The sequence below is a fragment of the Culicoides brevitarsis genome, chromosome 2 (genome assembly GCF_036172545.1).
Source record: "Culicoides brevitarsis isolate CSIRO-B50_1 chromosome 2, AGI_CSIRO_Cbre_v1, whole genome shotgun sequence".
In the NCBI taxonomy this organism is placed as follows: Eukaryota; Metazoa; Arthropoda; class Insecta; order Diptera; family Ceratopogonidae; genus Culicoides; species Culicoides brevitarsis.
In genome coordinates, this window is record NC_087086.1 from 37,352,207 (window position 1) to 37,640,564 (window position 288,358).

At 24.9% G+C, this 288,358-nt stretch overlaps 21 protein-coding genes and 1 non-coding gene across 26 annotated transcripts; 9 read left to right on the plus strand and 13 right to left on the minus strand.

The window, feature by feature from the left end:
- Positions 1 to 6,700: 6,700 nt before the first annotated feature.
- Positions 6,701 to 27,027, plus strand: LOC134830651 (carbohydrate sulfotransferase 11). The gene is made up of 5 exons (XM_063844200.1): positions 6,701 to 7,337; positions 14,202 to 14,270; positions 24,475 to 24,762; positions 25,140 to 25,397; positions 26,230 to 27,027. Exons 3-5 carry the CDS (start codon positions 24,475 to 24,477, stop codon positions 26,671 to 26,673), a joined length of 990 nt encoding a protein of 329 aa, XP_063700270.1. The 5' UTR covers positions 6,701 to 7,337; positions 14,202 to 14,270; the 3' UTR covers positions 26,674 to 27,027.
- A 52,253-nt stretch (positions 27,028 to 79,280) lies between these two features.
- On the minus strand, positions 79,281 to 80,344 carry LOC134831611 (pyrimidodiazepine synthase-like). Its single transcript, XM_063845391.1, has 3 exons — positions 80,225 to 80,344; positions 79,559 to 80,154; positions 79,281 to 79,500 (listed from the first exon to the last, which is right to left on the minus strand). Exons 1-3 carry the CDS (start codon positions 80,250 to 80,252, stop codon positions 79,336 to 79,338), a joined length of 789 nt encoding a protein of 262 aa, XP_063701461.1. The 5' UTR covers positions 80,253 to 80,344; the 3' UTR covers positions 79,281 to 79,335.
- A 5,487-nt stretch (positions 80,345 to 85,831) lies between these two features.
- Positions 85,832 to 85,903, minus strand: Trnaf-gaa (transfer RNA phenylalanine (anticodon GAA)). The gene has a single exon. It is a non-coding gene; the product is annotated as a tRNA-Phe (tRNA).
- An 8,179-nt stretch (positions 85,904 to 94,082) lies between these two features.
- Positions 94,083 to 96,569, minus strand: LOC134829927 (probable ATP-dependent RNA helicase DDX20). The gene is given in 3 exon segments (XM_063843225.1): positions 94,083 to 95,614; positions 95,617 to 96,303; positions 96,368 to 96,569. Coding segments are annotated over 3 exon segments (2,151 nt in total). The 5' UTR covers positions 96,489 to 96,569; the 3' UTR covers positions 94,083 to 94,271.
- A 308-nt stretch (positions 96,570 to 96,877) lies between these two features.
- Positions 96,878 to 99,985, plus strand: LOC134829626 (integumentary mucin C.1-like). Of its 3 annotated transcripts, none has more exons than XM_063842803.1 (3): positions 96,878 to 97,059; positions 97,186 to 98,045; positions 99,641 to 99,985. In XM_063842803.1, the coding sequence occupies exons 1-2, from the start codon at positions 96,945 to 96,947 to the stop codon at positions 97,845 to 97,847; spliced, it is 777 nt and encodes a 258-aa protein (XP_063698873.1). In that variant the 5' UTR covers positions 96,878 to 96,944; the 3' UTR covers positions 97,848 to 98,045; positions 99,641 to 99,985. The 3 variants fall into 3 exon arrangements, with proteins under 3 accessions (XP_063698873.1, XP_063698874.1, XP_063698875.1); XM_063842804.1 differs by having other exon boundaries at positions 99,677 to 99,985; XM_063842805.1 differs by lacking the exon at positions 99,641 to 99,985 and adding an exon at positions 98,562 to 98,579.
- Positions 99,819 to 101,949, minus strand: LOC134829625 (negative elongation factor B). Of its 2 annotated transcripts, XM_063842802.1 has the most exons (3): positions 101,727 to 101,949; positions 99,984 to 101,671; positions 99,819 to 99,924 (listed from the first exon to the last, which is right to left on the minus strand). In XM_063842802.1, the coding sequence occupies exons 1-2, from the start codon at positions 101,830 to 101,832 to the stop codon at positions 100,002 to 100,004; spliced, it is 1,776 nt and encodes a 591-aa protein (XP_063698872.1). In that variant the 5' UTR covers positions 101,833 to 101,949; the 3' UTR covers positions 99,819 to 99,924; positions 99,984 to 100,001. The 2 variants fall into 2 exon arrangements, with proteins under 2 accessions (XP_063698872.1, XP_063698871.1); XM_063842801.1 differs by having other exon boundaries at positions 99,836 to 101,671.
- Positions 101,950 to 101,979: 30 nt separating this feature from the next.
- On the plus strand, positions 101,980 to 102,414 carry LOC134829627 (uncharacterized). The gene is made up of 2 exons (XM_063842807.1): positions 101,980 to 102,205; positions 102,263 to 102,414. Exons 1-2 carry the CDS (start codon positions 102,085 to 102,087, stop codon positions 102,403 to 102,405), a joined length of 264 nt encoding a protein of 87 aa, XP_063698877.1. The 5' UTR covers positions 101,980 to 102,084; the 3' UTR covers positions 102,406 to 102,414.
- A 5,839-nt stretch (positions 102,415 to 108,253) lies between these two features.
- On the plus strand, positions 108,254 to 108,960 carry LOC134830989 (protein FAM136A). The gene is made up of 2 exons (XM_063844614.1): positions 108,254 to 108,411; positions 108,480 to 108,960. Exons 1-2 carry the CDS (start codon positions 108,325 to 108,327, stop codon positions 108,834 to 108,836), a joined length of 444 nt encoding a protein of 147 aa, XP_063700684.1. The 5' UTR covers positions 108,254 to 108,324; the 3' UTR covers positions 108,837 to 108,960.
- A 1,312-nt stretch (positions 108,961 to 110,272) lies between these two features.
- Positions 110,273 to 111,274, minus strand: LOC134830912 (protein seele). Its single transcript, XM_063844526.1, has 3 exons — positions 110,983 to 111,274; positions 110,599 to 110,921; positions 110,273 to 110,525 (listed from the first exon to the last, which is right to left on the minus strand). The coding sequence occupies exons 1-3, from the start codon at positions 111,080 to 111,082 to the stop codon at positions 110,355 to 110,357; spliced, it is 594 nt and encodes a 197-aa protein (XP_063700596.1). The 5' UTR covers positions 111,083 to 111,274; the 3' UTR covers positions 110,273 to 110,354.
- A 1,142-nt stretch (positions 111,275 to 112,416) lies between these two features.
- Positions 112,417 to 115,369, plus strand: LOC134832712 (zinc finger protein OZF-like). Its single transcript, XM_063846832.1, has 3 exons — positions 112,417 to 112,592; positions 112,660 to 113,451; positions 114,817 to 115,369. The coding sequence occupies exons 1-3, from the start codon at positions 112,476 to 112,478 to the stop codon at positions 115,222 to 115,224; spliced, it is 1,317 nt and encodes a 438-aa protein (XP_063702902.1). The 5' UTR covers positions 112,417 to 112,475; the 3' UTR covers positions 115,225 to 115,369.
- LOC134829069 (translocation protein SEC62-like) lies at positions 115,265 to 116,349 on the minus strand. The gene is made up of 3 exons (XM_063842060.1): positions 116,187 to 116,349; positions 115,420 to 116,116; positions 115,265 to 115,364 (listed from the first exon to the last, which is right to left on the minus strand). The coding sequence occupies exons 1-3, from the start codon at positions 116,347 to 116,349 to the stop codon at positions 115,265 to 115,267; spliced, it is 960 nt and encodes a 319-aa protein (XP_063698130.1).
- A 1,419-nt stretch (positions 116,350 to 117,768) lies between these two features.
- On the plus strand, positions 117,769 to 119,305 carry LOC134832711 (uncharacterized). The gene is made up of 2 exons (XM_063846831.1): positions 117,769 to 118,138; positions 118,193 to 119,305. Exons 1-2 carry the CDS (start codon positions 117,849 to 117,851, stop codon positions 119,217 to 119,219), a joined length of 1,317 nt encoding a protein of 438 aa, XP_063702901.1. The 5' UTR covers positions 117,769 to 117,848; the 3' UTR covers positions 119,220 to 119,305.
- A 1,355-nt stretch (positions 119,306 to 120,660) lies between these two features.
- On the plus strand, positions 120,661 to 131,988 carry LOC134832710 (RING finger and SPRY domain-containing protein 1-like). Its single transcript, XM_063846829.1, has 5 exons — positions 120,661 to 121,766; positions 129,633 to 129,722; positions 129,796 to 129,922; positions 129,999 to 130,615; positions 131,420 to 131,988. Exons 1-5 carry the CDS (start codon positions 121,275 to 121,277, stop codon positions 131,735 to 131,737), a joined length of 1,644 nt encoding a protein of 547 aa, XP_063702899.1. The 5' UTR covers positions 120,661 to 121,274; the 3' UTR covers positions 131,738 to 131,988.
- LOC134832713 (nucleoside diphosphate kinase 6) lies at positions 125,325 to 135,705 on the minus strand. Its single transcript, XM_063846833.1, has 4 exons — positions 135,612 to 135,705; positions 125,986 to 126,174; positions 125,698 to 125,881; positions 125,325 to 125,506 (listed from the first exon to the last, which is right to left on the minus strand). The coding sequence occupies exons 2-4, from the start codon at positions 126,112 to 126,114 to the stop codon at positions 125,355 to 125,357; spliced, it is 465 nt and encodes a 154-aa protein (XP_063702903.1). The 5' UTR covers positions 126,115 to 126,174; positions 135,612 to 135,705; the 3' UTR covers positions 125,325 to 125,354.
- Positions 133,485 to 135,289, minus strand: LOC134830582 (asparagine synthetase domain-containing protein CG17486). The gene is made up of 2 exons (XM_063844117.1): positions 135,119 to 135,289; positions 133,485 to 135,056 (listed from the first exon to the last, which is right to left on the minus strand). The coding sequence occupies exons 1-2, from the start codon at positions 135,272 to 135,274 to the stop codon at positions 133,521 to 133,523; spliced, it is 1,692 nt and encodes a 563-aa protein (XP_063700187.1). The 5' UTR covers positions 135,275 to 135,289; the 3' UTR covers positions 133,485 to 133,520.
- Positions 135,706 to 136,642: 937 nt separating the features above from the next.
- Positions 136,643 to 138,486, minus strand: LOC134830060 (ras-related protein Rab-14). The gene is made up of 4 exons (XM_063843421.1): positions 138,272 to 138,486; positions 137,623 to 137,736; positions 137,201 to 137,564; positions 136,643 to 137,140 (listed from the first exon to the last, which is right to left on the minus strand). Exons 2-4 carry the CDS (start codon positions 137,726 to 137,728, stop codon positions 136,963 to 136,965), a joined length of 648 nt encoding a protein of 215 aa, XP_063699491.1. The 5' UTR covers positions 137,729 to 137,736; positions 138,272 to 138,486; the 3' UTR covers positions 136,643 to 136,962.
- Positions 138,487 to 140,434: 1,948 nt separating this feature from the next.
- Positions 140,435 to 141,963, plus strand: LOC134831071 (zinc finger protein 470-like). The gene is made up of 3 exons (XM_063844712.1): positions 140,435 to 140,644; positions 140,712 to 141,633; positions 141,685 to 141,963. The coding sequence occupies exons 1-3, from the start codon at positions 140,525 to 140,527 to the stop codon at positions 141,936 to 141,938; spliced, it is 1,296 nt and encodes a 431-aa protein (XP_063700782.1). The 5' UTR covers positions 140,435 to 140,524; the 3' UTR covers positions 141,939 to 141,963.
- A 2,120-nt stretch (positions 141,964 to 144,083) lies between these two features.
- On the plus strand, positions 144,084 to 155,338 carry LOC134830297 (ATP-binding cassette sub-family C member 4). The gene is made up of 7 exons (XM_063843723.1): positions 144,084 to 144,716; positions 148,166 to 149,656; positions 151,384 to 152,573; positions 153,449 to 153,679; positions 153,744 to 153,889; positions 154,295 to 154,454; positions 154,520 to 155,338. The coding sequence occupies exons 1-7, from the start codon at positions 144,532 to 144,534 to the stop codon at positions 155,200 to 155,202; spliced, it is 4,086 nt and encodes a 1,361-aa protein (XP_063699793.1). The 5' UTR covers positions 144,084 to 144,531; the 3' UTR covers positions 155,203 to 155,338.
- Positions 155,339 to 157,289: 1,951 nt separating this feature from the next.
- LOC134831702 (uncharacterized) lies at positions 157,290 to 225,034 on the minus strand. Of its 2 annotated transcripts, XM_063845502.1 has the most exons (7): positions 224,811 to 225,034; positions 201,009 to 201,141; positions 191,654 to 191,722; positions 167,577 to 167,629; positions 161,594 to 162,152; positions 158,769 to 159,425; positions 157,290 to 157,713 (listed from the first exon to the last, which is right to left on the minus strand). In XM_063845502.1, exons 1-7 carry the CDS (start codon positions 224,849 to 224,851, stop codon positions 157,570 to 157,572), a joined length of 1,656 nt encoding a protein of 551 aa, XP_063701572.1. In that variant the 5' UTR covers positions 224,852 to 225,034; the 3' UTR covers positions 157,290 to 157,569. The 2 variants fall into 2 exon arrangements, with proteins under 2 accessions (XP_063701572.1, XP_063701573.1); XM_063845503.1 differs by lacking the exon at positions 191,654 to 191,722.
- Positions 225,035 to 250,194: 25,160 nt separating this feature from the next.
- On the minus strand, positions 250,195 to 259,104 carry LOC134829070 (CD151 antigen). Its single transcript, XM_063842061.1, has 4 exons — positions 259,039 to 259,104; positions 251,508 to 252,011; positions 250,746 to 250,918; positions 250,195 to 250,214 (listed from the first exon to the last, which is right to left on the minus strand). Exons 1-3 carry the CDS (start codon positions 259,102 to 259,104, stop codon positions 250,772 to 250,774), a joined length of 717 nt encoding a protein of 238 aa, XP_063698131.1. The 3' UTR covers positions 250,195 to 250,214; positions 250,746 to 250,771.
- Positions 259,105 to 262,537: 3,433 nt separating this feature from the next.
- LOC134829983 (extracellular superoxide dismutase [Cu-Zn]-like) lies at positions 262,538 to 267,831 on the minus strand. The gene is made up of 5 exons (XM_063843310.1): positions 267,712 to 267,831; positions 267,205 to 267,378; positions 265,636 to 266,093; positions 262,835 to 262,980; positions 262,538 to 262,772 (listed from the first exon to the last, which is right to left on the minus strand). Exons 1-4 carry the CDS (start codon positions 267,775 to 267,777, stop codon positions 262,875 to 262,877), a joined length of 804 nt encoding a protein of 267 aa, XP_063699380.1. The 5' UTR covers positions 267,778 to 267,831; the 3' UTR covers positions 262,538 to 262,772; positions 262,835 to 262,874.
- Positions 267,832 to 269,999: 2,168 nt separating this feature from the next.
- Positions 270,000 to 277,768, minus strand: LOC134831757 (uncharacterized). The gene is made up of 6 exons (XM_063845567.1): positions 277,701 to 277,768; positions 275,629 to 275,715; positions 272,901 to 273,552; positions 271,499 to 272,045; positions 271,299 to 271,439; positions 270,000 to 270,395 (listed from the first exon to the last, which is right to left on the minus strand). Exons 1-6 carry the CDS (start codon positions 277,701 to 277,703, stop codon positions 270,062 to 270,064), a joined length of 1,764 nt encoding a protein of 587 aa, XP_063701637.1. The 5' UTR covers positions 277,704 to 277,768; the 3' UTR covers positions 270,000 to 270,061.
- Between the last annotated feature and the right edge of the window lie 10,590 nt (positions 277,769 to 288,358).

Here is a 288,358-nt window from a genome sequence, read left to right on the forward strand (position 1 = left end):
GTCGTTTATAATTAATATTTTGTAATTTAACATCATCATTATCATTAATATTTATTTTGTTGATGTTTATTAACTTTTGCTGCACGACATTTGCGTTGCCAGCGGCGAAAATTTTATTCATTTTTAATTCTAATATTTTTTCCGCGAGATCGAGTTTTGTGTTGAAAACATTTATTGCTCACACATTATTATATCAACATTATACGGAATATTTTTTTTATTATTATTTTGTATAAAATAATATTATTTTGCAAATATATATATGATGATGATGATAAATTTAAATAATAAATGGTGAATTTAAATATTAATAATGATAATAAATTTAACGACGAATAATTACGTTTAAATTATTACTTTTTATTTATTATTGAACATTTAATTTAATTCTTTTTTATTACTTAAAAATATTCAATTAATGAGTTTTTAAATATAGATTGTATTTTGCATAATGATTTTAATAAAATTTAATTATATATTTTTATTTCTTAATATTAAATTATTATTTTTTTATTACTTTATTAATATTAAAATAATAATTATTTTTATTGAAAATAATTTTTAAAAAAATATATTTTTTAAATTATTTTCATTAAAAATATTTATTTTTTTAAATAATATTTTAAATTATTGTTTAATTTTTTATAATATTAAAAATATATAAAATATTTATTTTTATTTATAATTATTTATTTTATAAAATTTAATTAAAAATTTTTTATTATAAATTTTAATTTTTTTATTAATATTAATTAATTTTAAAAAATTTTTTTTAAAATTAATATTTATTTTTTAATAATATGCAATTTTTTATTAAATATTAATATTTATAATTTAATTTATTTTTATAAATTATTAATTAATTTTTTAAGCTTAATTATTGTTTAATAATTAAAATAATAAAAAGTAATTAAAAATTATATTTTTAAAAAATTAACTTTATTTTAATTATATTAAAATAATTATTTTTTATTATTATTATAATTATTAAAATTAATTAAAATTAGATTTAAAAAAATAATTAAATTATATATTTACAAAAAATCATTAAATAATAATATTTAATATTTAAAATTTTTTTTTTTAAATTAAATCGTTTATTATTAAATAGGCAATAATTATTCAATCAAAATCTTGTATAAATAAACATTTACAACGAAAAAAAAACTTATTAAAAAAACAACATTCTAAAAGTTAAGTAGAATGAGTGAACAGAACATAAGACTCCAAATACATGTAATTATTATTGAAATATATTCCAATACATGCACCAATATTATTATTAATAATTTACACTAAAATAGTGGGCAAGCAGCAAAATTATTGCTCATTCATCATAACTCGTACCGCTCGTATAGCAAACCAGAAGTTCGCATTTAATTTTAACTTTTAGCATTTAAATTTTACAATAAATATCGAACACCTACACTTTGATCTGCTCCATTCCAATCTTATCCATACCAATTGCATGCCTTCATGGTTGGCGTAAATTAGAATGTTTTATAATGACTTTACCTTTTTTATTATTATTTATAATAATTTCATATATTTTTTATAAAATATATTGATTAGGATTATAAATAATAATAAATTTCATGAATGTTTAAAGGTCGCCTCGTAACATGTAGAAAAATGTATAATAATAATAATAAATAAATTACTTGCGAATTTCATGACTTGGTCATTTAGTTTTAACAATAGCCGTAATGTAACTAAATACAAGAAGCAATTTTATGAGAAAATGACTTGACAACAGCATCTTGTACATTTTTTTCGCATGTTTAATATTATTAGTGTTATTATTATAGCAATTAGTTATCATACAAGATTAATCCTTTTCAACGCCCCTTTATATATTTATTGCGATTATTACGAGTATTGTATTGCACATGATCATTTATTTTGCTCACAAAACCGACGACGACGATGAATCTGCAAGAAATTCGCGGGGCTTTCAATCGCGGCTTAACTTTTGCATTTTAATTGAAAATTTTTGTATAAATAACCGAACCAAGATCAAGATTCAATCTCTCGTCTCATGTGTGTGTAAGCATTTGTTAAAAATAATAAAAACAACAAAAAATCACGAGTCATGCTAAAAAGCGCTAAACGGAGACAGAGATTACGATTTTTTCATAATATTAATTGAATCATGATTTGGCAAATGTTAATTTTTTTTTTATTTGTTTTGTGACTTTTATAAAATTAAAATTTAGAGACACTTTAATGTGATTTTCTAACAAACACGAGGAAATTTCTTCGTAAGTAATAAAATTGAATTGTATACATTTTATATGGGATGCAGTGTCAAAGGTTAGAAACAACATGCTGTGCTGAAGATACATATTTAATGATATAACATAATACTTACTTTTTAATAATAAAACTGTGGAGAGAAACGATTCATTTGTTATTTTTCGGTTTGTAGGTTACTTTGTGCATTTTATAGGATAGAGAAGCGAAAATAAATATGCGGAATGTCGATTTTTATATTTTTAATTATTATAAATGATCTTTGTTTTGAAATGTGATGAAAGGAGTTACATGACATGGAAAGATTTGTAGATTATTATATATTGAGTTATGTTGTTTACTGTTTAATCATTAAAAATTTTAATTTATCTTTAACATATATGTTGACAAATTGTATATTTATTGTTTTAAAATATAATTTTATAAGAATATAAAAATATTTTTTTATACTATTATATATTTTTTGAAAATTCAATTGAATTATTTTTTTATGATTTTATTGATTTAATAATAATTAATTATTTAATATTAATTAATTAATTTTATTTTATTATTAATAATTATATTAATTTTAATAAAAAAAATTATTATGTTTTTTAAATATATTTTTATCAATTTTAATATATATTTTTTTGTAGGAAATTCGATTAATTTTTTTTTATCGACTTAAAAATTTTATTTTCTAAATGAAATTTATAAGTCAAAAATATTTAAAAAAAAATTAATTAAAATAAAAATTTGAGTTAAAAATATTAATATAATAATAATAATTATTTTATTATATGATATATAAATATGATATATATTTCGTTATTAAAATAATTATATTGTATTTTTTTTATAAAATATTTTTTTATTAAAATTAAAAAAATTATTTTAAAATAAAAAGTCATAGTTTTAATTTAAAAAAAATTAATTAAATTTAAGAAAATATTTTGTCGAATATTTCATATTTTTTTAAAATCATATTCATCGATTTTTTTTAAATTTTAGTAAGAAATTCTACATTAATGTTTGTATCGACTTAAAAGATATATTTTACAAATCAAATTTAAAATAATTAAAAAATATTAAAAAATAAAATTGAGTGTAAGTTAAGTTTAAATAATTATTTTAAATTTATTTTTTTAATTATTAATTTAGTAGGAAATTCGAAATAAATTTTTATCGACATTTTGTCTATATTTTTAAGATTATAAGGAATTCGCTTCTCTATTAATATTTAATATTAAGATATAAAAAATATTAAAAAAATATTTTAAGATATAAAAAAAAATTAAAATTAAATTAAAAAAAAAATGTTAAAAGTCAAATAAAAGTTATGTTAAAAAAATTATTTTTTTTTAATTTAAATTTTTTTTTCCTAAACATATCTTTATCTTCTACTAAAATATTGTGAATGATCCAAAAACCAAAGATTAACATAGTTCTTCTATTCACCGCCAGAGCGACACATTCCCCTTCAAAAAAATCCACAAAAACATTGGAAACGCAATGGAAACGTGTAACAATAAATACTTAGATCAAACATATATATTGTCATCAAATGCGGCAGGCGTGGTTTGATATGGCGTGGCACACACACAAACACAATATAAATAATTGATGCACTTGCGCGTTAAACTGCCTCTAATACAAACTATGCGTTTTAACGAACAATAGAACTTACTTCTCTATTCAAATTTATACCTACAGGAATAACATTAAAGAGGGTCATTTTGGTACAATTGTGTGCGTAATGCATTCATATATATATATATAATTTTAGGCAATTTCCAGTGTTGTACGCGATTCTATTGTTATGTATATTATTTCAGTAGTCGACACAGTTAAATCAGTCTGCCATTGTAATCCTAGCTAGTTAAACATGCAAAAAGCAAGTCTTGGGATATTTTTCCTGTTTCTGCATTTGTGACAAGGAATTATTATTATAACGCACAAAAAGTGAGGGAGTTCAATTATTATTAATAAAAAAATATAACATAACTCAAAAGTGATAAAAAATATTATTTTATAATAAAAAAGTAACTTTTTAACTATTTTAATGTCATTGTCCGCGTTTAATATAATTTTATTGACACACATTATTTTATTATACATACACAACACAAATAATAAAAATAATCACTGAAAACCAGAATTAAAGGATGTAAAAAGAAGAAAACAACAAAAAATCGCGACAACTAAAAATAATACTTGTTTTTGTATTTTATTTATTATTTTGTTGTTGGTTGCAATGTGTAACGTAACGCAAAAAAAAGTAAAGTAGAGGTAAACGATACAAATTTCATTTAATTATAATAATAATAAAATATATTACAATATATTTAAAATGTGTACACCAATACAAGTTTTTGTCACATACTTCAATTTTATGTGTTTGTATTAACATACATGATGGTGTATACGCAAAAATTAATTTGAATTTGTTTTTGAGTACAAAACATGCGTTTTATATATATTTTGTCTGTCTCTTAAAATATTATTTTTATATAGGAAACACTTGACTTGTTTGTTAATGTTTTAATAATAAATAAACAAGAATTAGTATAAATTTATTTATTTTTTGTTTATTTATTGGAAGCAGGTTTCTTTCACCTTTTGTGACAAAAAAAATATATTTTTTTTTAACATAATTTATAATAATATTTTATAAAAAATTAATTATTTATAAAAATTATAATTATAATATAATATTATTATTATATATATATAATTATATAATATAAATTTTTTATTTATAATAATATCTTATTATAATTTTTTAATATTTAATTAAAAAATATATCTTATTATAAATTATATTATCATAAAATATTATTAAAATTATAAATTACTTAAAAAATAATAATATTTTATGATAATATAATTAATATATTATTATAAAATAAATTTTTAATAAATAAAAAATTTATAATTATAACAATATATGATTTATAATTTATAAAATTATATAATTAATAATTTTTTTTAATAATATAATTTAAAATAATTTATAAAATTTATATCTTATTTTAAATTATATTATTATAATTATAATTATATTAAAAATAATAAGATATATATTTTTTTGTCACTTAAGTGAAAGAAACCTGCTTCCAATAAATAAAAATAAATTTATACTAATAAAAGCAGAATCAATAAAGAAAAAAACTAATTTTGCCACTAGCATGTCAATTACATTTAATTATATTATTATTTTTATTGTTGCAATATACATAGTTTAATGTATGGCAAGTTATATGTGTGTAACCAATGCATAATAATCATTGCTGCCTGCCTTTTCCTTTCTAATAAAATAGAATAATAAGCGTATCTCAATTGATTCAAAAACAATTCAAAGTCATTAAATGCGTTGAAAGACCATGTATAATAATAATAATAAAATTTAATTTGACTTCTTGCATCTTATTTATTCCGCTCACATACCGCTTCTTAACTTTTGTATATATGTTGAACAATTAAATGTTTATTGTATTATTTTATTATCGCGCGCGATTTTTTTCTTTTTCCTTTCCTTTACTTAAATTATTTTCTTATTTTATTAAGAAAAAAATAGTTTATCATAAAACTGATGGATTTGAATTGGGCAGCTGTTCAATTAAAATCGACAGTTTGATTGACATTTATTTAGATAATTATAAATTGAATTCATTCCAATTAATTAACACACTTGCCTGTGCATACTTTGTGCACGTGTGTGCGCTTAGATCTTGCACAAATGTGCAAAAATCAAAATTTGCGCGAAATCGCATAGAAACGAGATTTTGAGCAGTTAGCAACATTTTTTTTGTGTAAATTTAGTTTTTTTTGTTAAGTTCCCCAACGAGTAGTGCGCCCGCCACCCACTCAAAAAAGTAATTTTTGAAAGAGGGGAACCATGGATCTGCGCAAGCGTTGTTCGCGCGCGCGGTATTCTGTATGTATACCGTATACCGTATAGATACGTACCGTACATACCATACGTACCGTACATAAGAAATGTGTTGGAAAGAAATAAATACACGAAAAAAAATATAAAAGATGAGGAAAAAATGTACTACACGTCGCGGTATCGGTGTATGGGAGGCGATGGTGGTAGTAAATACACATTATATATGTATACATTATGCATGTTACGGGCGTATGTGTTGGCGGTTTGTGTAGTAGTTGTGTGTGTGTAGCAAGTCAACTTGTCGAGTTGTTTGTTAGAGAGTTGAATACAAATTTCTGAGCCATTCTGGTCGCATTCGTTTGCCAGCATTCTTACAGTTTAGCAGTTTCTTTTGCACACTGCATACTTATTTTTACACAACATTTTTTTTAAATATATATTAAATACTTAAATATTTTTTTTATAGAAAAAAAATAATTTTTTAAGAAAAAATTTTAACTTACAACTTTTAAAAAGTTAAACATTGCTGGCAATTACGAAAAAAAAATTTTTTATAAAAAAAAAATAAAAATAATAAAAAGTTATAAAAAAAATATTATAAAATAATATTTAAAAAAAAAGTGAAAAAAAAATAAAACATTCCAAAAAAAACTAATAAAAAAAAATTTGTGCGAAAAAAAAATAATTAAAAAAAAAATAAAATTTTGCCACGTGAACATTTTCGAGCAAAAGAAAAAAAAATTATCATCATCATCATCGTCGTAGTCGTCGTCATTATAAAACGCGGTACGTTCCTTCATATGCTGCAATATTATTGGCATCAGCTCATATACAGACACAGCAAAGAGATAGATGATACATCATGTGCATTTTATTATTATTATAAAATAAATAAAATAGCAAGGTGGCCTTTTTATTTTTGCAAAGGAACACAGAAAAATATTTTAAATTAAAAATTGGATAAAATAGTGTGTTAAAAATAATATTTTATACATGTTATAATAGAAAACACGACTAAAAAATTGTATTTTAAATATTATAATATTTGTGAAGTATATTTTTTAAATCACTATTTTATTAAATATTTTATTTTAAAGAAACTAAAAAAAAATTGTGAAAAACGAAAAAAAATGAAAATGAGCTTGACTTATAAAAAATAAAATTAATATTAAAAAATCGTGAAACTACAAAAAAAAATATATAACATAAGGTAAGTTTTTTATTTTTTTTTTTTAATATTAAATGAAAAATAATAAAAATTAAAATTACGTCGAATAAAAAAAAATTGATGAAAAAATTGGTAAAAAAAAAATATTTTTTTTTATTAAACATCTATTAAAGTTACATTAAAACACGATAACTTAACCAAATATCATGATAAAAAAATTATTTTTTAAACATATATAAAAAAAAATTACGTTCAAAAATAAAGAAAAAAAAATAAAACGAATACAATATAAAATAATTGATCAATTTTTGGTTATCATATTGCGGTTTTACACATCATATCATCGTATGATGCACCTAACATGATAAATGTTATACAAAAAAAAAATATGATAAATGAGTGCTAAATGTGAAAATTAAATGCATTTTTGCCGTCGGTTGGTTAGTTTTTTTTTTATTTTGGTTACGTTCATAGGCAGTCATGCATGATGATTGTAGAGGTTTTTTTTGTACATTTATCAAAAATATATTTTATTTTATTTTTTGGTTAATATTAAAATATATATAATATTAATAATGATAATAAAAAATATTGCGATGTGGGTTTATCGAACAAAAAAAAATTATATATATTAAAATTTATAATTTATTGCATCACTTTTGGAGTGGTTAAGCAACTTGCTCAATAATAATGTGGTTTTCAATAATAATATTTTTTCTTCGCCAATAAATTTTGCTGCAATTATTGTACTTTTACTTTATTGGAATCGCCCATACAAAATATATATTATTTAAATAATAATAAAAAATGCGTGCGTAGCATGGCAGCTTAATTTTTTCTTATTTTTTTGAACTTAAAAAAAATACTACACATCTCCGCATGATGATGATGATGAAAAATCACACACGAAGCATAATTTTAAATAATAATAATAAAAAAATGAGTAAAACATGAACGACCACATGTTTCGTCTTTCTAACAATAATAATAAAAATAATGACGATGATTATGTTGGTGATGTTTCAGTTTACTCACTTGTACAAAATTTTGTTCAAGTACAAAAAAAAAATAAAAATTATAAAAAAAAATCAAAGCGTTGGTCTCTGAAGCTAAAAAAAATAACTTTATAAAAAAATATATATATTAAAAAAATGTATAATATTAATAATATTATTTTCTTAATTTTTTAAAAAATATTTTAAACCAAAAAAAAAAAAATAATTTTTTACTCCAGCAGAATTCTCTGTCAGACGTAACACGTGTCTTGTTTTATTTATTACTTTTTGTACAAATTTCTTCTGTTTGTATCAGTCTTTTTACTCGGCACTCAGTTTAAATTCATTATCAGTTTATTTTATTTTATTTTTTATAAAAAAAGTAATAATAATAATAATAAGTAATAACAATAATAAAAATATAATAATATACAGAAAAAATATTTTTTTTTTATTTTTCGTTATCTTATCGTTAAGACGCTTTTTGTATTTGTATTAAATACATGATAAGAAAATTCAGTGAGTTTTGCACTTTCAAGACATTTTTTTTATATGTATATGCTTAAAAATAAATGTTTTAAAATAATATTATTATTATTTTTTTTTATTATTATATAACATTAATATTTAATTGATTTTAATATTTTAAATAAAATAAAAATATTTTTAAATATTAAAAATTTTTTAATAAAAAATATTATTTTTTTTAAATATAATAAAATTTTTTTTTAATATTTAAAATTTTTAAAAAAAAAAAAATTATAAAATAAATTTTATTTAAAAAAAATGTTAAAAAAAAATTAAATATTTAAAATTTTTGATTAAAAAAATAAATATTAAAGCAAAATAAATTTAAATATATTTAAAAAATATAATTAAAAGTAAAATTAACAAAAAAAATCGCTGCAAGCAAGTTTTAATACATTTTAAATTAAAAATGAGCGAAATTTAATACAATTTTCTATTTTTATTAAAATACAGCAAAAATTATAATTTTGAATTAAAATAATTTTTTTCACTTGACTGTACAAAAAATTCCTTCGCAGTGATTCATCGTGTAAAATGTATATAAATTAACATTTATATATTAATAAACAGACTTTCCCACAAAATGTTACAAAAGGTTAACTTTTGAGCCAACAACAGAAGTCACCAAGTCTAATTCAATAAAAAAAAATTTTTTTTTTGTTCTTCGGTTTTTTTTTCATGTTAGTCGAACGTTAATATAGAGGGACCATTAAGCAATGTAGGGGAGGGAATTAACTTTGGATTTTATTATAAAACACACGCGAGCGGTCCTTATGTTCTTAATCCTTGTGATGTGTTCCAAAAGGTCACTTTGTATGTGGCATTCCCGCTTAAAATTTAAAAAAAATATATAATAAAAAAAAAATTTTAAAAGAGGATTCATTAACATCCATGTCGTTATAATTATCACTGTCTGCATTTTCTTCACATATTTATTATTATTATAAAATTACACACACAATTTTATAATAATAATAAACTATATATATATACAACATACATGTTAATGTATATATATAATAAAATACTTAGAATAGAATTCTAAAAAATAAATTTTTCGTACACCTGCAGAGTTAGTTGTCGTTCTTCTTCATCATTTATTATTATATTATACATCATATATAACATACAACATATATGTTTATAAAATATATATATAAATATAATTTTTTAGAAGAAGACGCGAAGAAGAGATGTGACATGACATTTTTATTACTTTACGTTTTTTCTTGACTTTCTCGCAAGTACTTACTTAGCAACTTTTTTTCTATGGAAAAAAATAAAGTATAAAAAATAATGTTTACAATTACAAGTAACATACTTGACTCAACATATAACATGAAATTTATGTACTTTTAACGGATAAAGATAAGCCAAACATTTTTATTTACCGTCAAAAGACATTAACCAGTCAACTTAAGCAGGCAGGCAGGCAAGAGCAACTTATGCAGAGAGCCACATAAATTGTTAGAATAAATATTTATTTTATTATTATAACAGAATTTTTTTCTTTATTATTTATTGTTGGTTCTTTCTTTTTTTTATCTATTTTTTAGAATTTGTAGTCTCGTGTCTCTTGATGTTTACTTAAGTTTACTGTTACTTTTTGATATTAAATAATAAAAAAAAAAATTAAAATTTTAAAATAAATAAATTTTCAATAAAAAAATAAATTCTTAATATATAAAATTAAAAAAAAAATAATTATTTAAATTTTTATAAATTTAAATAATATTTTAAATAAAAACAAAATAAAATAAAAAATAATTTTTAATATTTAAAATTTTTAAATAAAAAATGAATATTTAATTTTTTTATTTAAAAATTTCAAATAGGTAAAATTAAAAAAATATATTTTTTTTATTATTTAATATTATTATTTATTATTATTTAATTTACTTTTAAAATTTGAAAATATATTTATTTATTTTTTTTTATAATTTTTATTATTTTAAACATTTTTTTATATTTAATTTTAATTTTTAAATATTTTAATATTTATTTTTTTTTTATTTCATTAAAAAATTAATTTTAAAAAATATTTTTAATAAGAAATAAAATAAATAAAAAATTAAAAAAAATATTAAAAATTTATTTAAATAAAATATTTAACAAAAAAAAAATCGCCTCAAGCAAATTTTATGACATTTCAATAAAAGTAACTACAAAAAAAAAAATAAAAAAAAATTACTGATCTGATAATTTTTCAACACCTTTTCAAACGTTTTTTTTTCTTTTTAGCGCGCTTTCTATGTCGAGACAAACTCTTTAAGTATTTTTTATCTGATTCTTGTTCGAACAAGTTTTCGTGAGTCTCGAAAAAAAATATTTTTTTTGTAGTAATAATAATCATATACATTCAAAAGCAGTAATTTTGATTAGTTTAGCATTTCCTGCGCGAGTGGATTTTTTTTCAATAATTTTTTTTATTGAAGACTAGCATAAAATATATGAAAAAATCGCTTCAGGCAATATTGCTTGCTTGCACCTTTTTATTGTTTTTTTTTTGCTCTTTGGCTACTTTAATTTTTTTTTTGTAAGGAAATAAAAGAAAAAATACTATGAATAATCAATTGATCATTAAAAATTTAACGGAGTTTTCTCGAGTTATCAAGATTCGATTTTTTCATCTGAGCGATTTTTTCAGAGGTTTTAGAAAAAAAAAATTAAAACGAACTTTCCCATCAAGTAACCCTTTTTTTATTTAAATGAACGTTTTTGCATACAGTTTGCACCTTTTTAAACAAAATCCATTTAATCGATTATCACAAAATAAAAATGAACAATTTGAATAACAAAAGGATATCAAAATGCAAAACAAACATTAACCGAGAGAACAAGAGTTCCAGTCATCCGTTGCAGTAATGTAATCTCAGCAGCTCGGTTTTTTTTTATAAATTTATAATAAATCAAATATTTCTTATACGTTCAGTGTGGAAGAATTCCATCAGTTAATAAATACAATAAAAAAGGGTGCGCTCGATCAACAGTCGAGAGTCGAGACAAACGTCAGATCAGGTAGAATAATCGGTGTGTCTAATGCGTTTCCTTAGGTTTTTTATGTTAATTTTGTACATTTCTATGGGAAAGTAAGAGTTCTCTCGATTAAAATATATATGTTACGTTAATATATTGAAAAAATATTTAAATTATATTTTTTTTATCTTTAGAATTTCTCATGGTATATAAAATTTTTTACGATATAAAAATTATTTTATTTTTTAAATTTAAATTTTTATTATAAAAATATATTAAAAAATTTAAAAAAAATATAATAAAAAATTTAATTTTTTTCAATATAACTTTAAATTAATATAATTTTAAAAATAATTTAACTTTATTTAATAAAAATTAATAATTATTTTTTTAGTATTATAAAAATAATAAAAAAATACGAAAATGTAAAAAATAAAAAAAAAACATTTAATTTAATTAAAAAATATTTTTATATAATTATTTAATTGAAAATTAAATTAAATTAATAATTAATATTGATTAAATTAAAATTTTTAATTTTTAAATTAAAATTTTTTCTAATTTTTATTAAAATTATTATTTAAAATATTTTTTTACATTTTTTTTTCAGTATAATAAAAATATATTTTAAGTAATTTTTATTTTATTTTTATTTAAATAATTATTTTAAAAATATTAAAATTTTTTTTATTTATTAATTTTAATTTTTTAAAAAATTTTAATTTAAAATTAAAAAAAATATTTAAAAAATTAATAATATTTAATTATTTTAATTAATTTAATTTATTAATAATTTTTTTAAATAATTAATAAAAAATAATTTTAATAAAATTAAATGTTTTTTTTACATTTTTGTATTTTATTATTATTTTTATAATACTAAAAAAATAATTTTTAATTTTTATTGAATAAGTTAAATTATTTTTATAATTATATTAATTTAAAATTATATTTAAAAAAATTAAAAAGTATTTTTATTTAATTTTTTTAATTATTTTAAAAAATAAAAAAAAATTATTATTAATTTTAAATAATATTATCAAAAAAATAACTATCAAAATATTTATGATGATCTAATACAAAATATTATTCCATATGAGTAAACAAACATTATTATTATCTAAACAACTATTTTAATAATAAATAAAATATTTTTTTTTCTTCAATATAACTACATACTTAGCGATTACCAGACAGTTTGTCTAATAATATAATCAAAAAAAAAATGATAATACATTCATAAGTTGTATAAAATAACTGCAAAATCATCATTATTTTTATTCTTACACAAACACACGACAAAAACCGTAGATAATACAAAACCAATCTCATTCTCTCTCTCTTGAATCATTTTATTTTATAACGTACACAATTATTATTGTGAAATTCATACAAAAAAAAACTCACACATGTGTGCGTAAATAACGTAAATTCACGTAAAGTCTGAAAAGAAAAAAAAATCACAAAAAGAAAGACGAAGAGGGCACACCTTTTCTCGTGAATAACGTGCGATGTGTGGCGATGTCGACGTGGCATGTCATGACAATATAATAAAAAAAAATACAAAAAATCGAAAAAAAGGCGAGAATATTAAAATTCAATCATTATATAGATTTTTTATTATTTATTTATGATTTTTACAAATAAATAATATTTTTATTTTTTAGAGATAAGGTTTTCAGTAGTTTTGTTATTATTATTAAATAAATAGTTACAATCGATCACCATTTATAGCAAAAAAAAAATTTTTTTTTTTTGTAAATCATGATGATTATCAATAATATATAAAAAAATATATGTTTAATAATTTTAAACTTTTTATAATAAACGAAGATCAAAATAAAATCACGTTATTTGTCTTTCCATTTTACACCTTAATTGACCATATGGTTACAAGTAAATATTAAAAAAAAATATATTTTTGTTGCTCGCGCTTTTATTATATATATAAACATATATGTTATACATAACGAACAAAAACACGTGTATTTCGAGAAAACAAGAAGAAGACGAAGAAGAAACGTTGTTGTTTATTTTTTGTGTGTTATTAAATAAATATACATAATATTTTTTTATTTTGTATTTTTACGCACAGAACCAACTCAAAGAAAGCAGAAAGGTCAACAACTTTTGCACCGATTTTTTTTTAAATATTATTTAAACAACTTATCATATATTATATATGTTATGTATGTATAACATATATATTTCGATTAAAATCATTAATTTATGAGTTTTATCGAAACAACTAGTTTTTTTTTCGAATACAAACAAAATTTAGACATCAGAATTGAATATTGACCAATCATGACATCAGCGATTTTTTTGATGTAATAATTAATAAACGTTACTATTATTAAATATATATATTAATCTTATCGTATTTTAATTTTTTTTTTCATTACAGTTAATACATTCGATACTTATTTGGAAGAAGAAGAAGTTGAAAAAAGTAACGGGAACTGACATTTTAATTGTAAGTATTAATTTTTAATGTGTCCGTTAAAATTTTTATTAATTTACATCAATCTTCGGTACTATTATTAATAATAAAATAATAAAAAATAATTTTTTAGATTTTTTTTTAAAGTCATAACAATTAAAAATGAAAATAAATATTTTACACACATAATTCAATTGATACATACATGTTGAATTTTATTGCTTATGCCACTTCAGTTACACATATTCCTTTATTTATTGCCATTCTCTCTTTTATTTTAACGTACATGTAGAAAAAACAGACGTTTTTATAATATTTGTAATAATAATAATAATACAAAAAAGTCATTAAATTGAGTCATAAATCACAAAAATAGCTTTTTAAACAAGACATCAATATCGGGAAAAAACTGTTGATATATTGATGGCGGTGCTAAAATATAATATTAACTATACAACACAGTAGTTGCATTTATTAGCGCTATTTATTTTTTTGAAATGTTTAAATAATATTTTTTCACATGTGAACAGCGATGCGATAATAAAAGACTTTTGTTTTAAAAATTGTGCATGTTGATGAACAAAGACAACCATTGAATATATATTTTTAATATTTTTTTATTAATTGAAGTTTATTCTGAGTAAGATGTTAAAAATATTTTTTTGAATTGAATTAATCGAGAAAATAATTTAACATTAAATTTTTATTAATATTAATAAAAATAAAAAAATTAATAAATAAAATTAAATTAAAAAAAATAAATTAAAAATAAAAATTAAAAAAAAATTAATTAAAAAAATAAAATAATTTTTTTTTTATATTTTTAATATAATTAAATAAATTATTAATTATTTTTTAAATAATTTTTAATAATATTTTTTTAATATAAAAAGATTTTTAAACAGTTTTATTTAAAAAAAAGACGACAAAAAAATAACAAATTTTGAATAATTTTTTAAAAAAAAAAAATTAAAAATAATTTTAAAAATTGAGCATTTAAGAAAGATACATAAAAAATTTTTCTATAATAAAAAATTTTACAAAATAATTATATAATTTAAAATAAAATTGAAAATTTTTAATTAAAATATTAAATAATTTTTTTTTTCTTCAAAATTAAAAAAATTTTTTTTTTTAATTAAATTTGTTATTATTATTTTAAAAAATTATTTTCTTGAATTATTAATAACTCTTTTATTTTTTTTTAAAAAATAATTTTATTTAATTAAAAATTAAATAAATTTTTTAAAAAAAATTTTTTTTAAATAAATTAAATAATTAAAAAATAATTAAATGAAAAATAAAAAATAATTAATTTTTTTTTATTAAAATAATAATAATATATTTTATTGCTTTTTTTAAATAAATTATAATTATTTATTTTTAAAAAAATATATAATTTTTTAGATAATTATTTTAATTTTTTTTATAATGATACAAAGTTAAAAATATAACATTTGATACAAAACTAATAAAAGGGTTAAAAAAAATTATTTTCAACGGTCTTTCTTCCCTTCTTGATCGCGTCTTTCGTGTGAAACGTTATAATCATCATCATCATTTCCATCGTTAAAACTTGTTAGTTAAAAAAATAGTTTAAAAGAAAACTAGAAAAAATATTTATTTAGAAATTTTTTTTGTTGTAAATAAACTTTACTCGATGATCGTCGTAGAACTAAATAAAAAAGAAAGAATGAAAAAAAAAACTACAATTCTTATGCTAATGCCTAATGGTTGGTATAGAAGTTATAGAAGAACATGTTCTTTGAATATTAATATTGTATTATAAATATAAAAGGTGTAGAAGAATATTTATGTAAATTAGTTGAGAAAGAATAAAATAGTCAAAAATAGCAGTAACAGCATCTACTTATGCATATAAATTATGTCTACAAAATGTGATTAGAATTTTTTCTCATACTCTTCTATATTATTATATATATCATATATGTTGCTTAAAAATTAACTTTATTATTTATTGTTATTAGTTTTTTTCATTAAACTTAAGATATATGTTGGAAAAAATTATTTTAAGGAGATAATGTTTGCTGATAATTTTATAAAATATTTTTTTTTGTGTTTGAGAACTAACCACAAAAATAATCACCATAAATATATATAATCTGTTATATTTATTAACTAACATATGGTCTCTCAAAATTTGACCCCCTTAGACAAACTCACGCTTTTAATGTTAAAAACGCATCTTTTTTTGTTTACTTTGTACAAAAATAGATAATGACACACTTTAGTCCTTTATTTTTGAAAATTTGTTTGTGGGTTACCAAATTTAACTAAAATTTAAAAAAAAATATAATTCAATAATAATAAGTTACTTAATTTAATATGTATGTTATAGTAATTACGAATAGAAATGTAAAATTTTAAACAAGACTTGAAAAATTTTAATGATATACTTTACTTTTTTTGTTAAAAATTATTAAATACACGTAGACAGACACGTTAAACATATGCCTCCTTTGTTCCTTTTTTTATTCATGAAAATATACTTTTTACGTTTTTTTGATGAATTGAGTGAATAAATATAATACAATGCAATCACACATAATCAACCGTCGAGCGTCGTGATGTGATCAATAAGTAAGTTTTTTTTTCATGATATGTCCGCATGCTATATAGCAGACCTTTTTATTATAATAATGTATAATAATAATAATAATGATTGTGTGTTAGTTAGAAAAATATAATGTTAGACCATGCCATGCGAAAGAACATTAACACGAAGGTTTTATAGGACGAAAAAGGTGTTCAAATTTGACCACATAATTTATTCATCATGTTATATGTTTTACTTTTAAAAATATATTTATATATATATTTTTTTTAAAAATATTTTTTTAATAAAATTTTTAAATAATTTTAATTAAAAATATTTTTTAATAATAAAATTAAAATAATGAATTTAATTTTAATAAAAAAATATATAAAAAAAAATATTAAATTTAAAAAAATTAAAAAATAAAAAAATTAAAAAAAATTTTTAAAAAAATTATTTAACAATAATAATATTTTTTTTAAATATATTATTTTATATTTAAAAATTTTTATTATTTTTTTAAAATATATTATTATTATAATTTAAAATTTTATTTATTAATATTAATTTATTTGAATATTTAATTATTTATTATTATTTTTTAGATAAATATTTAAAAAAAATTATAATGATTTTATAACATACGATTTTTAAGAAGATAAATCATTATTTTTTAAAATATATATATAAAAAAATATAAATTTAGTTAATTTATGCATCAAAATTACAAAAAAAAGAATTATATCCATAAATGGATGGAACATTAGTATGATACATAAATTTTTTTTTGTCTTCATGTCTTTTCCTACTATTTTATCATATATGTTATATGTATAATATTCATAAAATACTGAAAAAATTCGTGTGTAGGATGGAATGGATAAAAAAATACAGAAAAATGTATATTTGAAAATTATGATAACTAACTAATGTTAAGTCCACATAATGTTATGTTATATTTTTTTTTGTAGTCCAAGTTTAGTTAAACAAGCGATTCAACACTAACTTGTATTTTATATACTTTTCCTGTCGTAAATTTATTTTTTTTATTTATAAATATTTTTTCACTGAAAAAAATAAAAATAAATAAAAAAATATTATTATCTATATAACATATACATTTAGTATACATTTATACTATAACAAACAAGAATACGCCATTATAGTTTTTTTTGCACCAGTAAATTAGTCCGTAATGCATTTATCATTATATCATTAAGAACACACGTAAGCCTTAAGGTATAGCAGAGGAATTTCACACTAATGACACAAAATGAATTCTCCATTTATGATTATTCTTATTATTATCATTATTATATTTTTGTGTAAATGAAATAAATAATTTTTTTTTCTTCGTAATTTTTTTTTACCCAGAAAAAATAAAAAAAAGAAATAAAAAGTAATGGACTTGAAAAATTAAAGATACACCTGTAAATATATAATTATGATATGATTAAAATATGTTTATAATTACTCTTTTAACGAAGGGTTACTGACATTTTTAATGATAAAATTTAAAAATATCTTTATCTTTATTTTTTTTATTATTACTTTTGTAATTTATTCATTAAAAAAATCTTTATCAGGATTTTTTTTAAATTTTTTTTTTAATATTAAACATCTCTCCCACTGCGTTATATCTGTTCTGTAAATGCAAAGTAATAAAATTAATTATAATTTCTGTTTATTATTAATATATCAATTAAGTGTACTTTCTCCGGATAGTATAACTTTTAACATTAATAGTAATGGCAATAAATTAACTTTTAAAAACAGAAATTGGTCGTCTAAGTATTAACAAAACACTTTAAATTATCTTTTTGTAGCACTTAATGTCAAACATTCGTCCCAATAATGCGTTGTTTAATGTCGTTCGCGTGAAATTTATTAGTTTTGTGTCTTCTTAAGTTAATACCAAGTTGTTGTTAAAAATGTCAAACATTGCCCCCTACAAGAAAATTTCACTCACAAGAAATAAAGATTTATAAAGAGTGATGCGTTTCTTTTTTTCGGGTAATTTGATACACTTCTGGATGTGTTGTTTGAAATGTATCTCGAGATATGAAAAAAAATGATCGCAGACATAATATATATCAACAACACACCCATATTGAAATATAACATAATAATACCTACAGACAAAAAATAAATAAATATAAATAATCAAAAATTGATTTTTTAATGCATTTTGGAAGAAATAAATGCGTTTTTACGGTTTAAAGTGTCTCAAAATATTTTTTTAAAAAAATTAATGTGAATTTTGAGACTTTAATAAGAAGAAAAATGACATTTTCATAATGAGGAGTATGAAATTGTGAAGTGAGGAGTACAAAATTGTGAAAAATTTGTATTTTAGCAAGAAAATTTGTTAGTTTTGCTTCAAAATATTAAAATTTCACAATTTTGTACTCCTCAAATCACAATTTTATATTCCTCATTATACAAAAGTCTCTTTTTTATTCATTTCTCTTACCAAAAAAATTTTTCTAAATCTTGAGGAGTACAAAAACGTGAATTTTTTTTATTTTAACAAAACAATTAAAAATTGTCATTTTTTTTAAATTTAAAATTTTTTTATATTAATTTAAAATCTTAAATTTTTACATTTTTGTACTCCTCAAGATTTAGAAATATTTTACATTTTTAAATTTTTCACACACAGAGAAAAATCTTTTAAATTTTTTGGTATGAGAAATGAATTAAAAAGAGTCTTTTGTATAATGAGGAGTAAGAAATTGTGAACAGAGGAGTACAATATCGTGAAAATCTTGAAATTTAGCAATTCACAATTTAATACTCCTCATTATACAAAAGACTTACTTTTTCATACAAAAAAAATTGATAAGAAAATCTTTCTGAATATGAAAGTTTTTTAAATTTTGAGGAGTACGAAAATGTGAAATTTGAAAAAAATGCGCTTAAGTTAAAAGTTCAAACACTTTTAAATTTCGTTTTTTTTTTTGTATATGATGCGATATGATGCATTATAGGGGACTTTCACCTATTTTATCGTAAATATAAATAAAAAATATGTTTAGAGACACCCCCACGCACACAACAAGAACACAAGATTAGATGTTCAAGTGGCCCCGTAAAAGTAATAAAATACCCCCTCATCTATTTTTTACGAGTTTCGAGTACTCTTCGCGCGTCTCTTGCATCGTGTGTGGTACGAATCTCACCCACGCGTATTTTAAATGCAATTTTTCGAGCTAATTCAACCTTTTTATATCAATTTTATCCCTCATTATAATAATTTTTTTTTCGTAGAGTGAGGAACGATGATGAAGGGGTGGATGTCTGCACTCCTATTTTATCCGCATGGCATAACAGCCGCCATATTTCTTCATAATATACATAATCCTAATCTAATTTTGTATTATGCATTGTCTGCATAATTTATATTGATTGGACTTTTTTGTGTATTATTAATAAATATTTTGTATAAAAATATCATTTATGCATCATTATGTCAAAAAACATGAGTTTAATGACACTTAAAATTTCTTCTGTTTTTTATCAATTTTTTTTTAAATAAGTCATAAAATGTCACCAGATATTTTTATAAAAAATTGGAGCGCGCCAATATTATAATTATTATGAGCTAAATCAACCGAAACCGAGCCATTAATTATATTTATACAAAAATCAATTATAAATTTAGCTTCTGTTCCGCGTATATAACTTGTATTATCATAATAATATAATTTATAAAATCCAATCCGATTCATGAATATTGAATAATAATAAATAAATATATATAAAAAAAATAATATAATTTGTACATGATCATAATTGATGAGTATCATTTCTCATGTTTGGCATGAAAAAAATAATAATAAATAATATACAAAAAGCAGCCAAAGGCAGCAACAAGTTTAATATAATAACATTATACTCTATTAATTAACATTCAGTTCAGTGAAGTTTGTCCGTTAGAGTAGCGCGATATCCATATCAGAAAGTTTCGTGATATTGATGATGATGATAATAATATTATTTTTTATATATGTATAAATGTTAATGCCTCAAGCGCATAATATGCATATTAATTGATTATATTTGTCACTATCAGTTTGTTATTAATTTCCTCCCATTTTGAGTTGGAAATTTTTTTCTGCATAATTTTTTTAACGTGATTTTTATTATAATAAATTATTTTATTTTTAGATTTAAATGATAAAAAAATATATTTTTCATAATATTATTTTATTTAATATAATATTGAATAATTTTATTAAATAATATTAATAAATAAATAATATAAAAAATATAATTAAAATAATTTTAAATAAATTTTTATGAAAAAATACAAATTTTATATTTTTTTTAAACATTAATTATAACATATTTATTTTTTTATATATAACATAAAATAATATTTTAAAAAAATATTTTTTATCATTAAAATTTAAAAATATAATAAAATAAAAAAAAAATATTAAAAATAAATAAATATATATTAAAAATTTCGTTGAATAAAAATTAATAAAAAAAGATTAAATAAAATTAATAAAAAAAATATATTAATAAAATTGAAAAAAAAAAAATAAATAAATGAAGGAATTAAAATTAAAAAAGTTTTAAAAAATTTTTGTAAAACAATACACAATTTTATATATTTAAAAAAATGAAATAAAATTTTAAAATAATTTTTTTAAATATACAATTTTATATATTTTTGTTAATTTTAATTTTTATTGCTTAATATTATTTTAAAATATTTATATTAATATTAATTTAAATAAAAAAAATATTCAATTTTATATTTTTAATATTAAAATTTAATTAATTATAATAATTAAAAAATAAATAATATTAAAAAATAATTATACTTAAAAAATTATAAATATATAAAAAATAAAAATGTTTAATTTAATTTTTTTTTTATATTTCACAATTTATTTTAAAATTTTATGAATTTAATAAAAAATTTTTTGAATAAAAATTTATAAATAAAATAATAAATAAAATTAATAAAAAATAAATAAAAAATATAATAAAATATAAGAAAATTCAATAATAATTGACAAAAAATAACTTTAACAAAAAAATTTTAAGCACACACAAATTCCAATAGGTTATTAACCTTAAAACAAAATAATTTTGTACAAAATATTAAAATACAAAAATAAAACGAAACAAACAATAAAACAATAGATACTGACCATTCATAGAGTATTATTATTATTGATTGTTCCTTTTCTATGTTAATGTTATTATTATTGATTGTAGTAATAATAATCCATAAACATAACAATCGAAATCTGTATGTGACTTGAAAACTAATAATAATACTTACAAAAATTGAGTTGTTGTCAATTCATTTTTTTAATCTACTTAAAAACAAAAAAATACAAAATAAGATACTTCTTAAAACTTAACTTTATAACATTATTATTATAATATAATTATTATTAAAATTTATACAAACATCATATCATATATAAAAATATATGAAATATGGGTGTGTCATTGTTTTTTTTTCACAACAACGTTAATCATGATGTGCGTGTCAGCAGTGACAATTTTTTTACTACTTATCTCTCTATATCATGCTTTTGGAACATATATGACATTAATGCATCATATATACCAACACTTTGAAAAAAATAATAGGCAGTTATCATGAAACATAATTGACGTCGATACGTAAGAAAAATGGATTAATTTGTTACTAAAAATGACAGAAAAAATGTAATTTTTTGAATGACAACAAAAATACTTTCTTCAACATCAATCATATATATTTTTATTATTTATTTATAAAAATACAAAAAATGCAGGTAACATACTCGCAGGTCACCTTTCACGAAAAAAAAAACGTTTTAAAAAATATTAATAATATATATGATAATTTTAATTAGTTGTTAACCTTGACATGTCGATAACTGCCTACACTTTTATTTCACATCTTGTTACTTGGCGCAGTTGCGAACGTGTATTGGTTGCACTTCTAACGTTTATAGCAACAAAACAACAAAACAGATAATAATACTCGCGTTATAATAAATAAAATATAAATTGACTTTAATTAATATTATATATTATTTATACATATATGTTGCCAGTTGATGTAATGGCAATTAACCAGTTAGCGCGTTTTTAAATGTTTCACACAAAATTCGTAATTAATAATGTATCATTTGTAAAGGAGTGAACGCTCTTATTATTAAACATATATGATATAAGATATATAATATATAGAAAATGTGTTTTAAACAAGTTTCAGTATTGATTTATAAATTTATTATTATTATCATTTGTCTTGTTATTGGACACAAAGAACATGACAGAAACGTATCAAATATTAATCATGTAATGACAATCGTTCTTTCATTATATATTTTGTGGTAATATTAAATAATATATATTTTTGTCCTTTTTTTATACAAGTTATATATGTTATACAATAAAAACCACAAGATATTCTTTTACAAACAACAGATTTAATAAATAAATAAAAATTCTTAACAAGATGATAAAAAATATCCATTTTGTAAAAAAAAATATTTTATACAAATATTAGGGTTCTCATCATATATAACATGTACTTGTTACTTTTTTGCCACAATTTTGGTAAAAATGAGGGAAACGTCCCCTTACCGAACATGACACATGAAAATAAAAAATAAGGGTGTTACTTTGATTTTTCGTCAATATATATATAAAATATTGGGAAAAAACTATTAAAAAGTAATCTATTATTAATTTTGTACAAATATTGTATGTATAATAAGTAAAAGTTCGATTTTATTGGATAAATGGTCAGACAGAAAATGGAAGAGGGGGACAATATTATATTGTTAATACAACCAATTTTGTGTCATTATTGTCATTAATAATAATACACATGTTATATACTATATACTTATATAATAATAATATATAATATATGATGTTTTATAAAAAGGACATGTATTATATATGTTGTACTTTATTATATATTTTTTTAAAAATAAATAATATTTAATAACAATGGTGACTTTTTTCGTCGTAAATTTAATTTTTTATTAAAATAATTAAAATATTATTTATTAAAATAATAAATAAAATAAATTAAATATAAAAAAATACAAATAAAAAATTAACTTTTTATTAATTTATTTATTTTTTTTTATTTAAAAAATTAATAAAAAAAATTTAAAAAAAAAATGTTAAAAGTTATCATCGTAAATATTATTATTTTATTAAAAAAAATTAATTATAAAAAAAATCAAAACTAAAAAAAAAAAATATATTATTATTATGTATAAATTAGTAATAAAATATATTATTGATTTTCGTGTGTAAAATGCAAAATTTATGTTTAAAATAAAATAATAAAATTTTATAATAAATTTTTTTATGGTTAACACGTGTCTTGTGTCGGTTAAAAAAAAACTACAAATAATAATAAAAAATTTTTTTTTTTTGGAGAAATTTGAATATTCAGTGCTAATTTTATTTTACCTCACCTTTCAAATTTTCATCATATATGTTAAAAATATAAACGTATATGATGATGATGACATTTGACTGATTAGTAACACGCGCGATTTTTTTTCGCCGATCCCTTATATAATTTATTCAAAACATATACATTTATAAATAAATACATTAACATAAAGACTAAGCGCGCATCGATTAAGAGATTTATTTTTTTTACTAATTTTTTTCGTTTTTTTTCTATCTTTTCAGATGATGACGACGAGTTTCACGATAAAAAACTGCAATCTAATCATTCGGCGGAACTTTTTATCAGTATTATTACTAATAATTATAAAAACATGTGTTTCGACGGAAATTTTTTCGTATGATCATAAAATAGAGTTGACTCAAAGTGTGAATCTGGAAAGGCAGGAATTGCTGCAAAAGGTCTGTGATCGCGATGGAGCGAAAAATAAGTTGACAGACTTGAGTGAGGAGCAGTTGGATCACTTGTTGGTCGATAAGGAACATAAATTGTTGTATTGTTACGTGCCGAAGGTGAGTATTTTCTCGGAACATTTAACGTTTTGTCGTCAGGGATGGATTTGAAATTTTTTTGAAGCCCTAAAAAAAATTTTTTGCTTGGTTTGGAAAAATTCATTTTATCTTTTTTGGGCCTTTTTTGAAGAATTTCGTTCTCCAATCCGCCAGGCAGTCGATCGTAACGCTTATCGCGGCACGGCAATCTTTCTGTATGCAGAGCGCGTCGCGTCTCTCAATAAAAAATAATGACAACGTCAAAAGTAACAAAGGAACAGAACACAAAAAAAAAAATAATATATATAATTAAATGTCTGGTTCTGGTATTTGATTTTTGTACTCGCGTTGACATTTTCTGTTTTCGTTCTCTCTTTCTCTCCTCGTGTACTGTTCAGGTTGCCTGCACAAATTGGAAACGTGTCATGATGATTATGACAGGTAAATGGAATGGAACTGATCCATTACAAGTGCCCGCTAGTTTGGCACATTCGTACGGCATGTTTGATAAATTCTCGGCACTCAACGCCAGCGACAGAGACGAGGTTTTGACAAATTACACGCGATTTATTGTCGTCCGGCATCCATTTGAGCGTCTTTTGTCGGCGTATCGCAACAAATTGGAGGGAGATTTGCCCAGTGCGCAGTACTTTCAGGTTTTTATTTTACTTTGGTTTTGATTTTTACCGCATTTCGAGGAAAAAATATGGTAATGTGCTGAAATTGACTAAATTTGTAAGGAAAAAGAATCAGAAATTCAGAAATTTAGATCATTTGAACATTAAACTTTTGATTAAAATACTTGAATTAGCTAAATTCATCCTTTAGAATTTTTAAAATGTGCACTGGGTTTAAAATTTTAAATGTACATTGGGTTAAATTTGAAATTTGCATTGGGAAAATTTTTGGCCCAATGAATATTTTTAAACATTTTATATAATTTTTTAAGTTTTTAATCAAAAATTTGCATTGGAGAAATTTTAAAATGTAAACTGGGTCAAAATTTTTATCTTAATTCATTTTTCTTTAAAATTTTGTAATTTTTTTATTTTAAAATCCAAAATTTGCATTGGGGTAATTTTAAAATGCTTTGGGGAAATTTTTAAGATGAACACTGGGTGAAAATTTCATCTCAATTCAATTTTCTTTAAAATTTTGTATTTTTTTTTAAATTTTTTAACCAAGAATTTGCATTGGGGAAATTTTAAAATGTAAACTGGGTCAAAATTTTTAATCTTAATTCAATTTTCTTTAAAATTTTGTAATTTTTTTTTATTTTTTAATCAAAAATTCGCATTGGGGAAATTTTAAAATGTAAACTGGGTCAAAAAAATTTTATCCCAATGCACATTTTGAATTAAAAAATTTGTTTAAAAAAATAAGCAAAATTAAAAAGTCTCGAAATGCGGTTCTTACCTTCGTTCCTCGTACTTTTGATGACAACTTTAATTTTTTTTTTTATTTTTTTGATTTTAAATTAAATTTCAGTCACGTATCGGTCGTTTGATAGTGAAAAATTTCCGCCCGCATGCCACGAACGAATCTCTTATCCGGGGTAACGACGTGACATTTAACGAATTTGTCCAGTATCTCCTCACGCCCGAGCTGAGTCGCAGTTATCTCGCCAACTCATCGGCAAACGAACATTGGGAAAGCATCTCCCAGCTTTGTTTCCCCTGCATTTTTCGCTATAACGTCATTAGCAAATACGAGACGATTGTCGATGATGCAGCTTTGCTCCTTGAAAAAATTCACGTAACGAACGTAACTTTCCCAATTGGACAAAAAACCTCCGGAACGAGTGAAAAATTGATCAAATATTATTCCGCATTGCCTCTTCACATGTTAAGCAAACTTAAAAATTTGTACGAAACTGATTTCAAGCTCTTTGGATACGGGCTGGAAGACATCTTAGGCATCGAATTAGGATAAAAATTATTTCTTGAAGTTCCTAAAAAAAAATCTGTGATCAAAATTTAAAAAAAAAGTGTACATTAAAAAAAAATTCTGAGCAGCTAAAAGTTGCGATGATGAACAAAAAATAAAAAGTACACAAAAGTGCAAATTTGCACATTTTTTGGCTAAAAAATGATAGTTTCGCTCCTCCTACAAAATGTATCAATTTCACATGTCGATATCATGCCAATCGCACCCCATGCAGGAAAAATAACGCACATGTGCGGCGGCGGTTCATGTGTGTCTTTTTTACTTTATCTAATGATCGGTGAGGATATGTGAATTGTTGTGTGTGCCAAAATTACGCAAAAGGCGTTTCAAAATGGCAAAAAAAAATTATATGCACCCTCTTGAATTTTTCGTTTATTGTGTTGAAAGGTTTTTTTATTGTGTTTGACGGATCTTCAGTTTTAAGAAATTTTACAAATTTCATTTGAAGTTAACCAAAAAATTAAATTATTTTTAAAATTCATTTAAAAAATTTAAAATTATTGAATAAAAAAAATTAATTTAAAAAAATTCATTTAAAAATTCAAAATTCATTAAAAAAAATGATTTAAGATTTTTTCTTTAACTTTTTAATTAATTATATTTATTTTTAATAAATTTTTATTTTTTTTTTTAATTATTTTGATTGATTTTTATTTTTGGAATTTTATAATAAAAAAAATAAAAATAATAATTTCAAATTACAAAATTTAAAATGTATAAAAATATATTAAAAATCATAACAAAAAAATTAAAACTTATTTTTTAAAATAAGAAAAATTTTTAGTTTAATTTATTATTATTTTTTTTTTTTTTTTTTTGAAAAATCAAATTCAACGAAAATTTTTGAAAAATTTAAATTGTGAAATTTTAAAAAAATAAAAAAAAAATTTTTCAAAAAAATAAATTAAAAAATTTTTTAAAATTATAAAATTTAAAATTTAAAAATAAAATAATAAATTTAAAATAATAAATAATTAAATTAAAAAAAAATTAAATTTAAAAAAATTAAAAATTTTTAAAATTTAAAAAAATAAAAAATTTAAAAAAATAAAAAAATTTTTAAAAAAATTAAATTTTTTAAAAAATTTATTTTTAAAAATATAAAAAATAAATTTAAATAAAATAAATTTAAAAATAAATTAAATTATTTAAAAATTTATTTTCTCAAATTTTTCAATATTAAAAAACTAAAATAAAAATTTAAATTAAAAAAAAAAATTAAAAATTTAATTTTAAAAAAAAAATTTAAATTAAATTTATTTTAAGTCTTTTTTTTTAAATTTTATTGATCTCCTTTATTTTTGTTCGTACAATTCCGTGCCTTCCATGTCATGAGGTGCCTTTGTTAACCCATTAAACACAAAAAAAAATTAAAGAAAGAAAAAACGTTCTTCTAAACAATTCTAATTGTCTTTTCGTGTCCATATATCAAAAGATATGTGACATACACGCATACAAATAACATCAAAATATGTTGACAATTAACGATTTCATGTTCTTAGCGACTTGAGCAAAAGGCATTTGTTTCCTTTTTTATTTTATTTTTTTCAGAAAAAAATTTCTGAATTTCTTGTGTGTTATTTGAGCGGAACACGCACCTGTCACAACAACTTCTTGTCGAGTTTGGAGTGTGGAGAAATTCTTGTCTACTTGAGGAATTTCGAGGCAAAAAGGGTAAAGGCCTTTTTTCACGTTTTTATCATAAAAAAAAATTATTTTTTTTTTAATTTAAAATAAATAAAAGTTTTTTTTATTGCCTTGTTGGACCACAATCGACATAAAATCGTCTCGTATTTTTTTTCGCGTATACACGTACAGTACAGAGGTACGTGTGTATGAGAAAAAAAAATAAAAAAACGGCATAGCAATAAAAAAAATCGCAAAACCATACAAGTATCAAATTAGTACGAAATTTATTTTCTTTGCTCGTTAGATCTGTATCAAGTTCAAGGTCAAACACCAAAAATTCGTGTACGGAACAAAAAATTTCGTGTAATAGTATTTTGTTTTAATTTTTTTCTTCGTTCGCCTTGCATGGAAGTGAATCAGACAGCAACATGACTTGCATGTCGTTTCTCAAGCTAATTCCGAGAATTCAATTGAATCAAAAAAAAAAAACTTGTAAAGCTTCTCCATGCCGAGAGTCGGTGTCGCGTTAATTCATCATCATTTATCATAATATTTGTACATTTTTTTTTTAATTGTTCATCAAATTGATTGTCATTCGCTGTGCTTCATTATAAATGCACGATCGCAGTTTCGGTCTGTTAGAATTTTATTGCCATTGTCTGAAAATACAAAAAAAAAAACGAAAAAATGCAGATTTTAGTATCAATAAAGCTGAAAATGGTGTGAATTCGTCACATTTATGATACAAAAAAAAATCACCTGATTTTAAAAAAAAAAAATTTTTTTCAAACATTTTTTTTTTTTCAGAGATACGTGCGAGAGAGACAAGAACCATAAAACGCAGTCTAGACAAACTTTTTTCGTCGATTCTTGTTTATTTAATTTCATTATTCGACTTTTTCTTTTCGTGTCCGGCTTTGTTCGCAATTATTTCGTGCGTTGAGTCATCTCTGTTCGAAAAAATTGCGAACAAAACTTTTTTTTCCTTTCGCAGGTGAAGTGAAGAGTTATTAAAATTGCATTAAAATTCTCATCTTCATCATCATCATCAAGTCTTCAGCTGTGGAATAAAAAAAAATGAAAGGCATGATCATGATTAATGACTTATTTAATGTGATGATGACCTCAGTTAGTTGGCGATGCGATGAACAGAGACGAGGCAGTCGTCAAGAAATGCAAGCAGTTGTTATGTCACTCATATGCCATCCATTGAATGGTGTCTGCCATTAGCGAGGTATAGAGTTCCTACGTTTTATATGAAATTTGTAGGAACTTCATACCGTGCTCTTGGAGCACCTTAATTCATCAGTTGAGGAGTTTTCTTGTTTTTATAAAAAATTAAAATAAATAAATAAATAAAAAATTAATTAAAAAAAATTAAATAAAAAAATTTAAAAAATTAAAGAAAAATTGAAAAATTAAAGTTAATTAGAAAATTATAAAAAAAAATTTTTATTATTTTTTTTTTTTAAATAAGTGAATAAATATTAAAAGGTAAGATATAGATTTTGATTTAAAAAAAATTATTGATATTTAAATATGGGAAAAATTTACTTCAAAATTAATTTCATACATTAAAGATTTTTTTGAAATAAAAAATTAAAAATATAAGTTTTAAAATTTAAAAATTATTTTTCTTTACATAATTATTACAAGTTAAATAATTTTTATTTAAAAATTATTAAATATTTAAATATTTAAAATTTTTTGAAAAAAAATTTTAAAACGAAAAATTATCTTTGAGTAAAAATTTAAATAAATTAAATTTTTTTTTTTTTTTTTGAATTATCATTTTAAATAAATTTAAATGTTATTTCCTATATTTTATTACAAATAAATAAAATATTTCGAAAAATATTTAATTCTTTTTATTCCTAATTTTACTTTTATAATGAAATTAAATTAGAAATTATAAAAAATTTACTTTTATTTATTTTACTAAAATTATTAATTTTAAATAATTTATATTTTTACCCAATTTTTACACAAAAAATAATTTTTCAACTTAAAAGTTTTTATTTAGAAATGGTATATATTTACTTACTTTATATATTTAATTTTTAATTAATTAAAATAAATATTAAAATTTTTTAAAATAAATAATTCATAATTTTATAATAAATAATTAAATATGAAAAACAAAAATTTAAATTTTTTAAATCTTTTCCATAAATCCATAAATTTGTATTTTGTACAAAAATTATCAAAATTAAATTTTTCATTCAAATTCAAATTTATTTTTTTTTGTATTTTTTTATTAATTAAATTAAATAAAATATTTTTTTTAAATTCTTTTTAAATCTAACTTTTGTGCAAAAATTATCAATTTTTTTTTTATTAAAAATTAACTCAAATTATATATTTTTGTATTAATTAAATTTATTATTATTAATTTTTTAAATATTAATTAAATAAATTGTTAAATAAAAATAAAATAAAAATTAATTAATTAAAATATTGAAAAATAAATATTAATTTTTTTTTAAATTTATTCAAATTATAATTTTTTGAATTTTTAATTAATTTATTAAAATATTAATTGATTAATTTAAAAATAATAAAAATTAAATAATTAAAATTAATTTCAAAAAATAATTATTAAAAATATTTAAAAATTTATCTTTAATATTTATTTAATATTTTAAAATATTTTGCTTGTCAAAAAAATTCACAAACTGTCTCAAACCATTCACCGAAATCATGTCGAAAAGTCACTCTTTTTTTTTGTTCTCATTCAAGGTCTACTACTAAAATGATTTTTTGTTTACATTAAGCAGCAGTGCTTCATTAAAGGAATGCACTTGACTAGCACATGCTAATACTCAAATAACAAGAATGTTTGTTTTTATAATTTTTACGTTGCGTTGCGCTCGCAAATTAAGCCAGAGCGAGAGAGAGGAGAAGCAAAAAAAAAATAAATTAGCAAAAACAAAACTTGTTGAGTTTAAAATTTCATTAAAAACATTTATTTGGCGTGTTCGTTGTTTGTGTTTAATTTAAAATATTTTTAAAATAATAAACAGAAGGTGGCAAAAATATACCGAAAACTGAGCGCAGATGTTTCTTCGCGAATTTTCTAAAAAAGTATCAGAATTTTATGAAGGATTTTCAGATTTAATCCAATTACGAGCAAAACCTCATAAATGCCCCGAAGAGGACAAATTCCTTGCCTCACGTAACATAATCATCATCATTTGATCAACATCCGCACTTTGAACGCAGCAGCTTTAAGCTTGAAATTGATACCTTGATACACATATTATCTATTCAATTTATTTTTTAACCACATGCAAAAAAAAAACATTTTTCTGACCATATGGTTGACCACTATTATTATTTTTTTTTTCGCATTATAACTAATATCGTTCCTACATAACTTAATGTTAGAGAGCGAGCGGTAAATATATAAAATTTAATAATATTGGAAACTGACACATTTTATTATTATTTTACTTCGGTTTAATCAGATATGATAGATGGATAGAATGTTGTTGTTGTTGCTTGATTTTTCTCATTTTTTTGTAATTTTAGAACAGGTCATAAAATATTTGAATATAAAAGACTCGCATTCATTGTGTGAGCGGAAAATAGTAAAATATAATGGAAATGATTTTGCAAATTGAAAGTTGAAGTAACTTGAAGCTATAAATTGGACATTGTATAAAAAATTAATGATTTTTTAAGGTAATGTGAACATTAACATAAAATTGTATATTATAATGTTTAATTAAATTTTTTATTAAAAAAATAATGTTATTATGGTAAATTAATTAAACATATACTTTTGAAAATAATTAAAAATATGTAACTTAATATAATTTTTAATACTTTTTAATGAATTTTTTAATTTAATATATTTTTTTTAATAAATTTTAATACATATTGATTATAATTTTTTTTATTATATTAATTTGATTTTTTTTTTTCATTTTTAATTATTAATGGAAAAAATAATTTTTTTAACAATTATTTAAAAATATTGAAAATAAAAAATATAATTAAAAAAATTATTTTTAAAATAAAATTTAAATTTATAAAAAAATATAAATTAAAAAAAATTATAAATAAAATAATTAAAAATATATAACTTAACATAACATGATATTTAATACATTTTAAATAAAATTACTAATTTAATATCAATTCTTTTTTTTTATCAAATTTTAATAAATATTAGATTTTAATAAAAAAAATTATTGAATTAATTAATTTTTTTATTATTCATAAAGTTATAAGAATTGATTTTTAAAAATTTTTTAATTATAATATTTAATTTTATTAATTATTAATTTTTTTATAATTTATGTTATATTAAAAAAATTATATTAATTATTAAAAAAATTTTTTCATTTTAAATAAAGTATTTAATTTTTTTTTAGCAATTTTAAAATATTGAATTTATTTAAATAAATTATTCAGAAATTTATTAATATATTAATTAAAAAATTAATTAAATTAAATTTTAAAAAAAAAATATTGATAATTTTATTAAATTTAAAGGTTAAAAAATTATTTTTTAAATTTTTCAAAACCTTTTAAAAAAATCGAAAATTTAAATAAATGAAACTAATCAATTAGTTGAAAATTTAAAATAAAATAAAAAAAATTTAAACTTTTTCATTTTTCAACTAAATTTCTTATAAATTTTTAATATCTGAATTAAATTTATCAAAATATTTTTTTTATATTCTTTCATTTATTAATTATAATTATTTAAAAAAATTATTATTTTTTTGAAAAAAAATTTAAATTTTTTATTTAAATTACATTAATTATTATTTTTTTATTATATATAATTAATTTTATTGATCATTAATAAAAAAAAATAATTATTGAAGCATGAATAATAATTTCAAAATGTTTATTGAAATATAAAAAAATATTTTAAAATGTTTAACTTTTATGAATTCTAATTATTAAATAAAAATTAAAAAATTTCGAAAATTTTATAATTTTTTTATAAAAGAATTAAACTAAAGAATAATTTTAATAAAATCATTATTAAGTAACTTATTTTATTAATTTTGAATTTTAAACTAAAAAGTTTATTTTTAAAATTATTCATTCATTTTTATAATTTAAAAACAATAAAAAAAATTAGAATAATGTTAAAATAATTTGTCAATTTATTAAGTTTAATACTATATTATGAAAATCATATATGTTAAAAAAAATCATAATAAAAAATTCAATTTTTATGAAAAAAAAAATTTAAAATTCAACATGATCTAGTTTAGTTAAATTTTATGGTTAACAATTTTGGTATGATTACAAGAACGTTCCCCATTTATTTAAAATTTATTTAAAAATTATCCACAAAAATGTACAAAACTCGACGATTGATTTCTTGATTTATTTATTTTATTATTATATATTTTGTTTATTTTTTTTTTGTACAAACGAAAAATGTGACAAAATTACCTCGTTTTCGTCTTCTTCTTCTTTCAAAAGTTTTACGACATTTTTATTATCTCGTCGTCGTCGTCGCTTAATCTAAACATTTGTATACATTTTGTTGTCTTTTGTCAAAACAACACCAATTTGATTGCAATAAAAGATTCGACTGAGACACGAAAAATAGTTTGTAATTGAATTTTTGGTTGTGTTTTAACATTTTTCTTCGTACAAAAATAAAATAAAATAAAATTTACCAATATAATAAAAAAAAACCATAAAATTGAATTTTTGTTCGAAGAGGAGTGTCGCGGTGTCATATTTTCTCATAAATACAGAAAAATAAGGTAAAAAAATAAGAATTTTTTGAAATCCGTGCAAGAGACCAATTTTACGGTCTAATTTAGGATTTTTATGATTTTTTTTGTGTGTAATAAATTTTCGAATCAAGAGTTGCGTTCAGAAAAGATGCAATTACGGTCGAAGATGAATGAGACAAGATAAACAGAATTTTATGATGAACGCAATTGAAATGTCAAAAGAGGCAGCGAGATGTTGTAATATTATTACGGGCAAGAAGGTCATTGACACGAAACTGCTGCAGCGTTGTAAACATCCACTAATAATACAAAATAAACATCGAGAAGAACAAGAATTAAGAAGTAGCCACGTCGTCAGCAGTAGTGGGCAACACACACTCACATATTAATAAAAAAATATTTTTTTTCCTCTCTTTCGTTAATTTTATATTAAATTAGTCAGTCAGTCGATGCTACTGTGTGTGCGATGCCATGGCAGTTTAACAACTCAGCTTAAATTGTTGTACAATTACTTAAATAAATATTTACCGCTTGATTATTTTCATTAAGTTTTCTTTATGTTTTAATGCTTCGTCGCTGTATGGCAGAACGTACACGCTTATTATCATTATTAATTGAATGTAATTAGATGTCAACAGGTTGGTTTTCGTCTTTCTGGCATTTCTTCTTAAATTTTATTTTTTTTTACCGCATTTCGAAAAAAAATTGTGGTAATGTGCTGGAAATGTCGTCTGTGTGATTTGATATATTTTAAAAAAATTATTTAGAAATTTTAATATTAAATTTTGGATCAATAAAAATATGAGGAGTACTAAATTGTGAAATGAGGAGTACAAAAATGTGAATTTTATTTTTTTAAATTAATTAAAAAAAATATTTAAAAATTTTAATATTAAATTTTCGATTAAAAAAATATAAGGAGTACTAAATTTTGAAATGAGGAGTACAAAAATGTAATTTTTTAATTTATTTAACTTTTGACTCTCGCATTAAATATACATGATTAAAAAAAAATTTACATTTCATTATTTTTTATAATAAATTTTAAATAAATAATTATAAATTTAAAAAAAATTAAATTAATAATTTTTTAAATTAATTTCTTTTATTAAATTAATAGATTATTATTTTTATTAATTATAAAAAATTATTAAAGAATTTTTCAATTAATTTTAAGAATTTTATTTCTTCAAATTTAACTAAAATCTTAATTTTACTTTAATAGGTTTTAAAATTGTAAAATGAGGAGTAAAAAAATGTGAAATTAAAAAAATTAAATTTAATTAATTTTAAAAAAATATTAAAGAATTAAAAAAAATATATATTTATTAAAAATTAATAATTTTATTTAATTAATTTATTTTATTAAATTAATGATTGCATTAATAATAAAAAATGTTTACGATTTAAAAAAAAAAATTAAAAATTATAACTTTTTTAAAATTTAACTAAAATGTTAAATTTACATCAAAAATAATCGAAAAATCAATCATATTTTAATTAAATCAAATTTAAGATACAAAAAATTAAAATTTTCATAATGAGGAGTAACAAAATGTGAAATTTAAAAAATATATAAATCTATAACAAAAAAATGCGATTTAGTCAAATTAATTTGTCAGAACGAAAATTATTTAATCTCGTTTTTATTTATTGTTGACTTGCTTCTGAAAAGTGAAAGAAGAAAGAAAGAAAGAAACATTTTTCTGCGTTTATTATGTAATTAATTTTTTTTTAAATACATATCTTTTTTACATAAAATGTTTAAAATTATATATAAAAGAAAATAATTATAAGATTAAAAACTTTCGTAAATTTCTTACTTTAATTTTTTTTTCAATCAGATAAAATCTTTCTTTTCTTTTATTTATTCATTTTACTGAAAAAAAAATTATCCAACCCTTTTTGAATATTTTTTTAAATAATTATTTTTATTTTAATGATAATGATGACGTCTATAATTTTTTTTTTTTTTTGTTAAATATAAAAAAATCATTTAATTTTTCCTCACAATTTATTTTTTTTTCATTGAAACTATTTCAGAAAAGAAAAAAAAATCTTTTAAAAAAATTCCACATTCACATTTTAACATCTGCTGACTTGATATGCTTGCTGTGAGCGATGACGATGTGTTGCCATGTCATGCCAAGCCCCTTAAAAAACGAACTGCATATAGAACAAAAATATTTTTCAGCAGTCATCAACACATTAGTATCGAGATTCGTCACCAAAAACCACAAAACGATGATATTTTTGAGTGACAGGCCAAATTATTATTCGTTCATATTTATGAGATAAAGAAAAAAAGATAAAATAATAATAAAAAATATTTTTTTTTGTATAAAAAAAATTTAAAAAAAAATATTTTTACGATAATTGATGTGAATTACAGACATGAGTTGTTCACTAATTAACGCAACGACAGAAGTTGTAGTAGATGCATTTTATGACGTTAATAATCAGTTGAAATCAAATAAATTCAATTGAATTAATCCGAAAGATACGAAAAATATAAAATAACAACAATTTTTATTATCCTCTCTTTTTTTAACTAGCATTGTGCAGTAAATTTATTTGAGAGTGTATCACGATTACAGTTAATTGTGCACACATTTGATGATTTCTATCGATAAAATACTTAAAACTTTATTTTATTTTTACGGAATGTGAATGAGTGTTTGTTTGAGTTGATGACTTCCATTAAATTCTTTTTTTTTATTTTTTTAAATGAACAATAATGATAAATTTAATTTTAATTAACTTTTTTTTATTGTTATACTGAGTTATTTTTTTTTTTGAAGTTAAATCGAATAAATTTTTAAAAAAAAAATTTTAATATAAAATTTTTAAAAAAATAATTAAAAAAATAAATTATTTTAATAAAAAAATATATTAAAAAGAAAAAAAAAATATATTAAAAAAAAATTTTAAATATTTTAAAAAAAATAAAATTTAAATTTAATTTTAATTTAAAATTAAAATAAAAAAAATTAAAAATAATTTTAAGGTTTAATAATAAAAAATTCTTAGTTAAAAAAATTTATCTAAAAAATTATTTAAAAAAAAATTAATAATTAAATTAAAAAAAATGAAAAAAATATATATGAACCTAAATTAAAAATCGTAAAATTTTATTTTTAATTTATAAAAAAATATTAATTTAAAAAAAAAATTATTTAAAAAAAAAAATTATAAAAAAAATTAATTTAATTAAAATTTATTTAAAAAAAAATTTTTTTACTTAAAAATTATTTAAAAAATTTTAAAAAAATATTTTTATTAATTAATTTTTTTCAAAATTTTTTTTTTTTTAATAAATTTAAATTTAAAAAATAAAAATTTTAAGATAATAAAAAAAATAAAAAACTCTTAATAAAAAAAATAATTTAAATTTGAAAAAAAAAATATTTAAAAGACTTGAATAAAAGAAAATCGTAAAATTTTATTTTTAATAAAAAATATATTAAAATTTTATTTATAAATATTTATAAGATTTTAAAACAATAAAAAAATACATTTAAATTATAATTTTAAAAAAATATTAAAATTATAATTAAAAAATTATTTAATACAAATTTTATAAAAATTATAAAAATTTTTTTTTTTTTATTTAAAAAAATTATTTAAATTAAAAAAAAAAATAAATAATTTCAATCCCTGATGAAATTACATTATTATTATAACATTACTATTGCATTTTAAAAAAAATTTAAAATATATTTTTAAGAGTTATTTTAAAAATGTCTTTTTATGGATGCACTTGAGTTTTTATTGTTGTTATAATTGTGCGCACTGTTTTAATTAAACATACAAACAACTCGACAATCTTTATGGCCTCTGTGTCTTTTTTTGTGTGTGCGATTCCGCTTATATTCTTTTTTTTTCGTATAAATACTGAGCTGAAACTGAACAATAATTGTCTGTTTTTAAATTTAATGTTTATTTGTTATTTTTTTTATATATAAAATTTATTTTTTGTTTTGTCAGAGAACGCTTATGTACACAGGTGCGTGCCGCGTATATGAGATGAGATGTGCATATAAAACAAAAATAAAACAATAAAAGTCTTTAATTTATTATTACTTGCGAATAAAATGTTTGTTTGTGCCATTTTTTGCAATATGTATAATAGAATAAATCTACAGTAATGCGTCAAAGTTCGTAATTTTTTATTTTTATTTTATTAATCAAAACAAATTTGCAATAAATCATAAATCGAGCAACCTTGTAACCTTTTTTTTCCAGCGTTCGTCTATAATTTATGACGATCAAGCTGTTTTTCAACATTAATGATAATAATAACTAATAATAGGAATATCACCTGTCCTGCGCTATTAATTATATTTTGAATAGGATTTTTGTATTGCTTTAGCCTTTAGTTATGAATTTAATCATTTTTATTATATTCATTATAATACATATATTATTATTATTATATTGCTATTATAACATAACAAATACAAAAGATATAATTTCACCTCAAAGGCAGATAACGGCACCCTTGTCTCTCTCGGTATATCTCGACGTGGCTCATGCAGTGCAGTTAATAACGGTCAGTCGCTTTGGGATTACACTTACTTGTCTTACACTTACAATGGCCCAAGGATATACCAAAGAAGGGGGCATGATTCTTTTTTCCGCTTTGTCGTCGGTTGGTTGGCAATTTTTTTTTTTTATTTTTTGGTTTAACGAATTCTTCTCGAAAAAAAAATTGTCGGCTTTCTTCAATAATATCACCTTTCGGTATTAAAAAAATATTTTTTTACAAACTAACTTTTTAACCTTATAAGTTTTAATATAATCGTCGATCGATCTTTATCATCATTAGTCTTATATTTATTATCTTTATGTTTATATTTATTAAAGTCATTATTTCGTACACTTTCTTTAATATATTACTTTACACGTCCGTTCCGACGTCGAATAATAATAAAAAAATGCGTTAGAAGTAATTTATTTATTTTAACTTTATTATGTCAAAAAATTATGTTCCCATGTGTAAAAAAAAATAAATTTTTTTCAGTTTTTATTTTTTGGCAGTTTTGAGTTATAAAATGATTAAAAATGATAAATTAGAGCCCTCTGACAAATTTTTATCCATTTGGAGCAAGATTTGACAAAAATTGCTTTGACACAGTTTTTGACATAGTTTTTGACACAGTTTTTCTCTTGATTTAGTTTTCAAATCAAAACTATGTCAAAGAAAAATTTTTTTTTTTTTTTTTTTTTTTTTTTTTTTGGCAGTTTTGAGTTGTAAAATGATTAAAAATGATAAATTAGAGCCCTCTGACAAATTTTTATCCATTTGGAGCAAAATTTGACAAAAATTGCTTTGACACAGTTTTTGACATAGTTTTTGACACAGTTTTTCTCTTGATTTAGTTTTCAAATCAAAACTATGTCAAAGAAAAATTTTTTTTTTCAGTTTCAATTTTTTGGCAGTTTTGAGTTGTAAAATGATTAAAAATGATAAATTAGAGCCCTCTGACAAATTTTTATCCATTTGGAGCAAAATTTGACAAAAATTGCTTTGACACAGTTTTTGACATAGTTTTTGACATAGTTTTTGACACAGTTTTTCTCTTGATTTAGTTTTCAAATCAAAACTATGTCAAAGAAAAATTTTTTTTTTCAGTTTCAATTTTTTGGCAGTTTTGAGTTGTAAAATGATTAAAAATGATAAATTAGAGCCCTCTGACAAATTTTTATCCATTTGGAGCAAAATTTGACAAAAATTGCTTTGACACAGTTTTTGACATAGTTTTTGACACAGTTTTTTTCTTGATTTAGTTTTCAAAGCAAAACTATGTCAAAGAAAAATTTTTTTTTTCAGTTTCAATTTTTTGGCAGTTTTGAGTTGTAAAATGATTAAAAATGATAAATTAGAGCCCTCTGACAAATTTTTATCCATTTGGAGCAAAATTTGACAAAAATTGCTTTGACACAGTTTTTGACATAGTTTTTGACACAGTTTTTCTCTTGATTTAGTTTTCAAATCAAAACTATGTCAAAGAAAAATTTTTTTTTCAGTTTCAATTTTTTGGCAGTTTTGAGTTGTAAAATGATTAAAAATGATAAATTAGAGCCCTCTGACAAATTTTTATCCATTTGGAGCAAGATTTGACAAAAATTGCTTTGACACTATGTGAATGTGAAAAATGGTAAGCATTTCAAAATATCATCTGGGGCGAAAATATCAACTTTGTGAACACAAACCAATTCGTTTAATGGGAAGTTTTACATTAAACCATTCGAGGATGATGAAGAGTAAGTACCTTTCATGTTAAGTACATGAACATTTAATATTTTGTTAAACATTTCAACAAATTAATTAGAGCTAAGTACTTATCTATTGTGATAACTTTCTCGCATAGTCGATCAATTCATTGCACTCGAACTCATGTTTATGTATTAAACTTATATTTTGCACAAATTGAGCAATAAAAGTGGCGTCATTATAAAATATATAAAATCATTGTTGCTTTTCTTCTTATTTAATACACTTTTGTACCTGCGTTGTTTGCTACAAATTGCATCATTATCGGGCCGTATATGTGCATGTTAAATAATTTTTGCTATTCTCGGAATTAAACATGTGTTTTCGCTCTCTACTCTATATGTATAGCTCGGTATCGTTAGTTATGTGCATTCATTAACACGCTGCAGCTTATTGCCTCAAAATTACTCATTATAGAAAGTTACGAAAAAATTCAGAGGTTTTTTTTTCAATTTAACAAATTCATAGAAAATGATTATGTTGGAGAAAAATGAAAGGTAAATTAAACGTTGAGAGGAAATTTTTTTGAAAGATTTTAGAGTTGAATTAATGAACCAAAGTTGTGGTTTCCTATGTTTTTAAGGTAATTTTTTAAAGAAAAAATTCAATCTTGGTTGAACGATACTTCAAAAGACTTTTTTTTCAATTTTTTGTTGTTTAAATAAATTAATTAATTAATTATGTGGTATAGGAGATTATGTACGAAAATTAGTTTGTTAGGAAATTTTTTTCAAATTTATTATTAATTAATCATGGCAAATGATACAAAATTGTGAAAGAATTTTTTTTAAAGTGACAAAAATTCGTTTTGATGATCTTTCAATAAAAAAATGTAATAGAACGTGACTTTTTGAACTTATTTTGAGTAAGTTAATGTTTAAAATGTGATTTTAAGCCTCCAATTGAATTTTGAAAAAATAATTTTTAAATATTTAAATAAGATTTTTGAGACACCTGTTAACTTTTGTCAATTTGAAAAAAATGGTAAGTATTTCACAAACCAACACAAACCAATTCGTTTAATGGGAAGTTTTACATTAAATTATAAAGTACATGAACATGTTAAACATTTCAACAAATTAATTAGAGCTAAGTACTTATCTATTGTGATAACTTTCTCGCATAGTCGATCAATTCATTGCAAAAATTTGCTGAAAAACAAAATTTATTTTAAAACCTAATTAAAAATTATATTTGACCTTTCACAAAATTAAAAAAAATATTTTAAAAATTTTAAATTATTAATTTAATTTTTTTTTAATTCGAAATTTTAATTTTTTTTTAAATTTTACAAATATTTAGATATTTTTACTATTTAATAAAAAATAAAATAATTAAAAAATAATAATAATTAAAATAAAATAATAAATAAAAAAATTAAGAATTTAATTACCTAAATTAAAAAATTAAATAATTTTCAAAAATATTTGAAATAATTTTTAATGCTTAAATAATTAAAAATTTAATTAAATTTAAAATTAAAAAATTTAATAATTTTTAAAAAATATTTAAAAATAAAATTTTGAAGTTAATACTTAATTATTGAATCTTTTTATTTTCTTAAAAAAATATTTTTAATAATATTTTTTTGTATAATTTAATTCGTTGAATATTATTGCTTGGTTTGGATTAATTGGAAAAGATTTAAGCTTAAAAAAACTTATTTTAAAGAATTTTTAAATAACTCACCATTTGATTAATTTTAAATCCTTCCATCAAAAATCAGTCGATATCTCTTAAGCTCTAAAAAAAATAAAAATAAAGTAAAAACATCATTATCGTTAAAAAAACATATTTTTCCATAACACCAAAGAAAAAACATTTTTCGCATGAATTAATTTGCTCTTGTGTAAAAAAAAAATATGTTGCACACACAAAAAAAACTATATTGAAAAAAAAGAGTTACTAAATTAATTGAAAACATGCACACATGAAATGCGGTTATTCTCTGTGTTACAGATTCCATTCACTTTACGGTTTTATTTTTTTTTCTTTGGAATTATATTTATCATTAGTAACGTTTTTTTTTCCTTCATTTATTTATATTGAATCGCAAATCCGATGCCGCCGCATCTCTGCTTATTAGTATTATTTACTGCGCGATTATGTACACTAATAATGTTCTAAATTGATTTCTTTGTGTCGTTTTGCGTCGCTCGGTAGTCCAGATCTCGCAGATAAGATCAACGGATTCCAAAGTATTAAAAAAACTGTAAAAATATAAAACATAAGAGTATTAATAACAATAATAATAATGTGTAATAAATAATAATTAATTTTCCGAAGACAGATATTAATTAATGAATGCGTGTGTATGTTATACATTTTTTTCTTTCTTTTTTTTTTGAAATGTTTTTTTTAGTACGAGTTGCTATTACTTGGAAATACAGTGGACCGTAACTAAGTGAAATAAATGGATTCATTGAATAATATTGACGATCGCCAGTCAGCAACATCAAACGAATGGAGACAATAATTATCATAGTTGTATTTCCATGTTTCATTATTATTATTAAAAACAAGCAGAAATCTTCTTTTCACGTACAAGTGTTCATGTTCCATACACAAAAAAAAATATTGCGGAAAAATTCTTGTTGTTTGTTTTTAATTATAGTGTTTTAATATACATTATCATTATTTTTACTATGTGAGAGATGTGTGGTCCAATTGTTGGAATAACTTTACTGAAGCAAAAAAAAAATTGAGATAAAAAGGAAAAATTCTACATAAAAATGACTTGCTCTTACCTTTTATGAACAAACATACATATTGAAGTATATTATAAAAAAAAGTTTTTTTTTTCGTTGAACAGAAATAGATACGAGGAGAAAGAGAGACGCTCCGAGAAAAATACCTCTGCGTTAAAATTATTGCACTATTTTTCTTCCATTTTCAGTGAGATAGATCTATTTACTATTCATTATTATTATTTTATTTTAACTATTATTATAAATAAATGTTTGTTAAATGCATGTTAAATGAGAACTTATAATTACAGTTTGTGTGCAAAAGTAATCTGAATATGTGAGCTGCTGCTGTTGCTGCTTGTATATAATTATACCAAGTCGACTTTATTAATAAAAAATAAAAAACTGAAGAGAAAAAAGATCAACTACATAAATGATGACTTTTCTAATTTTGTTGTGAAATGTATCGCAGATTGTATGGAGAGTAATAGGATGAACAGTTTTTTTAGATGTCAACGAGGTAAGATTACAAATTTACTTTAAAAATTAATAAAATTAAAGTTTACTTTTTTTCAGAAGGATTTGAACTGAACTGTATCAGGTAAGTTATAATTTAATAAATTTTAATAATTTTTTCTTTTTTTTCAGTTTAACACTTTTAGCAGGAGATGTAGTTGACTTAAACTTAAAACTTACAGAAGAAAGTATATAAAGAGCATATTCAGGAGTTCCTCAAGGGTTTGAATAGAAAATATGAAATTACTGAGGATCGAAGTCATCAAAACTGTCTTCCTAACTTGTTCTTTACAAAAGCGGAAAATTGTAAAAAGGAAGCTGAGCTCATGTTTTAACTGGAAGACCAAGTATAGGAAAATATTTTTTATTCAGCGGGTCTGTCATAAAAAAAGTAAAGTTGTCCTTAAGCAAAGACTCATTTTAACTTCAAGTCCATACGGAACTCAAAACATGCCTTTTTAGGATCCCTTCTGACGAAACGAAGTCGTTCTGATATTACAAACGAAAGCAAATCAAAGAAAATGTACAATATTCTGAAACTCATCAAACAGAGAATACTTCATACGCGATGCGTTGAAAAGAATAGAAAGAAACTAACAAATTTGTTAAAGCAAGAAGGGCTTCAAAGATGAAAAAAATGCTGAGGTAAAGGATTATGAATGAGAAGAAAGCGACTATCAGGAGAATGTTTATTGTGAATGTTTAACCTTAAAATCGTGAAGAAACAAAACCCTTAAAAAACTAAATATTGCAGTCCTCCAATGACTAAAATCTTTGGCAAAGAGAAAACCTTTAATGAGAATTCATAAAATTTTTTTCTTGAAATTTCTCATTGAAAATGATTTTGACCTAAAAAATTTTTCTCTTCAAGAACTTTTTTTCATCTTTCAACAAAAATGTTCACCCTATACATAACAAGCCATATAAAGAACATTAATGAACAAAGTCAAACCAGTACTTTGTTGTTGTTTTTATTATTAGTGCTACGACTTATATCAGAACTTGATACTGCAAATAATATTAATTATTATAAGTGTACTCTTTTTATTTTATTTTTTTTCTCTAACCCATCAAGTTAGTACGCAACGTGGTGTGCGTTTTCACAGATCTCGTTCGTTCGTTCGATGCACTAACAAACTAAACATAATTCCTCATAAAAAAAGGCATCATTTCGCATCTAGTCAGTCAATATATAAATTATCATAGATATTGAATGATTATATTTCAAAAAGGAAGTGGGATGATAAATTGCAGCATACCTGTTTCGACTTGTTGTTGTCGCTGGCTGGCTGTGTGTGTGGTGTGCTTACGTGTAAAGTGGTTTCATATTATTATTAAGTCAAGTCCAGTCAAGCCACAAAGTGTATCATCATTAATGGTGTGTTGCGTTGCTGCTATTTTATTACCAACATGATGTTACATTAAAACTGAAAATGAGTATGAAGAAAAAAAAAGAGTAGCAAAAAAAAATATAAAGCACTCATTATTATTGCCAACATAAAATAGTTCTCTTGAAGGGTGTTACAACAATTTTTATCATCGCTCGCTCAGTGTTCGCAGTGAGTTTTTCTTGTTGCTTGATGTTCTTTGGAAAATGTTGACAGCACCATATTATGTTACACTTCCAATCTTTATCTGCTCAGGTAGTCTGATGTCTGTTACAAACACTCCTTATTCTGTTGTTTTAGTTTTTTTCTATTTTATTTTTTTTGTTGAAGAAAAACAACTTTTTTGCGCTGTTCTCGTTGACGTTGATTTTTCTAAGGAATCGGAATATAATAATAAATATAAGTTATCATCTTTGTCATGTCATGACGATGATGACCATAACATTATTATTATTATTATCTTGTTCTGTGCTCTTTTTTCCTCTATCTCTCATGCCAGTAGCCGTTGGACTCTCCTATATCTTATCTATGCCCTGTTTAATGTTAAATACAGTGGAAAACCTGTTATTATTATGCGTATACTTTTGCATATATATTGGCATTATTATTATTTTTTATGGCAGAACGTAGAATATAAACACATCATTGCACTTGCCGGAGCGAGAGAAGGTAATAATTTTGCATATCCGGTGAGCTTTTAATCATATTACTTCTTCATTCAATTATTTTAACCAGGATTTTTTTTAATATGCAGAAATGTTTCTGTAACAACGATCAATTAGGTTAATATCCATTTTTTATTAAACCTAATGATAACTTGGTATCTTCATAAATAATATTATTTTGACAGGTGTCAGAAATTTTATTGAAATTTCCTTTTTTAAAAATTTTTAAATAAAATAAAGAAAAATGAAAATTAAATTAAATTTTATATTAAAAATAAATAAATAAAAATTAATTTAAAAACCTAAAATATATTTTTAAATAATTTTTTAATTAAAATAAATTAAAATTTTTTCAATTCAATTATAATTTTTTCAATTATATTTTCAATTCTGTTATATTGTATTAAAAAAAAAATATAATTTTTAAATTAAATTTTATTTAGAATTAATATTAATTAATGAAATAAATAAATAAAAATTAAAAATAAAAATTAATTAAAATTTTAAAAAATAATTTTTAAAATTAATTAAAAAAAATATTTTAATAAATTTAAAAATAAATAAAAATATTTAAACTAAACTAAATAAATTTTAAAATTAAATAAAAACTTTAAAATATATTTTTAAAATTTAAAAAAAATAAAATTAATTAAAAAAAATAATTAATTAAATTAGTTTAAAAAAATTTAATTTTCAAATTATTTTTGAATATTTTTTCTAATAAAAATTGTAATTTTTCTACATTTAACTATTCAAAACAGAAATCAAAAATAAATTCCTTTAATTGCTCAAATATTTTATTCGACTTAAAATGTCTTGAATTTTTCATTATAATTCATAAGTAATCATCTTAAAACATGATGATGATTATTAATAAATATTTTCAATTTATTTGTCGAGAGACAAAAATCATTCACAAAAGATCATTGTTTGAGCAAACAATAATAACATATATATTTCAGTCCGATAAATACCTCCAGGTATGCATTGCGTGTGTATCGAACAACGACAAACCAATAACAATAATAATGATCCCCTTCAACAATAAAATTCTCTAACTGATTGTCATTCAAAACAAAAACGACAAAACAGCAACCGCATCATAAAGACATGTTTTATGTACGCAGAACAAAAGGCAAAAAGGCATCAACAAAACATGATGCAAAACCCAATAATATCTATCAATACCTAATATAAATATATTATACATATAAATTATTAAAATGTTTATGTTGTCTATTTTATTTTAAAATTTATGTACTCTAATGCGTTTTGTTCTTTTGTACATTTTTTTTCATATTTTTGTTTGAGGATTGATATTGAATGGAAGAAAAAAAAAATTAAACACGCATAATTTGAGGTATTAGGTTTTGGATTGAGAAAAGGATTGCTAAAATTATCAAGAGATAAAATTAAAAAATAATTTTTAAAAAATCTTTTAAGTTTTTTGATAAGAAACTTTTTTTATAACTTCAAGGGCATTTGAAGGTTAAATTTGAATTAATTGTCTTTATTGAATTATAAGATTTTTTTTATAAATTTTTAAGATATAAAAGGAATTAAAAAAATTAATTTTTATATTTTTTTCCATCAACTATAAATTACTTTAAAATTTAACTTAAACATAATTTTTTTAATAAAATTTATTTTTTTTTAATTAATAAAAATTAATTTAAAAAAACAAAAAAATAATTTTAAGGTAAAAAAAATAATTTTATTAATTGTTGTAGATTTATTTAAAAAATAAAAGAAATTTATCATGTTTGATTTTTTCTGAAATTTTTATAAAATTTTTAAAATTTTTTTTGCATGAAAAAATTTTTTTAAATTTTATTTAATTTTTTTAATTATATAATATATTAAAATTTAATTAATTAATTTCATAATATTAATATTAATTTTAATAAAAAAAAAAATTTATTTTAATTAGATTTATATATAAAAAAAAACTTAAAACATAAAAAACTTAAATTTTTAAGTAAAAATAATAATTGTGTAAATGTTATAGATTTATTTATTTATTAAATTTTATTTATTTATATTTTTAAAAAATCCGTAAAAAATATTTTGAAATTTTTTTGAACTATAATAAATTTTTCTTAATGCTTGTTATTAAAAAAAGTCAAGCTTCTAAAAAAAATAAAATTTATAAACTCATTTTTTACCTCTAACCCAATAAATCATCGCTTAAACCAATACTCAACTCACCCTAATTCTGATCACATCTTTTCCTAACCATTAACCTGAGCCGAGTAAGCCGTCTATCGATCTATCTCGATGCCGAAAAAGGGGATAAATCGATAGTCTTAATGCAAATAATGCTAAATAGGTACAAAAAATCATTCCTTTGTATCTGAAAATTGCAAACAATCACAAAAATATAATAATACGGTAATAATAGATGTGAATTAAAAAGCGAAAGGTAGAAAAAAAACTGTTGCATTCGATATTTATTTATTATTATAATGTTAATGTATGTTGTTGTTGTTGTAACATTTATATTATGCACAATATTTTTTTTTGCATGCATTAAATTGATATGTATGTTTTTTTGCGATGGGAACAAAAAAAAATAGGTAGCACGCATTTTACCCTCACTTAACGCATAACAAACACACAAAGAGATGCAGTTAATGGATATTTGACAAAAGTCGTACGATTTGCACGTATTTAGCACCACATTATCACAAAAGGATGATTTTTGCATGCAATCGAGCGCATTCTATCTCGCAATTTTCGGTGCAGCGCGCGAAAAAAGGTGTGTTTCGCGGTGAATGGCAACAATTCGCCAAAGTAAGAGGTAAACACTGAATGATAAGATAAATTATTGGCAAAAAATTGATGTTATACGAGGTCAATTATTATTGACTGGGAGTCATTTTACACAAAAAAATGTGAAGAAAAAAAAACAAAAATTGCAAATTAGAAACAAATAACATTCATTCAAGTCATTTTTTTTGTAGTAAGCAACAGTTGCGAACAGAGCATTTACCTTTTTAAAAACTTTTTTTTTTGTAGTTTTTGCCTTTAAATGGTTTGTTATTTTGCAACATGATGCAAGCATAAGTACACAGACAGGCCTGAAATGCAATTCAAGTACGCGAGCAGCGCAAAAAATCCAAAAGAATGAATATGCTTGTTAATATTTCCATCCATCAAAGTATAGCTCTCTGTGCATAATTTAATTCAATTTAACAAACAATTTATCTACTGTGTTTACTTTTATCTCTTGTAAGCGAATTATTATAAAGCTTGGCAAAAATTAGTCGGGGATGTTCAGGTTGAGTTCAGGAAATGGATTTGACAGTAATCTTGATTGATTTTTATATTAAAAAATTTTTTTTGAAGGTTTTGAATTTTATTAGAAGGTTCTTTAGGATAAATATTTTTTTCATAAAGTCTGAGTTCGAAAATTTTTTTTTTAATTAAAAAATTATAATTTTTTCGAAATTCAAATTATTTTCGAAATTTAAAAAATTTTAGAAATTCGAAATTTGTTTGACATTTAAATAATTTTAAAAGTTCGAAGTATTTTGGAAATTTGAATAATTTTCGAAGTACTTAGAAAATTTAAAAAAATTTCGAAGTTTGAATTAATTTCGAAATTTAAATGATTTTCGAAGTTTAAGATAATTTCGAAATTTAAATAATTTTAGAAGTTCGAATTATTTTTGAAATTTAAATAATTTTCGAAGTTCGAATTATTTTTGAAATTTAAATAATTTTTGAAGTTTGAAAAATCTTAGAAATTTAAATATTTTTAGAAGTTCGAAAAATTTTCGAAAATTAATTTCGAAATCTGAAAAACTTTAGTTTTTCGCTTTCTAAAATAAGAATAATTTTTTTTTAAAGTAAATTATAGTTTCGACCTTATCTTAAAAACCTTTTGAATTATCAAAGCCAAAAGCTTAAGTTCTAAAGATTCGAAAATGAAAATTTTGTTCGAAAATTTCTTTTTGAAGCTTTTGGTTAGATCTATCGATCTCTAAGTCTTCGATCAAGTAATTGACAAACCTTGGCTTGGCTTCTTTCAAAAGCACATACAATCACTGCTATTGTGCAATTCACAAACATTTGCGCATACATTACTTACTTTACAGACTTTACCAAGCCAGCGAACAACGAACATATTACAAGACAAGACATTCTCTGCATTTATCCACATACAAGCTGCTGCTGTTTCTGCTGCTCACTTTACTTAACCAACTTTTTTTTTCGTCTTCGTCCAATCCAATAGATAGAGAGGTAGGCAAAGTAAGGCTATTAGCTAAATAAAGAAAACATTTTTTCAGCAAATAGACTTAAATAGGAATGTGCCTTCTGTCTCTCTACCAACTCTTTTCGTATAAACTTAGCATTTTATACAATTATTGGTTTTTGGTCGTCGTCGACGTTGTCGTCAACATGCGAGTCAACAGTCGTTCAAAGCAACAAACGTGGTATATAAAAGGCACTTCATTCCATATAAAAAAAATAACGAAAAAATAATTATAATTATATTGTGGCATTTTTATGTGTATTTGTCTTTCTATCTTAGCAAATTCCTTCAACTACTTCAGGAATGGCATTTAAAACTGTCAATATATTTACATATTATAAATGTTTATTATTATATCGTAAAAGTCCTCTACCTCGCCATAAATATACGTGAGTAATGGAGATTTTTGCGCAAAAGAGAAAAAAATACTAGAAAATAATAAAAAAAAATTAATGAATGAATGGCAAGTCATTTAAAGTCTTGTCTCTTTACTTATATAGGAACGCTATTTTTTTTTCTTTATTTTTAGAGAAAAAAAACGGTTGATGTCGCGTCGATTTCGTCGTCATCGTAATCATCATCATCGATTCGAGAATAGTTATTGAGAGACGAAAGAGAAAGATTCGTTTGTTCTTCTGAAGTATTTCTAATGAACTGAAATTTCACTACTTGAGGATCAAAGTCAAACCTTTATAAATTTTATTGGATTTTTATGATTTGATTAATTTTTTTATTCAGATACTAATTTTTTGATATTTTAGATATTTAATAGATCAAAGGATTTATTTTACGATCTTTAATAAAAAAAATTATTGATTGTTAAAAATTTTCCGATAGATGGCGATCTACAGATCTAATGATCGGAACAAATGGCGTCTTTTCTTGATCTTTTGATCTCTATAGATCTTATAGATCAATAAAGCATTAATAAAGTTCAATTAAAGACGCCATTTTCATAAACAATCTTTTCTATAAAATAATAAGAAATTTAAGTTTAAAATTTTTCCGCAAGATGGCGATCAAAAAATTCAGATCATAAGATCTAACAGATTCGATCTTTTTCTTAGATCTGTTGATCTTTTGTGATCCATGAATAAAAACATAAAAAATTAGAATGTTTTGTACTTATTATCAAAGCTAAAGATCAGATCTGTTAGATCTTGTGATCTGATTTTTTGATCGCCATCTTGCGGAGAAATTTTAAACTTAAATTTCTTATTATTTTATAGAAAAGATCGTTTATGAAAATGGCGTCTTTAATTGAACTTTATAAATGCTTTATTGATCTATAAGATCTTGAGAGATCAAAAGATCAAGAAAAGACGCCATTTTGTCTAAAAAGATAATTTTAATAAAATGATAAAAAATAATTGAAAAATTGTCAAAAAATGTTCTTTTTAGATCTTTTAATTAAATTTTTCAATTTCTAAGGAAGATTGAACTTTAATAAATTTAAAGTGTTCATAAAAAATTGAAAAAATTAATTGAAAAAAAAATTAAAAATTAAAATTAAAAAAAATATTAAATAAATTTTTAATTCTTATTGATTAAAATCTAAATTTATTAAAAAACTTTAATTTCATTAAAAAAAATTCAAAAATTTCACAACAAGTGCTCATCAAAACTTTTTTCTTTCATCATCCATCCTTCACTTTTTCTCATACTTTGACAAAAACACGGAATTCTCGTTATTGTGACTTGCGTCAAATTTCGTGTTGTTTACTATCTTTTATAGTTTTAGATAAACATCAAATATCAACAGATTTGTTGTAATAAAATGAATCGTCTGACATTTTTATCTTTTTTCTTCCTCAATTTCACAAAAAAAAAACGCGTCTTTAAAAAAAAACGTCAAGTCTTTATTTTTCTCGTTTCGCTAATAAACGGCAAAAATGTGTTTGTTTACAAAAATCTCGTAAAAATTCAAATATTTTTTTTTCACTCGCACGGAATAAATAAAAATATGTGGAAAAAGAAATGTTGTGTGTCAATCAATCAAATTGTTTCAACTTTTTTTTCGCATCTCATTTATTTGCCTGAAAAAAATACGACAACAAATCCCAAAAAGGAATTTATCGTGAATGTTCCTTTCGTTGGAAGAATTTTTTTTATTTTTGGAAAGTGTTGCGTGAATATTTTGCAACTTTGTAATATTCAAGCAGTTTTTTTCCTTTGAGGCATTTCCTTGCTCGAAATCGAGTTTTTTGATCATTCAATTTCTTTCCTCGAATTCAACATGCATTCGACTACCCTTGACGATCGTTAATATTTTATAATTTTTTTTTGCTCCATTTCTAAACAACTGCGACAAAGAAAAAAAAATAAACGTCCGTTCCTAATATTTATTTAAAAATTATTTCAAACCTAATGTATAAACCGGTTCAATTTTATTTTATTATTTTAAACGTCCAAAAACCCCTTTCTAACTATCCTATCTCGTTTATGTAAATATTAAAATATAAATAAAAAAAAAACTTATTTTAATTTTAATTCACTTTTTAATGCAATAGAATTTTTTTTCTATCTGTTTGAGTTGAAAAAAAAAATTGTTCAGAAAAAAATGGACCGGTTCTAACATTTTTTTCTCTAATTTTTTTTTCGCTTTGCTCTAACATACTTACAATTAAAATAAAACCGTGGTAAAGAGCTTTCAATTGAGAGAAAAAATTAATTTGCATATAACAATGTCGTCGTTGTTGTCTAGGAAATGCAACTCATGTGAGTCGAGCGAGTTTTTTTTTTCAAATATTTTTTATGCAAATGTCAAATCAACTTTTCTAAAAATTTTAATCAGAATAAATGATTTTTCGATTGTGTTAATGTGCGCGCGCGATTGTCGCGCTGATTCCTTTGTTTGTTTGTTTGTTAACGCTTAACGTGGCAAATGCATTTAAAAATAAAAAAAAAATAAAAAGAGTTTTGTATGACAAAACAGCGTTAGGTATGAAACAGCATGGATGCGTTTTTAGAGTCATTATTACTTATATACACACAACTGATTTAAAACAAATAAAAAAATAATTGGTCTCTGAACAAATTACTCAATTCCTGTGTGTTTGTTGCGAATCTTAGGCAGGAACGTGTTTTTTTTTAATTTAATTTTTTTTTAAAATAAAAACGTAATTAAGTTTTAATTAAAAAAATTATTAATATTTAAAAAAATATTTTTAATTAATAAAAAAATTAAATTAATAAAAAAAATAAATTTAATAAATTAATTAATTAAAATAATTTAATAATTTAATTTTTTATTTTTAATTTATTTAAATTTATTTAATTTTATTAAATTAAAATTTATTGAAATTCGTAAAAAATATTATTTAATAAAATGAAATCAAAATTAAATATTTAATTGTTTATTTAAATGAATTTATAATTTTTTTTAAAATTAATATTTTTTTTTTATTTTTTAAAATTGTTTTATGTTTATTTTTAATTCAAATTTATTATTTTTTTTATTTTGATGTAAATTCAAAAAAAAAAAATTCTATGTTTCATAAAAATAAATTTTATTTAAATAAAAATTAATTAGTTTTTTATTTAAATTATTTATTTTACATTGATTGTTATTTAAAATTAATTATTTAAATAATTTTTTTAATTAATATTTTTTTTTTCATTTTTAAATTAATTCATTAATTAATTAATAAAATTATATTATTATATGAATTATATAAAATTAAATAATTAATTTAAAAGTGAAAAAAAATAATTAACCAATTAAAAAAAATTATTAATTTTAAATAACAAATAATGAAAAATAAAGTAATTTGAAAAACTAATTAATTTTTATTTAAATAAAATTTGTTTTTATTTTTTTTTTAATTTCACATAAATATTAATTAAATTTTATTTAATTTTTTTTTAATTTTTTTAAATTTTTTAACTGATTTAAATTTTTTTTAATAAATCTTTTCTTTTTTTTTAAATTCTTAAAAAATAAAATTAAAAAAAAACATAAAAAATTGTTTTAAAATTTTTGCGAATTTTAATTAATTTTAGAAAGCGCCATCTACCGTCATTTTTTTAAACTAAATTTTCAAAAACTTTAGATTTCATGAAAATTTCTCAAGTTTAATAAATTTAATCAAATTTTGCTCATTACAGAACTTCAAAGCCCTGGTTTTCCTGCCTAACGCCGACAATCATTGCAATTATTATTTTGTGCCAGATGCACGATGATCATCATCATGATATTATGACGTTGGATGTCGACTAGCTGAACGCTGCTGACGAACACAAAATAAAAAAATTGCGAGTAAAATAAAACAAAAAGAATCCCAATTAGCAGAAGGGTGCAATTAAACATATGTATGCACAATTAACACAAGTAAGTGGCGTTCATTGACAAGGATGCGGATACGTGACAAACGGCGTCATATCGTTTGTCTGAAATCTTTGTGTAGCCGACGACGACGACAAAAACCCTTTACATTCTCTTTTTTCTTTCTTGTACCGAGAAAATGTCGTCGTTTGTAAAAATATAAAGATACATTCGTGTATAATTACACTCTCAAATCTCCTTTTTTTTTCAAACATCACACACAAGCTCTCGTCTTTGTATTGTTTGTCGCTTCCAAACGAAATTTTTATGGAAGAAAAAAAATTTCAAGTACGCACTCGGAAGCTGCATGCAATTAAAATCTGAATATATGATGCATTTTTTGTCATTGCCGGCAATCACGATAATTACGGTGACGTAAAAGTAATTATTTTTTACAACAACAAAAAAATCTTTCTTTCTTTTCGCAAAGCCGAAATAGAGAGACAGGATATGCCGAGAGAGTACGTGCTTTTTTGTGAAAAAATAAAAATAAAGACATAAAAATTGTATGCAATGCAAACTCTAAGACAAAAGAAACCCTTTTTTACGACGACGAGGGAACAAAAAAAGGGAAAATAGTAATTAACTGAAGTGCTTGCGCTATATTCAATCATAATAATAATAAATAATAAAGCGCGAATTTTTTTTATAAAAAAATGAAGCTCAAGTGTGTTTATTCACCAAACATTTGCAATTAAAATTATACCTGATGGGGTTCATGATCGTTAAATAATGATTGATTGCATTAAGAATTTGCGCAAATAACGATCAAAGGCAGACGAATTAAGCTGCGACGAAAAAAAGAACACATCCACGCAATTCGCGCTTAATCTCCGCGCTGTTTGGAACCGTGTGGAAGGAGGATGCATTTCTTAAAAAGTCGTGTCATTTTGATTTTGGTGATCATTAATAATGTTAGCGGAGGTAAATAATTGCTTGTCACGCGAGATGGGCTTTGTTGCGAAAAAAAAATGAACTTACCTTACGTTACATGATTAATGATTTTTTGAGGTTTTTGACTTAGCAATTGCACTTGTACAAAAATTAAGGCTTTCTATAAGGAGAAAAATCAATCTCACAGTTAGAACGTTTCCGACTCTTTCGATAAGTTGAGAAACATTTCTATTACTAAAGATTTCATTTTGAACAAAAATGCTTAATTTGCATATACCACGATTTGTTTTTAACGTTAGATTCCCACACAGAACAGTCAGAGACGCTGCTTGCCTGTTTTAAAAAGAAGGGAACAAGAACCTTTTAACAAAACTGTGGAAAGTTTGCGTTTCGCAACTTACAGATTTGGTAAGTTATATGCAAGAAAATTTGTCATTTATTTTATTTTCGGTCAAAAAATTGCGCAATATTTATCTTATCATAACAATAGAAAAAAAATACAGATAAAGATTTATCAAAAATTTGAAATTCCGTTTATTGTCAAAATCTAAAATCAAAGATTTGTTAATTTGCTTAAACTGACCCATCTGATTAGTTTAAGTTGATTGCTTACTATAACTAACTTTTTCTTTTTTATTAAAGCCAATGATAACATTGACGGTATGTATCGACAAAATAAAATAAGGAAGTATTTCAAAAAGTTCAAGTAAAGCTGAGGATTGCGAACATTTTGTTGCCATGTAAGCTTAAGGTACATAATATTCTTGTTATAAAAAAATGCCTTTTGAGGCTGTGCTGCTTTTACGATCGTATTTATCCCAACAAAGCAGTTCGAATATAGAATAATTCCAAACTTTTAAAAGTTTTGTTACATAGGTCATCACAGAAGGGTCTGAAATTAAGAAACATCTACTTTCTTTTGACTTTGACAACAAATCACAATCCTATGTTGAATTTCGGATGGAGGCAATCCACAGAGACGAAATAGTTTCTGCTGATATACATCCAGCTTCCTCTGGCTTTCGAATAAGAACACAAGAATTTTCAATTGAATTAAATGTTTATTTCCTCTGAACTTGCTTGCTCAATAGTTGAGTTAACATGATTCCTTGATCTATGACAGAAATATTTCAAGACCTAAAAAAAGAAATTTAATAAAAAATTTTTCAAAAATAAAAAACTACTTACGTATGAGAAGAATTATAAAAAAAAATCGAAAAAAAAAGTTTAATTAAATAAATTGTAAAACAAAAAAATATACTTACCTGTAAATAGAAATTTTAAAAAATTAGTTTCGCGAAACATAAACTTCTCACAAATGTGCGTCTCGTCGTCTTTCCATCAATTATAGCACGATTGTATCAAACAAAAATTTAGATGTTTTTTTAATGCATTCTTACCAAAAAACGAAACGAAACAAAAAAACCAAAGATTTGGAAGTAAAAATCGTTCTCAGCAATCATCGTCATCATAGAGAAGAAGTTAAAGTAATAAAAATAAATAATCATTCACATTTGCATATTAGACGTGAATGTTATGTGCTGTACGACTTTTTTTTTTTGTAAATAAATTGTTGGTATGCCACGAAGCAATTTTGAAACGTTGAACAAGAACAACAACAAAAACTTGTAATAATGGAAAGATTTTTAAGAATCGAAAAATTTTTGTTGATTTCAGCTACACGCAAAAAAAATAAAATACCACACTACACACAAAGAAATATGATGAGGTTGAAAAATTTTTTGATGGATCATTCAACCTTCGTTGTTCTTGTTCTTGTCGTCTAAGGTCGCTTCGCTTCGCAGATATTCGCAAAAGTTCACAAATATAATCCCAAAATTGTATGCACGTTTTGACGTGAACGACATGCATATAAAACGTTGTTGAGATATAGCATAAGTGCTCTTGTAAAAGGAAATTATTAAGTATTCGTGAAATATATATTTTTTCTGTACATTCATCATCTTTCAAGTAATCGTCAAAGATTTTTTTTTCGTGGTTCCCTTTTTACCTTCATTGCAAATCGCTTTTAAAATATGAATAAAATGTTTAAATAAACGACCGATCATAAAGATCATTGAAATAAAAATTTATGTCACCGCAAATACTTGAAATAAAAAAAAAAATTTTTTTTTGCTCCGAGAACCAAGCAAAAAGTTCTACGAAACATTTTTTTGAGCGCAGCAGCAACGAAAAAAAAATGATTTGAGAAGTGAGTGGTGTTGTCATTGCTTGTTATTTGTTGTTGCTTTATTTCATATCAAATTCTCTTTGTGTGATGACTGGGCGTGAATATGCAAGTGCCCACATTTTATATAACTAACAACAAAAAAAAAACAATAATAATAAAAAAATAGTATCATGCTGTTGTTTTGTCTTTTTTTTTTCTAAAGACATATATGTCGAGTCTAAGCTGAGCTGACAAACAGTGTTTATAAATATAAATAAATATATTTATAAAAAAATAGGAACAACAACAACAACGTCGAAAAAAATGCATTTAGTGACTGATCGTGTGTTTTATTTGCATGATACGATATTTTTTTGTGTTTTTATAGATTTTTTATTATTATTATTATTCGTTATCCGCGTAAAAAGATATACGCGAGAAACAGTATGTGATTTGCATTGTTAATATTTCTGTCATTTCCAATACGTTGGATTATAAACAATAATAATAAAATTGACATGATGACGAAATTGATTGTTTATCTTAGAAGTTTTTTTTTAAATATTGCTTTTTGTATGTAAGTGAGAAGACTTTGATCGGAAGAAGTCATCGTTAAAAGGATCATTGACAGGTAAGCGCTTTTTCTATTTGATATTTTATTAATAAAATTATTTTTTTTCAGGAATTGATTTTTTTTTGCTTTTGCATTAAAAAGCTTTAAAAAATTAGAAGAAAAAATTAAAACTTAAATCAAGCCTTTCAGAATCAGAATCAAAAACTTGAAATGGATTAATTGAATTTACATGGATTGAAAGCAGGCTTTCTAAAGAAAATCTAACGAATATCAAGAAGATAAATCTCAACCTTTGTGAAAATAAAATTCTGGAACCAAACTGAAAAGGTCTCAGTAAAAAATGTCAGATGTGCTTTCAGAAACAAATTAAGAGAACAAAAAGACGTAAAGAAAGCAAAGAAAATTTTAACAGAATACGATCTAAATTAAGAAGGTTAAGGAACCAAAGTACTATGAAGTCACTTACCCATAAGACAACCATCCAGCATAATATTGACACAAGCTTCGAAGACTTTGACGATGAAAAAAATGTTACTTATTAATCTTAAATGCGACTTATTTCTATAGTTGAGCTTCTGTCTTCTCTTTCAAGATCCTTAAATCACGAACATGAAGATGTCGAAGTACTGCTTATGAAATTCTCGTCTGCCTTCTTTTAACATATAAGGGTTTCTTAACAGAATTTTATTGTAGAAGAGAATTTTTGGTCTACCAAAATTTTTATTGATATTTGAAAAATTTTCGGCAATAGCGCTCAAATACTAAGCTTAATAATTTTCGCTTACCATCTAACCGACAGACCCCAACATCTTCATCAACGACTCTTTCTTAAATTTTATTGCACTTGAAGACACTTCAAACCCAACAACAATATCTTGATCGATATGGAGAGAATATTAATTTGGGTGTAAATACATTTTTTATATTCACATATAAATAACGACAAAAAGGTGTCTCTTGATCAATAAATGCTCACTACTTAACACGTTTCGACGATGATTCGATATAAATTTTTCTTTCTTTTGTTCGACGACAAAAGCTCAAAGGTGTTTATAATGCATTTTTATTCCTCATCGTCTCTCGATGCTCGTCTCGCATTTCAACCAACTATGAGCCTTGACGATTTGAAGTGTGATTTTCCGAGATTACTTTCAAAAGTTCTAATACTTCTTTTTCGGTTTTTTTTTCGTTGTTCTTCAAATGATGATGAAAGAGACTTGTTAAACATGTTCTGTCTGGCTTAACAAACAATTCATATTCGTACTTGAGATTATGACATGCGTTGAAAGGGTTTTTGAAAAAAATCTTTTTTTTTTTGTTAGTTTCGTGACAAGTACGTGGCAAAGACAAAAGACTTGATACTTGACGATTACACAAAAAGGTTTTACATACAGTTAATTACACAAATGTTGGATTTTTGCTTGTTTCCGAAAAAGTAACGACGAAAAATTTCCCCAAAAAAAAATGCATTTTGAAGAGGCATTTATGAGACATCACACCACAGAACTGAAGTGAAGTAGAGAAAAATTGTGAAATGAAAGAATAAGAGGAGGAAAAAAATACGTGAAAAGTGTTGTCAGCAATTTTTCAGGTGGATGAAAAATTACAAAAGTGTTGTTGAGTCGTCGTCGTCGTCATCATCATCATCTCTCCCCCGTGCGGTGCGTGCGATGATTATTATGATGGTTGTGTGGTGTGATGCAAATTATTATGTTCATCCATTTTGCATGTCGTCTCTATGTGTCGACTCGGAAAAATAGAAAAGAAGAAGGAGTACATGGGTAAGTACATTTTTGTGGAGAAGCAGCGAAAAAAAAGAGACAATAAGCTTGATTGAAATATATACTTGAAAGCCTTTTTATGCAGATTTTCCCTCATTTCTCTACATAATTCTGCTTTCGCCATTAGAAACGTTGATGATGACAACAAGAAAGGATTTTCTTTCACTGTAAAGCCTATCATAATAATGATGACGCCAAAAATCAAGAGTTCATTAAATCCATAGTGAAAAATTCATTCAAAGGATTTTTTTGTGAGACGAATTTTAATCAAATAAGGAAGTGTTAGGAGGATTTTTTTGTTCAAATCTCTTGTTCAAGAGCTCAATGGCGGCAAATTTATGACATCTACATATGTCACATATGACTACAAGTGTATGGGGAAACCTTATCGAAACGTCTCCATATTGCCAAGAAGTCATAAAAAATTCGTATGCTCCTCCCAAGATGCATGCTTGAAGGATTTCTCGCAAAATATTTCACGTACGTGGAATGTTAAGCTGCTATATGTGCAGAAAAAATGTTAGAAAGGAGAAGGGGGATGTGTGTGATGATAAGGTTTTTGCGCATATGTATGTTCTTATCTCGGCATCTTCTTCTTCGACGATGGATGAAAACACATTATGTTCACATTGCATTAGACACGTTTCATTAAATCGAACATTTTTATTGAATTTGAGTGTTTTTATTGAGCTGGAAGAGAAAAATATCGAAGATGGAGGACATTGGAGCGAACGCATAATAATAATCATTAATGAGAATTCATAAATATTCAGATTAGTTTCTAATTTTTCAAGAACCCTTTATTCGTATCATTTTTTTTTTCTTTACAAAAACGACGACGAAGAAAGAGATCCGCATCCATCTTATAAATAAATATGAATTAACGACGTTTAGATGTCATAAAATTTATTGGACGAAAATTAAAGAAGAGGAATAAAATCATATTAATCGGTGAATCACCTCGCTATATTTGGTCATTGATCTCGGTCCAGTCTCTTTAACTTTTTTTTTCTTCTGATGGCGCGCATTGCTTTCTTACCAAAACACATCAAGACACGTTTAATTTTTTTTTCTTTATTTTTTTCAATCTGATCTGATATGGAACCAATAATAATGTGAGCAACGCGATAAAAGAGAATTTTTTGGTTGAAGAAAGAGACGAAAAAAATAAACGACAGAAAAAAACCTACACACGTGTCAATGTAACGTATCTTTTTGATTTTTTCGGTCTGTGTCGTGTTCTTCTTTTGGGCATTTTTTATGCGTGTGATGGTCAAATCATTTTTTTGAAAAGTATTGAAGGGAAATATTTCACAATGTTTCATGATGTTTGTTTGGAGAATGATTTTTTGACGGTTTGAAGGCAATTCTGTAGAAATCATCATTTTTTTTGCAGATATCTCATGACAGAAGTACAAAATTTTAAGTGAGATGGTAAGAAATGTTGATGATTGATATAAGGTTTTAACGGAGATATGTTAATTAAATGGCACAAAGGATGTTTGAAATATCTTAAAGAAAAAAGTTACAACATTTGAACTTTAAAAAAGAGAAAGAAATTCAAGGTTTAATGACTTCAAAGAGTTCATTTTAAGTTCATTTAAAAGATTCAAAAGGATTCATATTGCTCATTATGTTCATTTAAAGACTTAACAGAGTTCATTTGAATATTTAAGAGAGCATTTTGTTCATTTATAGGTCAAATTAACAAATTGAACCCTTGAAAGTATTCAAATGAACAAAATGAACCCTTGAGAGTCTTCAATTGAACAAAATGAACCCTTGAGAGTCTTCAAATGAACAAAATGAACCCTTGAAAGTCTTCAAATGAACAAAATGAACCCTTAAAAGTCTTAAAATGAACAAAATGAACCCTTGAAAGTCTTCAAATGAACAAAATGAACCCTTGAAAGTCTTCAAATGAACAAAATGAACCCTTGAAAATCTTCAAATGAACAAAATGAACTCTTGAAAGTCTTCAAATGAACAAAATGAACCCTTGAGAGTCTTCAAATAAACAAAATGTTTCCTTGATAGTCTTCAAATTAACAAAATGAACCCTTGAGAGTCTTCAAATGAACAAAATGAACCCTTGAAAGTCTTCAAATGAACAAAATGAACCCTTGAAAATCTTCAAATGAACAAAATGAACTCTTGAAAGTCTTCAAATGAACTAAATGAACCCTTGAAAATCTTCAAATGAACAAAATGAACTCTTGAAAGTCTTCAAATGAACTAAATGAACCCTTGAGAGTCTTCAAATAAACAAAATGTTTCCTTGATAGTCTTCAAATTAACAAAATGAACCCTTGAGAGTTTTCAAATGAACAAAATGAACCCTTGAGAGTCTTCAAATGAACAAAATGAACCCTTGAGAGTCTTCAAATGAACAAAAAGAACCCTTGAAAGTCTTCAAATGAACCCTTGAGAGTCTTCAAATGAACAAAATGAACCCTTGAAAGTCTTCCAATGAACAAAATGAACCCTTGAGAGTCTTTAAATGAGCAAAATGAACCCTTGAGAGTCTTCAAATGAACAAAATGAACCCTTGAGAGTTTTTAAACGAACAAAATGAATCCTTGAGAGTCTTTAAATGAACAAAATGAACCCTTGAGAGTCTTTAAATGAACAAAATGAACCCTTGAGAGTCTTCAAATGAACAAAATGAACCCTTGAGAGTCTTCAAATGAACAAAATGAACCCTTGAAAGTCTTCAAATGAACAAAATGAACCCTTGTAAGTATAAACTAACTTTGAAGTACTGAGATCCAACATTGACGAAACTCAGAAGCCCTTTGAAGCAACTACTTCCATGACTTACAATTCGAATTCAAAATGAATCCTCAGATAAGTACATTTTGAATTCGAATTGTGAAGTATTAAAGTAAATCTTTAAAGGGCTTCTGAGTTTCATCGATAAGTTGAATCTCTGTACATCAAAGTTCAGTTTATACGATCTTCAGTAATTGTAATCTTATCAAAAATAAAACTTCTTGAAGCTCATTGAAAATGCTTCAAACCTGAGTCATACAAACAACTTCAATAACTTAACCAACAAATTTCTCCTATTACTCATTCCTTTACTTCATAACGATTAACTTATCACAAAAACCTTTCAAAATGCATTCATCAATAACTGATAAAAATCTGAAACAAACAGTTTACTTTAACACAATTACCTGCAACTACAGTTAGTCAATCATGATGATTACTTTGCCCCTTTATTCGGAACAGATTCGTGGATAAGACAACTTCGACAAATATACAAGATTTGCATGCAATGATAAGGATAACAAATATTTAGCGCGTTATAACATTTTTTGCTTCCAATCGAATCATAAAATCTCTTTTTTCTCGTTTGTAACCCTTTCAACTAGCAAATATATAATAATTTTGTGTGTGTGTTACTAATGCAGTTGTTTCACATTATATTATTATATATTTCATTTTATTTTATTTTTATTTCATTTTATCTTGATAAGACAATCATCGTGTGTTGCTTGGTCGTCGACTACGATAGATAATGTTCTGTTCATGAATGGTGTTATTTACAACTAAAATTACACCTTCTGTGTATGTTATTTGTGTGCGTTTATGTTTGACTTTATGCTTATTACGAACATTATAAATTTGCAACATAATTTTTGTGTTTTTTGCTGCTGTTATGTGCTGCATATGTGCACAAAAAATTAATATTTTTTTTATTTTGCGAAAAACATTCGTTACCTGTAAAAATAAATTAATACTCCGGGGTACATTTTATTGCCTCTGGAATAAATGTTGATTGGTTTTTGCATGTGTGCCAAATAAAACAGCAACAACAGCGAAATTACCCATTCGCGAAAAATTGTAATCAAATACCGTAATCAAAAATGTAAGAATACTGATAAAATATATCGTTTTGGGAGGCCTCTCTTTGCAAAAATACAAAAAAAAAAAATATTCATACAACAACAGAACAACAACAACAATTTGCATGTAAAATTGTATCACATCACGAATAATGAGTCATTATTTATTGCAACTAAACAGAAAAAAATAATGCTTTTGCATGTAAAATGAGTAATATTTCATTATTTTTATTATTATTATTTTTTATATAAAAAAATATAAAATAAAAACAACGAAAAGTGCCTTTGAACCGCGCGAGTGTAAAATAACTGCACACATAATATTATTATTACGATAAAAAAAAATACAAAATTAATCATAGTCATTTCTGATTACGGTAGATTAAAATATATTTTTTGTCCGCAGAGATGTTTATTCACAAAAAGACAAAAGAATTATTTAAAATAAAACTGTGACTAATAATAAAAATTAATCTATGGATGTGTGAATAATGATGTGGATATTATAATATAATGTATATAACTATAAATAGGTAAAAAAAAGAACACAAATTTACACAATGGATGCGAAACAAAGACAATAAAGTGCATTTAAATATTTTTTTTGCATCATTTTTCGCGTGAGTCCATAAAAAATAAAATAAATTTATTTTTTTATATTTTAAACAAAGTCCGACAGTTTTATTTTTTACAACAACAGGATATGATATTTTTTTGTGTTTTAACATTATTTTACATGATAATGACAAATTGATGATTTTATCTTCGTTTAAAAGGTAATTATATACAAAAAATAAAAATTAAAATTTAAAAGTGTAATAATTAACTCTTGTTATATTTTATAGTAGTAAAAAAATGTTATATTAAGTTATTTACGTTGAATTTATGACAAAGAATAATTTAGTAATTATTTTAAATTTCTTTTTTTTTGTTGTAATTTTAATTTGCGTCATCATGTCATGTTAAAATAAAAAATTAAATGACAAAAAAAAACTTTACATGAGATTTGATGTTTATTGAAGTTAAATAGAATTTAATGAAGTATATAATATTGTTATTAATGTTAATAAAATTATCATTTAAAAAAACATCAAGACAAAAAATTTATATGAACTTTCATGTCGTCAGTTGCTCAAGTGTACAAAAAAAATAAAACAAATACAAATGAAATGAAATGTCCTCGACTGGCAATTAATGTGGCGCCTACAATGTTGTTCTTTGTAAAACAAGCTTTTTTATAAATATTTTAATATTTTATGTATTATTATTATTGAAATTAACCAGTATTTATGTATTTATGTTTTTTCATAAGTGTAACTCATAACTGTTTTAAAAACTTGTCTTATAAAGTATATGTTGTACTTGAAAAAAAACTTAAATGGTTAAGAAAATATTATTAATAATTTAATTCTGTTTATTAATAAATAAATGAAATTAAATAAATATTTAAAAAAAATCGAGTGACCACAGATTTTTTTTTATTTTTTTATTATCTTTCGTTAAGATATTTAATAATATGATCATATATAAAAATATATTATTTTTATATTAAAAATAAAAATATTAATAAATAATATTAATTATAAATATAATATTATCAGTATAAAATAAAAAATATAATATATAAAAAAAAAAATTAAAAATAAATAAAAAATAAATTATTATAAAATTTATATTAATATTTATAATAAAAATTTTATATAATAAAAATTATTTTTAATTATTTTAAAAATAAATAATAAAATAAATAAAATTTTAAAAATTATTTTATTTTAAATTAATTTAATTATTTAATTTTTTTTTTATTTTTAATAAAATATTATTTATTATTATTTTTATTTATTTATTATTTATATTAGAAATAAAAATATTAATAATAATATTAAATATTTTATAAATATATATTATAAATATATTATAAAATATTATAAAATAAAAAAAATAAAAATTAAAAAAAATTAAAATAATTATTAATTTTAATTTATTATGCGAAATCATTAACATACATAAAAAAGCAAAAAACGCATCAAAAAGCAAGACTTAGACATGAAAAAAATTTAATGCATAAAAATATCTAAAATCTTTAATTAAAAACTCAAGTAAATTATGAAAGGAAAGGATGTTTTGATGCATTCTTGATAATAATAATGTAAAATTTATATATTTTTACAAACTGTGTGGTACGACTCTCTATGTGAGGGAAGAAGCAGTAGTGATTTAATTTCATGTTTATAACTTACCAACTGGTTGATTTCTTTTACTACAAAAACATTTTAGCGTATCGTATCGTATTTAAGATACAAACATCCACATTTCCCGTTAACGTACTGCATATATGCATATAATCATATATGATGGCGAATTAAATACGAAAAAAAAACAGCAAAAAATAATAATAATAAAAAATGCAACGTATTTATATCAAGAATCTTATAATAAGATTTTATTTGTTATTTACTTATTTTTTTTTTCGTTGTTTATTGTACTAAGTAAAGAGAAACGTACGAAAGATATAAAATTATATAAAAGGAACAAAATAATATAATAATAATAAAGTAAAATACGAAAAAAAAAGAAATACGGTCAAAGCACTTGAGTCGCTTTTTGTTGTGTTTTCTCTCGAAAAAATAAGTCGGATGACCTGGAAATCCACGAAAAAATTCCACAAATCCATCGGATTTATGAGAGAAAGGTTAATGATTTAAGCGTGGAATATTTTTTCGAGTATGGATACGAGAATGGACATCCTAGTATTAAAAATAATATTATATTATTATAAACATGCATCGTCGAGGTTGTTGTTTTCGTCGCAGAAGAGCCAGCATCACATCACATTACAACATCCTACAACAAGAAAGTATCACAACATACACACAAAGATGATTGTCTTCTTTTTCTGGTTGTCTGTTGTTGTTGTTATTTTCTACATTCTGCAAGAAGACGACGACAACAACATCGACGACGACGAGTAAAATCGTACGACATCCACAAAGTATATTAATATCGAGATTTTTTTTCTACGTTTTTCTTTTCTTGAAATATCTTCGTACATACAGTTTTGGTACATTTAGAACTATTGAAGAAAAAAATCGATATAAGGGTTGTCTGTCTGTTGATGTTTTATCACGTGGTTCATGAGATTCTAAAGGTTTTATATTTTCTCAAAGTACTATTCAGAAGCTGTATTTCAGAGACTTTTCATAACCTTGAGATTGTTTTTAACAGTTAATTTTTGGATTAATTTTTCGACTTCGATCTGAAGGACTAAACTTGATAGTTGATCATTCATTTCGTCAATTTTCTGGTTGAATTTAATAGATTTCAAAAAGCTTCGATATTTCTTCCATTTTCCAAATGCATCTTTGATTTCCCATCTTTTCATATTCAAAGTGTCTTTCAAAGTTTCGGATTCGCTTGTATGACTTAAGAAGTCGATTAGAAGTTGTTCTTAAAGTATCCTCATAAAACTGAACATTAAGTAGAATTGTTTAAGAAGCATTTCCCAAAAGTTGCATGTCTGCTCTAATTTGTAACTTTTTCCATAGTGAATAAAAAGTTAGGTTCTTAGCTAAGGTTTTTTTTAAGTCACTTTCTTCGATGCATCTTAATTTGATCCATTTCTTAAATTTTTCAATAGGAAAGTTTACGACCTCTTCTGTCAAATCATTGTACTACCTGAGGAGATCGCAAAGTAATCCAAATGGGGTTGTCTAGCTGACCATGTTTAGATTTTTTGCATCTTCTATTAGTTCAAGTATACAAAATTGTTCCATCTTGATTCTATCTGAACTCGACTATTAGTTTAGTAGTTTCTTGTCAATGTATTCGATTTGAAGTTGAAGTTGACTCAAGTCCTTTGAATAAGTTCAATATTTGAAGCTTTTTCGTTACTTTTCTTATCAAGTAAATTTTGATTAAATTTTAAGAATAAAACTTACCTATCATAGCTCATCAATTCCTCCAAAAAGTCCCTTCCATAAGTTGCTTCTTCTGCTGAAAAAGTTCAAGGTTAAATGAAGGTTAAATAATCCTTTAATAGTTCACGTGGTTGAAATGCGCTCAAGTTGATCGATCTTCTGAAAACTTCTTCCTTCTTGTACTTACTTCTTCTCGTGTGTAAAGTAAAATAATAATAATAATGATAATGTACCCATACACACACATTTATGATTCTTCTTCTTCTTCTTGAAAAAAAAGTCTGTTTGTGTGCGTTTTGTTTGTTGTAAAAGTTATATGGCGCGCGTAATAAACAAGTGGATAAAAACTCGTTCTTTGACCTCCTCTGCTTGTGTTCTTTTTCCAACAAACGACGATCGAGTGTGAAGTTTTAACTTCTCCCAATTCGCGTATCTTTCCCAAAGTCACAAATTTCACATGCAGAACTTTTTTCGAGTGAAAAAAAAACAAACAAACAAGAACAACAAGAAAGTTGTACCGGTTTTTGATGTCCTTTTGATAGTTTTTTGATAACAACGCAAGAAAACAGGTTCAATCAAACAAATTCTGTGTTTTTTTTTTAGACAGACGTGCGTAATGACATTCAAACAAATTTAGTGCCTTTCACAATTTTTATCCTCATCAAGCAGCAAACTCGTCGTTAAAATGTCGTTTCTTTTTATGTCATGCCAAGCTACATGCTATGATGAGAGAAAGAGAGAATTAAAAGTATGTTGATTTCTTTGAAACATAATCTAACTGGACATTACTCACATATCGCATCTCGACTTCGACATGTTGTTATTTCGCTTCTGGGAATAAAATATCTCCATCTCCGAGTATTATCATTATTCAATATTCTTGACGTCGTCATATTATTATTATTATTTTTTTTTTATAAAATGTAATGTTAAATTGTATGATATATCGTCAAGGCAATAATATATGCAAGTTTATGATGATGATGTGTGTTTGACGATATTTTCTGTTTTATCACAATGACCGTGAACGGGAATGGAAGATTGGTTATCTTGTTGCCAAGTTACTTGTTGCATGGATAAGAATCGCTGTGATTTTTCTGACGAGATTTTGTTTCGCCTGAGAATCGAATTTCCTTCAGATTGTAAATTTATAATATAAAAGAAGGAGCTTTTAATTTTTTTCTTAAGATCAACTTAAAATTTTAAATATTAAATTATTTTTATAATAGTCACTTATAAGTATCCAAAATCTTATGTAAATTTGAAAAAAAAGTTAAAAGTTCATTTGTTGAAGAATTTTTGATTTGAAAGTAATTTGATTCTCAAACGAATCAAAAATGAAAAGTATAAAATCTAAAAAAAATAATTTTGGTTAAATATTAAAATAAAAATGTTAAAAAAAATAAAAAAATAATTGTTAAAATAAAAAAATTTATTAAAATAAAAAAATTATTAAAATAAAAAAATATTAAAATAAAAAATATTAAAAAAAAAAAAATATTAAAATAAAAAAATAAAAAAAAAAAAAAAAAATAAAAAAACAAAATAATTTTAAAAAATAATTTTAAATAATTTTTATTAAAATAAAAAAAAATATATTAAAATAAAAAAATTAAAAATAAAAATTATAAAAATTTAAAAATAAAAAATTATTAAAAAAAAAATAAAAAAAAAAATTAAAATAAAAAAAAATATTAAAATAAAAAAAATTATTAAAATAAAAAAATTATTAGGTAAATTAAAAAAAATATTTAAATAAAAAAATTATTAAAATAAAAAAATTATTAAAGTTTGTAAAAAAAATATTAAAATTCTAAAAAATTATTAAAATAAAAAAAATATTGAAATTAAAAAATATATTAAAATTTTTAAAAAATTATTAAAATTAAAAAAAATAAAAATAAACTTACCCATGAAATAAAATCTCGAACAATAAAAATTAAATTGCTCCTTCATTTCATCTGACTTTAAAAATAAAATGACTAATCTTCAAAAAACAGCAATTTTTGTGGCAAAAATTCAGATTTAAGCATAAGTACATAATAATACAACAATAATAACCGTCATCATCATCATCATCGTCTTTTGCATTGAAAATCACACAAGTATAAAGTAAAGTGCTGTTTGAAGAGTTTTATTCCTCAAGTACTTTATTGAGTCGCTTTCCGTAAACCAAGTTAAGTACTCCGCAACTACACATTAGGACTTTTTCTCTCCAATGGTTTCGTGGTTTTTTTATCGTTTGATCTCTTCCCAAAGCAATTTTCGACGAACAACAAAAAATCATCATCACACGAAGAAAACCAAGACGCAAGATGTAATGTGAGGGATTATCTAAAATCGATATTCACTTCACACTATTTACATTTCTATTATTACTAAACTGTTTGCTGTCACTGTACATTACTCGTTACGTTTAAACAGTTATTTCTCCAGTTCGAATGTGAAGTAAGTGGACAAGTGAATAATAAGTGTGTTTAATAATGGTATAATAGAAGTGCAAATACCACTCGTCACTCATTTCATTTGCTGCGCTTCTGTTTACTCTATTCAAATAATGGAGGAAAAAATTGTATTTATTTTCATAAATTTCGATTTTTTTTAAATCTTAATTTTTTTTTAAATTAAATATTTATGAAATTGGTCAAAAAAAATTTATTTAATTATTCATGAGTTTTTTGAATTTACGTTTGAAGATAAAAAAAACGTCCAAAAAAGGTATAAAATTAAATTCTAAGTCATCGTAAATTTTCAGGAGGACAAAAAAAAAGCAGAGACACACTCAGCTAATAAAAAGTAGGCAAGAAACGGATAATGCGAGATAAAGACGAGAATTTATGTGTATCCAATGGACATAAACTTGTTTCATGTGTTGGCAGCGTCAAAGTACTTTGCTTATCTCTATCTCTCCAACTTGATTACTATTTAATTTAATATTTTTTTTACTGCGTTTTAAAAGGAAATTTAAAAAAAAAGGCGTTTTGGGTCGTCTGTTATTCAAAAAAAAAAAAATTATTTTAAAAAAATAATATTTAAAAAAAAATATTTAAAAATATTTTATTAAAATTTGGAAAAAAATCCAATTATTTAAAATTTATTAAAAATTATTTAAATAAAAAATTATAAAAATAAAAAAAATATTAAAATAAAAAATTAATAATTAAAAAAGAAATCAAATTAAAAAAAAAATAAATAATTTGTAATTAAAAAAAAATAAAATTAAAATAAAAAGATAGGATCGTCTGCTATTCATAAAAAATAAATAAATAAATAAATTTAAAAAAAATCTTTAAAAAATTAAATTTAAAAAATTTATTAAAAATTATTTGACTAAAAATTCTAAAAAAAAATATAGAAAATTGAAATATTTATTGTAAAATTTAATAAAAATTAATTGAACTCGAAATAATTTAGTAATAATTTTAAAAATTAATTTAAAAAAATTAACGTAAAATTTATTTTTTTTTAATTTATTTATTTAAAAATTTATTTTAATTAAATTAAATTAAATGAATTAAATCCAGAAATTAATTATTATTTTTAAAATAATTTATTTTGATTAAATTTAATAATTTTAATTGAATTATTTATTTTAAAAAAATAAAATTTTTAAGTATAAAAAAAAATTTCTAAAATCTTTAAGATTTGGAAAAAAAAAATTTTTTTTTAAAATATTAAAAAAATAAAATTAAAAAAAAAAAAAGAGAAAATTATAGAAATTTTATTTTTTTTTATTTTTTTTCTTTTTCAATTTTTAAAAATCTTAAAAATATTAGAAATAAATATGAAATTAAGAAAAAAATTTAAAAATTCATAAAAATTAAAAAAAACAGAAAATTATGAAAAATTTTAATTTAATTTAAATTTTAGATTCTCTTAAAATTATTTTTTTATTTTTTTTTAAATCTAAAAAATTAGTAAAAAAAAAAATGTTTATGTAATTATTTAATAAAAATAGGTAGAAATTCTTCAAAATTAAAAAAAAATATAAAATGCGATTTTGTCCTTTCTTTCACACAAAATCTCGCGCATTAAAATTAATTTTTAAATATAATGAAGAAAGCGGAATAATATCAGCAGCAACGATTATTCGTTAGTGTGTCATCGTTGTTTTCTTCATTATAATATTATATTGTCTCCGGTTCTCTTTTGTTGTTCTCTCTCTCTGGTTCTGTCGATTTGATATTCGTGTCGTTCGTCGTCGAAGAAATATATAAATTGTTCGAACAAAGGAGAAAAATAAGAAAAAAAAAGTTACAATAAAGGAATCAAACAATGCATTTGTGATGCGATCCACAGGTGAGCGTCGTCACACAAAAATTTTTCGTATCGCTTGAAATGATGGTGCTGGCTCAACAGGTGAAACTAGATTTATTGCAACGAAGACACATATAAATAAAATATTGCATATGCCATGAAACGCAAAAAGGAAAAAAAAGAAGGAAAAGAATTTAAATGTTACACGATCGACAGCGGAGATACGACGACGACGACGAAGAAGGACAGAATTGCATGCATTAGCAAAGCGCAGCGGAGAAAAAATAAAAGGGAGACATCGAACAAATTGAATGGTGATCTCTTTTAAAGCCATTTGTTAAAATTTATTGTATATTTCCTCGTTTAAACGCAGTGACAAACGTTGTAAACAGGAAGTTTTTAGCAATTTTTTGTTCTTCGCTGCAATTTCTTCGAACATCTAACGGGACATTTTCCGTTCTTTCATCATTCGAGGTGCGAGACAAAGAACCGTAAATGACGATTTCCAGGTCAAACTACAGGAAATCATCGAGTTGTCAACTTCAGACATTAATCCGCAAGGATATCGGGTTAATTAGTAATCCACACAAAGAATTTTTGACTTTTATCTTCGTCTGTCAATCGAACCTGGAGAACGAAATTCAAGTCATGTGTCATCAAACATGTCGATGATGTCGTGTCTACAACAAATTCAAACATGCAAGCGACACACGACATTCACAACGGAAAAGTGTGACCGTGTTTATTGGATTAAATTTATCATTTTTTGTGACGCGACGATTTTTTTTTATTATTAAAAAAACAAATTTAATTGAGAAGCTGTTAAAACGAAAAAAATTCTGCAGAGCAATATGAGTTGCCTACTTTAGTTACTCGCGCAATTATAATTGAGCACAAGCATTTTAATGGTTAAGGTGAGGCCAAAAGCATGGACTGTTAGATTATTTATGATTGTATTCATTCTGTATCGTATCTCGTTTGTTGTGCATTAAAAAGACACATAAATAAATGTATAAAAAAATGGTAAACGTTGAGGTAAAGCGCAGCTACAATAAACAGCAATAATAATGCAAGAACACGTGTTCGCAAAGTTAGTGCCCAATGTGCTGGCAAAATGATAACGAAACAAAATAGGAGTGAGCGACACATGGGAGAGGTTTTAACGAGGGGATTCTGATGGAGCTGAGAGGTTTTCTGAAGGTTTTAAGAAGAGCTGAGACTTTATCTGAAGCTTTAAACAAAAGCTGAGAGTTTATCTGAAGCTTTAAACAAAAGCTGAGAGTTTATCTGAAGCTCTAAAGAAGAGCTGAGAGTTTATCTGAAGCTTTAAAGAAGAGCTGAGACTTTATCTGAGACTTTATCTGAAGCTTTAAACAAAAGCTGAGAGTTTATCTGAAGCTCTAAAGAAGAGCTGAGACTTTATCTGAAGCTTTAAACAAAAGCTGAGAGTTTATCTGAAGCTCTAAAGAAGAGCTGAGACTTTATCTGAAGCTTTAAACAAAAGCTGAGACTTTATCTGAAGCTTTTATGAAGAGCTGAAAGATTCTTTGAAGCTTTAATGAAGAGCTGAGAGTTTATCTGAAGCTTTAAAGAAAAGCTGAGACTTTATCTGAAGCTTTTATGAAGAGCTGAGAGTTTATCTGAAGCTTTAATGAAGAGCTGAGAGTTTATCTGAAGCTTTAAACAAAAGCTGAGAGTTTATCTGAAGCTTTTATGAAGAGCTGAAAGAAGCTTTAAACAAAAGCTGAGAGTTTATCTGAAGCTTTTATGAAGAGCTGAAAGATTCTTTGAAGCTTTAATGAAGAGCTGAGAGTTTATCTGAAGCTTTAAACAAAAGCTGAGACTTTATCTGAAGCTTTAAACAAAAGCTGAGAGTTTATCTGAAGCTTTAAAGAAGAGCTGAGAGTTTATCTGAAGCTTTAAACAAAAGCTGAGACTTTATCTGAAGCTTTTATGAAGAGCTGAGACTTTATCTGAAGCTTTTATGAAGAGCTGAGACTTTATCTGAAGCTTTAAACAAAAGCTGAGACTTTATCTGAAGCTCTAAAGAAGAGCTGAGAGTCTTTCTGAAGGTTTGAGGAAAAGCTGAGACTTTATCTGAAGCTTTTAAGAAGAGCTGTACTTTATCTGAAGCTTTAAACTAAAGCTGAGAATTTATCTGAAGCTTTAAGCAAAAGCTGAGAGTTTATCTGAAGCTTTAAACAAAAGCTGAGACTTTATCTGAAGCTTTAAACAAAAGCTGAGAGTTTATCTGAAGCTCTAAAGAAGAGCTGAGACTTTATCTGAAGCTTTTAAGAAGAGCTGAAAGATTCTCAAAAGCTTTTTAAAAAGCTGAAAATAATTCTGAGAGTTTCTCATTGAACTTTTCTCTCCACAGAGCACAATCATGAGTCGCATTTAGTTTTGTTACCAACTACAGTTAAATGCAGTTAAAAATAGCAATAATAACAATAAAAAAAAACTTAAATGAAAGTCTTGTGAAGGTTTACCTTAAATAGTTGGCAATGAGTAAGTTTCTTTGTAATAATGCAAAAAATGATAAGAGTTGAATGAGTCACTTTATAGCTCCCATAACTTTTTCACGTAAGTTAACGAGATAAAATTTCTATGAGTAATCGTTCCGTTACAAAAATAACCAAAAATCCATCAATTCCAATCATAACAAAAAAAATAAAAAACTGTCAAAAAATTTTCTTTTTTTAAAAAAGATTTTCCATCAAAGCACTGCTGGAGGCCCCAAAATCTACATGTGTTACTCAATCCTTTGTGACATTTCTTTTGATATTTACTCTTAAAATATTTCAATCACAAAAAATTATAACGACAAAAAATAACGAAGCACATCCGTCGTTCGTCAATCATTAAAAAAGAAAATTTTTTTAAAGTCCTTCGTCATTAGTCCATCCTCTTTAACCATTTTTTTTTTGTTTTCGTTTATCGATTATTACTCCAGTAACCTTATTATTAAAATTAGGATGAATAAATTAAAGCTTATGTACTTTGGTATTTATTTTACGAGTGGCGAAAAACAAAATTAATGATACACTCGTCGTTTGTCGGTCGTCGTCCCCCCTCACAATTTCTATTTTTATACATAATAATTTTCATTAACGTTTTTTTCTGAATGACGGGTAACTGACCTAGACCAATATTTTCATTTCGTCTGCGGAAAAACTTTTTTTTTTCCACACAGACTTATTATTAAAAGTACAAATTAAATGGAAATTTATGTAAAAATGAGGCAAAAGATAAAACAAGAAAATTATCACCCCACGGTCATGACCATCATATACTTTTTGCTGTCTGTCGTTCTCAGTTACTCTCACTCTCTCCGCTCGGCTCGCTTATGTACTTAGGCAGTTGCGGTGATTTTGAAATAATAAAATATATAATAAAGCGGAATTAATTTTAATTTGAATATAAAAAGAGAGCGAAGGAAGAGAAAAAAAACAACGAAGAAAATTTTCCTTACAAAATAATGAAGCAAAAAAAAACGAAAGAAAAGTGAAAGGAAAACTCGGAAAAATTATCTAATTTTTTGTTGTTTTTTTATCGGCTTCTCCTTTTTCGCCCATAGAAAATTTATTAAGGTCAAGTTAGTGGTCAATAAAGAAAGAATTAAACTTTTAAAGAGCTTGTCTTTAATAAAAATCTTTAATTTCTTGACCTAATTCCTTCTTTTTGCAAAATAATAATAAAAAATTCATTGTTTCCTTTACATTTTTTTTACAAACGAAACTTTTTTCATCTCATGTAACTTCGGGTGAGTAATTCTATAGAAATAAAACTCAACAACAAAAAAAGTATAATATAAAACATAATCTTTTTTAATAATAAGAGAATATTAGCATAAAAAGTTCATATATACAGAAAGAACATAAAGAGGAAAAAAATTTCATTGGAGATAAAAAATAAAATTTTGCTTATAAATACATAATTAGATAAGTTTTGCTTGTAAAATGAGCAACTTTTGCATGTTTTAGTTTGGTTTTGTAAGGGATTTGTAGTTTGAATAAGTTTAAAGTTTAATTTAGAATTTGCTGCAGTAATTTATTATTACTGATGATAAGGACCACGTGGTTTGAGGGAATAATTTTCTAAATTTTATTTAATCAAAAATCTAATTTAATTATTATTTAATCAAAAAATAATTAAAAATTAAAATTAATTAAAATTAAAAAATAAAAAATAAATAAATAAAAAAAATTAAATGAAAAATAAAAAAAATTAATTTAATAATTAAATTAAAATTTTAATTATTTTAAATTTAAATTTTTTAATAATTTATTAATTTTTCGATTTTCAAAAAAAAAATAATATATTTTTTAATTTAATTTATTTTATAAAAATTTAATTAATTAAATTTTTTTATAATTATTAAATTTGATTAAATTTAATTATTATTTTTTTAATCTTTAGTACATTCATATTTTATAATTTTTGAACGCTTTTCAGAAAAAAAAATAATTAAAAAATATAAATAATTTTAAAAAAATAAAAAATTAAATTAAATTAATTAAAAATAATAAAATTTTTAATTAATAATTTATTTATTTAAATTATAATTAAAAAAATATTATGTATAAAATTTATTTTTAATTATTTTTATTTTATTTTATTTTATTTATTATTTTTATTTATTGTAATATTTTTTTATTAAATTTATTTAATATTTAAAAATTTAATTAATTAAAATTTTTCTAATTATTTTATTTTTTTAATAAAAATCTTACCAAATAAGTTAAAAATTTTAAAAGTCAACGACCTTTCGCGACTTTTCAATTAAACAAATGTACTGACAAAACTCTTTTTTTTCTATTTTTTTTTTACTAAAAATTGTAAAGAACGAGACATCATAACTTAGCCAAAAAAAAAGTACATTTAGCCAAAAATGCTTCTATTCTTATTTTTCTTGTGTTTTCCTATATGATACTCTCCTTTTTAAAAAAACACACTCTATTGTCCCCCGAAACAATTTTTTCCTTCCTCCTCTTGATATTTATAGTAATCACCATTACCACAGGCAGCTTTGTGCATCGTCGACGATACATCCAATTTTCCAAAAGACTTTGCAAGAAGCCTCTTGAAATGTTGTCGTCTTATGACAAATTCATGACATTTTTTGTTATTTTATATTTTTTTTATATTTGTACAAAAAAAAAGAAACTGAAAAGAAATAAAAAGAATGAAGTACAAATATGAATACTTTTGTTTTATATTCGACGATGACGAGGCGCGGCGATGAGAGTTATGGTGAAGAGTTATGTACAAATATTTTAACAGGAACTTGAACATGTGCATAAGTATGTATCCTTTGATGATATTTTTACATGAATTTTTGAAAAGGTAGCAGCAGGACGGAAACAAAGACACGAAAAAAAAGTATAAAGAATGTTGCTTTCAATGGTTCCTCTCCTGTGTTTCTTTTTTTTTTCTTCAACTTTATAAATTTTTTACTATTGTGGAAAATAATAACAGGAAAAAGACAAAAAAAAATGACGACATATTATTTGCACATGAAACACTTTTCTGATGATGATTACACACTCAGACTCGAATACTTTTTTTGTTCTTTTTATTCCATGGATGAGGAGGATTTTCTTCTTTTGTTCTTTCTTCCAAATGCAAGATGCAGTAGGGAGATTATTTAAACCCCTTGAGAATCCCTCCGAGAGACACGAGAACAAAAGCTGTACTTTTAATGATTAATTTTCAGTTTTTTGTTTTTTTTTCTCCTTTTCAGAATGCTGTGAGGCAATCCTTTAGTTAAATACCGAGCACATAAACATATGTAGCTAATGGTCAAGCTAAGCTGAGTGCGTAACTAAAAACCGTGCAAAATATCAACAGCAGCAACAAACATCAATCATAACTCGAACAGGGCGAATTACGAATTGCCGTTTCTCGTATTTATTTCAGAAAGACAGAAAACAAGCGAAATTACATTTATATTAACATCGAAAAATGTGAAATTTTAAAATTCAAACTTTTTTGTTGAGGAAAAGACTTGAGCGCATTTTAACTTTTAATTAAATTTAAAATTTAAAAAAAAAATAAAAATTTGTAAACATTAAATTTTTTTTAAAAAAATCGATTTTGGCAGGTAAGTCTTCAATTGACTTTAAAAATTCTCAAATTTTGATTCAAAAGTTTTTTAATAAATTTGAGGATCAAGGCTTAAAGAGATCACAGATGTAGATTTTTGACAATTCAATTATATCAGATGTTAGAAAATTGAATATCAGCTTTCAATAATCTATAAATTGTTAATAACACTTCAATATTTTCATCACAGTAAAAGTCACGCTCAGGTACAAACTGGATGTTTTGTTTTAAATAATCTGTTCAGCTACTGAAAGTATTTCCTATATTTAAGGATAGTCGGTTCAAGATTTTTTAGCTGCTGTCCCTACCATTCATTATTGGCTTCTAAGAATAAAAAGGAATAAAAAAACTACCGATCAAAAGATGGTTTTATGATTTATGGGAAAGTGTTTTCGTGTAAAAAAAGTAAAAATCCGGTAAATTATCAGAAAACATCGTCAGAACAAATTAAAGGCATTCAAAGGGTCGAACTGTAATATTGATCTGTTAAAGATTTACTAAACATTCAAGTCCAATTTCAACGTGACGACTACAAAGAATATTGTATCGAGGTTTTGCGGTTGTCTTCTAATCCTTACCTTACTTCGATGAAAGTCAACAAATTACTCAGCTCGTTTGAGTTCTGTATTCTCATCCTTTTTAAGCTTTGATCCTTTGAGTGTTAATAAATTTTCTCCAAATTTATCGATTTCTTCCAATTTACAGAATTTTCAAAACTTTTCCTGAAATAAAAAATTCAAAATTTGACGGATAGACAACATGAAAAACTTTCTTCTATTTTTTAAAAAATGCATAAAAAGGCAAGACAGGTAAGCTCTTTCTCTCTCTCACACGCTCGCATAACTTAACATGACTGACACACGATTTTTTCTTATGTTATTATTATTATTAATAAAAGTCTTGTAAGCTTTTGAATGCAACAAAAAACAAAAAAAAAATCAGTAACAATTACAACAACTCCAGAGGAAAGCAAAATAATAACAGAAAAATTGTGTACATGGCTTCCACTTGTTAAAATACTCTGAAGAAAAATACGCAAAAAAAGAGCAAGTCTACAATCATGCACTTTTACACATGTTTCCATGCGATATTTTGTGTACAAGTTGATTTTTTCTTTTTCGAAAAAATCTTCATTTTATTCATGTAATAATATGATTTATTATTGTGAAATATTACACATCATGCCTCTTGGTTGCGATGCATATAAATTTTATTCGCGTTTTACACATGACGAGGCAGCCACAGCAGCAAAAGAGCAACAGCAGTGCAATTGCAAAACCAAAAAACAAAAAAAAAATGTGAACGAATGAGAAAGAACTTGCCTTCACTTGTTTCGTTTTGCTGGCGATGTGCTGCCTAACTTATGCATATGCAACGCACTAACAAGTGATAAGATCAATTATTATGTAAATGTTGTAATAATAATAAGCAAGAGACGACGATGCAGGAAGATGTGAAGTAGAAGAAGACAAGTAGAAGTGTAGTTAAACATGATTAAGGCAGTGATGGGAAACATCTTGATGGCTGGAATTGATCTGAAGGAGCTACGAAGATAGAAATCTTTTTACCTGAAAAGTTACTTTAGTTGACTTAAGAGTCAATTTATTCAACTAATTTTGACTTAATAATCAAAATTTTCTTTAGAAATTATTTCTTTCTGTTTCACGTTTTTTCGAAGCTTCATCAATAAGATCGTTAATAGACTCTTTAGCTTCTAATTTTTGATAGAATTCGAAGAAAAAGTCAGTTGACAAGACACATGCTTTAACAGCTGGATGTTCTAACATCAAATTTCTCCATTTAATCTAAAAATATAATTAAAACTTAATTTGATTAAAATGAGAAATTCGAGTTAAAACTTACCAACAAAGGAAATCGATCACTTTTTAATTCATAATTTCCATCAATTTTGGGTAAAAATAGACTTCTTTCCATCCAAGGCCATATCATAAAGTCAACCATGCCCGCTTTTTCTCCTCCAAAATACAAACTTTTACGTTTTTCACGTAATTCGTGTTCAAAAACATCCAAAGCTTTAAATAAATCTTCAGCAACGTTCTCAACATCTTCAATTTTTTGGAAATTTCTCATCATCGGGTACATTATTTTCGCTACAATTCCAATAACATTCGAAAAACGCTCAATGAGGACCCTGTCATTTGCTTTCTCCAATGCATTTCTTGAGTGCAATGGATTTTCCGGGAATTTTTCATCCAAGTAATCCGCAATGATGAGAGATTCAATCAAGGGATCAGTTTGTTCAGGAATAGCTAATGCTGGCACTTTAGTAGTTGGAGATTTTTGAACGTACCATTCAGGTTTCTTCCAAAGATCGATATAGATGGCGCTGTAAGGGATTTGTTTAGCGTTTAAAGCTAGATGAACGCGTTGGGCAAAGGGACAAATGACGCAGGAGTAGAGAACGAGTTGATTTGAGGAGTTAGAAGGCATTGGAGAACCTGAAAAAAAGTAAGATTTTTTATTTGAAATTTAAAAATAATTTAAAGTATTGAAAAATTATTAACTTACCTTGAGTTAAATGCTTAAAATCTTCCATTTTATTTTTTTTAAATAACTTCAAGTGTTTGAACAAAAATTATTTTTAAATTAAATTTTATCCGTAAAAAAGCAAGTAACGTTACCAAAGCTTCAAATACGACTAATACAAAAACCGCTTAATCACTGTCAACTCTATCTTTGTTTATTTATTTATTAAGTACACCGTTATTCGATTTTTTACCTATAATTACGAAAAATTTTCCAAATCATTAAAATTTTCGTTCATAAAAATTTTTTCAGTGTATATGACGTAAAAATATCAATATCGTTAAATTTTTGATAAGCCTTCGTCATTCATCGATTTATCGAAGTTCCATTTTTTTCCCGAACTCGGAAGTTTTGCCAAACAAATGACATCACATACGCCGCGACATGTATGCACTTTAACCAATCCTTCACGTCGTACATTTCATCGCGACTCACATATCAAACATTTTTCCGCCAATATTTACTTTTTTTCCTTTCTCCATACAAAAAATCCACGCGAATCTTGTGTATATGACACACAATTGAATTTTTTTCCGTACAAAAACTTTTAACTTTTTTCTGCCTTTTTTCTTATTCATGTCAGACTCACTTGGAAGCGCATGCGTTTATTTATCACAATATATCCACTTATGTATCTTTTTATTTCTAACAAAAAAAAAATATAAAATAACTACAACAACGTCTTTTATATGGAATCGCGAAAAAAATACATACATTAGGATTGTGGATGGATGGATGGAGAAAGAGAGAGAAAAAAAAGAAAGAGCGGTTTATAAAATGTAAAAAAAAATATAAAATAAAATTATGGTAAAAGGGAAAAATTCAATTCACTGCCTTTGCCCACTTAAAATTACTTGTATATTGCTTTCTGTCATGATTTGAGTACATCTCGCACGCGGCTCGTTGTTTCATGGAGTACTTTGTATATTCAGCAATAATAATATTTTTATACATTTTTCTTCTTCAACGATGGTTTTTCGCGGAAAAATGTTCTTCAACCATGATTTTTTTCAAGAATTCATTTTAAAATGGGATTTTGGTTGAATATCTCTGATTACCAACGATTTGAGTTCCCGTTCTAAAATAGGAAAAATATTTAGTTTGAATAAAAATTTCTCGAGGAACTTGGGGGAGGAAGGGCGTTTCCTGTTTCTCGCAACGCTGATGTCTCTTCAATTGAATGCGTGTAATAAATAAACAAAATATCGTCAACGCCATCCGTTCGATAAGAACTAATGTAAGGTCATTTTCCCGAAAAAAAGGAAAATTTTCACAGATAGCGAAATTCAATTTAATAAAACGAAACTACTGCTGAGCGAAAAACTAATATAATAATATTTCGCTTTGAAAAGCCCATAAAAATAAAATTGAACAGCACCTGTCTATGATTGGTATTTGTCTGGGATGCTTTTTTTTTGCAAAATCGACTCGAGAAAAAATTGTATTAGTATTGCATCGGGTATTGTCGAAGTAGAGATATATACCTGCAGCGTGTCTGATTGACGAGGATGTCGAATGAAATGAAACGACTGTTGTTGTAAAATAATAAAAAAAAAGTTTCCATCCTTTCGAAATGGAAATGGAGGCACATAACATCATCATCATCATCATCGACAACGGAATAAAACGAGAGAAGCGCTTATATTTTCATCAAATGATTGATTTGATTTCACTATTTTCATTTCCTCTATAAAATATAGAGAAAAAAATGCAGCTCAGCAATGTCCTGACTCAATCCGGCCTGATGATGATGATGCAAAGTACAACAAAAAAAAACTAAAGAAAATTTAATCCAGGATTTTTTTTCGTGTAGCAGCAACAGTAGCGGCATAATTGTGAATATTTCCGAGTATTTCAATCCATTTTTTCCTCTCATTTTTCATACATCATCGCTTAGATTTTTCCTATTTTTTTCGAACGACGAGGAGATACGGGAAAAATCCCGTGATTGGTAGTCGAAGCCCGTGCATTTGCCATCGTAACTAACAAATATTATTAATAATATCTGTGCAACGCAAAAAAAATGTATGGGAGAGAAAAAAATTTGTAATTTATTTTTGAACAGAAATCAAATATATTATGGGGGATTTATTTAATCGAATTTGAGCAAAGTATAGAAAGAGACGAGTTGTTTTTTCCATCATCGAAATGAGACAAGACATGCATTCTCTGTTTTCAATATTATATGTTATTTTGTACTAATTTAGAAATTCTTTTTAATATTTTACGTAATTTATTTAAAACAATGATGATGGATTTATGTGAAAACGCAATCGGATGTCGACTTATTTCGATTTAATTAATTTTATGTCAAAATATTTGGTTTATATGGAGAATTTTAAAGAGGCACAGTGGGTGAATTTTGTTAAACATGTTCAATTTTATCAATTCATTATTTCATGAAAAAATATCATTTTGTGAATTTGCTTTTTTTCTTCTAAAAGCTGTTAGATATTAAGAGAAAATTTAAAATTTTTCCTCATTTTATTTGTTTTAGATTTTTTCTCCTATATTTAACCAGAAATTGAGTGATGGTCACAAGACAAGATTAATTTTTTGCTTTGTTGATGCCTTTCATCATATTGAGGTATAAGATCTTTAGTTCAGCTAAATTTTACAAGTAGTTTGACCATCAAAAACATTTCGTGCTTATTTCATTATGTGTGTTATCTTTTGTTTCTTAAATTTATTTGAATCTTTATTTCTGATCCAAAAACTCCTATGTTTTGTTGTACTTCAAAGTTTATTCGATTTTTTTCGATTAGTTCATATGTTTCTGTATCCTTTCCAAAGTCGACTTAATGATCTGCCTTATGAAGTTCTTTATCTGTAGAAGATTTTTTTCCTATATAGTTATTTCCTTTTAGATGAATGGAGCAGAATGTCGTAAACACATCGTCATTTTTAATTTTTTTTTCAGAAAACTTCATAATATTTCTGTTTCATCTTCTAAGCTGATTCAACTTATTAAATCCTTAAGTTCAGAAAAAATCTTTTGGATTCAATTTTAAATTTCTTGACATAACTTTCAAGTTATATATTTCTCTTTTTCCTTCATAGTTGTTCTTTTAAATTTTGTTAACTAAAAAAAAAAAATAAATTTACTTTTGAGAAAAAAACTTACCTATCATCCCATTGTGCGCAATTTTTAACAAAAAAAAATATTTCACCTAAAAAACTAAATTAATTGAATTCTAAATTAACAAAAATATTGCAAAAAACTTACCAAACACGAAACTCACGAAATCCTGAACCAAAGAAAAAAAGAATATTTATCACTCCGATTACTTTTGTCGATTACCTCCAAAAAAAAGTTAGTTTCCTGAAAAAAAATTAACTTCCGGAGCATTTGCATGCGATTTGTTTTTTTTTTTGTTTTATCAGTGCTGTCCTGATTTGGATTAGTCATAAAAAAAACATGTTTCGGTGCAATCATTTTCAATTAATTTCTGACATGACTCTGTTCGGACTTCAGTGTCTGTATAGATAAATAAAATTAACTTTTAAACACGTTTTACATCAATTATATTTCAAAAAATATTTATAAATATTAAACAAAACGAAAAAAAATAACGACGACATGTAAAACAGGCTTTTCATCAAATTGACAGCCCGAAACAAGCATTTTCCAGACACTTTAATTAACTTTACTATTTTTTTTTTATAAATTATTTTTATTTTATCAGAATAACGACACACATAATTCAGCTGAAACATGACACTTATTGCCATTGTTTTGTGATAACAGTGCACACCTAAAAAATTCCTCGAGTCTCATCATTGATGACAAAATGTTAGTTTTTTTGTGAATTTTTTTTTTTCTAATATTTTAAAATTAATATTGACTGTAGTTGACTCTATTGAAGTTGTTAAGTAAGTTTCTGACTTGTTAGTCATTAAAATAGTGTATCTTGACAATTTACATATCATCATCCCGTACGCACGTTTTAAGTATATTCCAACACACATTTAAATTAAAGTTGTTAGTTTAATGGATGCGGAGAGAGATAAAAATGTGCGCGCGGTGTACGTGACTAATTTACTCTTTCAACTATTCTGCCGTTGGTCTCCGTATTCAAATAGAGTCATCGAATATGCATTTCTGTGTGCAGCGTCTATCAATTAAGTGGAAATTCAAATTTGTATATGCATGCATTTTAAATGATAATTTTAATTGAGATTGGCAGGTGCCATCATTGAATGTCTCTCGTTGGCATTTTTTGTCGTACTACACACTCTTGTCGAACGATTGTGACGCGATCGACTAGAAAGTAGGTAGAAATTGCTAATTTATTTGAACAAATTAAAAAAAAAAAGACACGAGATAATGGAGAAATAGAGAGAAGTTGAGACGCGAAGAGTGTCGTTGTTGTCAATAATTTATTTATATTTTTTAATGATGGGGAATTGCTTCGCTTCACCTGTTGATTTCTGTGTGAGACAGTAGGCAAACTATCGATATAGCAATGGTAGAAGGTGTCAATGTCAGACTAATAAGCAATAAAAGTAATTTATTATTCTTTGGAAAATTGGATTACTGAATAAAATGGACAGGGAACAGACAATTTTTTCAATCGTTAAATAATTCTTGAATAAAATGAAATTTTTCTTGAATATTTTTTAATTTTAATTTTAATTTTAATTTTAATTTTAATTTTAATTTTAATTTTAATTTTAATTTTAATTTTAATTTTAATTTTAATTTTAATTTTAATTTTAATTTTAATTTTAATTTTAATTTTAATTTTAATTTTAATTTTAATTTTAATTTTAATTTTAATTTTAATTTTAATTTTAATTTTAATTTTAATTTTAATTTTAATTTTAATTTTAATTTTAATTTTAATTTTAATTTTAATTTTAATTTTAATTTTAATTTTAATTTTAATTTTAATTTTAATTTTAATTTTAATTTTAATTTTAATTTTAATTTTAATTTTAATTTTAATTTTAATTTTAATTTTAATTTTAATTTTAATTTTAATTTTAATTTTAATTTTAATTTTAATTTTAATTTTAATTTTAATTTTAATTTTAATTTTAATTTTAATTTTAATTTTAATTTTAATTTTAATTTTAATTTTAATTTTAATTTTAATTTTAATTTTAATTTTAATTTTAATTTTAATTTTAATTTTAATTTTAATTTTAATTTTAATTTTAATTTTAATTTTAATTTTAATTTTAATTTTAATTTTAATTTTAATTTTAATTTTAATTTTAATTTTAATTTTAATTTTAATTTTAATTTTAATTTTAATTTTAATTTTAATTTTAATTTTAATTTTAATTTTAATTTTAATTTTAATTTTAATTTTAATTTTAATTTTAATTTTAATTTTAATTTTAATTTTAATTTTAATTTTAATTTTAATTTTAATTTTAATTTTAATTTTAATTTTAATTTTAATTTTAATTTTAATTTTAATTTTAATTTTAATTTTAATTTTAATTTTAATTTTAATTTTTTTTAATTTTTGATTTTTAAATTTTAATTTTTTTTTTTCGTTTCAGATTCATTAATTAAGGATACTTACCATAAAAATTTAACCAAAAAGATTCGGTTTTTGGTAATAAAAAAGATTTTATTGCCAAAGACCGGTCTCGAACCGGTGACCTTTGCATCTTCAGTGCACTGCTCTCCCCCTGAGCTACTTCGGCTTGCATAACTTCTTTCTTTAATCTCCAACAATTTGAGTGCAAATCCACGAATCACACAGAAAGTCAGAGGTTGCATTGATAAGATAACTTCTTTCTGACATACTTTTAATCACACTTCATATTTAGCACTGACAACTCTTAATAAGGACAACTCTCAATACTCTCAAGAGATATCAATGTGTGGTATCATCGTCGTCTGATAAGACTTTCCATCTAAAAACTTGCAAAACAAAAAAAAATCGGAATAATTAAAACATTTTCTCATGTTTCCTTCTCGGTAAAAATCTTGTTAAACACGAAATTTCTCTCACCAGTTATCAGTTTTTTATTATAACCGCACATCAGACGTTTTTTTTTTGTACGTCTTCTTTTTTGCCATATAAATAAATATAGAAATAATATTAATAAATAAACGATCGACCACGAAGACACGACAAGCAACATTGTTGCAAATGACTACTAAATCAGAACCTTGTTGGAACTCGCGTGAGTCGTATAAGTACTTGACATATATGGATGTACTGCGAACGCACAAGACACACAAGATTTATCGCTTTAAATAAAAATTGGCGGATAAGCTGTGCTGTACATAAATAATGATTATAATAAACAAAAGTGTCATATCAAATTAATTTTTTATTTCGTTAACAATAATGCACCTCTCTTAATGCGCGTTCCGTTCATTTTTATTCGTTTGGCGAAAAAACCACATACATTGTTGCAGAGGAAAAAAACAGCGGACAGGTAAATAAATATTAAATTTAAAAAAAAAATAATAATAAAAATGATTTTAATAATAATAAAAGGAACGAACTACACAACGCGCGCGGTTTATTGATGAAGGTGGATGGAATTATCATATTAAAATGTGTGTTTAGGGAAACGAATGAATCAGTATTTGGCCAGATTAAATATTCGAATATTGCTTTTATGGAATTGACTCATTTTTTGTAAAATTTACTCATTTGATGGAAAAACTTTTAATTTTGCATTAGGCAGATCGTTCAAGATCATTAAATAGATCAAAAAAAATTTCCCGCCAAATTTTCAAAATTCTTTTAAGCTTGGTTTGGATTTATTTGAATAAATTTTTGTATTAATTTTTTGTAAAACTTAATATTTTGATAGAAAACTTTCAAAATTTGCATTATGAATAGAAATTTGTTAACGATCAGTTAAAAGATCGATTACCAATGCAACTTTCAAAATTTCCCGCCAAAATCTTGTTAATCCTTATGATATTTATGCTTGGTTTGAATTAATTGAAATAAGGTTTTATTTTATTTTCTGTATAACTTAAAAATATGTTGGGAAATCTTTGAATTTTGCACAGAGAAAAAAATTTGAATGCGATCAGTTGAAAAAGATCCTCAGATCTTTTCATAATAAAAATTCAAATTTTCCCGCCAAAATCTTATATTTACTTTTGATATTTATAAATTGGTTTGATTTAATTGAAAAAAGTTAAATATATAACTTAAGTTTTTGTTAGAAAATCTTTTAACTTTGCACTGAAAAAGAAAATTTGACAACGATCAGCCATGATCTTTTCAAAAAACAAATTTAAAATTTTCCCGCCATTTTTTATAATATTGAAAATATGCTTGGTTTGGATTAACTGAAATAGAATTTTTAGCTTATTTTATAAAAAAAAAGCTTACCTGAAACCGATGATTTTTCTCTCAGCAGGATCTTTAAGTCTCAAATTCTATTTCAGGACAAATTATTGTTCATCATTGCTGCCCGTATCACGTACGCAACTCAGCCAACTTGAAAAATTGTTCTCAGAAATAACGTAGGAAGGTGTGTTTACTTGTTGTTTCTGTTGTTGTTGTCCCCATACGAGCATCGTTGACATGACATGGAACCCAATCCATGCACAATTTTCAATTAGCTTATTACAATGTATCATATCAGTTTTGCTTTAATACATTTTGCGCGCTTATCCTTTCAAATTTTACAATTATTGCTCATTCAGTCGTTTGGCTTTGGTTTATTAAGGAGTCTCTTGTTACAAAAACAGCAACTGCTGGGCAACCAACCAACGCGCAGTAAGTACCTCATAAATTCATGGTAGGCAAGGCATTATTTCAAAGCGACAACGATAATTGTGACAAAATCACAAACGCAAGATCAAAAATAACATAAATTTCAATTGACTTGAAAAAGCTGCAGAATCAAATGAAAGGCAAAAACGCCGCGGACAAATTTCTGTTTATGTTTTTTTTTTCTAGATATATTTTATTCGATTTTTGTTTGATTTCAATTGTGTGATAGTATTGTTTTTTTTTTCTTCTGCTGCAATTCCTGCCATCTCTATATTAGTACAATGCAGAAGCTGCAGCAATGGTCGCATCAAGTTAACAGCTTTTTATATTTTATTCATTTTCTCCGCGCGCGTAAAAGACGACAGATTGTGCTTGTTCGAACGAAAAAAGAGAGAAATAAGCGCTCGAAGCGTGTGTACAAATATGGTCAAAACAAATAATATCGCCAACAACAAGCGCATATCAATGGAATATTGTTTCTTTCCATATCTAGGAAATAAAGAGATGTAGATCGGATAGAAAAGAAGAAGTTATAAATTTCTATAGAAAAAATATAAATTTTTATTTAGAGACAGAAAAATACAGAAGAAATGAGTGCAAATGTGTCTTTCACAAAATTTCTTGGAAAAAAATCAAGACGGTTAGTTTTGTGCACTTTTGTAGTTTGTTCAATATTGAATAAAAAAAAATAATATAAATAATAGTTTTTAAATAAATTTAATTTTTTTTTTCAATAATTTAATATTGAATTTAATAGAAAAAATAAATATTTTAATTTAATTAAAATTTTATCTGAAGAATTTAATTAAAATATTAAATTTTAAATTAAAATTTAAATTTAAATTTAATAAAAAATAAAAAATAAATAAAAATAAAATTAAATATTAAAAAAAAAAAATTAAATAATAGAAAAAAAAAAATAATTAAATTAAAAAAAAATAAAAAAAAAATAATTTATTAAATAAATTTAATTAAAGTAAGACAAATAAATATTTTAATCAAAATGGAATTAATTTAAAAAATGAAAATAATCATTTTTTTTATTTTATTAAATTCGTAAATTATAAAAAAAAATAAAATATTTTAATTAAAATAAAATTAATTAAAAAAAAATAAATTTATTTTAAATTAATTTTTTTTATTTTTATTACAATTTTAATTAATTTTTTAAAATTAAATTAAAATATTTAATAATTAAATAATGTTTATTATTTATTTAAATTATTACTTAAATAATTTATATTACATAATTTTTACAAATTTTAAAATTTAAAAAACTTTTTTCAAATTTACTCTTAACAAAAATTCTAAAAATTTAAAGAAAATTTGAATCTGAATTAAAACTAAAAAAAAATTTCATTATTTTGAGTCTCAAACTAAATTAATAAATTCTTATAATACTGAAAAATCGTTTGAAAGTTAAACTTAAATTTTTAATTTTGAAAAATTAAGAGATTTTAGGGATTTAATTCAATTTTTTATTGAAAATTTTAAATTTGATTAATCAGGAATTAAATTATTAAAAAATTGAAATTAATTTTAAAAAAAACTTTTAGCTTCAGAACTCGAAATAAATAAAAAAAATCTTTAAAAAAAGTTCAATTACCTCTTTAAAACATCATTTCAGAATTATCTTGAATTCTTTCACAAAGTAATTTCTCCAACATTGTATCTCTGCAAATGAACTTTTAAAATCAATTTAGATACAAAACGAATCTAACTTCCGCCAATTGCCACGTCGTTCGCCATCGACTCAAGCATTCTCTCGCGCGCTTCACTTTGCAGATCGATCGAAAGTATTTTAACGACCATCGCATTGCTCGTTTGCTCTTCTATTGGAATTCACTTGTAAATTTATAGATCTCTAAAGCATTCAACATCGTCTTTTCTCTTTATGTTATTTTTTTCTGTAATACAATAAATTTGTGTATAATGTGATGATGCATTTTACTGATATTCGTTGGCGGCTTCTTCTTTCGGTTTTTCTATCATCGTCGCTTTGCATTTGTCTTTTCCTCGTTCGTCGTCGATCGATTTCCAATTGAATGACATTATTACGTTGTTTTTATGCGTTTTTCGTTCGGACAGGCAAGATAATAAATATGAGTTAATTTGTGTCTCTGTCATCTACGGTTGATTCTAATTTTATGATAATTTTTCCGAGTTGATGGAAAAACTGCACCTTTAGAGGAAAAAAAAAGTAAGAAATAATCATAAAATGACATTAATCATGTTTGTTGTTGTTGTAAACTTTAATCCGAGATAGAAAAACTTTTAAATGGGGTCCATTTGTAATAATAATGATAATCTATCTATCTATCCTACCGCATAAAATGTATGTAAAATGTCTCGAAAAATTATCATGATACTTTGTAATACAAAATAACGGTAATAATAATCGAGTGCTCGTAACATAAAAGGCATTTTGCGGGCATTTATTACATATTTAAAAACATTATCAAACACTTGTCGTCATTTAATCAATTACAACAACAACAACAAATACGTGCGAAAATACGAGAAAACAAGTTAATTGATAAAATATTGCTTTAAAAAGTTGTTTTTCGTGTAAAACGGCCTAACCTTTTGTTTGGCAGAGATTAGTTCAGGCAGTTGTTCCTCATTCACCTTTATGTGGCTTTACCGATACAGGGATGGAAAAAGGTAAGTTCTATTTTTTTTTAATTTGTAAAAAAAAATAAATAAAATAAAGTTAATTAATTAATTAAAATTAATAAAAAAAAAAATCGAAAATTGATTTAAATCAAAAAAAAAAAAATTAAATAAATAAATAATCAATTTTATTTTCAAATTAATTTTAAAATTTAATTATTTAAAAAATTAAATTAATAAAAATAAATCAAGATTAATTAATTATTTGAAATACATTTTAAATTAAATTATTTTATTTAAAATTAATTATAATAATTTAATAATTTAAGAATTAAAAAAATATTTTAACAAAATTAATTTAATAAAAAAATATTTTGGTTGATAAAAATCTTATAATATTATTGAAAAAAAAAAATAAATAATTTTAAAAATTAATTAATTATTTTTAAATTAAAAAATTTATTTTTTTTTTCAATAAAAGTTTTTAATTCAATTTTATTGATTAAATTTAAAATTTTATTTATTTTTTTTTTAATTAAAATAAAAATTATTTTTAAAATAATTTTAAAAAATATTTTTTTTAATTAAAAAATTGAATTTTAAAATTTTAAATTAATTGACTAAAATTAATGTTTAATTTTTTTCAATAATTATTTTATTATTTTTTTTTAAATTATTAATTATTAAATTTAAATTAATTAATTTTTTTATTTAAATTAAAATAATTTTCAAAATTAATTAATTAATTTAAATTTATTTAATAAATTAATTTTTAAATTAAATCTAAATTAATTAATTTTTTTTTAATTGTAAAATATATTTTTATGGATTTTTTTTACGAATTTACCTTTTATCCAAATTAATAATAGAAATTTACCATTTACATCTCTGCTTCAAAGTTGATCACTTTTCGTGCAGATTACCGAGGCTCATTAGCACAAACATTGTTTCGTTACTTTGTTGTTAAGCACTATAACGTTTTCTGCCTAATTATTGTTGTTAAAATTGATTCCTGAAAATTTATTCAATAGCAAAATGCTTCGGTAATTATTATATTTAAGAAAAAAAAAATAATAATCAGACTTTATACTACAAGGTTTTTATTATAAAAACATGAAAGAAAAAATGCAAACGAGTATCCTATCCCACATCACACAAACGAAAAAAAACTTGAAAAAGGCGTCATTTTATGCACGAAAATGCATTTTTTTTTCAACCTGAACTCCGAGAGAGAGACAGAGCGATAATAAAGACACAACATTGTATCACAAAGCGAAGAAAAAAATTGCACACGAATGTCAAATAAAGACTTTGGAATAAATATAAATATGCCTCTTGGTACAATTTTTTTTTTTTCGATTTTAATTACTGCCCGTAGTATTGTGTCAATCACATTATTATTTACTAGAATATGTATAAATATTTTGCTGTAGCCTTTTGTGTATCGCTTGTTTTGTTGCAGCAATATTTCTGTCAAATTGAGTCATGTCTCGTGTCTTGTACCTTTTTATGTGTGTTGTTCTCTTGTTCTTGTCTAAATAGTTTATCTCAGAAACCAAGGTGGTCGCACACGAAACTTTTTTTTTGTTTTTAAATATGAAAACATGACGCGGATCGTTGGGAAGTTGCTACAATGTTGTTAAAGGTTTTTTTTTTTAATTTCAGAAAAAAAACTGTTGACGAGAGGCGAGAGAAGTATGCAAGAAAGGTTGGGCAGGCGGAAAGGAGACACTCGTTGTCTGTCGTACTTCATTTAAAATTGGAGTAAAAAAGGTATTTTTTTTGCAGTGATTTCTGATTCAATTTATTTATAATTTTTTTTAAAACTAGTTTAAATGCATTTTTTTATAATTTTGAAAAAAAAAATCGTTTCAGGGGTTCTTAAAGATGTCTGTCTGTTTAAGGAAGGAATTATGAAACAACAAAGTAAACTTAACTTTTATAGGAAAGAAGATGAAATATCTTTAAAGAACTTTCAAGATGATATAACTTCAAACAATATTTAGTTTTTAAGCAAAATCATATCAAAAGCCATCGATGACATAAAGGATCTTTAAGGCGGTGTTCAAATTTTCATTTAATAATCTTAAAGAAGCAGGCTTATAATCAAATATGGATCAACCTCAAATAAATGATAATACAAAAGAAGTATATTTTGAAGCCTTTTGATGCTATTGGAAAGGCATGTTACTCCCGTACTAACAATTGGTACACCACAAGGAGACAATATAGAAAAGAAATATGTTCCTGAAACGACTTTAATCAATCATAAGTGACTATTTTGAAACCTTTATGAAATATTTCCTTTGGCTTCTGCAATGTATTAACTCAAGACTTCTATTTCTGATCTGAAATTAACATCCAAAGCAACAAGTTGTCATATACCATGAGCCAAATATAGGAACATCTATGTAGAATTAAGCTTTTGCTTCAAAACGAGATAATATTTATATATTCAGAAGATGGAAGATCTAAAACAGCTAATAGAAAAAAATTCTGACCTTCCATAGAAAACCATATTTAAAGCACTAAATTTACTATAACTTTATAATTAAAAATGAAAAATTCTCTATTCTAAAAATATCTTCAAAAATTAATAATCAACAATTACCGTAATGTAGATAATTCTTATGGAAAAAAATCGGTTACAAATTCAAAAAATGGTAATAATTAATGGAACATCAATTTTGAAGTTAATAGAACAATATTTTTCCATTTAATTTTGGATTTTTTTAAGCAATTGTTTAGACAAAATATAAGTTAATTTTCATAAAATCAATAAATTAATTAATAAAAATTCATTAAAATAATTCATTCTCAAAAATTTTGTAAAAAATATTGAAAAAATTCGAAACCTCTTTGAAAATTTAAAAGTTTTACATAAAAATTTTAATAGAATGTATTTTAAAACCTATTTTCGTTAATAGAACGGATTATTTTTTTCCATAAAAATTATCTACATTATGGTAGTAACCAAAATACGCTTTAATGAAACTTTCCCAACGATCCATTCTCACCTAGATTTTTTTCCACTTATTTAAAATCTGTCATATTAATAAATGGAGTGCAACATTGTAAGCATCGCTCGCACATAAAATTACCTTTTATCTCAATTCCAATATTAATATTATTTATAAGCCATATGACAACAACAAAGTATCTCGGAGGCCTGCCTATCACTTTTCTGCATCGCAACTTTCAATTTATCTCCAAAGAACATTTAAACTGAAAATTACGCGCGCACGTTAAAAGCGCACAAAACATTCCACAAAGTGTGGGTAATAAAATTTAATGAAACCTAGATGATAAAGAAGTCAAGTCACAAAGAGTAAATGATTGTCACATTAAAGCTTGATCTAAAGTGTGTGATGATAATGATCGGAACGCCACACTACTATACGAGAGATGCTTCAAGTATAAAGTTTTAGAGTTTCATGACAACAACAAATAATATTATTTAATAACGCAGCCAAGCCCACGCGAAATCTAAAGAAATGAAATGGTTATTAGTTAAGACTTTTAATTTAATTGTTGTTATTTATTGTACATGTCTAAGCAAGTGAGTTTGGCATTTTTTTTTTCGACTAAAAGATGCAATGTCATCCGTGAGTGGATGGTTAATTTAATTTACTCTTTTTTTTAAAAAACGCACTTAACTCAAGTATTTTAAATACATTTTTTTACGAGTCTCACAGTAAATTGACTTTTTAATATCCCTGATTCTGAACGAATCGCCAATGGTTAACGTAGTCAGCAATTTGTGATGCTTGACTCCAATACATTGCGGTCCAGCGATTGTAGGCTTGGCGATTTGAGTGAAAGGACATTGCTGAGTTACTTTGATGTACTTTATGAGAATTTTGAGTTGGATGATGATCTGTAGCTTCAAAGAATTCTTCTTCATCTTCCAAATCTTCATCGTCTTCGTCTTCAGTCTCACTGTTACTATCATCATCGATGCCATATTGATACGAAGGTGATCCCCGATTGGATGCCGTTGAATTAGTTTCTGTTTCAGATGATGATGAACTTTGATCGTCGTCAAAACCGCGTTGGGTAACTGTATAAGTTTTTCCGCTCGTAACAGAACCCTGTGAAGCCGGGATGTCTTGAGAAACGTTATCCAAGTTCTCCAAAAAGGCATCGACTCGATCGTTAATGGATTCTGTATTTAAGTTATCATCATTTAATTCGGCATTTATGTCACTTTCTTGCAAATCGTCGGTAGTAGTGCTTGAATCTTTAATGGATTTGGTTGAATCATCACTTTTTGTTGGACTATCCTCGAGATTTTTGTGGGGTTCGATTTTTTCATCGTCTCCATAGAGATTCAGCTCAACTATTTTTTGTAGAAAAATGTTGTTGGAAGTATTAATCACAGGTTTGGGTACTTTTGAAAGGATTTCTTCGGTTTCTGGGTCGACTTTTGCTCCTTTTAGTATGAAATCTTCGTATAAGTTGAAGATATTTTTCAGTTTTGAGCTTGAATCGTCAACGTTTGATGGTTTTTCGTCTTTTTTAATGGAAATTTCTTCTGAAACATTTTCTTGGGAGCTTTTTTCCATCTTTTCATTGACTTTAACCAAGGGTTCAAACACTTTTTCGACGTCTTTATCCTCAATAGCCTTCGCTAACTTGTCTTCTTCGCCCGGAATGACCTTGAAAACGGGATATTCTTCGTCGTACAACACGCTACGGAATTTCAGGAGCTCTTCTCCGACTGAAGCGAATGTTATTGCTGTGCCAAGGGACCCAAATCTGCCTGCTCTGCCTATGCGATGCAAATAACAGAACTGATCCGGAGGTAATTCCATGTTTACAACCAAATTAACGCGTTCGGCGTCGATTCCGCGAGCTAACAAGTCAGTTGTCACTATAATTCGACAGTTTGGGGATTGTTGAATTCTTTCAAAAACCTTTGTTCGAGTATTTTGATCAAGAGCTCCCGAAATAAATTCCGCTAAAAAGCCTTTTTCGTGCAATCCGTTGGCGAAACTTTCCGCACGACTTTGGGAATTTGTGAAAATTAGGCATTGGTTGTAATCGACAGCTGTAAAACCTTTACAAGAGCTTCCAGCTTCTTTTGCATCTCTTCGACGACATTTTCCATCTTCGGAAGTTGATAAATAAATTGCGTAATACCAACCAGAATGGGAGCTTCCTTCTTCGGAGTCACGCCGAGCGGATTTTTCATGAAAACAAGGAACTCATTTTGCGCTTTTTGGTCCAAAGTTGCTGTCACAATCAAAGTTTGCTCCCTTTTTGCGGCACTTTTCATGATTTCACGCACGTCAGCGGAAAACGAGTCAGCTAAGAGCTTATCCGCTTCGTCGAGAACGACTAATTTGATGGTTTCCGGGTTCAAAGTTCGATTTCGGATCAAATGAAGCACTCGACCGGGAGTTCCGACGCAACAACGAGCATTGGCGATCTTCTGACGATCTTTTAGAATTTCTGTGCCGCCAATGCAGGGAACGACGCTGAAATTTTGAACGTTTTTGGCGACAGCTTCGATCACAGAAACGATTTGGAGCGCAATTTCTCGTGTCGGGACAACGACCAAGCTTTGAACGCCGTTGAAGGATTTCTCTAAAGCACGTTCGAGAATTGCCACGACAAAAACTAAAGTTTTTCCGGTGCCGGATTTTGCTTGAACGAATAAATCTTTGCCGCAACGAGCAAGAGGAATGGCTTTTAACTGAATCGGCGAAGGGTAGATGAAATTATTGCGAGTCAAACCTAAAAATTTAAAAGAAAAATTTTAATTTTTGAAGAAATTTAAAGAGAAAAGAAGAAAACTCACCGGCAATGATCGAAGGACTCAACATGAGTTGCTCAAAGGAGACATTTCGGTCGATTTCGACGTCAATTGTGCGAATTTTGCTGTCAATATCTTGTCCAACTGGTTTGGATTCTGACGACATGATTTTTGTTCACATTTATTGCTTTTTTTCTTTGATATTTGATGAAAAATCGAAGAGCCTTCCGGAAAATGAAGATTTTTTCGTAAACAATGAAACTTTTTTTTTATTGGTTGAGAAAAAATGTGACTTGAAATTTTAGCCAATCAGGAACGAGGAAGTAGTTTTGTAGTGAAATGATAGATGGCGCTGGCGTCCTTATCACTTTCATTCGTCTCATGGGAAAAAATCGGTGCCGGAAATGAAAAAATCGGTGCCGGAAATGAAAAAATCGGTGCACTTCCGGTCGAGAGTAGCGCCTTCTACGTCTGCAAATAAATCCAAATACAAAACTGAAAACATTTTCAATAATTGTCTTGTCCTTTTTCACTTTCATTCGCCTCCGGAGAGAGAGAAAAGTAAAAACAAATCAAAATTTCCTTCAAGTCCTGCGAAACTATGTTCACTAGTTGCATTTAAATGCCTTTCAAAGTCTCAGAGAACTCGCGATTCACGATGTCAAAGAAAAATTTCGTCATTTTATTCGTGTTAATTTCAGTTTTTGCCTGCAAAATCGCTGCGGAAGACAAAAATCGTAAGTACAACGCAATTTATGCACTTTTCTCGCTCCGTATCCTTGCAAGTTAAAAAGTGCATCAATCGATAATTGGAAGGACATTGAAAAATTTCCTTTGTTTGTCTTTCCATGCAACGCGGACAGTACGACAGTGCAAGACGAATGTCACAGGCGATCAGTGTCCGCCGAATACGTCGTGTTCGCAGCAAAATAAAGACGCCAAGGACCAAGACGGGCTTTGTCTCTGCTTAACGGGCTTCGTGTTCAACAAGAATTTCACCACGAACGAGACTTATTGCGTCGTTAATGCCACAGCGGCGCCTCCGCCATGCACTCCCGAAGCAAAATCAGCGGAAAATGCGACAATTTCGACATCAACTTCGACGACGACAACAACAACTTTGGCTCCAACGACGACAAAAAGTACTTCAGTCGCTCCAACTCCGGCAAAAACATCCGCAAAACCAACTTCTACGACTTCGACGACAACTTCAACAACCACAACGACAACGAAAGCCCCGGAAAAAGTGAATGTCACGACTTCGACAAACTCCCCGTTGCCCGTTCCCACGAACGATGGCGTGCAAAAGGAGAAAATAATCGAGTCGGAACACATGTTTGGCGGGTTTATGCTCCCGCTTGTCATCGTAGCTGCCTTTATCGGTGGAGTTTTCCTCATTCGCAAACACAATTTGCTTGAGCGGGCTCACAATTACATCTCCGAGCGGAATTGGCGGTTGCCCGGGAGCGCAAGACCCAATTACACGAACGACTTTGACGAGTTCGATGATCCCTTGCTTATTTAAGAGGAAATTTTCCGCAAATTGTGCAGATTTTTTATAGATTTCAACGAGATTAATGTTTATTTATTGCTGCAGCACTCATGTATATTTATATATTACTTAATCCAATTTTGAGGAAAAAAAAACAAAAAAAAAAATACCTTATAGATGTAGTGAAAGAGAGTAGCTCTCCTCCTCCCAAAAACAAAAAAAAATTGAAAGGTAATTGTTTGAAATTGCGAGAATTTAATTATTTATTTTTTTTTATTTTCAAAAATTAATTATTTTAATTATTATATTTTTCATTAATTAAAAATTTTATTTAATATTTTTTTAATATGTATTTCTCATTTAAATTATTTATTTATTAATTTTTTTTTGTTCGTAATTTGTTGAATTAAATTATGATTTTTATGAAAATGAAAAGAAATTACTTAAATTAAAATATTTTTGAAAACTAAAAAAAAATATATATAAATAAAAATTTAAAAAATTTCTCAAATTTAAGAAAAAAATAATTTAAAAAATTACTCAAAATATTAGAAATTTTATTATTTTTTCTAATATTATATTTATTTATTTAAAAAATTTATTAAAGGCAAAAAAGACAAAAATTATCAAAAAATCAAAACTTTTGAACTTTTTTGATTTAAATAAAAAAAATAATTTTTAGAATATTTTCTAACATTCCAAAGAGAAATTTGATAATTAAATAGAAATTTTAATGAAAAAGTTTAGAAGCTAAAAAAATTATTATTTAAAAAAAAATTTAGAAGCTATAAAAAATTATTATTTAAAATAAATAAAAAAAAAAATTTTCTGAAAAATTAAATTTGTCAGCATAATCATTAAAAAAATAAATAACTTGCCAAAAAGTTTTCAGAAATTCTGAAAAATAATTTTTAAAATTTGTAATATAATTTTTCTTACATTTAAAAAAAAATATGCAAAATCTATGAAAAAAATCACAAAATTCGATCAAAAAATCGAACAATTAAAATTAATCAAAAATTAATAAAATTTAAAAACTCAAAAATTATTCTGAAAAAAATCATAAATATAATTTAAAATTTTGTAAAAAAAAATTATAAGATTTAAAAAAAAAATTTTTGGAAAAAAAAATATCTGTATAAAATAATGAAATCTAAAAATTTTGAAATTTATAAAAAAATTTGAAAAATTTTAAATTTTATGAAAACTAAATTTTATTTTTCTGATATTGAAAAAAAAGATACAAAATTTAAGAAAAATATTCATTTAATTAAATAATTAAAATTAATTAAAAATTAGTTAAATTAAGAGACTCAGAATTTGTTCAGAAATTCAAAAAAATATTCAAAAATTTTCTAAAAATTTTTTTTTTTAAATTTAAGAATACCTTATTCAAAAATCATGAAAAGATCTGAAGAAATTTGGATAAATTTATAAAAATCTTAAAAAATACTCAAAAAATTAAAAATAATTAAATTTGTTAATTAAAAGACATTTTTTATAAATTTGGATTAAAAATTTCAAAAAATTATTTAAAAAAAATTAAAAAATATCTAAAAAAACAAAAAAAAATTATGAAATGTTTTAAAAATAATTAAAATTATAATTATAAGTTTTTGAAACAAAAAATGACATTTTTATAAATTTGGATTAAAAATCTTAAAAAAATTTTTATTAAAAAAAAAATCCATCTAAAAAATTTTTAAAAAAATTTCTGAAACATTTTAAAAATAATTAAAATTATATTTGTAAATTTTTGAACACGAACATGAATTTTGATAAAAAAAAATCTAAATTTACAAAAAAAATAATCTCGCAATTTCAAGCAAACACCTTTCCCGTATACTATTCCCATTTTATAGTGAATTATTAGTTTATCGTGTTCGAGATGATTGTGAAGTGAACCTGATGATATGAACGAATTGTTTGAAAGCCAAAGAAAAACTTCTTCTGATCTGAATAAAAAACCCCCAAAAAATTAGCTAAGATAAGGAAACCAAGAGATTTTACGACCTTGCGAAGATATTTTTAATTATACATATTTATTAATTATTATTATTATATTTATCCTAACCGTTTAATGCATGTCTTACAAAAAAAAGAAGAAATCCTAAAAAAAAAATATAAAAATCAATCTAAAACACAAAAATGAAGAAATAAAGATGTTACTGTGATACAAAATTCAGTTTATTGCATCCTCAAGACGTCCTTCAGCGGCGAATCGACATCCATTTCCATCGGCGTCGATTGCGATATCCCATCATGTCCCGCTGGATTTGTCGATGGCGCTCCTCCAATCTTCACATTTAGCGCTTCGTACAATTTATGGACATTTTCATGATGATTCACCGTCGGCTGAAGTGCCTTCATCATCGTTTGCAGTCTCGTGGGCGGCAATTTCGCATGAATATACCACAAAAGCTTCAACATGTGTCTCGTGACATTATCTCTGGTCAATCCAGCGAACAAAAATTCATCGAAAAGTACCGTACAAAAATCCTCATTTGCGAATTCGTCCGCCATGTTGATCAGCGACGCCACGAGGGAGTGCAAAAATGGATCTTCGTAAGCGCGATCGTCCTTGCAACTCGATAAAACTGCCAAAATTCGCAATAAACCGACTTTATCTTTTTGTTTTGCCGTATGGAGCGTATAGTACATGGCTAAAATGGAAGCTACGGTGCCTTCTTGGATGAAAGTTTCGATAGTTTCGGGCGCAGGACCCGAATGTTCAATAATTGTGATCGCACTTTCACGCTCATCGGGCGGCAATCGTGAATGCAAGTACCGAACTTGGTCGTCAACCATCAAAGACATCAACGCAGGTAAGAATTTCGTCACAACTTGATTATCTAAACGGGGTTCCTTGAAATCTTGACTGTCAATCATGATCCAGGCGCTTAAACCGAGCGCCAACATCCTCAAAAGCAGTATCAGGACCGTATTTTCGCGCGGCAGGGCCTCCGTATTTTGCAGATGGAGCAAAATTTTAATCGCTGAGGTCGCTAAAAAATTTATCGAAAACGGATCGCACAACGTCATCGATAAATCGCCCAAAACTTGTTCCTGTCCTCGCTTAATATTGTCTAAAAATCCTTGCAACTCACGAGATCTCTTGATATCGACGGATTTTTCGCGGATACAGGCATCCAAGCACCACGTAAATTTGTGACACGGATCCACGGTGATGATTTCCTGGACATCCAAGTCATGCAGCGCCATCAAAAGTTCCGCTCGTAACGTGCAATAATGAACATTTCGTGTCCGGAGGAACAAAGTTCGTAAAAATTGAAGCACCATGTCGTATAATTTGACACTGTTGCCGATCATGTGAGCGAGTTTTTGCACGACATCCTCTTGGCGACGCGTTTTTGGGGTCGGCGTGAAAAATAAATTGTTTAAATTGGTGTGATCGAAGAGAACGTTCTCCTTTTCGCGGATGTATTGCGACAAAAGTGGCGAAACTTCGTCTCCGAACAAACTTTGGTTGTCGCGCCAAATTTGCCGTTTGACCTCCGTATCGGTATCGGCGTATAATTCACGATCCCGGACCAAAATTCGAAGGTATTTGTCCTCGATGTGCGGAATATTCTTCAAAATTGACATCACAACGGGACGTAAAGCTTTGACACGGACCACGGGGAAGCTTTTGACGAGCAAATCTTTGAGTTTTTTATCGCGTTCTTTGCCGCCCTTCTCGCCGAGTTGCGAAATTTGTTGCACAAGCTTGTCCCGAAGCTCTTCCAACACGGAATTATGGAAATCTAAACGTTTCACGCCGTGCAAGTCGAGAAGCGGTAACATCGGGCGCAGTGACGGGAGTAAAATTCCGTTTTCGAGTTGGAATGTTTCAATCGCTGAAAGAAAAAATTATTAAAAAAATTTTTTTTTCAGAAATTGACATGAAAATACCTTTTAGAGGATCAATACAACTCGTTAATGCTTCCCGCAGATAAGCTTGCCCCGGAATATCGACTTCTTCGAGAGCTGTGCCGCCAGTTCTCGTACTTGTGCTCATTTTGAAGATGATTTTTAGTTAATTTCAAGGATTTTTCGAGATTTTTTTGTAAAATTCTCGGATCAAAACAATTTTCGGCTTGTTTTATCAATTTCATTCGTCTCAATAGTGACTTGGATTTTTAAAGGAAATTCGGTTATGAGCCTCTTGAATGTCAACAAATCAGAAATTGACTCATTGATCGAAGCTCGTTCGCATTTTTAGCTCATTTCGTGAACCAGAAGCACTGTCGCAGCCCGATTTCCCGTGAAAATGACGCAGAAAAGCCAAAATATCTTCGATAAATTGCTGGAATTTATCAATTATTGGTGGTTTCGTTATTTGATGGTTACTGAATTGTACATCGTCGAGAGATGGGAACGAGTTGTCATTCGTAAGTCTTTTAAATTTTTAAAAAAATTCTTGATTTTTAATTTTTTTATATTTTTAGACGTTTTTTTCCTCGTTGTTTTCTTGCTGCAATGGTATTTCAATCAGACAGTGTTGCTGCGATTCACGGGAGCTTTGGTCAATTTTGGGACCTTTTTGACGACGGGCGATAGCGGGGCTTTTGCTTCAAGTGTGACCTCGTAAAAGGAATTTTTTCGCAAAAAAAAAAACATTTCCATGAATTCCTCACAGCGTTTGGACCTTAAACAGTTTTTTATCCAGTTGAAGCACGTCGCGTGAAATCTCGCAAAATATTTGCATTTTTTTTGTATTGATTCTCAGCGAATGAATAATAATTACCTGCATTTTAAATTAAGTTTTAACAAAAAAAAAAAAAAAAAGTTGTAGGATAGATGATGTTATCTCGCTTTAAACCACGCAAATCACTTTGAAACTCAATAAAATGATAGAATTAATTTATTTTTTAATGAAAATTTGTGGTTTTTGTTGTACGATGGCTAAATGGTTTGCTTTATTGATTTTTATCAGTTTGAAAAATTATCAACATTTTAAGTTCAATGTCTAAAAATTGGAAAATTTTGGCTCGCAAAATTTTTAAAATTTACCTAAATTATTGAAAAGATAAAAGTTATTGTCAATTTTTAAAAATTAGTTAAATTAATATAATCAATGGAAGCCTAAATTTTTATAACTTTAATTTTAGGAATTTTTACTTTTAAATTAATTTTTTTTTTAAATTTTAAATTTTATATTTTTACTGTTAACGTTTTAGGTGCAAGGTTTAAAAAAATTGAATTTTTGGCATGAAAAGTATGAAAAATTAAAACTGCAAGAAACTGAAAAAAAATTTTTTCTTTGACATAGTTTTGTTTTAAAAACTAAATCAAAAAAAAAACTGTGTCAAAAACTGTGTCAAAGCAATTTTTGTCACTCAAAACTGCCAAAAAATTGAAACTTAAAAAAAATTTTTTCTTTGACATAGTTTTTTTTTAAAAACTAAATCAAGAGCAAAAAAAACTGTGTCAAAGCAATTTTTGTCAAATTTTGCTCCAAATGGATAAAAATTTGTCAGAGGGCTCTAATTTATCATTTTTAATCATTTTTCAACTCAAAACTGCCAAAAAATTGAAACTGAAAAAAAATTTTTTCTTTGACATAGTTTTGTTTTAAAAACTAAATCAAGAGCAAAAAAAAACTGTGTCAAAAACTGTGTCAAAGCAATTTTTGTCAAATTTTGCTCCAAATGGATAAAAATTTGTCAGAGGGCTCTAATTTATCATTTTTAATCATTTTTCAACTCAAAACTGCCAAAAAATTGAAACTGAAAAAAAATTTTCCTTTGACATAGTTTTGTTTTAAAAACTAAATCAAGAGCAAAAAAAACTGTGTCAAAAACTGTGTCAAAGCAATTTTTGTCAAATTTTGCTCCAAACGGATAAAAATTTGTCAGAGGGCTCTAATTTATCATTTTTAATCATTTTTCAACTCCAAATGGATAAAAATTTGTCAGAGGGCTCTAATTTATCATTTTTAATCATTTTTCAACTCAAAACTGCCAAAAAATTGAAACTGAAAAAAATTTTTTTCTTTGACATAGTTTTGTTTTAAAAACTAAATCAAGAGCAAAAAAAACTGTGTCAAAAACTGTGTCAAAGCAATTTTTGTCAAATTTTGCTCCAAATGGATAAAAATTTGTCAGAGGGCTCTAATTTATCATTTTTAATCATTTTTCAACTCAAAACTGCCAAAAAATTGAAACTGAAAAAAAATTTTTTCTTTGACATAGTTTTGTTTTAAAAACTAAATCAAGAGCAAAAAAAACTGTGTCAAAAACTGTGTCAAAGCAATTTTTGTCAAATTTTGCTCCAAATGGATAAAAATTTGTCAGAGGGCTCTAATTTATCATTTTTAATCATTTTTCAACTCAAAACTGCCAAAAAATTGAAACTGAAAAAAATTTTTTTCTTTGACATAGTTTTGTTTTAAAAACTAAATCAAGAGCAAAAAAAACTGTGTCAAAAACTGTGTCAAAGCAATTTTTGTCAAATTTTGCTCCAAATGGATAAAAATTTGTCAGAGGGCTCTAATTTATCATTTTTAATCATTTTTCAACTCAAAACTGCCAAAAAATTGAAACTGAAAAAAAATTTTTTCTTTGACATAGTTTTGTTTTAAAAACTAAATCAAGAGCAAAAAAAACTGTGTCAAAAACTGTGTCAAAGCAATTTTTGTCAAATTTTGCTCCAAATGGATAAAAATTTGTCAGAGGGCTCTAATTTATCATTTTTAATCATTTTTCAACTCAAAACTGCCAAAAAATTGAAACTGAAAAAAAATTTTTTCTTTGACATAATTTTGTTTTAAAAACTAAATCAAGAGCAAAAAAAACTGTGTCAAAAACTGTGTCAAAGCAATTTTTGTCAAATTTTGCTCCAAATGGATAAAAATTTGTCAGAGGGCTCTAATTTATCATTTTTAATCATTTTTCAACTCAAAACTGCCAAAAAATTGAAACTGAAAAAAAAATTTTTTCTTTGAAATAGTTTTGTTTTAAAAACTAAATCAAGAGCAAAAAAACTGTGTCAAAAACTGTGTCAAAGCAATTTTTGTCAAATTTTGCTCCAAATGGATAAAAATTTGTCAGAGGGCTCTAATCATTTTTAATCATTTTTCAACTCAAAACTGCCAAAAAATTGAAACTGAAAAAAAATTTTTTCTTTGACATAGTTTTGTTTTGAAATCTAAATCAAGAGCAAAAAATCAAAAACTGTGTCAAAGCTGTGTCAATTTTTGTCAAATTTTGCTCCAAATGGATAAAAATTTGTCAGAGGGTTCTAATTTATCATTTTTAATCATTTTATAACTCAAAACTGCCAAAAAATTGAAACTGAAAAAAATTTTTTTCTTTGACATAGTTTTGTTTTAAAAACTAAATCAAGAGCAAAAAAAACTGTGTCAAAAACTGTGTCAAAGCAATTTTTGTCAAATTTTGCTCCAAATGGATAAAAATTTGTCAGAGTGTTCTAATTTATCATTTTTAATCATTTTTCAACTCAAAACTGCCAAAAAATTGAAACTGAAAAAAATTTTTTCTTTGACATAGTTTTGTTTTGAAAACTAAATCAAGAGCAAAAAAAACTGTGTCAAAAACTGTGTCAAAGCAATTTTTGTCAAATTTTGCTCCAAATGGATAAAAATTTGTCAGAGTGTTCTAATTTATCATTTTTAATCATTTTTCAACTCAAAACTGCCAAAAAATTGAAACTGAAAAAAAATTTTTCTTTGACATAGTTTTGTTTAAAAAACTAAATCAAGAGCAAAAAAAACTGTGTCAAAAACTGTGTCAAAGCAATTTTTGTCAAATTTTGCTCCAAATGGATAAAAATTTGTCAGAGTGTTCTAATTTATCATTTTTAATCATTTTTCAACTCAAAACTGCCAAAAAATTGAAACTGAAAAAAAATTTTTTCTTTGTCATAATTTTGTTTTAAAAACTAAATCAAGAGCAAAAAAAACTGTGTCAAAAACTGTGTCAAAGCAATTTTTGTCAAATTTTGCTCCAAATGGATAAAAATTTGTCAGAGTGCTCTAATTTATCATTTTTAATCATTTTTCAACTCAAAACTGCCAAAAAATTGAAACTGAAAAAAAAATTTTTTCTTTGACATAGTTTTGTTTTAAAAACTAAATCAAGAGCAAAAAAAACTGTGTCAAAAACTGTGTCAAAGCAATTTTTGTCAAATTTTGCTCCAAATGGATAAAAATTTGTCAGAGGGCTCTAATTTATCATTTTTAATCATTTTTCAACTCAAAACTGCCAAAAAATTGAAACTGAAAAAAAATTTTTCCTCTGACATAGTTTTGTTTTAAAAACTAAATCAAGAGCAAAAAAAACTGTGTCAAAAACTGTGTCAAAGCAATTTTTGTCAAATTTTGCTCCAAATGGATAAAAATTTGTCAGAGGGCTCTAATTTATCATTTTTCAACTCAAAACTGCCAAAAAATTGAAACTGAAAAAAAATTTCCTTTGACATAGTTTTGTTTTAAAAACTAAATCAAGAGCAAAAAAACTGTGTCAAAGCAATTTTTGAAATTTTGCTGAAAAAAAAATTTTTCTTTGACAAAGTTTTGTTTTAAAAACTAAATCAAGAGCAAAAAAAACTGTGTCAAAAACTGTGTCAAAGCAATTTTTGTCAAATTTTGCTCCAAATGGATAAAAATTTGTCAGAGTGTTCTAATTTATCATTTTTAATCATTTTTCAACTCAAAACTGCCAAAAAATTGAAACTGAAAAAAAATTTTTTCTTTGTCATAATTTTGTTTTAAAAACTAAATCAAGAGCAAAAAAAACTGTGTCAAAGCAATTTTTGTCAAATTTTGCTCCAAATGGATAAAAATTTGTCAGAGTGTTCTAATTTATCATTTTTAATCATTTTTCAACTCAAAACTGCCAAAAAATTGAAACTGAAAAAAAATTTTTTCTTTGACATAGTTTTGTTTTAAAAACTAAATCAAGAGCAAAAAAAAACTGTGTCAAAGCAATTTTTGTCAAATTTTGCTCCAAATGGATAAAAATTTGTCAGAGTGTTCTAATTTATCATTTTTAATCATTTTTCAACTCAAAACTGCCAAAAAATTGAAACTGAAAAAAAATTTTTTCTTTGTCATAATTTTGTTTTAAAAACTAAATCAAGAGCAAAAAAAACTGTGTCAAAAACTGTGTCAAAGCAATTTTTGTCAAATTTTGCTCCAAATGGATAAAAATTTGTCAGAGTGTTCTAATTTATCATTTTTAATCATTTTTCAACTCAAAACTGCCAAAAAATTGAAACTGAAAAAAAAATTTTTCTTTGACATAGTTTTGTTTTAAAAACTAAATCAAGAGCAAAAAAAAACTGTGTCAAAAACTGTGTCAAAGCAATTTTTGTCAAATTTTTTTGTCAAATTTTGCTCCAAATGGATAAAAATTTGTCAGAGTGTTCTAATTTATCATTTTTAATCATTTTTCAACTCAAAACTGCCAAAAAATTGAAACTGAAAAAAAATTTTTTCTTTGTCATAATTTTGTTTTAAAAACTAAATCAAGAGCAAAAAAAAACTGTGTCAAAAACTGTGTCAAAGCAATTTTTGTCAAATTTTGCTCCAAATGGATAAAAATTTGTCAGAGTGTTCTAATTTATCATTTTTAATCATTTTTCAACTTGCCAAAAAATTGAAACTGAAAAAAAATTTTTTCTTTGTCATAATTTTGTTTTAAAAACTAAATCAAGAGCAAAAAAAACTGTGTCAAAAACTGTGTCAAAGCAATTTTTGTCAAATTTTGCTCCAAATGGATAAAAATTTGTCAGAGGGCTCTAATTTATCATTTTTAATCATTTTTCAACTCAAAACTGCCAAAAAATTGAACCTGAAAAAAAATTTTTTCTTTGTCATAGTCTTGTTTTAAAAACTAAATCAAGAGCAAAAAAACTGTGTCAAAAACTGTGTCAAAGCAATTTTTGTCAAATTTTGCTCCAAATGGATAAAAATTTGTCAGAGGGCTCTAATTTATCATTTTTATTCATTTTATAACTCAAAACTGCCACAAAAATTGAAACTGAAAAAAAATTTTTTCTTTGACATAGTTTTGTTTTAAAAACTAAATCAAGAGCAAAAAAACTGTGTCAAAAACTGTGTCAAAGCAATTTTTGTCAAATCTTGCTCCAAATGGATAAAAATTTGTCAATCTAATTTATCATTTTTAATCATTTTGCAACTCAAAACTGCCAAAAAATTGAAACTGAAAAAAAAATTTTCTTTGACATAGTTTTGTTTTAAAAACTAAATCAAGAGCAAAAAAACTGTGTCAAAGCAATTTTTGTCAAATCTTGCTCCAAATGGATAGAAATTTGTCAGAGGGCTCTAATTTATCATTTTTAATCATTTTATAACTCAAAACTGCCAAAAATTGAAACTGACAAAAAAATAAATAAATCACGTTGAAATATTGAATAAATAGGGAAACACTTTTGAAACTTCTACCGGCCCTGTCAAAAACACATTGGCAACAAATATTTCATCACACATTTAAATTATCACAAAAAGTTTAGAAAATTCACAAAAATGGTTGAAGAACAGAGCCGAAGAATCGAACATGAAATAACAAAAATTGTCGACGACTTGGACAAAAGTTTTTTACGAAAAATGCAAGTAAGTCAAACATTTTTTCACTAAATAAATTCACATGTCCATAAAACTGAAACAATTTTATTTTTTAGGTTGAGATGCATTTATGTGCCGCCAAGTGTTGCGAAAATCAAACTGCCAGTCTGGATTCCGTTCAATCGTGTGTCGAAAGATGCTCCTTGCCGCTGACTCGCTCCCAGAATTACGTTCAAAACGAGTTGCAATATTTCCAAAAACGACTACAGCGATGCGTCATGGACTGCAATGACTCGGTGCGAGATCGAATGCCGGCATCGCCATCAAATGACGACATCTCCAAATACACAAATGAATTTGAGAAATGTGCAAAAGTTTGTGTTGACAAGCAAATTGGGCTTTTACCGAATATTGTGAAAAAAATTAAGAGCACATTGGCAAAGGGAAATATTCCAGATACAGTTTCAGACTAAAAATTGAAAAAAATTATAGATTTTTAGAGTTAATGTAGGAAGTTATTTACAAATAATTTCATGAAAGAATATAATAAAATTTCAAATTTAAAAAAAAAAATAATTTAATATTTTTTTGCCAATTTCTATTTAAATCCTCCTAATTTGTGATGATAATTCAATAAAAAAATAATAAAAATCATTTTGATGAGATAAACTTTGAACTTTAAATTTTTAGCTGTTCACTATTTTAGTGAATTTATTTATTTTTTTTTAGATAATTTCACTAAAAAAATATATGAAAAAAATTTGAGATAAAGTTAACCTTTTTCAAATAAAATTTACCAATTTTTGTAAATTTTTTTCAAACTTTTTTTTTAATTAAATTGCTTAAATTTCATTAATTTAATTTAATTTTAATTTTATTAATTAATCAATTAGTTTTAATTTTTTTTTTATTTTTTTTAAATTTTTTAAATTTTAATTTAATGAAAATCAATTAAATTAATTAAATTACTTTGACAATTTTTGAGGGTTAATTAATGTCGAAAAAATTAATTTAATGAAAAATAAATAAATTTAAAAAAAATATAATGTTAAAAAAATATTAAATTTTAATAAAAAAAATAAAATTAAAATTAAATCGAAAATTTGTGAGAATTTAAAAATTTAATTAATTAACATTTTTTTTAATAAATAAATTTAATTAAAAATATAAAACATTTAATTTAAAATCTCAAAATTGTCAAATTATTTTTAAAAAAAATTAATGCCAATTAAAAAAAAAATAAATTAATTTAAAAAAAATTAAATTTTATCACGTTATTTAAAAAAAATAAAATTAAATTAATTAATTAAAATTTGAAAAAAAATAATTATTAATATTAATTAATTTTAGGACGAAAAAAATAAATAATATTCTGAATTTGTCCTTTAATAATTTTTTGAGAATTTTTTAAAAACGATTTCTAAGAGATATTTAATAAAAAAAAAATTATAACAAAAATTCTAAATTTTAGAAAATTTTTTTAAAAGAAAAAAACTCTGTGTAAATTAGTTCAAATTTTTTTTTATATTTTTTTTATTTTTTAATGAAAAATATTAATTTCTTTGATATTTCATCAATAAAAAAAAATAATCAAAAATTTTAAATAAGGATTTTACAAAAAATTATATTTTTTTTTTAATTTCAAAATTTTTACGAATTTTCCTCTAATTCTATTTTTCATTAAATAAAAACCAATGAAATTTTTTTTTTCAGAAAAAATCAACTTTATTTGATTCTAATATTTTTTTGTTGGTAAATAAATCAACTGCATTTAAATAAATACTTTTTTTTTCGCAAAAAAAATTAACTATCCTTCTTAAAAAAAACTTTTAAATAGGAAAAGTGACGGATTTAGTACGATTCTATGCTCGCGAGTCTACGATATGTCTCTCATAGATAGCAACTTTGATTTGTATTTTTTTTATCTTATCACATTATGAATTATTTTAATATAGGCCGCTTTTGGGAACAAAAATTCGATGAAACTGAGTTCAAAGCTCGTCTTTTTCCTCTTCAAAATTGTAATCGTCGTCATCTAATGGCTTGTCGTCGCACAATTGAGCCGTTTTGCTGCACAATTCGTATTCGGGATCTTTTGGCATTTGCTCTGACATGTACATTTTCACCACGGGTTCTTCGAAATCTTCGAGAATTTCAAGGCACTGAAAGAAATTTGAAGGAAAAATTGTTAAAAAAATGATTTTTTATGAAATTTTTTGAAAAAAATTGACTCACGAGATGTTTTAAGCTCTTATTCAAATCCTCATCTTGCACAAAATCAACTTTCGACATTTCCGGATTCATGCCTCCTGTCTCACTAACCAACTTCAACACGGTAATTTTCCCATTCGACTTGTAACGAGCTCTCGCATAGTCATCCATCTTGTCGCAAATGGTCTCCATCAACTCCGTTAAGTACATTTCGCTCTTTGTCAACGGAATTTTGCGCGAAGTCGAAGACCCTGAAGTATCTAAGCGGAAATTGCCGACTTCAACTTTCTTCGTTGGGTCAACTTTCGAGATTGCCAAGTCCATTTCGTTAATTGTGGCTTTGCAAACTGTCAAAAAAATTAAATTTTTGTGAGAAAATCCTCGAAAAATGAAGAAAAAAGGCTTTACCATGACATTTTATGTCTCGGTGGTCTTTGCTGGCATTCGAGACGACGACTAAAAAGGTCGTCATCAGGAAAAGTGTTCGTAAAATTGTATCAGTCTTCATTGCTTTTCGTAAATACTTTGATTTTTTAAAAGAAAATTTGATCGATTTTTGCGTTTTTTGGTTTGCGATGATTGCACGACGAGTTGGCAGGTACTTTCTTCAGAGGTTTTTTCAGAAAATGACTTATTTTTGGAGGTTTTTTGCACCGAATGAAGTTAAAGTTTAATTTACAACCTGTTATCTTGCTGTCATATTCTGCGAGACACGTCAGTGGGTAGTCGGTAGTAAATAGTGCGGGAATCTGAAAAAAATTAAAAATGTTTAAAATTTTTTAATTTTTTTTTTTTTTTGAAAAAAAATAAATTAATTTTGAAAATATTTTATTTAATTTTTAATTTTGTAAAATTAATATAAAAATTCAAAATTGAAAAAAAAACTAAATTTAATTTTTTTAGGTTTTCAAAAAAAAAAATTAAATAAATCTTAAATATTTAAAATTGTAAAATTAATTAATTAATTTTAGAATTAAAATTTAAATTAATTTTTAAAAATTTTTTTTAAATATTTTTTAAACATATTTAAAATTTTAATCTAAAATTTATCTAAAAAATCAAAATTTCTGAACAAAAATAAAAATTTCATCAATTTAAGTATTAAAAAGTATTTTAGTATTTAAAAATTAAATTTATTAAAATTTATTAATAAATAAATAAATAATTTGATAATTAAAATTTTAAATGAATTTAAAAAAATTCTTCATAAATATTTTAAGAATTTTTTAAAATTCATTTAATAAATTTCTGAATAAAGGAAAATTATTATAATTTTTTTTTACTATTTTTGAATTTTTTTTAATAAATTTTAATTGAAAAAATTCTAAACTATTTTTTTTTTATTAATTTTTTTATTATTTTTTTTTTTTATTTTAAATTTTTTTTTTTTTTTTAAATTTTTAGTTAAAATTCATAAAATAATAAAATTAATTTTAAAATAATTAAAAATTTTTAAATAATTTTTAAAATTTTTTTTTAAATAATTTAAAAAATTTTTGATTACCTAATTTTAAAATAATTTTAACAATTTTATGTTTAAATTAAAATTTTTAAATTAATTTTTGAATTATTTTTTATTAATTATAAATTATTTAAATTGTTTTAAAATCGTAAAAAAATTAAAAAAAAAATATTAAAAAAAAATAATAAAATTTATGAATCTAAGTAAAAAAGTTGAAAATTAATTTTTAGAAAAATTATTTTAAAATAATTTTTGATCAATTTTACTTTCAATCAAATTAATAGACTTAAAATAATAAAAAATTGTCATGGCCTTATAAAATCCCATAATAAAATTCACTTTTTCTCCCCAGCTCATATTGCTTCACGGCATAAACAAACGCAAACAGGAACAACAAAAGTGATGAATTTGAGTGAAATTTAACCGAAAAGTGTCCGAAATGGAACAGATTTCGCAATGTCGATGCTGTCTGGCTCCCGAAACTGCTCTACGAAAGCACATTTCCATCTTTCAACAGGACTTGCAGCAAATCTACAATGAACTCACTCAAATTCAGGTAAACCTTTCACTTCCTTTTTTTGTGAATTTCACCTTGAAATATTAATTTTTGACGAATTTTTCAGCTTTTACCTGATTCTGCCTTCAACAACATTTGCCTGATGTGTTCCAAATTGCTTCAAAGTTTCTCCGAATTTCGTCTTCAATGCTTGGATGCGAATAATTTCTTCGCCGCTCTCGAAAAAAATGTCACTGAAGTCATTGAAGAAGAAGAGAAAATTCCAGAAATCGTTGAAAATGACGAAATTGAAACTTTTGTCATTGAAGAAGACGAAAATGAGCCTCCAACTCCCCCATCGCCTTTACTTCCAAACGAAATTGAGGAAATTCCCGCACCCGAACCGGAAGTCGAAGAACGTCCCGAGACTCCAAAACCCCCAAAAATCGTAAAAAAACGTACAAAATTCACGAAAATCCCTCCGAGTGACTTTTACGTGTGCGAACATTGTCCCGAGAAGGTTTTCACCAACAAGCAGTATTATCGCGAGCATCTCAAAATCCACAAAGAAGGCAAGCTCGAGTGTCATTTTTGCGGTTTGAAGTATCGCAGCAAATATTTCCTCTTGGGACACATCGACAGGAATCATTTGGAGAAGGATTACGGGCGAGAAGGCGATTTTGCGTGCAATATTTGTCCAAAAAGGTACTTGACAGAGACGCGATTGAAGAAGCACATGAGCATCCATAAGCTGACGAAGAAGCCGTGTCCTCATTGCGGGGAGTTGGTGAAGAATTTGACGTCGCACATGGCGAAACATTACGAAGAAAAGCCTTTTCGGTGCGATAAATGCGACAAAAGTTACAAATCACGGCAACATTTGCAGAATCACGTTATTGTGCATGAAAATAAATCATTCGTAAGTTGTTTTTTTTTTTTGTCAAAGTGTCAAAATTTTAAAGAAAATTTAATTTTTTTTTAAAGAATTTTAATTTTTTAAATAATTTTTTTAAAATTGATAAAAAATTTCTAAAAAATTTATATTTTAAGGACATTTTTTTAATTTTTCATATTTTTGAAAAAAAAAATTTTTTGACAAGATATCAGATTTTTGTTAAACTTAAGAAGTTTTGAACGTAAAATTAATCAAATGATAAATTAATTTAAAAAAATTTCAAAAATATTAATTTTAGTAAAATATTTATATTTTTTAAAAGAACTTTGGATAAAATATCCACAAAATTTTAAATAATTTTAAAAATTTTCTCAAAAATTTATTTAAAAAAATTTTTTTTTCTAAAAAATTAAATTTGAAAATTAAAAATGTGAGAAAAATTTTACATTTTTTATGCGTTTAAAATTTTTCATCTGAATTTCGATAGAAAAAAAAATTAACTTTAAAATTGAACAATTTAAATTTTTGAGTAATTTTTTTTGAAAAAAATTTTAAAATTTGTTAAAATTTGAGATTTTAGAAAATTTTTATACTTTTTTAATTTTTTAAATAATTTCTTCGCGGAACGTCGGGATTTTTTTTAAAACTTAAAGTTTTTTTAAATTGCCTTTTAAAATATTATTTTTTTAAAAAAAATTAAAATTTTAAATTTAAATAAAAAAAATTTAAAATTTTTTGGTTGAAATTCGGATTGAATATTTAAAAAAAATTGTGAAATTAAAAAGTTTTGAATTTTAACAAAATTATATTTTTTTTAATAAAAATTTTGGATAAATATTTTTAAAAAATTTAAGAATTTAAAAATTTTCTCAAAATTATATTTAATAATTTTTTTATTTAAAAAAAAATATTTAAATTTTTAAATTTAATAATTTTACAAAAATTAAATTTTTAAATATTTTTTTAAAGAATTTTTTTTAATAATTAAATATAATTTTGAGATTTTTTTAAAATTTTTTATAAATTAATTTTTTTTTAAATGAAAAAAAAAACTAAAATCAATTGAAAATTTTGAGATTTCTCAAATAATGAGAATTTTAATGGATTTTTCATTAAAATTTTGATTGAAAAACATCTAAATTTTCAAAAAAAAAAAAAAAAAAATTTTTTTTAATAAAAAGAATTAAAAAAATTAATGAAAAATAAAACTTTAGCTTAACTTTTGACATTTTGCAATAAAAATTCGAGCAAATAAAGGAAATTTGTTAAAAATTTCATTCAAATCTCAATTTCAAGAAAAATTTTCATAAAAAATTGATACTTTTTTAAAAATTTGACACTTTTTTCGTTCAAAACTCTAATTTTTCTTTTAAATTTCTCCCATTTCAGCCCTGCGACATTTGCGGTCGTACCTTCAACCGTCCTGACAAAGTGATCTCACACAAACGCATTCACGAAACGAATCGCCCGGTATTCGAGTGCCCCGAATGCCAGAAGCAATTCAACTACAAAACTGCCCTAACTTGCCACATGCGGATCCACACGGGCGAACGACCCTACAAATGCACGGTTTGCGGCATTGCGTTCGCCCTGTCGGGAAATCTGTCGAAACACATGCACTCGCATACCCAAACGAAGCCTTACATGTGCAAAATTTGCCCGTTTGGGACGAAGAAAAAGACTGAATTGGAGTTCCATCTGCGGAATAATCACGAATTCTTGCCAGAAACTGCGGAGGAGCAGCAAATGCAAACGATTTTGGTCGACATGAGCGGCATGGTCGAATATCTCGTGTGAAAAAACGAGAGTTTTTCGTTAATAAATACAAAATTTTTATTTAATTTAGAGCTTCTTTTGCCTCGTGATCGTCGATAAACTCGAAATCTTTCCCAGTTGAGGATTGGGATGAAGAAACGCTTTCACTTTCGGAGATTTTTCTACAAAAAATGACAAAAATTAGTACAAAAAAAAATTTTTAAGGCAAAAAATTACCTTTTTTCATGCTCTGGAGTCGAAATTTCATTTTTAATTAAAGGTTTTTCCTCTTCCGCATCACTTTCCTTGTCCTTTTTCCGCTTTTTCGACTTTTTCTCGGGCGGTTTGTAGTCTTTTCCGCGATACTCGTACTTATAAAGTGGCTTGAAAGACTCGAAGAAGCCACAATCTTCCGTTAAATTCGGCAAAAACCAGAAATGATGACGTCCGAGAGTCAAAATCCAAATAATTCCGAACAAAATTGTCCTAAAAAGTGCCAAGGCGAGTATAAAAACTAAAAATCCGGCGCCTGTAACACTTCCGTAATACACCCAAAGCCTCATTTTCGGCGGCCAAAGCGGGAAAAGACAAATCACGATGGATATTAACACGACAAAAATCCCCAAAAACCAATAATAAACGGGAATCGGGTCATAAATCCAGATATAAGCTTCATGCCCATCCTCGAAAATTTGCTCGGGATGCATCACAAGACGAATTTTCCGTTTTTTCTTTTGTTCTTCGGTCTCAATTTCGCCTTCTTTCCGTTTGCGACGCAGTTCTTGTTCACTCACGGGCACTTTTTTCGCGCGATGGAACAATTTGTGAGCCAACATGCCGTCCAAAAAGTCAATGGCGGCTTCCCGATCAGCAAATAAGGGTTTCGAGCCTTGCGCGAATTTGGAATTCATTAAGGCATCAAGAGCTTTTCCAGCTAAAAAAAAATATTTCTTTGTTAAAAAGAGAAAATGGCGCAAAAAAGTAGGTCAAACAACAAAACTTACATGAGAAATACTCGACATTGACATTCATGAACTTGGTTTTTTTAATGGGGACATTCGATTTCATCCAACGAGCTACTTTCAGTTCCTGTCTCGTGGGTTTCTCATCTTTTGGCTTGCCGACTTCGTATTCTTGGGGTTCGTCGTTGCAACATTCACACGTCATTTTTTATTATTTTAATTTTTTATTTTTTTTTATTTAATTTTTTTTTTTTTTTGAAATAATCACAGAATAATTTTGAGCATTATTTTAAATTATTTTTTTTAATAATTTTTTTTATATTTTTTTTTATTTTTTTTTTTTTATTTATTTAGTTGAATTTCAAAGATGAACAACTGACTTGAATGAAATTCTTGGTGCTACTAAAAAATAACGGGTTTTACGTATGATGTTGGTATGAATGAAGAAAAGCATACGTGTGTGCTGATTATTGAAAAAGTAAACGTCACTACTTGTTATTTCTTTCTACCTTTCTTCGTGGTTGTTGCTTACTTAATACCGTGTTTGAATCGTAAACAATAAATAAATGAATATTTTACAATTTTTTACATTTTTTTTGATATTCGTACTCATATGTCGAAGAATTTTTTGACGGATTTGCTCTAATTAGTTGCCGCTTAATTTTTTTAATTTTTTTTTCGTTATGAATTATTTATTTTTTTTTTATTTTAAATTAAATTATATTGTATTAAATAAATAATTTTTTTTTGATAAATAATTTTAAAATTTTATTTTAAATAAAAATAAATAAAAAAAAAAAAAATAAAATTTTTTAAATAGTTGTCTTTTTTTAAATAAATTTTTATTTTTTTTTTAAATAATTTCAAATTGATTTTTTAAATTTTTTTGTTAAATTATATTTTTTTAAAACATATACATAGGTAGATAATTATTTTTTAATTTTAATTAAAAATTTCATGAATTTTTAATTTGTTTTTTTATTAAAGAAAAATTTAGTTAATTCAGTGATATTTATTTAATAAATTTTAAGTATATTTAAATTTTTATTTAATTTTTTTTTGCATTATTATTTTATTTATTTATTTTTTAAATTTCACAATTTTTCAAAATTAAATTGGAATATTTTACATTTAAAATTTTTTTTTTAATTAATTTTTTTTTTATTTTATGATTTCTTTTTAATTTTAATTAAAAAATTATCAATTTGTTTTATTTTTAATTTAAATATCTTGTAGGAATTTATTTTTTTTAATTTTTAAAAATTTTAAATTCATTTATTTTTTTAAACTTTCATAAATTTTTTTCGTATAGATTAATTTTTATTTTTTTTTTCAGTTAAATAAAATTTATTTTTTTAATATTTTTTTTTTAATTTTATTTTTTTCATTTTTTTATTTAAATTTTTTTAAATTTAAATTGATTATTTTAATTAAATTTTAAATTAATTTTATTTATTTAATTTAAAAAAAAAAAAAAATACAAAAAAAAAAAAAAAAAAAAAAAAAAAAATTTAAAAATAAAATTTTAGACCACTTACCATTATTTTTTTATACCATTCATCCAACAGTTATCAAATATCTCTTCATCCCCTGTTGAGCTGTTTAGTTTTTTGTTAGTCTTTGTGATAGAATCACGTGTTGTCCTTATTTTTTCTATTTTTATTCATTTTATATTAAAAAAAAAAATCCAAATAAATTCTAAAAATGTCAAATAAGAAAATCAAGCTCGATAGTCTTGTGCATCCAATTAAAGTCACTTTTCACTGCACGATCAAAAATGACTTTGAAATGAAAATTCGCGAAGAAATGCTCGACACCGGCGAACATTCCGACATCGAATTAATTGTTGGCAAAGGAGATGCTCAGAAAAAGTTTCGTGCCAACAGTTTCATTCTCAAAACTGGATCGAAAAAATTTCGAGAACTCTTGGATGGGAAAAAAAGTTCAATTGAACTACCGGATATCGCTCCTGATTTTTTTGAGATTTTGTTGAAGTAAGTTTTTTTTTGATTTTAAAAGGAATTTTAACGAAAAATTTAATTTTTTAGAACAATTTATGTGAATCGCTTCGATATCGAGTCAATCGAAAGTGCAGCAACGCTCGCCAAAATCTTCGAAGAGTTCGGATTGAAATCCGCCGCTGATCGATGTCACGAATATTTGAACGCCAAGGAGAATCTTTCGCCAGAAACGGCAATTTCCATCTACGAATCGACCGAAGGTTGTCCGGATAACGACGAAATTTCGCAAGAATGTCTTTCGATCTTTCGTTTGAAGACTCGTGAAGTTCTGGCTTCCAAAGGATTTCATTGTGCCAAGCCAGAAACTGTCTGCAAAATCTTCGAATTGCCCGAACTTTGCATCCGAAGCGAAATTGAACTTTTGGTCGCTCTCGCTTCTTATGCCGAGACGAACGCTGCGTTGCCGGGTCACAACGACGCCGGAAATCACGAACGTTTTCTCGCGATTGTTCGTCCCGCTTTGTGCTTAATTCGCTTCCACACCGTGAGTCCTTACGAGCTCGCAATTTGTCCCGCCGCGAAAATTCTCTTCACAACTGAGGAATTTCTTGCGGTTCTCGCCAACACTTTGGTCTGTCAAAACTCTCAAATCGCGTATCCGCGAGATTTTTCCGGCAGCATCGTTCATCGCGAAATGTTGGCGCCTCAAGATTCGCGTCACAGTTTGGATTCGACGGGAATTTGTTGCAAAAGTGCGAATCAGAGTTTGATCGCTCGTGAAGCGACAATTTTGTGGAATGTCACGGATTTGGCTCGACGTATTAATCCGACGCCAACTCAAACGAACGAAATTTGTGAAGAAGAAGCTCCGAACGGGAATTCGACACTTACGAAGGAAAATGTTGTTGATGACAGTTGGCAAGATACTCCGGTAACGACGAAGGTAAATAGTGCAAAGAAAGCTTCGGTTAAACGGTCTCTCGGAGGAAATCCTAAAAATGGAAAGGAAAATGTTAAAGAAAATGGGAAATTGAAAAATGGTAAAAATGGAGTTCCTTTGGTTGAAAACAAGAGTATGAGAACAATTTCGGTCGATGATGATTTGTGGGATTAAATTTTTGTATTTTTTAATTAAAATTTTGGTTTGCATGTTTTTTGAATGAATAAATAAATGTTTTTCTTGTTTGTTAAAAAAAAATTAAAAATAAAATCAATAAATAACATTTTTCAAAATTTTAAAATATAACTAAAAAAATAAATTTTTTGAATTTATATTTGAAAAAATTAAAATCGAAATTAAAATTAATAAAATTATTTATTCTATGTAAAAAAAAATTAAATTAAACAAAAAAAAAAATTAAAGAAAATATTAAATAAAAAAATTAAAAAAATACTTTAAACAATTTGAAAAAGTTAATTAATGCGAATAAAATTTTTTAAAAATTTAAATAAAAAATAATTTAAAATTTTTCAAAAATTAAAATTAAATAAATTGAAAAAAAAATAAAAAATTTAAAAATTAAAAAAACTATATTATAATAAAAAAAAAAAATTATAAAAAAAATTAATCGAAATAAAAATAAATTGTAAATTTTTTTAAAAAAAAAAAATTAAAAAAGAATTTAATTTTAAAAAAATTAAAATAAAAAAAATTAAATTTTAAAAAAATAATTTCAATAAATTTAATTAAAAAAGTTTAAAATTTTGAAAAATAAATAATCGAATAAAAATTTAAAAAATTTATATTAAAAATAGTTAAAATTTTCCAAAAAAATAAAAAATTAAATAAAAAATGTTTAAAAAAAAATTAAAATTAATTAAAAAAAAATAATAAAATTTCAAAAAAGTAATGAATAAAATATCAATTGAAATGAAAATTTACTTAAATAAATAAAATAAAATGAATTTTAAAAAATAAAAATTATAAATAATTAAATTAAAAATTAAAAAAAAATTTTAAAAAAAAATTTAATAAATAAAAATATTTAAATAATTATTTAATAATTTAAACATTTGAATCAATGCAAATAAAAATTTTTAAAAATAAAAAAATTAAAAAAAAAATAAGAATAAATAAATTGGAATAAAAAATATTTAAAAAAATTAAATTAAAATTTTTTGAACATTTTGTATCTAATTTCAACCAAAAATGATAAAAACAAAAAAAAAATAATTTTTAAAAATTAAATAAAAATTAAATTAAAAATTAAATTTTTAATAATAAATGATAAATTAAAAAAAATAATTTTTAAAAAAAAAAAAAAAAAAAAATTTTAGCTAAAAATACATGTTACTTACCAAAAATAAAATTTTTAACCGCCATTTAATTCAAAATTCCGACACAACTCATCAAAATTCCCATTGGCTCTGTCACACCAGTCAACATTCCTCTACACATTACATTGACACTCGATATTTGTTTTCGTCTCTTCTCCCAACATTCAGTACTGAAACACAAAATAGCTGATAAAGACACAACTCCTCAAGTCACAATTATTATTTTTTTTTTAATTAAAAAAAAAAAAAAAAAATCATAAAAAACCAAAAAGAAAGAAAACCGTAGTAAACATTTAGAAAACTTACCTGAAGAGATTGTGACTGAACTGAACTGATTGGTTTCCTTTTGATACAAAAACTTCCTTGCATAATTTTTTAATTTGTTGTAGAAATTAAAAATTTGTGAATCTAATCCTGTCCTGCACATTTCGATAAAAATGTTCCATGATGAAATTCAAGAGTAACCAGTGCAGCAACTTGAACTCGAACGCGAGCAACAACAAAAAAGTGCATTCATAAAGAAAATATTTAAATAAATCAAGGTCCTAAAGTGTATATAAAAAAAAATAAAAATAAATAAATAAAAGTGTAATAATAAGAAGAAGAAGTAATAACCGCGAAGAAATGAAAAGTATTCAAAAAAAATAATAAAGTTTATTATTAGAGAAGAGTAGCGAAACCAGTTTTTGGAAGAAGTGATAAGTTTTGATCAAGTTTATGTTTGTCTATAGATAGGTAGAAGTCGTCGACTTGTTAATCATAAAAAAAGTTGTTATAAAAAAAAAGAATTTACCTAGATGTTGTTGCCCATAAAGATATCACGATCAAATTAAAACTCACACACACACCTTTAGCCACGAAAAAAAAAAATTTTTTTTTAAAATCAAGGGAAATGGGAAATTGCTTGTGCAAGGATAAAACAGAAGATGGCTTACAGCAAGACAATGACACAAGTTCGGATTGCACGCGACGTCGTCAACCACTCTCCGAGCTAATAGACTCCCTGGTCAAAGAAACGCTCGACGTAATCGGCTCCGTGGTTGGCAGTGAGCCCGACGAAGCGCCCATCAGTATGCAACACTTGCACGATCTCACCGAGAAGCCTCACGGATGGATTGAACTCATCAAATCGCTCGTCAGGACAGTTCCGGTCGAACATAGCATGGGTGCCAGTGTGATAACGTTGCTGATGGATGATTCGCCGCTGCCGAGCAAAGATGCCGTCATGGAAGTTGCTGACATGATAAACAAGACTGTGAGACGATCGGTGCGACGAGAGAGGAATTTGTGCGTCATTTTGGGATGTTTAGCGGAAAAACTGGCGGGACCAAGTAGCATCGCGGTGTTGTCGGAGGCAACGTTGAGCTATCTACTCGGGAACTTGGTGAGTAATTATTATCTCTGTGAAGATTTTTTTTTTTCAGCGGAAAAGTGAATCAGCAGTGATTAAAGGTTATCATCGTATGGGGATTAAAATGTTTCAATTATTTTGAAATTTTCAACAAATCAAAATTTGGCAGGGGTACTTATCGATATACTAACACGTAAAATTTTATATTGAGCCTTGAATTGGATTATTTCTCGTCGAAAAGCTGCTGAAATTGCGAAAATTTTAAGTCCTATCGATTTTGAGTCAAAAATTTGCTTTATTCTTACTTTGACTTGAATATTTATGGCAAAATTTATTTAATTTTTTAAATTGATTGAATGTGAAAATGAATCAGATTTAGTCGAGTTAAATCCTTTAAATTTTGATAGATTTCAGATAATTTCTGATGAGTTTATTTTTTGCAATTAAATTAAAAATTTCTAATTTTAAAAAATCGTAAGAAAATTTTTTTTTATTAAATGAACAATTTATTTAATTACATTTAATCAATCGACCTGAAGAAAAATTGTTTTTTCAATTTTGAAATGATTTTTTTAATTTTCAAAAAATAATTGGAAATTTTTTAATTTTTTTTTAATAAAAAATTGCACAAATCTTGAATATCATTTAATTTTAAAGTTTAAAAAAATTAAAAAAAGTCGAGTTTTATACCGCATTTTTTCTTCGAAATGCGGTAAAAATAAATTTTAAAAATTAAAAAATAATTAAGAAATTTTTATTTTAAATCTTGAAAATAAAAATATTTTTACTTTTCAGATTTAATGAAAATTTATTTATTCAAAAATAATTTTAATTTAAAAAAAAATTATATATTTTTTTTTATTATTTTTAATTAAATTTTTTTTAAATTGTTGTTTTTTAAATTTAAATTTAAAATTAATTTTAACATTTTTAAAAAAATATTTTTTTTTAATTTTTTTTTAATATTTTATGTTTTCTAAAAAAACTTTAAAATTTAGGAAAAATTTTTCATTTGATTTTTTTTTATAAATTATTTATTATTTATATTTTTAATTCATAATTATTAATTTTTTTTTTGCTAAAATATTTTTTTTAAATAAGATTTTTTTTTAAATTAAAAAAATATTTTGATCAAAAAAATTTTTGAATTAAAAAAAATAATTTTAGATGATTATTTTTTTGTTTTCAAATCTTGAGTTAAATTAAATTTAAATCATAAAATTTTTAAGTTTCAAAAATGATTAAATAACATTTTTCAAGAAAAAATTGCTCAAATCTTGAATATTTAAGCCCTTCAAAAATATAAAAAAAGAAGAAAAATTAAGAAATATTTTTTTTTTAATCTCAAGGTCAATATTTTTTTTTTAAATTCATATCAAATTATTTAAAAATATTCAAAAATATGAATTTATTTGAAAAATAAAAAAATCTTTTGATCAGAAAATTTTTAAATGATAAAAAAATTAGAAATTATTTTTTCATTTTTTTTAATAAATTTTTTTAATTCAAAAAAATTTCTAAACACAAAAAGAGCTTAAATTTGGATCATTAAGCATTAAAATTTTCCGCTCTTAAGCCTCCTCGAACTCAAATCCTCTTGTCTTGACTTGTCATCTATCAAAATAGTTCACTTTACTGCAAAAGAGCCTCTCTATAATTATCTCTCGAGTACATCAACTATTTACGAGACTTCGATTGATTTGTCAAATTGCGCTGTCTGCACAAACACTACTCTTTGCCTCGTTCGCACGCACACATGAGCAAAATTCAATGCAAATTGATTTCAACTTGTTTTCTTGCTCTCCGCGCGTCGCTATTTAGCGGTACATTTATGTTCAAGTCTATCGTCTGTTAAATGCGCGCAAAAAAAACATCTTTTTACGGAAGTATTTTTTTTTCTTCTTTTGGAATTTTTTTTTTGTTCAATACAAAAAATCGCGCGCGCGGAAAGATTTACACACAACGCGGTTTAAATTTGGATTTTTTTTTGTGTCTGGGTGACGTATCGATGGAGCCGTGTACGTGAAGTGAATGAATAAGGAAGCAATCGACGCTGACTGGACACGACGAATTAACAGCTAAGCAAATATTTTAATGTGAGAAAGGAACAAAGAATTTACCGTGGAAGTTAAAATGTGACGAAAAATCACGTCGACGCATTAATTAGCGATTGTTGACTTTGGATTGTGACGTCATTTGAAGTGCGGCGTTTATTGACATGTGATGCGGAAAGTGATAAAAATTCAAATTTAAGGATGAGAAACTTTTTTTCGGATATGAATAATTTAGGGAAATCGTCAAGTGGATTCGAGGAAAAGTCTTCAATTTAGAAGTTTAGGAGGCAGGTGCTTTGATGGAAAACTAATCTATTTTTGGATTTTCATTCAATTTGTCGTCTGGTCACGAAAGGGGTTTTGTTAGCACGAAGTAGTTAAATTTATTCATTGAGTTGATGGAAACGACTGGTTTTTAGTTTTTTTTTTTTTTGAAATTGGATTTCGTGATAGGATTAATTTTGATTCCTGAAGAAAAGTTCTTTTTAATTAGATTTTTATGGATTTTTGAATATTTTGTGTAAAAATTAAAATTTTTTTAAAATTGTCTCAAAATAGAATTTTTAAAAATTTCCAAAAACCAAAATAAAATTGAAGCTGAAAATTTTTATAAAAATTAAAGAATTTTACCTCATATTTTTTTTAATTGAGATTTTTAATGAAATTAATTTAAATAAAAAAAAAATTGAATTTAAAAAAAAATTTAAATAAAAAATATAAAAATTTTTAAAATTTAACACAAATTGAAAAAAAAATTTATTTAAATATTTAAAAATTAAAAAAATAATAATTACAAAAAATTATAATATAAAAGCTTTAAAAAATTTTGAATTTTTACCAATTCAAAAAATTAAAAAAAATAAAGCAAAAATTATAAAAAATAAAAAAATTAATAACATTTTCATTAAAAAATCACGAATTAAATAATAAATATTTAAAAGTAGTAAAATTGATAAAATTTAATTAAATTTAAATAAAAAATTTTCAAAAAAATTAAGAAAATTGATAAATAAAATTTCAAAAATAAATTAATAAAAATTTAAATAAAAAAATAAAAATTAAACTCAAATTAAAAAAAAATAATTTAAAAAAATATTAAAAGATAAAAATAAAAATTAATTAATTTAAAAAAAAATATTAAAAAAATATTAAAACAAAATGTTAAATTCAAATAAATAAATATTTTAATTTTTAACTAAAAAAAAATAAATTAATAAAATTATCATAAAAAAATCTCAAATTAAAAATTAATGTTTAAAAATAATAAAAAAATTGTGAATTTTTAAAATTCAAAAAAATTAAAGAAATTTAAAGATTAAAAAAAATCAAAAAATTTTAAGCAAAAATTAAAAAAAAAATAAGAAAATTGATAAATAAAATTTCAAAAATAAATTTATAAAAAATTCGTAAAAAATCTAATATAAAAAAAATAATTAAAAATATTAACAAATTTATGAAAATTCTTGAAAAAAATTTTATTTATTTTTTTTATTATTATTTATTTTTTTATTATTTTAAATATTAATTTCTAACTAAATAATTTTTTGGCATTTTTTTTCCTTTAAATTTATCCTTTTTGAAGATCTTCTTTTACATGAGAATTAAAATCCGGAAAGAATATTCGAATCTCCTTCAGCGCGCTCTCTATACTATCGCTTCCATGACACGCATTTCTCGTATCTGACAACCCATAAAGTGCTCTTATGCTATCAGGATGACCTTTGAAAAAAAAGTATTAAAAAAAATATTTTAAATTCTGAAAAAAAAATAAAAGAATCGATGACAATATAATGAGAAAAAGATTAGCGAAGACACTCGAACAGTTAATCGTCTTAAAAATTGTGCCGTTATTTTCTCAAATTACTTAAATTACATCACGACAAATTCCATGGAGACGCCTCGTTACTTACTATAAACTGCTTTGAAGGTTTTTGTGGGTCCCAACATTTCGCGCCATTTGTTAATCGCGTCGAATCTTTCGAGTACGAGGACTTCCATCGGCGAGCTGCACATAAATTCGACGAGTCTGTTGTAGAAAAAGCGTCCTTTGTGCTCAGCGTAGAATTTTTCCGCTAATTTTTCGTCCATTCTAATCTAAATTGTAAGAAACTGGTTTAAAAGTTGCTAACCTATAATCTTTAATCTACGATTTTTTTAATAAAAAAAATTAAAATAATGAAAAAAAGTCGTCACGTTACCGTTTTCTGTATCCGGATCGTAAAATGATTTTCCTTAATTGCACGCTTGATGCAGCGCAGTGCGAAGGGATTTTTTAAAACGTGAGGCTTGATAATTGCCAATGTCAATGTTGTTGTTGTCGTCGACATGTTTGCTCGTATTAAATCACCGTTTTCATGCCAATCACTCCGAGAAGGTGTTCGTCGTACCTACGGAACGTACAGAAAACAAAATAAAAATTGTATAAGATCGAGTCGGTTTAATAATTGAGTCACTTAGAGATACATTTTGTTGTTACATAGTCGCCGTTCGTTCGTTTCTAATCTGATTATCATTTATAAATATTTTAATAAATAATTTGTTTTAGTCGAGATTAGGTGTGTGTGAGTGTATTTGCACTCGTAGATCATCGATGTCAACAATAATAATGCAATTGACTGTCAAAGGTGTATTTTGAGGAAGTGAACGCATTTTTTGCTGTGTCGTTAAGGTCAAAAGAGGAAAAAAAATATTTTTATGAATTGTTGAAATGTTGTTTCATAACGGAACTTGATATTCTAAGAGAATGTGAAAAAATTTTTTTATTGAAGTTTCGTTGATAATTTTTTTTTTCAAGTTTTGCAAGTTTTTTATTTTAAATTATGAGTCATTAAGTTGCAAAAAAATCTTAATTGTGAGTTTTGTATTTTTTTAAAGGCATTTTATTGAAAAAAAAATCATGGATATTTATAGAAATTTTTCACAGAATTTTTTTTTTATAAAAATATAGATAAAGTTAAAAAAATTTGTTTTTCATTATTTTTTATTATGAATTTATTTTTATTATTATTTTATTTTATTTTTTATTATTAGAATACTTTAATTTTTTTTTCTTTTGTTATTCTAAAAATATTTTTTTAATTTAATTTAATTATTTTATTTTAATTTTTTTTATTTTATTTTTCATATTTTTTTCTATATTTTAAAAACTTTTTATTAAAATAATTTGAAAAATTAAAAATTAATTAATTAATAAAATTAAACAAATAAAAATTGTAAAAAATTATTTTTTTGGTTGAATTCAATTTATTTTTTCACTATAATTTTATTAAAAAATAAATCATATTAAAATTTATTTTTTTTGTTAGAAAAAAAATTATAAAATTTCATAAATTCAATTTTAACAAACTCAAGAAATGTAAAAATGTTTGAATTTTTTTTTTTTTTTTGGAATATTCAGACAAAATAACAAAAAAAAATTCCAAAGATAATTAAATAATATTTTATAATTAATAATATTTAAATATTAACTAAAATTTTTTTTAAAAATATTTTAAACAAAATTTAATATTTTTCATAATTCTTCATAATTTTAATTTTTTTTTAATCTTTAAAAAATAAAATATTAATTGAAATATTTCAAAAAAATAACTTGAAAGAATTAAAAATTAAATAAAAAATATTAAATTAATAAATTAAAAAAAATATTTAATTTAATTAAAAATTAAATTTATTAAAAAAATTAGTTAATTTAAGAAATGAAAAAAAATATTAAAAATTAAAAATAATATTTATTTATTAAATTAAAATATAAAAAATTAAAAAAAAATATATATAAAAAAATTTTTCAAAATTAAAAAGTAATAATTAATGTAAAAAGCTCAGAAAAACTAAAATTGTTAAAAAAAATTTTTATTCATTTTATTAAAAATCAAAATGAGGGAAATATTTGAGCCATAAAAAAAATTTTAAAAATATTTTTTTCTATTTTTGAACAACTCGACGAAAAGTTTCCTCATTACTCTCTAATTAACGAACATCCTTGAAAGTTTTCCGTTTACTGCTCTCCCATTTGCATCACAACGGACACAAAAAAAAATAATAAGCCTACACTTGATTCTAATCCATTATTCATAAAATCGAGACACTTGTATCGCGCGATGTGTATCAAAAAAAAATCTATTGATTTCTACGTGCTGCTGCTTGTTTGTTCGCTCATTTTTTTCGTATTATTTCTCACTTTGAGCGCACGTCGAGAGGCACCTAAATAACATTACATTACCGCTGATTGGCGACCTTGAGCTTGAGAATAAATTAATTTTTGTGGCATTTCAACCGCCGAAGAATATCGCATAACAATAATTACATTTATGATTTATTTACACGGAATTTGCTCTCGCCCCGCTATTAAAGGCGGAGATCAATAACAAACAATTCTCATGTCATGTCTTCCATATTTTTATGTTGGCAATGCGTGATTTTGCGGTTATTTGCGAAAATTAGGCAATTTTTGTTTATTTTCGAAAAAATAGGCGAATAAACTTAGCAACTAGTTATGATTTATTGTAAAATAAAATAATTTTCTTGAGAATAAGTAGATCATAACAAGGTCGTTGCCTTATCTTTATTGTAATAAATTCAGCAACATCGCGTACGAAATTGTATAAATTATACGGTCGTCGTTAGAAAATGAATATTAAAAGGGTTATTAGATCATATTTTTTTTTTGCTTCTTCTGAAGAAATACAAAAGACGTCGAATGATGTAAATTATGTCTCCTTGAAGACTGTTGAATGTTTGTGCGAAATTGATGTCAATGTCTCTTGAATGAGAAGCCAATTCTGTTGTTACAACGATTTTTTTTTTATTTTCATTTTTTTTCTTTTTTGCATGAAAGGTTGTTAACCCAGGAAGATTTTTTTTATCAATTAAGGGGATGAATTGTCACTAATTTTGTTTAAAAATTGAGATTTTAAGGAGTTACGTGACTGAAATTATTTTTTTTTGTTTACAAACTTTTTTTTTTGGCAATTTTTTAAAAGTTATAAGTAAACTTTATTAAAATAATTAAAAGAAAATTAATAAATTAAAAAAATTTTAATTTTAAATATTAATTTTAAATTTTTAATAAAGTGAATTTTAAAAAATTATTTTTGTAAAAAATTTTTTAAAAATTTACATTTTCTGAACTTTTTATTTAATTATTTTTTTAAAAAATTTTAAATTTTTTTTTTAATTTAAAAATATATTAATTAATTTAATAAATAAAATATTAATAATTTTTAATTAATTTTTTTAAAAAAAAAATTTTAAATAAATTTATTTAAAAGTCATTTATTAAAATAATTAATATTTATTTATTAAATAAAATAAATTTATTTTATAAAATTATTTTTTTAAAAAATTATTATTAAATATTTTAATTAATTTAAATATTTTAATTAAATATTTTTTAAATAAATTAAATTATTTAAAATTTTTTAATTAAATAAATATATTTAAAAAAATTAATTAATTTTTTTTTAAATTAAAAAAAATTTTTTAAATAAATATTTTATTTTTTTTTATTTAAAAAAAATTTTCGTAATTTTTTTTAAAATAATTTTAAACAATAAAAATTTTTTAAAATAAATTAAATATTTTTTTTAATTGAATATTTTTTTTAAACTTTTTAAATAATCAAAATTTGAAATTTTGATAAAAAAATTTTTTGAATAATATTCAAAAAATAAAAAAAAAATTTAATAATTTTAAATTTATTAAATATTGAGAAAAAAACATAAAATTTAAAAAAAAATATCCTTTTACCGTCAAAATACAATAAAAAATTAATTTTTCTTAAAACCAATTTTCATTAAAATGTTAAAATTATTTTAATTAAATTAAATATTTTTTTTTTCTTTTTCAGGACGAAGGCATCAACCCAGACATAATGCTCTTCTCACTAATTGCTTTGGAGAAATTTGCACAAACCAGCGAAAACAAAGCCACGATAAAGGTAATTTTCTCTCTTTTTATTTTATTTTAATTTAATTTCGCGCTAATTTTAATGAAAAATTTCTTTTTTTCAGCGAAAACTGAACAATTACCCCGAAAACCCGTTAGTGCGACTCGAACGGTATTGCGATCAAAGTGTGAATGTCGATTTTGTAATGCGCCAAGTTGGTTTTTGCGCTCGATGGTGTCTTGACAACTATTGTAAGTGCCTCTTTTTTCTCATTTTTTTTACTTTTCTAATGAAAATGTTTTTCTTCCCACACGGAAAAATGCGCAGTCTTGATCGAAGGACGAAAATACTCGTACGAAACTGTGGATGTGACGAACGTGAATGTGATGCTGAACACGAAAGACGTCAGCGAATACCTCAAAATCTCCCCGGATGGCCTTGAAGCGCGTTGCGATGCCTACAGCTTCGAAAGTGTTCGGTGCACTTTTCAGGTCAACGAGGGTTGTTGGTACTACGAAGTGCTGATTATCACGCCGGGCGTCATGCAGATCGGATGGGCGACGAAAAATTCAAACTTTTTGAGTCACGAGGGTTACGGGATTGGAGACGATCCGTATTCGATCGCTTTTGATGGGTGTCGACGACTGATTTGGTACAACGCAAAGTCGCTGCCGCACGAATTGCCAACGTGGGAAGGCGGATCGACGCTCGGATGCCTCATTGACTTGGATGCGAAGGAAGTTGTCTTTAGTTTGAACGGAATTGAGGGCGGCGTGTTGAAACAAGTGTTTGGAAGTGCGAAAGAGGGATTTTTCGCAGCAGCGAGTTTTATGTCGTTTCAACAGTGTCGCTTTAATTTCGGGAACGAGCCATTTAAGTATCCGCCGACGCACAGAAATTTCCGTAGTTTTAACGATTTTGCAGTATTAAAACCTCAAGATAAGGTAAGAAATTTATTTTAAAATTATTTTTTAATTTTTAAAAAAATTATTAAAAAATTCATAGAAAAGAGTCGAAAAAAAAATCAAAAAATTGTTAAAAAAATAAAAAAAAAATTGTTAAAAAATTTAAAATAATTTTCTTCATTTGTTTTCGAAATTTCTTTGAAATTTTGAAAATTTTAATTCATTAATTTAAAAATTATTTTTTTTTCTATTTAATTTATTTAATTAATATTCAAATTTTTAATTAATTTTTAATAAACATTTTAATTAATTTAAATTTTTAAAAAAAAAAAAAAAAATATTTTAAAAATTTAATTTTTTTTTTTTTTATTTCTTTGAAATTTCATTAATTTTTTTTTATATAAATTTAAAACAAAAAAATTTAAATTTGTATAAATTTTAATTATTTTTTTATTAATTTTATTTAAATTTTTATTCATTTTTTAAATTTTTATTTTAATTAATTTATTTAATTTTTTTTTTCAAATTAACTTTAATTTTGTAAATTAAAAAAAAAATTTTTTTTTTTCAAAAATTTATATTTTTTTTAAAAAAATTTTAAAATGAAAAATTGCAAAAAATAATTTAAAAATATTTAATAATTAATTTAAAATTTTTCAAAAATTTATTTTGTTTTTATTTTAGAAGAAAAAATTATTTAATTTTTTTATTTTAAAAAAATATAAAAATTAAAATAATTGTAAAATAATTAATAATTAAAATTAAAAAAATAATTAAAATTTTTATTTAAAAATTAAAAAAAAAAAATAAAAAATAATTTTTTTCTCTAAATTTCTTTCACAGATTGTTCTTCCACGCCATTTGTTCCTTGAACAACTCCGCAAATCGAGTGTGCGCGACGACTCGTGCACCCTCTGCTTCGACATGAAAGCCACCGTTCGACTGGAGCCCTGCAAACATCGCGGTTTCTGCACAAAATGCTCAACGCAGTTGCAACAATGCCCCATGTGTCGTGCCGAAATCGAGCAAGCAGTACAAGAAATTCTCGATAGTCCGACGTCGATTACGAATTCCGTCGATTCCTTCAGTCAGGACATGAACTGCAGTAGTGTTAGTGCCACGAGTAGTAATAAAGATCAAACAATTCAACTGATAGCGTAAATTCTGACAAAGCAAACCCTTGAGAATAGACTAAAAATGACAAAAAAAATGTTTTTTTGTTGAAACTCTTTTTTCAACGAGAGTCAAGATAGATGTGTGATAAAAAAAAAAATTAGAATCATCACTCGTTGCTTATACAAAAATTCACGTAAAAATTACATAAATGTGCTTTAGATATGAAAAAAATACAATTTGTGTCAATATAAAATGCGTCCATTGAAAAAATTTAATTTTGTCGCATTAAAAAAAAATTTTTTGCCGCCAGATACTTAATTAAAAATTAATTAAAAAATTCACACAAAACGACGAGAATTTCCATATTTGAATTTAATTTAAAAATAAAAAAAATTACAAAAAAAAATCCATAGACTTTAAAAATAATCAAAAAAATTCTGTTTGTTCCATGAAAACTCTTATAATTAATGTTTTAATGTTATAGCTGATATTTTATAGGTTATTGTTCAACTTTTTCTATTAAAAATGAAATAAAAACTAAGAATCGATGGACAAAGTTTTTGTCGCCTAATTATAAGAAATTTAAAGTAAGAAAGTGAGAAAAAAAAAGAAAAATGAGTCTTATAAAGAGCTAAAAAAATGATGTATGTTCAAGTTTACATAAAAAAAATAGATTTTTGTGATTAGAATTTAGAGAGACAATTTTTTTCTATTTTTAATTTGTACGATTTATTATTAAAAATAAATAAAAATAATTGAAACCTTATAATAATATGGAAAAAATAATAAAAAAAAATAAAATGAAAGAAATTTGATGAATTATGAAAAAAATGTTTTTTTTTGTTTAAAAATTTAATAAAAATAATTTCTTAAAAATTTTCTTATTTTAATATTTTTTAAAAAATTACTTTTAACCATAAAAAAATTTTAAAAATTCGAAAAATGCTAATTTTTATTAAAAAAAAAAAATAATAATTTTTTGAATGAATGACAAAATTTTAATGGTTGAATTAACAAAAAGCGAATTTCAAATTTTTAACGGTAAGTTTTTGAATTGACATTTACAAATTTTTAATTAAAAATTTAAAATTAATGACAAGCTTCAATTAAATTTATTTAATTAAAAAAGTTTTATATAGCTGATTTTTTTTTTGTTTTTTAAATTAAAATTTAATTAGAATTTTTGAACTTCATAGTTCGAAAAAAAATTTAAAAATTTTGAAATTTTTTTTTTTATTTTAATTATTTTTTTAAAATTATTTTTTCAATTTGCAAAACAATTTTTTTTCAAGTAAAATTTTATTTTAATTTTTAGAAGTTTATTTTTTTTTAAATATTTTAAAACTGATATTTTTAATTTTTTTAAAAATAATTTAATTTTTATTTTTTTTATAATTAAAATAAATTTTGCGAATTTCAAAAAAATTTTTTTTTATACTTTTAAAGTAAGATTTTTTAAAAAATATTTTAAGAATTTTTTTTTTTTAAAAATATTTTAAAAATTTTTTTCATAAATTATTTTTAATATTTAATTAAGTTTGAAATTTTTATTTTTTTAAAATAATAATTTTAAAATTAATTTTCTTTTCAAATAATTTAAATATTTTATTAAAATAAAAAAAGTGTAACTAAAATTTTTAATTAATTTTTTTTTATATTTTTCACTAAAAAAATTTTAAATAATATTTTAAACCCAAATTTACAAAATTAAAAAAAAAATTAAAGAAAACAACAAAATTTTATTAAAAAATTTGTAAAATAATCAATTTTATTGACTTTTTAATATTCAACAGTATAAAATTACAAATTTTTAATACAAAATTTTAATTTATTCTTGAAAAAAGGACGACACAGCATCTCCTTTCTGTCGACTATCAGCAATTCTCGACCCAAACTGCAACGCCCGCTTTTTAAAGAAACAACATCTCCTCAAACCCAAGCTCTGCGCACACAACCTCAGGAACATTTTATCCCCAACTCCGCCTTCCAGCTTCAAATTACACCGCTGACTCGCTTTCAAGCTCCTCACAAACTGAATTACGTCTTCTTGCAAATACGGCGCCCTCGGAGTCGCTGAATTATCGGAAATTACTCTGTCATCGCGCGCCAAATTCCTGTTCGGAAGTCGAATCCAATCGAGATTCAGTTCATTTTCCAACGAAATTTCCGGATTTTCTGCTCTTTTGAAGGCGTTTCGATGTCGCGAATAACCTCCAAACAGTTCGTCAGCTCCCGAACCGACCAATAACACGCGACAAGTTGATTCGTACGGATTTTCATCGAGAATTCCCTTGCCGCGAGCCGCAAACCACAAAGCTGCTCCCAAAGATTCGTCCAAAATGTTCTTCGAAGGCGAAATTATGTCACGTAAATGCGTTTTTAGCTCGAAATTTAATTCTTCACGGGTGACATTGACTTCCACGAGATTCCAAAGTCGCTCCGGACGAATTTCACGAAGCTCTTTTAACGTTTCTTTGGCTGTCAAGCGATCAGGAACGTCCCAATTGATGCTTTGACTTGAATTTTTGCGGATTTTTTCGAAAGCGACGTTAAATAAATCGATCGGTTGCGACTTTGGAACGTGTTTGTCAGCTAAAATTGCTAAAATCGAGCAATCTAGACCTCCGGAGAAGAGAATTCCGATGCGACAATGGCTACAAATCGTATTTTGGTTGTAACATTTTTTGCAATTTTCCGTTGTGAGAGTTACTCGCTCTTGAACACTCTTCGATAATGCCTTTAAAAAATTTTTACAATTTTTTTCTATGCTTTCAGGAACATTTTCTGCACTTGGAAAGTCCAAAAAGTCATTTAACGTGAAATTTTCTACCTCCAAACACTCGAGCCAAGGTAAAATTATCTTTTTTTCATCAAAAACTGTCAAATTTTGCTTTAGTTTCGTATTAAAAACGTCAATTTGCTCCTGATAAAATTCATGAGAAGTCGTTTCGTACCACGGAAACACTGAAAAGTCCCCATTTTCAGCTAAATTTACCGAAAACAGCCCAATTGGAGGGACTTCCATACAAAAATCAGCCAAATCGTAACAACAAATGCTCGAAATAATGACTTTGTCGTTGATTTTTCCGATTATTAACGAATTTCGTCCCATTGGGTCTCGAGCGAAATATAATTTCTTCCATTTTTTATGGTATAAAATCAGTGAATAAGGTCCTCGGAGACTTTCAAAAATTTTTTTCAATGAATTTTCGTCTTTTACTTCCTCAAGAAGGGATTTCAAGTAGTCAGTATCGCTTTGACCATCGAGTTGCAAGTCCATGAAAAGGTCTCCATTGAATAAAAGAACGAAATTTTCAGTGACAACGGGTTGAATTGTTGGTTCAAGGCCTTGATGATGAAGGACCTGAAGGAAATTTCATTAAAATTCATTAAAAATTGTTTGAATTTCAAGCCAAGAGTACTTACAGTTCCATAAAATTTGATGTCGTCGATATTTTCTTCATGAATTTTATTTGGACCACGTCTGTTTAAGTTGATTTTTAATTTTTCGAGGATTTGACAATCGCTGCATTCGGAATTTGAGTCATTTTTGTTTGAAAATTCACAAAATATTCCACACATGCTGGTTTGTTTACATTTTTTTGACAGTTTTGACACTGAACTTAGTTGAATTTTCAACCACACAAATTTTTTTTTTTAATTTATTTTTGCTTAAAAATGCTCTAATATTTTAAATTTGAGAATTTTTTGATAAATTTTTAAAAGATTTTTTTAGAAAATAATTATTTTAATATCAAATAATTAAAAAAAAAATAAAGAAAAGTATGAAAAAATGCTTCATTAAAAATAATTCAAGCGTTTAAGGAGAAATTTTTGTTAAAATTTTCAAAATTTATTAATTGATTTTTAATAAATTTTATAAAAAATTAAATATTTGAAGTAAAGAAACTTGTCTTACTTTAATTTTTTTCAAAATTTCACTTAATATTTCACTTTTTCTGTTAATTTAATTAAATTTCATTCACACTTGTTTGTTTTTATTTCAAATTTTGTTCATATACAAGTCATATGGTACTAAAATGACGTATTTTTCATATACATTTCGATTGAAGATTTTTTTGAAAGCTAAATTCGTTTTCAATTTTAATTTTTTTTTCAACAAAATTTAATTTTTAAAAATAAAAGAAAAATAATTTAATAAAAAAATAAAAAAAAATTAAATTAAAAATTAAATAAAAAATTAAAAAAAAAATTAAAAATTATTAAAAAAAAATAAAAAAAAATTAAAAAAAATAAAAATAAAAAATTAAATTTATTTAAAAAAAAAAAAAATAATTTAAATAATTAAAACAAAAAATTTTTTTTTGGTGTGTCAAAAATTAAAAAAAAAAAATAATTTAATGAAAAAAAAGAAAAATAAATAAAAATCATAAAATAAAAAAAAAAATACTTAAAAATTAAAAACATCTATATACTTTAATTTTAAAAAAATCTTAAGCTAATCGTATTAATTAATTTATTTAAAAAAAATTTTGATCAAAAACTATAATTAAGAGTATTTAAAATTTAAATAAAAATTTAATTTCAATAATTCAATTAAAAATTTATATATTTTTTTAATTTTGAAAAAAAAAATAAATTTATTATCTTTTCTAAAATTTTTATAATTTAATTAAATTTTTAAATATTTTTTTTTTTTATTTAAAAAAAATTAAAATAAAGGCAGTAAACTTAATTTTTGTACCTTTAAAAAATTAATATTAAATTTAAAAATTAATATTAAATTAAATAATTTTTTTATAAAATTTTAATTTATTTTTTCATTAAATTTATAAGCAACAAAAAAACTTCCAAATAAAACTCCACAAATTTGTCATTTTCATTCACTTTATTTATTTTTTACCTTTTTTTACATAATTTTTATTTTATTATTTATATTTAATATATTTATTTTATCTCAATTTTTATCAACTTATCTTTCATTAATAGAGTTACACATTTTTTATTAGCTCCCCACAAAATTTAAGATTTTTTTATTTTTACAAAATTTTCAATCTCCAAATATCAGGTTAATACTGAAACGAAAGAAAAATTTAAAAAAAATCTTCTTTTATAGCTTGCCATGTTTTTATAAGAGTGATGCAGTTTCAAGTCAATAAATGCCAATCAAAATTTGTTATGGAAAAGGTTTTTTTAGTTAGGTCGTTAATGGTAATAATTCACTTTATACACGAATTCTATTTATATATTTTTTTTTTCAATTTTTGTCTTATTTCAATTTTTTTTCGTAAAACACGAAACGAGACGGATTAACAGGAGCAATTGTCTTTGTTCTGTTGGCTGTCGTCGCCGAGAGTTGTCCTGCCAGGTTGCATTGGTTTGTGTTGCACCCCAGATTCGGACGAGTTGAGGTCTAATCGACCCTCGAGAATGCTTTGGTAGATTTTTTTCGCCGTATCCAAAAATGCTTCCTCGACATTTTGTCCCCTAAAAAAAATTTTTTTATAAATTTTGGGTTTTTAAGAGGGAAAATTCGGAAAAACTTACGACATTGCACTGCACTCCATAAAAAGCAAGTCATTTTCGTCGGCAAAGCGTCGTGCCTCCTCGTACGTCACTTCGCGCGAACTCTCCAAATCCGCTTTGTTGCCAATCAAAAATATCACAGTGCTCGGATTCGTGAGATTTTTCGTGTCTGCCAGCCAGCTGCTCAAGTGATTGTATGTCGAGCGTCGCGTAATGTCGTACACGAGAATGCATCCCGCCGCACCGCGATAATAGCTTCGAGTAACGGCACGGAAACGTTCCTGCCCTGCCGTATCCCAAATTTGCAGTTTGATCTTTTGTTTGTCGACTTCGATGATGCGCGTGCCAAATTCGACGCCAATTGTGTGAGGACAACTTGCCATAACTTTTGAAAAAAATTGAGGTTAATTAAGTGAACTTCAGAGGAAAAAAATTAAACTTACACTTTTTCTCGGTAAATTGATGCAACAGACAACTCTTCCCGACACCCATGTCACCGATAATGATGTACTTGAAGATGTACGAGTAATTATACGGGCCCGATGCCATCTTCGCAACTGCAAAAATTTCAAATAAAAATCGTGATTAAAAAAATCTTGAAGAAAAATACCGATGGAATTAGCTCTTTGAATAAGTCGCATCTTGCATTCGACAAATCGACTCATTTTTAACTTTATAAAAAAGTTAAAAAAAAACAGAAACACAAAAAAAAACTACTACAGTCTGATAAGACCACAAGACAATTAAACTGTGTCGCTGCTATTTAATGCAAATTAAATGAAAATAAATTTCATAACGAGCGATTAGCTTTGTGGCATTTTGCTACGTGAAGTCAAAGTTAAAACACACCCTAAAAAAATTTTAACAGGAGGAGAAATTGGTAATTGCTGAGTATAAAAGAAGAAAAAAATTGAGTCTTATGACTCATCAAAAGGGGCAATTATCGTCATATCTCGACATTAAATCCAATTAATTGTTTAAATTTTTTTTTATCGTGAAAGGTTTTTTGCAAAAAACAAAAGTTCAGGAATGTAAACAAACAGCTTCTGTGGAAATCGGAGGAAAAACACAAAATATTTACGTATTACGTACCAGAATTTGGGGATATTTTCTAAATATTTGTTTTAAGCTATAGTTTGGTTGCTGATATTTTGATGTCTTGTACTTTTGTTGGGTTTTATTGATTTAAATGGTTTTGACGTCAAGGAATGCAAATATTGAAAATTTATTTCCACATAATCAAATAAAACTTAATTATTGATAAAGATTTCTATTTTTTTCCTCTCTCTTTTTTTCCCGTTTTGTGTTTTACTGCATTACGGAGAGAAAAATGGGGGTTTAATGGGTTTTTGAGAGTGTCTGTCTGTTTATACGAATTTTGTATATAACTTGAAGTTTTGATAATGAATTTTTTTATGAGATTCTTCATCAAGAAATTTCAAGATTTTTTTTAAATTTTTCTTCAGGTTTTTAAAATTTGCCTTTTTTTATCATTTTTAATCATTTAATAACTCAAAACTGCCAAAAAATTGAAACTGAAAAAAATTTTTTCTTTGACATAGTTTTGTTTTAAAAACTAAATCAAGAGCAAAAAAAAACTGTGTCAAAAACTGTGTCAAAGCAATTTTTGTCAAATCTTGCTCTTAAAGGATAAAAATAGGACAGAGGTCTCTAATTTATCATTTTTAATCATTTTCTAACTCAAAACTGCCAAAAAATTGAAACTGAAAAAAATTTTTTTCTTTGACACAGTTTTGTTTTGAAAACTAAATCAAGAGCAAAAAAAACTGTGTCAAAAACTGTGTCAAAGCAATTTTTGTCAAATCTTGCTCCAAATGGATAAAAATTTGTCAGAGGGCTCTAATTTATCATTTTTAATCATTTTTTAACTCAAAACTGCCAAAAAATTGAAACTGAAAAAATTTTTTTTCTTTGACACAGTTTTGTTTTGAAAACTAAATCAAGAGCAAAAAAAACTGTGTCAAAAACTGTGTCAAAGCAATTTTTGTCAAATCTTGCTCCAAATGGATAAAAATTCATCAGAGGGCTCTAATTTATCATTTTTAATCATTTTGTAACTCAAAACTGCCAAAAAATTGAAACTGAAAAATTTTTTTTCCTTTGACATAGTTTTGTTTTGAAAACTAAATCAAGAGCAAAAAAAACTGTGTCAAAAACTGTGTCAAAGCAATTTTTGTCAAATCTTGCTCCAAATGGATAAAAATTTGTCAGAAGGCTCTAATTTATCATTTTTAATCATTTTGTAACTCAAAACTGCCAAAAAATTGAAACTGAAAAAAATTTTTTTCTTTGACACAGTTTTGTTTTGAAAACTAAATCAAGAGCAAAAAAAACTGTGTCAAAAACTGTGTCAAAGCCATTTTTTGTCAAATCTTGCTCCAAATGGATAAAAATTTGTCAGAGGGCTCTAATTTATCATTTTTAATCATTTTGTAACTCAAAACTGCCAAAAAATTGAAACTGAAAAAAATTTTTTTCCTTTGACATAGTTTTGTTTTGAAAACTAAATCAAGAGCAAAAAAAACTTTGTCAAAAACTGTGTCAAAGCAATTTTTGTCAAATCTCTCTCCAAATGGATAAAAATTTGTCAGAAGGCTCTAATTTATCATTTTTAATCATTTTGTAACTCAAAACTGCCAAAAAATTGAAACTGAAAAAAATTTTTTTCTTTGACACAGTTTTGTTTTGAAAACTAAATCAAGAGCAAAAAAAACTGTGTCAAAAACTGTGTCAAAGCCATTTTTTGTCAAATCTTGCTCCAAATGGATAAAAATTTGTCAGAAGGCTCTAATTTATCATTTTTAATCATTTTGTAACTCAAAACTGCCAAAAAATTGAAACTGAAAAAATTTTTTTCCTTTGACATAGTTTTGTTTTGAAAACTAAATCAAGAGCAAAAAAAACTGTGTCAAAAACTGTGTCAAAGCAATTTTTGTCAAATCTCTCTCCAAATGGATAAAAATTTGTCAGAGGGCTATAATTTATCATTTTTAATCATTTTATAACTCAAAACTGGCAAAAACTTAAAAATATTTAATTTTTTATGTACAAATTAGTATTTTTAATAATTTTTTATACTTACAATTTTTAAAGCATCGCTACGTATAAAATCTTAAAATGCGCTCACATCCCATTTCCATGCGATGAGTCTTTATCTCCATTCCGATTGTCATTCTCTTTGTTTTGATGCATTTCATTCCGTTCTCTATTCCAATTCCGATTGACATTCATTTATAAACAATAACAAAAGCGATTCGTTCCTTTAAAAATTTGAAAAATTTCAATAAAATTGAATACAAATGCAATAAATCCACAAAATCTCCGATGGAAATCGCTAAACTGCAATGTCGTGCATGTTTGAGTGCTGAAACCGCCACGCGAAAACACAAATCTTTATCAGAAAATGGCTTAAGTGATATTTTCCGGGACTTGACGCAAATTCAGGTAGGTTCGGGTTTGTTTATCAACTCTCCTTTTATCTGTAAATAAATAAATAAATTTTGTTTTGTAGATTAGTGAAGTGTCAACATTTACCAAAGTGTGTTTGAAGTGTGTCAAACAGTTGAAGAGCTTTTCCGAGTTTCGTGAACAGTGTCTCGAATCAAATAAATATTTTGAAGATGTTCTTAATAATCCAACAAAGGTTTTAGTGAAAGATGAAAACCAAGATTTGGATGTTGAAGTGAAAGATGAGCCTGAAGTTCATTCCGAAAGTGATGATAAACTCAAAATTGAGCCTGAAGAAGATTCTGAATCCAATGAAGAAAGTGAAGATGAACCATCAAAAAAGTCTAAAAACATCACAAAACGAGGTCCATACAAGAAAAAATCCAAAAACAGCGAAGAAAAAGCAGTTCCCGCGCTTTTGTTTTGCAAAAATTGTCCCGATAAAATTTTCACCAACAAATACTATTTTCGGCAACATCTTAAAAGTCACAATGAAGGTCCTTACGAATGTCACTTCTGCGGTCGAAAATATCACAAAAAGAGCTTTTTGCATGGGCATATCGACCGGAATCACATTGAAAAGGATTTCGCTAAGAAGGGAGATTTTGCGTGTCATTTATGTGAACGTCGCTACTTGACCGACTTCCGTTTGAAACAACATTTGGGAATTCATAGACTGAAAGAGAAAGCTTGTCCCTTTTGTGGAAAGTTAACTCGACACTTGACATCTCACTTATTAAAACATGAACAACCCGCCGAGCGATTTCAGTGCGATAAATGTGAGAAAAATTACAAATCCGAGAAACATTTGCAACTTCACGCGATCGTTCATGAAAACAAACTTTTTCCATGTGCGCAGTGCGGAAAAGCCTTCAACACCCCCGAAAAAGTTCAAGCTCACATGCGAAATATGCACAACCCGAATAGACCAACTTTTGAATGCTCCGTTTGTCATAAACATTTTTACTATCGAAAGTACTTGACAGGTGAGAATTTAAATTTTTTAATGAATTTTAATTAATTTTTAATAATTACAGGTCACATGCGAATGCACACAGGCGAAAAACCCTATCAATGTTCATATTGCGACATGAGTTTCGCGGTGCGGAATAATTTGACGAAGCATTTGCATGTGCATATGAATACCAAACCCTACATGTGTAAATATTGCAATTATGGGACACGGAGGAAGCCACAATTTTTGGAGCATTTGCGACAGAATCATCTGGAGGAACAAAAGTTGGAAGAGGCTGCTACTGTTCCTCCCGTGATTGTTAGCAGTAAAGGGTAGTTTAGGAAATTTTGAAATAAAAAATACTTACGTTTAAGAATTTTGGGGATTTTGAGGAGATTTTAACAGAATTCAGTGTCATTTTTCACAGAAAGAGGAAAATTCAAGAGGTAAAGTTAAAAACTTCTTTGACGATGAGAAGTTTAAAAGTAACTAAGTTTTAACAAATTACGGAAATTCTTACAAGACTATAAGTAATTGTTACAAAATTATATTTCTTAAGTTTTTAATCCTTCATAGGGTGTCAATTTTGTATATTTGTGGTTTAAAAATTTCAAAATGGCTGAAAAAAAAATTTTGAATCAATAACGAATGAAAAAAGGCTCAAAGAAGGAAAATTATCAAGCGTACCTAAGTTAAAAGAAGATCAGCAATCTAAAATATCCAAAGATGGTTTAAGAAAATTTTCATTCAAATTAAGAATTTTTATAACGAACCAAATTCAAATTGACAACAAGTACCGAGGGGCAAAGAAACCATAATCTACACAAATTAGTGAAAATAACTTATTCAGCTTAAATTTCTCAGAAAACGTAGAAAAGTGAATTCAGATTCAATCCATGGGTAAGTATAAAAAATTTTAAAATACTTTGCAAAATTTCAAACTTAAACATTTTTTAAAACAATAAAGAACAGATTTTGCTTCTTCTTGTAGTTTAAGTAAGTATACCATAAGACATCTAACTTGAAGGCTTAAGAAGAAGATCTTGGATGGACGATGATACGATATTATGAATATCGCAGGAATTGTCGAACTACTTCAAAATGTCGAAATTGAAAGCTTACATGAACAAGACCTAAATTGGGATACCTTAGACAAAATCATCGAAGTTACCAAACATGATAAGATGAAATACATATATTGGAGTTTTGATAGATGAGATAAAAGGAAGAAATTTTATATCGTTGAAATTCAAAAGACATATCATTACATGGATTAATGTTTGAAGGCGATTCAACCAACTAAAGACAACTGAATATATTTCTCGAGCTCCAAACATCGAAATTTTGTGATTTCAACTAAGATACATAGATCAGTGAAAATAACTTATTCAGCTTAAATATCTCAGAACACATAGAAACGTGAAAATATCAGAAAAAAGTTTTTGACATAGAAATCTGGAATCGAACTAAGCTACATGAAATATCTTGGAGTTTTGATAGATGAGAAACTTTTCTTCAAAAACAAAATTTTTAAGTGAAAGGCTGAACTATATTTCGCCTGCTATGGTATAAAACTTTTAAAATGTACCCAACTTTAATTCAACAAGTAATGTTTAAACATACCAAAAAGATAAATTCAATGAAGGCTATGGAATTAAACAAGTATACTGAGAATCTTTTGATATTATGATAAGATGTTCATAACTGCTTACCTTCATATATCTTAAAACTCATGTTATCATTCAAGAGCTCTTAAAACTTTATCTACGAAGCCTCTGATAAGCATACTATTGACTTTCTTTGACTCCTAAAATTCTCAGAATTCTCCGAAAAACGTACACCTTACGCTACAAAAAATGTAAATCTCATATCAAATTTCAATGCATATGGCTTCAATTGAGTCAATTCACAAGACATTATGTTCTGTGTATATTTATTCAGTTAACTAACTACAAATGGTCTCGTGCCACGCAAGTCAATTAAAGTATTTGCTTTTGGAACGCGCTTCAATTTAAATTAATTTAAATAATTTCTCGAGTAAATTTTCTTCTGTTTACACAAATTTTAAATCTGTCATTTAAAAAGTCGTCGAACCCATTAACGTAACAAAAATTAAATCAATCAAAAGTTTTTTTTTGCCTCTCTTGGCCTTTTAATTCTCACATAAATAATGAAAAAAAAAGTTCCTCAGAATTACAAACAACAGGTGCGTTTATTGTATTTTTGTTACCTTTCCTGCCACAATTATTACTGTGAAAGGCAGCCGGTTTCGGGTCTTTAAATAATAAATAAATGCTTTCGAATGTATTTGTGAGAATAAAGTGAAATTCTCATCGTGCAGCAAGTTATAAACAGAGAGACAATCATATGGTCCCCCGTACAGATCGTTTGTCGATGCACAACTTTTTCGTTCTCGCAGTGCCTCAACTTCGTTCGTTGTCTCGCACTTTCAGTTTAGATTTAGCATTTTTGCGGTTCAGATCTTTATTTTAATTCTCCCGGCTTATTTTGTGTGTTTTTTTTTTGGTTCGTTTCGTTTCATCTCTACGTGCACGAAGAACGTGGCCCATAGTCGCTGCTATGTGGCACAATTTCTTCTGAAATTCATCGCGTTTAAACATATAGAACAGCATAAAAAAACACGAGAATGACGATTATTGAAGAAGACAGAAGTTGAAAAGTTGTCAAAAAGCACTTTCACGTGCAAAGAGAGTGCAAAGTAGAAAAATAAACAAAACAAGTGCGAAGTACTACTTGACAGATGAAAAATACAGAGCAATTAAAAAAAAGAAAGGAATTGTAAAACAATGATGTAATCACAGAAATATGCTCTGTGTACTTAAATGTGAAGCGAAAATGTTAATTAAAAAAATTTCTCAGTGATTTTTAAAAAGTTTTAAATTAATTTTTTTACAAAAACTCTTAAAAAATGGACAATTCGGTAAAGCCCACGAAAGAAAACCCCAAAAAGGGTTCAAATCCGCTCTCGAAACTCATCTTTGGATGGATATTTCCGTTATTTTTCCAAGGCACAAGGCGAGGTTTGAACACGGATAATCTCACAAAATGCTTGGATAAAGACGAATCTGAAATGCTGGGCAATAAATTAGAAGTGTAAGTGAACTGAAGTGAAATAAAAAATATGTGAAGCATGATTTATTTATGAGCTTCGCTATCAATCTGCGTCATGCCCGGGTGAAGTTTGTCGCAATTATCACTGATGAGTTATAGTTTTATGGGATTTTCGGTCGTAAAAGTGGTTTTTGACGACGGATTGTTTGGGAATTTCGAAGTATCAGAACTAAAAATAGAATTGAAAAAGTTTTTTTTTTAGTGAAACACGTGCTGGAGTCACGTTTTGTTAAGTAGTGTCAAAGTTTTGTTTATGGTTAAGAAGAAGATTAATTTTGACAGTTATAAAATTTTTGAAAATTTGACAGCTGTCAAAATTTTGACAAGTAATATTATGACAGCTGTCAAAATGTTAAATGAATTTTCAATTTTGGTCACGATTTTTTGCCTAATATTTGAATTTTAAGCAAAAATTGCTTCAAAATTTAAATTAAATTAAATTTTTGACAGCTGTCATAATTTTACTTGTCAAATTTTTCATTAAATTTTAGTTCATAATATGAAAATTACTTTAAAACTGTTCAAAATTTAAAAGTTTCTTTAAAAATTTTGACAGCTGTCAATTTTTTGAGCCGTCGAATTATTCAAAAAGTTGACAGCTGTCAAAATTTTTAAAGAAATTTCAAAATTTTAACTAATCAAAAGTCATTTTTTTATATTTTAAACTAAAATTAAGAGTTTGAGTTAAAAATTTTATGAAAAATTTGACAGCTGTCAAAATTTTTGTTTTTTTTTTTTAATTTTAAATGTTAAATTTTAGTTAAAATTTCATATATCTCAAAAATTTTAATTTTTTTTAATTCTAAAAAAAATCTTTAAATTTTTTATTATTTGAAAATTAATAAAAAAATTGACAGCTGTCAACTTTTGGAACTGTCAAAATATTTTTAAAAAAATCGTTTTAAAATTCTTTAAACACAAATTTAAAAATGTTTAAAGCACGTGATTGATTTTTTAAAAAAACAAAAATTAATTTTTAAAAAAATTGACAGTTAAGAAATTTGACAGATGTCAAAATTTTCAATTAAATATAAATTTAAAGGTTATTTTTGGACATTTTTAATTAAAATTTCGCATTTTCAACTCTCAAAAAGTTTCAAAATGCGAAATTTTATTTAAAAAAAATGTAAAAAAAAAATCTTTAAATTTCTTAAAATTGAAAATAAATCAAAATAATTTGACATCTGTCACTTTTTTAATAAATCAAAATTAATTTTCTGTCATTTTCCGCTGAGAAGTTATGATAATTGTGACATAATTCCCAATCACAAAAAGCAAAATAAACAATTTCTAATTGATACGCGTCGCTAAACACATCGAAAAATATTTGCTTTCGTGACGATTGATAGGCAAGTAGCGAATACACTTGACCCAGAATTGAACTCTCTTGATATGTGAAAACGCACACAGTCTCAAAATCTCACAAACGATGAAATAGGTTACTCTAAAACAAATAAATCACTTTTTGCTACGATTTCGATTAGAATCGAGACACAAATGCAATTTGTGCACATTTCTTATCAGAAACAGATAAGGAACCCGTCGTGTCTCGAGACATAGTACGTCGCTCGTACGGGTTGAATGAATTACTAATCATTTCGCTCAAATTGCGTAGTATTGAAGAGTTCAACCTTGCAGCGTGACGTGAAGCGCATGAGAATCGCAGATAAGATAAGAAAAGAGACGTTATTTGAATATTTATCAACAACGCACGAAGATAACGACGAAGAAAGGCTATTTGATACATTTTTTGTGTTGGTTAGGCGGTGAAATGGAGCGTTATGAGAAAAATAAATCTCCCGACGTGAAAAATGATCTTTCTAATTTAACAAAAAATTCCAAATGAGATATTATGGAAATTTGAGATGTTTTATGGATTTTCGGAGCTTATCACCGGAATTCGTTTTTTTTCTGTTTATTTATTTATTTTTGGTTAATTTTTGTCTGCGTTAGAATTTTTTTTTCATTATCAATTGAATTTGTTGCTGAGTAACAACAGAAAAAAAAATTATAAAAAAAGTGATGATTGTTTAATTGTTTTTGATTGTTTATTTTTTTCAATTTTTTAAATAAAAAAGTGAATTGTAGCATTTTTGTCACTTTTTATTTATTTATTTTTTTTTTGTAAAATTTTTGATTTTTATTTTGAGAAGAGATTTTAATTTGAATAAATTTTAAATTATTGCATTATAAAATTTATTAAAATTTAAATTAAATTTATTAAATAATTTTTTTGTCATTTTCGTCGATTTTTTTTGAAAAAAAAAAAATTTTTTTTTTGAAAGAAACTTTAAAAAATAAAATTAAAAAATTAAAATAAATTAAAAAATAAAAAAACGGAAAAATTAAAAAATAATTTATACTCTAAAATTCAAAATTTATCATTTTTTTAAAATTAAAACTCTAAATTCTTAATTTTTATTAAAATTAAATTTTAATTTTATTAATTTTTTTTTCGAGCTTTATAAAATCTTGAAATTATATTTTATTTAATTTAAAAATATAAAAATTTTGATTTTTTTTCAATTTAATAAAATTATTAATTTTTATTAAAATTAATTTATCAATTAATTAACAATAAATTAATTAAATATTATAATTTCAATTAAATAAATTAATAAAAAATCTAATAATTTTAATTAAATTTAATTAAAATAATTTTTATTTTTTTAAAAAATTTTTTAATTTTTCAAAAAAATTAATTTTTTCAAAAAATTAAATTAATTATTTAAATAAATAATAATAAAAAAAATTAAATTTTAACTAATTTTTTTTATTTTAAAAAAAAAAATTCGAAAAAAATTTTTAAAAAAAAAAAAAATAAAATAAAAAAAGTAAAAATAAAACAGAAAAAAATTTTTAAAATAAAAAAATTCAAAGAATAGATAATTAGATGAAAATTTTATTATAAAAAAAATTAAATTTTAATTAAAATATCCAAAATATTTTTTTTTTATTTTTTTAATTTTAATTTTTTTATAAGGTCAAAATTTCATAAAAATTGAAAAAAAAAATTTAAATATTTTATATAAAATTTAATTTTTTTATAATAAAATTTTCATCTATTTAATTTAATTTTTAATTAAAAAAATTCGTTTTTATTTTCTCTTTTTTTAATATTTTTTTTTTAATGGAAAACGGCTCGAATTTTTAAATAATAATAATTATTTTAAATTAAATTAAGGTCAAAAAATAACTTAACATGCAACTTTTCAATAGAAAAAAATTTTATGCTTTTAATAACTTCAATGAACAACTGACAGCTCGTCAAACTGATAACGAAAAATGATTTCCGATTGCTCATTTAACCTTTTAAGTGTTAAGAACATAATTATTACGAATAATCTGTCATTTTTTCTTCTTTTTCCTCATTCCTTCATTTCTTCGCATGATAACAAATCATATTTTTTTTTATTTTTTTTTATTTTCAGTGCATGGGACAAAGAACAAGAAAAAGCACGCAACAAAAACCGCGAACCTCAGCTCCGAAATGCACTTTTCCAGGTTTTCTTCAAATACTGCCTTTTCGATGGATTTCTCATCTTTTCCTTCTGCCTTATAAAAAGTTTCCAACCGCTCGTATTGGCACAACTTTTATTACAATTCCAAAAAACGAATTCATCGATGCCTGAATCGACTCACAACGCTCGCTTGACTCCCATTCACGACGACGAATCAATGTCAATTTTCGTTGAGGAAGATTCTTACCCGAAAATTCACAGTTTGGAGGAACTTTCGGTGCTTGAGAAAATTTTCGCATGGGTCGTTTTCGCCTGGAACGATGTTTATTGGTTGACGTCGCTTGTCGTTTTGATGACTCTTGTGCCTTGTTTCCTTGCGCATCACGCGAATTTGTCACAACGGATGTTAGGCGCCCGTATGAGAATTGCTTGTTGCAGCGCCATCTACCGGAAAACGCTGCGAATGTCGAAAAAGTCCGCCGGACAGACGCCAATCGGGTATTTGGTGAATCTCTTGTCGAACGATGTGTCGCGATTCGACGATTGTTTGGTTTTTATTCATTACGTGTGGATTTTGCCCTTTCAAAGTTGCATAATTTGCTATCTTCTGTGGCGGGAAGTGCGATGGGCAGCTCTCGTTGGTGTCGTTGGCTTGCTTTTGAAGACAATTCCGGTTCAAACGGGACTTTCGCGACTGTCGTCGGTGCTGCGGATGAAAGTTGCGAAACGCACGGACAATCGCGTCGGCATCATGAACGAAATTATCCAAGGAATCCAAGTCATCAAGATGTATGCGTGGGAAACGGCCTTCGAGAAAGTTGTCGCCGTCGCTCGTAAAAAGGAAATTACTCAAATAAAATTTGCCAGTTACATTCGTGGCATCTACTTGAGCACGATGATTTTCACGGAACGCAGTACGTTGCTCATTGCCATCGCGACATGCGTCTTTATGGGCGAAATTCCCCTCACGGCAGACATTGTCTTCTCCATGGCGCAATATTTCAACATTTTACAGCTAACTGCGGCGATTTTTTATCCCATGGCGGTTAGTTTGGGTGCCGAAGCGCTCGTTTCGGTCAAACGGGTGCAAGAATATCTCATGGTAGAGGAGCAAGATACGGTCGTTGTTGGTTTGCATAAAACAGAAAGAACTCCAGAAACGCCGAAAGACGAGCCCGAAGTCAAGATCAAGAACGTGACGGCAATGTGGGATCCGAATTCCGACAAAAAAACGTTGAGCGAACTGAATATCGAGATAAAGTCGAATAAATTGTGTGCGATTATTGGGTCGGTTGGCGCAGGAAAATCTTCGTTACTGCAATTGTTGCTGGGTGAACTTCCAATTTATGCGGGAGATGTTTATATTCCGGATTCTATTTCGTATGCGAGTCAGGAGCCGTGGTTGTTTACGGGAACTGTCAGGCAAAATATTCTCTTTGGATTGCCCTACAATAGAAAGAGGTAAGAATTAATAATTTTTTTTTCAATTTTTTTTAAAATTTTTTTCATAAATTGTTAATAAATATTATGATCAAAAAAAAAATAAAATAAAATAAATAAACAAAATATAATAAAATAAAAAATTTGGTACAAAAAACGTAAAAAAATAAATAAAAAATTAATAAATTCAATAAATAATTTTATTTTAAAATATTTTTTATTTTTTAATTAAAAATTACTTATCAAAAAATATATTTAAAAAAAAAAATAAATAAATAAATAGAAAAAATTATTCAAAAATAATAAAATAAATATCTAAGTATTTAAATTTAAAGAATATTATTTAAAAAAATATTTTAAAAAATTTAAGAAATTGCACAAATTTTTATCAAAATATTAAAAAAAAATAATTCATACGATTTAAAAAAAATAAATAAATTTGCTTTTTCTTTAGACAAAGTTATTGAAATTTTTAAATATTCATTTTTTTATAATTTAAAGTCGAATATTTAAATTTAAGAAAATTTTCATTTTTTGTACCAAATTTTTAATAATTAAATAATATTAATTTATTTTATAATTCAATAATTTTTTTTTTTAATTTTTTTTTTGAATTTTTTCAAATTTATTTTAATTTATACTCATAATTTTAAAAAATTTAAGAAAATAATTTTTTTTAAACTTTTTAACAATTATATAATTTAAAAAATTGTTTTTTTTTTAAATAACCAGAATTTTACAAATATTTTTTTTAATTCATATTCTAATTCTAATTTATTCTAATTTAACTAAATTATTCAAAAAATAATAAAAATTTTTAAAATATCTTAAGAAATAATTTTTTTCTCTTTTTTGAATGATTTTTCAAATAAAAGTTTATAAAACTTTATTTAATTTTTTTTTTTCTGAAAAATTTAAATTTTTAATAATTTTTTGAATCAAAAAAAAAATTTTTGTTCTTGTCTATGATATTTTATATAAATAAAAAAAATCTAAAAATTAGAAAAAAAATATTTTTTAATTCTAAAAAATTAAAATTAACTTTATTTAAATTTTTTGTTTTGTTTTAATTAATTTTTTTTTTCATTTTAACTTAATATTTTTTTTTTATAGTTTTTGTTTATTTTTTTTTATTAATTAAAAATTTGCATAATTTTTTTTCAAATTAAATTTTTTTATTCAAATTTTTAATTTTAATTTAAAAAAAAATATTTTTTTTCTTACCGAAATTTTTTACCTATAAAAGTTTTATTTTTTTCTTGATTATTTTTGCTAAAATTTATTTTCATATTTTAAAAATTTTTATCAATTTTTTTTTATTATTTTTTTTAAAACAGTTTTTTTAAAAAATTTAATTTTTGGTGAACAAAAATTTTAAAATTAAATTGAAATTTTTTTTTTTCGCTACATTTTTTAAAAATTTTTTAAATTAATTTTAAATTTTTATTAAAAAAATTTCGCCAAAGCAAAAATTTCTTCTTTTTTTTCCCGCATCACGAATTTTTTTTCATTTCTATTAAAAAATCGGTAAAAATTTTTTGGTAATGGAATTTTTTTAAAAAATTTTTAAAAATTTTTTTATTTTCAAAATTTTTAATTTTTTTTTAATTTTCATATTTTTTTTAATTTTTTCTGTTTGAAAAATAAAAAAAAAAATTCATCATCCTAAAAAAATTTTCTTACCTAAAATTTCTTAAAAATATTATTTTCTTTGAAAAATCTTTAATATTTTTTTTTCTTTTTTTTAGATACCGCGACGTCGTAACTCACTGCGCCCTCCTCACCGACTTCGAACAACTCCCAAATGGCGATCAAACCATCATCGGAGACCGTGGCGCTGCCTTAAGTGGCGGACAAAAAGCTCGTGTCAACCTCGCGCGTGCTTGTTACAAAGAAGCTCAAGTCTACCTACTCGACGATCCTCTCAGCGCCGTCGACAGTCACGTTGGCAAACATCTTTTCGAACAAGTAGCTGGTCCCAACTCCTACCTGGCGTCTCAAAAAGCGACGAGAATTTTGGTAACGCATCAAGTTCACTTTTTAAAGGAAGCAGATTGGATCGTCGTCCTCGACGAAGGAAAAATTTTGATGCAAGGAACATTTTCGGATCTCGCCAAGAGCAATTTGGATCTCGGGAAGTTAGTTTCTCCCGCGGAGCCTGACGAGGAAATTCCCGTAGTTGACGAGAGCGAAGACGAAGAAGACGACATTCCGTACATTGATGGCGTTTCGCGGAACGGATATCTCGCATTAGGCAGCAACGTGTCACTTTCCCGCTCGAAATCGATGTCGAAAAGTATGAGTTTTGGGAATTTGGGAAGCGGCGTCGCTGCCGAGCAACAAGCTGAAGGCGGGATTTCTTTCTACGTTTGGAGCTCGTATTTTCGTGCCGGAGCGAATATTTGCGTTTTACTGCTTTTGCTGCTCGTTTTGATCGGATCTCAAGCAGTTACGAGTGGTTCGGATTATTTCGTCAATATTTGGACTCAGCAGGAATATTTGCGACATTTGAACCAAACGACGATTTTTTCGACTTACGAATGTTTGTACATCTATACGGGACTCATTTGTGGCGTAATTTTCATGACTTGCCTCCGAGGATGGCTTTTCTTCAATATTTGCATGGCAGCTTCGCGAACATTGCATAATCGGATGTTTGCTTGTTTGTTGAGGGCTCCGATGCAGTTTTTCGACACAAATCCAGGAGGAAGAATTTTGAATAGATTTAGTAAGGATATGGGAGCGATTGATGAATTGTTGCCGCGAGCGATGATGGATGCCTTGCAAATTGGACTTGTGATGATTGGGATTTTGGTGCTGATTTCTATCGTGAATCCGCTGTTGTTGGTCCCGCTGGCAGTGACAATTGTTCTTTTCTGCCTCGTTTTGAAGTTGTATTTAAGACCGGCGCAGGATTTGAAACGATTGGAGGGAATTTGTGAGTATTTTTTTTTATTTATTTTTTGAATAAATTTCGTTAATTTAATTATAATTTGATTACTACAAAAATTAATTAAAATTATTAAAAAATTAATTATTTTTTTAATTAATAAAAATTATTTTAAATTTAATTTAATTTTAAATTAATTGAACTAATAATTAATTTTTTTAATTCATTAAAAATTAAAATTGAAAAACTAAATGAAATTAATTTAATTTTATTTCCTTTAAATTTATTAAAAAATTAAAAATTCTTGTAAGAGATACAAAATTAAAAAAAAAAAAATTAAAAGAAATTTAAAAATCAGTTTAATAAATTTAAAATTTAATTTTATAATACTTTTTCAAAATCAAATTAATTAAAAATAGTAATTTAAAAAAATTTAAAATAAATAAAAATTTAATATAAAAAAATTATAATAAAATTTAATAAATTTAATTTTTTTATTTTTAAAATTTTCTAAAAAATTTCAAATTAAATTCATTTGAATTGAAAAAAAAATAAGATTTAAAAATATAAAAAAATCAAGTTAAAATTTAAAAATATTTTATTCGTTTTTTATTAGAAAAAATTTTTAATTTTAATTTATTTAATTAATTAAAATTTATTTCATTTTTTTATTGAATTATTTATTAATTTTAAATTATTATTGTTTAATTTAATTAAAAATAATAATTTTTAAAAAATTTAATAATTAATTTTTCTTAATAAAAAAAATAAAATTTAATTAAATTAATTTTTACAAAAATTTTAATTTAATTTTAAAAATTTATTTTTTTCTAAATGCCACTAAAAATTATTTTTTTTAAAAATTATTTCAATTTTTAATTTAAAATATTTTTTAATTAATTTTTTACCTTATAAATCCACAGGCAGAAGTCCCGTTTTCTCTCATCTCGCTGCAACTCTCAACGGAATCTCCACAATTCGAGCAAATCAGGCACAAAATAAGGTTTCAACTGAATTCGACGCCCTCCAAGATGTCCATTCTGCAATTTGGCAATTGACAATCAGCTCAAATACGGCTCTTGGATTGTGGTTGGATTGCGTTAGCACGACATTTGTAGCTTGTGTCGCCTTTTCATTCATCGTACTTCACCAAAGTAAGACAAAAAATTTGAAATTTTTGAGATTTTTTACTTAATTTGTATAAAAATTTTATTTTAGCAACATTTTCGGGCAACGTTGGCTTAGCAATCAGCCAAGCATTGATACTTACGGGCATGGTTCAGTACGGAATTCGTCAAACTACGGAGTCGATTCAACAAATGACCTGTGTGGAAAGAGTTTTGCAATATAGTAACATAGAAAGTGTGAGTTTTTAAGAAATTTTATTTTTTTTTTTTGAAAAAATTTAAATTTTTGATTAAAAATTCAATATTTTAATGAAAAATTTAAAAATGTTGATAAAAAATTTGAAAATATTTAAAAAATTTTTTTGATAAAATAATTAAAATTTTATAAAAAATTGAAAAAAAAAAATATTAAAAAAAAAATTTAAAATTTTAGAAAAAAAATTTAAAATTTTTGAAAAAATATTAAAATTTTTGAAAAAATTGAAATTTTTGAAAAAAAAAAATTGAAATTTAAAAAAAAATTAATTTAAATTAAAAAAAATTGAATAAAAAAAATAAAAAAAAAATAAATTTATTAAAAAAATTGAAAATTTTGATAAAAAATTAATAATACCTAATTTCAATTAAAAATTGTCTTTTTAGGAGGTAAATCCGAAGAAAGTTGCTCCTAAAGATTGGCCATGGAAAGCTGAGATACAATTCAAGGACATGTCGTTGTCTTATGGCAAGTCAAGTCCCGTTCTGAAGAACTTGAATCTCAAAATTGAGTCTGCTTGGAAAGTTGGGATCGTTGGAAGAACAGGTAAAAATATTTTTTAAGCAATTTTTCCTCCAAAAAATCATCAAAAAAATAATTTTTCATTTTAGGAGCGGGCAAAAGTTCATTAATTGGTGCTTTATTCCGTCTCGCGAACATCGAAGGCAAAATTTTGATCGACGGCATCGACACTGGCGTAATTTCTCTCGACTCGTTACGCGAAAAAATCTCCATAATCCCGCAAGATCCCGTTTTGTTCTCCGCCACAATTCGTTACAACTTGGATCCCTTCAACAAATACGAGGATGACGCCCTTTGGCAAGCCTTGGAAGCTGTCGAACTAAAATCCTCGATTCACGGACTGCATTTTATGGTTTCCGAGGGCGGTTCGAATTTCAGTGTGGGACAACGACAACTTCTCTGTTTGGCTCGTGCCATTTTGCGAGGCAATAAAATTCTCGTGCTCGATGAAGCGACAGCGAATGTCGATCCGCAAACCGATGCCTTGATCCAGACGACAATTCGTGACAAATTCCGGAGTTGCACAGTTTTGACAGTCGCGCATCGACTTCACACCGTCATGGACAGCGATCGAATTCTCGTGATGGAAAATGGTTACGCGAAGGAATTTGATGTGCCGCATTTGTTGTTGCAACAGGAAGGAAGCATTTTGTTGGATATGGTAGAAGCGACGGGACCCCAAGAGAGCGGCTCGTTGAAACAAATCGCCGAAGATTCTTACGTGAAGATGCAATTACTCGATCAGCAGAGTAACTTGTTCAAATTCGAATAATTAATTTTTAAGTTAATCGTTGTAATTTTTTTTTGTTTAAGAAGAAGAAGAAGAATGTTTGATGATTGTTTGTTTGTGAAAAAAAATAATATTTTGTTAAGAAAATATTTGAATAAAAACGAATTTTGGAATTATTTTGCATGAAAAATACGTAAAAATTTGTTTTTTTATTGAAATCCATTTTACTTAACGAAATTGCATCAAAAATATTTATTTAAATTATTTAAAAAATTAAATTAATTAAATTAAATTATTAATTAAACATTAATTAAATTATTTAATTTTAAATTATTAAAAATTTAAAAATGTCGCGAAAAAAAATTAATTATTTTTCTTAATTAAAAATTAATTAAATTTTATTTTATTTCCCTTAAATTTGCTTAATTAATTTTAACTATTTTTAATCAAACCCTATTTAAATTTTATTAAATTAAAAAATAAATAAATTCCTCATTAGAAATTATTCATTCAATAACAAATGAAAAAAAATAATTAAAAAATTATTTTAAAAATTATTTTTTTTTTCTTGATAAAAATTAAAAATATACTGAATTAATTTTAATTTCATTTTTAATTTTCTTTAATTTTTTAATTAATTAAAACTTATTTTATATCTCGAATATACTTAACGGAAAATTACGTAATTTTAAAAAAAAAATGCTTTCTAAATGCTTTCATTAAGTTCAGATACTCGCCACGAGAGGGCCAAATTGGCTTGAAAGCAAATAACGTCATCACTTTCATTCGTCTCATTTTTTTTTGAAACTTGAAATAATTTAATTCGTTAAACATAAAATTTTAATTATTTTTAAAGTTTTTTATGTGATTTATATTGTTCAAAAATTCACTTAAAAAATATTTAATTTTAAAATTTTATTGAATTAATATTTTTATTCAATTATTTAAATATTTTATTTTTAAAATTTTAAACTAAATATTTTTTTTGATTAAATTTATTTTTTTTTTAATTTTAAATTTATTTTTTTATTAAATTTATTAATTTTTTTTGAGTGAAATTGAAGTAAAATAATAAAATAAAAAATTGAATAAATTTTAATAATTTTTAAAAATTAATTTATTAATCATTTATTTAATAAATAAAGTTTTAAAAATTTTTTTATCTCTTGAAATTTTGTAAAAAAAATAATTTGATTAATTGAATAACTTTTATTTTTTTAAATTAATTAATTAATTATTTTTAAATATTTTTTTATTAATTAAATTACTTAATTTTCATTTAATTTATAATATGATTATTTTTTAATTAACATACACACATTTAAAATTTATTTTTAATTAACAACACTTACCTTGAATGTCCTCAAAAAAATTTTTTTTTAAATAAAACACAATTTTTTTGTATAATTTTCATAATTTTTTTTAATAATCATAATAATTAATAGAATAATAATAATTATATTTTTTGTAATAAATTAATAATCCTTTTTTTACTTCTTCTTGCCATTCTGAACGACAAAACACTTAAATTCTAATTGATGATAATAATTAATTAATTATTAAAAAAAAATTAATAATCGAGTTAATATATTTTTTTAATTAAATAATTAATTTTAATGGATGACAAAATTACACGAGATTTTTATACAAAAAAATTTATTTAAATTAAATTTATTTTTTATACAAACAAAAATATTTTTAAGCTCGCGTTGAAACAAAAAAATTAATTCAAAATTGGTTGTTGGTATATAGTTGTATCCCTACGTAAGTAAATTTAATATTTATTATTTTTTTTTTTTTCAGTATAACATAATTTACATTTTCGTATTTTTTTTACATTTAATTACTATTTTTAATGAATTACTGATAATTTTAATGAAAAAATCATCTAAATTCTAAATATTCGTTTCTATTCTATTTTTTGTTAGGTAAGGATTTGATTAAATATTTTTTATTGGTAAATTCTTCAAAAAAGTTTTTTTTTCTTTAATGACTACGCTATTCGTTCTTCTAGATTTTTTCTTGTTTTTTCATTAAATACGTATAGTATAAATAATACGGATTAAGACACTATCGTTTATTTATTGAATTTTCATTTTTTTTACGTTTTTATCATTGATTTTCTCCTTTGTACTATTTTCTAGATTCTATTTTATTTTTTGGCCAATTTTGGAAAAAAAAGCTAGAAACTGAAACCGTCCTTCGATTTTTCTTCAAATGAGTTTTTTTTCGTATTGCTGCTTTTTTAATTGGATTCTTTTGAATTGTGAGCACAAAAAGTCTTCTGAGGTGCGTTTTTTTATAAACCTGAATTATTGCTGATTTCGGCAGTGAATTGAATTGAATTTCAGTTTTGTCTTATTGGTAAGTATCACAACAGCTTTAAGTTCTCCGTGAGGTGCTATGAGGTTAACTAGCGCCGAGAGTACGTTTGAGAGGGACAGGCGGAGTTGCCCGTGGAAGAGATCTAACAGTCGCGATGGGGCGAGAATTCTTGTCGAAGCATTTTGTGGGGATTTTCGTTGGACTGCTGTCGGGGTGTTGCGGTTTGTCCTGTAAAAAAGAGAAAAATTTGTGAAATTTGTACTAAAAATTAATTTTTTAAAACTCAAATGTCAAAAATTGTACTAAAATTTAATTTTTTAGAACACAAATGTCAAAATTTGTACTAAAAATTAATTTTTTAGAACTAAATTGTCAAAATTTGTACTAAAAATTAATTTTTTAGAACTAATTTGTCAAAATTTGTACTAAAAATTAATTTTTTGGAACTCAAATGTTAAAATTTGTACTAAAAATTAATTTTTTAGAACTCAAATGTCAAAATTTGTACTAAAAATTAATTTTTTAGAACTTAAAAGTCAAAATTTGTACTAAAAATTAATTTTTTAGAACTTAAAAGTCAAAATTTGTACTAAAAATTAATTTTTTAGAACTCAAATGTCAAAATTTGTACTAAAAATTAATTTTTTAGAACTGAACTGTCAAAATTTGTACTAAAAATTAATTTTTTAAAACTAAACTGTCAAAATTTGTACTAAAAAATAAATTTTTAGAACTAAATTGTCAAAATTTGTACTAAAAATTAATTTTTTAGAACTCAACTGTCAAAATTTGTACTAAAAATTAATTTTTTAAAACTAAACTGTCAAAATTTGTACTAAAAATTAATTTTTTAGAACTAAATTGTCAAAATTTGTACTAAAAATTAATTTTTTAGAACTCAACTGTCAAAATTTGTACTAAAAATTAATTTTTTAGAACTTAACTGTCAAAATTTGTACTAAAAATTATTTTTTTAGAACTTAACTGTCAAAATTTGTACTAAAAATTATTTTTTAGAACTTAGTCAAAAATTTGTAAAAAATTTGTATTAATTTTTTAGAACTAAATTGTCAAAATTTGTACTAAAAATTAATTTTTTAGAACTAAACTGTCAAAATTTGTACTAAAAATTAATTTTTTAGAACTGAATTGTCAAAATTTGTACTAAAAATTAATTTTTTAAAAATTCAAATGTCAAAGTTTGAACTAAAAATTAATTTTTTAGAACTGAACTGTCAAAATTTGTACTAAAAATTTAGTTTTGAAGCAAATTTTCAACTCACCTTCGATTGTCCTGAAACCCTTGTCCATCCATTGCTTCTTCGCCACGACATGCAAGGCTGAACTTTTGCCTCTTTCACAATTTTCCTACTATTTTTCGCATTCCGACGATTCATCATCGGACTTCCATGCGGACTGCCATTCATTTTATTGTTACTACTCGTCGTACTGTTACTGCGTCGAACCACAACAACGACATCTTCCTCACTGCTGTCCCCGTTCGAAGTTGTTGTCGTTGTTTCCTGCAACACGACATTAAATTTACTCGCGTCAATCACTTCAATTTCCTCAATATTGTCATCGGTGCGGTTTTTGTGCTCCGCATTGCTCAAGTTTTTCATTTGAACGGAAAAACTGTCGCCGCTATCGTCGCTACTCGAAGTCGTGGAAGAACAACTGAAGACTTGGGCACGTCCTGCTTCGCTTGGCGTTGGACTATCGTCGTCGTCGGAGAGATCTTCTTCGTTTTCCGGCTCGACATCGTGATGACAATGCCCCGAGGAGGAAGTTGTGCTTTCGTCGTCGGAAGTAACGTAAGGAATTTTTTCCTCGCTGTTCAGTTGGGATTGCAAACTTTCAGACTTGTGAATGTTGACGAGTTTGTAAAAGTCTCGCGTGAAATTTTTACAAATTATTTCTTCGTCGTCGGAGTAACTGATCTAAAAAACGAAAAAATACATTTAAAAAATGAAATTTGAAAAAACCACGTGACCAAAAATGAAAAAAATCAAGAGAAAACTTTCTAAATCGAATTAAACGAATTTTCAATAAACCACGTGACCTGATTTAACAAACCATGTGATCATTTCATAACAAAGATCCAAAAATCATTGAAAATGTCACGTGGTTTGTCAAATTAGGTCACGTGGTTTATTAAAAATTTGTTTTTTGAAGCTTTTTAAAAGGAACTTCTTTGATTTTTTTAAAATTTGGTCACGTGGTTTTTTCAAATTTCGTCTTTTAAACTGAAAATAATGTTAAAAATTAACAAGGCGTCTCCATAAAATCTGTTTTTAATCGATGGAGAAGCCTTTTCTAATCTCTTTCTCGCTTCCCGAAAATTTCGTTCATTAACTTTTCACACACAATTACACTTTTATTCGATTTTAAGCCGCAAACGGTTCACTAATGGCTGATGCTGCTGCTGCTGCGAACTCTCTCAGTCACACACACCTAACAATTAATCACACAGCATGCCGTCTGTGGTTTTATCTTCCAATTTATATAAAAGCTCCATTCTTTCTCCTCACGACGAGCTCTGTTCGTGATGTTGTGTCACATTTCATGGAAAAAAATTTTTCGCGACGGCAAAATTTTAATTATAATGTCATTATTATATTTTTATAGAAGTTGTGCCTTCGGAGTCGAGGCGTTCTGAGAAATTTTATTATCCGGAAGTAATGCAAACTTAAATTCACGAAGATTTATTTTTAATTGTTCCTCGCGTGCGGGAAAACTTTTCTCTCTTTGTGACAACTTTTGATTTCGTTTGTCGTGAGAGATAAACATTTTTTTTGTGCTTTTCACTCAGTTTGTCTTATTTTCAGTTAAAATTATGATGATGATGTAAATTAAGAAGGAAGTAGAATTTTATTTGCGAAAGAAGGAGAGACGAAAATTTTTTAATGCAAATTGCGAAGGAGGAAGGTAGTAAAAAGAGGAAGGTATTTTTGCAATTTAATTTATGTGTTGTTGCTTTACTTTATTGTTACAATTAGAGCGAGGTAGAAATATGGCATGGCAGTTATGAGTGATGATGACAATGGCTCTCAAAAAAAGTGAGGAGTGAAAATTTTTTGCAAGGAATTGAAGAAATGAAGGACAGGGATGTACTAAAAATGACTTTTGAGGCATTTCGAGTACTAAATTTGTACTAAAAATTGCTTTCAAAGTATCTTAATTTTGAAATTTTTCAAAAATTTGTACTAAAAATTGCTTTCAAAGTATTTCAAACTTGAAATTTGTACTAAAAATTGCTTTCAAAGTATTTCAAACTTAAAATTTGTACTAAAAATTGCTTTCAAAGTATTTTGAACTTCAAAATTTGTACTAAAAATTGCTTTCAAAGTATCTTGAAATTTGTACTAAAAATTTGTACTAAAAATTTCTTTCAAAGTAATTTCAAATAAAAAATTTGTACTAAAAATTTCTTTCAAAGTATTCAAGACTTGAAATTTGTACTAAAAACTGCTTTCAAAGTATTTCAAACTAAAAATTGCTTTCAAAGTATTTTAAACTTAAAATTTGTACTAAAAATTACTTTTGAAGTATTTTAAACTTGAAATTTGTACTAAAAATTGCTTTCAAAGTATTTTAAACTTAAAATTTGTAAAAAAAATTGTACTAAAAATTGCTTTCAAAATATTTTTGACTTGAAATTTGTACTAAAAATTGTTTTCAAAGTATTTCAAAACGAAATTTGTACTAAAAATTGCTTACAGAATATCTTAAACATGAAATTTGTATTAAAATTGCTTTCAAAAGCAAAAAATTAAATTTTAGTAAAGCTTAAAGTAAAGCACATCTCTGCCTTTTTCTCCTTTCATACTTTAATAAAATATGAACGGCAATGAAAATTGTTTATATTACAAAGTACCTTGCAGGCAAATTCTCGAGTAAAGTAACTCGATTATCGTCATGCCGAATAAATTCGAGCTGCTTGTAGAACCATTAAAGGATAAAAGGATAAGAATAAGGATATTAATCCAATAGACATTGAATAAACAAAAAGGTGTGCGGCATAACTCATCTCCATTTCACACTCGTAGACAAAACAAAAGCACTCAACAACAGAAACGAGGTAATAAAATTACACGAAAATCCTTACCTGCTCAGCCAGCAAATCATTGAAATCCTCCTCTGTTTGCGTTATCGCATCTGCCAACAAACTCGTCGACCCGTTCCAAGTCCATTCTTCCTCGACAGCGGTGCCCATTTCCTCTTGTGACATACTCCAGTCTTCCATTTCCGCGGAGCAAGGAGCTGCCGATAAGAGCCATTGCTCGGGTTCTTCCGGCAAATTTTCTAAATGAGCTTCTTGCGAGGGAGGCGGTTGCCCTGAACTCATGGTGCAATAACCTTCGTCGCGTCCTTTCATGGGACTTGCTGAAAGGGCGGCATTTTGTGCTTCCAAGTCACGAACGCGAGTTTTAAGCATCGAAACCTCATCGCGTAAATTGTCTTCAGCGACAATTGCATCGACGACTTTTCGCATCACATCATCGAGACATAACTCGTATTGCCGAACTCTCTGATGGAGCGACTTATTTTCGTATTGCAACGTTGCCAAGGAGTTTTCTTGGCGCTGAAAACGCGCTTGGAGCGTTTTGTGGTCCCGACAAACTTGCATCGAACGACGTTCCTTTGTGCGCATCGCTCGGTTCATCCTGCGGAGAGAGAAAAAGTTTTTTTTATTAATAAATTGGATTCGAGTTCGTCCCTTTTTGCATCTAAATGTCAACTTGATTCATTTACGAGCAGAGCAAAATTTGTCGGATATGTTTGCCAATGGATTAACCAGTTTATGTAAATACGAAAAGGGGAAAGATCAGTCCGTTTCTGCGTCGAGAACAGTTGGAAATGTAAATAATTTTTGTGGATAAAGTAAATGAATCGTCTATGGCTCTCATTTGGGAAAAAGGATTTTATGAGATTTTTTTGTCGTTTATGGCAGTAAATCAGTCATGTTTGGGGTAATAATAGTTACAGAAGTTCATGAAAAATTCATTGGAAGCAAAAACATAAGTTGATGAGTGATTGTCTAAGCGAATATTTTGTCAATTTGAATTAATTAAAAAAAGTTTTAGGTTAGATTTTTTCGATAATGAATAAATTTGTTCATTTTACGAAAGAAATTTTTTTATTTTCGAAAACTTTCGAATTTATTAATTTTATAAAAGAAAAAATTTTTGAAATTGTTCAGTTTTCGATCTTTTTTTTTTTTTTTTTGTTCATTTTAAATAAAAAAAAAACAAATAAAAATTTTTTTAATATTAATTTTTTTTCTAAATTATCTTAATTTTTTTTTAAGACAATTTAAAAAGAATTTTTTCAATTTTTGTTTTATAATTTTCATTATTTGAATAAAAATTTTTGCTTTGTTTGGATTTAATACAAAAATTATTTTTATTCATTATCGATGAAAAAATTAATTAAAATCAATTTTTCTTCCTTTCATGTTCGTCTAGACATCTTTGGATTGTCAAATTTCATCCTGAAAAAAAAAATAAAAAATTAAAGTAAACTGAGATTATTTTTAAAGACAAAAAAAATAAGTTCATTGTACTTCCTTTGTCCATTTTCTCTACTTTTTACTTGTTTTTCACAATTTTTTTCTACTTGAACGAACTTTTGATTCACTTTTTGTTAAAATTCTTATTTTTCATATTTTAAAATTTTTCCTTATTTTTCTTTAAATTCCTTTTAACTTTTTTTCTGGAAAAATCTTGTTAGTTACTCAACTAAACAAAACATTCCATTAACTAACAGCATCAACAAAGAAGCAAAAAAAATTCAAATTGTGATTTTTGCTTCCTTTTTCTCTCCGTGCGACGACGATGAAATGTGGTGACGATTCACACACAAAAAAAGACGTCGAGCTGTGTAATATTTTATTTTATGTCCAATCTTTTTTGCTTGGCTCATCAGGGAAAATTTATCTGTTCATCTCTCTCGTTCAAGACGACGAAACGAAAAACTTTTCCGGAGAAAATATGAAACGTGAAAATGTAGGTCATGCGAATAATGGTTGGGCATTGTTGTTCACATCATCCAAACAAATGAAAGAAACAGGCGAAAAAAATCGACGCACAAGAAAAGTTTATTTTTTTACTACACTTATCATCATCAACGAGCATCATTGAGTCGTTTTGCCGGATTGGATGGCAGCGGCAACCAGTTCAGTATATTCTTCACTTAAATTGATGAGTCCTGTATTTTATGCGATTTTCTTTTTTTTCTGCTCCGATTTTCCTTTTTTTAAGTGAGTGTATTTTATGGGAAAAATCTTTCTTTAAACTGTATTAAAAGGATCTCGACCGAAATTCGATGTTTTTTTGTGGTAATGATATGCAAGTTTTTTTTTCATCTGCGTTTTTTCACATGACTCGAGCTGTCAAGTGTGGAAAATTTGTTACGAGAAAGAGGAAGTATCGACTTGTCAATCAGTTGGAGTGTTTAGAAGGGGAAAACAAGCGAGATTTGAGTTGTCAGGTTTTGAAAGAAAATTTGATACAGTCTTTAAATTAGATTTGCGAAAACTGCAAGTGACATTTTAAGGGGACGATTGTGTTATTAAATTGTATTTGTTGCGCAAATTTGCAATTTCAATTAAGTTAATTGTCTTTTGAGAATTGAAAAAATTTGCAAATAATGAAATTTTTATTGTAACATCAATTAATACGAAATTTCGAAAATTTGTATTTCGAAAAATAAAGAAATTCGAAAACTGAACAAATTTGAAAATTTTTCTTTCATGAAATGAACAAATTCGAAAATTTTCGAAAATAAAAATTTTTCTTCAGTATTTAATTCAATAAAAAAAATTCAAAATTTTCTATAAAAAATTTAAAGAAAATAAATAAAAGTAATTTAAAATATAATAATTTAGAAATTAAATTTAAAAAAAATTAAAATTGGAAAACAAAAATAATTCTAAATTTTTTTTTCTAATTTTTTAATTATTTTTTAAAATTGGAAAACTTAAAAAATCTCATTTTTTTATGAAATTTTCAAATTCTCAAATTCTCAAAAACCGTAAAAACTTTAAATCGATTTTTCTCAGTTTGTTAAAAATGTAAGTTGTGCGATTTATCCTTTTCGCCCGGGATTTTTATTATTTAATTTTTGAATTATATTTATTTATTTTTTTAATATTTTTTTAAATTGAATTTTTTTTAATTTTTTATTAAAAATTTTTATTTTTTTTTTATTAATTTTACAAAAAAAAAAAATAAAAATATATATATATATATATATATGTATATATAATTTTTTTTTAAATTTTAATTTTTTTCTAAATTAAATATCTTATATTTTTTAAAGAAAATTTAAAAAGAATTTTTTAAATTTTTTTTTTAATTTTCATTATTTGAATAAATATGTTTGCTTGGTTTGAACTTACTGAATTAAAAAAAAATCGAAAATTTTATGCAAAATTCTTCAAAAAAAATTTTTTTAAATCAGAAAAAAAATTGATCGATAACTCGTCAAACAAAAGATAACTCCAATTAATCCAAATCAAGCAAAAAACCATCAGTCAGACCATTAGCAAACAAAGCCCAAAAACGTTCATCAATTATTCGGATTTTTAATTAAAATCTAGCTTTCTAGCTATGTCTCCAATCCAAAGACAAACATTCAAAGCCATCGTGACGAATGTTGTCACAAATGCCCATGCAATTATCCCCAACTTCCTTTTGTTCCCATTTCTCCGTCTTTTTGACGAGAAAAGGATATTTTAATCACTTCTCTCTTGCTTTTTCATGCAAATAACAAAAACAGGACCTGCCAAACGCACGAAAAGCTCAAAATACACAAAAACACGTAATTACCGAGCCATGATACGCCAAAAAGCAAGCAAAGTCGGGCAATAACACTTTCGTATAATCAGTTGTGCAAAGTCTGGAAATTAAAATGTGTTCGTGTTAAATAGAAAAAAATTAAAAACAAACTTCGGGAACGTCACACGAGAAGAGAAGATGTGTGATGTAATCAGGAAATGTACACACATCATGATAATAATAATAAAAAAACGACGTAATGAGTCGACGTATGTTGCGCGAATGAAAAATTTGTTGCCATGGATGTAAGCGCAACAAGAGAATGATTATAAAAATAACAAAACAACCCTTTATTTGCACATTTGGATTCCCCTAAAGCGATGTGTGTGTACCTATGACAGAAAAAAAAAGAAAATTTTCACATACAAATAATAATATTTTGCTTAAAGATTATGCCCTTGCACGTTACTTTCACTTTGCTCCGGCACACACACACACGGAAAACATCACACAACAAACGTAATAAAATAATAAAAATATTTTTCATTTTGTCGTCTATTTATGTTTTTGCTTCGAATGAAACGCATTTCATGGAATTTAAAAAAAAATACCAAGACTAAATATAATTTTTGAGAAAATTGTTTCTTGTGAAAAATCACGAATTTTCCGAGAAAATGAAATTAAACAATAAATATATTGAAAAAAATTAAAATGAAGGAAATTCTCAGAAAATTTTGAAAAATAATAAAAATAAAAAAATAATAGGTAATTGATAAATTCATTAAAAATTTAATTTATTTTAATTTTTTTAAATTATTATTTTTCATAATAAAATTTAAATAAAATATAATTTAAATTTTTTTATTTGAATATTTTATTTTTTATATTTATTTATTTTTTTTTTTAAATTAACTTTTAACATTTTATAAATTTTTATAATTAATTTTGTTTTACTAATTTTATTTTTTCATTAATTTCCTGAACTTGGTTTTTTTATATTTTAAATTTTTTTTATAATTTTTTTCAATGATGACCTATTAAAAATTTTAATTTATTATTTTAATAATAAAATAAAATATAATTTTTATATTTTTTTTTATTTTTTAATTAAACGATTTTAATTAATTTTTAATGTTTTTTATTTAAATATATTTTATTTTTTTTTTTTAATTTTATTTAATTGAATTTTTTTATCAATAGTGAAAAATTATAAATTTTTGGAAAGATAATAAAAATTTAGAAATTTTTTAAATTTTTTTATAAATTTTCAAACATTTTTCTCATAATTAATTATTTTTCTCTTGTTTTAAAATTTTAATAATTTTTTTAAAATATTAAAATTAATAAATTTATAAAAATATTTTAATACATTTAAAAATTAAATTGAAAATTAAATATTTTAATTAGGAATTTAAATTAGTTATTAAAATTAAAAAAAACTAAAAAATTGTAAAATTGTTTAATTTTGAGGAAAATTTAAGAATTTTTAGAAAATTAAAAAAAAAAATTATTTGATATTCGATTATTTTTTTTGTTAAATAAAATTTTTATTTAAAAAAAAATATTTAAATTAATTAATTAGAAAATGTATTAAAATATTAATTTATAAATTTATTAATTTTATAAATTTATTAATTTTAATTTTTAATATTTAAAAAAAATTATTAAAAAATTTAAAACATGAGAAAAATAATTAATTATGAGAAAAATTTATAAAAATTTATGAAAAATTCAAAATGTAAAAAAAATATTTTAATTAATTAAAATACGCTCAAATTCCTCATATAACGAAACTTGTACCTCGGTCGCTAACCCACGCTGAGCTTCCCAAGCAACGAGCTCATTATGCATACAAATGTTTCCGAGAATTTTTAATTTGTACATTCGTACGCCTTTAGCACCATCAGCAAAAATTAGATTTTTTAATGTCTCTCGAATTATATTTTGACTAAAAACGTAGAAAAAAAACAAAGAACGTACAAGGGCAAACGACGATGGTGGCATGTTGACACAAAACGAAGTAAAAATAAAGAATTTTTTGTTTAATTATCATCATAAATGTATAAGCAAATATTTTCTTTTATTATTTTATTTTATTTTTGTGCAAACATTGACAGTCGTCGCAAATCCACTTACGAAGATTTTTCGTTGTTTTTCAGTCCAAAATTCATGTTTAGGGAGTCAAAGTACTTGTCACATAATGTTTGGCAATGAGATAAAACATGATTTTTCATGTGTGTCAATATTGGCTGGTTTTGTTATTTTTTGGGCGTCAAGTCGAGAAAAAAGTTTTTTTTTAAAGTGACTCACGTTTCAATTTGGTCCTTCAGCTCCTTCTCGACAACTGGCGACGTTGATTGGCTCTGTAAAGACAAAAAAAAAAGTTAAAGAAAAAAGTTAGTTTGTGATTCAATAATTTTTCCAAATAAAGCCTTATTTCCCCCTTTTTTTTGTTGAAAACTGAAGGAAAACTATTTCTATGTAATTTTCTATAAATTTACGAAACGAAGAATGAAGAAAGGACGGCCTGGAATGATTTATGTAACGCAAAAACGAAACATTGTCGGCAAAAATGGATTTATGTATCAGTAGTTTTGTAACTCAGTAACAAGAGGCAGTCCAATAAAATAAATAAAAATCCTATAAAGACATTTGAAAAGTAATTTTTCAACGAAAAATGGGTTTTTAAGGGAGTTTGATGGACTGGATGATCAATATTGAATTAGTTGAGTACTGAAAAAAAATTTTTATTTTATTTTTTCTTGATATTAAAGCTTTTTGTGAGCTATTTAAGCCTCTATATAATTTTTATTTAAATTTTTAATTTTTATTTTTTTTTTTTTTTAATTTTTTTTTTTTTTTAAATTTAATTTTTTTTTTTAAATTTATTTTTTTTTAAATTTAAATTTTCATATTTTTTAAATTTATTTTTTTTTATAAATTTTATTTTTTTTAATTTAAATTTTTTTTAAAAAATTTTTTTATAATTTAATTTTTTTTTTTTTAATTTAAATTTTTTATTTTTTTTTTAATTTAAATTTTTTTAAATAAATTTTTGTTTAAATTTAAATTTTTTATTTTGAATTTTTTTTTTTTTTTTTTTTTTTAATTTAATTTTTTTTTTTTTTTAATTTAAATTTTTTTGACATTTTTTCTCATAAAACATCCAAAAAATCCCTTTTCAACATCACGAAACATGTCAAAAAAAAATCAATCTAACCAGAAAATGATGAAAAGGGTTTCCTTTTCTTTACAATTTTTCACTTGTTTTTGTATTTTTCATCCTTCGTCATCATCAATAACATTTCCAGCAATTTTCCCGTTATAAAAACTTTTTACAAAAAGAAGCAAAAAGTCCCATTTATTGTTGCGCCATTATATTTGTCTGGTCAAAAAAGTCACCCAAAAAAAGAGCATTTAATGCAAACAACATAAAAATAATGAAAAAAGGGGAGACTTTCTAATTTTTATCGGTTCGTTTTTTTTTCATAACTTCTGTGGGCAGGCGACAATTGTTAAAATAAAAAAAAAATATTGAAATTAAAATAATAAATAAATAAATAAAAAGAAAGTCTGTTGGAAAAAATAATCCATGAAATAAAAAAGCAGGAAGAAAATACAAAAAAAAAGTTTATCCAGCATTTAATTTCCGCTTTTGCCATATTTTTTGTAGGTTTTTCTGTAAAAATGAGTGTTTTTCTTGTTCATTTGTTTTAAAAGAGCGACTTTTTGTAAAAAAAAGTTAATGGTAAATTGGGGGACTTATGGGCGAGGCGAATCGAGTCAAGTTGTTGTGATTGATGACATTTTATATTGAAAAAAATTTATAAAAATAAAAAAATATTAAAATTAATTTTTATTGATTTAAAAAATATAAAGAAATTTTTACAAAATAAAATTAAAAATATAAAAAAATAAATGAAAAAAAATTTTAAATATTTTTTTGTAAATATTTTTTTAATTTAATAATTATTTAATTTTTAATTAATTTTAATTTAATTTTAAAAAAAATTAATTTTTTTTTATATTAATTATTATTTTTATTTTAATTTTTTTTTTGAAAATTTCGAATTTTTAAAAAAAATAAATATTTTTTTTTTATAAAATTTAATATTTTTAAATTATTTTTTATAATTATTTAATTAATTATTAATTTTAATTTTTTTTAAAAGAAATAAAATAAAAATTTTTTGATTAAAAATTATATTTTTAATTTTTTTTAATTAAATTTATAAAAAAATATTTAAAATATTTTAAAATTAATTTATTTTTAATTTTAATTTATCAAAAATTTTTTAATTATTTAATTTTAATTTTTTATATTTTAATTTATTTTATTAAAAAAAATATTTTAAAATTATTTAAAAAATTTTGATTAATTAATTATTAAATTTTTTTTTTAAATTTTTAATTTATTAAAAATAATTTTATTTCTATAAAAAATAATTATATAAAATAATTTTATGATTTTAAATTATTTTTTAAAAATTATTTTAAATTATTATTGAAAATAAATTAATAATTAAATAAAATTATAAAAATACGCTTTAACAAAAAATCATTAAAATATTTTTTAACAAATTTTTCCATATTTACAAAAAAAGTACAATAAAAACCCGTAAAGTCGCCCCTTTTTTTTAAACATTTTCCATATTCATCCCTTTCAATTAATAAAATATGCGTGCATAAACTCTTTTTGTTTCGTTTTTCGGTTTTTTTCAGTCAATTTTTTCCTCTGTTTTTTCACAAAAGTGACATTTCATTGTTTGCAGTTCACAATGGACTGCAGAAAAAATTCAGAATTGAGATTTTAATATTCACGACGCGATAAAAAAAAAATGGAAAAAAATTCCAGACAAAGAAAAACAACTGCATTAGTTCTTTTCGAAGGAAATCTAAATTAAGAAATTACTTTATTTATTCAATAACATGACAAATAAATAAAAATAGGACTCAAAGTTACACACAAACAATAATTTTTTATGATATTGTTTTATGACACGCCGCCGCCGCTCAAACGCAGGATACGAATTTTTTTTCTTTTTGACGAAATGTGCCCAAGGGGGAAATCCATTATATCTTTCGACTTTGTAACAAATAATATGTTCTTATTCAAATAAACTCGAAAAAAACTCAAAAAATGGAAAAAGAAGGAATTTTAATATCAATATTGATAGTTAATAACATATTTCGGGGAAATTTTCCGAACACGCGAGCGACTAAAATGACTTTATTATTGGAAACGAGCGATTTTGACGGGCATATCGCAGCATGACGATGAATTATTCGATCAATATTGATCAGCATTGAATGCAAAAACAAACAAAACACCTGTCGAATGGAATTTTCGACGCAAAATGTAACAAAAATGTAGCAAAACCATTTATTTCGAGCATTTCGGTGCAAAAAACCGATGCCGGTAGCGCCATTCACTCATAAAAACACTTTTTGTTCTCGTTAGGCGTCAAAATAGCCCGCGGACCGAGAAATGACACAAAACGCAAAAATAAATTCGCAGTTTAAAATAATAGAGGTTTCAACTGAAACAGACAGCGGATGAAAAAGATGAAGGCAGACAGCTGCGAGGGGAGCCAAACAGAGAGAGAAAAAAATAAAGAAGGGGAGCACATTTCACATCATCGCACATTTAAAGTCATGATCGTCAAGCAGTCATCATCTGCAGAAGGAGAAGAAAGTTCGCATGTGTCAGTGCATTTTGAATGGTTTGAAGAAAATAAATGTGTTTGGAGATGAAGAAGATGTAGAAAAATAAAATTTTATGTTTGAAAGCTGTTGAATCACGGTTGAAAGGGAGTTTTTTTTGTAAGAAAAATTTTTAGAGGGATTTTTTGTCTGTCTGTGATGAATTTTCTTTTAAAAGTTCAAATTTTGCACATTTTTGTACTCCTCAAAAATTATTTTTGATTTATTTTTAAATTAATTTAATTTTATTATCATTTAATTTCAAATTTAAATTAATTGAATTAATTTTTAATTCATTAAATTTTTATTAAAATTATTTTAATAATTAATTCAAAAAAATTTTTAAATCAAAAAATATTTAAATTAATTATTTTTTTAAAATAAATTTTTTAATTATTTTTTTTAAATATATTTTTAGTTAAATAAATTTATTTTTTAAAAATAATTTTAATTTTTTTATATTTTTTTTTAAATAATTTTTTAAAAATATTTTTTTTTTTTAACTTTAAAGGCAGAATTTTTGAGCTAAAAACTGATGTTTCAAACAATTTTCACATTTTCGTACTCCTCGAAATTTTTTTAAAAAATCAAATTTCAATTTTAGGAACAAATTTGTCAAAAAAATCAACTTTTGAGACTCTTCAACAATTTTTATATAAAAAATTAATAAATTTAAAATTTTACATTTTAATACTCCTCAAAAGTACATAACGGACAAAGGGACAGACATAACGGACAATGATTTTTCAAACAAAATTAACCAAAAACAGTTCTTCTGAGTTAAATTTTTCATAGAAAAGCGCTCAAATTGATTCAAATCACAAAAAATCCATCAATTACTCCATTTTTCCTTATCTTCACAGTGAGTGCATTTAAATTGTTCTTTACCTCTCACTAAAAAAAAAAAAGTAACAGTTATGAAGTAAAAATATTAAACGTAACGTAACATTTAAAAAGCAAATAGAAAATTTAAGCAAACGAACGTCGTTCAGCGCGTAAGTCTGCGTGTGGCGTGTGTTCGTTTTTTCAACATCGTTGAATCAAATTAAGATAAATCTTTTCCGGAGGCTGCGTTTCTTACCTCCTTAAAATTGTGTATATTTATTTTTCCTCTTATTTCTTGTGTTTTAACAAAAGAGAAAAAATAATAAGGAGAAAAATTGGCATTAGAGAGGTATGTTTGCGAGTCATCAGGGATTAGAGTTGCTAAGATAAGATTTTTTTTTTATTTTTAGAAAGCCTTTAAATAATTTTAAAAATATTTTTTTTATTAATTTTTATCTTAAAAAAATACATTTTTTAATAATTTATTCCATTTAAATTAAAAAATATTTAAAAATTAAAATTTTGCCTTTGAGAAGTACAAAATTGTGAAATTATATCAAAAATTTTAAAAATAAAAATTAGTAAAATTAAAAAAAATTAAAGAATAAAAAAAATTAAATTGGATATAAAAAATAAAAATTTTGAATAAAAAATTATTTTTTATACGTTTTGTTTTTTTTATTTATTTTATTTTTTAAAAATATTTAATGAGGAGTATTAAAATGTGAAATTTTCTTATAAAACAATTTTTTTAATAAATTTGACCATCAAAGAACTTCAAAAATTTATTTTATTTAAGTTTAAATTTTTGTGTGTCAAGTATTCTTTGAGGAGTACTAAAATGTGAAAATTTAATTTTTAAAATTTTTTTCAAAAAAAAAAATAATTTTTTAATTATATTACCTAATTATTTATTATTTTAATAATTTTTTTTTAAATAAAATAAATTAATTAATTAATTAAATTTTAAATTAATTAAAATAATTAATAAAAAAAAATTAAAAAATTATTCTAAAAAATTTTTTAAATTTAAAATTTCAAGAAAAAACGCTCCCTGCCTACCATTCACACTCAATGAACATTGACGACGCTCCATCTAAAACATTTTTCCTTGTCTTACACGTTTTTGTACAAGACATTTTTCAGCAACTGTCATCCACAAACATCCTTTTTCTCTGCTTCTCCATTCGAATTGTTCCCGTAATTTGTGATTGCACACAAAATTTCACTCAAACTAATTGATGGAAGGCAACACAAGGTGACTCGATGATATATTAAGCCCCAAAAAACTAATGAGAAATTCCAATTTGCACACAAATTGCTCTTATTTTGTCTCGAAATTCCGCATCAGTCACTCACCGATGTGTCAATGTCGTCTGCTTCGTGCGTGCATATAAATAACTTTTCGTCGTAAATCTTATCAAATGTGTAACTGACTTCGTCTTCCGAAATGGTCAATTTTATTGCGAGTTTTATTGCCTAAATAATGCCATGATTGGAATCGTGTTACATTTCTGCTCGAAAGGTGATAAAATATTCACTACATTAGACAAATTCGTGAAGTCGTGTCGACAAAAACGGTCACAAAACGATATGAATTTATTATTTTTTATAGTTTACCGAAAAAAATCATGAAAAAAAATCAAATGCTTAATGGACAAAAATATCGTTAAAATCACACCCTTTTCCGTATAATTTTGGGTCTCTTAGCGACAAAATTTTTTTTTAAAGATTTTTTTTCGTTATCTGTCTCCAAATTCAGTTCTCGGGTAAAAAGAGAGTAAATTGTGTAACGAGCCGATTTATAAAGTTCCCTCGAATTCACTTTTCTCCCCTTTTTTTGTTGGATTTTCGTGTAGATAAAAATTAAAGACATTCGAAAATATCACATAATAATTCTTCTTTTGTTCTACAAAACGACACAAAGGACCGACTAATATTTATTTCCAGTATATTGGTTTTTTGCAATTCAATATTCCTTCGTTTTTTCCCTTACAAGAGATACTTTTTTACTCGAAGGTGTATCAAAATAATTTTAAATAGATAAAACTTTGTTTTTCGAGAAAAGTTTGTTGGGACGATTTTTGCTAAATAAATATTTAAGTCCCTCAGGAAGTATTTTTCCCTTATTTTTGCAGAAAATCAGGGCTCAATAAGCTGCTTTTTAACTTTTTTCGGATTTTTTAATGATACAAGGGTGGATTAAATGAAAAAAAAAACTGGTCTAGACTGGAAAAGTTTCTCAAAATAAATAATAAAAAAATATCAGAAAGGTATTTAAATAAATAATTTGAAAAAAAAGGTAATAAATAATAATGATGTAAAATTAGGAAGAAGAATAAGTTTTCGGTCCTAATCTCTTGTTTTGTCTAATCGAAAATCAAAAAGTTTCGGGTGAGTCGTAACTAAGAGTCGATAGGAGCAGAAAAAAGGGACAAAAGGAAGGATTTTCTGGTTGACATGGCAAATAAAGAGGAATAAAAAAGAGGTAAGTTGTAAAAGGAAGTTTTGTCTTTGGTCATTTGTTGGTTGAAAATTTGAATGAATTTAAATAATTTTTTTATTTAAATATTTTAAATGAATTTTCAATATTTAAAATTTTTTATGAAATAAATTTACGAAATTATTTTTTTTTATTTATTAAAAATTATTTATTTGTTATTTTTTCAAATTAAATAATTAGTAATTAAAAAAAATTGAATAATTAATTAAATTAAATAAAAAAAATTTTTTTTATATATTTTTTTTAAAAATAAAATTGAATAGTTAATTAAATTAAATTTAAAAATATTAATTAAATATTTTTTTCTCAAAAGGAAAAATTTAAAAATTTTTTAATTTTTTTTTTTCTAAAAATTAAATTTAAAAATTAAAAATTTTTATATACATTTTTTTTATAAATTTATACCTACTTAATTATTTTACTGAAAAATTTTATAAATGAAAAAACATTTTTTAATGATCGGAAAATTTTAAAAATAATTAATTGGAAAATTTAAGAAATATTTAATGAATTTTTATTACTTTTATTATAAAAAAAATTTTTAATTAAATAAGTTTGTCTTAAAGTAATAAATTTTATTTTAAAAATTATTAAATTATTATTAAAATTAAAAATTATTCATTTAATTAAAATATTATTTTTTTTTGTTTGTAAAGTAATCGAAAATTTTTAATTATTAATTTTAATTTTTTTTAATGAATTATTTTTTTTTATTTGTAAAAATACGAAAAAAAATATATTTTTTTATTTTTTAATAAAAATAAAAATTTTTCTTCATATTATTCTTAAGTTTTTCTTTTTAAAATTTCTTATTAAAAAAAAATAAATTATGTAAATATTTTTTTTGTTAATGAAAAATTTATTTTACTACAATTTTCATTTTCAAAAAAAAAACCTCGAATTTGTTCAAAACAGAAATTTTAGTATAAAATTATATAAAAAATATTTTTTTGTGACATTCGAATTTATCTTTACAAAAATCGATTTTAAACTAATTTTTGTAACAAAAAATTCCCTACTGACACCAAATGACCCTTTTCCCTGATTATTTTTTTCTTTTACTCCTTTAACCTAAAAATTCACTCCCTCAAAATTCTGACAAACCTCGAACGATTTTCCCACAAATTTGCATCTAATTTCGCATCATTCACCAAAAACTCGTCTATCAAATCGCAAACCATCCTCGCCACACAGAGCATTTGAACGACCAACCGCATGAAAATATTCCCGTTCGCCATAATCAAATTAGACTTAAATCATGTTTTTGTGATATGATTTATATTTTATTATTCAAATGATTTAAATTAAATTTAAACTTTTTAAATTTACTTATGATAACTGCTTGCGGTGAATGGCATCGAATGAATGATTTGTGCGTTATTTTTATTGCTCCCCTTCGTCACTTCCTCGTTTTTTTCTATTTTTTGACAATTTTTCTAAAAAAGCTTTAAAAAAGAGAAAGAAACGCATTTTATGATATTTTAAGCGAATCTTCTATTTTTTAACTGATGCGGAATTGGGGAGACAAGGAAGAAGAAAGGAACGGATCATCCGCAGTAAGTATTATTTTGATTTCTATTTTATTCCGCAAATTCTCCCTTTTTTTTGTATCGGATGGATTTTGTGATAATATAATATCCTTTTTCTCCGTTTTATTTGCGAAGATGTTCTTCCGTCGTCTTCAAGGACTCCTCACATATGCAGCGAATTGGGGAGCAAACGGAAAAATAAAGCATGGGGAGCAGCACAACAGACACAAACAAGTAATAAAGCAAGGTTAAACTTTTTAAATTATATTAAGGTTTGCTTTTCCGACGAGTTACAGTGTTACGGATTTTGTCTTGTTTTAATGTGATTAGCTGGGTGCTGCTTACACGTTCTATGTGCGAAGGCATTAACACACACTTGACTTGGATTCGTTTGGATTGTGATTTTGGAAAGTGGCGAAGATTATTTTTTAACTCAATAAGAGATTTTTAAAGCTTAAGAAGAAATTTTAAAACCTCAAGAGGAAATTTTAAGACCTCAAAGGAAATTTTCCAAAGCTTGAGAAGAAATTTTTAGACCTCAAAGGAAATTTTTCGAAGCTTAAGAGAAAATTTTTAGACCTTAAAAAAAATTTCTTGAAGCTTAAGAGGAAATTTTAAGACCTCAAAGGAAATTTCTTGAAGCTCAAGAGGAAATTTTAAGACCTCAAAGGAAATTTTTTGAAGCTCAAGAGGAAATTTTTAGACCTCAAAGGAAATTTCTTGAAGCTCAAGAGGAAATTTTAAGACCTCAAAGGAAATTTCTTGAAGCTTAAGAGGAAATTTTTAGACCTCAAAGGAAATTTTTTGAAGCTCAAGAGGAAATTTTAGACCTCAAAGGAAATTTCTTGAAGCTTAAGAGGAAATTTTAAGACCTCAAAGGAAATTTCTTGAAGCTTAAGAGGAAATTTTAAGACCTCAAAAGAATTTCCTTGAAGCTCAAGAGGAAATTTTTAGACCTCAAAGGAAATTTCTTGAAGCTTAAGAGGAAATTTTTGAGACCTCAAAAGAAATTTTTTGAAGCTTAAGAGGAAATTTTCAGACCCAAGAGAAAATTTTAAGACCTCTTTAGGAAATCTAAAAATTTGGTAAGTAAATTTAATTTTTTTTATCAACCACAGTATCTTTTTATCATAAAAAGTAAAAAAAAACAGTCCATATAATAAATCCTTCTCCTAACTTCCAGACACCCAAAAATTTGAGTAGAATTATATATAAATAATTCAACCACACCAATTTCCGTTTCACATCCTGTCCAAATGCAAATATTTTTTTTTTCGTAGGTAAACTTTTTTCATTAAAAATTCATATAAATTCGCAAAAAATCCAACCACGACATTTCCCAATGCAAATTGAAGGTCAAAAACATGTTTTTGTATTTCCTCACGTTCTTTCCAAAAATTTCCCCAAAATTTAGGGTGAAATCGTATCTTCTTTATTTCATTTGAAAATGACCAGTATCGTTAACTACATCCAATTTCGAAAACTCGCACGATACTCATTCATTAAATTCCAATAAAAAAAGGAAAATTGGAAGTCACGGATTCCTAAATGTGAATTTAATGATAGATTATCTATCAGATAAAAACGAATTTATATAATTTTCCGTGTGTGCTAATTTGTTTCAATTGTGGACAGTGTTCAATAATAACGTAACATTGTCGTCTCTCACCCGCAAACGAAAAAACACAAAAAGTGACGTTCTACTATTTTTGTTGTGTTTGTAAATAAACATGCGAAGTAAAAAGGGGATGCGCTCCACGTGTTTGTTGTTCGAGAGTCTCCAATATATTGTAATAATATGACTGTTATTCTATTCATTCAGACGTACAATGGAAGCAGGGATGGAGAAAAGGAAAGGATTCGTTGAAAAAGGCCCGAAAGTTTCAGGTAAGAATTTATTTTTTTAATTAATCCAAACCAAGCAAATTTTTTCAATTAATTCAAACCAAGCATAAACATTTTATAAAATAGAATTTAACTTCTAAATGGAAAGCTTTAAGATTTTTTTTTGTTTTTTTAAATTTTCTCTATATAGATTTCGAATTTCCTTTTGAACTATGAATTTTTTTTTAAAGGGAAAATTTTACCTTGAGACCTCAAGAAAAATTTTATGATCTCAAAGGGAATTTTTATGGATCAAGAAGTAACTTTAAAACCTCAAGAGAAAATTTAAAACCTTAAGAGGAAATTTTAAAGCTTCAAGGGGAAATTTTAAGACCTCAAGAGGAAATTTTAAGACCTCAAGAGGAAATTTTAAAACCTCAAGAGAAAATTTAAAACCTTAAGAGGAAATTTTAAAGCTTCAAGGGGAAATTTTAAGACCTCAAGAGGAAATTTTAAAGCTTCAAGAGGAAATTTTTAGACCTCAAGAGGAAATTTTTAGACCTCAAGAGGAAATTTTAAGACCTCAAGAGGAAATTTTAAACCTCAAGAGGAAATTTTAAAGCTTCAAGAAGAAATTTTAAGACCTCAAGAGGAAATTTTTAAACCTCGAAAGGAAATTTTAAGACCTCAAGAGGAAATTTTTAAAACTTCAAGAGGAAATGCAAGAGGAAATTTTAAAGCTTCAAGAGGAAATTTTAAGACCTTAAGAGGAAATTTTAAAGCTTCAAGAGGAAATTTTAAGACCTCAAGAGGAAATTTTTAAACTTTAAGAGGAAATTTTAAGACCTTAAGAGGAAATTTTGAAGCTTCAAGAGGAAAGTTTAAAGCTTCAAAAGAGAAATTTCAAAATCTTTTCTTATTAATCCAAACCAAGCACTAAATTTGAACCAATCAACCCCCAAAAAATCCATTTCCGTCACTGATTAGATGCCATCGACGTCATTTATATCAAAATTGGGGGGATTTTTTATGCGTTTGCCGTTTTTATTTCATGTTTAATGTTCAAATGAGGCTCGTCTGTGTGCGTTTCTCCGGCATATTTTATCGATAGTGACCGTCTCCTGCTACATGCTATTATAAGGGAGTTCCTTCCAACCGGCTTTTTTTCGACGCAAAAAATCGATACAAAAACATAAACAGAGAGTTGGAGAGAATATGTTTTGCGTTTAGTTATTTCCGCTTTTCCGTTGATATTTATATACAAATTTCTCCCCTTTTTTATAATTTTATATAAATAAATATATTCAAGGCGAGTTGCATGCGATATGTCTCTCAGCTGTTTCTTTTTCTCGACACTTCCCCCGTCTAACTCCATCAGAAAGTGTGATTGAAGTATCATCTTGATTATTGTTGCCCGACCAAAAACATGCCTCTCGCTTTAATGTAAAACAAATAACGGGCCTAAAATATATTAATGCAAATCCCCAGTCAGTCATTGTTCGGCTGTATCTGCTTTCTCAACTAATCTCCTTATAATTGCATCGTTCCGTTCTCGGCATAAATTCCCCGATTTAATATTATTGCAATTTAATCATTTTTTTCTCATAAATATTTTTTTTTCGTGCCGAGCGGAAAAACGGGGAATTATTCATTTTGACATTTTTTTTCGGGAAAAAAAGGAATTTATTTATTACGGATGGAAATCATTGAATTAGTACCTACTTTGAATTTAATTAAGTAATGCCGTGTTTGTCAAACTTAATCTGCGAACGAGTGACGGATAGGGAGGCGAAAGTTTTGGTGCGCGACGATAAAGTTCATCACGATGATAATCAGTGTATTTTTTTAATTAAAAAAAAAATCACAGAAGGGAGATGAAAATTCGGAGAGGAATTAGAACGGAACTAAACATTAAGAGATGGGGTGACCGGATGGATGAGTAAAAATAAAGATGGATGGCAGATAAGATTATAGAGCAAAAATTGTGATTTTTAATGGGAGATGAATGAATGGATGGATGTGAGTTATTAGCAAATGACCATTTCAGGAAATTAATGACGTGAATTTAATGATTTTTTTATAGAACTTATTTTATTTGAAAGCATTAGGTTCAAACTAAAAAAATTTTTGAACCAAAGTGCATTCTATTTTTTGAATAAAATTGCTAAAAAAAATAATGAATTTATTATTTTTATTTAAAATAATAAATATTTAAATTATAAAAATAAATTATTTAATTTTAATTAAGTTATTTTTTATTTTATTAATTTTTTTTTTATTTAAATTTTTTTTTATTTTATTTTTTTTATTTATTATTATTTTTTTTATTTTTAACCAAAATGTAAAAATTTCTTTGAACTTGAGAAAAAATTATTTAGATTTTTTTAAATGAATTAATTTGTTTTTAAAAATAATTTTTAAATAATTTTTTTTAAATTTTTATTTAAAAATAAATTTATTGATTAAAAATTTTTATTATTATTTTTTATGGAATTTTTATTAATTATTTTTTTTTAATTAATTTTTTTTTTTTAAAATTTCTTTGAGAAAAATTTTTTTTTAAATATTTTTTTAATTTTATATATAATTAATTATATATTAAAAAAATATATGAAAAAATATATTAAAAAAAATAAATTAAAAAAAATATATTAAAAAAATATATTAAGAAATAATTAATAAATAAATAATAATTAAATTAATTAATTAATTTAAATATTTTGGACCATGAAAAAATTCAATAAAATATTTTTTAATCCAATAAATTAAATTTTAATTAAATTTAAAAAAAAAAATTAATTAATTTTTTTTAAACCATAAATAAATAATTTTTTAATTTAATTAATAAATTGAAAAATTTAATTTTTTTTTAAAAATTTTTTTTAAATAAATAAGTTAATTAAATTCTTAAAAAATATTTTAAAAATTAAATAAATTATTAATTTTAATATTTTGGATCGTAAAAAAATTCCTGAAAATATTTTCTTAATATATCAAATTTTCTTAAAAATTTTAAATAGCTTCCATGTCAAAGTTCATTCAACTTTCTAACATTAAAAAATGAAAAAATGAGCTTCATTAAAAAAAGTACCTTGACGCCGCTATATCATACTAAATTAAGAAAACAATGATGATAAACACAGATAATTATCCAAATAAATTAAAATTACCAAAAACATTGAGGGGAGGGAAACAAAAAACTGTCCATCTCATTTCAATGAAGAAATGTTCCTCTCAAATTGTAAAATATATTAAATTACTTCAGTAAAAACAGTTTCCATGGTGAGCTCAGGTGAATCGGAAATTCCCTCAAATGCTTTCCCTTCCATCTCTTGGATCAATGTCAGTTTTTGTGTCGCCTTCCCCCCTTTTTGATAAAAATTTTCTTTTGACATTTTAGCAGCCTGTTCAACTGGAAATAATTTTATTTCTACAGCTATTAGGATTACATAATTCAAAATTTATTCATATACTCATCCATTCATTCATATTTTAAACCCTTTTTAACTCCATCACGTTGTTATGGAAAAAAAGCAGAAGCGCCTCTTTTGTGTCAAAAATTTCAACATGTCTTTTTTCACACCGCAAACATTGAATGGATGTCCTTCCTGTTTGTGACGAAAAACATCGACGACGAGTTATTACTTCGTTTCTGGGATAAATTGTGGCATGCGGTTTTAAAATATTTCGTAAAGTTTGACGAAACGAGACGAGCAGATGTCAATAAACTTACCGAAGAGTGGTCAACATATTATTGACGTCACGTAGAAACCAACAAAAGTACGTTGCAATTACATCAGAGAGATTTATTGATATCCTTTTTGTGTAAAAGTTTAAAATTTTTTGACCAAAATGCACAAAACTTTATCCTTTCTTCCTTCCTTTCGGTTCGGAGGGTTTTTAATTTAAAATCCCCAACATTAAACTCTGAGAGTAACTCCCATGTTGCTATTTCGTCTCGGTTTTAAGTACTTTTTGTCGTCATTACTCCTCGTTGCGAGGCACAAAAATGACATAAATGGTCATATAATTTTTGAAATACGACCAAGAGTATAAGTGTCATATCTTGTAATGGGGATCAAACAAAATTTTATTACATAATCATTTATGCTTCGGTGTATTAGCAAAGCAAGTGCGGAGGAGAGAACAACACAGGAACAGATAAAATAGTTGCACCCCTTTTCTGATGAGTAAATGTGTGTCTGTGTGTATTAACAAGTAAAGTGAAGTTTTTGTTCGAGTCAATTAGAGAGGGATGTTTTTGTGGTTGGGTTTTTTAATGGGGGTTTCGAGGAAATGCGTTTTTATGACAGGAAATGAGAAGTTTTGATTTATGTTTTTACTTATAAATTTAATTTGGAGATTATTAAGAGCTAATTTTCTTTAAAATTTGAAGAGAATTGAAAATTTTTTGCCATTATTTTAAAATTAAAAATTTGAGGAGTATGAAAATGTGAAAATTTGTATTTGGCATCCCAAATGACGCCATGTTGGATTTTTTAATTTATTTTTTCTCAATTTTTAAATTAATAAATAATTACATATAAAAAAAATAAAAAGTTTGTTAATTAAAAGTTACGAAAAAAATAATTTAATTTGATAAAAAAAATTAAAAAAATTTGCATAACTAATTTTTATTAAATTTTCCAAAAATATAGATAGGCGTATAAAAATTCGAAGAAAATTATAAAAAAATAAATTTTCGAATTTATCAGATAAATTTGTTTTTTTTTTTTTTTAATTTTTCAATTTCAAAACGAATTTCCATGAGAATAATTTTTTTTTCAAAAATAAAATTTTTCCAAGAGCAGAAAAATATTTCATAAAAAACTAAAAAAAAATTAATTTTATATCTAATTTATTTTTAAAAAATTTTTAATTTTTTTTAATTTAATTTCGAAAATAAAAAATAATAATGAGGAGCTTAAATATGCAAATTATTTTTACTCAAAGTTAATTTAGATTTATTTCATTTTTTTTTAATTATTTTTTATTTATTATTAATAATTTTTTAATTTAATTAAATTTATTTTTAAAATTTTTATTTGATTTCAATGAATTTATCTAAAGAAAAAATTTTAATTAATTTTTCTTAAAAAAAATTTTTTAATGAATTTTTCTAAAAAAAATTTTTTTTTTGAGAAAATTTCTAAAGAAACTTTTTCAATGAAATTTTTAATGCATTTTTCTAAAGAAAATTTTTAATGCATTTTTCTAAAATAATTAATAAATCTTATTTCACAAAAAAATTTGGTTGAAAAAATTTCTTAATAATAATTATTAATAATTTTTTAATTTAATTAAATTTATTTTTATAATTTCAAAAATTCTTAAGTTTTTCAAAAATAATTTATTCTTTTTAATAAATTAAAATATTTAAAGATCAAGAATAAAAGAAAAGAGATCCAAGATGGCGTCGCATCATTAGGGTTGTCAAATACGAGTCAAAATAAAATTTTCACATTTTTGTACTCCTCAAAAAATTCTACAGGAAAAATATAAAAAAATCTCATATTTTTGAGAGATTTTCAATAATTTATTCGAAACTTGTTTAAAAAATGTAAAAAAATTCTTTAAAAAAATTTTTTTTCAAAAATAATGAAATTTATCCAATTTATGTAACAAAAAATCATCATTAATTTCCAAAAATTGTTCCCTCTATTCCCGTCTATTACTCGTACATAAATTTATCTTGTTCAAGAGTCTCAGGAAACTAATTCTATTGAAATAAATGTGCGTATATCTCCTATCTTTCACTTGTTTCCTCCACACACTTGTTTACCTACATTGCTTGTTGTTGTTGTAATACTCGTAATGCTAAATGCAAAACTGTGATAATTTTTGATGTTCCATATATTTAGAGACTTTCTTGCTGTTTGTATCTTTTAGCAATATTTTTGTTTGGTTTTCTCTTGGCAGACAGGCGACACGTGTGTGAATGTCATGGCAGCCAGAACATAGATAAAGATGTGAAATAATGATATAATAACGAATGTGCCAAGGAAGAGTTGTAAAAACCGGGGGAAATGTATCAGATTGTGCGGTTTTTCACTTCCGCTGTGCCTCGCTCCGCTCTTCGGTGAGTCGTTAGGCAAAAATTTCGTTGTTTTTTAATGCTTAATTTTAATAGATGATAAAATATTTATTCAGATTCAGGTATTTATTACATTTTCGGGATGCTGCGTTATGACGAGCGAAATCAGGAAGATTGTTCCGGTTAGGCGAAAAAAGGGGGAAAGTTAATTTAATATTATTGTAAACACTCGGTGTTTATGTTATTTTTCGTTGTAAGTCGTCGACGACGATCATCATCATCACGAGGCGGCACATCAGGCGCACAACGAGAAAAATGGATGTTTACAATCGCTAAAACGGTACCTTTGACAGAAATCTGTCGTCTTATGACGGGAACACGTGCTCCCCAGTAAATTTTTCGCTGTAAAGGGAATAGAACGAACATAAATCATCGCGGTTAAGAACACCCTCTTGTGCACTTTTTCGCTTGTTACTCCCATTTTGTGTAATAAGGACAATTTTTCTCCGCTTTTCTAGATGGGAGGAAATGCAACTGCGTTGTTCCTGCTCTGTGTTTTTGTTCCGCTCTCTTGATGAATATTATTTGTTATTATTCATCACTCACACCTTGCCCCATTTATTTTAGGCAAACAACGAATTTAAACTTTTTGTGTCGCTTTGTTTGGTTTTGAAAAGGCAGGAATGTAGAAAAATGGAAAATTTGGGGCAAAAATTTTAAATTAAAAATTTGTTAAGTTTTTGTTTGATTTAAATGAATTTTTCTAAAAAAAAAAAATTTTTCAGATTTTTTTCTAAAGAAATTTTTTAAAGAAATTTTTTTAATATTTTTTCTAAAGAAAATTTTTTAATGAATTTTTGTAAAAAAAAAATTAATGATTTTAATGAATTTTTGTAAAAAAAAAATTTTTTAAGATTTTTTCTAAAGAATTTTTTAATGAATTTTTCTAAAAAAAAATTTTTAATTAATTTTTTTAAAGAAAATTTTTTAATAAATTTTTTTTATGATTTTTTGTAAAATTTTTTTTTAATTTTTTCTAAAGAAACTTTTTAAATAAATTTTTTTATTGAATTTTTCTAAAATAATTAAGAAATTTTACCGCATTTCATAGAAAAAATGCGGTTATAAAAAAAATTTAGTTAAAAAAAATTTCTTGAATTTAAATTTTTGGAAATTTCTTATAATTTGAAGCATTTTAACTAAAAAATGAAAATAACTTCAGAAAATTGTTAAACTAATTAATTTTCTTACCACATTTTGAAAAAAATGCGGTTATGAAATTAAAAATTTCTAAAATTGAAAGAAAATTATCTTTTGGGTAAAATAACAAAAAATTTCTTTTAATTTAATTTAAAATTTTTAACAAAAAGCTAAAAAAATGCTTCAAATTAAAATTTTCTTACCGCATTTCAAAAAAGTTAAAAAAAATGCGGTTATGTAAACGAAAATTTCAAATATTTGTAAAAAAATTAACTTTGGAGTAAAAAAATTGAAAATTTCTCTTTAATGAAATAATTTTTAATATGAAATACTAAAAAAGTTTTCAAATAATCGAAAAAGTTAAATTTTTTATAACCGCATTTCGAACAAAAAATACGGTTATGAGGAGTAAGAAAAAGAAAAATGTTCAAAAAATTTTTTGTCAGGTAAAAATTTAAAATTTTCTGTTTTTTTTAATTTTTTGCTTTAAACTGAAAAAAAATTAGAAAATTAAAAATTTCAAAAATTTTCTTACCACATTTCATAGAAAAAATGCGGTAATTTTTTTTTTTCATTTTAAAAATTTTCTAACATTGTCTTATTTTTACTTTTTTAAGCTACATTCCTGTTTTTTAACAACATCACTCGATCTCACATGAAAAATTAAACTCATTTTCTGTTCATAACCCTGAGAGAGCCCTTCAAGCCCAACATTTTCCTCCCTTTTTCATCCAAAGCAATCATTTCCTTATCCCATATAAAACACTCGTTTCTGCTCATAAATTCCATTATGTATGTCATCAAATATATTACATCTGGGGGGACAAACAACATGTTCAGGTTTAGGTTTCGCTCTTTGCTTTGTTTCATTTTACGCGATGCGACGCGACAAACACCTTTGAATTGCTCGTGTGGCTTTTTTTCCGGCACTCTACATTGTTCAACATTTCCATTCATCACGAAAAAATGTTCTTTTTGCAGCTCCTTGCAGCATTTGGATTTAACTATGTGGCAAATGAGTAATTCTCGAAATGTGTTGCCATCCTCATAAATAATCAAGTTGGTTGGCAATTACAGAATTTTAATGTTTTTCAATTCAAAAATGTTTTTTAGAGTCAGACTCGAGAGGAGAAAAAGAGAAAGAATTAAGTCATCACCCCAGTTAATCTGGTTTTGATGAAAATGCGAAATGACATGTTGCATTTAAATTATCATCGTCTTCATTGAATCCCCGTACAAATTTATGGAGTAATTGAAATTTTTGCATAAGAATGGATGTCACCCTTGTTTGTCTCGGCAAATTGAAATGATGCAGATTCTTTGATCTTTCGGTGAAAAAGGGCATTTTTAAGCAAGACAGCGTCAGACAAGATATTAAAGATAGATTAGAATCAGTGGGAAGAGCAACATGTGATGAGATAAAATTCGAAAAAGTTAAGTTAGAAGTCAATGTTCAGCACGTGAGATTAAAAAATGTGTAAAATTTAATTAAAAATGAACTTGAAAAAAAATTTATTAAAAATTTTTTGATATTTTTGAAGTAATTATTTAAATTAATTAAATAAGGATTAAAATTGATAAAAAAAATAATTAAATTAAAATAATTAAAATTGATTTTAAAAAATCATTAAAAAAATTAAAATTAATTGAAAAATAAATTTAAAGTTAAGTAAAACGATAATTAAAATTTTAATTAAAAAAATAAATAAAAATTAAAAAAAATAATTAAAATTTAAATTAAAATAAAAGTAAAAATTTTATTTTTGATAAAAAAAAAAAATTAAAATTCATTTTTTTGTTTAATATAAATTTAATATTTTTTTTAAAATTTGTTAAGTTTTTTTATGAAAATTTTATTTTAATTAAAATTATTTATTTTTTTTAAATTAAATTATTTTTAATAAATTTTTTATTTAATTTAATTAAAATTTAATTTATTTTATTAAAATTTTCTTAATTTTTCCACAAAAATGACTTTAAGGCAAAAAATTTTTTTTAAATAATAAATTTGTTTAATTTTTTCGTCAAAAATAAACAACCAATAAATTTTTAGTTAATTTTGATAATTTTTTAAAATACAAAAAGGATTAAAAAAATTTTTCTTGCATTAAAAAGTAGTTTTTTCAATTACTTAATTTTAATTTAAATTAATTTTGAATATTTTTTTTCTTTTTGAGAGCTTTAAATTAATTTTTTTCTATAAATTTTTCTTGAAAATTTTTTTTATTAATTTTTTGTAAAAATTTTTAAAATAAAAAAAACATTTTTAATAATTTTTCTTCATTAAAATTGTCAAAAAATGCAATAAAATATTTTTTTAATGAAAATTTACCGAGACAATCCCTCCAAATGAATCCAAATTCTGTCCTTTCTCAATTCCCAAACGACATTTTCCTCCAAACAACACGAACCATCACCGCGTGTCGCCTCAAATGAATATCTAATTTAAACATCGAGAACGCAGGAAAAAAAAATTCCATTCACTCACAAATTTTTCGACCTATTCACATCTATTCAAACAAATTCCGTGTAGATTCCGCTCATAAATACGGAGAATATGGAATATAAATAACCGCAAATGAATTAAAATTGAAAATTATGCAAACATACCCTTTTTTCTCTCCGTTCCCGTCATGTGTTTTAATCCTCCAATAAATGTTTGTGTCTGCACTGCGGTTTCTAAATACGCACTCGGCGTACACGAAAAATTTACATGAAATTATCTAGCGATGCAGAACATTTCCATGTTTAACGTTCAGCTTATTTGAACACGCACCGAGAGAGAAAGAGAATGAAAATCAATATATTACGATTTTATCAGTGGCACGCACACACGAAGAGACACAGAAGAGCAAAGAGTGCAAACAGCAATAAATCATCATCCTTGGCAACCGTTAATTAAACAGTAGTGGCTGGCATTGCAGTCAAGATTGAACTTTTTCTCACTTGTTTTGCGAGGCGATGATGTTCTAATGAAGAGTTTGTGTGAGATTTCGCACAAAAGATATTTTTTGAAAAATTAGGTTGAGATTTTTTGTAAAAAAAAATTCAAATAATTTTTTCAATTTAATTTTTTTTTTAATTATTAAATTTTTTTTTCATAAATTTTCAAAAATAATTAAAATTAATAATTTAAAATAATTTTCATTTAATTAAAATAAAAATATTAAGAATTAAATAATTTTAATTAATTAAATATTAAATTAAATTTAAAATTATTCTTTAGTTTAATTTAGGTATTAAATAACTTTTTTAATTCAATTTAATCAAAATTTTAACTTTAATTAGAAATTAAATTTTATAAATATTTTTTTTTGTTAAAAAATATTTTAATTAATTTAATTTTTAATTGATTCGTTTTTATTATTTTAAATTAATTTTAATATTTTTATGAATTTTAATTAATTATTATTAAAAATTTTAATTTAATTATTTTTTGTTAATTTTAATTCTTTTTTATTTAATTGGTTAAAATAATTTTTTAAATAATTTAAAATAAAATAATTTCAAATTTAATTAAAAATTAATTATCTGTCAATTTTTATTTATTTTTTAAGTTTTTTTTTTCAATAATTTTTTTTTATAATTCTAATTTTTCGTTTAAATGCTGAGAAGGAAAAAAATAAATTTTTGTCTAAAAATAAAGAAAAAAATGAATTTTTATTTTAAAAAATTCTAAAATTTTATTTATTTTTTAATTAATTAATTTATTATTTATTAATTTTTTTTTATTTATTTTTTTTTTTATTAAAAATTAGATTTATTTTTTAAAAAAAATATTTCCTTCAAGAAAAAAATTAAATTTTCTCATGAAAAAACATCTTTTGTGCGAAATATCATTAAAACTCCTCAGAAAAATATCGACAATGAAGTGACGATTGGTCTCCTTCGACGTTAATTATCACTCGGGTGCACAAATTCGAATCGCGTTCTTCGCTGCCATAAAATTAAAAGGTGCCGTTCTGAATGAAACTAACGCAGAAAAATGTTGTTTTGTTGTATTTTTTACGAATTTACTACAACCTAATAATATAATACAATCTAATAAATTTTACGACTTCGACCTATATCTATGGGCTGGTTGGCGTGTGCAGCTTTTTTCGCGTTTATTTCGTTCGATCGTAAATATCAGGAGAGTCCTGGCAATATATTTTATTGCTCTGTCCTATTATTAAAATTGAAGTTTTTTCGTAAGCTTTTTTCATTTGTCATGAGCTCGTCTCCCAGTCTGATGGATGAGGAAAAAAAATGAAAAAACCGGATGAAGCCGCTTTTTTTTTATTAATTTTAAAAAATTTAATGAGCATCATATTTTCTCGATAACAATATGCGGGAAGGAAGGAAAAAAATGTCGCCTCAGGCTAAAATGAAAAATTTGCGGTTCCTTCGGTTTGCGTCGTCGTTTGGTATTCCCGATTGGATGGATGCATGTCATTATTTTCATGTCGAGTTGATGTCGAGGCACCTAATAATAAATCGTTTCAGAATTCCTTCCTTTATTTATATTTTCTGTGTGTAAGCTTCGGTCGGATGTATGCAAATTATTGTTGCTTTTTTTTTTTTGTAGAAAATAGAAAGAGAAAAATTTTCCAAGAATTTAATAAGAGAAATTGCTTCCTGTTTTGATTAAATTATGGTTAGATGCACATAATTGGGTAGCGAGGGTGTCGCTAAATTTTTTTATTTTGTTTTTGAAAGTGAAAAATTTGACATGAAAGTTCTTATTTAAAAAAAAATTATTAAAAAACTAAATTAAATATTTTTGTAGATTTTTATATAAAAATTATTTTAAAAATTATTAAATAATTACAAATTAAAATTATTTAAAATAAAATAATTTTTTTTAATATTTAATGTTTTTTTATTTTCAAGCAAAAAATAATTTCTAATAAAATAAAATAAGCAAAATTATAAAATTTCCTATAATTTTAAAAGATATTTTTAGTTGTAAAATGAATAAAATTTATAAAATTATTAATTCAAATATTTTTTTATTTGATTTAAATTTTAATAAAAAAAATAAAACCTTTTTTTATATCCTTTTTTTAAAAATTATTTAAAATTTTACCTTTTATTTTTTTTTTTATTTCAAAAAATTTTTATTTTTATTTAAAAGTATTTATTTTATTTATGATTCATTTAAATTTTCAAAATTATTTTTTTTTCTTTTTTTAAAATTTAATTTTTTAAAAATTACAATTTTTTTATTATTTATTTATTTTTTTTAATTTAAAAATATTATTAAATTAATTATTTATTAAATTTTTATTAATTTAATTTTTTCTTTATTTTATTTATTCATTTATTTTTTTGAAGTAAGAATTAAGAGTTTCTTTGATTTTTTTTTTCAATTTTTTATTTTAATTTTAATATTTTTTTTTTAAATTAAATAAATAATTAATATTTTTTAAATATTTAAATAATTTTGAATAAATTAAAATTTCATATTTCTTACTTTTTTTTCTTCAAAAATATTTACTTTCGAATTTTTGTTACAATTTTTAAATAATTTTATAATTATTTTTTAATTTTCTTAAATATTTTTTTTTTTTGAAAAAAATAATATTTTCAGTTAAAATTTTTTATTTAATTTTTTTTTTAATTTTAATTAAATTAAATTAAATAAATAAAATTAAATGAAAATCCACAAAAACGTTCATCCTAAAATTTTTTCCTCAAGCGTCGTGATTGTAATAAACAACTTTCTTCCTTTCTTTGTTCACTTTCTTGCCTTAAAAAATTTCCTTTTTACGTTTATTTATTTTACTTCAGCCTTAAAAAACATTTCAATTTAAAATATTCTTCCTTCAATAACGTGTCAGAAGGATGTCACACTTCAGGTGTTGTTAATATATTTACTCACAAAATAAATTCCAAGGCAAAAAAAAACGGTAAGACAATATTTTTCACGACAAAAAAAGTGTCAACATTAGCACGTCCCGAGTATTACGACGATAATAAGCAATAATGGAAAATGGTAGCACATTGTAAAAATTGTCGACTTTCATGGCGCGGCGCGTTGAAAAATTAATAATAATGTCGATTACCGTCTGTTTCAATGCATTTTTTGCCTCTTCCTTCGAATTTCTTCGTTTCCCTTGATTTTTTGTTTGTGTCTTGGCAAGTGATACTGTCTCGTGGCAGTAAATAAGGGAGCAAAAAGGAAGCAGAAAAACCAAAATTCGATTAAAGGCACCTTTTGAAACGACGTTTATTGAATTACTGGCAAGAAAAGTGACTTGTTTGTCGACTAATCGTTTGTTTTTGTGCAAAAATCGTTCATTGACTCGTTTTTGGGATGCGGGATGAGAGAAAGGTGAGTCACGTTTTCTCATATGAGACCAGATGCACTTCACAACTTCACTCAATCATCAATTTTAATCAAAAAAATACAACAACAAGTGTTTACATTTCATTTACAATTACGAAACATCACATCAAAGAGCAAAAAAAAATCCACTCGACGAAGGGAAGACACTTCAGCACATGTTTCGACGACGACGATCGATACTCGAGAGAATAAAAATTTTACACCGCATTCTATTAAATTAAACTGAACGAGGATTCAGTTAATATCTGCCAATAAAATGTGTGAAAAGTTTCTTCTGCTGACTGAGAAAATGATTCATTGTCGTTCGAGCGAAATATTAAACGATTTAATAATAATTGAAATGAAAATGAACAAGAAAAAAATATAACAAGGAAAAAATATTAAATTATGATAAATGACTCGGAATTCGCCGTTAATGTTGCCAAGCAATATACTCACTTTATTGAATTGATCTTGTAAGCGCAGCAGTGCATCCTCTAACTCGGCAATTCGTGACTCGAGTAATTCCTGCAAGAAATAATAAAAAATAAAGAAGGAAAAATTATAAGAAAAATCATGCAAAAAATATAAAATAAGATAAAAAATGTAAGGAAATTATAGAAAAATATTAAAGTTTAAATTATGTGTGGAATAAATTTAAAAATATTTATTTGGATCGCAAATATTTAATAAAAAAATATTTTTTATTGATTTTATTTGAATTTTTTTTTAATAAATTATTTTTATAATTGTTTTTAATTTTAGTTTTTTAAAAAATTAATTTATTAATAAATTAAAATTAAATTTATTAAAAAAAATTTTTAAATTTATTAATTTTTAAAAAATTTTAAAATTTTTATTAAAAAAATTTAATAATTTTATTAATAATAAATTTAATTTTTTTTTGATAAAATTAATTAAATTATCAATAGAAAAAATTATTTATTGAAGAATTAATTTTTTAAATATTTTTTTAATGGTTTTATTTTTTTAAAATTAATTTATATTATATGTATAAATTTTTATTTTTATTTAATTTATTTTAATTTAATTTAAAAAATTATTTTTTTTAATATTTAAACAAATTATTAAAAAAAAAATAATTAAAAAGTTAATAAAAATGAAATTTTTTTTAAATTTTTTTTTGAAAAATTTTTTCCAAATTTTCAAATAAATATTTTTACAGTTTAAATTAAATTTTTTTATTTATTTTAACACAAAATTATTTTTTTAATTATATTTTTTTTTTAATTCATACAATAGAAGCGACCTAAATTTCCCTTTTTCCTTAAAAATCACTTAGAAAAATTGCGATTAAAAATCAAACAAACTGCAAAAAGTCCTACTTTTAGAAAAAAAATCGCTTCGCCTCCCATTTTTCGTCCATTATGATGATAATATTGCGAACAAAAAGGCTTTTAAATTTATTAAAAATTTACGACCCGCCGTCATCACACAAACACAAAAACTTTTGAAAAAAAAATTATTTTCAGTAAATTAAACAAAAAAAAAAATCATTTCTAAAACAATTTCGCTCCATTTTTCATTCAAAACTCTCCTCATTACCAATTCCCATTGAAGAATAATTTGCTTTTAAAGAAAGAACTGAAAGAACTTTCTCATAAACACGCAACACATCACTTTGACATCCATTTCCTCCCATTTTCCATTAAATTTCTTCTTGAACAATCGCTTCCCAGCTTCTTGCGCTTCCCCGAGAAATAATCACAATAATTGCTTTTGTGCGAAAGTTAACAGTTGTCGGCATGCATTTCTTCCTCTTGTTCGTCGTCGTCTTGGCTTCGCATGTCATCAAAGTAAATATTTGTGTACCATTCGCATTTACCTGCTGTTTTCGTTATCGTTTCTCTTCCATAAAAGGTCATTTCGTGTAAACAGCTTAATTAATTTTTCTCCTTTGGATGTCTCGTTGCCGCGATGAAAAATCACAAATGAATCAATTAACGAACTGATGAATGGTCGTCGCCCTATTTCTTGTGGTTTTTCATCCCCTTTGGTCCAGAATTGAGTTTCGATATAAAAATGTGGGGAATCGAGAGACACAAAAACGAAAGGAAAAGGAAATGTCATGCTTTTAATGAACGAATGTTTTTTTCGGTGCAAACTGTCATGTCATACACGCAATCTTACAATGCCACAGATTTTTTTTTTGGCAAACAAAACAAAAGTTGCTGTTGATGACCAAATATAAAAATACAATGACACAGCACAATCAATTGCAAGTCTGTGGCCAGTTAATGCCCTCCTCGCAGACAAAATCTGACATAAATGCTGAAATATCAGCAGAAATTCATGAAAAAGACATCATCAGCGTCTTCGTCGTCGGGTGTTTGCAAACATTGTCATAAAATAATTTATTTATTATTCGAGAGATGATGATGATGATGGTCCAAGAAAAGGGGATGCTCCCTTCAGATGTCGACTAAGCCGGTACTTTTTCCATTTTTAATCACAAAAGCTAATAAAATAATGTATTTGGAGTCAAGAAGGCGTAACAAATAGCGGAGGAAAGTTCCGCAGAGCAGAGAAAAACTACTTAGCACAATTACTCATATGATTTAAGAGCTTCTGTCGCTGGCATGCACTCGGCGTCTTTAATGTACAGAGTGTTTTTTAATTTTTCTAAAAATTTTTCATAAAAATTATAATTATTTTTCTGCCACTTATTTTTTTTTAATATAAAATAATTTAATATTAATTTTTTAATTAACTTAATTTAATTTTAAAAAAAATATTATTTTTTTTTATTTTATAAAAATATTTTTAATACAAAAATAATTAAATTTTAATTTTTAAAAAATTTTAAATAATTTAAAAATATTTTTTTTAATTTTTTAAAAATTGAAATTTAATTATTTTTTTGTTTTAAAATATTTTTATAAAATTAAATAAAAAAATTATTAAATAATTTTTTTTATTTTTTTAAATTTAAAAATTTTTTATAAATTTTATAAAATAAATATTTTTAATAAAAAAGAAAAATAATTTAATTTTTAAAAAATTTTTAGAAAAATTAAAAATTATTTAAATATATTTTTTACATTAAAATTGCATAGTGCATGCCAGCGACAGAAGCTCTTAAATTAATTATGAGTAATTGTGCTAAGTAGTTTTTCTCTGCTTGCGGAAAATTTCCTCCGCTATTTTTACGCCTTCTTGACTCCAAATAATTATTTTATTAGCTTTTGTGATTAAAAATGGAAAAAGTACCGGCTTAGTCGACATTTTTTTTATTAAATTTTAACCATCATCATCATCATTTTCGAATAATAAATAAATTATTTTATGACAATTTTTGCATACCCGACATTTAAAACGCTGATGATGTCTTTTTTGAAAATTTATCATAGAAAATTTTTAGAAACCACTCTGTATATCAAAGCAAAGAAAAAATATAAATCGTGTGTTTTTTTCGTCGCTTGTCGCATAAAGATTAGACGAAAAAGGGGAAATTCCCGATTTTTCTTCCAGCTTTTCATCATAAACTCAAGTGCTTTATCGTTACTTCAAAGTCATTATTCGACTGTTCTTTTCTTATTTATTTGCCACATACGCACACACTTCACCCAAAATGGTACTTATTGACAAAAAAGTAATAAGAATCTCGAAATTAGGGACACTCGAGATATGAACATGAAAATTCGCTCAAGAAAGATTTTCTCGTCTTTTGTTTGGCTCAAATTCCCCCTTTTCCTCTTTTTATTCATTTTCCGAAATCTTCTCATCGTAATTTATGATTATTGTGAGGTTTTCCGCACATGAACACGAACACGTAATAAAAAATTATCGGATGAAGTCCATTAATGATTCATTTCAGGCGGGCGTCGCACTTCATCGGTTTGACATTCGTTGAAAAAAAAAATAAAAATTATGAAAAATGAAGAAAAAATATTAAAAGTTAATTAAAAATGATTCGAGAGACGTTGATAAACATTTAAAAGTCAGATAAAAACGGAACAAAGAAAAAAATTCTAAAAAAAAAATAAATGGGGAGAAATCTTCCTTTTTCTTCCTGTTTTTGTGTTTGTGTGATGACGGCGGGTCGTAAATTTTTAATAAATTTAAAAGCCTTTTTGTTCGCAATATTATCATCATAATGGACGAAAAATGGGAGGCGAAGCGAATTTTTTTAAAAGTAGGACTTTTTGCAGTTTGTTTGATTTTTAATCGCAATTTTTCTAAGTGATTTTTAAGGAAAAAGGGAAATTTAGGTCGTTTCTATTGTATGAATTTTAAAAGCAATTTTATTCAAAAGAATATTTCTTTTAAAAAAATACAGATTATTTTGAGTAAAATGAAAATTTTTTAAATTTAAAAATTAAAAAAAAAAAATTAAAATAATTAAAAAAATTAAAATTAAAAATTAATTTTAAAAATAAAAAAAATAATAATAATTAAAATAAATTTATTATTTAAAATTAATTCTAATAATTTTAAATTTATTTTAAAATAAATTTTTTAATTCAATAAAATTAAATTTTTTTTTAATTTAAAATTTATTTTAATTTAATTAATTTTTAAATTAATTTTTTTTTTCTTTTTAAAAAATTAAAATTGATTAAAAATATTTTTTAAAAAAATTTTAAATTTAAAAAAATTTTTTTTTTTTTTATAAGTGAGAAATTAAAAATTTTCAAAAAAATTTTGATTAAAATTTTATTCGAATTTTAACTGAAAAAACTCATCATTTTACGACATTTTAAAAATTATCTTCTTAAACTTCTTTAAGTACAAATTTCAATTTCCTCATTCATTCAATAAAACGCTAAAAGGATTGTTTATCAGCTGCTTTGATAAACTTTTTAATGTCTCGTCATTAATTTTCTCTTTCCCTCACAAACTTTCGTATATCTCATATAGGTACTTATCAAGTCATATCATATCATTTCCGCCATCCAGTGACGTTGTAAAAATTTAATATTCACTCTTTTTTATGACAACGCATGTTTTGATGGTCTTCTTTTAAAGACAAAATTTTATTTAGAAAAAAATCCCTAATTAAATGAAATTTTTACATTCTCATAAAGAACTCCAACGTGGTTGTTATGTTAAAAAATTTGTCGCTTTTTACGATCATAACAAATAAATTTTCAAGTAAAAATTTTGTAATGCAAAAAATAATAATATTTAACTGTTGATATCAAATTACGGGCTTCGAAATGAGAGCGAGCAATAAAAACCGAAAAACCCGCAGAAAAACCGTTTTAATTGCATTTATGATTTTTTATTATCGTTCTCGTTTCGATTCAAATGCGTTCCAGTTAAGATATGAGCGACGATAAAAAAAATTATGTTTGTAAAGAAACAAACAAGGCAAGGTAAATTTCGATCTATTTATAAATGCTAATAAAAATTTATGCGCGCTCAAGTCTCGTGAAACTAAAACTAAAGTACTTTTTAATGTTGCGTGTCAAATTTTTACGACTGCAAAGTACCTATCGAGAGATGCGTTCAAATCATGGAACGAATTTGAACTTGAAGACTTGAACGAGGGGAAAATTTTGCAATTAAAAGATTAGCTGGAGACGACTCAAGGGACATCCATTAGGGACATCCGTCTCTTCTTCTTGAGAAAAAAAATCTCGTTGAGAAACAGGAAGCACGAATCGAAACATAATCAGAACAAAGCAAAAAGCGGAAGAACCCAGATTATCGCAATTGACATATTTTACACAATTGCATTTTATTCATTAAAAAAAAACGAGAACGGAGCTATGCGAATGCTATTATTAAATACCAACTATATGATTATTATGATTGTTAATATATATAAAGTGTACAATGTAATTACGAACAAAATTATAACAAAAACCGTTTCACACATTCACAAGAGGATAGGCAACGAGAGAGAGCATGTAGAATAAGTCAGTGACTTTTTATTACTGGACCGATGCATGCGATGCAATAATTTTTGTGAATGCACGTTCGTTCGTTGCTCTCTTGTTTTGTTCTCGCTATCCTCTGTGTACTTATGATAAACGGTAACATATTAAAAAAGACCTTTGCACTTGATGTTGGAGGGGATTTGTGAATGGAGTGACACAGAGAGAAGTTGAAGTTCTGAGGTTTGAAGTTGATTCAAAATTTTCTATGAGGTTTTTAGACAGTTTGAACTTTTCTTGAAACTTTAATTGATTCAGGTTAAGAGTTCAAGAATCTTCAAAGGTTGATATTTGATCAGAAATTGAAGCTTTGAATCTTCAAGTTCTGATCAAATATCAACCTTTGAAGAATATTGAACTCTTGAAGGCTATAACTATCAAGAAAAGTTCAAACTGTCTTCATCGAAAACTTATTGAAGCTCTCTAATTGACGTTTTTTCAAAATTTCGAATTGAACATTCCTTGAAGGTTGATTTTTGGTTTAACTTCTAACCAAAGATCGACCTTCAAGGAATGTTTAATTCGAAATTTTAAAAAACGTCAATTACGAGAGTTATAAAGCTTCAATAACTTATTCTTCTTCTTTCCTTCAATTCATAATTCTTGAATGAAGGAAAGAAGAAGAATAAAGCTTCAATAAGGTTCTTTGACTTTGAATTGAGACTCAAGGAAGTTCGTCACGTGATGCTGATACCTCAGCTTAACTTTCTTCTCTGCGTCAGCAATCTCTACAACTCACCACAATGCAACGATGCGCATCTAGAGCATGCATAATATGTGCAGTCACATAAAAACTTGTCTACACATTTTCCTCTACTATTTTTTTTTTGTTGTTGTTTCGCTTTTAGACAATGTGCTTTGCTGGCTTGTTGTGATATCAAAACCTTTGAAATGTTTGTAAAAAGCCCGCTGTTGCCATTATAAGTTGCGCCTTCATGAAGGGAATGATAACAATTCCAACTGAAGAGATAGCGTCGTATCGTAACGATGTGTGTTTTGCATTTTCATTGTTAAGTTAATTTTTATTTTATTGCCATTTGCATTACAATTTGCAACCAACAACAATGCAACGCGTCACAGACAACAAAACACACGCAAAAAGAACGCTTCCACAAAATGCGATGAACTTTGTGTCGTTGTTCTGTATTTTTGCTGTGTCACTAAAGTAATCGTGCCATGGAGCGGAGAAGCAATTATTGCAATTTTTCGTTGATTGGATTTGTTATGCAAGAATGAATTTATCGATATGATGATGTTATGGTTTTCTCTCAATGAACTTTGGATTCGATTCAATAAGTTCCTCGCTCTTTTTAATCATTTACGGCAATTACTTTTATCTTTCCAACAGTAGCCCGTATGTTTTCGTAACTTCCTGACAAGACACTTGTTTTGTCATAAATAATAAAAAAATATTTTTTTGAAGTTTTTTTGAGCGGCAAATGGATAAGACCCGTATAGACTTGGCGATAATTGAGACAATGTTGTTTCTGTCGTCGTCGACAAAACAAAAGACAAAAAACATTCTCATGAATCAAAATTTACTCAAGTTTCTTCCGCTCATGATGTCTGTCAAGCGTTACACCCTTTTGCATTAAAGTTTTCTTATACTTTTTAAAAAAAGTTTTGATTGAAATGCATTTTTGTCTCGATGTGAAAAATTCTTTGTGGTTTATCGATGTCTGTCTGTTACTGTATAGAAGATTTTTTTCAGTGTAAGTAAGAATTTTTCGTTGTTTCGAATTGTAAACTTGAATATTATACTTAAAACTTTAAAACTTATATTTAAAACTAAATGAGGAGTATTATTTAAAAATATAAGAAATTATAAGAAAGGTTCATCTTCATCCAAGTCTTTCGAGTAACACAAACTGGCTGTCTTAACAATATTCTTACTTAAAGGTTTACTACAGTAAATATGGAATATTATAGTAAAGTAATTTAGGTTGAGGATATTTCGTAAAAATAGAGACATTTTTTCCTTTTAACATTTCGTGTCGTAACTATTTCAAAAATTATGCCGATGACTCCAAAGGAAAAACTTAAATTGTCGACTACAAGCCAAGCTTTCGGCATTTCTTTGAGATTCTTTTCAGAGCAAATTTCTAAATTTTCATTATCCATTTCAGTATTTCTGATTTCATAAGTTTCAGTATCAATACTTCCATTCAATATGAGGAGAGTTAATACCACATTTACTGAGAACTTTATCATTAGAGGTTGGCAATTTTGTCTGCTCGATCGTCTCGGTTCGGTAGTTATAAGATTTTCAAACATTATCATAAGTTGGATTTGATTTCGTTCGAATAAATTTAGCAGTTAATGTAACACAGTATTTCTATTTTACTTGAAGCCAATGGTATCTTCTTTGAACTTTTTTAAAATTTAGACATTCGTAAAGCTGAAATAGTAAGTCTTTAATTACTTTTTGATTTACATTAGAAAAAGTTATTCCTCATATGAAGTTCTTACCATTATATGTGTCACTTTTAAGCTTATAATGTATAAGCAGGATGACTTTTTACTCCATAGGTATCTCATGTCAGTAAAAAAAGCGCTCAAGTCGTTCCATATATGAATTTTACAATGCCTTTCTATTTACATCAAAGACACATTTCCAATTCCTTCAGCATATTCCAAACTTGTACGAAAAAAAAACTATTTTATCATTCAAGCATTACATTTTTAACACGCATTACACTTGTTTAGTTTCTTTCAAACAAACAAAAAATATTTTTATATTTTTTTTTGTCGAATGCATAATAATTATATATATAATTTTTTTTTCGTTTCTATCACTCTTCGCATAGAAAGAGAGACACTATTAAAAGCAGGCCCCATATGTTAATATCGTATGTCAAAAACACTTATTCGAAGTACTTGTTCAGAGGTCTCATACTAATGTAGCGACACACATTGAACAAGCGTGTATAACGATAGTATTTTACACTTGGGCATGACACACTCAGACCTGTAACAGATCGTGAGAAAAAGCCATTTAACATGTGTGTGCGTTAGACATGATGGGGAATGACTGTGACTCGGGACTTGATAGAAGTTTCTTTTCGCTGCCCTTTGCCTTTGATTTCACTCGCTGACTAATTTTTTGACAAGGGTTAACTTTATTCCTAAAAAGAAACGAAAATGAAAGAATGACTCGCCCAAAATTCAATTAAAGGCATTTATTTCGTTGGAATAAAATGTTCAATCATTCATATTTCTCCTACACATGTCAGGAACAAAAAAAAACGTGAACAAAAGAATTGATTGGCAAAAAAGCTTGAAAAGTGTTTTATCGGCAAAAGTACACCTGTGAACACATGCAGCGAACCACGCCGGGTCATATCAACATTATAAAGTATTTTACATGTTATATTATGACTTTTATGGAGTTGTTTGCTCGTGATATCAAAAATTGGGTGTTGAAATGTGTTTCGACTTGACTTGTAGCATTTTTGATGTTTCGATCAAATAAATCATGTTTCTTGAGGTGTTTCGTGTGCTTTTAGCTCGAGGGAACAATTTAACTCCGACAAGGAAATAAGCGTTGCCCTTGAAACGAGCATCGAGTAACCTGACCATCGTTCCCATAAATCATCCGCTCCCACAGCAAACCTTGTCAAAACACCCGCATATAAAACCAACCATATGGACCGTGAAATAAATCTTGCACTTTCTCATGCAGAGACTTTCCATACACTTTTAACGGTAATTAAATCACGCTTATTACTTTTTATTTTAATTTATTAATCACTGGAGAGCAATTCGACGTTAACTTTAATTTTCAAATCCCAAAAAAAAAATTCGCATAAACAAAGCGCGTGTGTGGTTTCTTCGAGAAACAATTTATAGCGTTAAAAATCGCATTAAAGCCCGTTAGAATTTTTCAAAAAAAAAAAAAAACAAATACATACCTTATCTTTGACTGTATCTAATTGTTTTGGCGGACCAAGATAAATTTTTCCCTGTTGAACATCGATAAATCGGGGCGGTATCATGCCATCTTGACGACCATCCTCATCAGAGTCGTGATCCTCCAACTGTGGTCTGTAAAGAGAAAAGAAAGAAGATACATTAGAAATTCTGCTACCTAGAAGGCATCATGCAGCGAGCGCCTCTTAGTTGGAAAAGGTGAACAACATTCACTTGTAACGTGTCGACGATAGATGGATGGATGATGATGTGTTTCTTTTGTGTCTTGTAATGTGTCATAAATTTATAAGTTGAGAGACCACAGTCAGCTTTTTTTGTTTGATATTGAATTACTTAAGAGATTTATTTTTAGAGACGTGCAAAGTCATCATTGGAGATTAAAAATAAATGGGAAGAATTGGTGAATTGTTCGATGGAGTGAAGTTGTTAGTTTTTGTTCGTGAATTGCGTAATTTGGAAGTCAAATATTGGAGATGAAGACAAAAAATTGAACTAGATTAGTTTTGTTTAATGGTAAGTTTCTTAAATTTTCATAGTCATTATTTAATGAAAAAAAAAAAATTTTTTAATTTTCAGATAAAGTTCCGAAGGTAAGATTTCAAACTATTTCAATTAATTCAAACCAAGCATATAAAAATTTTAAACTTAAAAAAATATAATTTATAGCTAAAAGAACTCAAAAACATGAGATTCCTTGATTGAAAAGTTATGAAAAAAAAAATTAATTTTAATTTTTGTTTGAAAGTATTTTAAATTTTTTTCTCTAATTTTTAAAAATTAGACTTATGACTTCAAAAACTTTAAATTAAACAACAAACAATTTTTAAAATATTAAAAAATTATTTAAAAAAATTAAAATTTATTTAAAATAAAAAAAAAAAGTTATTTAAAAAATTTGTCTTCTCAAAGTCATATTATATGATAATTTATTTTTTTTTCAATTTTTTTTTAAACAAAAAATTTTAAAATAAATTATATTATTATATTATATTTAATAATAAATAATTTAATTCAAGAAAGTTTCAAAATTTAAATAAAAAATTATTTACAATTTTTAAAAATTTTTTTGTTAATTTCTAAAATTTTTTTCTTACTGAATTTCCCTTTATTAAAATTTTTAAATAAATTATTTTATTAAAAAAAAATATTCATGAGAATTAAATTGAGGTTCCTTAAAAAAAATTTTGCAAAAAAAAATGATTTTAAAATTTATAATTTTTTTTATTTAAAATTTCAATAAAATTTTTTTAAATAAAAAAATTAAAAATTTTAAAATCATTTTTTTTTGCAAAATTTTTTATTAAGGAACCTCAATTTAATTCTAATTAATATTTTTTTTTAAATAAAATAAATTATTTAAAAATTTTAATAAATGGAAATTCAATAAGAAAAAAATTTTAGAAATTAAAAAAAAATTTTTTAAAATTAAAAAAAAATTGTAAATAATTTTTTATTTAAATTTTGAAACTTTCTTGAATTAAATTATTAATTATTAAGTATAATTTATTTTTTTTTTATATTTGAAATTTATTTTAAAATTTAAGAAAAAAAAATGAAAAAAAATCAATTATTTATTATTATATTATTGACTTCAAATCAACCTACGACAAGATCAAACATAACAAGAGCCTTCGAAACTCATTCTAAGTGCAGCAATGACTCTTAAATACTTCAAAAATTCTTGAAAGCTCTATTTGAACAAATTCAGTTCATCAAAAGCCTCCTACTCTTCAATATTTTTTAACAATACTCATTAAATTCTGTCTCGATTGTCAAAGCATTCAAAATTGAGCCATTAAACGTGTCCCATGAGTCTCATTGTTGGGCTTCTAACGATCGCCCCGAGAGCAATTCAATTGACCTAAATACAAAAAATGTCTCATTTTCCACATTTTTCAACATTAATTCAATGTCACTTTTTTTTAACAGAAATTTTGACACACACATGTCCAAACAATATTAAAATTTTATTTATCATTATTAACAAAATATTTCACAGGACAGGTGCTCATCACTTTTCTGATAAAACAAAAAAATTAAATGACATCTGTCACGTTAATTAAAGTACGAAAAAAGTAATAACAAGCCTAAAATGAATTTTTGTTCCATTGTCATATGGATGGTCATTTAATGAAATTTATGATTAAATTCTTAATTGCTTTTGGTTGATGCCTCATGATAGTAATTGCAAACGCTTATATTATTTATGGCGCTGTATTAAAGTTTTAAAAACAAACAAAAAAAAATGCTATTAATAAATAAATTTATTAACGTTCGTGACGGATGCCAGTTTTTCAAGTTGTTCTTCTTCTTTCTTTTTTTTTCTCTCTTGTTTCATGCCATTCACTTCGGTGAGGATGCACGGTTAATTAAAATGAAATAATTTTACAATAATAACGGTACATCCGGACTCCCTTTTGGAAAAGTTTTCTATCAAATAATAAATCAACGCGAAAACATCAAATTCCAATTTGATGCAGAAAAGCGAGTAAAACTGGATTCAAGAGCAATTGATGTCAATTTGATGTGAAAACTGGCAATTAATATGCTTAATTGCGCTAAAAATAAACGTTTAATCTCCTTTTTATGCGCTTACAATGTTGTAACGAGCTGCTTTTACCACTCACGTAAATTGCAAAAAAATCATTTAATGACTCAATAATAATTAAATTACATTAAAATAAAAAAAAATTAATTGATATTTTTTTTAATTATTTAAAAATGTAAATTAATTCCATTTAAATGGCACGCGGCGATTAAAAGACTGACATATATTAGAAATTTTTAGAAAAAAAATAAAAACTGCATAAATCGTGTGCCACTCATTAAAATCATCATCATCATCGCCATCATCTTCAATCAAATCCGAAGAATTTTTTTTATTTTTGTCGCTTTTGTTTTTATTTTGCTGTGACTCGTGTGTGTAAATATTAAAAACCTCAGATCAAAACATTTTACATGCTGGAAGTTGTGATCTAAATATAGTTTAAAAAATTTTTTTGTTTGTTTGTTAAAGAAACACGACTCAGAGAGAAGAAGTTGAGTCTGATATATTTGTTTTATAATGTCGAGAAAGAAAAAAAAGATATTTAATGATGAAGTACTAACCACGACTGACGCCTCTATTTTTACTTTTTTTTCTTAATTGCTGCTATGATGGGCGCATACCACGTTTAAGTGCTCTTTTTTACTCGTGATATTGTTAGTTTTTTGCCTTTTATCACTGAGAGAAGGTTTTTTGTAAGAGGTTTTGATTGTTTTTAAAAAAAAAAATTTTTTTTGTAATTTTTATTGGTTTAATTAAGAGGTTAAAATTATAAAAATTGAGGCTTATGAAGTCATGACCCGGAAATTTTTTATATTTTTTTCTAAAGATTTTTTTTAATGAAATTTATTTATTTTTTAATTTAAAAAAAAATATTTTTTATTATTTTTTTCAACTTAAGAAAAAAAATTAATTTAAAAAAATATTTTTCTACTAAATTATTTAAATTTTTACTTAATATTTTCAAATTAATTTAAAAAATTTCTTGAAGAAAATTTAGTATTTTTTAAATTAATTTAATCAATTTTTTTTCATAAAATATTTTTTTAAAATAATTCAAAGTAAATGATTTTTTTTAATTTTTTTTATACAATTTTAATGAAAAAAAAAAAATATTTAATTTTTTTTCCAAGAGAAATGTAAAAAAAAAATAATAAATTTTTTTTAAAAATAATTTTAATTTATTTTTTCAAAAAAATATTTTTTATTCAATTAATAAAAAAAAAAATTTAAAAATAATTTTTTAAAAATTTGTATTTTTAATAAAAATTTAAAAAAATAATTTTAATTTTAAAATAAATTAATAAATTTAATTTTTTTTTCTTTAATTTCTATAAATTTAACTCAATTAGACTAAATCTCTTGAAAAAAAATTAATTATTTTTTTTTAAAATTTTTATTATTTTTTTTAAAAAAATTATTTTTAATTCAATTATTTTTAAATTTATGAATTACTACTTTTAATAAAAAAAAAACAATAAAATTTATTTTAATTTTTTTTATATTTTTTAATTATTTTTTTTAATTTAATTATTTTAAAATAAATTATTTTTTTAAAATATTAATTTATATTTAAAAAAATTATTTTAAATAATTATTTTTTAATTATTTTAATTTTTTTATTTTGTTTTATTTTATTTTAATTTAATTAATTAAAAAATCTTATTAAATACTTTGAAAAAAAAATAATTAAAAATAACGCCAATGACTTTTCCATTAATTTTTTTTCTCACTGCACTTCTCAACTCTTTTTTTCATTATATTTATTTAAATGTCTCTTTACTTCTTACAACATTTTTTTTATTAGTCAATTCTTTTACACTTGGAACTGTCATGAAGTTGTCATTTAATATATTTTAATATCTTCCTACAGCTAAGTTAGCGGAGGAAAAGTCAGAAGCATAGCCAAAGAAAATAATAATGTTGCAAAATAATAATCATAACATTAAGAGAAAGGTTTAAAACTTCTCGTTTTTTTCACTAATTAAAAACAGAACGGTTGAAAAAAAAAATTAAGCACGATTTCCTTGACATAATTAGAATGGAAGGGCGGCAGATTCATGACGAACTTTTTTTTCGTCTACTTTATTTTTTTCGTAATTTCAAGAAGTATTACTTTGACCTATTTTTCGTTCTTTAACTTTTTTGCGACTTCGCGGATTAAAAGGAATTTTTATTTTATTTTTATATTTTTTTCAGTAAAAAAAAAAAAATTATGTTAAACTCATATGTAAAGAAGGTAAAGAAGAAGCGGGAAAGAAATTAGGTGACAAAACGGCTTAAAGGGAAATTTAATTAAGGGACGGTCGTTACACTTGCTTAACGATGACAGTCTATTAAAAAAGGCACTAAAGGGGTTTTAATGAAAAATTTCTTGCGAACGACGATTTAATTCTATATGAAAAAAATTACACTCGATCGATTTAACCTTATAAAATCCCAACAAATGTCGGGTCGTTATCTACAAGATGCCAGAAGAGAGGACAATGTCCTTTTATTATTGCTTTTGCTGCATCTACAGACCGATTTTAAATTACTTTCAATGAATGGACAATAAATTGTTTTCTGCTCTATTACTTGCTTCAGGTCTGCTTTTTGCATGTTTTTCATTGCAATGCAACAACAACAATTACCTGAAATTACATGGATTTTTGTATGTTTTTAACAATAAAAAGTGGTAAAAAAAATTTACCGAGGAAAACAGAGAGAAAAAAAGATTGCACGCGATATTGTGGTTTATTTGTAGTTTTATTTTTTTTTTGCCTAGATTTTATAAAACACACAAGGAACGAGTTGCACGAAGATAATCTGTGAATGAATTGTTGTTGAAAAAAATGACTGGAAGGAAGATGATAGTCACGATTCGATTCGTCGGAGGAGAAAGAGGTAAGCGTTGCGTTAATAAATTGCCCACATATCGCGAATGTGATGAAAATTATCGATTGGAGCTGAGAGCGATATCAATTGTGGGTCAAAGAGTCAATTGGTAGTGAACTGAGCCCGTTGGTGTGGTAATGATTGATGTTAGAGACACCTTTATTGATTCTCGATCGGGTCGAGGTATTTGATGGAACAAGAAGAGTTAAGAGGTATCGATTTTTCATTTTTTCTGAAGGGCTTAAGAGACTTCAAATTGAACCTTAAGACTTTAAATTTGGTAAATTGAAGCCCTTGGATTCCATTTAAAAATTTGAAGTTAACCATTTGGATATATAAACTTATCTTTGAAGATATATCTAAAATAGTGAAACTCAGATTTAAAGCAAAAAATAAAAATTGAACTCAGAATCGATTTTTTGCATGAATCTTCGTTCTTTTGAAACATTTTAGGCTTTAAACGGAATGAATTTTGATCCTTGAGGAATTATTTTTCTTTATAAGTCAATTAGAATTAAAAGAAAAATAATTCCTCAAAGAATAAAAATTATCATTTAAACCTAAAAAGTCTCAGAAGAACGAAAATTCATTTTAAAAAATCGATTCTTAGTTCAATTTTTTGCTTAAAATCTGAGTTTTACTATTTCAGATATATCTTCAAACCTTTAAAGATGAATTTGTTTTTTAAATGGTTAACTTCAAATTTTTCAAATGGAATCTAAGGGCTTCAATTTACTAAATTTAAAGTTTTAAGGTTCAATTTGAAGTCTTAGAAGATACTTTTAAGCCCTTCAGAAACATTTTAAAGCTTATAATTGAAAAACTTGGGATTTTAAGAGGTAAGATTTTTAATTTAAAATAATTTTTAAATCATTTTAGTTCAAAAATTTAATCAAAAATTCATTTTAGGTTTGTCATCCCTGAACAATTGCGGACCTTCCGCGAAATGCTTTTAGAGAGAAGTTAAAGAAAGAAATTTCCGTTAGATATAAATGAATAATTAATACGAAACAACAGATTCCCACAAGGGATGCCAATTGTCAAATGACAAAAATCTATTCCAATTAATTCAAACCAAGCATAAAAACTTAACGAAACCTCAAAAATTCACTTCTTCGAAAATTTTCAAAATTTTTCAGAAAACCTGAAGTAATTTAATTCAACTTCACAACCACACAGCGATCTTTCAATTTCTCCAATAATCTATCGCTCCGCATGCCAGAAATCCTTTTTATTATCATATCATTCTTTTTGTCATTTCTCGTCATCTATCTGTCTCCGCCATCCCGCCAAATCGGCGCTATTTATCCCCATTCAGCCAAAAGAAAAAATCATATCAATAACATAATATTTCCATATATTACTGAAGTTTAGTTCCCGAGGAACGAACACACATCTTTTTCTTTTATGATATGTTTTATCACGCAGCGCCGTCGTCGTCGTCAATTTACATGCGAAACCAGATCCCGACTTTTTGCTACGCGTGTCATATTTAGTGACCTATTTTCTTCGTACACATTTCAAGCTCAATAATCAAGTAGTAACAAAATTTCCCATCATATCACGATGAACTAGTTTCGAGTTCAAGTTTCATTGAATTTAGCTGGAAATTAAATCACTTCACGTACATTTTCGTAACGTGTACGAGTCGCCATAAAGTTTTAGCTCCTTTTTCCCAAACATAAAATTTTACAATCTTAATTCCCTGCCAATGATAGTTCTCCCGTTTTCTGAGGATGACAGAGCGAGACGACGGAGGTATAATTGTACAACACGAAAAAAGTTGTATGACTTCTTTTTTAAAGTATTATTTGTACATTTATCGTTATTTGCTTGTTTGTAAACGAGAGAAAAAAAACTTTTTCTTGGCATTGGTCCCAGAGACATTCTGACTTAAATTGCGTAATATACGACAACGAACGATGGAGAATTGAGACAAATTTTCGTTCGAATATTGTGAAATGATTGTGGTGTTGAATATAGACACAATTTTTTTTTCTGGAGTCGTCTTTTTCTCGCATGATAGAATTGCGATACGGAATCGAAGATAAATATCATCATCATCAAAGTTTGTGAAGGAAATTCAAGGAAAATTTGTCGTAGGGTGACTTTTTGTTTTTTCCATTGTTTTGGAAAGAGGCTTTCATCAGTCTTAATGATGCTTATAAAAGTGAAGAAAAGATGAGGACAAGACAAAATTGAGGTAATTGAAGAGACAAAAGGAAAAACTTTGAATAGGATTTGTGACAAATTTTGGGCGATTTGAAGGTCTTTGTTATTAAGAAAGTTATTGTCCTTCATTAACAAAGACCTGAAAATTGACGAGATTTGTCATGTTAAGGAGCTTTAAAGTTTTTTTTTATCAGGTTATATTAAAATATAATAAAATTTTAATTTAAAAAATTTAAAAATTATTTTAAAAAATAAAAAAATAATTATTTATTAATAATTTTTTTAATTAAAATTTTTTTTTTTTAATTTATTTTCTTTTTGTTTTATTTAAATTTTTCAAAATTTTTGTATTAAATGAAAATTTTAAAAATTAAAAATTATTCTTAAATTTTTCTATCTTTTAATATTTTAATAATTTTTAATAAAATTTTAATATTTTTTATGATTTTTAATACAAATTTTGTAAAAATTTTAAAATTTTTTAAAAGATTTAAATTAATTAAAATTGAATAAAAATAATTAATTTAAATTAATTTTTAAAAATTGGAATAAATTAAGATTTATAAAAATAATTAAAATAAATTTTTAAAAAAATTAAAATAAGTGAAATTTTATAAAAATAATAAAAAAAAATTTCAATGAAATTTTTAAAAATTTTATAAAATTAATTAAATATTATATTATAGTTAAATTAAAAAAAAATAAAATTAAATAATTAAAAATAAATAAAATTAAATTAAAATCAAATTAAAGTTAAATTTAAATTAAAATTAAAAATTAAATTAAATTAAAATTAAAAAAAAATAATTTTAATTTTATCGTTATTTTTAAATTGTTTAAGGTGTTTGAAAAATTTTTTTTTAATTTTAATTTTTAATTTTAATAATTATAATATTATTTTAATACTTTTATATTACAAAAAAAATTAAATTATTATTTTATTAAATTTTTTTTAAAAATAGAAAAATTTTGGGTCACCCTCTTCAAAAATTCCCTACCAAAAATTATTTCCACACAAAATATTTGCTCTACATTTTAATTCTATTCGACATCAAAAGGTTGAATGATCCAAACAATACTAAAATATTCTTAAAAGCTATCATTCCGCTTTAATATTTTTTTTTTCGTATTTCTTGTTTATACATTAGTTTAGAGGCATAGCTTTGCTAAGCAAATATCTCGGCTTATTTTAAAATAAATTCAATGATAAAATAATTTGTTTATCAAACAACATTTGCACAAAAACAAAACTTTTCGCATATCGAAATATACGGAAAGAAAACTTTTTGGCACAAATGACTGTTAATAGTTTGTTCCAGTTTCGCCTTGACACGAACATATTTGCAGATGTCCGAAAATGCCAGAAAAACCGGAAGACGAAGCAAAATGGAAGAAGAAAAAGAGTTTGAATACAAAATTAAATTTGTTTTTTTCACTGCACCAAAGTCGTCTTCGTGCCTTGGTTTAAATTCGAATTCGGACTGAATGAACAGAGAACGGTAATTACTGCGAACTATAATTTATTTTAGTATTTTTTGTGAGTACTTTCCTCAAAACTTTAATAAATAATAATAGACCATAAATAAAAAAAAATGAAAAATTACTTTTTCAAAAAAAAAAAAAAAAAAAATTAAATAATGTAAATAGAAAAAAATAATAAAAAAAGAAAAAAATAATTCTCACTACTCAGTACTGGCTACTGACTTTAAATTAGTTCCAACTTTGTATTAAATAAAAATAAATAAATAAACGTGACCTGGCTCATGTAAAAGTCTGTAATTTATTTTTTTTCTGTATCATCTTTTCTCTCGTTACAACATTGTTCGTAATATAATTTATAAATTAGCTTTGAGGCAATTGATGAATAAAATAAATAGAAAATCAAAATAAAACGCCTCACGAAGAGATAGATAATAATTACCTTGGAGGGCTCTCATAATCGGTCAAGAAGGTGAAAAAAATTAATTTTTCATACAAAAAAGCCATTAAAAGCCGAAAATGGTATTTAGCGAAGATTAAGTGCGATTTGATGAGGTCACCTCTCTTCTCTAATGGGCTCAATTTTTTTTTTTTTTTTTTTTTTTTTTTGTTAAAATTGCCATATAAATAGATTTATTAATAAATAATAGAAAATTTAGATGGTCAATGCCTCGATTCAAAAAAAAAATTGCGGAACGAATAAAAATTCAATGGAAAGGTCAATATATCACAGTTTTTATTGTTATTTTATTCAAAAATATTCACTTTTTCAAGAGAACGATAAATTCAGATTTGCGAAAAATTCTACTATAAATTTCCAGACAGCAACTTGCATTGATAAGATTCTATCGGACAAGAGTCTGTCGTCGGAATTTTATTTTTTTTTAAATTTTGTGTAAATTTAAAACAACAAAAATCATTTCGAAGGATGTTAACCCGAGTCTTATCTCTCTTAACTCGTGTGATTCAAATGAGAAAAGAACACGAGCAAAAAATACCAAAAAAAAAACAAGTTGGAGAAAATATTTTTAATATTATACGTTTTTTGACTTGTCGAGTGTCTCGAAATATATATTTATTAACACAACAGCAAAAATATAATTTTATAACTAAATACGAGAGATACGAGACTTGTCGCAAAAGCTGAAAAATTTACATAAAAGTTTAAAAATTTAACATAATACGGTTTATTGAAATGGAGAGAACATACTATAAAAATAAACTTTGAGTGTATGGGAGGTTTCTGTGCGATTTTTTTTGGTTTTATTTGCTTGCAAAAGACAAGAGAAACAAGATTAAAAGATCAATATTTGAAGTTTGGTAAGAGAATGTTTGTTTGTGTTCTTTTTGGCGCTTAATGTCGCATGAGTTGAAATGAAGTAGATTGACTTTTTTTAGTTGGTTGAGGATGTTGTGACATAAAATTTGTGGCGATTGACAGGAAATTGTACATATTAAAAAAAGTTGTTGAAATAACTCGTTAAGAGTTTTTTTTAAAGATTTTTAATTAATAATTTTTCCTTCGAAATAATTTAATTTTTTTTTAATTTAAAATTTTGTAATTTTTTAATTTAGTATTTTTCAAATAATTAAAAATTAATTTAATTAAAATTAATAAATATAAAATATATTTAAAAAAAATTAATTAAAATTTAAAAAAATAATAAAGTTAATTTTTAAAAGAAAATTTAAAAAAAAAATTAATTAAAAAATTATTTAAATAAAATATTTAAATAAATATTAAAAAATTTCAAATAAAATAAAAATTTGAATTTAAATTTGATTTTAAAAAAATATTTTAAAAAAAATATAAAAATATTTTTAAAAAATATTTAAATAAAAAAAAAATTTAATTAAAAAAATATTTAAATAAAATTAAATTTAATTTAATTTAATTTTAATAAAAATTTAAAAAACATTAAAATTTAATATTTTTTAAATATTTTTTATTAATTAAATTTTAATTAAAAATATTTAAATAAAATAAAAATTTAATTTAAAAAAATTTTTAAATAGAATTAAAAATTAATTTTTAAAAAATATTAAAAATAATTTTTTGGAAATATTTTAATAAAATTAAAATTATTTTAATATAAAAAATTTATTAATAAAAAATTTTCTTAAAAAATCCAACCTCAAATCTAAAAAAATTATTTTAAATCTCTAAACTCCACAAAACTAGGTTAAAACCAAAACTTTTTAAACTAAAATTAATGAATGTCCAACTTTTATAACTAATGGGAATAATAGAAACTGTCACCATAACTTAATAAGAGGCACATGTCCTTTTACGCTTGCCACTAATAAATTTATCTCGAAACTAAATACTGCTGTTGTTTCTAAAGTCCATTCAATTTTGCTGACACAACAACAACAACAAAACCTTAAAGCCTAACTTTCAAAGCACTACAAATAAAAACCTTAATCTGATCGCACATTAATTTAAATTGTTCTAACAAAAACATTCTATTTTGTTTGTGTGTTTCAACTATCATTCCAGCTCATAAGCCCTTTATTTATATTCCATTCATAATTTACTGAGATTTGTAACGGGTATGTTATGTTTATTTAATAAAGGCACCGATTTAGTTTAGATTTCATTTTTTTTTTGCGAATTTATTAAAATTTGCTATTAAAAGCAAAAAAATATTAATGAGACTCGACAAGTAACTTCATCGTGACGTTCAATTGTTCAAAAGTCGGCGTGCAAGTTATAAATAAATAAAATAAATTTTAAAGGCAGTCACATATGTTGTCTCATAAATAATGTAAATGGGTGTTGATAAGGGCAACTAAATAAATTTCGAACGGAGACGATAAATAAAGTAGGGTGTGGAATTAAATTCTAATTGATATTATTCTATTTTATGGAAGAATAATAAGTTTTTTTTTTTTGCAATTTTATTGTCTTTTTACGCAGAAAAAGTGCTTCGAGCAAATTAATTTCAAAAGTTTTTATTGAAAAATTATGCAATATCATCATTTTTGCATCGTTTTATTAGTTTAAATTGAATGGAATTGAATGTTTTTGTAACAAATTGTCTTTTAGTTGAAACTAATGAAATAAAAAGGGACGAGAAACATTTTAATAAAATTTTTTAAATAAAACAGATCATGAGATCTGAACAGATCATGAGATCTGAACAGATCATGAGATCTAAACAGATCATGAGATCAGATCATGAGATCTGAACAGATCATGAGATCTAAACAGATCATGAGATCAGAACAGATCATCAAATATAAACAGATTATCAGACTCAAAAGAAGTTAAAGGGCTCTATCTTCTTTATTTTCTATTAAAAAAGTTTCTTGATAACCTTAAAATTTTTCAAAAATAAGAAATTTGATAAAATTAGAGCCTTAAAGATTCTTTGAGATGACTCATAAGAAACTTTAAGGCTCTAATTTCTTTAAAATTTTTAATTTTTCTTCTGTCTCATAGAATTAAAGACAATCTTGCAGCGTAATAAATTCGCGCCAGGTGCCAGATATTAAAATAATAATTAAATTATGACAAAACTATTTACATTGCATCGCAGGCAAGATCAAAGCATTGTCAACTCTATTTTATTATCTCACGACCGAGCGAATTATTAATTTAATGCGGCAAATAATTATGAATATTAAAAGAAAAAAATGCAGCGACATGTCGTCGACCAGCAACGTCGGCATTTTTTGTCGCAATATTTCATATGCATCAGCAATTTTTGTTTTTATTTCTTTATAAATAAATAAAGAATATGCTTTTTTGAATAAACAGATATCGCATTTCAACGTGTTGGTTAGATCAATGTTTGAAAGATCTTGCGTCAAAATCAACGAAAAAAAAAAACGAAGAAAGTGCAATGATGAATACAAATTACATTTATGAGAATATATCCGCATGATGATGATAGAATACACCTGAAACGATTCTCGGAATAATCATGGCATGCATTCGATCATGAAACCTCTGCATGAGGAAGTAATTTTTATGGCAAAACTGTTTTCCGAGTAAATTGCGAGAGATGGAAGGATTAGAACAAAAGTATAGTTTACATTTACTTTGAGGTTATGTTTCTCGAGAAATCTGTAGTCTATCAATTTTTTAGCTCAATTAAGTTTTGTTTGCAAAGAGAAAACTGTTTTGAATTTCTCGTTTAAATTTGCTGCCTGTCTATTGATTCTTTTTGGCATGCTCGATTAAAGCGCTTCCAGCTAAAAATTTGTATCGATGATATGGATTGAGGTTTAACCGTTCAATGAACTCGTGGGTTTAATGAAGTGTTGAAAGGAGTGAAGAAAGTTCGAAAAGTTGTTTAAAGACTTCAATAGTTACAATTTTATCTAAATTGTGATGTTCAATGAACTTGGGTATGGAAAATGCTCCAAACATCAAAAGGTCATTTGAAGGTCAGAGCTTAAAATTTTATCGAATTAGAACCCTTAAGTTTCTTATGAGTCAACTCAAAGAAGCTTAAGGGTTCTAATTTATTAAGATTTTAAGCTCTGACCTTTAAATGACCTTTTGATGTTTGGAGCATTTTTCTTACTCAAAGAAAAACTCAAGAAGTTTTTCTTAACTCAAAGAAGCTTAAGGGTTCTACTTTTCTTACAAATATTTTTGATAAGAAGCAAAACGTTCTCAAATTCATCCAAAGTCATTATCGGAAGTCAATATTTTTAAATATTGATCATATTTGAGCCCTTTAACTTCTTTGAGTTGACTCACAAGAAGCTAAAGGGCTCAAAATTTCCTTTAAACTTCTATTAATTTTTATTTTAATTGACCAAAGAGATTAAACTTGAGCCCTTATGCTTCTTTGAGATGACTCATAAGAAACTTAAGGGCTCAAATTGTCTCTTAAACTCTAAAATTGACTAAAAAGTAATATTTCATAAAAATACCAAACACCTCTTCAAACGGTTAAAAATCCATCATCATCAAGTAATTTTCATCAAAAAACTAAAACCCGAACCAGCATAAGTGAACAACTATTTGTGTCTCGACTCGACTGAATGAGGCTTGAATGTAAATTATTATATTTATGAGCAAAAGGTGCACCTTTTTTGTAACAACCACAAATTGATGCAATATATGTCTTCTCTCTATGTTTTGTTGTTGTAAAACTACTTGTAAAATAATGATAATAATAATGTTTCTAGTCGTCGTCTTCGTTACCTTACTTTTTTTGTTCGCTTTTTCAAACCTGATGGTTTTAATATAATAAAACTAAAATAATAGAAGACGAAGAAAGGTGAAATGCTTTTCATTATATTATTATTATATTTTAGTTTTTTACACAAAAAAGACGACAGTCTCATAGAAAATGAATGCATTTGATTGAATTTAAATAGTTTCGTAGGCAAGGCATAAATTTCGTAAGATATATGACAGATTCGAACAAAAGATACGAAGAAAACGTTGGCTAAAGTCAAGAGGAGAGTGTGAGAAGCAGCATTTGTTTTATTGTAGCAATTTATTTCACATCATCACACGAAACATGCATTTTTTATTTATTAATTTATTCTGACACAAATGTGAAGCAAATTGTTTCTGAATATTCATTTCCCTGTTCGCTTGTTTGTTTAAGATGGATTGCATTTATTTTTTGCCTCTGTTCTCTCTTTCGAAAAATTTCATTAAAATGTTATAATTTTATTTTATTACATCAAATAATAATTTATGAATTGAATTATGTGAGATGAGACGAGACGAGAAAAATTTTTTGTACGAGCTACGATTTTTTTTTTGTGTGTGAGAGAAGAAGAAGAAGAGTCAGCCCATTGTTTTTACCTTTCTTTTGTGTGCTTTTGTAAACGATACGATGACGGACTCTTTTGTGTAAAACTTTTAATAAATTCAATTCAATGAAATCTAATAAAGCTGCTTAGGGCCTATTGTTTTCCAAGATCATTTGGCGAATAAATTTCGGATCCCGTGTGTGGTAAAAACATTAAAATATTTTGACAGATACTTAAAAATTTAAAATCTCATATACTTTGTTTCATGATCATGGATTCGTGCTTCTGGGTGGCATTTGTTATTTAGTGACATGGCAAAAAATAAACGTATGACGACGCAACAGCGCAATGTTGTAACAATGCTCCTTAATTACTGCAAACAATAACTAAACAAACATCCCCCAATCCCTAATTTACACGTCCGATCCCTTTTTCTTTTTGAGAAGCGCAGCGGCGGAAACGTGTTCAAAAGTTATTTAGTGTGGAAAAAGAGTAAATCCATTCAAAATATGCCACATATCTCCCAAAGCCATCATCATATAAGTAAGTTATTGCCCATTAAAGCCCATTGTTGCTCTCTTCCCGTAATTTTAACATTTCTTTTGTTTTCTCCTTTTTCCAGGTTGTTGATGATGACGACGCGCCCGTATATGTACCTTTCGCTAAAAGCTTGGGTTTTATAAATGAAAGCATAACATTCACATGCATGAATTCCGGACGACTTGCTTGTTAGAAGAAACAAAAGAAAATAATTTTGAGTTAACAAAGATTTTAATGCAAAGACTTGTCATTAGAAAATTTTTTGAAGTTATGTGAGCGCATTTTGTTTGGTATGGAAAAATTAGTAAGGTAAGTATTTCTTGGTTTTATAATTTAAATTCTTTTTTTTAAGTTTTTTTATTAGTTTTTTAACTTCTGATAAGTTTTTTGAAAATTTTTATTCTAACATCTATTTTTTAAATAGCAGTATCAGATGTTACCAGTTGCAATAGAAAATCACGAATCCCAAAGCCTATAAGAGTTAAAGGGTTTATTGAAAACTAAGTAAGTCTTGAGTTTTCGTTTTGAAAGAACATTCTATAACAAGTGACAATGGAGCAAATATAGTCCTTAAATTGGATCATGAAAAACATACAATTGGTCTAACTATGACGCACTAAAAAGCTACAGAGCAAAAATGTCCGAAAGCTTTCGAGCAAAATTAAAAAATTGATAAAAGTAATCTTAATTTTCGTCCTTAGGTAGATCGAACTAACAAAGAACTAAACAGCAAATATGTCAAAGTACAAACGGCTCTGAAGATAGAAGTAATAACAGAACACAGTTTGAGACTATAGAGGCTGTAAAATCGAAGAAGGAAGGAGAAAGTTATGAAAGAGGACGGTACCTTCGATCAGTAAAATTTTACTACCTTTAAAAAATACTTTAGGTCGACTAAATAATTCAATCCTTACTTTAAAGATCTCTAAAGAAGAAGTGAATTTCATCTTTATCTATTAATGTTATATCGAATCAAAAATAGACAGACTCCCTCAAAAACCATATAAGAGAAACATTTCTCCTTATGAAACGTCAAACAAAAATATCCGCTTTTACTAATGTCCGCATGCATTTACAATAAGCCCTTTTGTTGTAATTCGTACCTTCCATGACTATGACAAAATTATGCTTTGGCCTATTTTATGTGCCGCCGTCGTCTTCATAGCTACATTCCTACATTTCAAAACAAACCATATTCTTAACATTTCCATTACAATTATTAATACGATACTATTATCACGTGTGTTTGTACCTTTCAAGCTACGAGTACATTAGAGAATATTACTTTTTTGTTTCAACATGTATTTGTATATTTACATACGACACGACGAAGTCATATTTTGGCGTATAATTAAATTTTACACGATTCTACGTGCCCAACTTAACTTCGCTCGCTACGGGAAACGAAGCAAGTTAAAATATTCCAACAAATTAACTTAATGTAGTGTAAATAACTAAAACTGATTATTGTTTTAACATAGTTTTCGGATACATGTTTTATTTTGTGATTCATTTAAGTGTTCGGTTGTTTTTTTGGAAACATTTGCGAGTGACAGCCCTCTTCTTTTTCGTTCTGCTGGTATAATTTTTCTTGTCTTGCAAAATTAATATGGTTTGCCTGTGTCATATGTATAAATGGGAAAAAAGTAATAAAAGGTAGCTCTTAGCTCTCAGTGGTTCGTGGCAATAATAATTATTATGTAAATTTCAAAAGGAGACAAGGTATCGAATACTGCGGTTAGAGCCTGTCGATGATGTTGATGATGATGAAATTCTTCTTATGAAACTTTTTCAGTTTCCGCATCATGTTAAAATTACTCTACAACATTTTCCGTGAAATCAAACATAAATGATCAAATTTAACACTTAGTTAGAAATGAAAGAAAAAAAACAAATAATATCAGGTTACGATGTGAAAACGAATTGTATAAGTAAATTCTCGTAACAACAAGTTGTGATCTTTCAAGATACTTCCTCGTAATAATAGTTAGAGAGTAATCACAACTGAATTGGATCCAATTTCTCATTATTATAAAATTTTTCATTACATAAGTACATTAAGAACGACTTGTGACGTAATTAGAAGAAAAAGAAGAAGAAAGGGGAAGGGAGGAACTTCAAAAAATCATTTGTCATCGTTTCAAGTTTCAAAAATTGTATCAAGGAGGCCACCGTCGATGAGTTTGTCACAGACGAGTCACTTAACAGATTTTTTTTTGTTCGTCTGGGACTGAAAATTATTACACTACTTTATTATTTATGAAGAGATCATTACTGTGGCGTTCAATAAAGCTGAAATTGCCGTTACGACACTCGCATACGAGGCGATAAATGTTCGATAAATCATAAATGCCCCGATATTACACGTAAAAACTTTTAAAAACTGTCTCTTTCGTTCGTTCGTTTCAACTTTTAGCTACAAAGCCACAGCCTTGTTTTTTTTATTGCGCACTCATCTGGTAGACGATGGCTTGTCGTGCTTTTACGATTCAGTTTGATTGAATTTTTATCTGCAAATGAGTTCGTTTTTACGAGCACGAATAATAAATTAATGGTCAGAGTAAAAAAAAAATTTGAAAAGAAAAAAAAAACGGAAAATTGGTTCAGTTTTCTGAAGAAGGCGCAATTTAAACAAACACCCTCGTGGTGAAGTATCGAATCACAACACCATATTTGATACGCACATTAATTTATAATGGCATAATATTTCATGGCATCGACTTAATTTGTGTGCTGTGCAGTCCATTCCAGGTGTTAATAAATTACAAAGTTGCATAATTTGTACGTGAGACGTTTCTGATTGTAAATAAATAATAATAGGAAGGAACAGTTTTTTCCTTCAAAATTCTTTCTTTCTCCAACTCAAGAGGAAAAAAGTTACAATCTAATGCAAAACATTCCAAAATATATAAATTTCAACAATAAATCCACTTTACGGCAAAAGAATGAAATTCCCTGAGTTTTTGTTGCTTTGTGAGGAATTACATGGAATTCAAAACAAACCAAAAAATAATTATATGCATTACACAAAAAGTACAATTTCAACACACGACACCAACCGCCGATCCTCAGCACAAATCGGAGCGAAAAAAATTTATGGTCTACGACAAAATGTGTGTGGGAGCCATAATGATGGAGCAAAATAAAAATTATTATTGCATTTTCTAGCATCTGGTTCTTTTTTGCTCTGCTCTGCGTTCGCCGTACTTTGGTTTACTTGCAACATTATGCTTTGTGCCATTTGTGCTATAAATATAAGGAAATTTATTCATGTAGATTTATCAAATGCAAACACGACGAGAATGGAGTACATGCCCGGAGTTTCAGTGCACAGATACGGATCTCTCATTTCGGATATACAATTCAAATCAGTCAGTCCGTCACTCTGTCAAGAGAGTTTTATGTGCATTGCTTGTTTTAAGGCATTGCGGGAGGAATTTGTGGCGAAAAAAGGCGATTTTGTGGTTGATGGTAAGATTTTTTTGCAAATATAAAAAACTTTAATTATTTTAAATATTTTGAAGTTTTAATTTTTAAGGTAAGTTTTTTAACTTTTTAATGAATTTCTTTATTTTAATATTTTTTTTATATTTTAGAAAAAAAAATAATTCAAAGGAGTCAAAAGAAAAATCTACGTCTCAATTGTTGAGATTTCAAAAAAATTAATTTCATACAAAAAATATTGAATTAATTTAAAAATAAAAATTTTTATTTATTAAATTTATTTTTTTATTTTAATTTTTTTTAATTAATTTTTTAAAAATTTATATTTAAAAATAATTAAATAAAAAAATAAATAAAAATTTATTAAAAAATCTTTTTTAAAATTTTACGTACTTAAATTTTATTTATTTTTATTTATTAAATTTAAGAAAATTTTTTTTATTTAATTAATTTTTTAAAATTTATATTTAAAAATTTATTAAGTAAAAAAAAAATATTAAAAAAATAAATAAAATTAAAAATTATTATTATTAAAAATCTTACTTAAAATTTTACTTACTTTAATTTTATTTATTTTTATTTATTAAATTTAATTAAATATAATTTTTTTTAATTAATTTTTTAAAATTTTATGCCTAAAAATTAATTAAGTAAAAAAAAATATTTAAAAAAAATAAATAAAAAAAAATTTATTAAAAAATCTTATTAAATTAATTTATTTATTTTTATTTAATTTGTTAAGCTTATATTTTTACCAAATTTATTTTTATTAAATAAAATAAAATTAATAATTTTTTTTTATTTAAATTTTTTAGTATAACATTAATAAATCTTAGATTTTTAAATAAAATAAAAAAATGCATTTAATTTTAAAAACTAAAATTTATATATGATGATATATTATGCTATAAAGAAATTAGAGCCCTTAAATTTCTTATGAGTCATTTCAAAGAAATTTAAGGGCTCAAATTTTTTCTAAAAATTAATTTGGAAGCTTTTAAGCACTTTTCCAATTAATTTTACCTCAAATAAAAATTTTTCTTTAAAATCCATCGAAAACTACGCTCTAATGTCCCTTTTTCCATCTCCTGCTGACTTTCCACGAAACCGCAATAATTTCATCGCGACTCAGTAATAATTTATTTTTCCTGTTTATGCGCCTTGTCGGTCGTATATTTTTTTCTCCAACATACCACACAATACCTAAAGCATGCCACAAGCTCGCTGCTGTCGATATAATTATGATTAGAAATTTTTATATACATTTTTTACGCTGTTTCAGTCAATTTCACTTCAATATAAATTTCATTATTTTTTTTCCTCTCTGTTTATCTTGGACATGCATTTATTGAACATCGTGCGTACTTTTTGAAGTAAAGTTAATTTAATAATATATCATGATGATGATGACCGATTGAGATCCAATCCAAAGCCATGGAGTGGCGATGTAAAAGTGGATTGGAGTTTGTTATCGCGCTAATTGCTTTAAAAGTTATGATTGAAAAAAAAATGTTTTCTGGTTTTTTTTCTGTAATTTATTAAGATATCTGAACTGTACCTTCAATTATTTTTTAGTAATTATTTCTCTGCAGAGGAATTTCTAAATAATTGATGAAGACAAAATTGACGCTAAATTGAGCTGAGCAGCAGATGGGATAATTTTTTTCTTCTTTTGTTTCGAGAATGGCATGTCAAGTACGCTACGTTTAAGAGAAAAGAGAGAGGAATGCGGTGTGTCGCAACTTTAGAGTTCAATATCTATCGACACAAAAGTTGTAAACAAACAGAAAATGTTTTATTTTGTAATTATTAGCTCTCGTATTGTTCTCTTTCGGCATCAGACTGCATGTCAGAAATGAAACTCTCGAATGCCATTCAATTGCGAAAGGAAATAGGTGTGCAAAAGTGTTTGTTATTCGAATTGATTTGCATCTCGTGATGATGATTTTTCGATTTTTTCGTGCTTTTACAAGGTTGGGCCAACGGAAAGTGCGGGAAATGTAAAAAAAATAATATTAATTTTTTAATTAATTTTAATTAATTAAAATTTAAAAAAAAATATTAATAAAAAAATAAAATAAAATAATTTTTAAAGTTAAAAAATAAATTTAAAATATTCAGAATATTAAAAATTTTCAAAATTTTATCAAAAAAAAAATTTTTTTTTAATATTTTTATTTTTTAAGTATTTTTCACTTAAATATTTTTTCCAATTATTTTTTTTAATTATTATTAAATTAATATTAATTTTTTTTTAATAATATTTTTTTTAATTAAAATTGTTAAAATAAAAAAAAAAAAAAATTTTAAAAAAAAATTATTGAAAAAAATATTTAAGTGAAAAATACTTTAAAAAAATTAAAATATTAAAATTTTTTTTTTTTATAAAATTTTGAAGATTTTTAATATTTTGAATATTTTAAATTTATTTTTTAATTTAAAAATTTTTTTATTTTTTTGTCAATATTTTTTTTTCAATTTTAATTAATTAAAATTATGATTAGAAATTTTTATTTTCTTTCAGATTTTCTTTAAATAAAATTAATTTATTTTATTTTTAATTTATTTTTAATAAAATTAATTTATATTAATTTTATTTAAAAAAATCATCAAACAAAAATCAAAAAATAATTTAAAATTTTTCATCAATTTAATTTTTTTTAATTTTCCCGCAACTTCATGCGACAAGACATTCGAAAATTTGCGCAAGAAGAATTCTGCCTTCTGGACAAATTTCAGAGCAAATTTTGCGCGCGCTAAAAACCTTTTCAACCGCATCCCACACACATTAACATGCATTATGCTCCAGTTTCAGCACGAAGTCAAGCATAAAATATGATTAATAACAACAAACAAAAAAAATTAAAAAAAAATTTCAATTAAACGCGTTTGTTTGTTTGATATGTGATATGCCTTTTTTCACGCTTGTCCAGTTTCGAACTCTCATGCAGAAAAAAATGGCGATATTATTATATTGTTACAAGGTTGCGGTTGTTGTCAGCTGCATTGCTCCGGACCACAACGTTAATTAATACAAATGACGGCGCGGTGACTGACGCGGTTCCGAGCCATAATTTAACGAGCCAAAAATAAAAAAAATCAAAATTAAGAGAGAGAAGAGAGAAAAGTAATCCAATTAAATTACCTTTTTATGCAAATAAAGCCGAATAATTTGTCAAATTAGGTAATCGATTTAACGTTCAGTCGTTCGTTTGATTGATTGTCCCGTATTGACATTTATGGATAACGAAGCCGAAATTAGTCATAAGCGTGAAAAAAGCAATTCAAACAACAGAGAGATAAAAACGCGGAGAAATTAAAAATGCAAAAGATATCAATAACACATCAGAGTCGGTATCACTTAACATGACATAATCAATGCATTAAAGGCAATAAAAAAAAGTTACAAGAATATCTTTTTTGGAGCAAATATTGGAGATTTTGAACGTAGGATGATAATAAATAAATGGAATAAGCGACACGCGAAGGAGGACAGTGATTTGCAGATGTTCTGGAAAGACTCGAAAGAGAAGAGTGACCAGAAATGTCAAATTCTTGTAACACTTTTTATAGTAAGTTGTTGATTTTAATGAATAATGTTATATTAATAGGCACAATAGAATAATTTTTTAAAACTTGACTCAAAAAATTTCAAGATTTGCTTTAAAATCAAATATTTGGTTCAAAAAAAATTTAAATTTTTTTTTAATATTTTTTATCAAAAATAAAATGAAAATTTTATTAAAATAAATTTATTTTTTTTTAAATTAAAATAAAAGAAAAAATTAAATTAAAAGTAAATTAAATTAAAAATATTAATTAAATTAATTAATTAAATATTAATTAAATCAAAAAAAATTAATTTAATCAAAATAAAATTTTTGATTAAAATTACTTTGTCGGAAATACAAATTTTTAATTTTTTTTTTTTTAAATTTTTTAAATTTTTTTTATATATTTATTTTCTATAATTATGTAAAATTTTAGTTTTTCAAAAAATATGAAAAATATTCTTATTAAATTTTTTTTTCAAAAAAAAAAAAATAAAAATTTTATTATTTTTATCTTAAAAAAATCCAAAAAGGAACAAAAAATATCTTTATTCTTCTTGACAAAAATTTTTAAAAAATCAATTAGAAAATTAATTCTCAATCTTAGTTTAAAAAAACTAATTTTTAATTAATTAATTAAATTAAATATAATAAAATTTAATTTTTTATTAAATAAAAAAATTTGAGAAGCTAAGAAAAATTAAAAAGATCTATTAAATATTAACTGATTTTTTTAAATTCAATTTTAATTTAATTTACTTTGATTTAATTCATTTTTATTTTAATTTAAAAAATATATTAAAAATTTATTTTTTTTAAATAAAATTTTAATTTTATTATTTTTTTTTTAATAAAATTTTAATTTTATTTTTTTTATATTTTAATTTTTTTTTTTAAATTTGATATTTAAATTAAAATTGAATTTAAAAAATTTATATTAAAAATTCATTAAAAAATAAAATTCAAATTTTATTCAAAAAAAAAATAATAATAATAAAATTTTTTTTAAATTCAAATGAAATGAATTTATTTTTTTAATTAAAATTTTAAATGTATTTTTTTTATAAATTTTTAATATATTTTTTTTAATTAAAATAAAAATAATTAAATTAAATTAAAATTTTATATCTCTTATAATTTTATATTCTTTTATCAAAAGATTTTTTTGTAAAATTTAAAAACTTCTTTCATCATGACCCTTTCTCTTAATTTTTAATTATACATCAAATAACTTGAAATTCTCATTTAATTGACATAACACGCTAATCAGTGAAAATTCTTCAACTTAACTCAAATTTGACCGAAAAATGTAACTTTAATTGGTCACACTAATTGCCTTTGTTTGCATTGTCTTTCATATAAATTTAATTTTTTGATACAAATTACCACAGAAAAAAGATCATTTACTCGTAATTTTTGTACAAAGCAAACAAAAATAAGATACATACCTTCGTTGTGTTTTCCATCGTCGTTTAAGTGCCCCCAACATGTCTACAACAACTTACTGCAGTACGACGACGACGACAATAATAACAGCAACAACAACAACAGCAGTAATAATAATTCGACAACATACAATTTTACGCCTCCATATGCAATGTTTCAAGTAAATATCTCTTATTTTGATTTCTTATTCTTATTTTTTTTCTTCTTTTTTTTATTTATCTCTCGCGTTACTTTTTTGACTTCATTTATTTCTGTGTGTAAATATCGCACTGCTCGAGACAAGATTATTATTATTAAATAAAGTACAAAAATACACAAAGCACTGTATTCACATATTTTATAAATTTATCTGTACGAGCACATAAAATAACATTATTATGAACTTAACTTTAGCTTTTGTATCGCAATAGTAATAATTTTTTGACACACAAGTGTAATAATAATAATAATGAGATATTTATTTATTTATATGGAAAAAGAGCGTTCCTTCCAGTTTACAGTTACTATTTTAATCTTTAGTAGCTCTCCGGATTTATTTTAACTTGCAACCGAGGAAAAATACACGATACTGGGGCAAGAAGAAGTAGCAGAGAAAAATTGCAACCAATATCATAAGAAGCCAAGTTTTTTCCTTACTTTTTCAATTTAACGCATTTCAGTTTTTTTTTTCGTTTCAGCGGAGAATTCGGGTTAAGTGACATCAAGCTGCGAAAATTATTGTTATTACAAGCTATTCAGTGTCATTCGGCAATAAATAAATTGTTGCACTCTGATGATGCCCATTTATTATTATTTCGTGTACCTGTGAAAAAATATCGAAAAAAAAGAGAAATATTGTAAGTAAATAGTATAAAGTATTAATATCGCATGAACATGGTTTTAAAATTAAAAGCAATATAATATATTTATGGTTATCTTACAAGTGTGGTAATAATAATAGTAATAAAATAATAATAATCGAACGGTAATAATGTACGATAGCTCTTTCTGGCTTTTAGTCAAATAGCTTAGCGTGTTTCGTTATTTTCATGCGTGTTGATATTGATACGAACCGTAAAATGAGAGAGAAAATGGGATTCAGAGACGGAATTGATTGTGGGATTTTAATAGTTATGTTACTTCCTTTTTAACTTTTTTAAAGTGAAATTTTTAAAAATTAAAGATTAGAATTCGAAAATTAATTAAAAATTACAAAAATTGCAAATTCTTATCAAAAAATTAATTTTCTAATTTAAGCTGAAAATTCTTTTAATTTTTTTTTCAAAAATGACAGTTTTGAAATTTGAAAATTACCATTTTGCTAATTCAATTTTTCTTATATTCCTGTCAATTTTCAAATTATCTTGAGCTTAAAAAACATAAATTTTGTGAAAAAAAAAAATTCGTAACTTTAAAAAAAATACAAAAAATTTTTCTTTAAGAGTTATTTTTTAATACCTATTAAATTTTTTAAAAACTTAAATTTGAATCGAAAATATTTAAATATTTAACTTTTGACAGTTTGAAATTTGAAAATTGCTTCTTCGTTAATTCAAGTTTTTTTTTTATAAAACAATTCGATCATAAACTTATGAAACAATTTCAAATCTTTTAATAAAAATTTTAATCAATATTCTTTAAGAACTCAAATTTTTTTAGAATTCAAAATTTGAAACCATAATTTCATCAAATTTTAATTTTAACCATTTGAAATTTGAAAATCGACTTCTGCTAATTCAATCTTTTTTATTATTTTTTTTTAATTAGAAAAACTGAATGAGTATTCAAGAAATTTTCAAGAAAAAAAATAATTTTTTATCTTAAAATTTTAATAATTGAAAAAAATATATTTTTTTAATTAAAAAAAATTATTTTAAAAATATTAATTTTTAAATTATTTTTATTAGATTTTAATTCATTATTTATTTATTTATTTATTTTATTATTAATCTAAAAAAAAAATTAATTATTTATTCAAAAAAAAAATTTTTAAATTAATTTTTTTACTTTATTTTTTAAAAAATTTAAATTTCTAACAAAATAATTTTTTTTAATAGTATCGTGTGAAAACCCGCACGAAATCACGAAGAAGAAGAGAAAGCAAGTCAAGGCGAGTTGTCATGCCAATTCCGTCCCTTATGGTTTGCGCGCCGTCGTCTATAACGTGACCTAACCTCCGCGCTGCCTAATCTATACCTTTTACCATAAACGACTGACTACATACAAGTGTCAGATATCAACTTTTCGACTTGTCTGCACGTAGTTGTCGTAGATAAAATGCTAATTGAGCCAATATTGAGGTACTTTAAATTTTTGCATCATCATACCAGCTCAGTGGCGTAGCGTCATAGGGGCAATATGGGGGCAATGCCCCCCCAAAAATTTTAAGTTTTCAAAGGAATTTTTCAGAATTTGGGGATAAAAAATTTTATTTGTTCTGTTTGCCCCCCCAAAAATTTTCGCCTTGCTACGCCCCTGTACCAGCTCGACAACAACAACAACAACAACTTCATCGACAATATTTTGAGTCACACGCAACGATGGATCTGGTTTGATTTTATTGAATATCGGATGTCATCAACCAACGATTTCTTATGGTTAGAGGTGAGTGAAGCATGTTAAAGTCATCTTAAGCAGACACATTTGCTCCTGTTTAACGATCGAAAACTACTCGTTATTATTAGAGGTAGAGCTCTCATAATCATAAAAGTAATGAGAAGGCGTTTGTTTTGAAGAAACCATTCCATATTTTATTTATTTATTTATCGGCACAAACAGACATTAAATAACTCTCTCACTCATATACTTGGAGCTCATGTGAACGTTAATTACTGTCTGTCTTTGGTAAAGAGAAGTTAACGTAATAATTATACAATAAAATCGTTTGCTCGCTCCTAATTTGACTTAAAACAAATGCATTAGAATGTAATAAAGTTGTATTATTAAACACATTTATTTACGTTTTAGAGCTCGTTTGACATAAAGCAGAAATTTCATTACGGGACAATATGAAGAAACACACGACTAGACGATTCCTGATGATTCTATTTTTAGATAATTACTAACCGCATTGGTTTTTATTTTGTTATTTTTTCTCTGTAGGAAGATCAAGGAGTAAAATGCCGATGAAAGAAGAAAAGGAGAAAAAAATGAAATTAAAAAATTAATGCATTGCACATATTGTAGAAGATCTAAAAAAAAGGAAGTCACTTACTGGCACACTTCTTACTCTTTTTTTCTAAACTGTGAAAATTTAATTCTCGCATACGGAGAAAAAATTTTGAGATATAATGCGAAATTTTTATTTATACTTTTTTTTCTTTTTAGGAAGTTCTCATACACGATGTTTTCAAAACATTGTTTTGAATAGCGAAAAATCTCATATTATTGAATATTCCAAAGAAAACTTGGCTTGAGGACACTTTTAATGAAGCTATGCAATTTATGTCTTTTCGAAATTTTTTAGCATGAAGGACAACATTTGATATGGCCAAAGATCAGATATGCTATGGTAAATAAAGGCGACAAAAAGCATTGGCGAACTGACCATTTTTTTGAGTATGGATGAAATCTTATTTGAAAAATAACCACAGGATTTTCACACTTAAAATGTGAATGTTATGAAGACGAAGAATTAACATAGGCTCATCTAATAAAATGAAGCAAAATTTTAAATATTAGCTAAAAGTTGTGAGTTGTTAGCTGAAGAGCCGAATAATTTAAAATACTCATGAATACTTTGAACTCTCAAGGATGAGAAAAGACCAGTACCTACCATCGTACTTCAATGATATTGAAAAGAAAAAAAAATATGAAACCAAAATACTAAAAATATCTTATTCTGGATTCGAGAACTGTTCAATATTTATTTCTTAATATAATCAACAAAAATTGTTTAAAAAATTATTTATATTTACACGTAGATATTTTTGTTTTGTCCCAAAACAAAATTTCAACATTATCTTCTCGCATACGTCTCATCATCAAAACCATCTACTGCGAAACATTAACTTTTCACAATTTCTCTTTAAAAAAATTTCAATAATGAAAAAAAGTAACATTCCATAGTAAAGTGTTAGATAATTCAGCAGACAAGCTGCGTCGCTTTCAAATAAAGGCTAAAATTTACGCAGATGCCGTAATACCAAAATATATTCTTCTTTCCTTTTTTTCTTCTTTCATTAACTTTTGCCTTCATTAAAATCTTGATGAAAGAAAAATGCAAAGTAAACTCATTTGTGAGTCGCAGAAAAAAAAAGTATTTTAATAATTATTAGATTTTTTTTTTTAAATCAACAACTTGAGACTTGTATTTTTCTCAAAGAAATATATTTTCTCTCACTTTTTTAATGCATTCAAGCCCGAAAGCATAGATTTCAGTTGAATGAACACCAATAATAATTGATTGATTTCATTATAAAAGAGAGATTTTATGATGATGAAAACTTTTAATCTTGTTCCACGTCAGATGCCTAATCGTATCAGACACTTTTATCGATAGTGTCAAAAGGCAAAAAAGTTTTTAATCAATTCTGATATCGATTATGATGATGATGGCTTTATGAAATTTTCAAGACAACTATTCAACTTAGTCAATTTGAATATTGAATGCATATTCAATAGACAGAAAAGACGAGATTTTATGAGTATTAGATTGACGGCGTTGATTGCTTCAATTTCTTCAAAGTGCATGAGAAACACGAAGAGACAATGGACAAACAAAGTTTAATCAAGAAAGTACTGATCGGTAAACTAAACATAAAATTTATTCATTTATTGTCAATTTTGCGCAATTCCCTTCATCTCCATCTATCCATCCATCCATCCAAGTTAAACAAACAATCAAACGATGTGTGTGTATGTGACGGCTAATAATAAAATTAAGTAATAATATTTGCAGTGTGCAATTGACGATGCATTCATGGTTCATGTTACGCTCACACACATGAAGGGTAAACTCTGCATTAATTTGAAATTGAAAGTTTTCGAGAGTGAGAGAGAACATGACTCACTCACGTATTAATATTATTATTTATTGCGAAAAAGGTCGTCCATCTTTATAATTTTTTTTTCTAACATTTTAGAAGGGAGATTACAACAACAACAACAATACTACATTTAAAAGGCGCTTAAATTATTAACAGTTCATTACACCATATTTTTCGTGTTTGTGCCTACTGCCTACGTATTATGTCGTGTATGCATTTAATTATAGAGCACGATCCAATTTTTTTCTTTTGAATTTTTGTGGAATATCGAAAATCGTGCAGAAAATAGTGCGCGGCGACGATGCACTAATTTTCAACCCGCAAGCAAATCTTTTTTATTATTATTTTTTCAATAAGGTTCATTGTGTCAAAAATCCCCTTTTTACTCCCTTGCATTTTTTTTAAATATAAAAAAAATATATTATAAAAAATGTGCCATTTAAGCTGCTACTTATCATGTCAAAGACCGGAAATTAAATGAACGAGATATTGATTTCTTGTCGATATAATTTTTTTCTGTGCCTGATGGATCTATTGTTGAAAGACAAAAAAAGTGATAAATGAGCGATTTTTTGTCATATATGGGTCATGACAGGAATCAAAGCATTTTTTGTGTGATTCTTTTGTAATATTAATGCGACGATAAGCATCTTTCTTAAACCTTTTACGGAATAATTTCACGTTATATGGTCTTCCGATCGTAATTAAATAATTTTAATGTGAGGTATTCCTGTCTATATTATTTTTTCACCTTATTCGGCACCTGATGACGTTTATGTCTTCCTGAATAGCTAATGGTTCGTCGTAAATTGCGTTGAGAAGTGTTTCGTTCTTTTAATATGAAAAATCTAAAATTTTGGATTTTTGTCTGTCTGATTTTTTATCTCAAAAAAAAAAAAATATATAAAATTATTTAAGTTTTGAAAAACTTCTAAAAATGTTTTTTTTTAATATTTCAAATTATTTCGAAATTATTATTAAATAAATTTTTAAAAATATTTGAATAAATAAATTAATTAATTAAATTTAATTAATTTTTTAATTTTAAAATTATTTTTCCGTTAAAAAAATAAAATTAAATTTAAAAAAAAAATTACGAAAAAAATGAATAATTTATGATACTTAACGTTTTTTATAAATTTAATTAAAAATATAAAATTTTGTCATTTTAAAAATTTTTTTAATTTATTTTGAATAATTTTCGCAGAATAACATTAAAAAATAAAATTTTAATAAATTTTTAAAAATTATTTTTTTAATTATAATTTATAATTAAATAAATTAATAATTTAATAATATTAAAAAAGTAATTTTCAAGTTTTAAATTTTTTATAATTTTTTATAATTGCTCGAAGCTTCAAAAATTTTCTTTTTATTAAGAGAAAAAAAAGTGTTAAGTTATAAAATTAATTTTAATTAAATTTTACAAAATTTAATGAGATTAAAATGAATAAGTAATTAATTTTATTAAAAATAAAATTAAATTAAATTTATTATTATTAAATAAAATTATTAAACTAAAAAAAAATAATTAACTTTTAATTAATTGATAATTAATTAATAATTTTTTTTATTATTATTTAAAAACAATATTTTTAAAATTATTTTAAAAAATTTTAAACAAAAAAATCTTTCAAGAGCATAGAATGCGCTTTTGTTACTTTTTTTTTTTGACAAAAAATACTTTTACTTGTTCGTTGATTTATTCTAACCCTTTCTCAATAGCAATATCCTAAGTATGTTAATGCCTTTGAACAACTCGAGAAATTGAAAACTACTCAAAATTCATACCGTTACACGTCTCGTCGTCGTTCACAAGTGATTAAGGAAGCTCTTTATTACCTCTCATAATTTTTTCTATTTTCGAATATAATATTTTGTTGTAGTAAGTAAAAGAGGTTTCGCATATTAAATAATACGCTTTTTTATGCTTCTTCCATTCATTTTTTTTTTTCATTCATTGAATAAAGTTGAAGTACGTGCATAATTTTATTCATATTTTGTCTCATCAATTCCGCAGATAGTTTCCAAAGTAGTAGTAAAAGTTTTTTTTCTTGCTCAGATGACGATGATAAAGTAGAAGAAGGAAGAAGAAGAGACACATACTCGATTAGTTTAATATGCAAGTACCGTTCGTCATGCCGAGAAGTATCAATGCAAAAACTGGAAATAGCTAAAAATGGCATTAATAATATTAATTGCTATTAATAGAATAACCAGCATTGATGATTGACGGAAGATGAACTCACGACGTTTAATTACAAAAGCCAAATAAATCACCTCGTCAAGCCAAAAAAAAATGCCATCATAACTCAATCTCAAAGTGCGATAAGAGCTATTCCAATTTATGGCTTATTTCTGGGTCGTCATAAAATCAAAGCGGGCTTAGTACGGAAAAAAATGGATAAAAATTGGTTGTCGTCCAACTTGGAAGTTACGACAAATACAGAGCTATCAGATATCGTTCGACCATTATTTTGGGTGCGTATGGAAGTGTAGGCGTAAATGTCGCACACACGACGCACCAAAGAAAAAAACAGTAAATATAGATAAAAAATAAAAAAAGAAACATGAGGGCACATAAAAAAATGTGAATCATCATAAATTTCTTATCTTTCATCTCATCAATAAAAAAAAATAAATAGATAGAAAAACGAACAAACGTGCACTGCAAAATTTTTTTATCAATATAATGCGATTGATAATGATTGAAAAGATATTAAATTGAGCAAAAATAGTTTTATTATCGACGTTTTTTCCTAATCAAAAATTGTCTATAAAATACTATTTATTTTTTAAAAGCATTTTTAGCAGATTTTCAGGCTTTAAAAAAATTTGAAAGTAACTAAAGTTAATATTTTAAAAATTTTTAACTGTTAATTTTCAATAATTTTTAAAAGTATTTTTAATGAAAAAAAAATAAAATGAAATCTTTTAAAGAAAAATTTTATAAATTAGTTTTTTAAATAAATTAATAATTAATTTAATAATTTTTTAAAAAAAAATAACTTTAAAAAAATTATTTTTATTTATTTTTAAATATTATTTTTAAAATATTTTCAACTAATCATTTTTTTAATTTTTAATAAAAAAAATTATTTTATTATTAAAAAAAATTTTTTTTAATAATTAAAATTAAATAAATAGTTTTTTAAAATATTTTCAACTAAATAATTTTTTTAAAAAAAAAAATTATTTAATTAATTAATTTATTTTTTTTAATTTTTTTCAAATAATTTTATTTAAAAATTAAAAATTTATTTTTTTTTTTAATATTTTTTATGAAAATTTTTTTCATTTAATAAAAAATATTATTTTTAATCAATTTAATTTTTAATTGAATTTAATATTTTTTTTAAATTAAAAAATTAAATTAATTAAAATAAAATTTTATTTAATTTTTAAAAAAATATTTTTTTTAAATTAAAAAATTTTAATTAAAATTATTTTTTTTTATTTTTTTATTATTTTTTTTAATTTATTATTCAATAATTTTTTATTTTAAAAAAGTTAAATAATAATTTTTGAAAAATTTAATTAAATTAAAGAAATTCAATAAATTATTACAAAATTTAATTTGAACAATATTTCAAAGTTTAAAAATCATAAAAATTAATTTTAAAAAAACTTCAAGTCTCATAGATTTTTTTTCAAAAAATTTCTCAAACTGTGGATCAATAAAATCTTGTTTGTATACAAAAAAAAAGTCATAATTAAAATTAACGATATCATCACGGAACTAAATCTCGTTCTTATCTTAACAACCTAACATTTCTCAAAAAAAAACCATGTTGCTCAACATTCCAGTCTCCGCAACTACAAATAACAATATTTCAAAAGAGTTCGGTGTCGAGCAAAGCAAACAACCGCATTCTAAGTCATAATTAATTTAAAAACTAATAAATTACCGCTTCTTCTCATCTGTCTATCATGCCATCATTGCGGACTTCTCGTGGCAATAAAAAACATTCTTTATTATTTTAAAAATTTACACATAAAAAAAATAAATATTTCAATCTCTCGTCTAGTTCACCTAAATTCCAACTCAACTTTTTGTTTTTATGTCGGATCGTATCTCAATTGATTCCATTTATTTTTTCATTTTATACGAATTTATACGATCCGATGCAAAAATAAAAACTCTAAAACAAGATTTTTTTTATTGCGAACATTTAATTCGATTTTATTGGCAGCGAGTCACTGCAGTCCTCATGTCATGTCACACGATTGAAAAAAAAAATAAATCACACGAAATTTTTTTTTCGCAATTTCTGTCAATTCCTGACTGATCTATTTCAGAGTTAGAGGTATCAAAAACATTCAGTATATCAAAAAATATTTTCACAATTCGCGTTTCACAATTTTTTCGTTTAATGGGAACTTACTTATTTTTGATATTCACAAGAACGACGACATGTGTTTCTCAATTTTTTTGTATTAAAAAAATTTTTTCAGTAATTTATTCTAATACTTTATGAGTGTTGTCACATTTATGTTTCCGAAATGCAAAACAATTTTTAATGGATTGTCTTTTCACTTTCTTCTATATATTTCACTCATTCAAAATTTTTGTTATTTTTTTTTGTCATCATTTCACTCGATTGTTATTATTATTATTAATTTTAATTTATTTTTTTCACATCTATTTTTTTTCACCGTGTTTATCTGTTTTATTTTTTATTTTTTTATAACAATAATTATGACAACGGTTTTTCAGTACCGTTCCCTATTTTTCTTTTTATCTTTCCTATCTATCTATTTTATGTTGTTTTTTTTTTGTTCTCTCTCCCATGAATTTACCGATCGCGTGAAGCGTAGAACTGCTCCGAACTATCGCCTGACTTGAACTGAGGAAGTGATGGAAATGAAGTGCATATTTTCTGCGTTGTATACAGGCGGCACAAACACAAACAAAGGAAATTTTATGTTTTGATGCGGTGTCGGTGTATGTTCTGATGTTTTGTTTCAGTCGCGAGGGGATGGTTGTCTCGCTCATGCGCGTGGAATGTTATGATGGAGTAAAGGAGAGTGTAGTTGTGTTTTGATATCTAATAGTATTCAAATAGGGTGAGTTGTTGATTATGAGACTTTTCGAATTATCAATTTTCAGTTTCAATTTTTTTGGCAGTTTTGAGTTACAAAATGATTAAAAATGATAAATTAGAGCCCTCTGACAAATTTTCATCCGTTTGGAGCAAGATTTGACAAAAATGGCTTTGACACAGTTTTTGACATAGTTTTTGACACAGTTTTTTTCTTGATTTAGTTTTCAAAACAAAACTATGTCAAAGAAAAATTTTTTTTTCAGTTTCAATTTTTTGTCAGTTTTGAGTTATAAAATGATTAAAAATGATAAATTAGAGCCCTCTGACAAATTTTTATCCATTTGGAGCAAGATTTGACAAAAATGGCTTTGACACAGTTTTTGACATAGTTTTTGACACAGTTTTTTTCTCTTGATTTAGTTTTTGAAACAAAACTATGTCAAAGAAAAATTTTTTTTCAGTTTCAATTTTTTGGCAGTTTTGAGTTATAAAATGATTAAAAATGATAAATTAGAGCCCTCTGACAAATTTTTATCCATTTGGAGCAAGATTTGACAAAAATTGCTTTGACACAGTTTTTGACATAGTTTTTGACACAGTTTTTTTCTTGATTTAGTTTTCAAAACAAAACTATGTCAAAGAAAAAAATTTTTTTCAGTTTCAATTTTTTGGCAGTTTTGAGTTATAAAATGATTAAAAATGATAAATTAGAGCCCTCTGACAAATTTTTATCCATTTGGAGCAAGATTTGACAAAAATTGCTTTGACACAGTTTTTGACATAGTTTTTGACACAGTTTTTTTCTTGATTTAGTTTTCAAAACAAAACTATGTCAAAGGAAAAAAATTTTTTTTTAGTTTCAATTTTTTGTCAGTTTTGAGTTATAAAATGATAAAAAATGAGAAATTAGAGCCCTCTGACAAATTTTTATCCATTTGGAGCAAGATTTGACAAAAATTGCTTTGACACAGTTTTTGACATAGTTTTTGACACAGTTTTTTTCTTGATTTAGTTTTCAAAACAAAACTATGTCAAAGAAAAAAATTTTTTTCAGTTTCAATTTTTTGGCAGTTTTGAGTTATAAAATGATTAAAAATGATAAATTAGAGCCCTCTGACAAATTTTTATCCATTTGGAGCAAGATTTGACAAAAATTGCTTTGACACAGTTTTTGACATAGTTTTTGACACAGTTTTTTTCTTGATTTAGTTTTCAAAACAAAACTATGTCAAAGAAAAAAATTTTTTTCAGTTTCAATTTTTTGGCAGTTTTGAGTTATAAAATGATTAAAAATGATAAATTAGAGCCCTCTGACAAATTTTTATCCATTTGGAGCAAGATTTGACAAAAATTGCTTTGACACAGTTTTTGACATAGTTTTTGACACAGTTTTTTTCTTGATTTAGTTTTCAAAACAAAACTATGTCAAAGAAAAAAAATTTTTTCAGTTTCAATTTTTTGACAGTTTTGAGTTATAAAATGATTAAAAATGATAAATTAGAGCCCTCTGACATATTTTTATCCATTTAGAGCAAGATTTGACAAAAATGTTTGACACAGTTTTTGACAACAGTTTTTTTTTTTTCAGTTTTGAGTTGTAAAATGATTAAAAATGATTTAGAGCCCTATTTTTGACAAAAATTGCTTTGACACAGTTTTTGACATAGTTTTTGACACAGTTTTTTTCTTGATTTAGTTTTCAAAACAAAACTATGTCAAAGAAAAAAAATTTTTTCAGTTTCAATTTTTTGGCAGTTTTGAGTTATAAAATGATTAAAAATGATAAATTAGTCCACAAGAAATTAAATTGCAAAATTATCAAAATTGAAAACTTACCCTAACCAACACAAACAATCGCTTCCCATCTGTTTATGTTCCTCCATGTTAATTCTCCTTGTATTGGTAATCAGCTGTTTATATTTCTCTTCATACAAAAAATTATGCACTCTCTCACTTTTTTTTCTATGCTTAGATACAACCGCATTTCTTCCATATATGCTCGCCGATAGAACAAACTCGATGATTGATGTTCATGCCGTACCTTTCGTCGTACACGTTTAGCGGAAAAGACACTCTTCGTAGTCAGTTGTGTCGCTGCAGTATTCGCCGCATTATAAGAAGAAGAGACACATGCAACACTCTGTCTTCCATTTCTGCGAATGTTGTCGTCTTCGTTGTCGCTCGTTTCACCGTTTTATGAATGAATGAATGGGCAGAGGAGTGCATCAGCAGGTCGTTGTACGTGTCTAGCGTTTAATGTTCTATCTCTTTAGCGTGATAGATGTACTTAAATTGTATTATAAGCAATGTGTGATTTGAACGTGCAAAGAATTTAACTGAGAAAAACATCCATCAGGTATACGGCACGTTCAGAAAGAGTCTACTACAAAAAATGCCGGGTAACAAAACACGTCTACGACACTTAACAGGAAAAAGTACATTCCAGCACTTTATTTATAATAATAATGCATTTAACTCGCAATAAATAACGAACGAAAAGAGTTCGAGACGACATCAAGACGGTTTTATCAAGTTTTAATCAGTTGCACGTAAAATCGATCCATATTAAATTTCTCTTTGTTTTCTAATCCACATGCCAAGTCGAGTGCAGTCGAGCATAACCTCAGAAGTCGGATATCATTCAAATCAAGTTTAAATCATTTATATGAGCGAGCAATCGATCCACAGCTGTATCCCAAACAACAACATGTGATTTTTCGTCTCGTATTTCAACTTATACTTTTTTTTTTTTTGATGAATATCATCATCAATGCCCAAGCAACATATTTTTCTGATGTATTTTTGTTCGAAATATCATTATTTCTTGTTATTTTTCCATGTTCCAGTCGAATCATGAATTTGTTTATGTATGTCTTTAATATTAACATGTTCGAAAATATTGTAAACGTGATCATTTACATCGATTGTGCAGTCTGCCTACAACACTCACGAGCAAGCAAAACTTTATTTTATGAGAAAATTGATGATTTAAAGAAAGCGTTTTGACGAATAATTATTCAAAAAAAAAATATTTTAAAAAAAATATTAAAAAAAATAATTAAAAAAAATTATTTAAAAAAAATAATTAAAAAAATTATTTAAAAAAAATATTTAAAAAAATATGTTATATAAGAAGTTTTCAACTTCAAAAATAGATCATTTATATTCGTCAAACTGAAAAATAGCAAAAAAAAAAAAAAAATTTTAAAAAATAGCAAAAAAAAAAGCGAACTAAAAAGGAATAAACAAGGGCCTTGTGTTAACAAAGTCGAAAAAATTGCCAAGTAAATAAAGTTACAAAATTTTTGACAACAAAAATTTGAATATAAAGGATTTATTTCAGAATAAATATTAATATTGACATAGACTGAAAAATTTTAGCAATTTTTGATCGTCCTTTAAAATATTTTTTGTTTTCTTTGAATTTTTCAAATTTTTTTAAATTTTTTTCTTGATAATAGATCATTTTTACCAGTTGGCAATTTTTTTTAAATAAGTTAAAATTTCACAAAAAATAACTCAATAAACAAGTGTTTATTAAAATTTGAAAAAAAAATTCAGTAACCGCCTTTTAAGAAATTTTTTTTAAGCTGAAAGCAAACATTCAAGTTAAATTTGCATATGAAATTTTCAAAATAAAAATATAAAATAATTGAAAATTTTTTATATTTTTTGTAGATCCAGCTAATAGAGTTTTGAAAAATGAAGAGCAAAAATTCTTAAAAAATTGATTCTGAAAATACACCAAACAAACTTCTGCGATGAAAAATTTGAAAAATTTTTAAGAAGGATACTTTTTTTTTTTGATTTCTTTTGACCCATTGGATTTTTGACTTTAAAAATGGGGCATCGGACTTTATTTTTGATTTTCATTTGCCTAATGTTAGAAAAATAAGCATGTCCTGCACTGTTAAAGCCCGTGCAGAGGATTTACATACTTACCCCTTATTGACTGAATATAAAGGATCTATAAAAATTTTGACTTACCAAATTTTGCTTGAGAAATTCATAAGCAACAGAAAATCTCTTTCCACAGAAAATTTTCACTAAATTTCTTCTTAAACCCTGAGCAATGATGAAACATAATGATAAGTAAATAACATTTCACGACAAGTAACAAATTTAACGATAAATGCGAAACTTCGTAGGAGGACGACGACATGATTTTTGTTCAAACATCAACCTTTAAAATTTCAATCAAGAAAAACAAATTAACGCCTGACTTGTAAGTTTATGTTTCATCGTTCGTCGTACCATATACTTTCACTTGTTAGTAAAATATTTGTAACCGTCGAAGTTGATAATATTTTGTGCAAATACATTCTACTTTTCCTTTTTTTCTTTGATGACGATCGAAATGTGCTGTTGTGCATAAAAATTTGACAATTTCACCAAACGGGTCTTGTTGCGTCTCCTCCCTCTCTCCCCTTTATTTGTTGTTTGATAATCTCATTGATAATATTTTTCACAAATTTGAACGTACGTACAAGGGGAGAAATTTCCAGAGCATGGATGGCTTGTGAATGAGGAAATCGACACCCGGAACACTTCCACGTTTCTGGCAGTTACGTAAAACCATACTTTATCATCCTTTCAATTTTTTTGTAAATACCGCTGAGAAATGTCTGTGCATGAATTTTTTTTTGTCAGTATCAAACAAAGAATACATCAGCAAATATTTGATTTGTGTGTTTTTTATGCTGCTGTTTGAGGATGAAGAGTCCATCATACAGGCAAATGGGAGCAGAATATGGATTTAAATGTATTGTAGCGTTGAAGACTTGAGCGCATTTCAGTAATTTGGTTTCCATAGGGCGTCATCCATTAATGGCGTCGGCAAAAATAGGGCATTTTTTGACCCCCACACCTTCTATAATAATAAACCGTCGAAATTCAACAACCCCCAAAAATTAATGTTTCGATTGATTTCTCAAAGTCACAAATGATTCTCTTTCTTAAATTTTACCTAGAAGAATAAAATTACATGTTTCTTCGCTCGCTTATTCTTTCAGAGTGAGGTTTTTCTTAATTTTTGTGACGTATAGCGTAAAAATCTAAATCAAAGTGTTCATAGAGCAATTTTTTTAAAAGATCATCAGGTAATATTGTTCAGCTGTTATTTATAAGATTTCGAAAAACCCTTTTATAATCGTGAATATGGCATATTTTTACTGAATTCGTAGGTTTGCTGCTTTCCAATGTTTTTCGGTCGAATCCGTCGTAAATTTGATAAAGAAGAAAAGTTTTTTTGATAATTAAAAAAAATGTTCTATCTAAAAAATATTTTAAATTATAAAAAAAAAAATAAATTAAAAAATTAAAAAAAAAATGTAATTAAAAAATATTTTTTACAAAAAAAATTAAATTTAAAAATTTTAGAAATTAAAAAAAAATTAAATAAAAAAATATTAAAAAACAAATTTTTGAAATATTTAAATTTAAAAAAAAATATTTTAAAAAATTTTAAATTAAAAAAAAAATTAAATTCAAATATACTAATTTTTTTTTTAATTAAAAAATATTTTAAAAAAATGTTAAATAATAAAGTATTTAAAAAAATTATTAAAAAATAAATATTTAAAAAAATATTAAATTAAAAAATATTTTAAAAATTAAAATTTTCCCAAAAAAAAAATTTAAAAGTCCCCCAACATTTTTTTTAATAATTTTTATCTTCCACAGACAGACTCATAAACATCTAAAATCCCATATTTTTCTTTTAAAAATTTAAAATGAACAAAGAGATGAAAAATCCACGAAAACAAAAAATTGGACAAGAAAGCATATTTTCCGCTATTATTACTCCACTGTACTTCAAAACTCGCATTGGAAAGTATTCGAACGATTTTGAACGATATTGAAAAACGACTTGATTGTTTCTGTCATACGCATATGATAAAGGACATTTTTGAATTTAACTCTATTACCCTTTGTTCCATGCTTATGATTATTATTTGTTATTGCATGAAGTATGACACACAAAAAATCCCGTTGTTTACAGGGGAAATGGTTGTTTTTATTCCTTTTTTTTGAGGAAACACGGAGGAAATGAAATTGGTCCCTATTATTTTTTTACGTCGTTACCAAAGGATTTTTTTTTTGAAAATGTGACGCAGTTGAATGGTAATCAATCGTCAAACTTTTTTTTTTTTTTGAAGTAATACGATTTCGTGGTCATCATTGCGGGTTTCCTTTTAATGATGATTTTCCTCTTTGTCTCGATTTTTATCTCTAGTTGGTTAAGGAAATGAGGTAACGAGCAAAAAACTAACAAATAAACCACGTGCTTTTCACATTTGCGTTGAAAATACAAATTTTCTTCTTTTTTTTTGCTTGTTTGTACTTCGAGGAAAACGATTCTAATCAATACGGAAAAAAATCGTCTGAAATATATAAATTGCAACAATCAGCCATCACAACCACTCTGTGTGAGTTTGTGTCTTTCTGTCGGTCAGTTGTTGTTGTTAGTTGTAGGAAAACCAAGGAAAGTCTGAAAAGACACACAATCAATAACAATAAATATCGCATTTGAAATGTCTATAAGCTCCTTATCTTCCTTTCTGTGTGTTTACTATTTATTCTCATTTATTTATGTATTTTTATATCAAACGTGCATGTGTGGTTCTGTTTATCATTATTTGCGTCGAGTGCATTCGAGTCCTGTACGAATTGATGATAAGAAGCAAAATATCAGACAGTTGCATGAAAGAGAAAAAAATTGTTTCATTTCCATTCCAGACATATTAATTTCCCTTTACTTTGCTTCCTCATTTTATAATACAAATGAAATGAAGTGAAATGAAAAGCTGTATGACTTTTTTGTACATGAGGGCGTGTAGCGTGCGGTAAATGTTTGCGGGACTGAGGGAATAATGATTTATGTTGCTCTGTATTGCTTGCAGTGTGCTGAAAATTAGTTTTGTCGCCAACAAGTGAAATTTATGTACTTTCTCCTTGGTTGGCGAACGCGAAAAGGGGTTTTGTCGAGGAATTTTAATCGATTTCAGTGGAAAATTGGCTTCGATTTTATTTGGTTTTATTTTAAAGAAAATTACTTTGGAGATATCGAATTTTTCTTATGAAGAATATTTGGATGTTTTTCTATTAAAACTCACAAAGGAGAAAATTTTCTTTGGTAGTTCTAAAAAAAAAAACCAATTTTAAAATTCAGTTCAAATTTAAAAAAACAATTATTTAAAAAATTAAAATTTAAAAAAAAAATATTTAAAAAAAAATAATTTAAAAAAAATTATTTAAAAAATGAATTTAAAAAAAATTAAATAAAAAATTACTATTTAAAAAAATTTTAAATTAAAAATATTTAAAAAATTTTTTTTTTAATTGAATTTTAATTTTTTTGATATTATATAAAAATTAAGAATAACTTTTATTCAACATTTTCATCAATTTCATCCTCGAGTACCTTCAAAGCCCCCCAAAATTTTCCTTCTTCATGAATATTATCATCGAAAAATCTCTATTTCCTTACTTATTATTTTATTTTATACATTTTATTCCGATGAAGATGTTTTGCGAAATATAACAAGCATCGTTAGTGCATAAAATGCTTCTTTCTATCTCCATTCTTTCTTTCTTTCAAAACATCTTCTCTATTAAGCTATGACTATGTTGCATCGTTCAAATAACACCCTTGGGTACATTTCTTTTGTTAAATCTCTCGTCGTTCACGACAATTCTCAATACCTTATAGCTCATGTAAAAGTTGCCAAACGAAAAGTACTTTAAAATGAGGTAAATTAGGATTTTTTTCCTCTGTTGCTACAAAAAGCGGAAATACTATTCATGAAAATTCCTCACCTTCATAATAATATGCTTATCCATCCATTAAATTGTCCCTCTTGCTCCCAAACATTGGCATTATATTGCATCTCAAATGCTATAAAATTTCCATTAAAATAATTTTTATTACAGGCAATCGAGCTACGGAGACAATCATCGACGAGGAAAAGCATTAAAAAGGCAAAAAATGGATAGGAATCAATTTTGGCATCTGTCTGAATGGCAAATTGATTTTTTTTTTTGGTAATTGATTGCAAGGTTATTCGTTCCGACAGTGACTTTTAATGAGCTTTAAGCCTTTTTTTTCTCTTTTCAGCTGAAATCACAGCGAGTCATTGCAATTCAGTGAGCGGTAAAAATTTATGCACACATCACGGATTGAGAAAATATGCAAACGCAGCACGTATTTGACCTGTTTGGAATCATGCCAGAATCACAAAAATTTTATAAAATTATTATTTTATAATAATAATATTAAATTTTTTAATAAATTCTCAAATCAAAATCACGATAGTTGCAAAGCCAGACAAAAAGTGCCAGATTGCATTTTGTCGTTCGCATTCGCGTGAAAAAATCGTGGGAGATTAAATCGCATCAAATTTATGTCAGAATTTTCGGATGGATGGCGCAAAGTGTGATGACGGATATAATTATGCGTTTAGTGATGTTTAGTATTTTTGGCTATGTGATGCTTTGATGTGTTTAAAAGTTGAATAAACGGCGACAGACTCCCATGGGGAATATTCGATCGATCGCTTCATCTGTCATCATCAAAGCAATGAACAATTTTTCAGTTGTTTATGGTTCAATTCATCGTTGGCTTTTATGACTCAGGTCAAAATGTGAACAAACACTCATAACTGCAATTTTCAACTTTCTTCTTCTTCTTTGTCTTGTCTCCTGTTTTTATTTAAATAATTTTAATATTAAATATCTTTCAAACCTTTCACGAATGTCTCAAGTGAGCATTCAAGTGCAAAGGAAAGCTTTATTGCCACACAAAGGAGATGATTTTATGGAAATTTTGTCGTTTATCAACGAATATTGGTCCAAAAATGTTTAATTTTTAAAGCATGAACAAACGTAGAATTATTTTTGAGAAGTATTTAAAAATACTCTCAATTCCTGAAAGAAAAAATTATTTTAAATTATAAAAAAAATAAAACTTACCCAAAATATCTCAATAAATCGCCTTGAAACTCCAAGTAAATTTCCTTCTCTTTAAGCTAATTCCTCTTCTTTCAGTCTTTCAGAACTTTTGTCATAACAATTCTCGAGTAAATAAATCAAATGGAAGAAATTTGTTAAACTAATGACAAAAAATGCACTTTTATTTCCGTTTTTATTTCTTGATTATTGTTTCCAAGCAGCAAACGGTATTTCCCACATACAATACGTGCCTCGTGCGTCGTCCTTCAACGAACGAAAACTGGCACCTTTTTGTCTAGAAAGTTTTTCATAACTTTGGAAAATGACAAGACAATAATCTTTTTCCATTATTACGAGGAAAAACTTTTACATTTTGTGTCTTTTCTTTCCTGCCTTTCTCAGTTTCTTTGTTAGTGCTTATGCGGCGACGAGGTAAAAATAATTCATAAAGTGTCGGGGTGAAAATTAGTGAATCTGACACTTTGCTCGTTGTAGCTTTTCATCGAAAGAACTTTTGCATCCGACGCGAGGAGAGAAAAATTTTCATAAAAAGCAAAAGAAAAATAATTGAAAAACTTGACATTTTTATGACCCACTCTAACTGTTGGAAAAATATTCATAAATATTTTAAATGTTAAACTTTTATTCAAAATAAAACGAGCAGAAAACTTAAATAATTGTCTAGCATGAACCCAAACTTTTTTTTGTGTGTTTCATGGGCATGTCGCGTCTCGTTGCTGCAAAAAAAAAATTAAACGAGGAAAAATCGAATATTTTATTACTTTTTCATTACATATTGTAAATATTTTATCGTTATCGTTTTATTTTTATTTTTTGCTGATATTTGTTAAATTCTTTTAAAAAAAAAGTTTGAAATTTAAAACCGAACAAAAAACTGTTTAAACTTTTATTGATGACAATTTAAAAATAAAACTTTTTTTCGGTTTAAATAAATATTATTTATGTGTAATTTGTGCGTGCCTTTGCAAAAAATGACATTAATATGACCTTTTTTCCAACGTTGTCATCGAAAAAAAAATAATTGAATTAAATAATAAATAAATGAATTGAAAACTCATCAAGAACAATGGAGGTCCGTCGAGTTATCAATTAGTAATTTTCGAAAATGGAATAAAAATTGCAATAAATGTTAAATAAAAAAAGTGCAGAAGGTGCTGCGAGTATAAAAATTGAACGTGCTGCTTGTGTGCATGTTTTAATTTTAAATTAATGTTGATTCTCTTCGCATAAATGTATTTGGTATACATTATGATTATTATTAAAGAGAATTAAACAAACAACTGAGGTATTTTTGTGATACATTTTTTTTTTGCTTTTATTTAGCCACAAGGTGTATTATCGCAGCGAAATAAAAAAAAAATGTTGTGAATGGTCCAATGTTGCTATAAATAAATTTATGAGAATTTTTCTACCTATGTGAAGTTGCGAATTCAGAATTGGAGTGTGCGGTATGCTTATTAAAATTAAATAAAATTAAGTTAATTTAAATTAATTAAATCATCTTTAACGAGTTATTTTTTTCAAAAATTTTCATATATTTTAGCTGATATAATTTTAGCTAAATAAAAATATTTAATTATTTTTTTTTTTCAAATTAATTAATTTTATGGAATTTTTTTTATTTTTGAAGTTTAGCAACAAATTATTTATTGCAAAAAAAAATATTTTTAAATATAAGATTTTAGATAAAAATAATTAATTTATGTATTTAATTTATGTATTCATTTTAAGTTAAAAATTGAAAATTTAAAATTTCATCAAAATTATAACTGTCAAAAAAATTTGAAAAAAAAATTCAAGAATTTTAAAAACTTTTTTTAAAAATTTAAAATTCAAGTTAAAATATGTTTTCAAAACAAAAATTAAAACCTAAAATTTTTTATAAATTTTTTTGAAAAGTCTAAAACTTATGATACAACAAAAAAAACGATCAATTTTGATGAAAAAAAAATTGTAAGTAAATAATCCATTGCTTAGCTGAAGGTTTTAATTTAAATTAATTAAATTTTTTAGTACTTTTTTTGCATAAAATTTTATATATTTTAGCTGATATAATTTTTATTTTAATTTTAGCTAAATAAAAGTTTTTATTTTTTTTTTTAATTAATGAATTTTATGGAATTTTCTTATTTTTGAAGTTTAGCAACAAATGTCTTATTATTGAAAAAAAAAAATATTTATTGTAAAAAAAAATTAATATAAAATTATAAATAAATAATTAATTTATGTATTTAATTTAATTTTCATATTTAATATCCTAAAAGTTCGGCAGTTTGTAGAAAAAATTTTTAAGTAAATAATCCATTACTTAGCTGAAGCTTTTTGTTTAGAAGATGATGTTTTGTTTTGAAGATGATGCATCTTTAGCATAATATATTTTGTTATATAATTTCTTTCATAAAAATGACTGTAAAGAAATTCCTTTGCCCTATTTTTTCCTTTAGCTCCAAATGATCAGTTTGCATGTTTTCCATGTAAATTTTTCTAAAGTCAAAACTTTATTGATAGTTCCTGGTTTTCCTCTATTACCTGCTGTTGGATACGAGGGAGAGATGTCACTTTTGTGGCAGAGAGAAAAGAAGATAAACGTGCTGGAGATATTCTGGATAATTTTGGAAGAATAAAGCGATTGTTTCATTAATTAATTGAGTTTTCACAGTCATTGGGGATATTCGGTATTGATATTCTCTTCATGGACTGCCTCTCAATTTGTCTCTCAAACGAGTTTCATTTTAAAAATTTTTAAACTAATTTTTATATCTTTTTAATTAATCCAATAATCTTCATAATTCAATGTTCTTCTTAAAATTAAGCTAAAAAAAAAATAAAAATTAATTTAAAAAAAAATTGTTATCAAAACCATTACCTGCTTCTGTTCGAACGAACACAATTCTGCACGAACAACAGTTTAAAAGTAAATACGATGTTTTTTTAATTGAATAATTTAATTTATTCAAATATAGCGACATTTTATTGCATTTTTCCCCACACACATACTTACCCATATACCTTCTATATGTTGGAGTGTCGGTCCTTTAAAAAACGAGTGTAAATCCAGTAGCACTTTTTTTTAAATGTTCACTGACTTCATCTCATCAATTTAACGCCCACGCGATTTTCGCTTCATCAACTCGACCTGAAATATCACAAAATAATTATAATTAACGAAAATGACAAGAACTTACCAACAAAGCGACAAGATAACCCATAAATTAATCGTCTTTTGGCTTACCTCAGCAGCAACTAATTCCTTTTGTTATAGTTCGCTTCTAATAACATCCATTTGCATTTTGACTGATAATAATCCTATTTATGCAAAGTCACACTCGTCGTCGTCCTCACCTCGCCTCAGAGGATTAACATTTTTGCATGTTGCCTTGAATTCATGTCACTCGAGTTCATTATTACACATTGCTGCTGTTTTACCATAGCGCAACTCGTAAGTGGCAATAATGCCAACGAAAGACATAAACATGGGATTTAAATTGAATTTAAGATGAAATTTATCCCCAAAACGTCATTCAATGCTTTTCTCGTGGATTCTCTCACACGACGATAGTTTGTGCTGTAAAAGCAAAGGCAAACAAACAACATCGGCATAGTTATAAGTCAAAAGTCGTCTTTGTGTCTGATAAAAGCTGCTAGATACGAGAAAAGACGTCAAAGAACGTATTTATTTTGTTATTAAAAAAGATCAAAAATTTGTCTGCAAAGTAAAGTAGATGAAAAATATTTTTCTATGCGATATAAAATAGCGATATCCCTTCGCTCCTGCATTATCATTCATTGTTATGATTATTACGAGCTGTCTTGATACTTTTTTGAATAAAAATGACACAAAAACGACGCAGAAACAAGTCATGCAGAAAAATATTTCGCGATTTATTGTGATTGAATTTTGGGAGGAATTTATCATTTTTTGGCTCGTTTTCAAGAAAATCGAAAAATTACAAGAAGGGTTGCACGAAATTTGATACCTTTTTCACTAAATCGCCCATTATCATAAGACACGTGTCTCTTACTTCAATTTCCTTGTTTGTTTGTCCATTCTTGAATTTCTCCTATTTAAGAATTAAAGCTACACTTTTATAAGCTTACATAATCCAATATACTCTAATTTTCTTTCAATTCGAGATAATCTTCTGATTTAGAGCACTCTTAATAAAAAAGTTTCGGTATTATTAAAAACAAAAAAAAATGGAACAAGAAGAGATAAATAAAGTTATAAATAATAAAGAAAAAGAATAATGAAATATGACAACAGACAAATATTTAGGCGCCTTAGATAATCATCTTTTAAAGTTTTTTGCTGTTGAATGTTTTTTTTTATTGTATCACTCTTTTAAGCTGTTTTTTTATCGAATTAGTCCAGAAGTGCTTTAATGTAAGTTTGATGGAGAAAAATGACCATGAAGTTGATTTTGACATGTAAGTAGCTGAAATTGATGAGTATCAGTAATTTTTTAGTGTTAAAAAATGGAAATTTTAGTTTTGAAAGTCAATTTGGAGTTTAGTTTTAAGAATATTTATAAAGTGAAGCAATGAATGGAAAATTGTTCGCCATAAAAGTTGTTAACGTCCCAATAGAAATTCAGAATTATTTTGGTTGGTGTCTCAGGTAATTTGAAAATATTTTTTATAGCAAAACCGTTATTTTTGTATTTCTTCTTGTGTTTGTTGTTACGCAATTCATTAATTTGATAAATTTAATTATAAAAATTAATTAATGATTAAATTCATTTTTTTATTGAATTAATTAATTTAAAAATATCTTTAAAAAATATTTGAATTAACAAAAAAAAAACAAAATATTTTAAAATTAAATGTTTATTTCTTAAATCATTTTTTAAATCCAATAATTTAATTTATTGCCTGATTTTTTTTAAATTATTTTTAAAAAATTATATAATTAACTTTGAAATAAAATTAAAATGAAAATATTTAATTAAAAAATAAATAATAAAAAAAAATAAAAATTCAAAAATTAAAATAATAATAAAATATTTTAAATTATTTTTTTTATTAATATTTATTAATTTTTTTATCAATTTTATTAATAAATTTAATTATAAAAATTGATTAGTTATTTTTTTTTTATTTTAAATTTAATTAATTTATATTTTTATTTATTTTCATTATAAAAAAAATTAATTAATTTAAAAATATTTTTAAAAAATATGTAAATTGACTAAAATTAAACGAAATATTTTAAATTTTTAATTTTTTTTAAATCCAATAATTTATTATAATGCCTTTTTTAAACTATTTTAAATATTTTTAAAAAATATTAGAATTCACGAAAATTCATTTAAAATTAAATTAAAATGAAAATAATAAAAATAATTAATAAATAATTTAAAATAAATATTTTAATTTAAAAAAATTAAAATATATATGAATTTTAAAAAATTTATAAATTTTAATAAAGAAGAATTTTAATAAAAACTACAAATTTTGCGTTTCGACCAAACGTTTTATTGCACAAATTTTATTTTTCAATAAATCTCTCACATTTAACTTATTACAATATATCAACTCTTTTTATTTTATTTTTTAAGTAAAGGGATTTCCATTCACTTCAATTTACATAATTTTTCCTTAACATAATCTTACTTTTAAATATATTTTTGTTTTTTTATCTAATTTTTAATTTTTTAAAACAACTCATCTATTAAAGAATTAGATAAAAATGGATAAAAATTAATTACGAAGAAAATAAAAACTAATTTTTCTAATAACAAACTATCAACTTCTAAATTTTTACTACATTCTTTTTTTAATTTTATTTATACAAAAACCTTTCTTATAATTAAAAAAAAATAATTTTAAATTAATTAAAAAAAAAAATTATTTTATTTTATTTAAATAATTTTTTTAATGCACAGATCATTTCTCTTTTATTTTAATAAATATTTTTTTCAAGATTTAATCAAAAAAAATTTAAATTATTATTTTTTTTAGATATTTAAATATTTGTCATTTATAAAATTTGTAAGTATTTCTGAGGAAAATGGGTTTCTTTGGTGCATTTTTTATTTATTATTATTATTTTTGATAAATAGTTGAGATGGTTTTAAAAGACAAAGGATCAGAATTAATTTTAATATTGCAGCAAATTTTCAAATTATTGAGCATTTTAACTGAGCACTTTTTACAGGAAAATGAGCAAAAATTAATTTTTATTAAATTTCAGATTAAAGGAGCTCAAAAAATATTTTAAGACATTGATGGCAAGTTTTTAGCTCTAAAGTGTATGAAAAAGGCACAAGTGTCAAACTAAGGGAAATTTTTTTAAAAATAATTTTAACCATCGGAATTTTTTTAAATATTTTTTTTCTTATTCTAAATTTTCTTTTCTTGTTCATTTTTTAAGGTGACTTTTCCAATCTGGATTCATATTTTTTTCTGTCTATTTGGAAGTAGCCTGAAAAGAAAAAAAACAAACAAAGAAAAATTAAAAATTTAGGTCAGTCTTGACGACATTCTTCATGATGGCACGATAAATTATAAACAAAGAAAAGCCGGTCATGACTTGTTGGACAACAACTCCCATTAGAGACTAAATACTAATTACGATTTTTTTTCATATAAATAAATAACCATCAACGACGACGAAACCTGACGAAAAAAATCACTTTAATTAAATAAACCCCTGATTTGCATGTTCAACTGCATTAAAATGTTTGTATTGTTTGTCGCGTGTGTCGGCGAGTAATAAAACTATTTTTTTTAAAGCAAAATATGACACATTTTGAGGGCGTTGTTTTTTTTTATTTCGCGCGCTCTGGCAGAAGGTGTCGAAATTTTTCCAAAAAAAATTTTTATTTTAATTCACGGGACAATTTTATTGATTTTTTTGTTCCCTCAGACAATTTCGTTGAAAATCGTTAAGAATTTGGGTCACACGATATTTAAATAGAAGGAGTTATAAATCATTCAAAGGGACAGAACTTACTTTTTTCCTTGAGGTTTTTTATGCGTTTATTCCTTTTCGCGTTTGATGGCAGACGCTAGCCAACAAGCGAGGAAAATGCCAAAGAGTTGCAAGAAGCAGATTCCGATTCCGACGCCAATGAGGATTTTTGCGTTGTCTTCCACGCGTTGTTTTAGCTTGTAAACGCAACCGTCCTACGGAAAAAATTAAGAAATTTTTTAAATTTTATTAAAAATTTTAATTTTAAGAGATAAGAACTTTATTTCGAAAATTAAAAATTTAATTTCGAAAACTAATAATTTTAAAAATTTAATTTCGAAAGCTAAAAATTTAATTTCGAAAGCTAAAAATTTTATTTCGAAAGCTAAAAATTTTATTTCGAAAGCTAAAAATTTTATTTCGAAAGCTAAAAATTTTATTTCGAAAGCTAAAAATTTTATTTCGAAAGCTAAAAATTTAATTTCGAAAGCTAAAAATTTAATTTCGAAAATTAAAAATTTTATTTCGAAAATTAATAATTTAATTTCGAAAGCTAAAAATTTTATTTCGAAAGCTAAAAATTTAATTTCGAAAATAATTTAATTTTGAAAGCTAACAGTTTTATTTCGAAAGCTAAAAATTTTATTTCGAAAGCTAAAAATTTAATTTCGAAAGCTAAAAATTTTAATTTCGAAAGCTAAAAATTTAATTTCGAAAGCTAAAAATTTTTTTTCGAAAATTAATAATTTTTTTTTCGAAAGGTAAAAATTTAGTTGTTAAAAAAATTCCTTAAATAAAACTTACCGAAAAGTACCGATCGATGTAAAAAGCCGCCGCATTCTTGCAATCTCCAATCGAATAATCGATATGATCGGGTCGACAGCAACTCACAGGAATTGTCGCATTATTGCTCGTGTACCAATCTTTCGCTCCCAAAACTCCGCAACACTTCAAGCGACGTTGCAACGGGTCCCATGCCATCATGTCGGCATCACTTCGTCGCTGGATACTATGTTGCAAGCTTCGGTTAATGGTTTGTTCCAGATCCGATTTGAAGGCGATCGAAGCAATTCCCACGGCAAGTTCAAAGATGAAAATAATTCCGAGACAAACGGCAAAAATCATCAACAAACTCGGGTTCTCTCGAAGGGCGCCATAACATCCCAGCGTCGCAATGGCAAAAATTAAGAGTCCAGCGACGATTAAAACGATCGGAGGAGCAATAACCTTGCCTTCGAGAAAATGCTTGAAATCTCCGATGTCAGCAAGGACAGCAGCTCCCGCAATGAGAATTCCCAATCCTGATATCTGGAAAAAAAAAACAAAAAATACGTCATGAGGTAATTTCCTGTTTTCCCCTTTCTCGTTGAAAAAACACGCGTCAAAGTAGATTAGAGAGACAATAACGATCAATTATTCATAAAACTCATCGAACGAGGGGACAAGCAAACAAAACATCAAAATTAATGGCTGTTTATTCAAACATTTTCACTTCATGTCACAAAATCCATCGAAAACAACCCGTTTGACGTAAGAGAGCGTCAAGTGTCCTCTGCTTGATTAAAAATTAAGAGAAAAACTTCCGAATTCAGGCCAAATTTTGACAAGTGTGTCGTAGGTCCGAAAAACGTCGAACTTTGTCCTACTTTTTTTATTCGAGTTTTATTTAAAGCACAATAATTATTATTTTTCCTTCGAGTTTTCTGTTCGAGAAAATGTTCTGAAAAACCACGCGTTTCGTGTCGCAATTAATTACACGCATAAGAACATTTTTTACGACTCACATAGAAACTGAAAAGGCGGCTCACTAATTTTTATCGATATATAAATACAAGGGCGTGTGTTTTGTCCCAAAAAAAAAGCTGACCGGATTTTTTTTATGAAATGATGATTTGGAAGTGACATAATGAGTTCAAGCCTGAAATGTGTCATAATTAAAAATTGTTTTAATTTAGAGCTTTAATAAAAAATTTTAATAAAAAATATTAAATAGATATTTCCTAAATTTTTAAAATAAATTTATTTAATTTTAATTTTAAAAAAATAATTAAAAATTTAAAATAATTTTAAAAAAATAATTTAATTAACTATAAAATTATGATTAATTATTTAAAAAATTTAAAGACTTTTTATATATTTTTCCTCAAAATAAATTAAATTTAAAAACTGCTTGTTAAATTTCTTTTACATTAAATTAATTAAAAATTTATTAAGAGTTTAAATTTTTGTAAATAAAAAAAATTTTTATGACAAAAATTTTAAAAGAAAAAATTAAAAAATGCATATAAACATTTAATTTTTTTTTTGTTAAAAAATATTTTTTTTCTTTATAAATTGTTTTTTAAAAATCAAAATTAAATTAAATTTAATTATGTTAACATTTTATTTAAAAAAAATCAGTTCAAGTAAAAAATTTTTTAGTTAATATTTTTTTAATTATTTAAATTAAGTTAAATAGGTAAGCATTTAAATTTAAAGCAATTTTAATAATAAAAAATTTTAAAAATATTTTTTTAAATTTTAAAATATTTGTACAAAATAAATAAATAAAATGTTAAAAAAAATAGATTTATTTTGTTACCATTTTTTTTATTTAATTTAAATTAATTTTATTTATTTTGTTTTATTTTATTTAAATATTTATTTATTTATTTATTTTTTTTTTTTTTTGTTAATAAAATATTATTTTTTGTTATTTCATAAATTGCATATAAATTGCTCAAAAAAAATTAAATTAAGAAAAAAAGTTTATTTTTTTTTTTAAATTTTTCAATGAATTAATTTTTTTTATTGAAATTTTTAATGAATTTTTGTATATTTGGATAAAGTCTAAAAAAAATATTTTTTTTTCGTATAAATTGCGTCTTGAAATCGAATCCAATCAACTTAGTTATTCTTAGAACGTTATCGATGTCTGTTAAATTATTAACTTATGTCACCCAGACGTTCAATTAATCTTTTCATAAAACGATATTTGGAACTATCTAGCATGTTTTAATAATAACAAGTTGTTTGTTATTGTTGTTATTGTCCTTAATGACACTTAACATGAGTCTCATGAAGCTATCAATCAAAAAAGAACTTTCTCCTTCTTTCTTGGGAATTTATTTTAATCATAATAAAGACTTAACGCAATAAAATTCTGAAATAAAAATAAACAAAAAAATCAAATTTAAAAAAAATAAATTCATTTCTAAAATTACAAAAATTAAAAAAAAAATAAAAAAAAATATTAAATAAGAAAAATAATAAAAATATAAAAATAATAAATAAAAAAAAACAAATAATAAAAATGTGTACTGGGTTTAAAATTAAAAATTTATAAAAAAAACATTTAAAAAAAAAATTAAAAAAAAAATAAATAATAAAAAAAATAAAAAAATAAATAAAATAAAATAATAAAAAAATAAAATAAAAAAATAATAAAAATTAGGCCAACGCCTCCTCTTTAATGACTCATTAACCACCAAAATTAGCGGTCTAGCCCAAGAAAATTACCAAAAGACCCAATTTTCATGCAAAAATTAGTCAAGTACGGGCCTCATATCGAGCGATCTGATTCTCTAACGAACATCAACACACATCAATTATCCACAACAAAACACAAAAAATTTTCTGTCTCGAACACAAACACTCAAAATAAACATCGCAGGTAATAAATGAGGACAACTAACCAAAAAAAAAACAGAAAAAAATGGAAATATAATAAAACAAAAGTTTGGTCAAGTATTCCGTGCAACCAATAATTTGATTACTACTCTTGATTATTATTTTTTCCATTTTTTTCTCTGTGTGAGTAGTGAAAATGTTACCCACGCAGTTTTCCCACTTTTTCTTCAACTTTTCCTTCCATTCGTATTATTGACTTTATTTATTAACGTACGAAAAAAAAACTTACGGGTGACAAAATATTTCTTTGATATCGAGTTCTTGTAACCTAATTCAACTATAATGATGACGAATGTTTTCGTTTCAGGGCCGTGACATGACAAAAAATCACAAAAGATAATTTTTATTAATTTTTTTCCTTTTTTTTTAGATAATAAAAAATTTTTCCTGTTGACATTTTTTTTTACATAAAAAAGAAAAAAAATTGCGACACAAAAAATTAGCATGCAAAAAATTAACCTCAAACCGAGGAAAAATGTGTATCATGAGGTCATTCAAGTATTTTTAAGGGTAAGTATTTGTTGAGTTTCGTATATTTCTATGGAAAAAAAGGTGAGGTGAAAATACGAGTTATTTCATTTTTTCTTTGTAGCACGAAGATTTTTATAGTTGATAACTGACTTTGATGATTATTGCTGTTATAATGAGCTTTAACGACGATTTTGCTCACAATTTACTCGTTTTGTACTGAAAATTGTGTCATTCTATTTTTTTTTTTGCTTTCCTGATGACTAACATTTTATTTTCTTATAAAATTATATAAAAAATGTGTTGTCTGGTTAAAAGGATTTTTTTTAGTAATAAAATTTTATTTAAATATGAGCTAAAATTAATTACTTTAGACAGTAAATTTTATGACCAATGTCAAAAGTTTGCAATTTTTTTTGGATATTTTATCTGCTTTGGAGCCTTTTTTCAAAGATTTTGTGAAACAGATACTGAAGTAATATTTTTTAATATTTTTTTTTTTATTTTTAAATAATATTTATTTTTTTTTATTTTAATATTTAATTAATTATTTATTAAAAATTAATTAAATAAATTTATTTAAATAATTTTTTATTAATATTTGTTATTTTTTAATTAATTTATATTTTTTTTTAAATTTTTTCTTTTATTTTATTTATTTTTATTTTGATAATTTATTTATTTATTTTTTTAACTAATTAAAAAAAAACTAAAGTAACACTTGTTTGATCTTTAAACTTTTAAAAAATTTCTTTATTCAGAAGTTATAAAATATTCGTTCTTCAATTGGATTCAGTCAGTCAGTAAATCTCAGTAGAAAACATACAATGTCTCCTAAAGTTATTTTTATTCTCTTTTTTATTAGTTTTTTGGTAAATTAATTTTTTTTAATTTATTTAATTATTTTTTTAAAATTCAGCTCTATTTAAATTAATTATTTTTTTTATTCTCAGGGTTCTAAAAATTATTAAAATTAATTATTAATTTTAATTTTTAAATTTAAAAAAAAATTATTTTTCAACTTTTAAGGCTAATTCAGTGAAAGCTGAAGGAGAATCTCCAACTACTGAGGGAAAATTAAATGATCTTGACTACGAAGAGGGCTTTTACAAAAAATTTGAAAACCGTGCCGAAGAAGATTATCTAAGCTTCGATGAAGCTCTTGACAACGAAAAATATGCAGAAGCGGTTACCGAGGAAATTATTAGATAGGCACGTTCTACAAAAAAGCATCCAATGGTTAAATAAAAACTACATTGAATAATTTTTATTAATTTGTTCAAAAAATTTTGAAAATGGCTTAATAAAAGTTCTTCTGAAATATCAATAAAATTAATTTTTAAATTAATTTTTTTTTTAAATTTAATTTATTTATATTTATATTGAAAAATTAATTTAATTTAAAATAATCAATAAATTTTCACAAAAATAAAAAAAAATATTCTGAAGTAATTTTTTGGTCACTTTTTATTTTATAAAGAAAAATTCTGTTTTAAAGCTTTTTTACATTAATTTTTGCTACGAAAAGCGAATTTCTTGTAAAAAATTTAATTTCAAGCAGTTTTAATAAATTTGGATCAATAAAGTAACAAAAAATTATCAAACACGAAAATCTTTAATTTGTCATCAAATATTTATGTTTTGAGTGTCAGTCTGATATTTCTTGTCAATCGTATAAAAAAATTATTTTTAGCTTGAAAGTTCTTGAAGTTTCTTACTATTTTTATGAATTTTATGGAAATTTCCATATTTTCGACTTTATCGACTTCAATTGATTTTTTTTTGTTCATTCAATAAAATTTAAAAAAAATTCTCTAACAAAACTTGTGAAAACGTTACTTTTTAATCTAATAAAAAATAATATTTTGCAATACTAGAATCTGTTTTTCAGGATTTTTTTCGGTCATAAAACGAGTATAAAACCTTCGTTTCTATCAAACTTTCAATCAGTTAGTCAAGACAATCCAAAATCGCAATGTCTCCTAAAATTTCTTTGTTCTTTGTCGCTTTGGCAATTTTCTTGGTAAATTTTACTTGAAATTTTTAATCAAAAAATTTTAAATATTTTTTTTTTGAAGGTCATCACCGTTAAAGCTGAGGAAAAAGCCGACGAAGATGGTATGAAACACTGCATGGATAATCTTAGGGCATCTCTTGTCGATGGGCAAGATAAAAGTGAAGCAGATTTGCGTGAAAATTGTGAAAGGCTCCTTACCGCCGAAAAGTCTCAATCTAAAGATGAACAAACATCTGACCTCCCACCTCCCGAAGAGGACGAAGATGAAGCTGATGCCGAAGAAAATGCAGGTCAATAAATAAAAATAAACAAAAAAAAATAATTGTCAAGGCCAATTTCGATTAATTGATGAATCCCTTTAGATTTAAAAAAATAAAAATAAATAAATTATAAAAAAATAAATATTTTTTTTGAAGTAAATTTGTTTCAAAGTTTGTATAAAAAATATTTTTTCTAAAGAAAAATATGTTTTGCTTGGTTTAAAATAATTTTTATTTCTTCGGTTAACTAATCGTTAAAAACTAAAAAAAAAATAATTTTTAAAATTATTAATTTAATTAATTAATTAATATTTATTAATTTTTTATTAAAATAAATGTTATCTAAATTTTAATAAAATATTATTAAATAAATATTTAATTAATAAATAAAAATTAATTTTCTCTATTTTGCCAATATGTTTGTTATTTTTTTTTTGTTAACGAATTTTTTATTATTTTTTTTTTCTGAATATTATTTAACAGAAATTATATTTTTAAAAATTTGAAAACCTCATTTTTTAATTTAGCTAAAAAAAATTTTTTTTCCAATACTCGAGTTTTGTTTTCAGATTTTTTTTTCTTATAAAAACAGTATAAAACACTCGTTTCCAATAGATTTTCAATCAGTTAGTAAAGACAATTTAAAATCGCAATGTCAGTTAAAACTTCATTATTCCTTCTCGTTTTGACCATTTTCTTGGTAAAAATTTTCTTACATTTTTTCTTAAAATTCTCAAATCATTTTTTTAAAGGTCGTCACCGTTAAAGCTGTAAGAGTATCTGATCTCGACAAATGTCTTGATGAATTTAAAAAATATTTTGATGAGATTGATGAAGAATTTTATCTTGAAATTTGCCTTGATGATCCCTCTAGTTATAAGGAAATCTATTCTTTATTATAATTACGAATAAAATTTACGTCATTGGATAAAAATAGAAAAAAAAATCAAGGCCAATCTCCTTCTACTAATGATGTCTTTTAATTAAAAAAAAAAAAATTTTTTTTAAATTATTTAAATAATAAAATGAAAAATCTTAAGAAAAAATATTTTTGTTAAAAAAAAATATTGTGTTTGGCTTAATTGGCTTGGAATAATTAATTAAAATTAAAAAAAAAAAAATTTAAAGCAATTATATTAAGTAATTTAATTTCTTTTAAATAAATATTTATTTTTAAGTAAATTTTAGTGAGTCAAGAAGTTTTCTATTTTTATTTTTTAATTTGATTTTTTTTTTATTATTTCACTTATCAATTTTTTTTTTGTTTTTTCTTACATTTTGACAGATATTAATAACATGACTTTTTAATTTAGCAAAAAAAAAATTTTTTTTTTCAATACTCGAATCTTGTCTTAAGAATTTTTTTCTTCCAATAAAATGAGTATAAAACCTTCGTTTCGATCAGATTTTCAATCAGTTAGTCAAGAAAATTCAAAATCGCAATGTCATTTAAAATTTCCTTATTTCTTGTCGCTTTGACAATTTCTTTGGTAACATTTTCTAAAATTTTTTATTAAAAAAAAAAATCTCAGATATTTTTTTAAAGGTCGCAACTCAAAGGTCTAAGACTAAATTAAACTTAGATAATCTCTTCGATAGTGTCGAGAGCTGTACTAATGAACTTGTAAAGGCATATAATAACCCCATAGATGAAAATATTTATAGAGATGTTTGTCAACAATACGTTATCCCCAACAAACATCCTAACATGGGATGATGACGAATAAAATTCACGTCATTAAATAAAAAATAAAAAAAAAATTTGTCAAGGCCGTTCCATTCACGAATCTCATCATCACGCTTAATGCACTTCTTAACAAACTGGGAACTCTCTGAGTAATTCCAATTAATTATTTACAAGATTTTAATATTATTATAAGAACCCAGACGAGACAATTTAAATTAATAAACATGAACTTACCGCGAATAACAGGTTGAACAAAAATAGCAAGTATTTCACAGTTCTCGTTCCGCAATCCAAATTCATGATTATTTATTTTTTCTTCTAATTGTTTTTTTTTTATTTCAAAAAAATGTCTTGGATTAATTTTCACTTTCAATTTTTTTATTTCGTGTCTTTACAGACTTTTTTATATTTTCTTTTATTTTTCACAATTTTTTTTTCTTTTATTGGTCAAGAGAAGGCAGGAAAATGCTTCTTGTCACGACTGAAGCTAACACCAAAATAAATTCTATTTGCATGTTCTAAGTAGTGGTTGGTTGGTCACTCGAGTAAAGTGCGCGGCGGTCTTTTGTTTATATATTTGGTTGGGCTGTTTCTATGCGACACGCGACGGACAATGTCCATACGAGCTTCAGTAGAATTATTCAGTAAGTTGGAGCTTTTTTTTCATACACGAATGGAATTATGTTGTGAGTGACCTAATAGTTTTTAAATAGCTTCGATGGGTTCGTGAGAATTTTTTTTTTTGGGTTTACGGAGAAAAAGCTTTTCTCAGAGAAGAAAGTTTTCTCTTTTGTTGCAATTGCTATGTAAATATGGTTTGGAAGTTTCAACGGAATTTGTTGAGAAACTTTTTTTCAGGTAGAAGGAAATTTTACTAAAATGTCGGAAAGTTTCATTGACAGAATGAAAAAAGTTAAGAAGAGAGATAAAAACATTTAGAAAGCTTAAAGAAGTAGCGATCTATGCTTTTTGAACATTTGTCCTTCAAATAACCTTGAGTAAATTTGGTTCATTTCAGGGCGTATTAAGTCTCACTTTTGGCTCTTGAAAGTCAGTTTTGGTTTCAAATTGCTTTTTAATAGTCAAACGACTGACAAGAGGCTTCTAAATGAAACAAAATGGCTCAAGGTCATTTGAAGGACAAAAGTTGAAAGACTCGTTAGACTCAGCGAAAAAAAATTTTAAGATACTAGACTGAAAAACTCTCTTAATGAGACATATTTCGGCTTTAAAAACCTGACAAATAACGACTTTAAAATTTTGAAATTCCAAAGAAAAATTTGGAGAGCGAAAATTTCTCTTCTGAAGGATTGAAATTCTTTCAAATTTCTCTTTAACATTTTAAAATTGATTCTCAAACTAATTGAAGCTACTCTCCGACATTTTTCTTCTTACTACCAAAACTGGACAACTCACATGTGCTATTCTACAGTTCAATACAAAACTCGTTACAGAACAAAACCAATACAACTGTCTCGTAATTTGTTCAGCAATTACTCCATGTACAAATTTTATGAGGGGTGCATTAACATTTAGACCGCACTCAATGAAAATGAATAATGAAAACCTCTATCTCTGAACTAAACATCGATCGAGTGACAGACAATGGGGAAAATAGCTCCAACCAAATTAATCGATCAGCAACGATTCGAAAGGAAATAACGACTTGATGATAATTAATTAAAATAATCACATTGGAATTTTCGTTTGCTTAATGACTCAACTCTTTCCTTTATTATTAAAACCTCATCAACTCCTTAAATTTCCGCCGAATCGTCTTATCTAAAAATGGAAATCAGGTCAATCCAATGGCGACTGGGCAACAGTTCAACTAACAAATAAAAAAAAAAACTGAAATTGTCCCGCAACAATAGAATTCTGCTTGACCGGTTATTGTTAAAAAAAAAGAAAATAAAAATCACGTCACGCAATCCTCATAAAAAGCTTTTAATTCTTTCAATCTGAAGTATCCAAGCGGCGACATGACAAGCCAAGTGTGTCACTACTCTTTGGTTCAAAAGCTTTTCAGTGAAGAAGAAAACGACGAAAAGTGAAAACTGTTATTTAAACGAACGAACCTCGTATGGGGTTTAGGACGTTTCAGTTTTAGGTTAGTGACCGCATTAATGAGTAGCGTACCTGTGGATAAATATAAATATACAAGAAAGGAAAGTACTAAATATGAATAATCGTTCGGTTTAAAACAGTTATTATGGAAAATGTTTTCTTCGGTACACGACGACGTTTCCAACATTGCTTGGTCAAACTGGAAATGAAAGGTAGGAAGGAATATTTATTTTAATTAAATTTAAAAGAAATATAAAAAATAATTTTAAAGAAAAAAAGAATCTAAATTTTTTTTTAAATCTATTGAAATCTAAAATTTTATTTAAATTTATTTAATTTTGAAAATTATTAAAAATTAATGAAAATTATCTGAATGCATCAAAAAATTTAACTTTAACAATAATTATGAAAAAATATAAAAAAAAAATTTATTGAATAAACAATCTTAATTTAACCGAAAAGTTATGAAATTTGGAAATCGCCTTTTTGCTAATTCAATTCAAATTATTCAACTAAGAAATTTTTGTAATTTTGAAAGATGAATTATTGAAAAACGCTTAAAGTTACCTATAATAGAATTCTCCTTATTTTCATTTTCACATAAACTTAAGTTTTAAGATTTTTTTTAATTAAAATTTTGTAAATGTCAATTCAAAAAAAAAATGACCGTTAGATTTTTTTAAAATTTTTTTTTCGCAAATTTTCGATTTTTTTTTTAATGTTTAACATATTTTTTATTAAATAAAAAATAATAAATTTAATAAATTAAGACAAAAATTTATTTTTTGAAATTTTCTAAAATTATTTTATAATTTTTAAAAAATAAATGAAAATAAAATTTATGATTAATTAAATTAATTAATTAAATTAAATAAAAAGTAAATAAAAATAAAATAATAAAAATACTTAAGAAAATTTTAAAGAAAAAAAATAAATGTTTGTCTTAATTTTAATTTTTTTTTAATTTAATTTAAATTAATATATAATTTTTTTAATCATCTAACTTTTTTAAATTAGCTTAAAAACGCCTAAAAAAATTCGATTTTAATTTTTAATAATTTTTTTCTTAATAAAAAAACCTTCTAAATATCCCTTCCTAACACAACTCCTTCCCTACTTAGAACTCACTTTCTCATAAATCCACGTAAAAACCTCTGTACTCGGTTAACATTTAACCTCTTGTCGTGCGTGTTAAGCTCCATGTACAAGAATTTTTCTTCGTCGTCGTCGTCGAAAATTCCAATAGACATTTTTTCTGTAATTTTTTTATTCACTTTAAGCCTGAAACATGATACGTATCGTTTTCTCATTAAATAACACTTCCGGATATCGAGTACTTGGCTCGTATCACTTTCAAAAAGTTCCTTGACCATTAGAACGACGTTTAGCTTGTATTCGTAAGAAAATCAATGAAATTTCAGTACAAGTCACTCGTTGAAGTGTTGAGTCTATTCAAACAAAGGAAAACAGATTTGAGAGGTTTTTTGCTAATATTTTAATTACTTTGAGACATGCGATTTTTTATGAGGAAAAAATTATGAAAAAAATTAATTTTTCATGTTTTTTTTAGAGGAAATTAAACGTTTAAAAAATAATTTTATGAAATTAAAATTTAAAAAAAAAATTAAAATTTTTTTTTTCAATGGAGACGACTGGTTTTTAAAGCTTTTAATAAAAAATTTCCCAAAAATATTTTTTTACGAAAATTTCAACAACTTTTTATTAAACAACTACAAAAATAGTTACAAAAAAACACAAATTCATCCAAAATAATTACATGGCATGTCATTTTTGGGGCAGACATGCATCCAAAAACGTGGTATTTATAGGATTTTTCACTTTTCTTATCAGCTCGAGACATTTTTATTGCTTCGTGTTTAGTTTTTCGGTGTAAAAGGTGTCTGTTAAAAGCAAACATTTAACTTTTTCATGGAAATCGGAAGCTCCTTAAGTACTAATTTACGGTTTAATTGACATTTTTGGGCAGTTCAGTGAATTTTTCTTCAGCAACGAACGAAAAAAGCAACAAATGCAGCGAAAAAAGTCAAAATTCGCCATGAAACCATCGACGAGGCGCCAGATCCGGGCCATCCTCCTTCATAGGGTTCCCTGAAAAAACGATAAAAATCAATTTTTGTGGAAATCTGTCACAAAAAGTCGCCTGATTTCACAAGAATGCTTAATTCGTGCGGTGATCTAATGATTTTTTCACGTTAAAAAGCATGAGACACGAACAAAAACCAAAAAAGTTTTCCGTGTGTTAATGATTTTATGCGTTCCAAGGACAAGTTGATTCATTTCCGAATATTGCGTTAAGCTTTTTTTTTATTCGGAAAATTTTTTTCATGCCATGTGACTCATTTTGTGAATGGCTTTCAATCAATAACGAGCAACTTACCTTTTACTTACCCGCCTTTTGACACCAAAATTATCGCCATTAATAATAAGCATCGGCGCGATACAGAATCAACGACGACGATCATTATCATGTAAGTTCAATAAATTATTTACGACAAACGAGAGACATTTAATGACATTTACAACAACAACAACTTCAAAGCCAAGCAACCTTTTGTACATGAAAAAGTGTAGGTAAGTCCGTACATAAAGCGATTTATTAATAATATTTTATGTATTAAAGTTAAAAATGGCAAAAAAAAAAGTATGAAACGAGCGTAGGAACGTTTTATTTTAATCTGCGGTGATTATGGGATCATTTTTAGGCTGTTTCAAGTTTATGGAAATTTTTGTGATGTTTAATTTTTTTAAAAAAAAATATAAATAAATAAATAAAAATTGAGAAAATTATTAAAATTTATTTTAAAAATAATTTTTATTTAAATTTTTAAAAATTTTTTTCATCAAAAAATTATAAAATTTTTAAAATTTTTTTTTCGTTATTTTTTTTAATTTTCCGAAATTTCATTTTGAGAGCTCTAAAAAATTTAAAAAAATAATAAAAAAAATAAAAAATATCAAAAAATTTAAATATTTACAATTTTTGTTCAAAAACTTAAAAAAATAAAATTTTAAATTAAAATTTTTAAATAAAAAATTAAAATAAATAAAAATAAATAAATATTCTTAACAAATTATTCATCAAAGTCAAAAATCCATACTTAACGTTCGTTTAATTACTTTTTTTATTTTTAAATAAAATGTCAGAAGTTTTAAAAAAATTGATCTAAATAATTTTTAATAAGCTTTCGATTATTAAAAAACAACAAAATGAAAATTAATAAAAAATATAAAATCTGGGAAATTATTAAAAAAAATATTTTTATTTTATAAAAAAATAATTTAAAAAAAATAATATTAAATTATAAAATTATTAAAAAAAATATTCATTAGACAAAAATTGATTAAAATTATTCTAAAAGAAATTTTAATAAAAAATTTTCAAATATAAAAAATTATTTAAAAACAAAATTAAAATTATAAGGGTTTAAATGTTTAAGCAGTTTAAATATTTATTAAAAATTAATTTTGTTAAAGTTTTATTAAAAATATTTTATCTTTAATTTTTTTATAATTTATTTTTTAATTATTTTATTAATTATATTAATTTATTATTTTTTAAACTGCTAAAAAATTTAAACTTTTTTAATTTTAATTTTGTTTTTAATTAATTTTTTATATTTGAAAATTCTTGATTAAAATTTCTTTTAGAATAATTTTAATCAATTTTTGTCTAATAAGTTTTAAAAAATAAATTTCAATTTTTTTAATTTAAAAAAAATTAATTTATTTATTTAAAAAATTATTTATTAATTTTTTATTTTATTAAAAATTTTATAATGAAAATTTCTTTTAACTTTAATTTTAATTTTTTAAAAATCTTATCAAAAAATTTCCTTTAAAAAATTTTCCAAAACTCGAAACCGCCTTAAAAATAAATACAAAATAAATTCTACACAGCCATTTATCGCATGAACGTGTAAATAAATGTCATTAAACCGAGCTTTTAATGTATGCAGCAAAATTATTATTAACAGTCAGTTGTAGGACAGACAAAAATGACATTGCGCAGATTTCATAATAAATTGGCGATGTTGTCGTCAGTTGTCAGTTACTAAAGTCGTTCATGGTCAACAAAAAATGGGTTAATTCAACTTTTTTCAATAAAAACAGGGAGAATCTTCGAGTTCCTTTGACTTTATCCTCGTTTCGTTAAAAAATCGAGTAAATCGTGACTTTTAATGAGTTTTGTTGTCGTTATTTCATTGAAAATCGCATGAAAAATTAATTTTATTGACGTTTAGATAGAAATCGAGAAAAAAGTTATTAATAAACATAAACAAAGTTGAACTTGATTTCAATTTCAAGGATAATTTTTATCGCAGTAACGAGCGAATTTTAATTTTAAAACGTGTTAATTTATGATTTATTGACATTTTTAGCCTTAACGAGGAAATATTTTTGTAGAAATTTTTCGTTTTTTAATTTTTTTAGAATTTTTGGTTCACAAACGTCAATTTCGGGTGATTTTTGTGTGTGCGAACCATAAAATTAGTCTTCAAGTCTCGAGTAATGACTAAATTACGAGTAAAAAAATTAAATTTATTACGCATTAGTTACTCTTACATACAAAGAGAAGTCAATTTTTTCGCATGTGGGTAATAAAACCAGTTTTAATAGATAAAAAATCAAAAGAATTACATAAAAAAATAAGCAACAATTTTTTTCCTCTTCACAAGAATGCGACGAAAGACAACACGAACATACAAAAAGTTACGTAGAAAACTGAAAAATTGCAATATTTACAGAATTCCGATGACGCCGCATGCCAATCTTCCGCCAGCATTGCCAGTTTTCTTCGAGTCGGGATGTCCTCCTTGTCCCAAGTCGTCAATTTTCTCGTGAACGACAATGGCACGTCCCAAAATTGAGCGTTCGCCGAATAAAGTAGCGACTTTGTCGTCAAAAGCGACATTTACGATGCCTTCGGCGTTCGCTTCAACATTTGCCCAGTCGCCAACATGACGAATGGTGTCGTGAATGTCGCCGTGCTCGACTTTGTCGGGGTTGTAATGACCTCCGGTACTGAGACATCCGCCGCTGAGATCGCCCTTTTCGTGAACATGGAAGCCGTGATAGCCGGGAGAGAGGCCTGTGAAGGAGACTTCGACGTGCAAAGGGTCGTTGCAGGATTTTTGCGTGAGAGTCACGTTTCCAGAGACAGTTTCGCTTTTTAAGACGGCGATGGCGGAGATGGGACCGTTCTGTGGATGATTTTTTTGAAAAAAAAGGTTAGAAAAATATTTTTAAAATAATTTAAAAAAAATTAAATAAATTAAAATAAAATTTTTTAATTTAATTAATTTTTTTAATTTAATTAATTTTTTTATATTTTTTAAATTAAATAATTTTATATTTTTTAAATTAAAAATTAAAAAATTATTTTTTTTATATTTTTTTAAATTTTTTTTAATTTATTTTTTTTTGTATTTAATTTTTTTTTTAAATTAATTTTTTTTTTAAATATTTTTTTTAAAATTTTTAAATTTTTTATTTTAATTTAAAAATTATTTTTTTTAAAATATTTTATTTTAAAAATTTAATTAAATTATTTTATTTAAAATTATTTTTTAAATTTTGCATAATTATCTTTAAAATATTTTATTTTCTAAATTAAATTTTTTTTTAATTTTAATAAAAATAATTAAATAAATTTATTTAATTTTTTTTTAAAATTAATTTATTGAATTAATTTTAAAAAAAAAATAATTTAAAATTTTTTAAATTAAAATAAAATTTATCAAAAAATATAAAAAAATTTTCGCAAAGTTTTTTTTTTTTTTAAATAAACAAAAATAAATTATTAAAAAAAAAAAATTTAAAATTAATTTTAAAAAATTAAAAAAAAATTTTTTAAATTTTTTTTTAAAATTAAAATAAATATTAAATTTAAATATTAAAAAAAAAAAATTAAAAAATCAAAATGAGACCTCAATTATTCTTATAAAAAATTTTTAAAAAATTAGGAAAATTTACCTAAAAAAATTTAAAATAATTTTAAATAAATTAATTTAAAAAAAAATATTTAAATAAAAAATAAATTTCTTTCAAAAAAAAATTTCATTAAGTAAATTATTTTTTTTTTCAGCAAAATGGATTAAAAGAATTAAAACCGCCGCCAGATTAAGCCAAATTTAGTAGTGCAACCCATTCTCATTTATTTTGATGTAAATAATTTCTACGGTTTCTGTTAATTCGTGTAAATTGTATTAAACTCATGTTCCAATTAGAGCGAATTGTGAGGGAATATTCTTGTTTGTGTTTGTGTCATGTCAACAAAAAAGCCCCAAAAAAAGCCCTTCGCAGCTTACATACATTTGGACCGCACGTGATCACGGGCCGATAATCTTCGTAGCCACCAAAGTCGTGAGTTTGGTATTGCGGCTGTGCGTACTGAGCAGCCTGCGGCGCAAAATGCCCCGAATTTGGGTTGTAGACAGGCACTAAATGTATCGGCTGTCCATTGCTTACGTCAAAATCCCCGAAAAACTTTAAGAAAGGTCAAGGAAAAGAGAGAAAAATTTTTCGTTATCAACTCTTATCGAAACGTGATGTCTTGAATGCACTTTCTTGAGTTGATTTTTTATCTTGCGACGACGTGACGTGAGTAAAAAAATCAAAAAAAGATAAAAATCAAGCTGAAAACCATAACAAATCACACACGCATGCAATTAAAGCTTTGAGCTCGATTATTCGACAAAATTGTTTATTTTTTTAATTTATTTTAAAATTTATTTGAATTGAAAGCACGAACGGATGTCAGAAATTTTGTCAAATAAAAAAGCTTTTTTTTAAATAATTGAAAAAATTAAATTTTCTTACCTGACCAGTCGCTGTAATGAAACCGAATGAGGCAATTACCGATAGAATTGGAAGTAATTTATTCATTTTTTTAAAGGTTTTTAATCGTTTCGCGACAAAAGTTAACAGACGACTAAGTAATTTTGCGGAGTGAGGCACCAATATAAATATTTATCGGATCGGCGATCGTATTTTTCTTGTTTGTATGCGTTTGTCGGTGTTATCTCATTTATCTGTGAGAGAATCGTGATTTTTATGGGGGCGATTAGTGATTAAATAACTTAAAAATTTCAAAAAAAAATTTTTAAATATTTTTTTTTTTATTTTTTTTTATTAAAAAAAAAATAAATTTTATTTTAATAAATTTAATAAAAATAATTATTTTTTTATATAATAAATAATTATTTTAATTAAATTTATTAATAAAAAAAATAATTTAATTTTTTTAAAAATAATAAATTTTATTAAAATTATTTTTTTAAATTTTTAAAAACAATTTAATTAAATTTTTTTTTGAATTTTTAAAATAAAAAAAATATATTTTTTTTAAAATTGAAGTTGAAAAAAAAAATTAAAAATAGACAAATATTTATATTCAATAAATAAAATTTTAGAAAAAAAAGTTTTTAAAATAAAAAAAAATAATTTTTTAAAAAATTAAATTTTTAATTAAAATATATATTTTTTATTTTAAAATACCTAATTAAATTTAAAATTTTTAAATAAAAACAAATATTTTTATTTAAATAAAATCGAATGTTTAAACGATCCCTTTAAAAAATTGTAAATAGAGAGAAAAATTAGCATTGCAAAAATGAGTCAACTGCTGTACAAACTTTAAAATTACCTGTGTTAGTGAGACCGGTTATTAAAGAGAAAAAAAAACTTTGTTTTGATGCAAAACTTCTTAAAAACAACGCATTTGTATGACATAAGTGACCTGAAGCGAATGAGACTTTGTTGTCTATGCAAGCAAGCATGTCGCGGTAAATATTTACTTTTTTTAGACAAATACATCGATCGTAAGTTTTTTCAATGAAGAAGTTGTGCAGAAGCAAAATAAAAAAAAATATATTAAAGAAGTGGAAGATGTTTTATTTTTTTATGGGTAATTTTGCAATTTTTTGTTGAAATAACCGGCTTTTGAAGTAGCTTGGAGTGGGTCAAACATGTGAAGGAGCTTTTTTTTAAAGAGGTGACATGATAAAGTTAATTAAGTGAATTTTTTTGTCTTGAAAATTATAAGATTTTAATAAGCTTAATTTTTTTTTAAATAAAAAATTTTAATTTCAATTTTTTTTTTTAAATTTTAATTTAATTTAATTTAAAATTCAAATTAAATTTTAATTTAATTTAATTTAATTTAAAAAAATAAAGATAAAAAAATAAAAAAAATGTTTTTTTTAAATTTTATTTAAAAATTTTATAAATAATTTTAATTTGTTATTTTATTGGGCAATTTTATATTTTTATTTAAAAAAAATAATTAATTTTTATTTTTAATTAATTAATAATTATTTATTTTTTTTAATTAAGGCTTTTTTATTTTATTTTATTTTATTCATTATTTAAAATTCATTTTTTTAAATTGAAATAAAATTTTATATTAAAAAAAATAATTAATTTATTTAAAAAAATATAATTTTATTTTTTATAATTTACTATTTTATTTTTTTAAAGAAAAAATAATAATTAAAATTTAAAAAAAAATACAAAAAAAAAAATTTTTAAAAATACCTAATTCAAAAAAAAATTTTTACCTTTTATTCACTAAATTTATCCATATCTGAATTTTTTGTATTTACCTCAAACCTCTTTTAATCACGCAATTGATAAAAAATCGAATAAATTTTGCAAACCTGAATTCCATTAGTCAACCACAAGCATGTCAAAGTCAAGAGTACGAGTAGCAAGTACGATAAACGTTCGAAGCATGTTCCTCGAGCATTGACCTCATGCTTCATTTCCATGTTTTTACTTCAAAAAAAGTGACGAAAATAAAACAAACTAACTAATAAAACAAAAGAAAATAATTAAAAACCAACAAAAACATTTTTTTTTTCGCTTGGACATTGTCCTTTTAATCATATTCAGCAAAAATTGTCGGTAAGAAAATGGAAAATCATGTTCTTGAGAAATTCGTTCGTCTACGAAAATTGAATAAAAATGTAAATTAAGACAAATTTTATTTGTTAAGGGCAATTAAAGTGTCTGAAAGTTCATATAAAAATTATTTTAAGCTCAACTTTTTTGGAAAAAATTCAAAAAAATATTTTTTTCGTAAATTTTATTCACTTCCTAATTTTTTTTCAATAAGAATCTCTTCTAAAAACTAAAAAAATATCATTTTTAATTATTTTTTATAATTTTTTCAAACATATCGTTGTCTTCCCAGCGACGCGGTATGCATCGCCAAAGCATTCACATTTTCGTTCAAATGATGCGCTGACTCCGTTCTGTGAGGTCTTTTTAATATTCGCTTTTTATCGAGATCAGCAATCACGGCTTCGACTGTTTGCAAGCTTTGCGCTCGATGAAGGGAAAGTCTCAAGGGCTTCTTTGGCGGCACAGGACGGATTCTTGCAGCTACAGGCTCGGATGTGTAATCGACAGATTTATCGCCGATATCGCTGTCGAAATCTAAGCTACGAACGGATCGCATGTCGATGCGTTTTCCTTGATCGATGTGGATGCGACGTTTTTCACTAAAAAAAAAAAATAAAAAAAAAAATTTAAATTTAAAAATTTTTTTTTTAAATTTAAATTATTTTTCAAAAATTTTTTTATTTTAAATATTTTTATTAAGAAAAATAAAATTTGATAAATTAATAAAATATTATTTTTTTTTTGATAAAAAAATTATTTTCTTTCAAAAAATTTCTTAATTTTTAAAATTTAATAAATTTTTATTAAAAAAATTTTATTTTTTATTTTTATTTTAATAATTTAAAATTTTTATTTAAAAAATATAAAAAATTTTAAAATTAAAAAAATAATTTTAAGAAAAAAATTAAAACTTTTAAAGCAAAATTAAAATAAAATTCAATTAAAAATAATTTTATATCAAAAAAAAAAAAATAAAAAAATTAATAAAATTGAATAAATATTAATGTATTAAATCAATAAAAAAATATTTTATTATTTTTGAATTTAAATTAAATTGAAAAGATTAATTAAATAATTATATTAAAAAAATCATTTTAATTTAATTAAATTTTAAAAAAATAAATTAAATCAAAAATATAATAAATAATTTTTTATCATTATATCATTATCAAAAATATATATTAAAAAATTAAATATAGAAAATTATTTTAATTTTTTTTTTCAATAATTTTAAAACTAAATTAATTATTTATTTTAAATAAAAAATAAATTTAAATATTTTTAAAGTTAATTAATTAAATTAATTTTTTAAAAATTATATTGAAATAAGAAAATAATTTTTAAAAATATTTATTTAAATTTACTTTTATTTTATTATTTTTAAAACTAATTTTTTAAGTTAAATTAATTAAAATTATTTTTTTTTAAAAAATAATTAATTAATTATTTTAAATTTTTAATTTTTTTAAAATTAAAGTAAATTAAATTAAATAAAAAATTACCTCAACTGCGTGTTATGCTGATTCAAATACTCAATACTGTGTCTACCGTTATGCAATCCATTAATATGGTTCGTGCTCTGGCTAAGATATTGCTGGTTATATTTCTCTCTTTCCATTCGTCTCATCTCTCTCCGTTGCTTCCTGCAAAAAAATCAAAACGTTAAAAAAATCACTTTTTAATTTCAAATCAATCAACTCACATGTCGACATCTGTCTGTATCGAAAGGGCTGATGTCGAAACAGTTCGTGGCATTTGCTTGTAATTTTTTGATTTTTTCTCTTTCAGGTCTTTAATCAGTGTCGTCGTGATGTGCGGTTTTTGTGGCGGCGACGGACTCGATTTATTCTCGACAATTGCCACGAAAGATCCGCGCTGATAAACTTGGGGCTTGTCGTCGGGCGGCGTCGATGGAGGACTCGAAATACTGATGCTCGTGATGTGCGTGTTTCCCTGCTTTTGAACGCTGTTTGCGAGTATCGAAAGGTTCTCGTTGAGATGTTTTTCCTTTTCTTTGTTGCTTTGGAGCTCGTTTACTTGTTCTTCCAGGTAGGAAATGCGATGCTGGAGACGCGTATTGTCTTCCTGATATTGCTGCAGTTGCGAAACGGAGATGGGTTTCTTTCGTAAAACGACAATTTCGGATTTTTCGACGCCCGCAATGAGTTTTTGGAGTTCTTCGCGAGATTTGCCTGTGATAATTGTTCCGTTGACTTCGAGGATTCGATCGTTTTTGCACAAAGATTCACCTGTAAAATTAAAAGAAATAAGAATTATTTAAATTTAATTTTTATTTTTATAAAAAATATTTCTTTGAATTAATTTTCATACAAAAATATTAAAATTAATTATTTTATTTATTTATAAAATTAATTAATTAATTTTCTCTAAAAATAAATAAATTTTTAATTATTTTTCATATAAAAATTAATAAAATTATAAAATATTTTTTTTTTAATTTTTTATTAAATTTAATTTAATTTATTTAGAAAATTATTAGTTTGAAAAAATATATTAAAAAATTATTTGTATCATAAAATAAATATTTTTAAGCTATTAATTTAATTTAAAAAAAATTTAGTTTAATAAAAAAATTAAAATAAATTATTTATCAAAAATTTTTGAGTAATTTTTGATACAAATTTTAATTAAAATATTTTTTTACACAAAAAAAAAAATAATTTAAATAATTATATCTGTTAAGCAACTTAATTAAAAAAAATAATTTTTGAGATATTTTGAATTTTGAAAAATTTTTGCATGAGAAATAATTATTTAAAAATAAATTATTTAATTTTTTTTTAAATTATTTAAATTAATAAAATAATTCATAAAAAAATATTAAAATTATTTAAACAAATTTTTTTTCATGAGGAATATTTTTTTTAAGAATTTTTAATTTTAATTTAAATTTTTTTGTTTAAAAAATTTTTTATTTTAATTAAATTCTTTTGATAAATTATTTTAAAAATATTTTACTTAAAATTAATAATTTATAAATTATTTTTCAAGCAAAAATATTTTTTTTATTCAATTATTTTTTTTGCATGAAAAATGAATTAAAAATAAAATTAAATATTTTTTTACAGATTTAAAAAACTCACCTTCAAGAGCCCAATCAACGACAAACCCTTGTCCATCATTTTTGTGACTTGCATTCCATCTTCCGGCATTCGCACGAACCGCAACCAAACTCAAATTTCCTCCCGACTCCAAAATATTGAACAACGTATTCGCTTCTGGCTTCGATTTATCCAGCCGAGCCTGCAAAGCGCGACATTCCTCGACAATTGACAACAAATGAAGCTCCTCCCTGCCCAACGCATACTCCAACTCCGCTTGTCTGATCCGCACATCAATATTATCCGTTATATCCAACTTTTCCAACGCCGCCTTCAAATTTCGTATCGCAACTTTTTTATTTTCCGCATCTTTCAACAATCTCGTGAGTCGTTGCTCCGCTTCGGGTCTCTCATTTTCCGTAAAAGCGGGTCCCGTAGGTCTCGGAAGCTTCGCCAACCCAAGTTGCATCCTTAAACTCTGAATAACTGCCTCCCGTTCAACAAGTGCCGATCTCAATTCCTTTGACGGCGACTCCTTTGACGACACGAGAGCCGCAATGTTGCTCGTGCTGCTCGACAAATCCGGTTTCGACGAGGCGCGAATCGAAATGCTGCCTAACGAGGTGCCTTTGCGACGACGTGGCGTGGCTACGTGATGCGACGACGCACTTAAACTCACTTCGATACTTGCCATCTAAGGGAAAAAGCGATAAAAAAGTAGAACATTAAAGAAAAAAAGAAAAAAACGTGAAGAATGAAGGCAAAAATGACACCAATTAAATTGTAATCATTTGTACGGGCGATTTGCGAGACGCGATTGCAACTGCCTGCCGTCAAGCAATGATTAAACCAGTTAAAGAAGCATATCGTGGTGTCATGCGATATCAATGGGAAGATGAAGAAGTGCGAAGGGATCGATGTCGTAAAAAGGAATTGAAAATTTATTTATTTATTTACGAGCGAAAATAATCGAAGTCTGTCACAACGCAGAGAGAATAAATTGATGTGCGAGTTGTTTAAAGCATTTTTTCTCATAAATTTAAATAAATAAATGAACTGTAAATGCGGAGACGTGATCTTATGCACTTTTGTGCTCTTTAGAGAAAAAGGACGTTACAAGTCAAGAATTTTTTTTTTCAAAAAAATTAAATTTTCAAATTTTTTTTAATAAATTTTATTTTTTTTTTATTTTTATAAAAATTAAATAACTTTTCTAAATAATTTTTATTTTTAATTTTGTAAACTTTTAATTTTTTTTTTTGAGTAAAAATTGATAAAAAATTTAAAATGGAATTTTTTTAAAAAAAATCTAATATTTTTTATAATTTTTAAATAAATAAATTAATTTTTTTAATTTTTAAATTGTAATTAATTAAAAATTATAAAACAATCCTCAGAAAATCTTTAAAAAAAATTTAAAAAAAATTTTTCAAAAATTGCTTCTGATCAATTTAATTTTTTCTAACATTTTTATCTAAATTTGTTTTAAAATTATATAAAAAAAAAATTAGTCAAAAGGATTTTTTCTTTTAAAATTATTTTTTTTTTATTAAAATTGAATAATTTTTGTAAGATTTTTTCAAATATTAAATTTTTTAATTTTTTTTTCAATTTTAATTTAAGTTTATTTTTTTAAGTAAAAATTTTATTTTACAAATATTAAAATTTTTAATTTTTTTTAGAGAAAAATTCGATAATATTTTTTATTTTTCTCGAAAAATTTCATTTTTGAATTTTTAAATATATTTATTTTTTTTTTTAAATTATTGAATTGTAAAATTAATAAAGTTCAGAGAATTTTTAAAAACTGCTTTTAACCTCTTTAATTTTTTTTTCAAATATTTTTCGAAATCTATATAAAAATTAATATTTTATGTTTAAATTCGTTAAAAAGATTTTTTAGTTTAAATAATTTTGTGAATTTTGTTTAAAAAAAAAAAAAAAAAAAAAAAAAAAATGAAAAAATTTCGTTTCATAAATTTATATGCGTATTTAATTTAATTTTTATTTCATTTTAGTTTAATTCAAAAATTTATTTTTTTAAATTATTATAATTTATTAAATATTTTAGAGATTTCATGTTAAATTTTTTTCCAATTTTTTATAAAAAATCAAAAAAATAATTAAATTTTTTCTTAGAATTTAAAAAAAAATATAAATTATTCTACAATCATATTAAAATAATAAATCTTTTAATGAAAAAATACAAAAAAATATTCTTCTATCAAAAAAAAAAATATATGATTTTTTTTTTTAAATTTTTAGAAAAATATTATTAAAGTATTTAAGTCTTTAAATAATTTTTTAAAATAAAAATAAAAAAAAATTTTTAAATTAAAAAAAATAAATAATAAATTAAAAATTTTTCCATCCTCAACTCATAGAACCCCGTAACAGAACATAATGTTAGCTTAATTTATGCCAACAGAATTGCACTTGTCAGAAATGCTCGTTTAAAACGACAAATTAAACCAGTCTTTCCAGCGAACTGCACCGAACGACGAGCGAGAGATGCAATTACGATATACTTCTGTATCGCAAAAATAAATAAACTGCGTGTGTTCGATCGAGACGAGAGGAACCTGCAGCAATTACGAAGCAATGCAGCGCAAAAAAACGTGGGATTCCGTTAAGTGCCTTTATTACATCAATTATTTTGTGACAAATGTCTCGGATCGTTGCCGACACGTGTCATTGACTATATGCGAGACTTGAAGTTGCCAATTAACAGGTGTCATTAAGGAACAAAAGAAAGAGAAATTTATCTTACCTTCGCTTCTAACGTTTCGAGTTGCGACATTTTCTTCGGTTGTTGATCTTTTTTCGTTGGCGTTGTTGGAGATTGGGACAAAATTGTCTGAAAAAAAATCAAAAAATTATTTTTTTATTGAAAATTCATTAAAATTTAACATTTTTGCACCTTCACCAACATATCCGTAATTAAAATGACAAGCAAGCCATATAACGCAATTGCCCCCGACTTGTTAATAAATTCACTGTCGATCATTCGGAGTTCATCTAAAAGTCCCGCGAACATTTTTATTGGCAATTTTTCATCTTTCTTTATGAACTTTTTATTAAATATCGCACAAAAAGTGCATAAATTCAACGTGTCTTGCCGCAGAGACCGATAATCTATGACTAACAAGTTAATTTAATTTAATGGCCTGCAGTTGCGGAAAAAATATCGCAAGCTATCAGAATTGTTTTGAAAAATATTTTTTTATTGTTTCTCGTGTGTGTAAATCTTCTCAGAGCGGCATTCAGAGTACAACTGCGAGAATTTATTGGTAATTTGATCAGAAATTGTAAAAGAGAAGATTTGTCTCTTTAAATGCAAAATTTACATTTGAATGGATTCTTGACGCAATTCTGAAAATTTCGCTTGAAAAGTTAAGTAATGAGTAGTTTCAAGTCGTATCTGTTACAGAAAACAAAAGAATTTAATTAATTGTTACATAAAATAATTAATATAGAGTTCTTGAAATTAGCAACTATTGAAGATTTGGAGGAAAAATTGGATTAAATTTATTTTACTTGAGCGCTTTTTCAAAAATTTTAAGAAAATTTAATAATTTTATTTATTAAAAATTTCGAAAAAATCTAAAATTTGTAAAATTATTTACGAATTTTTACGTCAAAATACAAATTTTTCACATTTTTGTACTCCTCACTTCACAATTTAATACTCCTCATTTGAATTTTTGCTTTTAACTTCACAATTTAGTACTCCTCAGTTAAATTTTTACTTCTAATTTCACTTTTTTGTACTCCTCGTTACAATATTTATCATAAAAAGGTCTTTTCTATATAAATTTCACATTTCGTTACTCCTCAATTCACATTTTTATACTCCTCAAATACAAAATTGATCAATTTAAAAAATTTATTTTTTTAATAATGAGAAGTTTGAAGTTAAAGATACTTGAAAAAAATATTTTAAATTTTTTAAAGAATTTTTGAATTATTTTAAAATTTTTCAAACTAAAAAATAAATTTTTTAAATTTAATTTAATTTTTTAATTAATTTTAATTTAATTTTTTAATTAATTTTAATTTATTTTTTAATTAATTTTAATTTATTTTTTAATTATTTTCAATTAATTTTTTAATTAATTTTAATTTAATTTTTTAATTAATTTTAATTTAATTTGTTAATTTTTTTTTAATTTTATATACATTTTTACAAAAATTTTTTTCATATTTAAAAATTTTCCATAAATTTAATTTAATTTTTTTCTTTGATTTAATTAACTCCAAATTTTGACGTGTGGTTGACAAGCCATACAAAAACCACATGAGCGCAAATTTTTCAAAAAAAAAAATTATTTTGAATCAGAAAATCATTAAACATCCACAATTCACTGAATGAAATTGTATATCGTGTTATTTGTAACGCACCAAAATTATAATAGTAACAACGAAACGAGATGAAATTGAATATTTTTACTGATAAGACACGCGATCGCGGAGATGCATTTCAAAAACCTCAATTTTCATCATTATTCAATTTTTTTACGTGCACGAACAGTAATCAACTGTAAAAAATCGATCACGACCGAATTTTGTGTGCCTCCAAAATTGCATAACTGTCGATCTGAAAATACCGCAACGCACCGAGAGTAAAGTGTCGAAAGGTAATCAGGTGTTAAAATCAAGTCAAATGCAAGAGTTATAACCCAAAACAATTTTTTTATAACAAAAAGTCTTATCTAATAATTTTTCAATTAATTTTTTTTTTCTCATATAACTTGCACTATCATTCGATCTTTTCATAACTTTTTTTTTGTTTCTTTTCAGACATTCCATAATAAATTTTAATAACACAGAAAAAAAACTTACCATTGATTTATTTTTTTCAGATGATGAACTCCCCTTGCTGACTACCGAGAATTTGTTGTTAATGTTATTGTGGTATGATGAAATATTGACTGGTTCACTTAAAACGCTTCCTGATTCCATTATTGTCCTACATCATATATTTTATGCTGCGATTAAGTAATTGTCTGAAAAAAAAACAAAAAGTGTTAAAAAAATACCTTCAAAGATTTCAGGGTTAACGTAAATTATTATTTATCGAACAAGAAGTGTTATAAATTTTTATTAGACAATAATTGTGCGATAATGTAATAAATCAAGACAATTGCGCAATAATTTTGATCAACCACAATGTAGAAAAAAAAATATTAAACCAAGTGTGAAAGACGAAACTCAACAAATTTGATATAGCTTCGTGGCTCGTATTGGATTTGTGCTAATTAATGGTTATTAGCTATAATAACTATTTAAAAGTGTTAAAATTATTTGCTCAGAAGTGATGTTGTTGACCGTTTACTCGAGTTTTAATGTGATTCGGAGAAAAGTTAATTATTGCAAAGACTTGTCGTTAAATTTTTTTATGAAAGAATGAGAGCGCATTTTAGTTTGAGTTAATTTTATGAACTAATTTTAAAAAAATAAAATTTCTCTAAATATTGATAAATTAAAAAAAATTAAAGAATAAAATGAACAAGGTAAGTATAAATTTTTTATATTAATATTGAAAAAAAAATAAAATTTAATTTTTTTTATTATTTTCAGCAATATTTCGATATTTATCAAAGAAAAACCAATTGTAATATTAAAATCTTTATTTTTTGAAAATGATGATTTTTTTTTCTTTTAAATATTATGAAGAAAATTTTATATTTGTAAAAAGAAATTATTGACATTTGCTAAAAACAATTTAAAACCAAATTCAAAAGTTTAAGGAAATTAAAGCTACATTACATACAATTCATATTAGACCCATATGCATGCAATTTATTCAAAGTTCAAGGAGTTGTTTCTACCCATTAGTAAACCCAATTCAATTCTAGGGGCCCTTAGCAACGGAATTAAACACTTCAGAATAAAGGTAGAAGTAAGATATTTCTCGAAATTCCATTTATTAAATATCGAGCAAACGGCGTTATATAAATCAGAATAAGAAACAGTACTCAGATTTAGAGACAACATACTACTTTGGAATTAAGGCTTTCATCTCAACATTTTAAGTTAAGGGTATTTCTTGAATCGAGCGGATTCAAAATTTAACATAAAACACATTTTGTGGAAGGATTCTTTTCTTCAGTCCAAGAATCTCATAAAACTTTATGGCAAAACTACTTCTGGCTTTAAAACTAACTGCTTCTAAAATTATCATTGTCAAATAAACTTTTGTAGCTCGTATCAACTATGAGTCTGATTTGAAAGAAATTTAACCATCAATAAGATCCATGCTTCTAAAACTTTAACTGTCACAAAACTTTGTCCATATTTTACATATAGAAAGAGTAAAGGACAGACCTATCCCCAAACCGCTAAAACGCATCTTCTTTTTTTGTAAACTCCCTTTGTAACTCTTCACACGAAATGCAAAAAAAGCACTTTTTTGCCCTAAATTCTGTCACGCGTCTCCTCTCATGACGATTAGATAGAAATTAGACGACATTCAGCAAAAAAACAAACACGCATAAAAACAAACAAACAAGAAATGTAATTTACGACAGGAAGAAAAGTTAAGGTTTTACCACATATTTCAACATAAACTTTTATTTAATTATCTACGCCTTGTAAGTAGATTTGCAACTAAAAAAAAGTCTTGCGTTCAATTATTTTTCAAACACACGCATTCAAAGTACTACTTATTTATTTTATTTTCTTGCAAATAACAAAGTTAACTACAGTGTTGCGAAGAAATCCGTTTTTTTATGCGGGTTTTGACTTTTTATTTGCTCTCAATGGAATGGAATGACACTGACATTATTGACACGATTTTTTTATTGCTTCTGATCGCGAATCGATTCGAGCTACTTTATTGTGTTTTTCATTGACTATTGAGAAAAGTGTGCTGCAACATCTTTAATTGAAGGATGTTGGAAAAGAGACCGGCGACATGCAGTTACTTTGCATTCAAATTAAATTAAAAAAAAAATTAATTTGATATCAATGAATAGTTTGTAAATGTTAAGAAATCTTGACCTGCCACGCTTTTCTATCGTGATGATTTTTAATTAGCAGAAAATTCAGAAAATTTTTGTTAAAGAAGTTGCGTGATTTGAGAACATTTAAACCTTAAACTTGATCTCGAAAACGTTTTTTTTTTGTGCGACGTTTAAAATCAAATTAAAGTTTGCAAGACAAAGGTAAAAACTTATTAACATTATCTCTCATTTCTTTTGAGATAGGTACATAAACTTTAAGACAACATGCCATATCATAAGAATTATTGTTATTATTATGCTTTTTTGCGTACAACACGACAACCCATGGGTATGCCAAACAATCATCATCTTGCTTGCGGCTTTAAGTCACGATGTGGTCTAACCAGTTACTGATATAATTTTTGTTATTTTGGACTCTCGTTTCAAGGCAGCAGTCAGTATCACAAGCTTGATTGGGAGAGTTTTTTATTTACTGTTGATGGAATTGAACTTTTTTTTGTATATAATTTAGTTTGATAGACATTTGATGGGTACTTTGTAATGGAACTATCATTGAACAACAAAGATAAAAAAAGAAGAAGAGGGAGAAGATGATTATTGTTATTATTTTATGGTTTACGCAACATTGTAAAATTTCCATCGAGGCGCTTTTTGCAACAAAGAAGCTTCGAATCTCTTGAAGATGTGAAGCTTCAGTCAAAGAACTTCGAACTTGAACCTAAAAAGTCATAAACGTGGCTTACAGAAAATGATCCATGACGCAGAAATAATTATCAGAACACGTGTTTTCATTATAAAAAAAAAATAGTTAGATGAAAAAAAGTACAAAGCATTTAATTGTCCATGAAATTGCTCATCAATCTCTTAATTTCATGGAATTCCAACGTTTTCCGATTGAAATCTCTTAATCGAGACAAAACAATACAAATTTGCCAATTCGCGTCGATTTACATGTGTTTTGTTGATACAAACATTTTTTGTAAACAAGCGTTTGGAATTGAATTGATGTTGTAGATGGAAATCTGTGTGGGAATCTTTTCATCAGAAGTTCATAAACAAAGCAGTGACAACTTCATTTTCATCTCTAAATGACACTTAAATCATCCAAAATTGTAGTTTTTTACTGTTTTTATGAAAATTTGGCAATTCATGAACTTAATGAGCTTCAACATCAAATTTGCTCGCATTCGTTACAGTACCTGTAATTTTCGACATGAATCAAAATCAGATCACGATGAGTCAGTCACGTAATAACCTTGTCTAATGTCTTTTGCCAAAGTGATTCATCAACGAAAAATTCATCACTTTTGTTTTCGCTCATCATTACCTCCAAAGAAGATTAATTCGTTCTCACATGACTTAACTGCAAACTCTCTCGGGAAATGCTCTCATGGACATTGAGTTATGTGGGTAATTTTTGAATTTTTTCTCCTTATAAATAATGGTTAGTATTAATTTAGTATAAAAAAAAAGTGAAATTTGGGAAATAAATTTTTCGTTATCTTTGTTTCAGATCATAAAAAAGTAACGTAATGAACACGCACGTTGTCTTAATCGCAAACAAAGTCGTCGGCGTTGTTGTTTTTGTAATAAATACAAAAATTATGGCGTTATTTAATGAAGTTGTTGTAAATTTAGACCTGAGTAGAGCATATTGTTCCACAATCGTTTCTCTTGTCTTATTATTAAAACATTATTTTCAGGTTTTTACATGATTATTTCGAAAAATAAATGAAAATAAGAGTGGAATTGTATTCAAATTGAGGTTAATTCGTAACGAAGCTGCTTTAATTGCATTTCTTTGCTGGTCAATGTTTCAACCTTTCGAAGCAAGTAATTAAAATATGGTTTAATGAGTTTATTTACAGGTTCTGGTCTGACAAACTAATCGAATACATTTTGTTTATTAGATGCTTTGTACCTGCACGGATGTCAGATTTCTACATAATTGCCTTTGCGATAAGTGAAGTGAGAGAACAGGAATTTTTTTCTTCTAATTTATTCATGGAATCTTTAAGAAGAGTTATTAGAAGGTATTATGAGTAGAGATGGAAATGCAACGAATTGAGGTTAAGCGGTTTTCGGTATATGTGAGTATTGTGATATTTTTAACTTTTTATAATCAAACGTTTAATGTTTTTTTGAAGTATAATTTGATCTATTCTTCGTATTTTTATCATTTCCTTGATAGGATCATGAACCCAACTCTCAAAAGTATTGGACCCTAAAAAGTATTAAAATTTTTAGAAACTGATCTTGAACAATCTTAAAAGCACTTTAGTTGATGACTTTTTAGTTGAGAAAGTAAAATATTCCAATATTAGTCGTTGTAAAAACTTTAAATGTTATTCCTTCTGTAATTTTTAACAAAAGTGATGATCTGCCTTGTTCGCGTATATAGAATGGGTCTGAACAGCCAAGGAAAAAAATTTCTTCTAAATATATTTGAGCATGTCTCCATATGTTTAAGATCCATCTGTCTTTACTGTTGGTAAATTTTTGGATCTCGACGGATGTTTCTGCGTGGTTTTCAATTATTTCTTCGTGCATTAATAAGATGATGAATTATTCAAATTAGTACTTTTTTGGCTATTATATTCTATTTCAAGAATCCAAAAAATTCTGATATGTTAAAATTGACATGAAAAATAATTCTTACCATTTATATAGAACTTTCCAATACAATATCCTTTTAAGTCGGTTTTCAACTCAATACTGGATCACACTAAATCTCACTGCTAAATGAACTTCTCACTTATTTAGCCACGTCGCACTAAGAACGATGATGATTAATTACATAAGGCGTGTTTTCATTTAAAACTTTTTTTTCCTTCTCAGATATTCGCATCTTAATAACAACAACAACAACAAAGCTTATGTTGATGATGAAAAAAAAATAAGCAGACAGACGCAAAACGATCATTTTCAATCATTTATCGATCATATAAGATAATATTTTCTTCTCCTCTTCTTCGTCTTCTTCAAACCGCAACGTCAACGAAAAAAAATGTAAATACTTCAAAATACGTTACAAGAGATAAAGTCTCAATGGATCACTTAAAAAAATTACGATCAATTGTTATTACAATTTTTTTTTTCTGCTGCTATCATTGAACTTTGTTTTGTTCAGTTTCAGAGAACAAGAAATCGAACAATTGAATTTGGTAAAAATTTGAACTATGTGAGGAATTTTTTCGGGGGACCCCTTGCTGTTCACCTTGTTCAATTGCAGTCTTGTTCGTACTTGAGGTATTTGCTAAAATCACACAAATTATGCGCAGCATCACATAAATGTCAAGCTGAATGAATCTTGAAGAGTGATCAAGTCGTCATACGGAGCAATTATGTCCGACAAGTGCCTCGTTAAACAACTTTTCATTCTGCGGAAATTTTTTTGCGTTTAACTTGTTGAGCAGTTGCATTCACATTGAAATTTGTCTCTAATTTAACGGAGGCATTTGTGACATTTTTGTGTTCATAAAAAATGTTTTTATTGCTTTAACACTACTTCACATATTTTTTTTGTGTGAATGAATCTTGTATGGCTGCTTCAGAAAAGATACAGTGACATTCCAGCTGTGTGTCGGCATCATCTTAATTAACGTATTATTTGATGTGTGAAATTATTTCCCTTTTTTAACATAAAAACAGCAAGTTATGTCATAGCTACATAATTTTTTTGTCGTTGAATTATGGGAAATTTTTGTGATTCTGCAGGTTTCTCACTTGATCTACTTTTAGAATTCTCGTTGAAATCGCTTCAATGATGAGGAAAAAAAGGTCAAAAGTGTGTTGTTACCTTCACGATGATAAAACACTTTTATGGCTTGCTTACTTGTTTGCTGAAAAAAAAAAGTTGAGACTCATGTTGAGCCAGTCTCATTATTCTGTCAATCACGCTAACGTTCCTAAAGGCTATCTTGGGGAGATCATGTTTGTCTTATTTTTTGATGTAATCGTTCCCTGATGTCTGTACGAGCGAAGAGAAAGATCCATTGAATCATGGGTAGCAATTAACAAGTTAGAAAAAAACGGTTTTTTCGTGTCTTTGTTGATTTTTTTGTTTTGTTTTGTTTGTGAAATGGACATCATCATCCGAACAATACTAAAATATTTACTTTCACATGTCCATTTTTAGGCCAAATTGTGTGAATTTGAACACCGTTCGATATCATGCTGTTGCATCTCATTAAGAAGTAGCCAAAGAAGGAGTTTTCTTTCACTTGTTAAATGCCACTGTGCTTCCTTTGTTATAACCAATGCAGTTCATTTCTTTTAAAAATTCGAAAAAATGTTCAAAAAGACACAAAATAGACCTCACACATGTCGTTTTGTCGAAGCAAGAGTCATAAACCATGTTTTATGGATAGTTTGAATAAAATATTTTTCGCCTTTTTTACCTTACCTTCCCATTTCATAGAAAAAGAGATTTTTTTTTATATAAATATCAACAACATAACAACAACAAAGTTGGAGAATAAAATTTCATAGAGGGAAATAAAATAAATATTGATAGAGCAATAAAAGTGGCATTTAATACGATTTTTATTTATCGTTTCCATTATATTCATGTACTATTGAACATTTGATTGAATATAATAAAAAAATTAAAAAAGTACATGCGACTGGATTAAATCGTACTTTATGCGCTCTTATAACGTTAATTATGAGCATGAAATGGGATAGTAATAGGGTATGCCTGAGATCAGGTCTCGCTCTTGATAGGCAATAGACTGTATCCGATTATTATTATTACGTTTTTGTGGTTGTTGTTGTCAGTTCAAAGTCGTTTCATAATGTTTATCGCCACTGCTTTCAATGTCAGTCGAGGTTTATGGAACCTTTTTGATGGAAAGATTTTGATCACGCAATGACTTTCTTCATTGGATTGGAGTCGTAAATACAGGAAATGGAGAGTAAAGTAATAATGGTAAGTAATAACATTAATTTTTAAATTAATAAAAATTTTAGGACATTTTTCAGAAGAAGTCAAGTACAAGAGTTCCAATATGGAGTCTGTCTGTAAGAAGGTGAGGAAATCATCTTTAAGAATCTACAATCGTACTAACATGAAATTATCTTTTCGAATTAGAAATGGAATTGAGGAAAAAAATTTTAAGCTGCTCTCTTACAAGACCAAATATATCTTCAAATTAATCATAAAAGACTATCCTTGTTGAATCGAATAAGAAATGAGACATAATATCCGACAAAACAAACAATCCAAAATTTTGTTAAGCCTTATATCAAAGTTCTATTGAGATCAAGCCAATTAACTATACCTTAAAGAAGTCATTTAAACCCTAAATCCTATGCTGTTTAAGTACTTTGAGTTGTTTTAGCTTATCATCTCTAAAGAAGATATTGGGTAGGACTATGTTATAAGAGGAACTTTAATATTTTAACTTTAATATTTGTGTTCCAAAAGCCTCTCAAGACAAGTGACTTTTTATTTAAAGAAGAAAGTTCAATTTTTTTTTTAATTTTTATTTTTAGAAAACATTTACTCTTACTCTATATATTAATTTGAACAAAAATCTTTTAACCAATAAAGAATTTCATAAACCTTTAAAGTCGAAATAAAAACCTTAAATTAAATTTTCAAATCAACTCTACGACTTAAGTTGAAAAAGTTAAGAAAAATTAACATCATTAAGGAATTCAAAGTAGTTTTTAATCAATTTTCACTAAAGCGCTCACATCTCTTTTAAAAACTTTCACACGTAAGGATCTTTATGACTTTTTATAATCATCTAACAAACATTGTTGCGCTTCCACAAGTTTATAACTTTAACAAATAATGAGCAAACAACCATTTAACAAAATAAAATTTTTATACACAAAGATTACATGTGTCAAAATCTAACGAAAAAAACTTGTATATCGCATTTATAAATACTAAAAAATACGAGATGTTATGCAAATGCAAATAAAATTATCGTTAACGTTTAATATCTTTGGCGTTTGCATTTCCCACACATCAAAACTTTATTATTTATAATAATCACTTTGCTACATTCATTGTCTTCATTTAGCGTTTAGAAATATTAATATGGAAGAATGCATTTTAGCTTTTTTTTGTTGTTTTGCATCATTCGTTAAATATCAAAAAAACGCGAGAATTGTATTTGTGATCCATATAAGGAAATGGCAATTATTCACAATACTAATTTTTATTTATATATTTTTTTATTTGCAAAAAGGTGTTTGGAATGTTTGTTAGGTGTAAATCGTTTTAGTTTTGGCGATTTTTTGTTGATTCTAAAAGTGAGATTAAATGGGTCGAATTTCCGTCCTTCGAGTATTCTTAACAAATATTCCGTACATTAACATCTTCTTCTACCATTTCAAGGTAAAGTATCGTCTTCGCATACGCGATGAATAGTTTAGTCCATTTAAACAGCAAGTACAAAAAAGCGCGAAATAAGGCAAAAAACTTCTTTTGCTCACCTACCGTATCGCCGGTTTCTTTCTCGAAATAAAAAAAAGAAGATAATCACACGTATGAATGTAAACAATGCGAATGAATAACATTGACTTGCTTTAAAGTACTACTTTAACAAAATATGTTTAAAGAGGTTCTTTTTCACTATTTCTTCTTCACTTAACTTTTTTTTTGCTGCTTCTGTTCCGCACATTGATCAACAATACATTATTTATTGCCAATTGGTTCAAATTTGACTTTAATTGAGTGTGTTATTAATTGCCTCAAGATTGTTTATCTAGACCTGATATAGACACGAAGACTCGTCACATCATCAATTATCGCCCAATATTTGAATAAATTTTAACTTTCTTTTTTATAGGTGACTTTTGACTGCTTCGTTGAATAACAAAGGAACCAACAAAAGATTGACCAAATAATTGCTTTTAACGAATTTTTCGGCTTGTGTCTTCACGTCGTATTCAGACAATCAGTCATTCATTCATATTAATGGTGAAGTTTGTAATAAATGTGTAGTTTAAAGAGTCGTTTAAAAACTATAATTTTTCAACTTTTTTTTTCTCTACCTTTTTCTTCGTTCATCATAAAATCAACTGAACTATGAGTTAGGTCACATTCAGGTTCTAACATTTTTTTTTGTAATTTTTTTTTTAAACAAAAGGTTTTTTTTAGTTCATTTCAGATTTTTTTTTCACATCATAGTAATTAATTGTGAGGTTTGAAGTACTTTAAGGCAAGAAGTCATCACACACGTTAAAAACAAGTCGTTCATTGTGAAGAATTTATTTTAGCAATTCGAAAAATCAACGAGATATGGAGCGATTTTTAGAAAAATCTGAAGTCTGAGAAATTTTATTTCTTATATTTTAAAAGGTAAGATTTTTAATTTTTTTTAAGAGTTGATTTTTATTTAAAAAAAAATTTTTTTTCAGGAAACACTTAATTTTAACGGATATCAGGTAAGTTCTCAAAAATTTTAATGGATGCCAAATTTTGATGAAATCTCAATTTTTGAATTATTTTAGGCAAAAAAAAATATTTTGAGCCTTAAAATGTTCTAAAATTGAGATTTTGTCTAAATTTTTGACATCTGTCATCTAAATATCAAATGAATTTTTCTCGCTTGTTCATGCTTTACAAAAATTTAACATTTTGAAAAAAATGCAACGAAACATAAATTCTTCACAATGATATCTAGCAACACATGTAGCAACAACGTTCCATTCACTTCGCTTCATCTGCGTTACAAGACACGCAGCTCTTCTTCCAACACACATTTTTACGTCAATCCAAAGTTTGTTGGTAAAGTTGTGCGCGCACGTTCGTTCTCTATTATTTTTTTCATTCTTTTTTTCAAAAGAAAAAAAAAACATAAAAAGAGTTTAATCTCTTCTTGTGTCTTCGTTACCTTTAATATTTTACCTCTATATTTATTTGTAAAAGATAGGCATTAAATGAGTTTCTTCTTCTTACTTGTCCGCCATCTCATCCATGCGAAACTAGAAAACATTTCAAGGCGTGTTCATAAATTATTATCTACGAGACTTCTCAAGTTCCCGATAAAAATAAATAAATAAACAAGCTTGAATTAAAAAAGTTGCGCATCAGTTGGTGTCATTTTTATGATAGCGTCGCGTCACCCATACGCTCTATTGATCACATTAATCACATATTCACTGATAATCAACTGAACAGAAGACAAGAGAGTAAAAAGTAACACCATAAATTTTGTTTTTTTTTCTTCCTTATCCTAAATAATAACAACAGTTGAGGTTCATTAAACTCTTACAAAAACATAATTTTTATTAAAAATAATATAATAAAAATGCATGCATCGACACCGAGTGCATTGCAACTGTTTTTTCTATTTAAAAATTGTATAAAAATAAAGTCGAGGGGATTCGACCCATTTTTTTTTTCAAATATAAATATTTTTGTGCGATAATTGTACATATCCTTAAAGACATAGAAAAATTCCCCTAGATAAATGTTTCTTCGCTGCACATGTTTCATGAAAAAAAATTGAAGGAATTCACAGCTGCTCTCATTCCTTGTATCTTCGTTGCATATAAAGATATTGAAAGCAAATA

Excerpts from the sequence above, each read along its gene's own strand:
- LOC134830989 (XM_063844614.1), top strand. The coding sequence starts at position 108,325 with ATGGTTGAAGAACAGAGCCGAAGAATCGAACATGAAATAACAAAAATT. Across the intron at positions 108,412-108,479 it reads GTTTTTTACGAAAAATGCAA|GTTGAGATGCATTTATGTGC; the intron begins GTAAGTCAAACA and ends TTTATTTTTTAG.
- LOC134829983 (XM_063843310.1), bottom strand. The coding sequence starts at position 267,777 with ATGAATAAATTACTTCCAATTCTATCGGTAATTGCCTCATTCGGTTTC. Across the intron at positions 267,379-267,711 it reads TCATTACAGCGACTGGTCAG|TTTTTCGGGGATTTTGACGT; the intron begins GTAAGAAAATTT and ends CCTTTCTTAAAG. Across the intron at positions 262,981-265,635 it reads TGCGGCGTCATCGGAATTCT|GGAACCCTATGAAGGAGGAT; the intron begins GTAAATATTGCA and ends TCGTTTTTTCAG.
- LOC134830651 (XM_063844200.1), top strand. The coding sequence starts at position 24,475 with ATGATGACGACGAGTTTCACGATAAAAAACTGCAATCTAATCATTCGG. Across the intron at positions 24,763-25,139 it reads TGTATTGTTACGTGCCGAAG|GTTGCCTGCACAAATTGGAA; the intron begins GTGAGTATTTTC and ends TGTACTGTTCAG. Across the intron at positions 25,398-26,229 it reads CCAGTGCGCAGTACTTTCAG|TCACGTATCGGTCGTTTGAT; the intron begins GTTTTTATTTTA and ends ATTAAATTTCAG.
- LOC134829626 (XM_063842803.1), top strand. The coding sequence starts at position 96,945 with ATGCCTTTCAAAGTCTCAGAGAACTCGCGATTCACGATGTCAAAGAAA. Across the intron at positions 97,060-97,185 it reads CGCTGCGGAAGACAAAAATC|TACGACAGTGCAAGACGAAT; the intron begins GTAAGTACAACG and ends CAACGCGGACAG.
- LOC134831702 (XM_063845502.1), bottom strand. The coding sequence starts at position 224,851 with ATGTTGGGGGCACTTAAACGACGATGGAAAACACAACGAAG. Across the intron at positions 162,153-167,576 it reads CTGAAGGACCAAATTGAAAC|GATGAACCGAGCGATGCGCA; the intron begins GTGAGTCACTTT and ends CTCTCTCCGCAG. Across the intron at positions 157,714-158,768 it reads GGGTTTCAGGACAATCGAAG|GACAAACCGCAACACCCCGA; the intron begins GTGAGTTGAAAA and ends TCTTTTTTACAG.
- LOC134830297 (XM_063843723.1), top strand. The coding sequence starts at position 144,532 with ATGGACAATTCGGTAAAGCCCACGAAAGAAAACCCCAAAAAGGGTTCA. Across the intron at positions 149,657-151,383 it reads TTGCCCTACAATAGAAAGAG|ATACCGCGACGTCGTAACTC; the intron begins GTAAGAATTAAT and ends TCTTTTTTTTAG. Across the intron at positions 153,890-154,294 it reads AATATAGTAACATAGAAAGT|GAGGTAAATCCGAAGAAAGT; the intron begins GTGAGTTTTTAA and ends TTGTCTTTTTAG.
- LOC134832713 (XM_063846833.1), bottom strand. The coding sequence starts at position 126,114 with ATGTCGACGACAACAACAACATTGACATTGGCAATTATCAAGCCTCAC. Across the intron at positions 125,882-125,985 it reads CGATCCGGATACAGAAAACG|ATTAGAATGGACGAAAAATT; the intron begins GTAACGTGACGA and ends CTTACAATTTAG. Across the intron at positions 125,507-125,697 it reads AACCTTCAAAGCAGTTTATA|GTCATCCTGATAGCATAAGA; the intron begins GTAAGTAACGAG and ends TTTTTTTCAAAG.
- LOC134832711 (XM_063846831.1), top strand. The coding sequence starts at position 117,849 with ATGTCAAATAAGAAAATCAAGCTCGATAGTCTTGTGCATCCAATTAAA. Across the intron at positions 118,139-118,192 it reads TTTTTTGAGATTTTGTTGAA|AACAATTTATGTGAATCGCT; the intron begins GTAAGTTTTTTT and ends TTAATTTTTTAG.
- LOC134830060 (XM_063843421.1), bottom strand. The coding sequence starts at position 137,728 with ATGGCATCGGGCCCGTATAATTACTCGTACATCTTCAAGTACATCATT. Across the intron at positions 137,565-137,622 it reads TCAATTTACCGAGAAAAAGT|TTATGGCAAGTTGTCCTCAC; the intron begins GTAAGTTTAATT and ends TTTTTTCAAAAG. Across the intron at positions 137,141-137,200 it reads ATGGAGTGCAGTGCAATGTC|GGGACAAAATGTCGAGGAAG; the intron begins GTAAGTTTTTCC and ends AATTTTTTTTAG.
- LOC134831757 (XM_063845567.1), bottom strand. Across the intron at positions 271,440-271,498 it reads ATACAGACAGATGTCGACAT|GAAGCAACGGAGAGAGATGA; the intron begins GTGAGTTGATTG and ends ATTTTTTTGCAG. Across the intron at positions 270,396-271,298 it reads CAGCATAACACGCAGTTGAG|TGAAAAACGTCGCATCCACA; the intron begins GTAATTTTTTAT and ends TTTTTTTTTTAG.
- LOC134832712 (XM_063846832.1), top strand. The coding sequence starts at position 112,476 with ATGGAACAGATTTCGCAATGTCGATGCTGTCTGGCTCCCGAAACTGCT. Across the intron at positions 112,593-112,659 it reads ATGAACTCACTCAAATTCAG|CTTTTACCTGATTCTGCCTT; the intron begins GTAAACCTTTCA and ends CGAATTTTTCAG. Across the intron at positions 113,452-114,816 it reads TGCATGAAAATAAATCATTC|CCCTGCGACATTTGCGGTCG; the intron begins GTAAGTTGTTTT and ends CTCCCATTTCAG.
- LOC134831071 (XM_063844712.1), top strand. The coding sequence starts at position 140,525 with ATGGAAATCGCTAAACTGCAATGTCGTGCATGTTTGAGTGCTGAAACC. Across the intron at positions 140,645-140,711 it reads GGGACTTGACGCAAATTCAG|ATTAGTGAAGTGTCAACATT; the intron begins GTAGGTTCGGGT and ends TTTGTTTTGTAG. Across the intron at positions 141,634-141,684 it reads CTATCGAAAGTACTTGACAG|GTCACATGCGAATGCACACA; the intron begins GTGAGAATTTAA and ends TAATAATTACAG.
- LOC134830912 (XM_063844526.1), bottom strand. The coding sequence starts at position 111,082 with ATGAAGACTGATACAATTTTACGAACACTTTTCCTGATGACGACCTTT. Across the intron at positions 110,922-110,982 it reads CCGAGACATAAAATGTCATG|TTTGCAAAGCCACAATTAAC; the intron begins GTAAAGCCTTTT and ends TTTTTTTGACAG. Across the intron at positions 110,526-110,598 it reads ATAAGAGCTTAAAACATCTC|TGCCTTGAAATTCTCGAAGA; the intron begins GTGAGTCAATTT and ends AATTTCTTTCAG.
- LOC134830582 (XM_063844117.1), bottom strand. The coding sequence starts at position 135,274 with ATGTGTGGAATATTTTGTGAATTTTCAAACAAAAATGACTCAAATTCC. Across the intron at positions 135,057-135,118 it reads ACATCAAATTTTATGGAACT|GTCCTTCATCATCAAGGCCT; the intron begins GTAAGTACTCTT and ends AATTTCCTTCAG.
- LOC134829070 (XM_063842061.1), bottom strand. The coding sequence starts at position 259,104 with ATGAATTTGGATTGCGGAACGAGAACTGTGAAATACTTGCTATTTTTG. Across the intron at positions 252,012-259,038 it reads TGTTCAACCTGTTATTCGCG|ATATCAGGATTGGGAATTCT; the intron begins GTAAGTTCATGT and ends TTTTTTTTCCAG. Across the intron at positions 250,919-251,507 it reads ACATCGATCGGTACTTTTCG|GACGGTTGCGTTTACAAGCT; the intron begins GTAAGTTTTATT and ends TTTTTTCCGTAG.
- LOC134832710 (XM_063846829.1), top strand. The coding sequence starts at position 121,275 with ATGGGAAATTGCTTGTGCAAGGATAAAACAGAAGATGGCTTACAGCAA. Across the intron at positions 121,767-129,632 it reads GCTATCTACTCGGGAACTTG|GACGAAGGCATCAACCCAGA; the intron begins GTGAGTAATTAT and ends TTTCTTTTTCAG. Across the intron at positions 130,616-131,419 it reads TATTAAAACCTCAAGATAAG|ATTGTTCTTCCACGCCATTT; the intron begins GTAAGAAATTTA and ends TTTCTTTCACAG.
- LOC134831611 (XM_063845391.1), bottom strand. The coding sequence starts at position 80,252 with ATGGAAGATTTTAAGCATTTAACTCAAG. Across the intron at positions 80,155-80,224 it reads TTTTAAGCATTTAACTCAAG|GTTCTCCAATGCCTTCTAAC; the intron begins GTAAGTTAATAA and ends ACTTTTTTTCAG. Across the intron at positions 79,501-79,558 it reads GTGATCGATTTCCTTTGTTG|ATTAAATGGAGAAATTTGAT; the intron begins GTAAGTTTTAAC and ends TTATATTTTTAG.
- LOC134829069 (XM_063842060.1), bottom strand. The coding sequence starts at position 116,349 with ATGACGTGTGAATGTTGCAACGACGAACCCCAAGAATACGAAGTCGGC. Across the intron at positions 116,117-116,186 it reads CAATGTCGAGTATTTCTCAT|CTGGAAAAGCTCTTGATGCC; the intron begins GTAAGTTTTGTT and ends ATTTTTTTTTAG. Across the intron at positions 115,365-115,419 it reads ACTCCAGAGCATGAAAAAAG|AAAAATCTCCGAAAGTGAAA; the intron begins GTAATTTTTTGC and ends CATTTTTTGTAG.
- LOC134829625 (XM_063842802.1), bottom strand. The coding sequence starts at position 101,832 with ATGAGCACAAGTACGAGAACTGGCGGCACAGCTCTCGAAGAAGTCGAT. Across the intron at positions 101,672-101,726 it reads TTGTATTGATCCTCTAAAAG|CGATTGAAACATTCCAACTC; the intron begins GTATTTTCATGT and ends TTTTTCTTTCAG.
- LOC134829627 (XM_063842807.1), top strand. The coding sequence starts at position 102,085 with ATGACGCAGAAAAGCCAAAATATCTTCGATAAATTGCTGGAATTTATC. Across the intron at positions 102,206-102,262 it reads ATGGGAACGAGTTGTCATTC|ACGTTTTTTTCCTCGTTGTT; the intron begins GTAAGTCTTTTA and ends TTATATTTTTAG.